This window comes from Pseudonaja textilis, chromosome 1, assembly GCF_049901715.1.
Source record: "Pseudonaja textilis isolate UNSWEBS1 chromosome 1, rPseTex1.2, whole genome shotgun sequence".
NCBI lineage: Eukaryota > Metazoa > Chordata > Lepidosauria > Squamata > Elapidae > Pseudonaja > Pseudonaja textilis.
The window spans coordinates 271,329,733-271,618,090 of NC_141990.1; the positions used below are offsets into that span (position 1 = coordinate 271,329,733).

The window sequence follows — 288,358 nt, forward strand, 5'->3', positions numbered from 1 at the left end:
AAGACAATTGGACTTTCTGGTTTTTCTTTGAAGACATTTTGCTTTTCATCCTAGCATCTACTTCAGCTCTGACTGGATGGTGAGGAATGGAAGAATGTATATTCCTTGTAGGCAGCTGGTCCTTTGAATTATTTTAGCAAGTCTTTAAGGCCACTTGGAGATTTATCTGTGTCATCAGGGTCATCTGAGTAGTGCAAATGAGTGCACACCATTTCTTAAGCATTTACACTGCCTACCTTCCTAGGCAGTGCTCAGACTACCAAATCTGTTGCATCCCCAGGGATTTAACTAAATTTGATGCCCAACAAGTCTACCACCCTCTATGTGGTTAAGTAAATACAAAAATTGTTGATTTTATTCATCAACAACTTTTGAGATGATCCAATTATAATTTTTCAGCCAAATTTAAAACCATGCAGGAATAGGGTATATGATTTCTGGATCTGCTGTATAAATTTTAGGGACCAATACACTGGTCTACAAATTTTGGGGAATTATCAACCTCCGAGATAAAATATGTTTATTTTACATATTTTGATTAGATGAATTAGAAAACAGGTGATAAAGGTGCTGGTTGACTAAAGTTTTCAAGATATTTCACAATAAAGATTTATATACCGGTGAGTATATTGCCCTACAAGGGAGGAAGGTGTTTAATGATCATGATGCCCTGTAACTTCTCGATGAAGTATGGTATAACAATGAAAATGGTACCACATGGAAGTGTATAAGAAGAGCAAGACAGGTGACTATGAAAAACAGGTGGAAAATTTGTTAAGTACTTAGTGCAAATATGTCAGTGAAAATCCACTTCTTACACATTTAGACTATTTGAACATTTACCCTTTGAACTGTGGGGAAATGAGTGATGAGCATGGGGAGATATTCCACCAGGATATCGCAGGCAAGAAGAAAAGAGACCAAGGGAAATAAGAGTCTGTCCATGTTTGCCAATTACTGGTGGAATCTCCCCTGGAATCTCCTACTGAAGTTCACAAGAGCAAAGCCAAAAAGTGCAGATAGAACCATGCCATTTAATCTGATATTAGAGCTTGTCAATTTTTCATGCAAAAAGAATGAAAATATTACATGAAAAAACCATAAATGAGTGGAAAGTTATGTGACTGGAATCAATTTAAAAGATAAATTTATAATGATTGGTGTGGCACGATTCTCATTGCTATATCCCACTTTGCAGAAAAGTTATGGAGCATAATCACACATCCACCTCATAATTTTGAATTATTTTGATGCTATTTTGATCTGAAGCTGTATCTTGGAAACTGGAGCCAGGACATAGTTTTCCTTTATTAGTGACCCAATTCTGGCAAAATTAAGTTGCTTTCTTTTCAGAGGCTTTCTCCCTTGTAGACAGGGGTGGGATTCTACCAGGTCACACCGATTCGCGAGAGCCGGTTGTTAACATTCTAAGCAGTTCGGAAAACCAGTTGTTAGAAGAAATTACTGGCCTAATCCTGTAAGGAAGGCAGGAAGGAAACATTCTGGTGTTGCTTACAGAAACTGCCTTTCCATTAACCCTTATTACATTCTTGGCACGACTAGACTTCCTGTCTCAGGAACTTCTCTGGAGTTTTTTTCTCCTTCTTTGCTGGTACTTTGTTTGTGTGGAGTGACCATTCAAAGTTACAATGGCACTGAAAAAAGTGACTTATGACAATTTTTCACACTTATGACTGTTGCAACATCCCCACAGTCATGAGAGGCCAGGCGAGGAGATGCGTGCCTCGATGTGAGTGATATTGAGTTGGCCACACCCAGCCAATAACATGACCACCAAGCCATGACCACCCAGTCACATGACCATCCAGTCACGCCCACCACCTAAGCCATGCCCACAGAACCCGTTGTTTAAAAATTTGAATCCCACCCCTGCTTGTAGACCAGTGTAAATGGCATCCAAGTTTTAAGTTTCCTGGATCGCTTTGCCTGCCATCTAGTGGTTGCCTTTGCACCATACGCAAAGCAAGTCAATCTCTTCCTGGTAATACCTTATCCACTTCAGAGGTGGCGATGTACACATGATGGCATGGTATGGCTGATTAAGTAAAATACAGCGATCGGTTTTTAGAAGGCATTAAAACATGTGTCATTATATACCAAGCACTGTAGATGCCAGATAGCACTGAGATCACACCACCCACTGAGTCAAAACTGCATAAGCCATGCTCTATGTAAAACCAAGTGCAAAGTTGAGTCTATGGTGGGCAGTGGGGTAAATATAGCCAGACCAAATGTAGCAGTGCTAAAATTGCTAGCCCATTTCTTCATCTGTTTGGATTATGATACCCTGCTGGCTGGGGGTGGATAGGATACCTATTCATATCTCTCCTATCCACCCCCAGTGTATCATTTGGGAATAGCATATCTGATCTGAAATACTACTTCTCGGCTGTCATTTAATGGTTATCTGGAACTTTCCAGTCAGACACAGAAGTCCTACTATAACTGTATATAATAAGATCACTATTGCTGAGACCTAATGAATAGGCTTGAAGTATTATATAAGCCATCCTGGAGCCTTACTTTTCATTTGATTATAATATATTCAACAAAGATCCTTACTTTGGTGAACCATGATCCACAGAAGCTAATAGTATCACAAATAATGAGTCTTTAAACCACCACGTAATTGGATTTTTTTTTTCTGCAAGACTGTCATGAAGTCCCTTCTGGAAGCTATAAGCCTACTTCACAAGATATAGCACTATAGTCTATCATTCCTTAGGATTGAGTTTATATTATCCATTAAGCCATAGTTTCCTTAACCATGATTTGTGAAACAAATTGCAATAGTTGGTTTCATATGATTAGCCAAGCAACTATATTGTAATATGTGAACTGAGCTATTCTTGCAATGATAAAAATCCAGATTGGATTTTTAAAAAAGCACTTCAAACAATTGCATACTTTTTTCTAATTACTTTCCCCAAGTGTTCTTTTTGCAGTAATCCATACATATAAATTATAATTTATCCTGAAGTGTAAAATTACCATCAAATTCAATATCATACTAATTTATTAATGACATCTCTTTCAGGCAACTATTTGGATGTGATATAACAATTTAATGTCACTCTCCTTGCATCTGATTCAAATACACACATTATTTATAAAATGGCAAAATTTTATTCTGGGACAGTTTATTAGGAAACAGTCTAATTTGGGGTTAGAATACAGTAGTTGTCTTAACAGGCTTAAGTTCAGTTCTGCTGCTATATCATCAATTTTATAATTTCTATAATGTATTTTCATTTGTTGTATTTGTAAAGTTTTCTTTTTCATCCTGGTTTAGAACTAAAATGAAAACAACATAGTTATCTATCTGTATCACTTCTGAAGGCATATGGAGGGAAATAAAATAATAGATTTTGGAGCAAGTTATGATAAAATCTCATACAAAAATCCCCAGATCCTTTGTTACTGATTTCTCAAATTATTGTATCCAATTTCTACTCTGTTGTTACCATCATAATGTTTCATTGTTAATATCAACATTACTACTAGAATTGTTCAGATTTAATTAAACAAAAGAGCATCATTTATTCAAATTTGAAGAAAAAAATTATGTTCATCCTCTGTTTTCACTCTCTCTCTGAGATCCTCTTTTGCTACTTTAGGATGGTTTACTTGCTGAATATTTCTTCCAGAAAACATGTACAAAAGCTCCTTATAATATCTCATAACTATGTGCAAAGGAAATGGGAGGAAATGGGATCCAAAGAACAAAATGTGTATAAATCCATATTAAATGTCACAAACCTTTTGTACATTTCATCAGACAAAATTGAAAACAAAAATGCATGTTTAGGGAAACATGCCCTAAACATGACATACAGATGTTGGCAAAAAAATTATTACATCTCAAATCAAATAAACCAGTGCTGATATATTCTCAAAAATGAAAAAAAAAGCAAGGAGAAGCCAAATTTGACATATTTTCAAAACCGAGAAATTCACTTTGATGCATTCAACCCTCCCTCGTTCCATAGTAGAAATTTGGCCAGTAAAGATTATTTGAAAGGCAACACATTTCCTGAAGACTGGATTAATGTTTGGTTGTGATTAAAATTCTGTAGCTTTCCAGGGTAATAATCTTCCTCTCGTCTTTATCCTTCCTTTTCTTTTATGAAGAAGAAAAAAACTTGAACAATAACTGCAAAGAATAAATTAATCCACAGTCTCAGAGGCAGAATGATATGCTGCACAGGTCTTCTACATCATCAACTAACCACAGCAGGAAGATGCCTTGTTAATAGTTTCAGGAAGATATAAATGGATATGTTGCCTTCAAGTTTCCTCTGAACACACTAAAGGTAACCTTTCTGAATTAGTCTTTAGTGGTCTAGCTTTAAAATGTCATTTTCCACTTTCTGACAACACAAACCTAGCAGTTTAGACAGTCTGCAATGTCTCGTATCAAAGTCTGACCTAAGTGTAGTACATAAAATTATCTATTGCAATGTCCTGCCTGTCAATGACTATTTCAGATAAAGATAATCAGAGTTGGAAGGGACCTTGTAGGTCATCTAGTCCAACCCCCCCCCCCAAGCAGGAGACCCTACACTATTTCTGACAGATGGCAGTCCAATCTCTTCTTGAAAGTCTCAAGAGATGGCACTCCCACAACTTCCCAGGGCAAGTTGTTCCACTGGTTGATTGTTCTCACTGTCAGAAAGTTTCTCCTTATTTCCAGGTTAAATCTCTCCTTGTTCAGCTTCCATCCATTATTCCTTGTCTGGCCTACAGGTGTCTTAGAAAATAGCTTGACCCCTTCCTCTCTGTGTCAGCGCCTCAAATATTGGAAGAGTGCTATCATGTCTCCCCTGGTCCTTCTCTTTACTAGACTAGCCAAGCCCAGTTCCTGCAACCATTCGTTGTATGTTTTAGCTTCCAGTCCCCTAATCATCCTGGTTGGTCTTCTCTGTACTTTTTCTAGAGTCTCAACATCTTTTTTATAATGTGGTGACCAAAACTGGATGCAGTACTCTAGGTGTGGTCTTACTAAGGCTTTATAGAGTGGTATTAGTACTTCCCTTGATCTTGATTGTTTCCCTCTGTTAATACAACTTAGGATTGCATTAGCTTTTTTGGCTGCTGCTGCACACTGCTGGCTCATATTTCACTGGTTGTCCACTACAGCTCCAAGATCCCTCTCACAGTTACTGCTATTGAGCCTGTTTTCACCTTGTCTATATCTGTACTTTTGGTTTTTCTTGCCTAAGTGTAGGACTTTACTATTCTCTACATTGAATTTCATTTTGTTAGATACAGCCCAGAGTTCTAGTCTGTCAAGATCCATCTGGATCTTGAGCCTATCTTCTTGGATGTTAGCTATTCCTGCCAGCTTAGTATCATCTGCAAATTTGGTAAGTTCCCCTTCTATTCCCTCATCTAAGTCATTAATGAAGATATTGAAGAGTACTGGGCCTAAGATGGAACCTTGTGGCACTCCACTGCTTACTTCCCTCCATGTAAACTTAGACCCATTAAGGACTATTCGTTGAGTACGGCTTGTCAGCCAGTTGCAAGTCCATCTAGTGGTGGTGCTATCTATTCCACTTTTTTCTAGCTTACTAAGAAGTAGGTTGTGGTCTACTTTATTGAATGCCTTGCTGAAATCTAAATATATTATGTCCACAGTATTTTGCTGGTCTACTGATTTAGTCACTATGTTGAAAAATGAAATAAAATTGGTTTGGCATGATCTGTTCTTAACAAACCCATGCTGACTGCTAGTTATTACTTTACTTGTTTCTAGATGTTGGCAGATCTGTTTTTTTAATTATCTTTTCCAGTATCCCCCCTGGGTATTGATGTTAGGCTGATTGGTCTATACAGTTTCCTGGGTCTGTTTTTTTTTCCTTTTTTGAAGATGGGAACCACATCAGCTCTTTTCCAGTCCTCTGGTAGTTCCCCGGTGCTCCAGGATTTTTGAAAGATATGGTGCAGTGGTTCTGAGATGACCTCTGCCAGCTCCTTTAAAACTCTGGGATGTAATCCATCAGGCCCTGTTAATTTGTGTTCATCAAGATCAGACAGGTGTTCTCTTGCTTTTTTTTTTTTGCTTATTTTAATTTTTATTTCTGGTCTGTCTTTTACAGATATGTTTTTGGTGGGTTGAGCTATAGTTTCTTTTTGCTTGAAGACCGATGCAAAGAACGAGTTAAGCAATTCTGTTTTCTCTCTGTTGCCCATTACTTCCTTGCTGTCTTCTCTCTTTAGTGGACCGACTGTTTCCTTGATTTTTTTCCTTTTTATTTATATGTTGGAAGAAACTTTTTTTATTATCTTTGACTTTTGTTGCAAGTCTTTGTTCGTTCTGAGCCTTTGCTTTCCTGACTTCGTCTTTGCAGATTCTGGCTATCTGCTGATATTCTGCCTTAGTTGTATGTCCTTCTTTCCATTTTTTTTACTTGTCCTTTTTTTCTTTCAATTTGTCAGAGTGATCTTTGTGCAGCCCTGCTGGTTTCTTCTTGGATTTCCTGTTTTTCTTTCTCAATGGTATTGTGCTGGTCTGAGCTTCAATGATCATACTTTTCAGAGTTTCCCAAGATTCTTGAGTTGTTTTCCCCTTTAGGATTTTCATCCATGGAATCTTTCCCAAGTTCTCTCTGAGTTTATTAAAATCCACTCTTTTAAAATCCAAGACTCTGGTGTCATTATGGTCTATTGCTTGTATTTGTGTTATGTTGAATTCTAGTATGACATGGTCACTCTCATCCAAGGTTCCTGCAGTTTCAACTCCCTCTATCACTTCTCTGTTTGTAAGATTTAAGTCCAGTATGGATGTCCCTCTGGTTCCATGTCGGCTAGATTGGTTAGGAACTTATTTGATTTTGCACTTGGTGCAGAGTTAGTTTTCCAATTGATATCAGGATAATTGAAGTCCCGCATTACTATTGTTGTGTGTTTCTTGCATATGTTTGTTAGTTGGTTGGCAAAAAGGACATCTATCTTTTTTCTGCTTGATTGGGTGGCTTATAAGATACACCTATAGCCATGTCATTCTTTTTTTCTTTTATATTGACCCATATGCATTCTAGGAGGTTTTCATCTTTGGTTTCATGCATTTCTGTAGCAATATAGTGGTCCTTTACATACAGTGCAACTCCACCTCCTCTTTTATGGGGTCTGGTTTTTTTGAACAGTTTGTATCCTTCTACCAGTATGTTCCAATCATGGGTTTCATCCCACCAAGTTTCTTTTCTTCCAACTATATCATATCTACCTTCATGTATTCGTAGTTCAAGTTCACCCTGTTTGTTCCCCAGACTTTGTGCATTTGTATATAGGCATTTGAGATCTTTATGTCTGACACTGTGTTTACTGCCCACATAACAGCTTCAGCCACAATACATGAGCACACAATAGATACAAACTCAATTGCAGGAAATATGACTTCAGCAACAGAGTGATCAATATCTGAAATACACTACCTGACTCTGTGATTTCTTCCCCAAACCCCAAAAACTTTAAGGTCTGTAAGGGGCGTGCATAAGCACACCAACGTGCCTACTGTCCCTGTCCTACTGTTCCTTTTTATTCGTATCCATTTTATGTATTCATAATCATGTTTATATTTATACATGTTATCTAATACATGCTTGACTAAACAAACAAACAAGCAAACAAATAAATAAGGTGTTTAGAGCAGGAAATCTTCTCATCTCCTACTGGCCATGTCAGGCTGCTGTAGACTTGCAATCCCCGTTCTGCCCTGATTCCTGTCCATTGTTTTGCAAAAAGGTTTTTTGTTTTTTTACAAAGAAATAAGGGTCTCCCCACTATCACTTTTCTTGCCAATCTGGATAGATCTGCTAGGCCTTGGAGAATTGGCATTGTCTAGCCACAAATTTCCCTACCCCACAGAGATGTTCCGTGGGAGCAGAGAACTATTGCCTGCTCTGATCTATGGGGCCGGATGGGTGCACTTTCTGACATGTCTTCCATTGGAAGAAAATATCCTTCTGGGTTCAGTTCCAAGTGGAGGAAAAGACACTGGAAACATGGAGGCTGTTTGGAAAGATGGTTTAATGGTGGACAGGACCACATGCCTTGGAGATCTTGGGTGAAGAAAAGCGGGGAGATGCTGAAAGTCCCTGGGTTTTATGCCCTCTGGTGGGGTTTGAATTTGAGCTTGTATTCTGATTGTTTGTCAGACTCCCATGAGGCCATGCAGGGGCAACTTGGTAGGTTGTCTTTTGAGTCCCAGGCTTGGTTGACTCTTGCTGGGTGATGATATAATGAAAGGGCTCTGGGATTCCTATTAAGAGTCTGCCTGAAGGAGGTAGATCTTTGTTATGTAGAATAAACTGGCCCAGGTCTTCATGGCCCATTGGCAAATATAGGGGGAGGGGGCTGAGTTTCTGCCTCTCTGAGTTTCTACTTCTCTTTTAGGGGAAATATTCTGCCTTTTTAAATATATCCTAAAACATTTCATTTCTCTAGGACAGGGGTGGGTTTTAACTTCCAACACTTCCCAAAGACTTCTCAACATGTTCCAAAAGTGTATTTCTAAGCCTGGATTAGGTACAGGTAGTCCTTGATTTCTGACTATGACTGAGCCCAAAATTTCTGTTGCTAAGCCAGACATTCATTAAGTGAATTTTTGCCCTATTTTACAACCCTTCTTGCCACAGTTGTTAAGCGAATCACTGCAGTTGTTAAGGTAGTAACATGGTTGTTAAGGGAATCCGGTTTATCCATTGACTTTGCATGTCAGAAGGTCACAAAATATGATCCCATGACCCTGGGATGCTGCAACTGTCATAAATGTCAGTCAGTTGCCAACAATCTCCATTTTGATCACCTGACCATGAGAATGCTGCAACAGTATGAAAAATGGTCATAGGTCGTGTTTTTTTCAGTGATGTCGTAACTTTGAACGGCCACTAAATGAACTGTTGTAAGTCAAGGACTACCTGTACTAATGAGGAGGGGCTTTACACAAGAAGTTTAGTTTAGTTTATTGTCATTGCGCCTCGTACAACGAAATCAAACACCATCTTCAGTGCACATCATGACCATGACCATGAAAATAAACACAAACACACATCCTTCACATTCCACACATTGAACCAAAAACCTACAACACTGCACCAACACTGCACTATACAACAGAATTCAAAAGAGCTACTGCCCTGGGATAGAAGCTATTTTTCAGCCTATTTGTCCTTGCTTTTATTATTCTGTACCGTCTGCCAGATGGTAACAGTTCAAAAAAATGGTTCCCAGTATGAGATGGATCTTTGAGAATGTTTTGAACTTTCTTAAGGCAGCAGAAGCTATATGGCTCTTCCAAAGAGGGGAGAGGACAACCAATGATCTTCTGGGCAAAGACATTAACCCTCTGAAGTGCTTTCCTATCTGCCACTGTGCAACTGGCAAACCATACAGAGGTGCAGTAGGTTAAAATGCTCTCTATGGTGCAGCGGCAGAAGGTCACCAGCAGTTTTTCATTCAGTTGTTGTTTTCTAGAAGTCTCAGGTAGTATAATCTCTGCTGGGCCCTTTTGACCAGGGTTGCAATGTGGGTCTGCTATCAGTTCTTTCTCCATAGTGGGGTCAGAGAAATGGTGCCAAAAGAGTCGTTCTATCCCTTTTGGCCCCTCTGGTAAGAGAAGCAGAGAAGGGAGAAGAAAGAATATAGCAGGGTTTGTGGGAGCGGGGAGGTTATAATCTTGGTATAAAAAAGATTTTCCCAATATCTACTGTACCCCCTGCCCCATGTACACACACACATCAGTGGTGGGATTGAAAATTTTTTTATTGCAGATTCTGTGGATGTGGCTTGGTGGGCATGGTGTGGTTTGGTGGGCATGGCTTGATGGGCATGGCAGGGAAAGGATACTATAAAAATCCCATTCCCTCCCTATCCCACTAACCTGCTTTCCAGCTCTGTTCTCCTGTGCAGGGTAACAAAAGAAGACCCAGCCAATCAGCTGGGACTTGGGAGACAGAGAATAGAAGGGGGCGGGGCCAGTCAGAGGTGGTATTTGCCAGTTCTCCGAGCTACTCAAAATTTCCGCTACCAGTTCTCCAGAACTGGTCAGAATCTGCTGAATACCACCTCTGACACACATACTTCTGTTCACATAGTAAAGAAAGTGAAATAGAAGTGGCTCTTTAGCCAACATCCACCCCCGCTACTTGTAAAGGTGCTTCCCACCCATAAAGCTGGATTGGGCCTGGTCCATGGGGAGGGGACAGCTGAAATGAAGTTAAACATAGAGAGAGGGAAGCCTTCTCCCCAGCCCCCCCCCCCCTCCCACTTTCCACTTCTGTTGCTTTGAGTGCTAAGGGAAGCCTTCAGCCACCAATACCCGCACCAAAAGAGACATTCCTCAGCCTGCCTCTCTCCTTCCCTGTGTTTCTGTTGCAGACAGAGTCCTATTCCACCTCACTGCTGAAATGCAGAGGTTGGAATGAAGATAGCAGGTTTTCAAGATGTCCTATGTTGCTGTCAGTTGGCATGCCAGAGAGTAGTACTTATATGCTATCAAGCAGAAGAGCCCAAGTGTTTGATGGCAGGAAGAATCTCAAGGCCACTTCCCACCCCCTTCCATTTTGTGGAGGATGGGGGGTGGGGTAGTTCTGCAAAATTGAAGGAAAGGATAGGAAGTTTTGCTTTTAGCAAAGAGCACTGGGTAGTCCAATGATGGAAGGTAGTTTAAACACATTCTTCCAATTATACATAGAATGGTCCGATTCTGCCCTCTAGTGGTCTATCACTAGAAAACTGAAAATACATTCTGTGTGTATTCCGTATACAGGTAAACCTTGATTTATGGCTACAAGTGAATCCAAAATTTCCATTGCTAAGCGAGATGGTTATCAAGTGAGTTGTGCCCCTCTTTATGAACTTTTTTGCCGTAGTTGTTAAGCAAATCACTGCAGTTGTCTGCTGCCTTCCTATACAAGAGGCCTCAGAGTGCTGTCTTGGAAATGGGCCCCATTTTGGTAGTGACCACAATTCTCAGATCGCCGATCCCCATTCCCCAGTTTTGAGAGGGCCTTGGTGCTCTCTGAACTTGATTATTTACTTGCAGACATTTCATTACCCAGAGTAGATAACATCAGTGCTAGTAGGGAGTGAGGTTTGCTCTCAATTTATATTCTAGTGCAGTGGTCGCTAACCAGTGGGCCAGGGACCACTGGTGGTCCGCAAGAAAATTTTGGTGGTCCACAGAGAAATGTCACTCCCAAAGCAATTAATCCAGGCTGCACAGGAACACAAGGCTGCACCGCCCACATGGCCCATGGGAACACAAGGCTTGCATCGCTTGCATTGTGAACAACATGAGGTAGTGAAGGGTGGGGGGGAAGGATGGAGGGGGGAACTTGCCCCACGTGTCTTACCTGGACCCTGCAAGGCATCCTGCTCCAAGAGGCTGTACCAGTACAACAAGTCGCACAAAGACTCATTTCTGGTGGAGTTTGAGGGAGAGAAAGAAAGACTTCTGCTGTTTCTGCTGCTTTCCTTGCATGAAGCCAAAAGTCTCTCTCTCTCTCTCCCCCTCGCCTGAAAATGGAACTGGAGACAGTATCCTGCGATCCCAAATAAAGGATGATCGATCGGTAGGAAAACGGGTGGGGAATTTTCCTGCAGACTTTTGGGGGGATTTTTCTAGGGTGTCTGGTCCGTGGGATTTAAAATTATGAGTTTGGTGGTCCCTGAGGTCCAAAAGATTGGTGACCCTGGTTCTAGTGGCTTGCCTTATCAGAGGGGGCTTAGCGGCTCTTTGGTTGGGCTATTGTTTATTGTTAGTTTGTTTGGCAGTTTTGGGTTGGGGTGTTGTTCACTTCTTGATTGTTGATCTTGGGGTTAATCTCTGCCCATCTGGATATGGATTGCTGGTAGGGAGGTTTCTTGGTCTTTTTGATGCCTCTTTGTCTTGTTAGTTGTCTCTTTTGCACAGTGTATAGAAGCTGTTTATGGAACACTGCTTACAGAGTGAGATTGTACCTATTACATTTGTATTTCCTGTTGCACTTTGATTTTTGTCTAGAGCCTATTTTATTTGTGATTTTGAATTACAAAAGGAGGCTTTGATTTCCTTCCCTGAATTTCTATCCTACCTCTTTAGAGTATCGCGTCCACTTCCAAACAATACTACAGGGAAAACCATTGCGTGCAGAATTCTGTAGTTTGTAAGTATAGACAAATCACATCCAAAAGGTAAACGTTTCCCTGTCAATTGTATACAATTCGAAAACATAATGTTCATCTGATTCTTGGCCAAGGGAGCCAATGTTGTCCAAAGATGATTTTTGTGGTCATGTGGCCAGCATGGCTGTATGCCAAAGACATATTGAATGCTGTTACCTTCCCAGCAAAATGGTACCTATTTATCTACTCGCATTCACATGCTTTTGAACTGCTGAGTGGGCAGAGCTGGGGCAAGTAGTTCCACCTGACAAGCTCAGCATCTTTAACCCATAGCATCTGAATATTTTTTCCAAGCCCATCATTTTATCTTATCTAGTTTATTGTATATTTCTTCACTGCTGGTTCCTTTACTATCAATTGTCAATCATAAAAGGCAAACACTGATTACCTATTTAATGTCTTCATTGTCAGCAAATAAGTCTTGTAGCTATACCTTCTATCATATGTTTGCTTCTCATCAGCATAGCAAAGGTTATGGATGGTCCTTCCTTCAATTTAAAGGTGCTCAAATTCTTCCAATCCGGTTTCTCTCGATATATATTCAGCAAATAAATTGAATAAATAAAGGACAGGATACACAACCTTGTGTCACTCCTTTGCTGCCCAATATGTTTTGCAGTGTTCTGTCCAAATGCTTCAGGCTATTTCCAGATAATCAGATAGGTTGCTCATTGTCTATGGAGATTCTCAGTCATCCAGGTCATGGTTGCCCCAAACGTGTGTTTTTCAAAAAGCAACTAGACTTTCTTAGAACTGAAGAAGCTTCTTGGATGAGAAGCAAAACATCTTCAGGAAAAATCAAAGAAAATTCAGTTGCCTTTTTTGGGGTGGGTGGGAGAGAAACAACCTTTGGGATAGGTTGCTCATATTTCCCTATTGTGAATCCCACAAACAAATAATAATAATAATAATCATTTGGAGGTGCTAGGGCGGTGGGGGGGAAACTACTGTAGGAAGTTAGCACCCATCCCTCTCCTAGAAAAATGAAATATCCTAGGAAATATTTAAAAGGCAGAATATTTCCCCTAAGAAGAGTCAAAACTCAGAAGCAGAAACTCACCTCAGAAGCAGAAGATCACCCCCACCTTTGCTAATGGACCATTACTCTGGCCTAGGCCAGTCTATTTTACATAACAAAGATCTACTCCAGGTAGAGCTATAATAGGAACTGCCCAAAGCCCTTTCATTACATCATCATCCAGCAAGGCTCAACCAAGCCTGGGACTCAGGCCAGCCTATAGAGTTGCCCCTGCATGGCCCCATGGGAGTCTGACAACCAATCAGAATGCAAGCTCCAATTCAAATTGCAACCGAGGTATAAAACTAAGGGCCTCTCAGCATCTCAGCCCTTTTCCTTCTTTCTTCACCCAAGGCATGTGATCCTGTCCACCATTAAACCATCTTTCCAAGCAGTCACCATGTTTCCAGTTTCTTTCTTCCCCATTTGGAACTATCCCAGAAGGTTAATTCTTCCAACGCTACTATACAAAAAGCATTTAGATTGCTTCTCTTTGATTCCCACCCAACCCCATTCTTCTCTGGGTATAGTCTGGATTTACTTAAACTTTAATTATTAATTGAAACATTAATTTGTGTATGAATGATTATGGACCCTGTGTAGCCCAAACCTCACCAGATATTAAATATTCTTGAGAGGTAGGAGAAAAAAAAGCATTCCTATATGCTTTAGAGGCTCTGGAGTTGCACTCATTCTGTCTCTAGCTGGGCTGGATCCAGTGCAGGTCAGCTGCAAGGCTGAGGAAGGGCTGCTGTCAGCCATTCCTGGCAAAAGGTGCCTCCCTCACCGCCACTGCCAAGGGCTGGACCACAGCAATGCAGAACAGCCCCACTCAGCTGCTATTAAGCCCAGGCAACAAACCTGTGCAGAGGTCCTTGTGAGCCCAGAGTTTTGTGGCTCCTGAAATCATCTTTTTTATTATTATTATTATTTTGGGAGCACTTAATCTTGTATGCACATATATTTTGAGGGAACATTGTCTGTGGGGGAAGGAATATCCAAGTCCAATTTGGAAAGATTCATGGCAAGCTTTTTAGATAAAATATAAAGACAGGGATAGATAAGAGATATAATTATCAAATCTGTGGTTTCGTTTTCAGTGAATAGTAGTCAACCCATGTCCCATTGGGTCATCATTTCAGATTATATTTTCTAACCTTCAAACAGAGAAAACGGATGGCCGCAAGTGGGCAAAAAAGCAGCGGGGGAGCAGGAGCTATTTCCAACTTGCTGCGGGCTTCTCCGTTGAGTTTCCTTATGGGAAGCTGGCAAGAAACATCTGTTCTGACCCAAACCTGGTTCCCAGAGAGCAAACACAAGACAAAGGTACCAGCACAACCTTTCAATGTTTCATTTACGAATCCTGTTTCTTCACAGATAAAAGGCTGCTTCCAGCTAATTAGCTCCGATAAGAAAGAGCCTTGCCAAGTTTTTGCAAGGCTGCCAAGAACAGACAAAAGTTCCTAAACAACAAATCAAAGAGTCTCCAAACACCAACTCAGATATTCCTAATGCCCACCAGGCTTGGGTATCAAACTTCTTTGCCTTCTGCAAAGAACTGCGGTTTCTCAGCTGGCTTTTATCTTTTCAGGGAGGGGCCATTACCTTGCAGCCTTACTCCCGAGTCTCCCGTGCTGCTGCAGCTGCTCTTTCCTTCGAGCAGCCCTGTGGACACGCGCACTGGGCAGAGGCTCCTCGGGGGCCTCTTCATCACTGCTGCCAGCCTCCACAATCTCCAAAGGCAGCATCCCACTCCCTGATGGTCCTGGCCCCATCCGTGCATCACATGCGGACCCCTCATCTCAGTCCTCGCTCTCCGAGCCCTCAGCCGTCCGCACCTGCTGCCAGTGAACCACCACAACACCAGAAACCCTTCCTTCCTTCCTTCCTTCCCTGTTCCTTCCAATAATAACCTCATGAATTCCATGACTGTAGAGTATACCTATTATTAATTCTATGCAATCTTGAGGATCCATGAATTTGAATAAATTTGACTTCTCTTTTGAGGTCTGGCACTAAATGACCAGTGTAATGATGGGTTTGCCGTAAATAATCACAGAAGGATTCCAATTCATTCCATGTTAGAAGGACTTCTTTGGCGCCAAAGGATGTCATTCGGAAGAAGCAGTTTGTACTGTCCTAACCCATTTGCAACAGGCTCATTGTTACCATATACTTTGGAGAGTTTCAAATTGCCTGGCCTGACCTTTCTCTTTATACAGCAAAAAAGGGTAAAGGCAAAAATTTCCCCTATCCGGTCGTATCTCTCACTAGGGGGCAGTATTCATCTCCGTTTCCCAGCCATGGGAGCCATAAGAAACTTGGCCTTCTTCAAAGAGCAACTGAGAAAAGGAACACAAAACAGTGAGGGCAGACTTTGGCTGCAGCACCAACATCAAAAAAAATATCTTAGCAAATGATGCATTTTGCCTCGCTTTTTAATATTTTGGTCTTGTTGAAGGCAGGTATTCTCATGTTGAGGAATTCTCACAGTAATCAGTATCTGCCGCTTGTTGTCGTTGATCTTCCCTTTCCTCTTTCACCTTTTCTTACTTCCTCATTCTGTACCTTTTTATTATTCTGGAGATATGAAGTTCTTTCATCCTCCATTTCTTCATCTCTCCTCCTTCCTAGCACATCCCAATGACGTTTGGTGTCATCTCTCGACCATTTTATTCCCTCTCTTTTCACATGGCATAATTATGCTGATGATAATTAATTTAATTTAATTTATTATTTTATCACATTATTATACTCTGCCGTTCTCACCTCAGAGCAGTTTCGATGTCAACTCGTAAAGCATTCCTGGCCTGCTCTTGAGTTGCCATAGGCAGGAGGGGGGAGAATTGATGGATTGGCTCGAGGCTCATGAATTAATTAGGGCATCCCTCAGAACCCTGACAGCAGAATCCTTAAATCCCTTCTTTGTTGAGTTGTAGAAGCTGTCAGAGACAGTTTAAAAAAGGAACATGTGACTCCTGAGGGCTAAGGTAGGACTGGTCTATCCGATTTCTGGTGATTGAAGGATGGGCTAGTCTACTCTCAGCTTCAGAGTAGTGTAGTTGAAAAGTGAAACAGGATAGGCAAAGACTAAGGCATAGTGGCCAATGTATTTGACTGACACCAGAGAGGATACAGTTTCTGCTCCATCTGCAACCACAGCAGCTCATTTGGTGATTTTTTTCAGCTCATCCTACCTCATAGGGCTGTTGTGAAGAAAAATAGGAGGGTGGATGGGCCTTAAGTTCCTGAACAAAGATGGTATATAGATACACGATCATGTTTGTATACCAAAGAAGGGGGTCATAAACTAATAAAAATATCGAGGCTTTTCTTCACATACTTTCAAATTGTTGCTTCTTTAAAAGCTACACGCCAAATCAATTCCTTCCTGTTGCTAGGGTAAGGAACAAAGGACTGCGAAAGTGGCTGGGAAACTGTCATGAAATGTTCAGAATGAGCATCATGTGACTGCAGTAACAGCCCAGCAATGCAACAGCAGCCAGTAGCATGGAAGCAGCCCAAACTTTCCCAAATTCAATTTCCATAAGTGTCATGGGTCCCTGGATTTTGGATACATTCTGAATGTGAGTCCATTTGAAGTACTTTGGTTCCAAAAGTGTTGTCCTATGATGCAAAGTTTAACCCAGCTAAAGATAATGAAAACTAGAGATTTAGTATTACATAGACTAGTACTAGAATAAATTCCTTCTCCTTGAATCTTCTGCTATGGCCTCCAAAATTGTCCCAGAAAGTTGGAGACTCTTTTGTGGAAGTTCAGAGGGACATGTGATGGATGAAAAGCGAGAAGAGAGATATATTTAATAGGATACTAATACTCTATTAATATCCTATTAATGCAATCATACCCAAATGCAAATTTATACAATGCATCTTCCATGCAAAGTCCACTCAACATACTAAGATGCATTTCAAGGTGAATTTATTTTTCAGAAGCACAACATTCATATACTAACACGTAAAAACAAAATATCAAATATATACAGAGACAGTATCTGGTGAAAGCTTGTTAAAGTATATAAGCAACATGTTTTTGCATGCTAGTCATATTCAATGTGCAAGTCATAAACTGGAAATAAATTTCCAGTGCTCAGTGTCAAGGTTCACGCAGCTGTTTAAATTGTGATCTGCTTGCTTGTTACCTAATGCAATGAATAGATTCAGACACTTCGATTTGCAGTAAAGCATAGTATGATGCATAAATAAATAGCAAAGTATGGTTTAGGTGTGCTAAAATAAGGCTAGTTATCAGTAAAATCAAATCTACAGAATAATGAAATAAAATATTTGATATCTAAATGAAGTCAGTGAAGGCACCAAGTGAACATTTTAAAGGAGGCAACTTAGAAACAGATAGCCACCTAAAGAAATGTATTTTTTTTAAATATATATCATCTTAAAAAGTGTTTTTTTTTCCTAGCAAGTTCTTGCCTTACTCCCAAAGTAGGTGTGCAGAAAATAGAGGTATGACTTAGCCTGAAAATGACATTTCCATTTCAACAGTAAAAGTGTAATTAAATAAAGAGAAATCTGACTGATAGAGTTTCATGAGTTTCTGCATTTGGTTCCAATCCAGTTTTTTTAGATATTGGATAGTGAGATTCTTGTTTGTCCTTTGTGTATAAAACTTACTGTCTGGGTAACGGACCATCTCTGTAGCTCCAATTCTGCTGAGAGTATGACTGACATCCTCCCCCAGCGTCTCATACTTCCCCAGAATGTCATAGGGAATATTGCAGGGATCACACAACTGGAACATTGGTTTCCAATGTACATCCAAATTCTCATGACTGCTCCTCAGAACATAGTTGACAAACTCTTGAAAAGTCACAGCACCTGTAAAATTGTTGTCCTTCCTAAACATGGCTTTAATCTCATTTGCCAGCGTGGTACCATAGTAAGGTTCATTGTGCAATAATTTGTCTCTGTAAGCAGAGACCAATCTTTCTAGAGGATGCCTGGTAAACATCACTTTTGTAAAGGAGTTCAAAAGTTTTGCTTGTTGTTTAGATGGATAAGAACTCAACCGCTTTAGAAGGTTTGTTTTATGAATCTCACCCTGGTTTACTTCAAAGGTATCCCTGCTCAGGTTCAGCGTGAGTAGCAAAACAATTTTCTTCCAATTAGTACAGCCTACTTTTGGCACCTCACAATAGATAAATTTGTAGTTCTCATTCACAAAGAGCTGTCTAGCCACACGTTCATCCAGCTTTCTTTTTGAATTTGTTAAATTCTTGCTCAGGCAGATGGAATCCAATATGGTTTGACGATCATTTTGCATTTTCAACCAATCTTCTTTATGATCTAGAAGAAAAAAAATCAAACTTCGTTGAGACTTTTTTTAAAAAGTAACAGCTTAAAAAAAATCAGATCTGCAATCCAGTATGACATGTTTGGATGGGAATTCAGTGGATTTTAGTTCAGCAATATTTTAATTATACCTGGTGAACAGTGTTATGGGAAGTAATTGCTATATGATTAATTAATTACTTTTTCCTCTGAGATAGAAATGAAATCATGGGGATGTTTCCAAGCATTCCAATTTGTGAGGGTTCTTTGCTTTTCTGGGATTGAACACACCTCAGTGAGGCAGATCTATACACAATGCTTTATTGCAGCACACACCGTCATCAACCAGAATGTCACTATGCGTTACCTGTACCCTTCTAGGCTGTACAAGTTGACATTGTTATGTAAATACATCTTTAATGCATAGCCCTTTATACTCAGTTCAAACAAATGTCTCAAAGTTAAGTGGTATACAACCTTTGCCTCCTTCTAAACGTACTTGGGCTAGTTGCAATGAGGTGCTGCCATAATGTGCTTACCTCTTTTCTAGTTGCTGCCAAGCACCAAACTCTGCTCTTAAGCATTGTTGCACTCCAGCTAAGCTCCCAATCCAAACTCCAGGCAAGAATCCCACCAGGATATGCCAGTTACTGTCGCTTCTGGTCTGGCAAATGATTGATAACCCACCTGCCTGCTATCAATCTCCAAACTTGGAGCTGCCAACCTCCAAACATTGTTTCTCCGCTTCCCATCTGCTTGCTGGGTTTTTATCTCCTCTTCTCTTACACCCCAAGAGGCACTCTTAGTGTTTATTTTTGTAAGCAAGGGCCTGGGTAGGGTGAGGCTGCTTACAAACATCTTCACATCCTTGAAAGTGCCAGGGTATGGATTAATTAGCCAGCCAGCTGGAAACCTAACATGGATGCTTCAAAGTAAACTTGTGAATGCATAAATGAATGCACACATCCATACACAAGTCCATCTCTTAAGATTTTGGCCTTTCGGGGGGTGGGGGGGTGGGATCACGAGCTGTGTTCGTTGTGCCTTGGGCAGTGGAGTGGGCAGTATTTCTGCCTGGCTGCAGGTGCTTTTCCCTAGTGTAAGCAGCAATCCCAGGTTCACTTCCTCATTTACTTACATGGCTCTTTCAGTTTCCTTCAAGCCTCCCCCATCTCCAACATATTGAATAGAAGGCTACAGATAGGAGTGGGATTCAAATTTTTTAACAACCGGGTCTGTGGGCATACTAGGTGGGCGTGGCCATATGACTGGGTGGGTGTGGCTTTTTTGCAGCATCCCTCCTTTTTTTTGCCTCCTGGGCCTCAAGGAAGCCTCCTGGGAAGACGTTTTTGCTCCCAGAAGGCTACCCTGGGGCACTGGAAGGCAAAAAATGGAGACGGGGAGGTGCGCAGCACCCACCCACCCCCGCCCCTGTGTGCCCCTTTTTGCCTCCTGGGCATCAGGGAAGCCCCCTGGGTGAAGCGGTAAGACAGCGAGGGGGATCCTGGCACAGCTCATCATCAGAACAGCCAATCGTCAGGAAGGGGAAAAAAGAAATACCTTAAGGAGTGACTGGGCGAGGGAGAACATTGTCAGCGATGTCAGGCATGCGCTTGATGTCACGCATGTGCGATAAGCACTGACTGGATAGGGAGGGGCGGGGCCAGCCAGGGGCACAATTTGCCGGTTCTCCGAACGGCGCAGAATCATAACAACCAGTTGTATAGAACTGGTCCGAAACAGTAGAATCCCACCCCTGGCTACTAGAGCTGTGACTTGGACTTAGTTCACATTTATTATCAATGACTTGAATGAGAGACCTGAAATGATTAATTTAAGGGTTTGAAGATGGCATGCAGATGGCATAAAGCCGGGGGAGGGGCAGTTAACACTTTGGATCAATGAGATAAATTTCATTAGATAGCCTGGAGCACTAAGTTCCAGTGAACAAGATAAAAGCGAACAGGAGGAAAAGTAAAATTCTGCATCTGGGTAGGAAACTACACTCCCCCTCCATGTGTTTTTGGTTTTAAAGTTTGATTTTAATTTTTTATGTTTTAACTTAGATGTAACTGTAAGCCACATGGAGTGACCCTATGGTAACTCTGGATGCAGTAGAATTTTGACTAAACGTAAGCAAGAATGGCATCCTTATATATTCCAAGTCATATAACAAAGTCACCTCAAAGACTTAGACTACAGTTTTTAAGGGGAAAATAGTTGATATCAAGATAGTAACCAGAAGCTACTACAATGTTTATAAATAATTTAATGAAATCACTGATTGGGTACATTGGGAGGGAATCTAGAATTTAATATTGTTTTTCTTACTATTTATAATGGTTTTCTTTTCTTTTTTTTTTCCTTGAAATTATTTTTTGAAATAATATGATTGATTTGATATGTTTAAGTGATCATTGAAATAATGATTTTTAAATGTTACAACAATTATAATCTGTTTAGTTATTGAGATTTCATTTCCCTTTTACTGTGCCTTTTTATCATTTTCTTCTTTTCCTTTGCCTAGTCATTGATTTTATTCTTTAACATTTATTTTAAAAAGAAGCTGTGAAAATTTAACGGCATATGTACGTTTCTGTGAGAACAGATTTCATGTTTAGAAAAGGATGGTAAGCCTATGGGTCTTTGCAAATTTAGAGAGGTTCATGGCTGCTAACAATTCTGTTTGTGATTATGTCTGTAGAGTAAGTGCTTGTTTAGTTTTTGTGTAATTTGCTATTCAAAACCGCATGAAGAGGAACAGAATTCATAGTACATTCTGTAATCGTATAATCTATCAACCCACATTTTCCAGAACTACAAGAAACAATACAACTTATTCTTTCTGAATGTATTTGACATTGATTTCAACTCATATTTCCCACCCTTCTCTTTCATTCTTAGTCTTATTTCCTTATTCTGCCTGTCAGTGTAATATTTATACAGTTCCACTCCTCTATCATACTTACCTACTTTTTAATATCTACTTTACTGGAAAATAAACATGATTGGGTCGGAATATAAGGATTCATGAACTGGAATAGGCATGGCAACAAGTCAACCAATCGGGACTGTTAGGTGCTTGAGACACAGGATTTGTTGTATGAGCCATGCGAGATAGAGCAGTGGTGGGATTCAAAAAAATTACTACCAGTTCTGTGGACGTGGCTTGGTGGGCGTGACAGGGGAAGGATGCTGTAAAATCTCCAGACAGAGGTGGTATTTGCTGGTTCTCCGAACTACTCAAAATTTCCGCTACCAGTTCTCCAGAAGTGGTCAGAACCTGCTGAATACCACCTCTGACTTGGAGCTTGAGTGTGGCTTAGCTTAATTAACTGTTCTGTGTATAAATGAGTTCATTTTGCCTTTGCTTGAGAGTTCTAGTGCTTCTTCTTGTACTTGCTACTTCTTCTCTCTATCACACTGCAAGAGCTGTAAAGATATTCTATACATGCATCTTGTTTGATATTATTGTATATAAAGAGGTTTCTGCTATATAATGAATCTTGCTGAATTATTTCTTCCTGTGGTGGCTGGATTGCTACAAACTCCAAGAGATTGACTGACTGCACCCCACCCACATACTGGAATTCTGTTAATTCATCATCCATTGTCTTACCTGTCTTTTCTGTGTGCCATTGAATAGAAAAAAATAATCCCAGCAGTGCGCAAAGCAGGAGGAAAATGAACAACTTTTCAAGCAGGTGAGTCATTATGGTTTCTTAACAGGCCAAATGTTGTAACCTTTTTAGGTTAGATTCTAAACAACCAGAAATATAATAGGCATGTTGTAAAAAGGACTTCAAAAATGTAACATCACACAAGATGAACTTTGCAATTTGTCAAAGGAGATTTTCATTGTTTTACATAGAAACATACTGTATATGTATATTAAGAGCTGTGGTGGCACAGTGGTTAGAATGCAGTACTGCAGGCTACTTCTGCTGATTACCGGCTGCCAGAAGTTTGGCAGTTTGAGTCTCACCGGCTCAAGGTTGATTCAGCCTTCCATCCTTCTGAGGTGGGTAAAATGATGACCCAAATTGTTGGGGGCAATATGTTGACTCTGTAAACTGCTTAGGACTATTAAAGCACCGTGAAGCGGTATATAAGTCCAAGTGCTATTGCTATTGCTATATACACATAAACAATATTTGATATGATAAAGCAACATTAGGGAGCACAACCCTTGGGCTTCTACCCTTGACCTCTCAGTGCAATATCTCAGGCAGCACTCCAAAAAATAAGCCACTCTAAGGCTTTTCTGCTTTTCTGCAGGGACACAGACTCTCCTTTGGATTCAGAGCTAGAAGAAACAAGAAAAATGAAATCTGGATCAGAGCATCGCATCTCAATAATATAAGCAAAGTGATTCCCATCAACCACGAGTTAATTCCATCAGTTGAGGATCCTGTCACTTTGATTCAGCACAGGATCCATCTGCTAAATCAGGTTCTCTCCTCCTTCCAGCATGAAAATCAGAAACCTGTAGTCATACCTGTTGTATATGTAAAACTATCATACTTCCTATAGCTAAAAGCTCTAATGTGGGCCAAAAATGGCAGACAACCTATTTACTTTGCATGATAAATCTCTGAAAAGTGATAGAGGGAATATGGATTTTAATACACAAATACTCCCTTGATTCCATCTATCTCCTATGTGACCTCTGGGCAAAGCATAAACTATGTCATCACTTTGCTTCCTCTATGGAATTTTACAGGGAATCCAGACAACACAGTTTGCCATTTAAGCCCAACTGGCGTTTTCTTGCTTTCTGTTTTTGTTTGTTTTTTACAGGGAAATCCATCAGGGAGACAAAGAATGGCATTCTAAGAAGCTTCCATTCTTGAAACAACCACTAGTTTCAGCAGGTTTTGTTTGCTCAGGCAATATCTGATATTTCACAAAATTTCAGGGAGATAGCAAGAGGACCTGGCCTGTTTTCTTTTTGAAGGAGAGAGCTTTGAAAGGCTTCTGGTAGCATGAAGACCAAAGAAGGAGGACCTTTTGAATTTAACCTAAGCTCTTCATTCATTTGAATTGGAATTATGACCATTTAAACTTTCCCCTCAGTTCCTGTCAGGTCTGCATACTCTTCCAAGTTTCGGAAATTTCTTTATTTCTAAAAGTGATATCTTTTGTGTTCAATGTTTCATTTGGGAGAAATAAACCAGTTGCTAAATTCATGTAGTTTTGCATGCTTAGAATGGGTAGATATGAGTTTATGCCATTTTAGTATGGATTTGACCTATTTACAGATTTTTTTTGAGGGTCCCTCATCTTCTAGAGCAAGCCAGGAAATCTGCCAACCAAGAAACCACATAAATGAGCCTTCGTATCAGCAAAGAAAACAACAGCTCCTGGCTGTAGCACTTCCAAATGTGTCAAAGAATACTTGCTGTAGAAGATTACTACTAGCAGCCATTAGGAATGCTTGTAGTACCAGAAGGCAATAGGATTTAGGTGTGGCTCCTTGCCAAGGAAAGACATCCACCAGGAGCTGATGAGCTGATCTTTTAGTCCGGGTTTTCTCCAGCCAGAATTCTGGGAGTTGAAGTCCACAAGTCTTAAAAGTTGCCAAGTTTGGAGACCTCTGTTTTAGTGTATAAAGATTGTAGGTGTCTTTCTTGATTTTTTTTCTTAAAGACATTTCACTTCTCATCCAACAAACTTCTTCAATTCTAACTGGTGAGAAAAGAAAGCATTTATAATCTTGGTACTCAGCCAGTCATCAACACCCTGTGGTCATTGAAGCCACCTGTGGGTTAATGTTAGCGTAATGTGGGGCCTCCTATTTACAGTACGGTCTCTCAGCAGCCCTATAAAGATTCCACATTCATTTCCACTCTCGTTCAGGTGACTACAAACACACAGATTAACCCGCAATGGCCGAACATTTTTCTTGAAACAATTTACTCCAGTGATGTGACCTAGTTTGGGTAATGAAACTTCTGCAAGAAAACAAGCAAGCTCAGAGACAACCAAGGACCTCTCTTAAAACATCTTCAAGAAAAATCAAGAAAGTCCAGTTGCAGTTTGAAAAAAACATCTTTTGGGACTATAAAGATTGTACTTTGTCAAAAATTTCATTTTAGCCAAACCATAATGATTATCCTAATCTACACATGTTACTGAAGGAGAAGTATCATTTAAGCTATTCCTCCAAACTTGAAGCATCAGTTTGATGAAAACATTTTCAATCTTTTTTGTTCTAGAAAAACGATTTGGATTAGAAAAAATATTGATTTATAAAATTATTTGTTTGGATATAGTTTCAGTTTGGATCAATATTTAAGTTTCCTCCTATTATAAAATTATTCGTGTTATTTATTATTTTTACTGTTCATAAATTTTATTTATGTAATAATTTTTATTACACTTTTTAAATATAAAATACAAATGAAAATAAAGACAATGGGGAAAAGAGGTAAAGAAAAAAAGAAGGGGAAAAATGAGGGAAATTGAAAGAAAAAAAAGGCAGTGATTCCCAACTTTTTCCAGTGTAGTAAATTCCATAGTAGTAGTATAATCTCATCTTATTCTTTATATAAGAACAGTAGATATTAACCACATACAGTAAAAACAACCGCTTTAATTGGAATGAAGTCATCTCTCAAGCTTTTGACAGAACATCAATTAAAGGGATAAAATCTTCCCAAGGCAAATTACTGAAAGTTTTCTTTGAATTGATGGACAATTTTCTGTTGCTTGACTCTTGGAGGCAGAAAAATGGACTGGCTAGAGGACTTTTATTCAGAATGACATAAATCATTTTCAAGAAAGATATGAAATGGATATATGAAAGTTTAGCTAACAAATTGTCAAAGGTGGAAATTTTAGCCTAAAATCTTTTCTGATCATAGTCCAGTTTCAATACTTAAAAAAGGGATTTTACATTATAGATGGAGATTGAATGAAACTATTTTAGAGGGAGGAAATGGACTGTAAAGAGAAACTAAAATATCTTAATAGTAATTTGGGTAAAGATATGGACTTAATGATTGGGAAGTGAGTAAAGCTGTGATGAAAGGCTACTTCCTTCAATATAGCCATTTGGAAAAGAAATCTCAAGACAATATGAAAAGGATATTCAATGAACTTAAAAAGAAAGAAACTGAGTTACAGAAGGCACCAACAGAGTCTAAAATTTTACATCAAATTAAGTTACTATGCCAGCATTATCTATGTTGACTGCCCAGGAAATAGAAATAAAACTGAATAATATGAAAGAAAGACAAACTAGAGTTCACAAATAAACAAGAAAGATGGCTACATATAAATTGAGAAAAGATAATGATTGGAAAAATTGGGAGAGTGACACAAGTTTAACTGATAACAACTCCATTACAAAGTCATTTGATAATTTCTACTATTCATAAACATTTGTAAATAATTAATCTGATACTGATTACCATATATAGATGCTAGAGATTTGTTTTTATGTTTTATGATCAAATTTCTGTTCTATAAATGTACATCTGCTTCCATAATATTTTAGGATCATTTGAATCTTTGAGAATAATAGCTATTCCTCTTGATTGGTTTGATCCTTGTGCCAAAAAACTGCTTATTAAAATACCTATCAACTAATTGATTTGTTCCTGTAGAATAATCATGTAATGCCAGCGAAACATGGACGCTAACTTCACAATTGATAAAAAAGCTATGAATGTCCAATCTCTTTCAAGAAGAGATTGGACTGCCATTTGTCAGAAATGGTGTAGGGTCTCCCGCTTGGGCGGGGGGTTGGACTAGATGACCTACAAGGTCCCTTCCAACTGTTGAAAGGTGTCAAAATGCCTTTCTTTTGAGGATTTGATTTTCCTGCTGGGAGAGCTCCAGCGCAAGGATATGGACAACTGCTTGAAAGCTGGATCTTTTTATTTTTCAGGAAGGCAGAGAACAGCGAGAAGTCTGCGTTCCTGGGCTAGCTGGCTTCTTATGGTAAGTCCCTGGTTTTTATACCCTTTTCTCCCTTTGTGAGTTGATTTCGTGTGAATGTTTGTATTTGTGCTTAATGTTTCAAATCCTGTTTGAGTTTGTCTTTATTCCCGCCGGAGGGCAAACTCCATGGTGGTTAGATTGTCTTATTGGGTTTTTTCCTAATCTCTTTTAGCTTTATAAGGGTTTTTTTTCATATTTGTTTTGTGGCAATCTCCTGTGTGTCTCTTTTGTAATTTATATTTCTTTGTGTCTTTTGTCTGTTTGTTTTACTTATTTGGTATGTCCTGTATTTGTAAGGGTTTCCTTTTCTTATTTGTCTAGTTTTCTTAATTACTTAGGCTTTTGTCTATAGGGATTGTTTAATACCTTTTATTTGATTCCTTTTCCTATGTAAGTTTGTTTTATGGCTGGCCTGATGTTCCCCTTGGGCTTTTCCTGTTTGAGTGACACTACTGTCTTCGTGAAGTTCCCTTTCCACACAACTCTGATTATCTGTATCTGTATCTGAATGTCACAAAGAGCCATGAAAAGATACACGCTCAGCATCACAAGACAAGATAGGAAGACCTGCATATGGATTAGAAAACAAACGAAAATACACAATGCAATCAAAAGTGTTCTGTCGTGGGAAAAGACCTGACTCGAGACCAGTGTGACTTCAGCTCTTTATTTGCTCTAAGTAACTTCAACAAAACCGGAGCCGCGGCAGACTCTTTTATAGCGGCTGCTCGTGGTTCACGGCCAATGACAGCTCCTTAAAATTCCCGCCGTCAGATGGACCAATTAAAAGACAGGATTACAAGTATTCAAGACGGACCAATCCAAGGCAGTATTTAGGACCAATCAAAAGGTAGCATTGACGAACCAATCACAATGCGGTATTTCAAGTATGCAGATATATAACAAAAAGAGTAAGATTTGAAATGGAAATGGGCTGGTTACATAGGACGAAGAAATGATGGCAGGTGGTCTAAATCATGTACTTCTAGTATTTCTACATTACTGAAATGGGTATCTTTGAGTATATATAAAATGTAAGCGTTACAGCTGCTATTATTCTGCAGATCCAACTTTCCGATATGGTCAGCACATGAAATATATGCACAAGAGTAAGTGCAACAGAAGCAAGATGTGACAATTATAACCTAATCTACAAAATCTATCTTAGTAAGAAAAATAGCATGATGGAAAAGGAGATAATATTACATAGCACTACTCCAAGTTTGGATTCTGCCAAGGTAAATAGAGCAGAACTTACACATTGTGCAAAGACATTCATTTATGATTTATTAAATAAAGCACAATTGGCTATACTTGTACAGTGAGCCAGTGTGGTACAAGGGTTAGAGTACTGAACTCATAAAGGGAACACCCAGTCTACCATCAGCCCTGGAATGTCACTGAGTCACTTTGGGCCAGTTATTTTCCACCAGTGTAACCCATCTCACAAAATATCCAAGTCTGTAGTAGGAAGCCTAGCAAAACAGGAGAAACAGAAGCAACCAAACAATGGGATAGGAGTTTGGTTATTGGTTGTCATAAAGGTAGAACAGTCCAGGTTACAAATAGCTTGGAAGGAAAAAATGGAGAATGTTTAAAGAGATTCTGCATTAATGAACTCATAAATTACTTTTTTTAAGTCAAGTTATTTTTTTATTTATATATAAGTATTTTGAATACAGTGGGGATATCATTTTACAAAAAGGATAGAAAAAGAAAAAAGATAACACATATACTGATAGCAACAATAATAATATAACAAAATAATTCTAACCATATTTATAATCACATTTGCTTATTTATATTCCTATTCAATATGTTGGCATACATATAATTATGAACAATATTCATATTTTACTTAAACATAAGAATATTCTTTCTTCATCTAATTTCTATCTTTTATCTCTAACTATTGATAAAACCTATTCCACATTAAATAGTATTCTGTGTCTCCTTTATCTTTTATTTTCAATGTCAATCTATCTATCTCTGCACAGCCCAATATTTTCTGGATTATATTTCCATCTGGTTGAGTGTTCTCATTTTTCCAATATTGTGCAAATACAATTCTTGCTGCTGTCAATATATGTAACATTAATTATATAGTCCCTTTGTCATAATTTTATGGTATTATACCTAACAAAAATATTTTTAGTTTCAAATCTATGTGTTGCTTAATCATCTTCTTCAGCGTGAATGACTTACTAATGAGCTCATGAATGAGAGCTGAGTTCTCTAGCCTGATGTCAAGCTCTCATAAAAGAGCAAAACAAAGGAAGCAGATGTCAGTAAAGTGTTTTAATCCAAAGAGATTATCTTCAATATCTTATTCCCAGGTTTCTTGTAATCTGGATTGAAATTCTGCTTATGATATAAGCTATTTCTTGGCAGCTTATTTCATAAATGTAGCTTAATTGCTTTTGTCTATCGTTACTCCTATTGCTTCTGTTACTCCCAACTTCCACCAAATTTCTCATATAAATTACACTGGAGGAAAATTGAAGGAGGAGATTCTAGGTAGGTCACCTCGAGCTCCTAAAAGAAAGGGAAGATACAAATCTAACCAAAAATGAGTCAGTACGGTAAAATAAAAAGTGGCCGGATTCATATAAGAAGAAGATAAGCAAAACAAAACAAAACAACACCAAAACCATTGCCTCATTAGGGATCACTAGAAGGTGGTTACTGTTCCTTCCAAGCGTCTAATTCTCTCTCCTAAAGACAGGCTTATGAATCTTCTTCCTCAGATAGGGAAATAGCACATCATGTCCTGCAAGGGCCTGAGAGTAACTTCCTTCCAAAACAATCTGCATCATTAAAATTATCTTCCACTAATTAACACCCACAAAACATCCTTTGACCTATCTGGATCATTAAGAAATATTAACATTTTGGGACCAAATCCCAATGAGCAATCAAATTTTACATTGAGGCAAGCCCATGATAATAATACTACCTTACTTGGACAGCAGCTTCACAATTACCAAACTGTCTTCTTCTACTTCTTCCGCTTTAACTGAATCATTCTCTAGTTCAGTGTCTCCTTCTGGTATAATATATGTTGGGAAAATTTCTTCCTCTCCCTTGTAATATTTCTATTACAACTGGAATACCTGGGTGTGTCCAAATGTACTATACATAAAAAGGAGGAGCTACAACAGCTAAACCTTCTGCACATTAGACCAGCTATCCTGTGGCTGCATAAAGGTTTTCCGAAAGATACATGTTCATTGGCACCCGTATTGCTTAATTCACTCAGCAATCTTATTCTTCTTGCAGGTTCTGTGCATTTTTGTGACTACGTACGCACACGCTTGCATACCTCAAACATTGTTGGGGATAAGCAACATTAGACATAAAGGAGAAAAGAAGCAATGAATAATAAACCAAAGGAACTAAAACAGAAGGTAAGGAAAAGAGAGGAAAATATAACTAACATCAACATCATCCACTTTAAAGGAAGTCTTAACTGCTTCAATTCTTGACAACAGGAATTTCAACATTGATAGTTTCCAGATTTGGGTATTCATGATTATCTGTTGGAAAGCAATAGAACCTGGAGTTTTTTTTTCAGATTTATTTCTTGCTTCTTGAGAAAAGGACCGAGCAGTAGTCCAAAAGTAGATTTGTTTAACATTTTTTGTACTGCGTTGCAAAAAAAAGGGGGGAGATTTGTTAGATCTGGGAGGATGGTTCAAGAACGGAGGCAAGACTCAGATAGCAACAACAGCTCTTTATTAGTGACTTCAGATCTGAGCAACTAATCCCAGCCGCAGCAGCCCCTTATATAGGGCTGGCTGCGGCTAGGCAGCCAATGAAGGTGATTTGAGTTTGCCGCTCTTGGCAGGGCCAATCGCGGCAGCCCGTTTACTGGCCAATTGCATCAGTCTATGGCGACCAATCACGATAAACTATCAGCGGGCCAATCAGGTTTGCAGGCTTTCGAGCCTGCTAGTCTGGAACACCCCTCCCCTCTCGGTTCCGTTTAAGGGGTGGAGTAATATAGTGTCACAGGTAGGCAGGACTTCGCACCTGTCTACCTGACTTACGCAATTCCAATTGTCCCTGTTCAAATTCGGGTTCAGATGGACTGCTTGCTGGATCAAGCAGGAACAGTGAACCGGTGCCATTGTCAGGGCTCTCGTCTGGTGCCCCCGGGGTGATAGAGTCCTCAGCTTCGTTGCTACTGCCATGGCTCCCCGGGCTCGTTGAACCTGCCTGGCTGCTGTTTCTTGGCGAAGCGTTCGTCTGTCCAGGCTCAGCTGCAGCTGGTGAGTGTTGCAAACTATGGTGTGGTGATCTCGGTGTTAGTTCAGAATAAACAGGTGTTGGTTCTAATTCTGAGTTCACGGCTTCCCCTCCCCCCCTGGTGTCAAAGTTAGGGTCAGGGGTGGAAGTTGTGGTTAGTCCGGAGCGCAGCTGGTCAATATGGCGTTTCCATGCTCTGCCATCATTGGTGAGTAGACGGTAGGAGCGGGGACCCGTAACTTGAGTTACTTGAGCAGGAATCCAGAGGGGATCCCCAGAAAAATTTTTTGTGAATACAAGGTCTCCTACCTTAAAGGCACGGTGCTTGCTGCTGGAACCCAGGGGCTTTTCCGGGGTGTAGGCAGGGTGCAAACAGTCTAGAGGCGATCTGAGTTTCCTGGCCATCAGGAGTTCAGCTGGGCTCTTGTTGGTCGTGCTGTTTGGTGTGATGTGTTGCAGGAGCAGCATTCTAGTGACTTTGTCGTGGATGTTACCTTGCTCCATTTTCTGCAGGGTTTTCTTTGTAAACTGAACCATTCGTTCGCCGCCTACCATTCGCCGCAGGATGAGCCGGCGATGTGAGTGCGTGTTGGATGTCCCGTTCCGCTAAATACTGTTCAAAGGCTAAGGCAGTAAATTGGGGCCCATTGTCAGAGACCAGGACATCTGGTAAACCGTGTGTGGCGAAGAGTCTGTTCATTTTTTTGTTGACTGCCTCAGTAGTGGTTGCTTTCATTTTATTGACCTCAAGCCAGTTAGAATACGCATCTACAGTTATTAAGAAAGTGTGGCCTCTCGTAGGTCCTGCAAAGTCAATATGAATGCGAGACCAGGGACCCCTGGGTGTTTCCCATTCTGCTGGTGGAGCTTTTGGTGGGGCTGAGTGGTTTTCCTGGCATCTGTTACAAGAGGCGACCCAGGTTTCGATTTGTTTGTCCATACCTGGCCACCAGGCGTAACTTCTTGCCAGCGCTTTCATATGCACGATGCCCGGGTGTCCATCGTGTAGCATTTGCAAGACCCCTTTTTGTAACCTAGTTGGTAGAACAACTCGGTCTCCCCACAAGATGCACCCTCTTTGTGAAAAAAGTTCTGTTTCTCTGTTTTTAAATGGCTTAAATATTTCCTTAGGGTCATAATCTGGCCATCCCCTCTCCACCCAGCCAAGAACTCGTGCCAAACAAGAGTCTTTTTTGGTTTCAAAGGCGATGTCTTGGGCCGTTAGTGGAGGCGAGGGCATTGTCTCTATTTGAAGTACTGGGAGCGTGGGAGCTGGGTCTTCCTGTGGCTCAGGTAGTGGCGAGCGGCTCAAGGCATCTGCGTGAGGAATAGATTTCCCTGGGCGATACTTTAATTGATAGTCGTAGGCAGCGAGAAATTCTGACCATCGCGTCATTCTAGGGGAGAGAATGTGTGGAGTAGGTTTGTCGCTCACCAGAATTCCAAGTAGTGGCTTATGATCCGTTATAATAGAAAATGGTCTCCCATAAACATATTCATGAAATCTTTTAATTGCAGAGACAATAGCAAGGGCTTCCTTATCTAAATGGCTATAGTTTCTTTCTGTTTTTGATAGAGTTCTTGAAAAAAATGCAATTGGTGCCTCTGAGCCGTTTGGTAGGACGTGGCTCAGGATGGCCCCCACCCCAAATGGTGAGGCATCACACGTGACAGTCAAAGGTAGTATCTCGTTATACTGAATTAGTACTGCATTAGAGGTAAGGAGGTCTTGCTGGAAGGTGTGTTCCTCCCGACGTCCCCAAATCCAGGATGCCCTTTTATCGAGTAGTCTATGAAGGGGCTCATAGTCGCCTTCTGGGGTAGGAAGATGTTATAAAAGTTAATAAGTCCCAGGAAGGCTTGGAGGTCAGTTTTGTTTTTGGGTCTTGGGGCATTTTTGATAGCTGCCAATTTCTTTTCTGTGGGGTGGATTCCTTGCTTGTCAAGGAGGTAGCCAAGAAACTCCACCCTTTCTGTGCAAAGCTGGCATTTTTCTTTCTTAACTTTGAGGCCAGCATCTTTGAACCTTTGTAGGACTGTTCTGAGGTGTTTCTCTAATTGACTTTTTGTAGGTGCTGCTATTAATACGTCATCAAAATAGGGCACGACCCCTTTTATACCTTGTAATAGTCTCTCCATCAGGCTTTGAAAAATGCCTGGGGCTACGCTTACACCAAACTGGAGCCTGTTGCATTTGAATGCACCACGATGTGTGACTATAGTTTGGGCTTCTGCAGTCCCGGGATCAACTGGTAGCTGTTGATACGCTTGCACTAGATCTAATTTTGCGAATATTTTGCCACCCCCAAGTGAATGCAGGAGATGTTGAACAACTGGTACTGGGTAGGCGCTCTGCTGTAGCGCATGATTGGGGGTGGCCTTGTAGTCACCGCAGATTCTTATGGACCCGTCAGGCTTTATGGGGGTGACAATTGGTGTCTCCCATCGGGCGTGGTCAATGGGTTCTAACACGCCTTGTGCAATTAATTTGTCCAGTTGCTCGTCAATTTTGGATTTGAGAGCAAAGGGAACTCGGCGTGGCTTTAGGCGAATGGGTGCAATGTCGGGGTGAAGATTAAATGAAATAGGGGACCCCTTGTACTTGCCTAGGCTTTCGTTGAACACTTCTTGGAAATCATGGACGAGAGCCGCCTCCCAGTCATTGTCTTCAGTATGATGGATGCCAGCCATTCCGATTCCTAATGGCGCGAACCACTGAAGGCCCAATAGACTTGGCCGGTCTCTGTCTACAATGGTGAGTGGTAGAATTGCATTATGTCCCTTGAAAGAGACCTGGAAATGGCGTGTACCTGCGACTGGAATCCGGTTGCCTTGATAGTCTTTTAGTATGAGTCTCTGACTGCTGAGGTCTTGGCATCGGATGTTGGGAATTAGCTGCTTGAGTGTTCTCCAGGATACCATGGATAGTGATGACCCAGAGTCGACTTCCATGATGCACGGTTTGTTCTCAATGGTGACCTTTACTTGGATTTTTTTAGCGTCAAGTGATGAAGCCTGGCCGATGGTGATGGTTTGATGAGCCTCCTCTCGTCTGGGTGTGCCGTTAAACCTTTGGGGTCTGCTGTACTGGTTCCACTGGTTGCTAGGGCGGTCCCTCTGTGTGGTGGAGTTGCCATCATTCCTCTTTGGGCTGCTCCCTCTCCGTCTGGGGCTGGAATTTCTCTTGTTTCTGCATACCTTCGCGATGTGCCCTTGTTTCTCACAAAAACGACACATGGCATCTAAAAATCTGCATTCGGATCGGGGGTGGTTTCCCCCGCATCCGGTGCATTGGTAGTTGGATTTATGACCCCGCTGGTCCTGTTGCTCACGTTCTGACCGGAGCCTGTGGACTTCTTCTTCCTCGCTGTCTGAGGATGACTCGACATCTTCATGATGGGTGGTCGATGTGTATTTGTCTGAAGGTTTCCCAGCATCGTTGGTGGGTTGGCGGTTGGTTCTGCTGGTTCGACGCATTCGTGCTGCTGATTTACGAGTGGCTTCAGCTGCGGTGGCGTCTGCTATGGCATCTGCAAGCGAGATGTCTCCCTTGGCCATGATCTTGCTCTGGACGGTTGGGTCTCTGAGGCCAAGGACGATGCGGTCTCTCATGGCTTCTTCGAGGTTGGCAAAGCCACATAAACCGCCCAGGTTCCCCAGGTCTGGCACAAAATCCCCAATGCTCTCACCTTCACGCTGGTCCCTCTGGTAGAACTCGTGTCTGCAAATGAGAGTTGGCACGGCTGGGGCGTAATGGTTGCGCAGGATGGGAGCAAGGGTGTCCCAATCCATGGTTTTAACCTCAGCTGGCTTCGCTAAGGCTTTAGTCATCTTAAAAACGGCTGGCCCACAATGGGTTAGAAAAATGGCTCGTTTCTTGCTGGGCATGGCATCTTTGAGGTTGTTGGACTCCAGGAACATTTGAAATCTGTCCATATATGAGTCCCAGTCCTCGCTAGCTGGATCGAATGGGGCGGGTGGTATAGCTCTGCTGGCCATGTCGCCGTCGTTGCGCTCTGTCAGCCACGTGCTCCTTCAGCTAGTTCAAATCAATAGACTTTGTTGCCTCCGCATCCCATCCTCGTCGCCAGTGTTAGATCTGGGAGGATGGTTCAAGAACGGAGGCAAGACTCAGATAGCAACAACAGCTCTTTATTAGTGACTTCAGATCTGAGCAAGCTATCCCGGCCGCAGCAGCCCCTTATATAGGGCTGGCTGCGGCTAGGCAGCCAATGAAAGCGAATTGAGTTTGCCGCTCTTGGCAGGGCCAATCGCGGCAGCCCGTTTACTGGCCAATCACATCAGCCTATGGTGACCAATCATGATCGGCTATCAGTGGGCCAATCAGGTTTGCAGACTTTCGAGCCTGCTAGTCCGGAACAAGATTCATCTTAAACTACTTTCCTTTTCAAGTAATTCATCTATTTTTCAAAGTCATTTATGTGTAAGGAAGTATGTGAGAAAGCACCTTTCCTTCAGGTTTTTGAAAGACCTGTAAAAGTTACTGTTTCATACCAGAAACAAAGCAGTGACTAAATTTGGAAAAATAACAACAGGAAATATGAAATGTGCACATTTCAAGAGAATGTGACTTGGTGCCGTTTCATTTTGTTGTAGGCACTGTGGAAACTCGATAAGTTAATGATTCTGGATATCTGAATTTCCAGGAGATGTAGTGTTCTTCAGCCAATTTAAGTGCACATACATCCTAGAGCAGCTTTGAACACCCAGGATGGGCTTGCTATATTTAGCATTTCAGGGACAGTCCAATGGTCACAACATGTGAGGAAATCATACAAAGTCGGTGGGGATTCTACACATAGATAGGGCCAGTATTTTCCAGATTTTCAGGATCTGGATTTGGTGTCCTTCATTACAGTATTTATCTTTCCATTTCTGAACAGGGTTTACATTTATTTCAAGATTTAATTACTGGTTTTGCATGTGTTCTGCCTCAAAATGTCAGAAAATCAGCTGAACAAATTTTTAGCAATCTTGCCACTGAAATTGGCAAGGACTATCCTGGAATTTTCAGAAAAAGGATTTGGATGGCAAATGCAGCCCTAAGGCTACAGGTTGTACACCACAGTGCTTCCTTGGTATCTCTTGCACCAGTTTAATTAATACCGTGAACAGAATATTGAATGCACATCTTAATACCTTTAGTGTTTTGAGTATGGTTTTGATCCAAACACTAAGTAAACTCACTTTGTGAGGTGATGGGTAGTTTCTAAATATGATAAATATATAAGTTCATTTCTTAAAATATCTTCTTGTCTTTTTTTGTTTTTTTTGCTTGACTGCTCCTAACAATACTTTCCCCATATGTTTTAACCAGGGCACTGGTGTACCCTGTCCTTCATTCCTCATTTGGCACCTCCCAAATATACAGAGATGCCCCATCCGTTGAAAGCAGAAAAACAGGTGCCTGACACGCATGGTCATATGCAAATACCCTTACATGTGTGAACTTCCATACACAGAAGAAAATAATAGACAGCTGCTGAAGATGGGGATGGGATTTCAACCTCCATGCCATGTGAAAGCTCCAGAGATCAAGGCCTTTGTGACATCCATGAATCTTTCTCCAGTAACAAAGTGATGCACTGCTCCTTATATTTTCAGTTTCCAGCAAGTGCTCAACCCTAACTGAAATTTCAGTTAAAAACAAAAGAAAAAAATGCAAGGGGGAAGCATCGTCAAGACTAGTGCCAGCTTCTCAATATCATGCTTGATAGCTTAGATCAGGGGTGTCCAACCTTGGCAACTTTAAGACTTGTGGACTTCAACTCCCAGAATTCCTCAGCCAGCTTTTGCTGGCTGAGGAATTCTGGGAGTTGAAGTCCACAAGTCTTAAAGTTGCCAAGGTTGGACACCCCTGGCTTAGATGGTCTGTTTGGCTCCATTGGCTTGAGGATGGAAGAGATAAGGTGGGGGAAACTGGGTTGGCTAGAAAGAAGAGGCGGGCAAAGCTATTAGGACGGTGGGCAGCAGGGGTGGGATTCAAATTTTTTAACAACTGGTTCTGTGGGCATGGCTAAGTTGGTGGGCGTGGCTTGGTGGTCATGTGACTGGGTGTACATGGCTTGGTGGTCATATTATTGGCTGGGCGTGGCCAATATCACTCACATCGAGGCATGCATCTCCTCGCCTGGCCTCTCATGTCTGTGGGGATGCTGCAACAGTTGTAAGTGTGAAAAATGGTCATAAGTCACTTTTTTCAGTGCTATTGTAACTTTGAATGGTCACTCCACACAAGCAAAGTACCAGCAAAGGAGGGGGGAAAAACTCCGGAGAAGTTCCTGAGACAGGAAGTCTAGTCCTTCCAAGAATGTAATAAGGGTCAATGGAGAGGCAGTTTCTGTAAGCAACGCCAGAATGTTTTCTTCCTGCCTTCCTTACAGGATTAGGCCAGTAATTTCTTCTAACAACTGGTTCTCCAAACTGCTTAGAATGTTAACATCCGGTTCTAGCGAATAGGTGAGAACTGGTAGAATCCCACCCCTGGTGGGCAGAAGATGATATGGTGGGTCACTGGAGGTAGGTTGCCCTCAGAACAGGAGATCTCAGTATTTATTACTGATTTCAACTTCCAGCCACCTGTGCATTGCCCCAAGTCCTGGGGTATCGGAGATCCTGGTTTTCAGCTTAATACTCTAATCACCACTTAGAACAGGAGTGTCAAACTCAAAGCCTATAGGCTGAATCCAGCCCACAGGGTGCTTAGATCTGGCCCCCAGGGCCACCCTGGAAACAGTGAAGGACCAGCCTGCAGTGCCTCCACCAGTGAAAACAGAGCTCGGGAGGGCAGATAGTTCCAGGAAGCCATCACAGCCAAAAACGGAACTTGGCAGCCCATTTTCCCTGGTAGAGTGCTCAGGCCACCACAGGCACTCCCAACATGAGTGACATCAAGCTGGCCACATCCACCCTGGTCATGCTCACCTGGGTTTCTTAAGACTGAAGATTTGGCTGTTCCTACAAAAACTTGTGCCAGGTGGTTAAGCAAGTTCTGCTGGCAATGCTGTTTTTATGAGTTGGCTTTATGAGTTCAGTGTATTGCTTCGGTCCTTGGCATTATGGGTTACATGGCTAAGTATCATTTTAATCCTATATGTTTCCTAGAATCACTATTGTGAGATGTACAATCTTAAAACAAAAAATATACATTAACACAGTAGAGTCCTACTCTGCAACATAAACACTCAGTCCAGTGCAGTTCCAAATAGATTAGCAGAAAATTGTCTTATCTTTCTTTTTAAAGTAATTTATGACAATAAATTACAAAACCAGCTGTGAAGATACAGAAAGCAGAAAATGGCATTCCCCTCTACTTCAAAGGAAGAAGCTGTGAAGCCAGTTGAGCAACAAGGCACCAGAATTATTCTTGATTCAAAAGAGGAACTAAAGGAACTGAAATCCAGTTAGGTCAAGGTCATTTCAAAAGTTCTTGCTCATGATTTTCAATCTTGAAGAATGACTGAATTATTGTAGACTAAAAGGGCAGTGGGTGAGATGAAGCAGAGACTCAACTAGGTAGATCAGATAAAGGGAAGTTAGTTATCTGTTCACTTGAAAAATGAATGCTTCATCTTGAAATTTCTGATAAACAATGTTCTAGGTCTAGGACAGATTGGCAAACTTAGGGTGTAAGCAGCCATGATTCAGGAGAAGATCCCAACTTAATCCCCCCCGCCCCCTTTACCTATTGGGACACTTAAGTCTGGGCTCATCCAGTAATACGTCTCCAGAATTATCAAACTAATATTTTGGACAGGTCTAGGATATCTCACCAAAGCCAAGTTAAATTGAATTGTTGAATTGTTCTGAGGTGAGCTGTCCCATGGTGAAGATTCTGGTTCTGGGCAGCCTGAAAAGGTTAGTGTTCAAAATTAAAATTAATTTGGCTAACGTTTATGAGGCAAGGCACAAAGAAAGGTGGAGAGTGTAAACTTTGACAAAAGAAGATAGGTCTGCGGTAGGTATGTTTGCAAAGTTGAGGTGGATGAGGAGGATTAGATCTAAGAAAGGAAAGGTAAGTTTCAAGCACCTTTGCTTGTGGCAGCAATAAAAAGGAATTAGAAAATGCTGACTGACTAAATCTCCATTGATGGCAAAGAATGCAAGTGGTTCAGGAAGGAAGGTGGGGGAAATTGCAACAATTCTTGTTTTTCTCTCCAATGTCTTTGATTATAGTGCAAGTGAAGAAGCCTTGTTCACCAACAAAAGGAATTTCTTTCATCAGTTAATTGTGTTTTGAGAGAAAGGTGAACCTGTCCATTTGTGTAAATGCCTGAATGTCCCCTTGTCTACGAAAGATTTGTTAGGCAGTTTCATACCAAATGAATGTCCTTTTTTGCACTGCCCCCTGTCCGCCCCCCCCCCTTGAAGGAACGGGAGAGGAAGGTTGATTTCTTGTGTTAGGTTTCGTAAATATGTGAAAAGGTTCTTCTATCTCTGTGTGTTGTATTTCCATTGGTTTGGTTTCATGATAGTTTTTTTTTTTTAATTTGGAAAATGTATATTGCCGCCTACGTGCTCATGCCAGCTCAAAGTGGTTTACAGGAATTTTTTTTAAAAAACTGTTCTTTCATCCTGACTGGGCTACACTTGTACATGTGTAAGTTTGTATAAATTTCCTCTTTGCTGATCGGGGTTGTTTATCTGATTTCCTCATTGCAAGGGAAGAACTGAAGACCGTAGGTGGCCCAGTAGGCTGTGCTTGATGAGACTTGAGAGAAAAGGTGTGTGATTTGATGGGTCCTATCTTTTCCTTTTATTTTTATTATTGAAATTTGATGGATATTATGGGAAAGGCTTGTATGTGTGTTGTTTGTGTGGTGGTGCTTAATGTTTGGGGAAGTGTGTGAATTAATCAACTGCAAGCTGTTTTTCACTCAGTCTGGAACTTCAGCTGTGAGCATTTAGAAGACCCAACAAGGGCAGCCATCTGTTCCTAGCATTTGGCTTTAGCCTATCTCTGTTGTTATTTTCCTATGGCTACTCTCCTTGTAAGCTCCGCTCTTCTTCCCTGACTCTGCAAAATTGTCTGTGTTCTCCTTGCTAGCTGCAAAGCCAGGACCAGAGTTGGAGAAGGTGCTTCCAAAGAACATCAATGGGACCAGAGTCACCAAGACTTCTACTGGACTTTTATTGACTGTGCTTTATATTTTATTGAGACACATACTTTCCTTTCAAATCTGCCACACAGACTGCTTTGAGTTTGTCTCAAGATTTCTACAAAATATAAATACTGTGAGATTGAGACTAACTTTTTGTGCTTTGGGGTTGCTAATTTGAATTTATAACTTTATTTTCAATGGCCACATGTATCAATTACATTCTTCATGACTGTGTGAAATCAATATGTGGATTTTTACAGAGCCACCAACCTTCCTTACAATATCAAATTTTAAATCAGATGGGACTGGCAACTATAATTACTTTGGAATGGATACTAATGTGAGAAGAAATATCTACCTGGTTCAGTTCCAAGCTGGGAGAAAGACACTGGAAACATGGAGGCTGATAGGAAAGATGGTTTATTGTTGAAGCAGAACCACATAGGTTTGTGGTTCTGGGTGGCTGTCAAAATGGAGTTGAGAGTTGGGAGCGGGGTTTCATACCTTCTTTGAGCTTTGTATTTGAACTTCCTGTTCCTGTGCAAGAACATGTCTTCTATTGGTTGTTGTCAGATTCCTATGGAGTCATGTAGGGGTTATGTAGGGGTCTTAGTTGGCTCTATAGGCAAAAGAGGAAATACAAACACTAGGTGTTTGTCTGAACTCCCAGGTTTGGTTGAAGTTTGGACTGCTCTGAGATGATGCAATGTCTGAAATACCCTTAGGACAATACAATGTATTGAGCTCTGTGTCTTCTGCTAAATGGTAGCGAGTTAATTCCTGTCATGTCCTGTTCTTAATCCCATCACCCTGAAGCCAAGGGTCTTTTGTTTTTTTTCTAAATGGGCTGGCCCACTCTTTCTTAATGGGCACAAAATATCTGCTGGGTCGTTGCAACAACTACACTAGTGCAATTATAGACTTCGGATTCTGCTGTTTTGCCCGTTTCACTTCTCTGTTCTTTAATGTCTAACTGAAACTGTTAGAAAAGTTCACCTGTTGGTTTAAAGGTAGTTATACATTGCCAGCCCAGGCTGAGCTAGGAAGCCATGTAGGTTCTGGGTTATTTATCTAAAAATTAGGTGGGTCTGGATGAGGTGTAAGCTCAATTGGCAAGCTTTTGACATACTATTTCCCTATGGCAATAAAGCACGAAAACTATAAAACTAAAACCATAAAAATTAGGATCTAATATAAAGAAACTAAATCATATGAAGAACTGTTCCAGGAATTGGGTTTGGCTAGTCTAGAGAAAAGAAGGACTAGGGGTGAGATGATAGCTGTATTCCAGTATTTGAGGGGCTGCCACGAAGAAGAGATCAGAAACAATAGGTGGAAACTAATCAAGGAGAGAAACCACCTGGAATTAAGGAGAAATTTTCTAACGGTGTGAACAATCAACGTTTGGAACAGCTTGCCTTCAGAAGTTATGGGTGCTTCATCACGGGAGGTTTTTAAGAAGATACTGGTCAGCCATTTATCTTAAATGATATAGGGTCTCTTGCTTGAGCAGAGGGTTGGATTAGAAGACCCCCAAAGTCCCTTCCAGTTCTACTCTGATTGAAATAGCTTTTCCAGGAAGCGCAGGACACTATAATACCAGTTCTTAATGTTTACTTATATGATAGCGATGAAGAGCTTTCCAAGAAGCACGATCCTGTTGATCCAGTTTAACACCAATTCTTAATGTATTTCAATGCAAACATTGTTTCCTGGTACAATTCATACTGCTGGTTACTTATTTTAAAACAGCTTCAGAAGATGAAGAAGATTATCTGGATTCCTTCCAGTTTGGTTTCAGGCTTGGGTACAGGACTGAAGCAGGATTGATCACACTTTTTGATGATCTCTGGTGGTAGCAGAATTGAGATAATGCATCCATCCTTACTCTACTTGATCTCTCAGAGGCTTTCAATGCCACTGACCATAGTATCTGTCGTGAACACGCAACACAAAAGTCCAACGGAGCTCCGGTGATGGCTGGATCGAGAAGGATGGCGATTCAAATTCGCCAGCAACGATCCTGAATAATAAACATGGAGGGTGTATTGAGGGAGCTGTTTTGTGACAGAAATGTTAATGTGAATAATAGTGGAGTAATTTGGCTACAGGAATGAATGTGAATGTGGCTAATGGTGAAGTAATTAGGCCACAGGAATTAACTATGATGAACGTGATTAGGTAATAAGGGGTAATAATGGGTAATGAAGAAATTACTATAAATACATGGTTCGTTGAACTCAGTTTAGAGCTGACTTTAATTTTATTGCTTGACTGTTTTCTGGGTGTCCTTGCAGACAAAGGAATTAAAAACATTTTGTTTATTAAAACAAGGTGTCAGCCTTCAAGATCTTCTTCCTTTGCTTTGCTTCTTTCTGGCTGTCATGAGGAACGGGGGCTGGAAGGGGGAAAAGTATGGGAAGTGAGATGGAGGTGTTAATAACTAATGTTGTATAAACTGGGGAGGGTTTCTATTTCTTGCTTAGCTTTCTCTTCTCTGCGCAACTGCAAACCTTCATCCGAGTAAGCCAAGGTCAACTAATCATAACCACCTGAAGAAGTCTACATGATGAGGTTCACAACTTTTAATTGGAAGAACCGTTTGAACTATTGGGGGTGGGAACATTTCAATCCCTTGATATATGTGATGTACGTGCCTATTTCCTCAGATTCAGAATTCTCTTGTTGCTACCACTTAACTTCCAGTAAAAGATATCTTTTCTCTAATTACAAGAGTCTAAGTATTTCTTTCTTGGATTTTGAACGGAGCACCAGCCAATTTTGTATTTTCTTTGATCCACGCATTTGACCTACAGAGCGGTTGAGAGGAAAATCAGCTCTAAACTGAGTTCAACGGAACCATGTACTAGTTGCTGGCTTGTGAGTGGGTGGCATTGTATTGTGCTGATTCTCCTCCTTCCACTGTGGCTGGTTCTAGTTGATACAGACTGGGAACAAAAGTTCTTACCCTCAGTCCCTAGATAGTAGGTTGATGCAGGATTCACAATTCTCTCTGCTCCTGTTTTATATCTATCTACATATGGCTGCTTAACAATGTCATCTGTAGCCGTAATATGAGGTATGATCAGTATGCTCTATCCCTGGTGAAGTGATGCAGCTGATGTCCTGTCCCTGCCTGGAAGCTGTAGGAGGTTTCATAGGGAACCTACAGGCTTTGGATCAACTTTGATAAGACTGAATGCCTCTAGATTTTGGACAACCCAGGATGTACAAATTTACCGTCTAGGTGGGGGTTGCATTGCCTCAGAACTGGTGGACAGTCTGGGGATTTTTCTGCAGTGGGTGGCAATTACAATTGATAAGAGATGGTATTAAGAAATAAATGTGGATATTTGATCCGGGACCAGTTAGGGTTATTTGGGGGGGATGATCTCAGATTGAAGCTGTGGTAAATTTTCTACAAGTTGATTATAATAATAGTTTGTTAAAAGAGGGTTTTGAAATTTTAATCGTGTCTTTTTTCCATTAGTAATTTTTCTTATACTGTCATATAATATTCTTATTGTTTTTCCTGTTAACCATTGTGTTATTAATATAGTATTAGGTGACAGGCTAATAATTTGTAAACAGATTTAATAGATGAGTATTTAAAATTCTTTTGGTCTGTGTTGATGAGGAGTGGGAAATTAATATTGTCATATTAATCAGCATTCAGCTAGGGAGAATGTTATGTATATATATGTTAGTCTTTTTTTAAAGACACTTTTCTTTTTTGTTTATTTGTTATGATTTGTTTCTCTTTTTTTTAATATTTTGGTCAGGGGTGGGATTCTACCAGTTCTGTCCACTTCTGTAGAACCGGTTGCTCTGAAGAGCAGCAAACAGAGAGCACACATAGAACCAGTTTTATGTTTGCTGCTGTTTTGGCCCACCCACCCATCTGGGCTCTTATCTGACCTTTATTTCCTGCTTTTTCAACCACAGCTGCTTTGCGCAACACAGCTGTGGTTGAAAAAGCAGGGAAAAGGGGCTTTTTCAACCACTGCGCACCCATGCGCAGCGCTGCTCAGCTGTCCAGGCAGCTAGATGACAACGATATACACCATGTGCAGTAAAACGTAAAATCACCAAACCGGTAGTTAGACTGGTGAGATCCCACTCCTGATTTTGGTGTTTTGTATTTTAACTTTCCTTGAATAAAGTAAAGATTAATACAAAAAAAAAGTAGTTGCAAAAATCCAAGAGTTACATCTCAGACTCTACAGGCCTCAGTTAGCATGTTACATGTTGAAGTTCAGAACAGTACAAAAGACTGAGCAAACATGGTTTGTTTGGAAAGGTAGCCAGAAGAAAGCCTCTTCTCTCTAAAAATAACATGGCTGCACAACTTAGGTTTGCAAAGTTGCATCTGAATAGATCACAAGACTTTTGGAACACTGTCCTTTGGTCAGATGAGACCAAAGTGGAGATGTTTGGCCATAATACACAGTGCCACGTTCGATGAAAACCAAACAGAGCATATCAGCACAAACATCTCATACTGTCAAACATGGTTATGGTGGGGGTGATGAGTTGGGCTTGTTTTGTAGTCACAGGTCCTGGGCACCTGGCAGTCATTGAGTCAACCAACTTCTCTGTATACCAAAGTATTCTAGAGTCAAATGTGAGGCCAACTATCTGACAGTTAAAAGCTTGACTGACATTAGGTCATGCAACAGGACAATGATCCCAAGCACAACAGCACATGTACAACAGAATGGCTGAAAAAGAATCAAGGTGTTGCAATGGCCAAGTAAAAGTCCAGACCTTGACCCAACTGAAATGCTGTGGCTGGACCTCAAGAGGTGGGACCTCAAATGCCCACAAATCTCAATGAACTGAAGCAATATTGGAAAGAAGAGCGAGCCAAAATTCATCCGCAACGATGCGAGACTGATAAAAGTCATATGAAAAATATTTACTTCAAGTTATTGCTGCTATAGATGGTTCTACAAGCTATTCAATCATAAAGTGTACTTTGTTTTTCACACATGGCTCCTCCATTTTGGTGATTTTTGAAAAAAAAAAAAGATGACGTGTAATATGTCCTGTCTTGTTCATCTAAAATTGTATTTACCTATTTTTAAGAACTGCTGAGGACCAGATGATTTGTACTGTATCCTGATATGTAAAACCAGAGAACTCAAAGAGGGTGTACTTTCTTTTTTGAATGACAGTATATCTCGGATGATGTGCCATTTCTAAAACAACAGACCAAAACTTTGCTTTTTCCATGCGTTAGTGAAAGTCTATAGCTCTGGTTTTGCCAAATTACCCAAGGGTGGGATTCGATAGAACCGGTTGCCAGTTCAGAGAACCGGCAAATTGTGCCCCTGGCTAGGCCCACCCCACCCCTCCCAATCAGTCTTTATCATGCATGTGCAACATCGCACACATGCCCAACATCACTGATTGTGTTCTTCCCCACCAAGTCACTCCTTGAGGTATTTTTTTCTCCTCCTGATGATCTGCTGTTGCTATGATCAGGATCCCCCTCGCTGTCTTACTGCTTCGTCCAGGCTTCCCTGAGGCCCAGGAAGGCAAAAAATGGAGGGGGGCACAGCACCCACCTCCTCGCTTCATTTTTCACCTTCCTGGGCCACAGGGAAGCTTTCTGAGAGCAAAAATGACCCCCAGGAGGCTTCCCTGAGGCCCAGAAGGCCCCAAAATGGACCGTGCAAAAAAAAAAAAAGCAGCCATGCCCACCTAGCCACACCCACAGAACGGTTGTTAAAAAAAATTGAATCCCACCCCGGAAATTATCCCTTCCTCTCCCAAGATTGGGAATGAATTGCAATAAGCTATCGCTTCTTGCCCCCACTCCGATATATTAGTTTATGATATAGATCAAGGGAGTCAAACTCGATTTCATTGAAGGCCGCATCAAGATTGTATTTTACCTCAGAGGGCCAGAGTGGGCGTGGCCAGAGTGGGTGTGGTCAGCTCGACATCACTCGTGTCAGGGGTGCCTGTGATGGCCCAAGCCCTCTGCCAGAGAAAACAGGCTCTTGAGCTCCATTTTCGGCTGTAACAGCCTCCTGTAAATAACCCTCTGCCAATGAAAACAGAGCTCAAGAGGGCTGTGTGCAGCCCACTCGAGTTCTGTTTTTGCTGGCAGAGACACCGCAGGCCAGTCTTTCGCCGCCGTTTCCAGGGTGGCCTTGCAGGCCAGATCTAATCACCCCACGGGCCGGATCTGGGCCCCGGGCCTTGCGTTTGACACCCCTGATATAGAGATATGGCTACTCATTGTAAAAGTGTTAGTATAATTCCATACTTTTAATCCTAGAGTTATTCTTGAACCCAAACACTCCTTATTTATATATTCTATATACCTTTTTTTGCATCAAAATCTCATCTGCATTTCGCAATTTTTTATGACATGTTTTCAAGACTCATTCTTCTCACTATCTATTCCTTTCTGATGTCCCAATCAGATTTACTGAATCACCCTATTGTCTTATTTGGTTTGCTACCACTTTGAGAATTAACTTCGGAACATAATTTCAAAGTTGTGTGGCATAATCAGATACTTAATTATTTTCAGTACCATAGCCTAAGTATGAGCTATTAGTTTTGGGAACTATTGATTATAATATATTATTATTATAGTCAAACCAAGAATTGGAATTATTGTGGGGAAGCTGTTATATCTTGTAGTTCAGCTCTTTATTCTATTTATATAATAAATTGTTGTAGTTTAGGATCCTTAAGTAATAGTTAAACACTATTCAGCATTGGCCATTATTATGTGCATTTATAATATCCAAACTTATTGTGATATAACATTTAAATAATTATTTTTGTGGTACTTTTCCTAGAATAAAGTAATTATAAACACTTTTTCCTCCTCTTTTGAAATGTATTCTGTATAACACACAATTTTTACCAGTATTATAATTCTCATGGCATATAGCAGCTGATGTTGCCTGTTATTCTTGAATTAATATCTTTATTTTGGACTTTTAAAAAAAGTAGCAGTTCATGGCTAAACATGCCAAGTAGCTTTTGTCTGTTATGGGTACTATTTCCCACTTTCTGCTATTTCAAAAATAATTATTCTTTATTGCTGAAACTGCTTAACATTTTTGTGCTGACCTGATTTTATATTCTGCTTCAGAGGTGTGTAACCAGTGGTATATGACTTGAAGAATCTATTTTTTTATATGATAGAAACAAAACAGTGTTAATTACATGGAGGGTAATCATATTATACATATATAATTAATGTATTTAAATTAAGATAACTATTTATTTTTATCTACTCACTTCTGCCTATTTTTAGAGGACTACCACCTAGCATGTCCTCAAAGCTGAAGAACATCTTTCAAACTCAGAAAAAGTAAGTTTCTTCTCCTGCTTTTATGTGACTGCTCTATTTCAAAATGTTAAAGAGTTCCTAATGTATCTTCCAGATAATTCTGATCTATCCAGAATTGCCACAGTCATAAAGCATTTGAAACAATAATGTCTGATAAGTTAACTGAAGTATAACTTTGAAAGACTGGGGACAACTAGATTTGAACTTTTTACCGTTGTTGCTAAAAGTATGAATTGTGTATTTTTGGTGACATATCCAAAGGATTGAACGTGAGCATCTTTATTAAAACCAACCAGTTTATTTATAGAAGTCTATACATTGTAACGAATGCTGCCGAGACATCAATGAATTAAAGCAAATAAACCCATCCCTCCAAATGAGACTGTGGTGCCATCACTCACTGTCACATGCACTTAAGAGGAGAAAACATTACACCTTCATACACAATTAGTTCCATAGCTATTTGAGAAAAAAATACTCCTTCGATGTATTATTCTCACTGAAAAAGATGGTGTACAAGGACTCAACTATTACCTCTGTGGAAAACAGGATCTCATTTCTGAGTTTAGTACATAGGGGATACATTGGGACAGCTACTCGTTCATGTCTTTAAATTCCCCACTTCTTTGAGTCGTTCATCTGACTTAGTATTTCACAACTTCAGGAATATCAGGATGTGGAGACTCCAATTCCTAGAATTCCTCAGCCAGCATTCAATTCTGGAATTTAGTCCCACATGTCAACGTTGCTGAGGTTGAGAAATATTGCTCTAACTCAATTGGAAGGGAGGAAACCAATGCTTTATTTACAACTTAAGAGAGAAAAAAATATTCTGCACTTTGATTATAAGGCCCAATGTCATCAAGTCTACCTTTGGCTACAAATGTCTGTCACGGACTGCCATGATATAATTAGGTAGAAACATAAGACGCTAAATCTTTGCTTGCTCTTTTCTTTCTCTCATGTCCCAGCTTTATAGAAATTGGTGGGCAATCAAAAACCTGTAAAAGTATCGCAAATCTATTTTCCTACATCAGAAATATTAGTATTGGGGGACTGGCTACTATAAATGATATTGGCGGCGGCGGCGGGGGGTGGGGGGGAATCAAGTCATAATATTGCTTATTTACACAGTATATCATGATGACTCCCAGTTATACACCGGCATATTCCAGAAACCCATTTAAAAAAATAACAGCCCACAAGAGCTTGAGAAAAGTAGCTTGAAAAAACAAAGCAAAACAGAATGATTACATATTTACACAACAGTCCATAAAGCTGTGGACTATCTAGTAAATAAAGCCACACACTTCACACAATGTGACAAGAACAATCTATGGAGGAGTTTCCCCTCCCCTTTCATTTCATAGGTTTTACACGGATACGTGTTCCCCTTGCATTAAATAAGCAATTAAAGGGGAACAAAAACAGATTAAAGCATCAAGAAGGATACTCACAGATCACAGCCATGAGATTCAAATCTCTGTTTAGATGTAACCATAGAGAGTCTGGGCTTAAAAATGCTTCATGCATGGTCTCCTTCTGATTCTTGAGTCAGGAAAATATCATTTGTTTAGGTTTCCCAAACTGGCACTCGTGAAACATTTCATTATTCATGTACTAAATTCAGTATAACCCATGGTAGTTCAATCTGAAGTTTTTTGATAAAATGTCATTTATTTACACGTTGATCTTTACCCCTGAGTGATTATCAAGCAGTCTTGTTTCCTATTCAAGCACTCCACATGTACAATTCTTTGTTAAGGTTCATAACCACACGTGTTGTACCTACTAATGTTATATAGGTCAAATAACTGCAATTTAAAATAATCTCCCAATTCTACCATATCCTTCCCATTCAGCATTTTCCCCAAAAGTATGCAAATGAAAAGATATCTAGCCTAGCCTAGAAAAGAGAAGGCCGAGCAGCAAAGGGGATGACCACATATTTCTGTTTTGGGGAGTGGGAGGGGAAATGGAAGAGAAGATCCAAGTAGCAGCCAGAGAAGACACAGTGCCCTACTTTCCTAGAACAGGTTATTCAATAGTATATATATATATTATAATACAATATATTACTGTATTATAAAGCCAGATATGGAAGGGAGAGACAGGAGGAATTTTTATAAAAGAAAAAAAAAACCCAGTGTGAACTTGCACAATTATTGTTAGCCGGGCCTTTTCTGTTTGTTTGTTTTTTAAAAAAATCACATTTACTAAATTGCCCCCGCTGTGTCAGATGCTCAAGTGTAGCTGATAGAAATTCCAGACATCTTTAAAGAACTGTGACAAATACAAATTTACTGCAGGTTAAAAATGATAAAAAAAACATCTGGAAAAAAGGTTCACACAGCCCACCCCACCCCCACAAGAATGTACACTTTCACCCGAAACCTGTTTGTAAATGTGTCCCCCTCCAAAGCTAGGAGCAAAGGGAACGAAGAGGAGGGAAAAGTGCAGGCAACTTTCACAAGAGTTCTTGTGCCACTTGCGGGGAAATTCTCCTTGCCTGGGATGGTGGAAAAGCCAAGTGCTAACACTGCTCGGCCACCGACAGATTCCTGGAGAAATCCAGATTCCAAGTTAACACTGAATACATACAGCCAATTCCAAACAGCTGTACTTCCAAAAGGGAAAAAATAAAAATCCTTCCCCTCCCTAAAAATAGCATGGATCCGTATTTGTGTACCGCAGGAGAAGGAGCAGTAAGGGAAGTCTATACAGCAAAAACCCAGTGATGTATATTACAGGTGGCTGGCAATGTTGAAGAGTCTCTTCCTAGCTCTGCAGCTGCTGCTCCAACCCGAAAGGGTCAACTGAAGGAGAAGGGAAGAAAATAATGGGTGTAGAGGAGATCATGTAGCATGCAGGATCAGAAGCAGCAGAGAGTGGGAATGCTCAGATCAGCCCCCGCCTTTTCTTGTAGTCCTCTAGGTTCAGTGATCGCCGAGGGGCACCATCTTTTGCAGGGGGAGCCTTGGAAGTGATGGCCAGTGTTTTGGACTCTGTGGGAAGACAAGGCGCACAAAAATGAAGAACTCAAGTCGATGGAAGAAAGCAGAAAGCTGTTGAGTAACAGGCAGCCAAGCCAAAATAATTCTCTTTAGAGAAGAGGTCCCCAAACTCCCAGTCCATGCACTGGCACTGGTCCGCAACATGCCAGAAACCGGTCTGCACAAACAAGCAAAGCCCCATCCGTGGGCCTGCAGGCAGTACACTAAAAGCACACTCTCACTAGGCCACAGAAAAACCTCTCTCCACCGAACTGGTCCCTGGTACACCAAAGTACGGTTGAGGGGTGGGTGCTGCTTTAGAGAGCAGCCTTTCCTATCCTAATCCCCCTAGATATGTTGGATTGTACTTCCCAGACTTCCCATCCTTCAGTCCTTCTTCATTATAATAATTAATTTAGTGTGAATTGGGCACCATGTAAAATAAATAAATAAATGAAATACAAACAACTCCTAATCAGATTAGCAGATGGTGGTTGCTTACCCACAGCATAAGGTTTTTGTTCAAATACTACAATTTTGTGAGAGCTATGAACAAAAAATCCCCTTTTTCTCTCCCAGTTTGCTTTTCATCCCTTCAAAAGCAGCAGCACCTACCTGAACTAGGAACCTGAAGGTCAATTTTCACATCAAAATCGTGCACTTTGAATAGATCCTCTGAGAGATCACTGGCTGATTTTGAATTTGTATCTTTGTCTTTACCTTGGCTCTGAAAGAGAAATAAGCTTTTAATATTGTGGCACAGGCCTTAAATCATGTGGAATTTTTAATAAAGAACTGGTGATGTATCTAAATATTTCTGGAACAGAATCCTCTTCTCATGCCCCCGAAGAAATCTTGTTCTATTCTTACAGAGAAAATGCCATTTTCTTGCAGGGCTGGGGAATCCTTTTTGAGTCAGGAACAGATATGGAATGCTGCAAGCACATCAGTATTCTCTCACAAAACAGCTGCTATGCCTTACACAGAAGATCAATTCACCATCAGGCAAACTGATGAACCTGTTCCAGATGTCTCTTTTAACCTTCCAATCAAAGCACTGGCTCATTCATCATTGTTTTGTTCTAAGAAAACATAAGTGTACAAACGAATGTGATCCTAATGGCTGGTACTTTGCAGCATGCTAGCTTTTTACTTAGTATTTTAAATACAAAGAATTAAAAAAACAATTAAAGCAGATGGACCAGTAAGCCTGGCAGTCTCCACAAAAAGTACTGGTGGACAAATTTATGCTTGTCAGTTCACATTTGCCCATTCTTGATCTAAGATCAAAACTGCTGTTACTTTATATCAAGGATGGAGAACTATGGCTCCTTTATGACTTGTGGACTTCAACTCCCAGAATTCCTGAGCCAGCATGGCTCAGGAATTCTGGGAGTTGAAGTCCGCAAGTCATAAAAGGGCCATAGTTCTCCACTTCTGCCTTATATGATTAGAATTCTACAGAATAAAGACTTTTTTTAAAAAAATTACAGGACAGAATATAATGAACACTTGGGAGACTTGCCTTGGTCATGTCCTTTGGAGCATCAGGTAACACACCAGATCCATATTTTGCATTTAGTTGAGCAAGGATAGCAGCCTGTACGGCAGGATCCCTAGACTGTGGAAAAGAAGATTATTGGGTTGGACTACTGTTTCCTTTAAAAATGTTATCCTCATTTGGTGTATTCAATTAACAAATACTTAAAACAGAATGTACTGTCTTTTCAAATATAATTAATTTTCAGTAATTTTCAAAAGGTTGACCTAATCTAAAAACAGGAATTTGCACATTAATATAATCTCTACCCCTTTACTGCCACTTAGAAAGGTGGTAAAAACAGTGCTCTTCCTCACAGTGACAGGAGTGAATAGGACTGAAGGACACTGACTTCGATATTGCTTTTTTCTGCTTTTATAATTTTAAGCCACTTAGAATCTGACGGGTAAGCAATATATAAATAATTCTACATACTGTACTGTAGTGGCAAAGTCATTAAAATGCAGTATTGCATGCTAAATCTGAATTTCCACATCCAAGAGTTCAATCCAAACCGGCTTAAGTTGACTCAGCCTTCCATTCCTTCAGTTAATTATTGTGGGCAATATACTGACTTTAAACCATTTGGAGAGGGCTGTAAAGCACTATGAAGCAATATATAAGTCTAAGTACTATTGCTATTACATGGAATTAAATTAATTCTGCTGAAAAATCTATACTTTTTTGCACCTGACTATAGACCAAGGCATTATATTAATTTTAATTCATATTAGCTTATGCTTAGTGTTATGTGTGGGATATTTGAATGGTGACTGATATCCAGCATCTCAGATATAAATACCTCATCATATTCTTCACTGCATTCAACTTTGCATCTTACTTACATTTGAGACTATTGTAGGTTTACATTGCCGTCTAGTAAAAGGATCCATTTGCTGGTTTTTCATACTGTGGCTTTCAGCCTTCAAAAACATAAAGTACAAAGACACATTTTTAAAAGTTAAGCTTCCCTTTCTCAGCATTGCTGTAATAACATATAGAGATACTACTAACTTCAGAATCAGACAGCCTGCTTCATTCCAATTAAGCTCTTGCTTAGGTTGGGTTCTTAGCTTCCTAGATGCCTTTGATAAGTCAAAGTAAGAAAATGAACCACTTAAGAAGCCTGTGGACCATTTATCAAAGGTGAGCTAGGGTTGAGTATGAAAAAACGATAATCTCTGCAGAATAAAGTTAACACTAATGTCTTGTATTTCTGATTCATAACTCAAAGAATAGGCTCTAGGTATTCTGGATGTTACTTTGCACTTCTTAAATGACTGAAATGAATCCAACATACCATAGATTCAAAGAATTCTGAGCGGAAGTAAAGTAGCCCTACTTTTGTTCTGCAAATTTTGTGGAATATGCAGCGCCATAACAGATGGGACTGAGAACATTTCTTATGCTTCACACAGTTTGTGAATAGATTTTTGTGCCTATATATGGTTATCAAGCACAAAAGTTAGTTTTGTCTCCTAGCAGCTTAGAAAATCATAAACTGAACAAAGCAGTAGTTTCTCCCATATGAATTTGTTAAATTCAGAAAGCCATTTTTTCAATGAAAATGCATTTTGTTTTTCCTTTCTCCATGAACATTACTTACCACTAAAGCTTTTTCAGATTCCACAATATTCCATTCTCTATTTCTCTGGTTGATATAACTGAGAAAAGAAAGATAAATATTTATTCGGTATTCTAATGATTTACTTTCTCAATCTGTTGTCATAAAGAATCTCCTTCTAGAATTCATATCCTAAGATGTATTCCTGTTTTCAATCATTGTAAGGGAAGCATCGCTTCTGAAAATGTAAAAGGCTTCTGCCTTATTAAAAACCATTAGCATGATTTCTCTGAAATAATATCACTATCAGCCCTGTCCCAAATTAAGAAGGGGAGCACAGAAATGGCCTACTGATGTACTTTTCTTTCCAGGTTCTGTTAGATACCAACCTGATGGCTGAAATGTTTTTTGTTCTCTGACGATCTAAGGCTTCTGCTCTTTCTTCTAACTCATTAAGCTGGTCTTGAATTTGTTTTGCTCTGTCCTGATCTCCCATGTCTTCTGCCACGGCCTTTAACGAAGAATTATTTATTACTATTGGACTCTCTCCATTGTACCAGCAAGAATTGATTAAAATTATAATCATGTTTTATTATGTCAAATAGATCTTGATTCAGGATATGTTCCAATTAACATATTCTTTGAATAGGCTATACTTAGGAATCAACCTAAATCAGACCCATAGGAATCTAACTGAAACATTTTTGCATGTTATAACTCATAATAGGTAATAATTTTAGCTATTCCCTCACAACGTTAGATGTAACATGCCACCTATTGGCAGTGATGAAAACATATGAAGATTTACACATAGTCCTCAGTTTATGACACAATTGGGACCAGAATTTTGACCCCTAAGCAAATGTGGTTGTTAAGGAAGTCATCACATGACTGAACCCAATTTCATGAGCATTTTCACTCCTGTCATTAAATGAATCACAGGGGTTGAGTGAATCACACAGTAATTGATCAACTGGCTTTCTCAAGGAAAGAATTATGCTCTCTTTTTCCATCTTTCATTGCTTCCCTCCTCCCTTCACTGTTTAGCATCATAGACACCTGCCGTTGCCAAGGAAACTCCCAGTCTTGTTTTTGTTTTTTACTCTTACCCCAAACTTGTCTGCTTGGAACAATTCTGTTTGGTCCAATACAGGAACAAAACAATCCAGTTTCATTCTGAACCCAGAGCAAAACATCCAAAATATGCATTTCGGTTTATGTATGAACCAGCTGAAAACAGCTGTTCCATGTACAGCACTGTTTTGGGTACAAGGCAATTTTCTCTCAAGAAGTCCAAGAATTTACTGAAAAACTAGTACTTTAAGCAATCCTATTTACCTTTTCTTTTAGTAGCTGAGTTTTCTTCATGGCGTAGTTTGGTGGTGCTTTTTGGAATCTCTCCTTCTCCTTTACTATCTGAAAATGGAAAATGAGAAACTCAGTATTATGTTTAAGACAAGTTACTTGATGGTTGGCCAAGTATCTCTGCAGATAACCCTTGTGGCAGTTTTTATTTTATTAAACTCTTCACAAGACCTTATACTGCTAATTGTATGGCCTTCTTAACCTTATATATCTTATCTATATTTATGTAGTTCAAAAATATTAAAAAGATTTTAGAACTTAATCCATTATGTTGCATAGTGGCTACAAGTCTACTGATAGACAAAGACTATTACGAGTAAGCTGGGCTTAGGAATAATGGAAAAATGTATCCCTCCATGGTTATACTAATTAGCATAATATATATGCTAACATATGATTCATTTGTGTGAAGCATCTCATAGCTTCAAAAAAGTAAAAATGTATACTTTGGGAAATCTACATGAATATTTTACAAATTTCTTTCGTTAAAAAAAAAAATCATAAATGAGCTGGAACAAACTAAATATCAGAACAAGATCATTTAAAGCAATTTGGGATTTGACAGAGTTTGATAATCCTGACTGTGGAATATCCTTAGTAAAGCTTTATTAAAATTGGAAATTAACTTGAGATTATTTTTCCAGAGGTGATCGCACAAATATCTCTTACAACTGTAAATCTCTTGTCTGTTTTGTGTCTGTGTGTGTGCCTTTGAGTCAGATACCTTGACCCTGGTGACTGTCTGGACAAATCCCTGAAGTTTTCTGGTTTTGTTTTGTTTTTTAAAGTGGTTTCCCTCTTAAGGCTGAATGTGTGTGACTGGCCCAAGGTCACCCCACTGGCTTTGTTTCTAAGATGGGAACAGAATTCATGATCTCCCGGTTTCTAGCCCAATATCTTAATCAATACATCAAAAAGGCTCCCTAAATAGAGAATCTTTTTTTATTGTGATGCTGAAATCTGAAAGGAAAAGTAACATCCAGGGGAAAAAACAGCTCAATATAATCTAATCAAAAGTACCGATTGTATCTTTCATAACATATAAATATGGCTTTAAATCATGTAATTTTTATAGAACCAAAATATGGCACCCGAGAGCACCTCTTTTATAACCACACCTACCTTTACATTATGGACCAAATGAATGGTTCCAGCTCAAAAGTACATTTTCTTCATTTACCTCCTCAATGTCCTGGTCATTGAATTTATAGTTGAGGGCTTCTTTGATGGACACTTCTTTCTTGTTTATTTCGTCAAGGGTAGGTAACTGCATCCCAGCAGAAAACATCTAATTGCAACAAAAGAAAAAAAAAATCATTATATTTTATTCACTGTGCAGTCCTAAATTCTTGATAAAGCAATCGAAAAAGTACAAACTTACGGCTTCCTTCCACTTCATGAACTCACTCTCTGTGAATTCCTGATTGGAGACGAACTCTAAACGGAACACACGTTGGTCATTACCATGCCTTTGAAAAGAAAAAAAGATTAACGGTAGCTTTTATTTATCACCCAAATTTTGGAGGAGGGAAGTGTGATCAAAGTGTTCTTGAATTGGTTACTTTTTATTTGTATTGTCAGTTCAGTTCTACTTTATTACAAGAAAATAGGTTCTGAATGCACTACTACTACTGGTGAAAGTAAACTATTGGTCCTAACAGGACAGACATTCTTCACTCCAATATTTGCTGGATTTTTCATTACCCTAGAAACTTATCTTAAGATAAAGTGTATCAATTTTCTTTTGATTCAGGATAATTACACACTTTTTATACAAGGATACCACACACCCCAAGATGACAAGACTTTCAAATATCTTACCTTAACTGCAACCCTTTGTTTGTCCTGGTATCTCCAAGCTGATATACTTTTGCTGTCTCTACGACACCAGTTATTTCTGCCACCTAAACAAATGACAACAAAACAAAAAAGAATGAATATGAATACATAGATATATACGTACGTACGTATGTATGTATGGTATTCAGCTTTGTTCGGGTATTTTCCCACATCATTATAGTTGTGTTTTTAAAGTTGTAGCAATGTTTCGGCAGAATCTCATCTGCCATCATCACGCTTCTGTATTGTGTTTGTCTGTGATCTCCCAGACAAACACAATACAGAAGCCTGATGATGGCAGATGAAATTCTGCCGAAATGTTCTACAACTTTAAAAGCACAACTATAATGATGTGGGAAAATACCCGAACAAAGCTGAATACCATACATATAAAAACCCGCGAAAACTTAAGAATGAATACACACACACACACACACACACACACATATATATGACACACACACAAAATTTCTCAGCAAAGTAGAAAAATCAAAGCAAATCTAGTGAGAAATAAGAATAGAAGGATTGAAGTAAAATGTAAAGCATATCAGTTAATTAGCAATAACATTCTTAGTTTATCATACATTTGACTCAGGATTACACAAGAACTTCATGTAATTTATTATCTGATAAGAACTTACGATTTCTTTATAAATGGGACAGAAAAAAAAATAAGATTAAAAAAATGTTAAGTAAAAGCTCAACAAATGTGTACACTCTTCATCTGAAACAATACAATATTCCATGTTAAATACTTAAAGATGGTATGCAAATGGAATGACTCCTTCCATCAATGGAAGACCAATATCTGGAAGAATAACTGTGCTGATAGTCTTTTTTGTTCATTCCTCCATTCTTGTTTTAGTTCCTTACTTCTTTTAAAAAGCTAATTTGGAGAATTTGTGTTCTCTCTGGAATAGATTTGATATACATTGTTTCTACCCCCTCCCTCCCTAACCACCTACCTATATGCACCCCAAATATCCTACCGGTAATAGGACAAATAAAGGAAGAATCACAACTCATTCTTTAAACTCCTCTCCTTCCCTAAATTGGAAATAAAATGGTCACAAAGCAAACAAATGATTGAGAGAAAAACAGACCGACACTGCAAAGATTATTGGTTAATGCTGTCCATTTACATAAAGTTCTCTCATGCAGAAATGCCAGTGTTACTCTCACTCTGGCGCACATTATTGTCAGGTAAAAATTTTTGGTCATGAGTGCACACATTAGTTAGAAAATGATTTTTTTTAAAAAGAAATGTATTATTACCATTGTATTTTCAAACAGTAATTGAATGAGGTAGCTGTTATACAAAAAGTGGCTGTATCATTAATTACCACCTTTCACTTCATCATATTTTGAAAAAGCTCCATGAACAAAATTTGCTTTTCTTATGACTAACACGAATAAGGGAAAATACTCAAGGGTAGGCTTACTCTGTAAACTGGTTTGCTGTTGTGGTTTCCTATTCCAATGCGTACAAAGCAACCAGTGACTGTTTTGGCAAAGAAAGGCATGTGACACCATCGCTCCAGTTTGTGTCGTGATAATCGAACCCGATTCAGTTCTTCAGGTAGAGACACTGGTTGTGATTTAGGAGGAATTTCTTCTTTCCTGGTTTGATGGGAAAGCAAAAGCAACTGTAAGGAAATAATTCACATCTTAAAACAGTCTGAAATTATCACATTTATATACTAGAAAATAAAAATGACTAAATTCTTAAAAATGTAGGCCTTTTAACTAAATATATTGATTTTTAAATTAGGGGCTCAGTGAGCAATCTCTAGAATGCTGTGAGCACCATTAGTTTTATTAAGTTATTTAACTTTTACATTCTTTTACTTATTATATTTACACATTACTTTTGTTCAAACAACAATTAAACAACTATGAAGACAGAAATCATTAAAGTAGTAATGTAAATTTCCAGATCTAAAGGAATATTAAACATTCAGTTGTATCTGCTACATATCAAAGTAGATATTGAATACTTACTCTTCTTCTTCATCAGAAGATGAAGATCTGGATGAATGATCAGTTTTCTCACTAGATTTATCATCTTCTTCCTCTTCTTCATCATCTGAGTATACTTCACTTGTTTTTAATGGTTGCTTCTTTGCAAGTAACTCAGCTACAATGGGAAAAAAGCACACCTGGATGTATAAAGCGGTATCTGGCTTAAGTCTACTCCAATGCAATCTGCTCACATTCTCAGGTCTTTAATGGAGCACTTTTTTTTTTTGTAAATTTTATTTGAGTTTTCACAAAAAGAAAAGAAATACAATTAAAACATCTTTTTTGAAAGCAGCATAATCCCGGGTTACATTTCTCCGTACAGACGCAAATTCAAGTTCATGCTCATTTTTATATTCTATTCCATATCTTATTACTATTTTACATTTTCTACATGGCTTCTCCCCTCTTTTAATTTCCTCAATTTTATTTTATTTATTTCATCTCAATTCAAATCATTATATTTATATTTTTTGTCTGTCCTGTTTCAGTTGTCTATTATCTTTTCTCATTAAACAAAATTTCTCCTGTAGTTATTGATTGGAGTATGAGGCCTTTATAACACTCAATATAATACATAGCTTCCATTCGGATTCTGCTTGGTACATTCTTAAACTACACAGAGTATTCTTAAAAATATATATATATAAATGTATATAATTAAAACAACATTCCAATTCAATTCTATCATTAATATTTTCATTAAAGTCTTAACATTTTTCACATTACTTTTCAATTAAATATCATACTTCTATGGGAACAATTATAAACTTTCCATGGTTAATTTCCCCCCCCTCTTCACTTATATTTTATAAAACATTGACTAATTAAAATGTTCCCATTCCTTCCTAATTCAATTTTCTCATTTATTTTATTTCATTTACTTTATTCACAAACATTTCACTAAATTACACTAACTATTTTATCCCTCATTCTAATCATATGTTGTTTCCAATTTTCTAAAGTTATTTCTATTACAAATATAACAATACAATCTTATTTACCTTTACAGAATCCCTTTTTCAGTTAAATTTTCACCCATTATCTCTAAATAGGTCCTGTTTCTCTATATCTTGTTCAGGTTCTTTGTAACTTCTTTTCCTTTCCTTCTTCCCTCTCTTCTTCTCTCTCCCCTTTATACCCCTTTGTCTCTCTACCTCTATTTCCCTCTTCTGTATTCCTCTTTTCTGTTGCTTTCCAGTATTATACTTATTTTTTGAATTATTTTTCTTTTCTTTGGTTGTTTTTTTTAAGTCTTAAATTCTCCATCCTCTTTCCCCCCTTTCCTTTTTCTTGCCCACATAGAATTACTTGTTCATTAAAGATGGCTTCTTCTTTGTCCCAGTCTTCTTGTTTTGCAGTCTTTTCATGTTGTTTCTCATAGTTCCAGATCTCAATTTCTAAGAATTGAAAAACGAAGCCAAAAGAACCCTTCCCTTCTTGTGCATCTTCTTTGTACTTTTTAAGTTCCATTTTAAATTCATCCAAAAGTGATGCCATTGTAGAAATTTTTAAACAACTACCTGATTGATTTTAGTCATTCAAATATAATAACCAAAAATCCAAAAGTCACCAAGTAAACCAAATACACGCAAGCTGTTTCTTTTTGCTCTTTCTTTTTTTCCCCACTTTCTCTTTCTGGGGTTACTATTTAGTTGCAAAGTTTCAGTTAAAATGTATCTTTTAGAAGTCTTGTTGAAGTTTTACTTTAGATTCTTTTAAAGTCTAGGCAGTCTCCTCCCTCTTCCAGATCCTGCCCTTATTCTTTTTCTCTCCCTTCCTGCTTATAGGAGAAATAATAGAAGAAAAAGTTTTTAATGTCCAGAAATCTTTATTGTCCCTTTGGCATTTGTTATATTTTCAGCTTAATTGCCTATTGATGCCAAAGTGGATTTTTCCAATTTCTTATTCTTAATTGTCAATATAAGGAAGGAGAGAGAAGAAAAAGAAAAGCCAAACCTTTCCCTTTTCACTTTCTTTCGCTGCTTCCGACTCTTCTTTGGGAGCGATGTTATTTCTTGTAAAATTTAAATTCCAGGGTACCTTACTTGTTGCTTTTTCAACTTAGCCCGGTCAGCCAAAATTTTCACTTATCTTCCTCCTGCACATTCTTTTCCGGTTGAGTTCTTCTTTGAGGTGGCCATTTCTGACCACCGCTCCTACCGCCTTCGGGAAAGGGAGTAATGGCCAGCTGAGGAGGAGAGATGTGGCTCTCCTCGACCCTTCTGGCAGTCTCCTCCCTCTTCACCATCTCTATGGGGTGGCTTAGCTCCGAAACCAGACGGCTCGGGGCCCTCCAGCGGCGAGCCCAGGCAGAAACCGCGCACGATTGCGGATTCCTGTCTGTCGCCAAAGCCCTTCAAACCAGAAATGGACTTTTGTGAATTTTGCCCCATGTACATCCAGCACTGACAGTAAATTTAATGAGAGGATGTGAGTGCTTATACATGAAGTTGGGCTACAGGTACAAATGGAGGATCCTGTTGATGTACCATCTGTCCCTGCTATTCTCCAGGACCTTTTAAGCTCCTGTACCTTGTAGCATAAAGTAGGCATGTGCTAGAAATCTTGGTTGTTTCAAAGCAAGTAAACATATTATTAAGATGGAAAATATTACTCTGAGTCGTCTGTTATGGTCAGATTACTCTCTAGAACTGTCATCACCCAGAACACCTAGAAATTGAGGGGTCCAATTAAAGTGGTCTCCTCCAGGCCCTTTTGGATCCTGATGTGGATTTTTCACTCAGCTGACATTTCATCAAGTGCCAAAATAAGCTACGGAGTCTTGAAAAGACCTTAGAATACTTGATATGGTCACCACCTAATAATCTTTCTCTGTCTGCCAATCCCAGATTAGTTTTCTGGGAACTCTGAGAGATGAAGCAATACAAGCAATGCTTGCAGCATCCACAGAGGAACACAATAAGTAAACTTGACTGAGCTCATGTTTGAGCCTACGAGGAGACAACAAAGATGAAGAATCAATTTGTCACCATTGTTTTATCAGTGGGTTGTTGTAAAATGGCACAATTTAAAGTTGCATGCCCTCTGTTCGGGAAAATTAAGTTGCTGTGACTCATTTGCATTTTTTCAAAAGTTGCTTAAATTTGAATCTGGATTGATTAACGCTTTACAATGTGATTTAAGATTCATCTTATGTATGGACTTTAATGAAGCGGGTATGGAATCTCTTATATTTGCTTTATCATTTATGGCAGGGGTGTCAAACTGGTGAGCCCGTGGGCCAGGCCTACTCAGCTCTGCAAATGGGAAAAATGTTGGAAAACATCACATGATGGTAATGTGATGCCACGAGTGTGACACCTGTGATTTATGGCTTGGATCCATGTCTCTTTTTTGGCTCCTTTCGGTAACTATGAAAGGTGTGATTAACTGCACTTTGGGGAATTGTCAACATCTTTCCAGGAAAGGAAGCCATACCAGATGCCAGTGGGACAGCCTCTTGTGAAGAGGCTTTCCTTGAACCCAGGTATCTTGGACGATTACTGCCATGTTCCCAAAATAATGGTTGAGTTTTTGTTGCAGAATCCCCTAAAGGAAGAAGTTTATATGGACTTCTTCCATTCTAAGTTCAGGCCTAGGCATCGGACAGAAATGGCATTTGTCACTTGCAGGATGACAGTCAGGATCTGGATTGGGGAAACATTCTCCCCTTGACCAAATATATTTCTATGCAATAGTTTTGGAATCATTTGAAATAACAAGACAGGTTCAAAACGGCTCTTAGCTTTTTTTAAATATAAAAGGAAAATTAGTTTCGCTGAGAGATAATTACATTCAATGAAAAGTAATTTAATCCAACTGTAAATATTATTGATATGAGAAATCTAGAATATATTTATGAATATTTTTTAAAAGCCAGAGAAGTGATAGCTAATTTGGAAATCTGGAAAGGGATTTGACAAATTAATGGGAGATCAAAATACCAATAATAGGCAATCATGATGGTTATTGATGCTATGTCCAGGATTGCCTTTGAATACCACTGCTGGTATTGTGGTTCGCCGGCAACCTGTGCAGGTGGCAGCGGAATCGGACAGTGGAGAGGAACAGGAACCAGTCGGGGAGTCTGGGGAGGACTCAGACCAAGGTCCTGCGTCCGATGCAGAGATGGGGCCAGGACCATCTGGGAGTTGTGTGCTGACTCTGGAGCCTCCAGAGTGTGGCAGCAGCGAGGCAGAGGAACAAGGGGCGCCTGTTCCAAGTGTGTGTGTGCACAGAGCTCCTAAAAGGCAAGAGCAGCTAAGACAAAAGGGGCAACTCAGGAGTAAGGCTTGGAGGTGATTGCCCCTCCCATAAAGTATAAAGGAAGAGCAAAGGTAGAGAAACCTTTGCAGGAAGCAAAGTCGTTCAGTCTGTTTGGATTAAATTTGAAGCTCTGTGTGGACTTTGTACTTCGGTTGGTTTTTTACAGTTAATTTGGCACTTTAGTTGTTGGCAGCAGTTCAAAGGAGATAAAGGTGGGTGCTTATCTCAAGGGATTGTTTGGGACTCATTACAGGCTGGGAATGAAAATAATTCCCAGTGTTGAAATAAAACAAGAGTTGTTTGGACTAAGTGTGTGCTTAATTATGGTCTCATGAAGCCTTGGTCAGAAAAGCTGGAGAAGGACTTGCTGATGGACATCTCAAAAGCATGTGGCGAGCCACCACGAGAAAGAGGATGATGGATCAGATTAAGCTGTGCCTTCCTTTACAACTAGGAATATTCAAAACAATCAAGGATATTTTTCCATCTTATAAGTGATATACACTGCTCAAAAAAATAAAGGGAACACTTAAACAACACAATGTAACTATAAGTCAATCACACTTCTGTGAAATCAGACTGTCTACTTAGGTAGCCACACTGATTGACAATCAATTTCACATGCTGTTGTGCAAATGGAATAGACAACAGGTGGAAAGCATAGGCAGTTAGCAAGACATCCCCAATAAAGGAGTGGCTCTGCAGGTGGCAGGTTCTGCCACTTCTCAGTTCCTATGCTTTCTGGCTGATGGTTTGATCACTTTTGAATGCTGGTGGTGCTTTCACTCTAGTGGTAGCATGAGACAGAGTCTACAACCCACACAAGTGGCTCAGGTAGTGCAGCTCATCCAGGATGGCACATCAATGAGAGCTGTGGCAAGAAGGTTTGCTGTGTCTGTCAGCATAGTGTCCAAAGTATGGAGGCCCTACCAGGAAACAGGCCAGTACATCAGGAGACGTGGAGGCAGCTGTAGGAGGGCAACAACCCAGCATCAGGACCGCTACCTCCACCTTTGTGCAAGGAGGGACAGGAGGAGCACTGCCAGAGCCCTGCAAAATGACCTCCAGCGGACCACAAATATGCATGTGGCTGCTCAAACGGTCAGAAACAGACTCCATGAGGGTGGTATGAGGGCCCGACGTCCACAGGTGGGGCTTGTGCTTACAGCCCAACACCGTGCAGGACGTTTGGCAATTTGCCAGAGAACACCAAGACTGGCAAATTCGCCACTGGCGCCCTGTGCTCTTCACAGATGAAAGCAGGTTTACACTGAGCACATGTGACAGTGTGACAGGGTCTGGAGACGCCATGGAGAATGTTCTGCTGCCTGCAACATCCTTCAGCATGACTGGTTTGGCAGTGGGTCAGTAATGGTGTGGGGTGACATTTAGGGGTCCGCACAGCCCTCCACATGCTTGCCAGAGGCAGCTTGACTGCCATTAGGTACCGAGATGAGATTCTCAGACCCCTTGTGAGACCATATGCTGGTGCGGTTGGCCCTGGGTTCCTCCTAATGCATGACAATGCAAGACCTCATGTGGCTGGAGTGTGTCAGCAGTTTCTGCAAGACGAAGGCACTGATACTATGGACTGGCCCAACCGTTCCCCAGACCTGAATCCAATTGAGCACATCTGGGACATCATGTCTCTCTCCATACACCAACGTCACGTTGCACCACAGACTGTCCAGGAGTTGGGGGATGCTTTAGTCCAGGTGTGGAAGGAGATCCTTCAGGAGACCATCCGCCACCTCATCAGGAGCATGCCCAGGCATTGTAGGGAGGTCATACAGGCACGTGGAGGCCACACACACTACTGAATCTCATTTTGACTTGTTTTAAGGACATTACATCAAAGTTGGATCAGCCTGTAGTGTTGTTTTCCACTTTAATTTTGAGTGTAACTCCAAATCCAGACCTCCATGGGTTGCTAAATTTGATTTCCATTGATAATTTTTGTGTGATTTTGTTGTCGGCACATTCAACTATGTAATGAACAAAGTATTTCATAAGAATATTTCATTCATTCAGATCTAGGATGTCTTATTTTTGTGTTCCCTTTATTTTTTTTGAACAGTGTATATAGTTAGTAGGGAGCTCAGTGGAATTTACAGTGTATGGTTTATCTTCATCCTATCTTTTTTCTTTAACTAAACAATACATGGTTGAACTTACCTGTTCTATTTTTCCTTTTCTCCCTTTCTGCTTTTAGTTCTTCCATGGCTTGGGATTTCTTATCCAATTTTTCATCCCGTTTTGACCGTCTCTCTTTATTATGTGACATCACCTAGAGAAACATATATTTCCAACTATATTAAAAGGTATTTGGTTAGATTTTACCAAGAGGTGAGTCTTTGCAGTAGCCTGAAGTTTACTCTTTTATTTTGATACTTTTGAGCAAAAATCTGTTTTTCCATAGTTTTGTCAATTTGTTTCATTCAAGCTCATAATTCTTATGCTGTTTAATTGATCTTTTGATTTTATTTCTCTGTACAGTATTTTATTGCAGTTCACAATGCAGGTTATTTGAAAAACAGGAAATAAAAAATATTGTTGCTGTTGGTGAAAAGAGAATTTATTTTTATTTTATTAATCAGTTTAATAAATATCCTGCGTTAACTCCAGGAGCTCAAAATGACATATATTTTTTCTTAAAAAGTAAAATAACATTTATACAAAAAATCCTTGGTGGTTTATATCATTATCTATAAACTAAATAGCAAAATATTACAATAAACTGCACTATATAATTTAAAAAATTAAATCTAATCTGCTATACAACAAGTTATACAATTGTTGAAATTTACCATGAGTTTGCATGATTAGTGTCATACAAATTCACTGACCAAATAAACTTCAGTTTTTTAAAAGTGATTGCACAATATACATTCAGATAAATAGTAAAAGAATTCTCAATTCAATAATTTTGATGTACAGAATCTTTAAAAAGAATATAAATATAATATAAATATTATATATAAAAAGGAAAACTAGGTTTTCAGCAACTGTACCAGTCAAATGTAGCCATAAAACTAAGAGAACTTAGAAAGGGGGAAGAGCATGTTAAAAATAAAAACTGTAAGTATAGTTAAAGTTAAAAAAAGAAAGTAAAAAAGAAAAAGGATTAAGACAACTATCATTGGTATTATCTCAAACAGGAGAAAATTAATCTGTTGTGACAAACTAATCAGACATTCTGAAATTAAGCACAGATAAACAGTCTTATTGATATAACTTCTTAAACAACTTAAGATTTTATCCATCCTCTTCATAACATTGCATTGTTAAATAAACATCACTTTGTTGATTTTTCAACATAACCTATGTGTAAAACCATTCTAATATTATGCTTTGATTAACTGGAATATATTGGTTCACTGAGTTATATAGATTTTTTTCAAAATGTTAGCATATTTCTTTCTGTTCGCCCCACTCCAACCAAATAGTCCAAAGCCCACAATATCCTTGCAAGTTCATTTATTCCTTTTAGGGTGCAATCTACTACAACCCAAACAAAACAGTCCACTCAAGTTCTGAATCCTACAAATAAGGAAGAGGACAATTGCTAGACGTGGTGGCAGCTACAGGATGCACATCAGCTCTTCTGCAGCACCATCACCCACCCATTACTCGTTACTGTTAGCATTTCTCACAGTTGAGTGGATTTTAATACTGTAATTTTTCAACATAGACTGGCAAATAATTTTGATTTTGTGGACTGCTGAATGGTCTTAGGGAACCCCAGCCTAGGGTTTTTGATCACACTTTGAGAAATACTGTTCTAGAGAAATTTGGCATGGGGGCGGGGAGACCTAAAACAGAGATGAGGGGAAAGGATTTTACACCAGCTTTCATTCATATAGCCTGGATATAATTCATTATGAAACATTTGCTTTTGTTGCAACAGGCAAAGCACAGTTATATTATCACAGTATACTGTACAGACTACTTTACAAATAAGAAACTATATAAAAGGATTAGGTCAGAATAGGTCAAAATTCTTGATTACAGCTTTAGGGACTAAATATTTGTAATTAGTGTAATTAGATGTAGTTAGAATGGTAATGTAACCAATGTTACAGATGTTTTAAGTAGTGTCAATTTTTTTTTAAAGAAACTGTGATTTGTATGTTTTTTACCTGGGATTCTTGGATCTGTGTGAGCTTTTTCTTTTCCTGTTCTTCTTCCTGCTTTTTCCTTTTCTTTTTCTCTTTCTTTTCTTTCTTTTTTGCTGTCTTTAATTTTTTCTTTATTTCAAACCTGGGTTCAATCGAAGGGGGAAAAATGTAGGAGTCTCCAATTAATTTAGGAAGGGACACACCGGTAAACTGAATTCAAACTTAATGTAAGATTTTTTAATTATTTTTAATTTTATAAAAGGCATAAAATAATTATTTTTTTTGTAACAGCAAGAGTAACATGACTGCAAGATGGGTTGCATACAAATTTAATCAATCAATAACAGTTCCAATAAATGATATGTTTTTTAAATCTAAACTATGTAAATTACTGGCACTATTAAATACTTAATTTCTTAATTCCAAACTAGAAACTAATATGTAAAATTATGAGACATAATGCTTTTTTAGAAGGAAAATAACTTTTGTTATAAATAGTGTTCATATATTTTATTTATTTAAGAAATTGATTTATAACTCTACAGCAACTCTGGGAAGTATACAGTGAAAACATTTGAAACAAAAAAATTCCCAAAAGAAAAGCAATGTTTACAAGAGAAACATACAGGACCTGCCACCCACTTTAGCTCAAGGCCTGGGGAAACAGGCACATTTTTAAAGCTCTTTTGAACAGATGGATGTCATATCTTTCTTGAAAAGGTCAGATGCAGAGTTGTGGAGAATCTGCCCACTCTTCCTCACTAGCCAGTTTAATGGCAAGAAACCAGTCCAGCCTATCAGTTTGATTTTTGGTTTTCTGTTGCTAATGGCAGTTGGATCCTAGTAATATGCTGTGAGTTGTTGCATGCGCAACACGTACTTCTTACAACAAAGGGATGTAGTTTTTTAAATGCTGTTACATTTGGAGGTTTGGCCATGTTTTTTTGAGACAGTCAAAATTACACAGTATTTATGTGCAGATGTTCTGTATATATTTTGGCTGCACTGAGATGCATTCTTATTTTTACATTTATTAACCTCTCAATTGTTACTGGTGTTTTGCAAAATGGCAACCACTATATAAAGTGTTTTCAGTATGGAAACGGCCAGTAACAAATCAGGCAGGATTGAGAAGTGCTTTTGTCTGTGCATAGCCATGGAAAATATATGTTCCAACAAAGGTGCTCCAAGCTGTGAGATAGTGGAGGAAAGGGTGGCAGCACCCAGAAGCATAAAGAAAGGGGGCACACAACACCACAGAATTCAGAGGAGCGTGAAGTGGTGATGGGGGGAAAGAACACGAGGAAGACCAGGTAGGACACACAGGTTGATCAGACCTGTGAATTCAATTGTGAATGATGATGAAGGGAAAGCAAAAGGAAGATGGATACTGGGACAAGGGGACTACATACAGCAGCCTTGCCTTCCTTTATACTCATCCATATTTGCTTTGGCTGAAACCTCACCCACTTTGGATGGAACATGACACACCTAGAATGGTGTGACCGAATGTCAGAGCAGTAACATTTTAATCCATGCATGAAGCGAAACCACATTTCTCATGTTATGCAAATCTCTAATCGTACCCCATTATTTCTGTAATGATCAAATAATAGTGTTGCCTTTGTTGGGGGAGGCTTAACCACGGATCAATAAAAGTGAAACGAACAAACAAAAGGTACAGGTAATGTCTTACACTTTAATAATTATTTATGCATCTATATTCCTTCTATGGCTATGCTTGTTTTTCACAGGCAAAACCAAACACTAACCAGAAACCAATTTGCTGACATTTTGTTCAGAAACCTGAAAAATGATATGGAGCAAAAGGAAAGAAAATATTTATCTTAAAAAGTCCAAAATGAAAACAATGTTGCATAAATAGTAATATAAAATGGCTGCACAAAAACTCACCTTTTCTTCAAAACTTCTCTCTTCTCTATCCGATTAAACAATTCCTGTTCTCTTTCCTTTTCTGTCATCTGTTCTAGGCGAGCTCTATCTTCTTCATCACCCATAAAATCCTCCCCATAGCCATCAGTAAACTCATCTTCAGATGAAGTTTCAGAGTCTGAGCTACTGCAAGAGCCATTGCTTTCAGAGTCAGATACTTCTCCTGAAATAAACAACAAACCCAAAAAGAATCATCTACTGGGAGGCGATCAAGGCTCATAACCATTTCTTCTGACTCCTGCATCTCCATTCTGCCTCAGCATACCCAGTTACATTTAGATTCTAACCTTTTCATGCAAATGCCTACCCTTTAGCCTATTTTAGAAAACAATACATAGAATAATAATAATAGAATGCCCCATAAGCTTATGAGAAAGTCAGCATGTATCCCTGACAAACTTTGAAACTGTTAAAGATAATAAACTTAATACATCCTCGTTGGTCCTTGGTGAACTGTGATTACTTGATTAACTGAATGTCTATGGAGATTCTCAGTCATCCAGGTCATGGTTGTCCCAAAGGTGCTTTTTAAAGAGGCAACTGGACTCTTGCTTTTTGTTGAAGATGTTTTGCTTTTCACCCAAGAAGCTTCTTCAACTCTGACTGGATGGTGGAGAATGGAAGGATTTATACTCCTTGCAGATAGTTGGTCATTTGCATTCTATTAGCAAGTTGTTAAGGTCGCCTGGAGGTTTATCTGAGTCATCAGGGTCACCTGAGTGGTGCAAATGGGTGTCTCAGAACTGTTGAACGGATTGCCTTGTAGATTGGAGACAGATGTCATATCCTTCTCTCTATGTTGAGAGAGACCTGTTCAATTTTGATACAGATCACAAAGGACCAGCCCGCCGTGCCTCTGAGAGCCAAAACAGCACATGGGGGCCCCTGCAGCCTGTTTTCACCCTGGATAGCCTCCTGAAGCACTGGCAGCGAAAACAGGGCATGGGGAGGCCTCCTGCAACCTGTTTTAGCCAACAAAGCACTGCAGGAGGCATCCTTGTCTCTCCCCCCCACCCATGGAGAATTACAGTGCTAATCCGGCCTTCAAAGAAATCCATTTTGACACCCCTGACACAGATACCCTCTTTCAAACCAGCGGTCCGCTCTGTCCAAAATGTGGATTTTGCTGTCTTCAAAAGAGTGGCCTTTGTCTTTTAAATGCAGATGGACTGCTGAACCCATCTTGATGGGCTTGTTCTCATATGTACTTTTATGAGGTGGTTGTTTTGTTTCCCCAATATACAGATCTGCACATGGTTCACCGCATTGTACTGCATATATAAACTGAGCAACGTGGTACAGGCAGAATATACAGGAGAGAAAGTATGAAGATATTTGATGAATAGAATTGATATAAACTCAATTTACCTATGTTTTCTTTCCTTTTATTAGCACTTTAGCTAATAAATTTGGTCATGTGATCACTATTTGGACACTTCATAATTGGCAGGCATTTACAATGTTTGCATCCCACGATCATGCCATGGCCATTTGCAACCTTCACAGCCAACAAGCAGTCAATGGAGAAGCTGGCAATAAAACTGCAGGTTGTGATCATGTGAGGTTCATTTAATGACTGTGGGCATCTAACAGCCTTGGCAGAAATGAGATTATAACCCTATTGTATCACATTACATTTGATGACCACATTGCTTAGAAATAGAGCTGTCAGTCCCAATTGTGGTTATTAAGCAAGAGCTTCCCATATGAATAGGAAATACTTAGAATTGATTTTGAAAATAAAACAAATTATCTTTTGAATCAAGACATAAAGCACTTTTCCTGTCTTCTTTATATCCAAGTCTGAAAAGAGCCTGAAATGAGCTTCTATTAACTTTTGGTGTATCAATCTGGCCTATTGTTAATAAATTATCTAGAATTGATCTATAATGTTCAAACTATGTTCTCTAGGAACCGAAGCATTCTGTGGGGTTCAACATGACATTTCTATTTACACTGTATGAAATGTATTGTAATTTTAAAATTTTGTTCAAATAAAAAGTATTATCCGAAACAATTTTTTAATGGACTTTTCACTGATTTTTCATACTGAGAAGGATTCCATGGACAACTGAAATTTGAAGACCATTGAACTAGAGCAAAAAAAAAAAGAATCTATGGTCTAATCTTAAAAGAACGTGACTATGTTCTTATGATACCCTGAATCCCAAACTAACTTACCACATTTTAACCAAGCTTCTTATTTGAACCCATCCTGTAGAGTTATGGATCAGTGGACTGTACAAATCAAGAAAATTGGGCTGAGTTACTGATGGGTAGATATGCTATGTAAATTCAGCCCATGTATGAATTCTTCCCATCACTAATACACTCATCCATTTTTTTGTTACCTTCTTCTGGTGCTGAACTCTCTGCAGAGGTATCTTTATCAGAGCTGCCTGATGAAGCTGCTTTGTTCATCTGTTTCTTCATGGTTCCCTTCTTCTCTACTTTTGCAGCTTTTCCTTTCTTTTTGTTTTTAGAACCTCCTACTGTCCACTGTAGCATAAAAGGAAAGATGGGAATTGTGAGACAAGGCTGAAGTATCTTCAAAGATTTCATGAAGCTAAATGTTCAGAAGTTTGGATTTTAATGCAAACATGTGCTAAAACAGCTATGAACAAAATTTAATTTGATAAGAAAGTTTACAGCTATAAAATAAAAAATAATATTGTATTATAACTATATACAAATAAAATAGCAGAAGTTTTATTTTTTACAAAAGCAAATGAAAAACTGAACAAGTATTTTACAAGCAGGAAAACAAGTTGATTAAGATACAACACTAAACCACTGTTTATTACTATAACTGCAAAAGCAATTGCCTCCTTGTAATTGGTAAACTCCACTTAAACCTTGGATTGTTACCAAATTAGCATGTCATTCAAAACTTTAGCTACAGGTAACTACATAGTGAAAAGTCAACTTTATAAGTTGCAGTTTGCCAACAACATTGCACACTTCTCTTACCCATTTCCCTTCAATAAATAAATTTCAGATGAAAATTATATATACATTGGAGATGGTAAGGTTGAACTTCCTGATAAGTTAGAGAATCAATCTTTGCATGTTGGAGTTTCTCTTTAAGATTTCTTTCTTTTAAGAGCAACCATTTTGAGATAATTTTTACACAGAAATCAAGGAACTATTAGTTACTTCTCAGCTCATGCTATACACTATCAGAAAGCCATGCAGTATCAAGTGTATCTAGCCTTCACAAATGTTTCATATTTAATGTGAATAATTTCAGCACCAGAACTGAACTAATTCACATTACTTTGTTTTATTCAATTTACAGTTAAACACAAACTAACCTCAATATCACTATCTGAAGTCTCAGAATCTGAAGATGCTGTAGGCTTACTAGCAGGTGCTTCCTTTTCTTCAGAATCACCACGTTTCCGCTTGGCCAATGACAGGAGCTCCTGGAAGAACACAAACACAGAGTTCCTTAAGCACGAACTCTCTCCAAAATTGAAGAGAAAGAATTTCCACTCAAATAGTCAAATATTCCACTCAAATCTCCCATCTGAATCCTAACAGAAGGCTGAGTCAACCTTGATCTGATCAGGATGAAACTCCTGGCTGTGGGCAGAGTTAGCCAGCCATACTGCATTCTCACCAGTGCAGCACCACAGCTCTTACATTATTTAACTGAGTATTTGGTATTGGTATCATAATAACTAAGGATTAATTCACATATTTTGTCAAAATAAAAGAGCAAATTCCAAGATTACACAGGGAATGGGAATTCCCTTTGTTCTTCCATGCGATTCTTTAAAATACTTTGGAAAAGTCACTAAGTCGCTGGATAGGAGAGGGAGGCATATGCAGAAAGTTATAATATGAAAAAGTAAATACACATCACTGAAATTCTTTACTTTTTAACATACTTTAACATACAAATATTTGATTTTCACTTCATTAATACTGATAAAGGGAATAATATAACTAATGTTATATCTTCATTTACATAAAGTCTATTGTTTAATTTAAATAAACATAATTGCAAATTTCACATTTGGAAAAAAAATAAGTCTATCCCTATGTTTTTCACTACCTCAAATAAGTAAACTTAGAATCAATGCTCCAGATCAAGTGCAAATGATTGCAACATTAGAGAGAATATGGGAGGAAAGACATCTTAGCCAGTTCAGTCTGAGATCAGAATGCAAATAGCTGAAATAAGTAAGAACCCCAGAATTTCATTTTATGACTTGGAGGTAGTCCCCCCTCCCCCCACAGCGTGCCAAAGTGCATGAGACTACCACTAAAAAAAAGCTGCCCAGATTCAATCTGCAGGAGAAGTTCTGCCAGTGGGAAACCTATGCTATTCAGACCAAACATCAGTACATGAGTAAAGTTTGCTCATGAACACTTAGGCAAAGACTAAGGCTGTGATAGCAAACCTGTGGCATGCGTGCCGGAAGTGGCACACAGAGCCATCTCTGCAGGCACACGAGCCATTGCCCCAGCTCAGTTCCACTGCGCATTCACCTCCTGCCAGCCAGTTGATTTTTGGGTATCTGATGTGCATGTGGGGGGGCGCATGCGGAGATGTGTGCACATGCACAGGGGGGGAGCATGGAGAGTCCTGTGTGCATGTGCTGGGGGGAGCATGGGAGGGGGTCATGAATCCATTGCATTATGGGTGCAGGCACACGTGTGCGCGTACACACACTTTCGGCATGTGACGACAAAAAGGTTAGCCATCACTGGACTATGGAACAATGTGCTCTGGATAGACAACACAGAGAGCGAGCGATTTGGGCATAGTACCAGAAGTTATGTTTGGCAAAAATCAAAGATAACATTTCACAAAAAGAACCAATTGTAAAGTGGGTGCTGGAAAATATGGTTTGGGGCTTTGGGGTACTTGAGGTTGCTTTTCATTTTAAAACATCTTGCTCATAATTTAAAGTCTTTTAGAAGGTCTGAATTTCTAAACATTTCACAATAAACTGATCTGAGATGATTTAGAATTTGGATTATGGTATAATTCTTACTAATTTTTTTGTTACTGAAACACAAACATGAAGAAAAATCACTCAACTTTAAAATTCTGTTAAACAACAAACCACAGATGCAGTAAGAGTGTTGAGAGGAAATAAAATTGTTCAAGGTGAAATGGCCTAAATACACTGCTCAAAAAAATAAAGGGAACACTTAAACAACACAATGTAACTCCAAGTCAATCACACCTCTGTGAAATCAAACTGTCTACTTAGGTAGCAACACTGATTGACAATCAATTTCACATGCTGTTGTCCAAATGGAATAGACAAGAGGTGGAAAGCAGAGGCAGAGACATCCCCAATAAAGGAGTGGTTCTGCAGGTGGTGACCACAGACCACTTCTCAGTTCCTATGCTTTCTGGCTGATGGTTTGGTCACTTTTGAATGCTGGCGGTGCTTTCACTCTAGTGGTAGCATGAGACGGAGTCTACAACCCACACAAGTGGCTCAGGTAGTGCAGCTCATCCAGGATGGCACATCAATGCGAGCTGTGGCAAGAAGGTTTGCTGTGTCTGTCAGCGTAGTGTCCAGAGCATGGAGGCGCTACCAGGAGACAGGCCAGTACATCAGGAGACATGGAGGCCGTAGGAGGGCAACAACCCAGCATCAGGACCGCTACCTCCACCTTTGTGCAAGGAGGGACAGAAGGAGCACTGCCAGAGCCCTGCAAAATGACCTCCAGCGGACCACAAATGTGCATGTGGCTGCTCAAATGGTCAGAAACAGACTCCATGAGGGTGGCATGAGGGCCCGACGTCCACAGGTGGGGCTTGTGCTTACAGCCCAACACCGTGCAGGATGTTTGGCAATTTGCCAGAGAACACCAAGATTGGCAAATTAGCCACTGGCACCCTGTGCTCTTCACAGATGTAAGCAGGTTGACACTGAGCACATGTGACAGACGTGACAGGGTCTGCAGATGCCATGGAGAATGTTCTGCTGCCTGCAACATCCTCCAGCATGACCGGTTTGACAGTGGGTCAGTAATGGTGTGGGGTGGCATTTCTTTAGGGGACCGCACAGCCCTCCATGTGCTCTCCAGAGGTAGCCTGACTGCCATTAGGTACCGAGATGAGATTCTCAGACCCCTTGTGAGACCATATGCTGGTGCGGTTGGCCCTGGGTTCCTCCTAATGCACGACAATGCTGACCTCATGTGGCTGGAGTGTGTCAGCAGTTTCTGCAAGACAAAGGCATTGATGCAATGGACTGGCCCACCTGTTCCCCAGACCTGAATCCAATTGAGCACGTCTGGGACATCATGTCTCGCTCCATCCACCAACGCCACATTGCACCACAGACTATCCAGGAGTTGGGGGATGCTTTAGTCCAGGTGTGGGAGGAGATCCCTCAGGAGACCATCCGCCACATCATCAGGAGCATGTTGTAGGGAGGTCATACAGGCACGTGGAGGCCAGGCACACTACTGAGACTCATTTTGACTTGTTTTAAGGACATTACATCAAAGTTGGATCAGCCTGTAGTGTTGTTTTCCACTTTAATTTTGAGTGTAACTCCAAATCCAGACCTCCATGGGTTGCTAAATTTGATTTCCATTGATAATTTTTGTGTGATTTTGTTGTCAGCACATTCAACTATGTAATGAACAAAGTATTTCATAGAATATTTCATTCATTCAGATCTAGGATGTCTTATTTTTCTGTTCCCTTTATTTTTTTGAGCAGTGCATATATAGGTTCTCCTCTGCAGAAATAATGAATGATATTTAAACATCCTTTACAAAACTGAGCAAGAACACTCCATAGGAGCCTAAGGAAAAATTCATACATAATATTTCTCAATGCAGATGCAGATGGAATATACTGTAAAACTGCATATTTTCCCCTTTCTTTAACTGTTTTTTCAGGATGAAGAGATTTTTCAACTTGGAAGTTACAAATAGACTGGGACCAGATGAAGTTTAAAAAGTAATAGTCTTTTATTATATAAGACATGATTTTAAGAGATGACACCTTTTGGCTCAGGGTGGTTGTTTTGAAGAGTTTCTGCACAGAAATTTCAGTACATCCCTTCTGGTGTACTTTTCTCAATTTCATTTTAGAGGATAGTTATACTGCATTTTCCCCCAACCTTTATTATTTTTATTTTCCTTGAGTATATTTTTCATGATTGGGAGGGGAAATTTGGGAGAAAAAATGTTGCCCCTAAATTACAGAAATCAATCAATCAATCAATCTATCTATCTATCTATCTATCCATCCATCCATCCATCCTTAAGAGCCGTGGTGGCGTAGTGATTAAAATGCAGTACTGCAGGCTAACTCACTGGTCACTCCAGGAGTTCAATTCTGAAAAGCTCAAGGTTGACACAACCCTCCATCCTTCCAACAATTTGGGTAAAATGAGGACCCAGATTGTTGGGAGCAATATGCTGATTCTGTAAACTGCTTAGAGAGGGCTATAAAGCACTGTCAAGTGATATATAAGCCTAAATGCTCTCTCTCTCTCTCTCTCTCTCTCTCTGTGTGTGTGTGTGTGTGTGTGTACTTGTCTGTGTCTGTGTCCCCCCCCCCAGGTCATGTGATCACCTTTTAAGATCAGTGCAGAGCTAGATTCACTTAACAACAAAGTTACTAACTTATCAACTGCAGTGATTTGCTTAACAACTCAAGCAAGACAGGTTGTAAAATGGGGTAAAACTCACTTAACAAATGTCTCACTTAATAGAAATTTTGGATTCAATTGTGGCCGGAAATCGAGGATTACCTGTATATATTACCTGTTAGGGAAAACTCAAACTTTATTCAGAGGATCTCTCTCCATAGCCATTAACTGTCTTTTCTGATAAAATTATTATTCAGCTATGCTTTCTACAAATTAAGGCAAAGTACTCCAAAATATTCAACACTTAGGACTTCAGGTGAGGATTTATGGCAAAGTAGATGTCCCTGAAGGAGTGGTATGGAATGGCAATAAAGGTGGTGGCGGCCAGACGGTAATTTGTGGCTAGCACAATCTTTTTCAGATAAAGGACAGATTATGTGATTGTGACTTGTAAGCAGACTGCAGAATTCAAGATTATTGTGGTTGACTTGTGAGTCAAGCAGCTGGGAGTCAAGGGAATTCAATGAAGCTCACAGCCACAATGTACCCTACAAGGACTCAAGGTTCCCAGAGTCTCGTTGCTTAATCATTTTTGGAAACTACTTAACCACTTCTCAGCTATTAAAAGCCTTCAGCTCAACAAGCTTTATACCGCCAAATCTTAGAGAAAGAAATTTTAAACACAAATTTAAGGACATTTTTAAAGAGGTTTTTTTTTTTAAATAAACAGCAAAAAAATTAGAACATTGATTTTGGAAAATTACAAATGGACTAAGGGTCCAGATTAATTTGAAATAAGATTCTGAAGTTAATTTGTAAGAATCCTTCCAATGAGAAAATGCTATTTTTTACTCTAAAAGAAAAATAGGTAGGACTTTGAAGGTTGCACACACTAAAAGGAATCAGAATTAAAGATTACAATTAAAGAAGGAATGATGAGGCTTTAAAGATTCATTTACAGATAAAGAGATGAGATATGGAAAGAAGAGGTCATCTGTTGTATATCAAGAGAAGGTGATTTTACTAACATTGTTTTATTCTTGTTGAGATGAAGAGAGAAGTCATTTCTTTACATATTTCTTTTTCTTGTCTTTCCTTTTCCTTTTTTCCTGTATTTTTTATTGTTCTTTTTAGTTTCGTATTAGTTTTTACTTTTTTTTAATTGTAATGAAACAATAATTTTATTAAACAAAATTTACCAATTATTTTTTATAATTTACATGATTGATAGAATTCTTGGGATTTTTTATTTGTATCCTTAAGCTATAAAAACCTAATATTAAGGCAAATACAAAATAACTCTATCATCAAGAATAAACAATCATTCCTACTTGTAAAATTTTCTACATAATCTACCATAATACCAAAATGATGCACATAGATCAAAACTGATCAGAGAAAATTGGATTGCACCTAGAAGTATCATTCTACAACAGAATAGATTTTTCTTTTCCTCTCTATCCCTGGTGCACAAGTTCAGTTCCAAAGGACTGGAAGATTCATTATAGACTATCTGAAGGATATCTCAATAAATGAAAAATAAAAGGAAGTGCCAACACACAGTACTTGATGTAGGCTAGTCATTTTATGAATAGAATTGCTTCCACTGAATTCAGTAAAATTGGTTTCAAGTATACATACTAAAAAAAATGGTTTTAGTTTTATTGATGTGTGAATACAGTATACATTTGGAAATCATTTATTATTTTTCAGAGAATCACAACTTCCAAAATAAAAGTAACTCATGTTGTAGTTTGGACTGAGTAAGAATTAGCAGCATTGTAAGCTATGAACTATTATCTTGTACAACATATAACTTTGTCTTTATTTTTAATTTCATAAAAGAATGGATTAAGCACTACAAAATTGTAATAGTATTTCCCAAAATGACCCCTGCATTCAAATTGAAGACAGGACAGCATTAGCCATTAGGAAAGCACTTACAAATAAATATAATCAGAAGAAAAACTAATTAAAAATATGGTGACAAGAGGAAAACGTAATTTCAATTGTGGAAATCTGTAGAAATGCATTCCTTAGAAGAGTTGCTCAATACAGATCTAATGTGGATGAGCCCACCTTCTACTGACCAGAAGCACAAATATTCTCTATTTTTGTTGAAAAGGAGTTGAAGCAGGCAGTAAATTTATATAATAAAGCAATTATGTCAGATATGAACACTTTAACGTTATCTTGTTGTAGGAGAATATTTGTAACAACTGAGTGAAAATAGTGGTCCCACATACAAAATGGATTTCAATCTCTGGAAGACAACTTAAATGAAAGCAACCTGTGATCTGAAACCGTCTACTAATAGTTGTTTTAGATACCTTTCCCTGGCATCGTTTTGATAAGCCATATACTATCAGATCATCTGAATGCCTCATACCAGTAGTATGGCTGAAACATCCTAAGAGACCACGCATACAAGAACATCAATACCCCTGACGCAGTCCTTGGATGGTGTCAAAATAAAAAGGAAAAATAATTTGATAGCACAAGGAAGACTTAAGCTGGTGTCTCTTATAGCCAGGAGATGAGATGACAGTAACGTAATGGGGATTCAGAACAAAAAACAACTGTGGGCATGTTTGTATTATGGTTAGATACAAGTAGAGACAAAAAGTGTGTTACTCTTATCCAAAACATATATTATCATTTACTGATTTTGGCCTAGCTTCTACAATAGTTGCTCACAGTTCTATGATATGTTTTTATACACAAAGAACAACCCTGAAGAATACCCATATTAATGGAGATGAACCAAAGCAGCCTTCCACACAAAAAATCTATTTAAGACATAAGGACTGGAATTTAGAATCTTTTCATGTGGTCAAAGAATGACAGAATCTGTTACCCACCCTGGTGCCTTATTGAAAAAGGCAAGCTTGGAGACAAAATTAATTTCAGTATATAAAAATTCAGCAACAAGTGCACCGTCAAATAATCTACATGAGGGGAACCTTCTTTGCTACAAACAGAAATAAGAATCCCTGAACTCTGTAAAATGCTGCAGAGACATTGAGAAACTGGGTAAGTTCAAGCAAGGGTTGCAAATCAAGAGATGGGTCCAAAACCTTTGAAAGAAACGATATGCAGCTTAGGAGGAGAAAGAAGGGACGCAGAGAGAAAGGGGTTCCCACAGTTCCCACCTCCCACCATTCCCACAGCTATCAGGTGATGCTCAAACAGATCTCACCCTCAAGGCTCTCTCCAAGCCACCACATAACTCTCCATCCTGCCACCTGCCAGGCTGGATCCTTTTCGCCTAACTCCAAGCTCTTCTTATTCGTCTTCGCTGCCTCGACACCCCCGCCTTTCAAAAGCCCTAAATTTTTTTACTCCCATCTCCTCAACCCCGTTTGTTGCCAGATTCCTCTCTCCGCGCGACCCTGAGGTATATACGTAAAACCACACGCTCTCCCCCTTCTCTCGGGAGCTGCACGATTCCCCTTCCGGGCTAACCCGGGCACCGAGAAGAGAGACGAACGCCGTTTGGATGCGACCGGGGGTACCCCTACGGCACCCATCCAAAAGCGATCCAGGCAAAAAGCGAGGATGGAGCCCCGGGGCCCAGCTCGGCGGCGCTTCCTCTCACCTGGTCCAGGTTCTCCTCGCTGCCGCTGTCCTCGGTGTCTGAGTCAATGAGGACCCGGCCTTTCCGCTTCTTCACCATGGCGGAGCTGGCGCCGCCGCTCCCGTCCCCTCCTCACAGCGGGCCCCGCGGACGGTGTGCGGCACTTCGAGCGGCAGGCCTTTGCCAAAGCCAGGCAGCCGCTCGCCCGCCCGCCCGCCAGTCAGCCAACCCGGGACACAAAGGGCACCGAGCATGCGCCATGCGACGCGTCGGATGTAGGCGTGGCCGGGCGCAGAAAGCGCTACTGACCGTTAGGCCCTCAGTCGGCGGGGAGGGGGGGGCGGAGTGGAGTTAGGGGGCGTTCAATTGGGGGCCAGGCCCGTCCCAAAGGAGCCGTCGTCGGAGGCAGAGGCCAATGTTGGGGTGGTTCCCTTAGATGGGTGTATGTAGTTCTTTTTTGTAACCAGTGAAAGCTTAGGACCCATATTACAGGCGGTACAAAAGCTTGGCCAGGCCCGTCGTTGTAGGAGAGGGCCCGGTGGGATTTGGGAAGCCCCTTGTAATCCTGTTGCCGTTTACGTCAGTTATCTTCGACCAGGCTTAAAAAAAAAAAAGCTCAGTAGACGAAACATTACTCTTTCTCCACCTAAGCATTAAAAGCTACAGGTTTTCCAGTCGGAGGAGAAAACGTCCGTGTTCTGCAGTGCCTGATTGACGCGACGTAAAGAAAACGGAACCTTCGTTATAGGCTGTCGTTCCTTTGAAGAGTCCGGACGACTTTCCGCGTTGGACTCGCCGGCGGAGAACTCGGGCCAAAAGACGCGACGAATGCAAGGTGAGCGAAGGGGATGGCATTTGCAAAGGTTAATTCCCCGTTGGACTACAGTACTCATCACCCCCATGTGGCATTGGTAGAACGTACCCACATATCTTACCCAGGCAATATTGGGAATGAGAATTAAGTGAAACTATTGGTTGCAAGTTAGGGATGAACTTACTACTTTAAGGAAGCAGAAAGCCAAGACGAAGGAGAAGGATAGAAACGGAGCGAACTGAGTGCATTGCCCCACTCGGTGGGGTTGACTGGTTTACAGCTAGCTATCTGGTTTTTCCTATTTAATAATGTTCCTTAAGAATGAATAAATGTTGAAAAAAATATTTTTCAGAGTTTCTGAGAGAAAAGAAACTTCTCAGGATGTGTCTCTCAGTACCCATGGAAAATCTTTTGAATCAGAGGCCCTAATTCTGGAATAAAGGTTTATAAAAAACACATCAAGACTCAGTCAATCTTAGGTGATGCCTGAGAAAGCCAAGCAGAATTTGACCTGGTTAATAGTTGGATGGGGGACCAGCAGAAAATCCCAGGGTTGCAGGCTAGGCTGCAAAACCAAATGTATGGAAAGAAGGTAGTAGCAAACTTGCATGTGGTAGCCCTGACCATATAATCGCCAAAACTGATCTTGACTCAATAAAGTCTTTACCTAGCAAACAGAAGTTTCATGAATGCTTATTAAATAACTAGTATTTTCCAGATTGTGTTCTCATTGCTGAGTTTATGTATGCAGTTCTGTTAAAATACAAATAGAAATAATGCTCTCATTACATATTTATTTTCTTTCATTTCCTTTTGCAGTAGATATCCCAAATGAAAAGGCTGACTGTTTTTTATTGTAAGAATATTGTGTATGTTTAGCTTAATCTGTTGACTGTTTTTTCTTTTCTTCACACACACACACACACACACATTTTGTTTTATTTCTGTTTTATGATAAAACAAAAATATTTTTAAAAAGAATATGTTGTGTCTATTTTGTTTATGCAGCTCTTATGTTTTTGAAAGTGTTACTTAAAGTAATACAGTTAACAAGATATATACATCTTGGTTGAAATTAAAATCTTGGTTTTAAAAACATTTTTATTTGTATTATAACAGGTAAAGATAAACTGCATTAATCAGAAATAGATACCAGTATCTTTGTTTGGATAAGGGAAGCGGTTCATCGATATTCATTTATGGCTTCATTTCTCAAGTTGCTGGATTTTCTGTCTTTGATAAACAAACACTATTGCCAAAGTAACTTGTGTAGGACTCTTTCAAATGGTCACCGTTCAAGGTGGTACAGTAGCTATCAGAGACCCGGAACATCTATTGAGAAAATTTCACCACGGAAGACAATTGATAACTTTAAGAAAGTAGCGGAAGACCTCAAAACACAATGTGGGCTTGTAAAGAAAGAGGTAGTTGATTTTGTGAAAGGATTTGACCAAAGCCAAGTACAAGATTATATATTTAATCAGACAAAAGTAATATGGGAATTTCGTAGTGAAGAAGATATAAATAAATGGATACTTGGTTCTGATGCAGCGATTGGAGGGAAAAGTGAAATTTGTATAAAACTAGATAAGAATAAACAGTATGCTACTGTGTCTGGGAACCTCAATACTGCTGTACCTCGTGATGGAGTGACAAAGTATAGTGGATATTGTGCTATGGTATCAAAACCAGAAATGGTGAGTACAATCATATTCACATTTAAGAGTGGTTTATTCTTTAAAACAAAAATGGCTTCCATTTCAAAAACTTCAAAATTCTCTTCTAAAAAAATACTATTCCCATTGTAATACTATTTTTCAAAGTGGAGAATAATAGTTATGCCTCATTCTTAAATATATTGGACTGTACCCTACAACTGTTAACTCTTACTCCTGTTGGGGTGGCATTCAACAGCAGTCAAGAGATAATCTATTTATAACCTGCAGGGCTCTGAAATGATCAGAATGGGATTTGGGGCATTACAGTGATTTTAGGAGAGAAGAGAGGATAGAAAAGGAAAAATATAAGTATGCTTAACTCAATGGGCTTTTAATCACTAACTTGGAATTAAAGTAAACATCTATGTGGATTGTGGTATTATGCTTTACAGACTTGTAAAGTGGTTCCTTGACTCGCAAATAAGCAATTACAAATTGCTCCCACTCAGAATATGCTCAAATAACTCCCTTGTTTAATAACACGAACTACTTTTAACAATCTCTGATTTAGCTGGAGAAAATGCCACATTCTAAAGTGTCCTTGTGTTTGCTAACGCAGTGAAATACCTTGTGAAATAATATTTAAAATAAAAATTCCCGTTATAAATGCTATAACATGCTTTTGGTTAGATCTATATTATATCAGGCTAAGATTCTCATAATGACTAAATCATAATCGCATTAAATTAGATTTTATTTTTGCTCCACAGGCATTTAAAATGCCATTGTTGATTTATTGTAATGTAGCTTGTTAGTTTTGGCTTTATTTGAGTTGTGAACCCATTCAAACTAACTATTGTTTTTATCATTTGGTATGAACCTAGCCAATTACGTTAAGTTTTGTTGTTAGTCACGAAGTCATGTCTGGCCCATCGCAGGCCCACGGACAACATTCCTCCAGGCTTTCCTGTCCTCTACCGTCTCCCGGAGTCCATTTAAGCTCACACTGACTGCTTCAGTTACTCCATCCAGCCACCTCATTCTCTGCCGTCCTCTTCTTCTATTGCCCTCAATTGTTTCCAGCATTAGGCTCTTCTCCAGTGAGTCCGTCCTTTTCATTAGATGGCCAAAGTATTTGAGGTTCATCTTCAGGATCTGGCCTTCTAAAGAGCAGTCAGGGTTGATCTCCTCTAGGATTGACCGGTTTGATCACCTTGCAGTCCAGGGGACTCACAGGAGTCTTTTCCAGCACCACAGTTCAAAGGCCTCAATTCTTTGGCATTCAGCCTTCCTTATGGTCCAACTTTCATAGCCATACATTGCAACTGGGAAAACCATAGCCTTGACTTTTGTTGGCATGGTGCTGTTTCTGCTTTTTAGTATGCTGCTTTCCTCCCCAGGAGCAAGGGTCTTTTAAATTTCTTGACTGTAGTCCCCATCTGCGGTGATCTTGGAGCCCAGGAAAATAAAATCTGTCACTATGTCCATTTCTTCTCCATCTATTTGCCAGGTATTGAGAGACCGGATGCCTTCACCCGCATCAAGAGGCTCTTTAGGTCATCTTCACTTTCTGCCGTTAGAGTGGTATAATCTGTATATCTGAAGTTGTTGATATTTCTCCTGGAAATCTTAATTCCAACGTGACTCATCTAGCCCCACCTTTCTCATGATGTGCTCCGCATTTAAGTTAAATAGGCAGGATGACATTATACAGCCTTGCCGAACTTCTTTCTCAATTTTGAACCAATCAGTGGTTCCATGTCCAGTTCTCACTATTGCTTTTGATCAGCATATAGGTTTCTCAAAAGACAAATAAGATGGTCTGTAATTTGTTATGATCCACACAATCAAAGGCTTTAGCATAGCCAATGAAGCAGAAGTAGATGTTTTTCTTACATTAATTAGGTGTTATTGAATGATGTGGTTTAAAATAAAGTGCAGTCAGCCATTATGTTAAGAATTTAAATCTCAAAGTTTAAAAAATGTTAAGTTATAATTTTTCACAAGATACAGATTTCTTTTTTAAAAAATTGCCAAACCTGTTCTTTTTGTAATATAGTTTTGCTGTTCAATCTTGTCAATGGTTGCTCAGAAATAAAACAGCTACATTTAATGGAGTCTAATCTTAAATAAATTAGCTGATGCCAGTATGTAGCTGACTTGAATGATCTTGAAACACTGAAGAGGAGGAGGAGTCAGCAGAGACTGCTAGGAATCCCAACATTGGATAAAATCAAGTTTAAAAAAAATTCTTGTAAGAAGGCCAGAGCAGTTCATTCCCCATTGTTGCTAAGAAAAAACTTACAAATATGCCCAAATAGTCACCAGGATTCAGGTTTGTCTTGAGAGAAATTTTGCCTTTAATCTTAGGAACAGTTTATTGAGCAGATACACATGTGAACTTTGTTCCTTCTCAGTAAGAAAAAAATATTTTTGAAAGTTTTTTTCCAAATGTTTTTTTTTAAAGTCCACTTCATAGCCATTTTGTCTATCCTTCAACTGCATTGGGGGTATGCAGATTATTTGTTTTCTTTTTCAGTGATAGTGATTAATAAGCAAATTGATGAGGTTTGTAAAATTAGACAGTCAGTTACTATTTATTGTGAAGTAGTACAGTGTAACATGTCAAAAGTTGCTGTGTGTTGTTTTGGGAGCAGATGTCTCTAGAATTTTTCTGTCTGATGCACTAATGTTGCATTCTGTTACCCTCAAGTGTCACCTATAAGCACAGGCATATTGGTCTAAGTGTGTGTGGAAATTAGCACTGTAACCACAATTTTACTCGCCTGGAAATTTAGATATATATCTTGTCTATGAATAATTGAAAAGTTTTCTCAACTAGGGTAGGGTAGATACAGATTGTGTTAGTGCAATCGGGTTTGTGTATGTGTGTGTGGTTGTGTTCAGTTGCTTATTATATGATAAATATCTGATGAGGAGGTATTAATGTTTATGACAGAAACCACTTGTCATGACAGTTATGTGAAAAGGATAGAGCAGATTAATAGGGGGGAAAAAACACTGGGGAACAGAATATTAAGAAAGACACATATATAGGAGAAGAAAAATTTGCCAAGTGTAATAATTGGTGAAATACTAAAAATAATACTATATATTTTGGCAGCTTGCTTTTCAGCGCACAAAGTTCCATGACTGGTCAAATTTTAATAGTCTATATCTGCGTGTCCGTGGTGATGGTAGACCGTGGATGTTAAACATCAATCCAAACAAATACGACCCTACTTCAGTGAAGGATTCTTATAACTACTTCATATTCCCCCGAGGGGGGCCATATTGGGAGGAAATTGAGGTAACAATTATGAGTTTTTTGATACTATTATAGAAAATACAGATTCTGATATTATAAAAAATGGGCAAGCAAGAATCTCTGATTTTAAATTTTTGAAACATGAAAAAAGGATAATTTTCTTATGTGATTTTTTTTCCCTTGAATTTTTTGTAAGACTTTGAGAATGGCCACTTACCCATGGAGTTCTACTATTCTAGTTGCTATAGTACTTTTGGATTGAAATTAATATTTTTTAATAAAAACTAGCATATAATTGCCTATTTAACTGTAGTCAATTGAGACAATTTACTATGCAAAAAAGTACTGAAAAGGTTGTATGTAAGAAAGTAAGATTGGTTATATCAGGAGAAACTTAAAAAATGGGTGAAATGCTATAGAGACTGGTTACTTAAGAAATGTGTGTGGTAAAACAGTCAGGAAAATAAAGGATGTTAATGTATATTGAATAGAAATGTCAGTGTTCATAACAAGATATATAGTATATTGTGGTTTTGTCAAAAAAAACAAAAACAATGTATGAAAGAAAAATGTATTAAAAGAAATATTCAAATACTCTCATTTTTCAGCTGATATGTAAATTCTTTATAACAGGTACCATTTTCTAAGTTCTTTTTTACAAGCCACGGGAGAATCCAGGATGGCCAGTATGAAATGTGGGTAGATAGGGTAAGTGGTTTTTAAACTTGCTATTTGAAATCACATCTAAGATCTGTGATCAAAGTTCCTAATTATTTTATTCACTGAATTTGATTTATATCCAGCCTCTTTGCTTAGTAGGGATCAAGGTAGCTAACTAATTAGACTAAAGTAACTAGAATGAAAAAGCAGTGTTAAAAACTAAGTAAAATAATATATATGAATTATTATACTCACTATTATCAATTCCAGAAGATTATCCACTTGGGAAAGAAATGTGTGTTTATACATTTCCTGAATACTTTCAGGAGTGTTTATTACACCCAATATTTTGTTGTCAAGAAATGTAATAAGCATTTCCTCCTCATCCACCTCATTACAGAAAACACTGAAGAGTACATCATCCAGGAATAATCCATGTGGCACTCCATTTGATACCTCTCTCCAGTTTGATAAGGAGCCAGTATTTCATTAGACTTCTCAAGTTAGCTGTGCACAAATTACACCATTCAGACCATATTTAACTAGCTTGTTAATCAATGTCATGAGGATTTTTATCATATATTTTGCTAAAGCTAAGATATGTCTGTAGCATTCCCAATTAATTAAGACAGTTTCTCAAAGAACAAAATGTTAGACCAGGTTGGTTTTTGACAACTTCATCTAACTTAGTAAGTACTGAAATGCTTACAAATGAAATTCTTTATCACTTTTTCTGGAATATTCCCAGGTATGTCAGACTGTTTGAACTACAGATCTTCAGAACTACAATTCAAATGCTAGATCTTCTCTTGTACTATTTTGTGAGGGACATTTGCAACCTCACTACCCTAATATAAAATTAAACTGGCTCCAAATATTGAAATACTTCTAAAGTGAAAAGATATTCCAATTGTCATTTTTCTGACAATCTCAGGTTTCGTTCTGACTATTCATACCTGATGTAACATAGGGAGAGAAAAAGAATCAAATTCTTCATTGTGTTTTCCTCCTTGAATCTCAACTCTAATCACTGTTACTTTCTATCTAAGAAACTAAAACATTAAATGCAAGAATGATCGTTGGATTCTTGGTGTTCTCTGAACTTTGTGGTTTTCCTGAATATATTCCATTATTAACCTAGGCTAAAATCAGTGTGATATAAAAACAAGATCAGCAAACATCGGGAATCCAACCCTGAACTAAATAATAATCTCTACTGTAACAATTCTGCTATCAGGATTCCAACAAATCCACCCCCATTCAAATCATTAAGTGTCTAGCCGCATCTCAGAGAAGAGAAAATTGATTTATTAGAAGTGGACATGTTGGTATTGGCTGGATGCAGCCGATACTAATATACATTTTCCCTCCATTTCCCCCTTGACCCTGGTCTTCCCCCCATCCCTTGGATGTGTATTCTTCAATGGGACACATCCGTCTCCAAGTCATCAATCATGCTCTCCAATAATTTTCTTGCACTCTGGATGATGATCTAGGCACTTAAGGAATGCACTGTTTTCCCCCACTCCCTTTTTCTGGCAGCTAAAAAGACCAGAGGAGTATTTTTTAGTTGACATCTGACAGATCTTCTATGCAATAAATAAAGTGTAATTGTTGAAAGGCAACAAGACTTAGAAGTATGTATCATATAATCCATTCTAGTCAGCTAGGTTTAATGGTTAGTGTTGTACTAAGAGTGGAAAATCTGAGTTCTAGTCCTCGTTTAGGTACAAAAACCAGTTGGTTTACCTTGGATCAGGCATTCTCTCTCATTCCCAGGTTGAAAGCAATAGCAAACTTCCAAAAATACTACTACTAGTACAGGGATTTTGTTCTGTGTACACCAGGACAAAGGAGAGAGAGAAAGAAAATATGCATTATATACATATTTAGTCTTAACTTGAATTCAGTGATATTTATTCTACTAAGCGTGGTCTGGATTGCAGTCCAGATTTGGATAGGCTTTCTTTCAGACACTGCTCTAATTTACCTATAAATTGTTTTATCTTAAATCCATTTTCACAAAGTTTAAGATTTTTTTAATAATTAAAGCAATATACATGTTAAAGTGACCCAAGTTTATTCAAATCTTTGTTGAGGTTTCTTTTAACAGTTAAGGTAAAAAAGGAATTTTAAATAGTTCTTTGAGCTTGCATCAAACCAGGTTTTATAAATGCATTTATGTATAACATGAAGTATTTATCTGATAATTAAACAAAATTAAGGCTTGAAGCCAAGGGTATATTTAATAAGTAGCAATGCTTTATGCTTACAAAAAACAGCCTTGCTGAATTCTTTAGATTCCCCGGGTCACATGTGCCTATACTATGCATTATTTCAGAGAAGTTTTCAATTTTGAAGATGCATAGATTTTTGATGGGGGAAAAGACTGCTGAATCTGGGTACTAAAGGACGAAGAAGAGGTTTGGAACATTTTAGAGTTCTCTGGAAATTCTGTTCTTGAATTAAATAAAGTTTTGAATGTCGCTAATCAAGAACTATGTAGTTGAGGTTTCATCTTGTTTATGAATAAATAATTGTAAAAACATCAATTTAGGCTTAATAACAGGATAAATACTGTATGACTTTAGGCAATATTTTTGTAAGAATAATTCAGTGTTCTTGTTGTTTTACAGATCAGCACATTGGGACTTACTCTGGCTGATAAAGTAGATGGTCCATTCCAACTGGATATAGATTTCATAGGATTGTTCAGTGACAGATCACACACACAAGCATTTCCCTATGAACTCTATGAAAGAAATTCCAAGAAATAGAACAAGTGGAGGAATGTTGTTCCTTTCAGTTTAGAATATTTCTGCAATTGCATGCCATTCAATACTAATCCAGAGTTGGACTTATCAGTGAATACAAGCTACATAAGCAATTAGTTATGGAAAAACAACACAAATCAACCTAGTAAAATGTCTATGATAGTGTCATCTAGCACACAGCTATTTAGCCATCTGGATTTAAACAGTGGTGGGAAATAAAACTAATGTGCACATGCTCCTCAGCCTCCAATTAATAAAAAATGTGTATAAGAAACAGAACTAAGTTTATCCTACTTTTAACATGTAGTTTTCTACCGTTGGTTAGGTTACCTTGACCAAAAGAAAAGTACTGAATTCCTTTTAGCTGAAGGAGAAATAAATGTATTTTATGAATATCAAAATGTTGTACATAATAAATAAATTGCCATCAAGTTGTTTTTGATGTCTTGCAACTAGATATTCTCCATCTATCCCTAACCTATTTTAGATCGTCCAAAATTGTATCCATTGCCACTGTAAGCCCATCCACCTTGCTTTTCATCATTTTCCTATCTTTCACTTTTCCAGCATTAGAGCCTTTTCCAGAAAGCTAGGTGTTCAGATATTGTTTGAAGTAGGATAATTTAAGCTTCATTTGTGACTCTGGTAAGAACTCTGGCCAATTCATTTTGTGATCCATTGAGAGGAGGGGGAGGGAGGGGAGATGGCTATCCACATTCTTGAATCTAATGTTTAAAAGTGTGACTTCGTGTAATCACATCATTTAGCAATGGCAATTCCAAGAGTTCTCATTGCCATTGGTAACCAAATCCAATTGGTGCTTGGACAAGGACTCAACTTGATCCAACCCATTCTCAACATGGTTCCCTCTCCCAGCCCCAAGCTTCAGCAAAGAAAGGGACGGCCTCATTTTCAATTCCCCACACCCACCTATAGCTGCCCTGCACAGTAGCACTCCGCAGTGACGGCAGAAATAAAGGCCTGGGGGCTTTCAGTTTCGGCCTATTGCCTCTCTGGTTCAGCCTGTGTCACTGGACCCAAAGATTGCAACCTCAAACCCTACACTGTGGCCAGCCACTGTAGTGCCGCAGTGCAAAGTCCCAGCAATCCTGTAGGCCCTGCCATAGCCAGGTGACTTCCAATGTTTCACTACAGAAGCATACCCAGCCTTATTTAAGGCAGTTGCTTTCCACACCAGGCCTTTCCAAGGGTGGTTGTGCCATTCTCCAATTATGTGTTGTATTTAGGTTTCAGATTTCTGAAACTTTGTGCTACTGCGCCTATGGTCTCCAAATTGTACATGCTGTTTTCACAATGCTGTGAACTTTCACAAAGCATATAAGGCCTTCAAACATGCTGTTCTCCAAATTGGTCATGTCAGTCTTAAGATTATTTCTGAAGTTATAACTACAGCCAACAGGTTGGTTGCCCTTAGAGCTCAAATACCAAAATGATTTATTCCTGGTGAATTAACATTTAAATAATACAAACTTCTGTGTGATAACTGAAGATATTTTTGTAACAGACAGAAAGGTGAGAAAAGATTTCCACATTTGGGGAAAAAAAGCCTATAAATGCAAAAGGCAATTCTTTTCATCTTTAGTTGATGTAAAGTATTTTCTAAATGTAGAGTTTAATATGAGCAGGAACTTTGATTTAGATAATGCCACTGAAGAAACGGTATAAGCAACCAATTAAAAGATTAACAACTGCTTGATAGAACTCTCTAAAATTTCACCTTAACTTCTGTTGCATAAGTGATTTCCACTCCTTTCCTAATTTGGTCCAAATACAAAAGACTAGAAAAAGCACAATTGTATAAACTATGTAATCCATTATCACAAGCATCAGTAATGTGGATAAATTACTGTAGGAAAAATATTATTTTATAATTATGCTATAAGAACTTAATGAAATTTAATCTACAGTGGTGTTTCAATAAATAAATGAACAGGGATAATGTTTTTGGCTAATTTGTTTATCGTTTGAAATGGTATTGAAAACATATCACATATTAAGTGATATTTATACAGAAACAATAAAAATACAAATGGGTTCACATTTTAATCCTTGCTGTATAAGGAAAAAAGTTGGGGATAACTATGTATCTTTTGAAATCAGTTTAGAAACCTTTTTTACCAGTTTAGGAGCTGGTTTAGTAGCTAAGATCTATTTTGAGTAAGAAATACCAATATTTTATCTAAATATACACTGTATTCCAATTGGGGAAAATAGAATAAAAGTTAAGCTTTTATTTCTATCATAGACTTAGTTGCAGTAGCTTTTCTTTTTGACATGCTAATTAACCTCCTTTAAAAAGAAAAATCTGGTCATCAGAGTTGACTGACAAAAGTTGACAACGTATGACGAAGCTGTATAGTAAAATTAAAATGAACTTTTATCTATAAACACAATTATTTTAATTAGTACATTAAGACAATTTTATAAAAAAAATCTCATTAAATGAATTTAAAATTTGCTCTTATGTCCAGAAGATTGAATTGTTTGATACAATCAACTTCGATCCAGTTGTTGAGAAATGTCTCCAGACAATTTAGGATATAGTTAAGGCACTAAGCAGATTTGAGAGAAGAAAAAATAGCTGCCCTTTTGAAAAAAAATGTCTAAACCTTCTAAGACAATAGCATTAGCTATTAATTATATAGCTATAACTGAATATAATAGTACCAAGGTTCTATGTTCATATTAAAATAAGATTACTCAGTCTAGATAGCTTAAGTACTTCAGTGCAGAGATGAGAATTATTTACAAGATAAAGATTTTCAATAGTAAGATTATTTACAGAACAATTTGAAAGTCAGCATTAAGCAACAGTCAACCGCCTCAGTGTGCTAAGCTTTTGGTCTTTTCTTTGTTTTCTTCCTTGTATGTGTTTCTCCCGTCTCTCTTCTCTGTTAAACAAAAGAATGACAAAATAATGTTAGCATTAATGCACAAGTAACTAAAATGAAGGCAAACTTAATTCAACTATTCAAAACTTCATACAGTAAGTTTTCTAGCTACTTGGCAGAAATCCTTGCCTTTGTGTGATCTAATGTTTGGCACATGGCCATCAAACTACTTTTAAGGAATATACTACACAGAACTGCATTTGATCAAATTTCTAGGACTCTAAAAAGAAAAAGGTATAAACTTCAAAATTATCCAAGTGTTAATTTAATGAGGGCAGAGGATGACATAATAATGACAGCACTTGACAGGACTTTAAGAACTGACATTATATACTTGCCTGGTTTGAAGAGGTGGCTCTTTGTAGTATTTCTTGTGGGAATATAGTTTCTGGTGATTCTTGCTAGGGTCGCCCCATGGCTTCAGTTTTCCTATTTTGATGTAAGGAAAATGTGTTACTTGTCTCCTATTCTCATCTGCTGCATCAAGTAGCAAATATTTCCCGTGTTTCTTTTGTGAGAAGATTTTGCCTATGTGAGGCAAGTTAATACATAGCCAAGAAACAAGATACTTTATTAGCAATAGACCAGCCAAAAATATACTTGTGTGAGATAAGAACTCAAAAAGCAAGGAATGTAGCTTGTTTTAACTTAGTTTTCATTAATATGTCAAATTACATGATAGATTAAGTTGAGATTAATGATATACATTAATATGTATAAATTACCTTTGGAAAAAAATCAAGGCAAGTTGCAGGCAGTATGTGACTATTCTCAATTTGTTTGCAACTGCTGATATTTTCATGCTCTTTTACACTGAGTTATTTTTAAAACTATGGCTACCTTTGTGTGGTTGATAAGTAAGTGGTCTTGATAGACTTGCTTGTAAATCGAATACTGGTTTCTTGGTGCTTGTGGGTTCCACAGTCTGATTTATAAACTTGAAAGGAGTGACAGCTATAGGGAGAAAACCAATGTATTGATAAGCAATAAGCAATAAGACCAAATTTATTACTCATTTAACTTTCGAGTTTAAACTGGGAAATAACACTACAAGAAGTCTTTTTATACCCCTGGTGACAACTAGTATAGTATAAAATTACACACCGGAATCAAAAGGAACATCATCTTGACAGTAAAGATTCTGCATCAATGTCCTCCACAACAATCACATGTAAATGAACTGCATGTTATTAATCATGGTTCTTTGGAAAAGTTACCAGAATTTGTTGAAGTTTCTGTTGTCTGACACTTCGTTGCTTCTCCTTTAAAGTCTTTGCTAGTTATACATTCACTGCTTTTCTGATTATCCGGAGTGCAGTTTTTCAGAAACGAAGATTTCCTAGATGGAGTCTTGATAAGGGAACGCTTCTCTTCATTGTCTTTTGTAGATTCAGAGAACCTAATAAAAACATAGATTTATAGTATTTAATGGCTCATAATTTTATATACACTTTTTCCAAATAACTAAGAGCATATAAAATATTGAAACATTTGAATATCCTAACAGAAAAAACATTGGAATTAACTCAGAATTCTCTGTTTTTAAAACTTTTTGTAGATTCTACATATAATTATTCTCTCATTTTATTTTTACATCATTTTTTACACTGAGAAAATACAAAAAAAATTGACTGTCCAAACAATTTAAAGTATTTTTGTTTATGAAAATATATAAATTTGTATTCTATGACCTCAAATTTGGTAATTCACACATTTCCACATGCAAGCTACTATACTATATAATTACTATATAATGCCAAATATAGTCTTACCTGACATTCATTTTAGTTGTAGAAAGGCTGGTTGAACCGAAAAATGATTTTTGAGACAAAATACTTTTATTTGCAGTGCCAGGGGAATTGCGTATTGAACGTCGCAGTTTTATTGATGTGCCTTTGGCAGAAAGCCAATTCTTTTGAGAAGGGGGACTTAATAAAAGTCCTCTGGGACTGGAACGGACCTGCTAAGATGAGGAACATTTCCACATTTTAGCATATGGTTTAGTTGAAAGTTAGTTTAAAGGGAATTCTTAACAGAAATTTTATCCTTACCTTTGAATTGGTATTTAGATTTTCTTTCTGAGAAGTCTTCGGAGTCTTCTTAGTCAGGATCTGCAATTAGAGACCTAGGATTTTTTTTCCTCTTATCAATTGCTCATAATAAAATACCAGGATGCTTTTAAAAACCAATGCTAGGCATGGAGATAAATTGTCAAACAGAGTCAAAATCTTTTTTAAAAATAGTACTGCTTTTCTTCTTTGCTCCAGCTCCTCTATCACCACAACAAACATTGGAAACTTAAATCAGGAACTTATATTTGTTTTAAGTCATGGGTTTCTTGTGATGTTCAGCCTGAGCTCAATATAGTCGTTGGAAAGGTTCCTGAATTTTGAGAGACTTTTGAGTAGTACATGAAGAGCAACAAAAGAGCAACATGGCCCATAAGCCAGAATCTGACCCAAAATTTCTGTAAACTTAAAAGAAAATCTAAAGTTACTTTATAGTCAGCCCAAAACACAGCTTCCAAAGTTAACAGGTACCTGATAAAGGAGAATATTTGTAGCCGAGGGTTGATATAAGGGGTTCTTGGTAATCTCTGAGCTTGCCTCCGTTTCTTGCAAATATTCCATTACCCAAGGGTAACAGTGCCATATATCAAAAACCTCAGAAACCACCAACAGACTATTATGACCACATGGAATCAGCGTAGCACAGAAACCAATTAGTCCTCTAAAACATCCTAAGTAAACCAAAAGACCCAGCAGTTCCAGAAGAAAAAACAGGATTCATCTACAACATACAATGTAAAGATTGCAACAGCCATTATGTAGGACAAACAGGCAGAAGACTAACTCTTTAATTTCACAAAAATGTGAACAAATGTAGTCATAGTTTCAACTGAGAAACTGATTATCCTAGACCTAGATAGACCCAGCCAAGTCTAAAACGCTATGGAATTTCTTGGAATGTGGCCTCTGATAAATTGGCCATCAATAGATACCTAGATATAAACAATATATATATATATATATATACAGTGCAAAAAGAGACAATCAGCAAGCCAAAAAGAGAGCAAAAAGACCAAAACACTCCCCACCAGAATCAACACCCAGATGAGCATAGATTAACACCAGAACAATCAAGCAAACAATACCCAATCAAGAAACTGCCAAACAACAATTTAACAGCCCAATCAAAGCTCCAAGCGCAGCAACACTCATAGACAAACCAGTGGAATATAAATTGAGAGCAAACCAGATTCATCAGTAGCACTGATGTTACCTACTTTGGGTAATAAAACATCTGCAAGAAAACAACCAACTCAGAGAGAACCAACTACCCTCAAAGTTAATAGCTTCAACAAAAAAGCTGTATCATCAATATTCTAACTAGAGAACCAGTTTGGTGTAGCTTAGAAACCAGGAGATTGTGTGTTCTAGTTCTGCCTTGTACATTAAATCCAATTAGGTGACTGTAGGTCAGTCATTCTTTTATTCTTTCTCAGCCAACATCAGGCTTGGACCACAAGCCAATCAGTCATTTCCTGTCATAACCAATATAGATCAACACTCAGTAAATCAGAAACAAAAAAGCAGATTGCACACTTGCTGGAAAATGATAGGAAGAAAAAAAAAAACAGTACTCTAACCAAAAAGTATATATAGAAACGTTTTCACTTCCTGCTGAAAATCAGACAAGAATTATGACAGGTATCTTTCACCCAAATACATATTTAAGCTTTAGTGCCTTGAATGAAAACATCCTTCTCTCATTCCATCTACTCGTCTCTGAAGCCAAGAAAATAAAGCTCTCAGTATAGTTAGAATTATTTCTGTCAGACGCATTCATAACAGGATCTCCACAAAAGGTTAATTATTATAGACTGAAAGATGACAGCTAGAAGAGTGTCCACTAAACTGAGTAAGATAATCAGGACATAATTCCTACCCTAGCTAGCTCACTGAATGTCTGATCATATGGGAATCACTAGTTGACATGTTAAACAATGTTTCCCACAAATCTGTACAGTCCTTAATTTCTGGACCAACTATGTTTGAAGAAGTAAAATTACTATTGCTTCTTATTCATCATTCTTTAACTGCTTGTTATTTTGAACACAATGGCTTTTCCCTACACCTACAGGGGAGGGGGGTTGTTTATATTTCCACAGCAAGGCCTCCTATGCAGCACAACACAATCTCAGGGCTTTCTCCCTGTTTGTTATATACGTAAGCAGGACACACCATTTGGTATTTGCTTGTTAGGCAAAGATATTATTTGTCATATTGTTATTATTGGAGAACAGGTCTTCAAGAACTGTGAACAAATTGATCCCTTAAAACAGGGCTCTGCAACACTCAAAGAGCCATTTGGACTCTTTTCCCACAGAAAAAAAAACACCGGGAGCCAATAATTTAACCAGTGACTGGGTGGGCATGGCCAACTTGGCGTCACTACCACCCAGTCACTTCCTGCTCTGGAATATGGAGCGAGGTCTCCATCCCCCGCCATCATCTTACCTTCTCAGACCAGGAAGAGTGATGGGAGGGCCCAGCCAGTGGTGGAATCAGCTGACAGGGAGTCACAGCAAAGGGCCAAAAGAGTCGCATGTGGCTCCAGAGCTGCAGGTTGCAGACCCCTGCCTTAAACGAATCATTAGACTTAACCTTTGAAGGATGGAAGTCTGATTAAATTGGCCAGGGTTTCAATATTTCCAGTAAATGGGAAGCTTGACCATGACATAACCGTCCCCATTTTTTGAGAGGCTCACAGAACAAATTGATAAGGCTACGTCCAAAAAGAAGATAGGCTAATTTGTTTTAAAAGGGCATCTATACACCGGTTCTTGTAAATAAGACTGAATGAGGGACATATTGTAATTTAATTCAATTTAATCCATGTAATTGGGGCAGGAAAAATATCACTTACCTTGATCTCATTAACTGAATTGCTGAAATTACACATCATTTTATTTTTCCTTTCAATGTATTCATCAATAGATAACATTTTCTTGAACTGAGCCTCATGAATTTTCTTAAAATCTACAATATTGAAAAGTTTATTATTCAAAATTTTCGTATCTTTATTGCCAGTTCATTATAATATGCAGCTTAATATTAAGATTAAATATTTACCTATACTGAAATAAGTCAGCTATTTTTTTTAAGTAATAGATTCATGGGCAAATGTTTTAAGGCACGGCCAGAGAAGACATACAAATGTGGCAAATTATTATTTTTAAACAAAAAAGTACATTTATTTTGGAATGTTTATTTCAGCTTTTACTCTTTCTAATTTAAACAATACTATAGCATATATAAGGCATACTAAAAGTTGAGTCCCATAGGCCAGGGGTCCCCAACCCCTAGTCTGCAGACCAACACCAGTCCATAGCATGCCTGGAACTGGTCTGTGGAAGTAAGCAAAGCCCCATCCACACATGTACAGGATCTAGGCAGCATACAAACCCAGCCTTCCCCAGTCCACAGAAAAACCACCCTCCATGGAATCAGTCTCATAGCCAATCACATTTCATTAACTTTTAACAAAAAGCTCTAGTTTGGAATATTCAAATGTCATGTGTGAAATTAATAAGAAAGCATTTAGAACAAAGTGGCATCCAATTTGAACATTAATAAATTGCCTGTGGGCCCTCACTTTCATATACCCTGTATATTGTCAAGATTCAATATATACTTTCCCTCTAAGTTCAGTTATTTCTTCTCTTCCTCTAACTCACACCCAGTGTTCTTGCCTTTTTTTCACGATGAAATAACAGAGTTGGATGAGATCTTGGAAGTCTTCTAGTCCAAGCCCCCACTCCAGCAAGAGACCTAATACGATTTCAGTAAATGATTTTCCGATATCTTCTTAAAAATCTCTTATGATGATGACAAACTAGTGGAAGCAAGCCATTCCACTGATGAATTGTTCTGTCAGGAAATTTCTCCTTAGATCTATGTTGGATCTCTCTTTGATAAATTTCCATTTGTTACTTATGGTCCTGCCCTAAAGTGCTTTGAGAATAGGTGATCCCATACTTTGAAACAGCCCCTTAGACATTGGAAGACTGCTATCATATCACCCATAGTCCTACCCTTTGTTAGATAGACATACCCAGTTATTGCAACTATTCTTCATGTTTTAGTCTCCAGTCCCAATCCTATTTATTGTTCTCCTCTGCAGTCTCAACATGTTTTTAGCTCACCCTATCCGCATAGTGTTTTATTCTTTTTTGCTGTCACCAAAGGAAGGACAGAGGATAATGTGCAATTATATGCACTTATATATTATATGCATTCAATCTATTTTTTAAACAGAACACTGATTTTAAATGCCTATAGCAGTGGGGGCTAACCTTTTTGGGATGTGTCAAAAATTGCAAGCACGCCACCACACCCATACTCACGTGCCAGCACCCAGAATGCAATGCACACCCCCTCCCCAGGACTCCCGTGCACACACGCGCAAGCCCCACCCCCACACCTGCACTGCGCCTCACAGCTGATTTTTTTGGCTGGTTTGAGACCTTTTTCTGCCTCCCAGTAGCATATAATTCAGGCTGAATTATAGGCCCGTTTCGTTACTTCCAGTATTACAGGAAGTGATGAAACGGGCCTATAATTTGGCCTGAGAAGCCTTGCAGAGGCTTTTTCCAAGCCTCTGGGAGGCTGAAAAAGGCCCAACTGAGAAAAATCAGCTGTGAGGCATGGGCATGCGCAGTGAGGTAAGTTTGCCTGCAGCTTGCGTGCCAGCACAAATGGCTCTGTGGCACGTGCCATAGGTTTGCCATCACGGGCCTATAGACTAAAGTAATTATTTTTTCATATTGAGGGAGTGTTCCTGGCTGTTGCTGAAAAGTTTCCAATGTAATACATTTTCCTATTTATCTCCAGTCTTTTGATTTATAAACAAGTAAACATTCTGTGCATACAGTCATTATATTTACACACATACCTGGGGTGGTAGAAATTATTCCTTTTCTTCCCAATTTAGACTTGCTTCCTGCATTAGTAGTTTTCTTTCCAGAAAGAGAATCCAGTAAAATTTTACCTGCGGTAAACATATGAAATAATCAACAAGATTCATAAACTCAAATTTTAAGTTGGTCAAACTAAGTTTTGCATATTTCCACCAAGCATCCCAGTTCATGTGTTCATTCAGCATTAAGTTAGATTATTTCACTCAAGCTGCTAAGTTAAAAGGTAAAGGATACAAAGGTATTTTTAAAATCAGTTTGTTATTATACAAGAAGTTTTTGCTTAATGACCCTAATTGGGACTGAAATTTCTATTACTAAACAAAACAGTCATTAGATGAAACTTCATGTGAAAACACCACTTGGCAACAATGGTTCCAACTGAGTCATTAGCCAAATATTTTACACGTTTCTGCCTTGGGAAGTGGCAGTAGCTGCCTCAGCTGGACACGTGTTGTCAGCAATGGGAGGAAAATAAAGGTCATCCGGAAGCAGTGGGGATAGGAAGCAGTGGCAATAGGTGAAGTTTTAAATGCAGGCAAGCTACCAAGCACCCAAATTTTTTATCATGGGACTATGGGGTGCAGCAATGGTCATAATTTTGAGGATTGATCAAAATGTTTGTTTTACTAAAATCATAATTTCAAATCACTGAACTAATGGTTAAATAAGGACTACTTGTAGTAGGTACTATCTGCTTGAAATATGGGTTATCTAGTCGGAGTTAAAACATACTACAAAATACTGCACATTTATAGTATCCAAGCTTCCATCACATTAAGTTTAGGGCTGGATTGTTAGACAGGACAACACAGAATACTGTTGCTCTCAGATTTTGTTCCCTTCAATCTACGTTCATATTCTGAAAGTTCTATGTGATTTTACAGATGACAAAAGTGAGTGGCTAAGATTAAATAAGTTGCCCACACACTTGTCCTAAATGGCAAAGCAAAACAAGTATTCCACTTATAAATGAAAATTACTTTCAACTCCTTTTTGGCTAGTAGAATTTCTTGCTTTTCGCTGACATGGAGTGACAAAGTCTTCTAGGTTTCCTGCTCTTCCACTTCTTGGTGATTCATCATTTTGGTTTATCTTCAGTATCTTTTCAAATCCTGCTTCCGGGCTCCCTTCACAATTTAGCATTATCGGAACCTAAAGTTCAAAAATATAGGTCAAATTGTCTCTTCCTTCCACTATAAATGCTTATTTAAATACAAATAGATCTATTGATGGTTCTTTAATCCAAGTGGAATTTTATATAAGCATAAAATGGTGAATGGGATCTTACATATATGCAGGCAGTGATAGCCCCTATTCCACATTTCGTTGCCTGAAATTCCCTCTTCCCATTTAATGATCCGGGACAGGTGTCCCTAAGCAATGCAGTCATGCTTTAAACACATTGTTTAGTGATGGCATTCCCAGGCCAAATTGCCATTATAACCTAAGGATTACCTGTATATTGAAATAAACTTGGGAAACCATATACTGGAGCACAACCTAAAATTGAAATGCTTTGTATCTTATAAATTTGGGAGCACAAAATAATTCCAGAAGAATTACTGGAAGTATATAATGGGGCTTCACCTCAATTTTATCAGACAGGCAATATATCTGGCAAGTTTGAAACACATAATACTAAATCACTCTTGTTCAGCCCGGCTTTAGTGAATAGATTACTAATGTAATAAAGCCAAAAAAGTTCATAAATTATTAAGAGATATATTTCTATTTTATACTCTTCTGCTAGCTCTTGATATTCACAATAAATCAACCTAACTTAAAAACTAAGAACTTTTATGCATCTTACAATTTCATATAAATAGTATCACCTCTTTCTCTGAATCCAGTTCCATTTTTTCTTTGTTAAGTTTTTCTTGTGTAGTTAGCTGGACATTATCTTTTTTCTGTTTTTTACGCCTTTTGGTGATTGTGGATGGAGTTATGAAAATTTGACTGCCATTCTGTTCCTCGATATTTGGGGATGGGAATGTCTTTTTGATACTCTACACAAACAGATATAGCCATTTTATTATCTTCATATTTATTTCAGCGACAAACCATAAGGTATTATTCAACAGCCAATAAGCTGTTTGTTCATACTAGTTCATGCCCCAAAAACTGTTAAGCTAAAGAAAAATCAGATGAACATACCAGTAACATATGAAATTACTTCTATCAGATCCATAGCCACAGAACTAAATGTGTTTTCATTATATGGAAAGAACAGGAGTTACTCTATTTTAAGATACCATTGATAGAGGATATAATGCTAATGAAATTGTCAAAATGTTGTGCCCTTACCGTATTTTCTTCACAGAAGTGCTTCTTTAATGCATTTAACAGCTTGGCTGCCTAAGAGAAAATCATTTGAGAGTAATTATCAAAAAGGGCTGTTTTAAATCAAGTTACCGCAGTTAGATGTAAAAACCTGTAACACTTTATGATATATTTGCCTCCACTTTAGCTGCCTCAAGGATGGGAACCTTGCCTTTCAGCAACCCTTTTAGGTGCTTCCTAGCTCAGCTTCCAGCATATCTTCTGATCACAACTCTCACAATTCTAGTTCTTGACTCTCACCAGTTGAAGGCACAGGATTTCTAATTCCAGCAGCATCTTTGACCTACAAAAAGTGTAGGGATCACAGATGGATCTGGCCTTGGGAAACTCTTTGAAAAAGCAAATCATATAAGCTAGGGAGACGACTACACATTTTAAAAATCCCATCTACCATCACACCCAGATTTCCATCAGTTATTATGATAAAGACAGAGGAAAGATTACATTAAATCAATGTTTTGCAAACTTGGCAAGGTTTAAGACGTGTGGATATTCTCCATGCTGGTTGGAGAATTCTGGGAATTGAAGTCCACATAACTTATCATTGCCAAGTTTGAAAAATACAGTACAGGTAAGTCCTCAACATGCTATGACAACTGAGCCCAAAATTTATGTAACTAAGTAAGAAATCTGTTCAGTGAGTTTTGCCATTTTATGACTTTTCTTGCCGTATTTGTTAAGTGATTCACTGCACTTGTTAAATTAGTAACAGTTGTTAAGTGAATCAGATTTTCCCATTGACTTTGCTGATCAGAAGGTTGCAAAAGGTGATCATATGACTTCAGCATCCTCATAAATGTGAGTCAGTTGCCAATGTAAGTCACATGACCATGGGGATGCTGCAATGGCAGTAAGTGTGAAAAATGGTCACAAGTCACCTTTTTCAGTGCTGCTGTAACTTTGAACGGTCACTATGTGAAATGTTGTAAGTCAAGGACTACCTGTACTAAATCAGACTAGTTCAGCCCTGGTTTAGTGAAGGGACTACTCCCATAATTAGATCCAAGCAGTCTACTGAAGACACAATCCTGCAATCCTGAAACTACAGCTGGGGGGGGGGGGGGGAGGTGTCTGCAACCTTAAACACTCAAAGAGCCATTTAGACTGGTTTCCCACAGAAAAGACAACACCTGGGTGGGTGTGGACAACTTGACATCACTCCCATCCAGTCACATGACTCCCCCAGCCATGCCTACCCAGGTTTTGTGGCTGTTTGTTTTTCTGTAGGAAACTAGTCTCTCTCTCTGGGTCTCTCTTTCTCTCCATTTCTCTGTCTCATCTATCCCTTCATCCCTGAATCCTTCCATCTATCCCTCTCTTTTTCTATCCCTCCATCTCTGCATCCCTCCATTGATCTATCCCTCCATCTATCTATCCATCTCTGCATCCATCTACCTATCTACGCCTCCATCCCTCTCTTTCTACCCCTCCATCTCTGCATCCCTCCCTCCATTTATCTATCCCTGCATCCCTCTATCCATCTCTGCATCCATCTACCTATCTACCCCTCCATCCATCCCTCTCCCTTTCTACCCCTCCATCTCTGCATCCCTCCCTCCATTTATCTAATACTGCATCCATCTACCTATCTATCCCTCCCTCCCTCCATCTATCTATCTATCCCTCCCTCCATCTATCTATCTATCTATCCATCCATCCATGCTCTCCTGCCCAGCTTCACGTGTTGTGCTTGGGCTCCACTTGGGCTGTGGAGGGGGAGTGGAGGCTGGCAGGCAAAGCCAAGTGTTGGGAGATCCATGCAAAATAAGGCAACCCCCCAAGCTGGATCCTGCCGGGGAGACACCCCCTGTTCTCTCTCTCTCTCCCCCCGCGGTGGGGACCCGGGCAGCGTGAGCGCAGCACCCACCTCAGAGGCGGCCAGCAAGCAAACAAATGTTTGCTTGCTCCAGCTGGGAGGCGGCCGGGCTGAGCCCAGGCTCCAGCAGGCAAGAGCGGAGCAGGCAGCACGCACACCCTCCCCGCCGCCGCGATGGCGCTGGGATGCACGAGCTGAACGGTTGGAGCTTGCAAGCCAACCAGTGATGGATGGGACAGAGAGCCGCAGCAGAGGGCCCGGGTTGCCGACACCCGAACTACAGGATCCACGACTCGCATCACGTCCATTTCCAAGGTTTTGTTCTTGGCGGGAACCTATCAAGACGTCCCCTGCTCAAAAGGGTTGGGGACCCGCTGTTCCGGCTCGCTACTTTGTACGCATCTAAAGGCCAGTGTTTTTGCTTTCCCACCCGACCGGCCAGCCCAGGGCTCACCTTGAGGTTAGCCTTCAACCCCGCCGATTTGGCCAGGCACTGCAATTCGCTGTACTTGAGCTCCTCCAACTGAGACGAAGAGAGCGCCTCCATGACTGACACTTCGACGCTCAACAGTCAACTCCTTCGAGGAGACAACGCTAAGATTCAACGGCCAGAGCTTCTTCGGTCCCGCCTCTATTTTCAAACCTCCCAATCGTAGCGAGATCTCTGCTGAGCCCTTGCTGGTAAAACCAATCAGATCCCAGGATGAAAAAAACCCGGGGCGGTATTGTTTCCCTCCCCTCTGAATTCTCACAACTCCATTAGGTAAAAGCGAAAGACGAACAGGCATCTTCTCCAATGAGCGGGGAGAGAGGGAGAGCCGTCCTTGTTTAACCACCCCACCCCACGTGTTCAAAGGGCAGACAGGCAGCGCAGTTAGGAAGACGGGAGCCAAGTTTGAATCTTTGGCGGGAGGCCGTGATGTCCATACGGAAGAAACTGCGGCTTTTGTTTGAGGAGCCCCAGGTGGGCGGCACAATCACGGTAGAGCGGGCAGGACCCCGGACGCGGCCCGGCTGCCAAGCCCCCAAAAGCGCAACGAAGCAGGAGAGCCGCGGGGAGCGAGTCCCGGGCGCTCGGGGACTCAGGCTGGAGGACTGCGCGGTCTATCAGTGCCGACGCTGCCGGGTCGTATTAGGAGACTCGCTCCACTTGTGCGCGCAGGAGGAGAAACTCCGGGTTTTTGTTTGCTTCAGTGAGTTGATCGGGTGTTTTGAACGGACACGCTAAAGTCGAGTTTCCCGGAGGTGCGAATCGGCGAAGTTTCGAGGGGCACCGAAACTTAGTAAGGGCAAATGCGAATCGATCTGCACCCAGGAGGCTTATGGGGCTCTCGCTAGGTAGAGGACATACACGCGTTGTGCTTAAGTGTGAAACGGTCCGTGGGCCATTTGTCTCCAGAAAGTGGAGGGGTGTCTGTGTATGTAAGAGCAGAACACCGTGCTCTTATTTAGATGCGTTTTCCTCTAACTAAAGGAGCATGGCGGATTTATTCTTCACTTTTCCCTCTGTAGAATTTGGATAAGCGTCATTAATGGCTGAGCATTGAAACGGATATTTGCTCAGAAACTATGTGAGGGGAACGGATGTGAGGCAGGCTCCTAGCAAGATAAGCTGCTCTTCCCCCTTTACAGATCTAAAAGCAACACTAGTCTTGGGCCCAATGCTCTTCAATAGCTTCCTAAAAGACCTAGATGAGGGAATTGAAAGGGTGCTCATCAAATTGTGGATGACACTACAAGCTGAGGGGAATTGCTAACACTTTGGAAGAGAGACTCCAGATTTGAAAGGATCTTGTCAGATTTGAGTATTGGGGCCCTATCCAAGAGAATGCATTTCGGTAGGGGAAAAAAGCAAGGTCCTCACTTAGGAAAAACTAGACACACAGTACAGCTGCCATAAAAGTGATTACAGTCCTAGGCTTGCATCAACAGAGGACAACGTCAAGATCACGAGAAGTAATAGCACTGATCTACTGCACTAAGTGAGGCCACATTTGAAATACCATGTCTAGTTCTGGTCATTATGATATTAAAAAAAAAAGATGCTACAGCCCTAGAAAAAGTGGAGAGAGGAGAGCAAAAAGATAATAAGGGGTCTGGAGCTAAGCCCTAACCCTCTGCAAAGGCAAAAAAAATCACGATGCGTCATGATCCTGCCTGTGACGTGATCAAATTTGATACCAGTGGATTAATCAATGGAAAAGCTTGCTTCCTGGAACTATGGATGCCCTAACACTGGAGGTTTTCAAGAAAAGATGGGAAACCATTTGTCTGGGATGGTATAAGGACTCCTGTCTTGGTAGGGGGTTAGGCAAAAAGATCTTTGAAGTCCCTTCTAACTATGATTCTATCACCTTGAGTAGTACCCAGACACCCACTAGAAACCAATGCAGCTCATAAAGCAATAATGTGATAAGTACTAAATAGCTGACATTATAACTAGTGCAGCTGCATTCTGTACCAAATGTTATTTAGGGGCAGCCTCATGTAGAGTGTACTATAATAACCCAAAGGGAGGTCATGAGAACATGAGTGACAATGAGCAGAGCCTCCCAGTTCAGGAACGAGCACAATTAGTGCACAACCCAAAGGTGTGCAAAGGCCCTCTTAACCAAGGCTATCACCTGGTCATCTAGGAGAAGCCAAGAGTACAAGAGGGCTCCTCAGATTGCTTCCCAAGTCAGTCTTGAGGCAGTGCCACCTCATCCAGAACCAGATGTGGAAAAACCTTGGCACTGGAAGGCCCAAGCACCTATGTGGTGTCCAATGTACAAGTAGCTTATAAATTAATAAGAGCAGACAATTTTGTTTAGAGCACAATGGGAATTGCAAATTGGGGTTTTTAAGCTATATTTTCTTGCATGTGGTTACTCTCTATTTTTTAATTGAAATTTTTGATTTAATTTTCAATACATTTGGAAGGGAATGTTTATTCACGGATAGAAACAGTATGACATCCAAACGTCACGGGAGGAGGGAGTATCATCTACCAGTAGCTGCCTCTTGCAATCCAAGAGGCTAGAAAAGTTTGATAGGGGTTTTTTTTGGTTTTTTGCAAAATCACAAAGTATAATTGCCTAAACCAAAAAGTAATAGTTTTGGGAACCCTTTTTATTGCTAATATTAAGACATAAGTAATTGGTTAATTCTTGTTACAACCAATGATCAAAAAAGTGGATTCTCCACTTGTGGAAAACAGCTACATGAAAAAAAAATGTTTGTATTGCTAATATTCCAACACTGCCCTTATTTTCTGCAGAGGTCACAAAAGATGTTGTTGTGGAAGACAACTTGATGGTTTGTGTTGAAGGAGACCTCATTGGTTGGTGGGTATCTTTTTGAAAACCTTTCCACTGTTTACCTGTGATTTATTTTGAATGCCTGTAAGACAACAATGTAACTTTAAAACACATGCAGATTTAAAAACATAAATACATCTAAAAGAAGGAAAGTATTTTTGTCTTTACACTAGGATTTTCTACCTTTGTCATTTAAAATAACATGCTTAAATTTCAATTGCTCTATCTGATTTTGCATATCAAGTTTTTGCCTCAAGACCTCAAGGGTTCATCCTTACCTGGTAAACTATTTTTTGATGTCATGTCTTCATGAAATTGCCTGTCTCATATCCCACCATAAATGACCACATATGAACATTGTCTTCAGCTGTTCCACTTTTAAAGTCGTATTTTACATCTTCAGACAAATACTTTGCCATAGATCTTAACCTAGCATACTTTATTCACATTATGGCTGCTGATATTCTTAATGTAACACCACTGTTCCACAAACTGCATTGGCTGCCAGTCTACTTCAGGGTACAATTCAAGGTGTTGGTAATCACCTTTAAAGCCTTTCAGGGCATGGATCCAGGTTACTTTGAGGGACTATCTCATCCCAAAGGGATTGATCCATCCCACCCGTGACAGCAGAAGAGGCATGCTATGGGCCCATCAGCCTGATTATTTCAGTGGAAGGGATCCAGAATGGCCCGCCTCTGCTATTTCACCAGCCCTGTAGAACATCTTGCTCCTGGTCAGCACTCTCCTGACCTTCTGAAACAACCTAAAAACTGTGCTCTGCCAGTTAGCTTAGAGCCCCAGTGGGAGAGAATCACTGTGGAGATGGTTGAGCAATTAACAGCAGACTCCCCGAAATCCTTCCCCATCTTTTAATTGGATTGTGGTGTTCTGAATTTTATATTAACTTATGTATGTTTTTAGTTTGTATAGACTTTTGTTTTTTACAATTGTAAGTTGCTCAAAGTTATCTTGAGGTAAAATGGGCAACTGATAAATCCAATAGATACGTACATACGTACATACATACATATGGGGGAATCTGGTTTAGATTAATCAGCTATGGACATTCTCCCTCTGCTCTGGTGTTGCCCTCCATGGTCAATATGGCTACAGGAGACACTAGCCTGCATCACTGCTTTGTGAAGCATTTGCCAAGTCTTAGCTCCTTATAAATACAGGCTTAATGCTCTACGTCAGTGATGGCAAACATTTTTGTTATGGTGTGCCGAAAGCGCATGCATGCTGGCACCCACAATGCAATGCACCCCGGCCCCGTTGTGCATGCATGCGCAACATTCCAACCCCCTTACCTGCACTGCATATGCACGCACCTCCCAGCTGATTTTTGGCCTGTTCGAGGACTTATTCGTCCTTCCAGGGGCTCAAGGGAAGCCTCGGGAGGCTTAAAACTGGCCCGTTTCGGCACTTCCGATATTTCCGGAAGGCCTGTTTTTCGGCCTCCCAAGGCTGCAGAGGTTTCCCTCGAGCTTCTGGGAGGGCAAAAACGGCCTCAAATGGGCTGAAAATCAGCTGAGAGGTGGGCACATGGACAGTGCAGGTAAGTTTGGCTGGGACTTGCATGTCTATGCAAATGGCTCTGCTTGCCACCTGTGGCACACGTGCCATAGGTTCGCCATCACAGTTCTAAATTATGTACATTTAGTATATGTCTTAACTCTTGAACTGTTTGTATTTCTTTTGGGATCCTCATGGAAATTGGTTTTTCGCCAGTAACATGATGGGCAGTTCAATAGAGGTCTTGGTCAGTGCCTGGAACATACTCATGGGCATCAATCCATACTCATTACGGATTTGGCAGGAAAACCCGTGTGTGTGTGTGTGTGTGTGTGTGTGTGTGTGTGCTCGTAAATGTATGTATGTATGTATGTATGTATGTATATCAATTGTAGAAAACAAAAAAAGAGTAATATAAAAATATAAAAGTCCAGAAAGAATAAAGGTACTGCTGATTGATGTTCTATGATTTCAAATTCACTTACATGTGCAGAACTAAGAGCATTCATGAGATTCAAGGTATAGACTATAAAGATTGATGGAACATAATCTGGATTGCTTAACTGAATTCATGTTTTCTTTGTCTTCCAGCACCTACAACACATTGCGTTGTCAGTCCTGTGAACTAGACATTGGCTTTATTCTCTATAGTTCAAAGTCACTGGCTTACCTGCGTGGCCTCTTCTGCCTTTTTAAGAACAACATCACATGGTTAGTGTTCTTCAAATCACTACTGCGTTATTACTGCATTAGTGAAGACCTGAGTAGCCATAATACAAATACTGTATATTTTGCTAAACCAGCCGTCAGCTGAGGGCGTATACTGGTATAATAATTGATTTTTAGCACTTCAATTAGATGGCCTAGACATAGGTATCTGAATCTCTTTAACTTTCATATTTTATAGTGTTTTTTGATCTAGACAAAATGTTAATACATATACACATATTGCAATCCATGTATGATATGACATATGCTAAATAAATGAATAAATCTTGATAGTTTAGGAAACCATATTCACAGATTGATAAAATTCTTGAACTCTAATATTGAGGGGAAATCCTTTTGCAATGTCTCTGTTCTTTGTCTACTTGCTGACAAACCAACTTGGGACAGGCCGAGTTAAGCACTGAACTATTTATTTTGTATTTAATGAGTCAATATTAAAATATTTTTAACATTGGCTTTAGTTACTTGCTACAAACTACCACTACAGTAGAAGCTTCAAAAGTAACCTGTCCTGTTGTGAGCCTAAAGGAACATGTAGAAAAAGTAAGTGTTTTCTGGCTTTAGTTTTTTTTAAATCTATATCTGTATAAACTGGAATTTTTTTTGTATTTATTTGTTTTATGTTTATACCGTGCCTTAAAAAGAATGAAAAAAATATACTTGAAAACATACAAGATATTCTGTCCTCTATTTAGTTTTTTGGGAGATTTGCCACAAGCTCTAACAGACCAGAAATTGTTCCATATGTAGATATGTCAGCATTAAGAAAAAAGAAAAATAGGGTGGGAAAAGATTGTGCTACAGAGGATTGCCAATGGCATAGATCATGTTGAAACAGACCAGGTTTACCTAGCTTAATTGTGACCTCATGGCAAATTCTAATCAATAACTCTTTACTTTTTCATGCAATGTCCACAATCTAAATTAAAGATTCTTGTATTACTAAAATATGAATCAAAATGTTAGTACAGGACTGGAAAGCTTATGGGCCATTTATGTTCTATCAGTTGAAGTGTTAATGGCAATTTTTTACCAAGTGGTAGCATAGTTTATTGTCTCCCATCCCATCCCCAAATTAAAGACTGATTCCAATGGATTAAACTAAGGATGGAAATAATGGTTTGCTTCCCAGAGGGCTCTTCCAATAGTCAACACTTTGGCAGGACAAACGGGGCCTTTTCTAATAACATTGCTTCAGTGAGTGACCCTAGAAAAGTTGCATTCCTCTCAGATGTTGCTCAGCCCTGCTTCAGTTTAACATATTAGTCTTTGATACTAAAATTTTCATATTACCATATTATATGGTTGAATAGTGAAGAAATACATGAATACTTAAAGAATTCTGTTTCTGTAGTACTGCTTATATGAATATTTTTAAATTGAAACATATTGGTCATTTTAAAAGTATATGTAAGTCAAATTGTTTGATATTCTGTACTATTCTTTTTACACTTAGTTCTTTCTTTGTAGTTAAAAGATAATCTTGTACAAGTTCATGTACGCATGGAATTGCTAATTAAGAAACTAGAAGAATTCAGTCAAGGGATTACATCTGAGAAGGAGATCTGTAAAGGAAGACTGTATGGATATACAAATAGAAAGTTGAACAGTTAACTTTTTAGAGTGCCTATCTCAACTGTTTTTATGTGTGTAATTGAAAATGTAAATTAATATGGCTTTAGACTGGCAAATTTTTGATACAAATTTGTTTCCTTTTCTATGATGCTCAAGGGCATATAGTGTTTGAGCATGAACAGCTATCCGAAATCATTTAACTCCTACATGTAAATATTTCTATATACTTTCTAACAAAAATCTTTAAACATTGCATAACTGTCATAAGATTGTGTTGTGAACATATTGGAAACTAGATAGTCTACCTGAAAGAAATAAACATTTACTTTGTACATTCCTTTAAAGGTTATCTTATTTTTTTTACATTTGAGAAAGATGTTATCTCAGGAGTCAGCTATAAATTGTGCTCAGTAACATTAAAATTGGTCAAAAAGTGAAACATTTTAAATACTAGATTAACATTTTACCAAAAACATTTTAAATTATTGCCATACTACCAAAAGTAACAATGTTTTGAGGAAATAACAATTTCCTTGTGATTGTACTTTCACGATTGAGAAAAAGGCTGCAATGGATGTAGTATGTTTTTTTCAGCAAGTATGCACAAGATTTATATCCATAAAATATTTAAAAAATGTTTCCTTTGAGTAAAACTGATCAATATCAATCTAGTCAGGAGAAACAAATGCTTGGAGTTTTTCCGCAGAATAACCTGAGGTAATTAGTTCTTGCTACCTAGTTTGGAAGTAGAAACTGTTACTCCAATGAACAAGAATATAAGAGCTCTGATTAATTGTAATGATTACATGCAAGAATTCCAACAATTACCTTTAAATGTGTATCTTTAGATATCCAATTTTTGGCAACAAACTCTTGGCCATTTCCTTCTGCTTTTTGTGAACATCCAGAAGTTTGTCTCTTGTGAAGATGAGGCAGTCTATAGTTATTCATGTTTTTGATAATCATTCAGTCTTTACTTCAGGTTAACACACACTAGGAGTAACATTTCTGTACTTGTGCAGATAAAACATACAAGAACATACAACTCAATGATTCTTTTAACATAAATGCATTCCCTTATATACTGAAGGGAAAGTGAAATGGTACAAGAGAATCTTGTACATTTAACTTTCTAGAAAGAAATGACACAGACATTTTAGTGCATTCTCAGCTCATGCTGCTTTATTGCTAAAAATTATACACAGGTGCAGAGTTTCAAAGCTCATTGTTGAGCAATTGTTTACAGTGTCAAAAGAATATATTTAACACATTCTTTCCCTTCCCCAAATATGCATAGATATAAAAGCAAGCTGCCATTTGGAAAATATTAGGTATATACATAGACAAATTGTTCACATTGATACTTAATAAATATAAGGGAATAGATTATACTCGTCCTTTCTTATCCAGATGAGTTTATCTGTTAGTAAAAGGCATACTAATCTGCCAGTCATTTTGTAGGTTATCTTCAAGAGTTCTTTTGCTACCAATTCTTCACAGTTTTCAAACACCAGAATAACATTTTATTTTGAAAAAAGTATATCCATTTAGTAGCCCAATCTTAAATCCTACTCTTTATAATTGAAGCACCTGCAAGCAATTGACAAGAAGTCAACTTTGGAAGGAAAAACTTAAGAAATGAGAAATACATTTCTAAATGTGTTTGAATCACAACTTCAATAGGTCTACCAGTAGTAATATGAAGTTACTGATTACTGGCAATAGTTGTGCAAAAGTATGGTTGGAAATGTATATAACTGGGAAAATTACAAAACCAAAAATGCATAACTATGCCTTAGCAAATGTTCATAGCTAGAAAAAAGGTCAAACTTTGAGATACACTACGGGTAGTATTCAGATAAGTGAAGACTGTCTTTTTGCAAACCAGTACAATCCAAAGATTCAAACTCGAAATTTCTTTTTAGCAGAGTTTAATAGAAAAAGCATGTGCCAACTCAGAAATTGCTGCAACAACTATGCTGTTATATTTCTATTATCTGTTCTACTGCACCAATTTTTCAAAATCAAGTCTTATCAACAGCAGTGTCATGTGACACATCACTTTTTCTCCCTTTGCTAAACCGGGCATGGACGTGGCCAATGTGTGATGCATCCGGCCCGCAGGCCACAAATTTGACAGCCCTGCTCTAGCAGATGAAAAAAGCTACTCCCTATTTAAATACAACTTGAATGAATAATATTTAAATATCTCCAATTTTCATAAGGTAAGTTATCATTATTGCTGGTTTGAACCCAGTTCATTTTAATCCAGCTGCCAAAGTGGTGGGGGAAAAAACCTGAAAAGCTACACCTATCTTACAAAGAATTAATACCTGAAAAGTATGGACAGCTTACTCATTTTAATTACTCATTGTTTTTTTAGCTGCAAAAAGCTCTGGCTAAATTTACTATCTCTACTTAAAAATAGTCATAAACCCTAAACTGCTTAGATCATTTTTATTGCCCCATTTGGGATTTATGTATTCCCTTTTCTGTGCTGTGAAACTCTGCACCTTTTTTGTTTGTACAACTGCAGCAACCAGGAAACCCAAATTACCATTAACCATGTTCATATTATATAGGCTCATGAGCGGCTATGAACTTGGTAAGAGGCCAAAAGGGTTCATTCTACTGATTCCTTTTTCTAATACACAGTTTTGGCGTCATGCTTCATCCCTTCTTTGTACATTTTGCCCCTTTACTAAAGAGGCAGCATGTTGTCTAAAAAAACTGAGAATCAAAGCAGTAAATTCAAGCTATTGGTATATTGGTTCCTATTGCTTCATAATGTATAAATGCATATATCAATTTACTGATAATAGCTATAACACTATACATTTTAATCATGCATAATTAGAATACTATCTCTAAAAAAAGACGGTTTGTGAGTCTATGTGCTTGTGCCAGTGGTTTTTCCCACACAAGTATTCCATTCTGATAGTTTTGTAACCTCTTCACCTGCATGGAAAAGAAAAGAATTGCAATATCCAGTCCTTAAGAAATACTACACTTTATGGAATATTTGTTGTGCTGCGACTTGGAAAACTTGGAAATTCCATCTAAAACCAGCTAGGAAGTGCTCAGATTCAAAGCCTCCATCATTCATTTCCCATGTTTCTAGAATGAACTCAGTTCCTCTCTGCACATAGCTTTCTTCTCCAGAATGCAAGAAATAGTCACCCTCCCATAACCAAATGCATTCTCTAATTATTTTCAGATTCCAATAACAAACCCTTGCATAAGTGTTCTTTCATCCCCCTTTATTAAGAGATACACCAATGTATTTATTCCAGCAATCTTTGTATAAGTCTATGCATTATGTGTAGCCACAATTTTTCCACATTTCTGGAACAGTTCAATTCCCTGCTTCTCTCTCTCTATATATATATGGGCTCCTCCTGAACCCATCCCAAACATACAAACCTAATGCAAAACCTCAAACCAGCTTAGCCTCTCTAGATCTTGACTGAACCATCAAAGAACTACTTGCAATCTCTATTCCAGAAGCCTGTTTGTGAGAACTATTTTTTGGCACCTGCGTCAATATTGTGCTTACATTGATTTATTGTTTTTCAAAGTGCAAAATAAAGGAAAATCTAAAAATCCAAAGGGAAGTTTATATTAAAATGGATTTCACCATAAATTTAGAGAGTAGGTAGTGATGATTAAACATTTTTAAAAGTACTAAAATATTGATGGATGAAATGCAAGCTCTATGGAGTCTTTCATCAAGAATACTATTAATGTTTCAATGAAACTGATCTGCAGTCAAAAATTAAGAGCTATCAAAAAAATTATTACAATTAAAGAAAGGAGAAACTACACAGAGAATAGGCAGAGTAAGTACAATGAAGAGCCACTTAAGAATTTTCTCTCATCTGCATTTAGAATCATATATATTTCAGTACTGAATTTCCAGTAATACTATAGTCCCTTATCACTTAGATCAAGGCAGTAATGTACTCTAGGATGAGGCTGTGGTTCTGCGATTTAGACACTTTAGCAAGCAATTAACAGTCTAACTAGTTCTTCCAGAATAGCACCACATTCAAGTCTTTCATGCAATCCTGAGTCCTCACATTCAGATGAGAGTAAAAAATTTTTTTACGAGCAATGTTCTATTCAGCCTAGCACCAGCTGAGCGAACAGTGAAAAAGGTTTGTAAATTAGCTGCTCAAAAAATGTGAGCAGTGAAAATTGTACTGATATAGATACAAGATACCTTCAGGATTCTGCAAATGGATATTTAAATAAGCAAGTAGACAACCACCATAAGTGCAAATAATTTTCCAGGAAAACTGAGTTTAATGAATACCTCCGATCTATTTTGTGATCAAAAGTCACAAAACATGAACTAAATGTTTGATTAAACTTCTGAATATTTTAGATACTTGTGCTAATTTGCATTGATCAGTATAAATACGTAGAACAGAAAGTTCTATAGAATGTATATAAACATGCATGCGTGTATATGCCTTTCATTTTAAAACTGCCACCTTATCCATATAGATAAATGATACCAAAGAATGTAAAACAAAAATAAAAGTAAAGCCACTTTCTTTAAATATATGTCCCAGCCTTGCAGTTGAATCTGGTCAATCAAATCCTACTTATGGCAGATTTCTATATTAGATTTATAGTTTACCTGGTCTTCAGTATGCACATGCATACAAAGTTCGTGCAACTGAACTTTAAAGAGATATAAACTGCATTCTCTAGAATGATAAAGGTAAGAGTTTGCCAGACAGAGTAAACTGAAAGTTGCTCTCCTTCTTCCAAGTCTACAAGTGGCTTTATAAAATTTAAAAAGTATATATTGAAACCAGATCAGATTTGTTTATAAAAGAAAATGAATACAAGAATTATACAAGCACTAAATTATAGAAGCACTTTTCTTTTAAAGAAATTCACAATTCGGTTCAAAAATTTGGATCCCCAAACTCCTAAATTATATTCCTGGACAGAATCCAGCCTCAGGGATTCTTAGTTACTTCAGAAATGATGATCAATTATCTATAAGCATTCTGTGTAAGTTCTCATCAGTTTCACACACAATAAACCTTTCCTAATTGTATCATTTTTGAAAAATAAAATCATTCTCAAATTTTTCTAAGCTTCACCCTATAGCATTCAAGCACATAGTGTTGTGGTAGAGAGGAACTTACCAACTTTTAATGAGAAATTCAACTTCCTGCAACACAGAGCACAGCAAACCTATTTGGTTAATACCATTTATTCTACTATACTATTCTTGCCAATGCAAGTTACATCCTAATACATGCAAACAGTTATTGCTACTAAAGTTCTATTTATTGTCATCTTATGGCTTTATTTGCATCAGGGATTCCCCCCCTCCCACATACTGTGCTATTTTGCATTCCAGTTTCAGAGGTATTTTTCCATCAATTCTCCCAATCATCAGCCCCATTTTATTCAATTATACTGCTGTTCAGAAGAGAGCCCCAAAAGATCTCAAGGTCCTTACAATTCATCTCCAAACGACACACCTTGCCACTTTCAATGAGAAAATAGAGAGATCTTTAAATGTAATTCTGCAATTTACAGAATTACAGTTACAAGTATCATATTATGTTTTGCCAATAAAGAAATACAAAGTCAAAGACATCTTTTCTCTCATCAAGGTGGCCATTTATAGAGAAGTTCTTTTTTTTTAAAAAAAGATGCAGTATCCCCTTTAAGCTAAAAGTAGCATTTAAACCATAAAGATCACAAAGAACTAGATTCATAACTTAAAACATGACTTGTTTAAACCAAAAATAAAGTAGATGAGTTACCTAACTGTGTAATTTCAGAAAAGAGGGGGGAAATCTACTAAGATTAATTACTATAATATATAGATATTTGGATGCAAGAAATAAATGTGACTAATTAGTAAGAAAACTCCAACAAATGCTTTACCAAAATAATGAGGTAAGCAAAAAAAATATTTTAATAATAAACAATGCTAATAACTTAGATGCATTCAGAATTAGCAGTACAGTGACAGTGTTTCTAGATTAGTCAATTTTGCAAGATGCTACTCTTGATTAATAGCTGCCACATTGGCAGATATGTGCAAGCTCCAATCTATCATTCAGTTTCTACAAGCAACAATTACATTGTAAAAGGTTACCAATTCCTGTCTTAATGCAAGCACAAAAACAATCAACAAATCTGATTCAAAAACATATCAAAAGTTTTTCTGGAAAAAAGCATGAATGGGAAAGACTAGTCATATGCTTTATTCTAGTCCCTAAAATTTAAAAATTTACACTATCAGTTTTTTTTTCTCATTATAGCAAAATATTCCATGATTCACAAGGGGTTTTGTTAAAGATTATTACTTCTACTAGGGTTTTTACATGCAGTTAAGTGCACTCAAAATATACCTGGCTGGTTAAAGATTTTCATGCAATCACTATGAAATTCACATCTCACTGATTCTATGCAGCAGTTTCTTCTACCATTGCCTAGAAAGGACACTGCATCTTTAGATCATGACCATAACCATGTCAGTTTCCTATAAGTTACATCATCAGCTTCATTAATTTGTCACTCTGAAATTGTAAAAAAGTACTACTAGGCTCATGCACTGATCCTAACATGGCACTACAGTTTTGCTACAAAGCACTAATGCTTATGGAACTATACACATTTTAAAATGGAAGACATTGGTGATTTTGTTGTTCTCAAACAACTTGTAACATTTTGTCCACAAGTATTAAAATATATTTATATGTATATATTATACTATTGCACATGCCCCATATTTGCTTCATCTTTCAGATGTGAAAGATTTCCTGCCAAGGTGGACAACAGATGAGTATGTAAAACAAACAAAAAATTAAGGCAATATTGCCTGCGAATAGAACTGTTAAGAAGATGCACATGGATAACTAAACTAAAGTTATTTCCCGGGCATAGAGAGCAGTGGTGTTGTTGTTTTCTCAAATGCTAGGTTTACTCTTAATTCAGTCCTATTCAATAGAAATAGATACATTATTACAGTGGCATTTAGTGAGAAAGGAGATAAAGAATTGGTTTTCTTCTTAAACAATATGATCGTTTTCTAATTATTTGGGGAAACTAAATTACATCCCCCCCCCCATGTACTGTATTATCTTCTCCCCAAAAATCTCTGAGGTATAAATAGCTGAAGCAACATCCAAAAAAACTGATTAAATTCATGCTTTCTAATTTTTAGTAAGAGTTTCAGAGAACAACTTCATTAAGATAGGTTTTACTTCTGAAGCCCTGATAAATCCAAAAGGTATCCAAATTATTTTAAAATTTAAACTTGTGTATGAGTAAATTTCCAAATTTCACAACTCTTTTGACTATGAAATATTTCATTTTTGTCCTGTGGCTATAGAGTTTAAGCCCTCTGAAAGTGTTCTGTTGTAACACTTAAAAAAAACCAATTGTACAGGTAGTCCTTATTTAGTTCTTATTATGCCAGTTACAATAGTGATGAAAAAGTAACTTTATAACTAATCCTTGTATTTATATTTGCAAGTCTGTAAAGCAAAGGAAAGCGGAAGTAAGATCTCAACAACAGGTCAGTTTCATTTACTGACTGCTTTGCTTAATAACCAAGATGCCAGTTCCAACTGTGGTTGCTAAATGAGGACTACCTCTACTTCATTTTTATTCAAATAAAGCAAAAATAATGTTTACTCTTTTATCATATATAAGCTAAACACAACATGATGACAAGCAAATATAAATGCTTTGCTCGGCATATCCCCCTTATTAAACTATTTAAAATATACAAACATCCCAAATGTTCTTCTAGAAGCCACTTTAACTTTGAAAAATAACAATCAGCCAAAAGCATTCAACATTCTTAGCTATGACTAACAATTGTGTTACAAATGTACTTCCTTTAACTAAGAGTGAGGATATTGTTAAAACTATCAGCAAACCCACATTAACCTTTTAATAAAACTGAAATAAGGTGCTCCATGGCTCAGCAAGGGAAGAAGACATAGGCCTTTGCACCCATTGTGGTAAAAAGCAGCTTTTAAACCAGCCTGAAATAGTCTAGTAGAAACAAACACGATGCAAAGAATGTTCTGCAAAACATGTTTAAAACACAATTCCCACCTTAACTCTGGGTGACCTATTAAGAAATAATAAAGAAGCCCTTCCTGAGCATGCCTAATTTTTGTTCATGCAGTGGAGTTTTACATACAAGGTTATACTGGCATTGTTCCTTCTTTCAGGTAAAAGCCTGGATAATTAAGTCATTGTTCCTTTTATAGTTGAATTCCTTAGGAAAGAAATGGGATACCAAGTAAATTCTACTGTCCAAGGCTTACTTTCTATACCTTTAAGTCTCCAACCTTCATTTTGTGGGACATATTATTAATATCCCCACTTTCCAGCTTTATAATTCAATTATGCATAATTCAATTGATGCAACTTTACATAGTTGCATCAAGATTTACTTGCATCAAGATTCCATTAAAATCTAATTATAAACTGGCTCTTTTAAGGAAGGAAAATCTTTCAAACTACTTCTCTTTTATCTTTTGTAACACATGTACATTCATGGTTCTTCTGCCACATTTTTTCATCAAGATTTATGAGACAGTATTTCAAGAATATACCAATTTGTTAAGTTCTCCAAAGATTTTGTGGTGAATTGTTTTACTGAAGTATACTGAATGAATCAAAGTGTTAACAAGAATTGACAATTACTCATATTGTAATGCACAATCATGTTTAAAGGGCAAAAACCATAAGCAAAGGCCTGGTTTACATGAGAGTCCATATATTCATTTTAGTTGTTTTGCAAGGATTGTACTTTCATCCCGTATAATTCTGCTTCATGTGGTAATTTTTTATGATGAGGAGATGTAAAAGAATCAAAGCAACATGTCTTCATTTCCATTTAGAGAAATAAAGGAAGAGTTTTCTTCTCAAGATGGGCATTCAGGAATAACAACTCTTTAAGAAACAGAATCTCCTGGGTCAAAAGGAAAAGACCTGGAATCAAACATACAAAAATTATTTATTTATATCTCACCTTTATTATTTTTACAAATAACTCAAGATAGTGAACACTTCCAACAAACCGTCCTCCTCCTATTTTTCCCATCACGAACCTATGAGGTGAGATAGGCTGAGAGAGAATGACTGGTCTAAGATCACCCAGCTGCCTTTCATAGCCAAGGCAGAACTTGAACACAATCCTAACCCTAACCATTAGATCAGGGGTCTTCAAACTTCACAGCTTTAAGACTTGTGGCCTTCAACTCCCAGAATTCCTCCTCCAGTTATGTTAGCTCAGGAATTCTGGGAGTTGAAGTCCACAAGTCTTAAACTTGCCAAGTTTGAAGACCCTTGCACTAGATCAAACCAGGTCTCAAACAAACTGTCTCTCAATTAATATACTGAATCTGAAAACAATATTTCATTTCTAGAAACTTGGTATTTTAACATTGAAAAATAATCTGCAGATGAATTTTAGATAATATGAACAATTTGGGTATTGTGCCATTAATTATGGTCACATTCTGCTTACTCTTAAGACTCAGTAATTTCCCACAGACAGTAAGACCACTTTATAAGCCTAGAATCTGAACTATGTTTGCTTCCTGATACATAAATATCACTGGAAAACATTGTCATGAAAAGCAACTGAGTATGGAAAATAAATCTTATCTCTACTGCAAATAGCAGTAGCGTTTAGATTTATATACCATCCCGTAGCGCTTTACAATGTAGAAGCATTATTTGCATATGAAAATATTTATTGTGCTAAATGTACAATATAAAGTAGTATAATATCAGTAATAACAACTGAGTTGAGGTCCCAACCGTTTATCATTTGGGGATGCAGGAGAGGCTTATTTTAGGTATCAACGGTATTTAATTGAAAGCTGGCCATGGAATAAAAAACAACAGAAAACAAATTTTCATGAAAATGATAGTAGTGTATAAGCCACTAAAAATAACAAAGAATGTTCAGTCATTTCAATATAACCTATATTGTGAGTTTGTAAGCAAAGCTTGCAGAAAAGAATTTATTTTGAACCAATTTTGAACCAAGGATGAGAGTTTGAACCAATTCCAAAATACACATACTAATTTTCCATTCCTACATATTTTTTATGCACATGTCAATCCAGAGCCTTTACCTGCTGCAGAACCCTTTCCTGAAGGCCTCTGATGGCGAAAAAGAGGCCAGAAGGCGCTGTATGCTTCAATCCGGTATTTTTTTATCGGCTGCAGAAGCCTTTCCTGAAGGCCTCTGACAGCAAAATGTAGACTGGGGACGACACGCGCAAGTGGTGGCAAGCAGCCACAGAAGTGGGCTGGCAAGGTGAGGCAGGTGTCAGGATGTACGAGGCCTGGCTGCAACTGTCCGAAGGTAAGCAGCTCTACCCCCCTCCATCCCCACCCTGAATTGAGTTTTACCCCATGCGCCTTGCCTCACCCCATGAAACCAGGTGCAACAGAGTGGGCAGGATCTTAACTAGGGCTTATTTTGGGGAGGGGAGGGCTTATATTGGACGCATGTGTAAAAATCAAGCTAAGGCTTATTTTCAGGATAGGTCTTATTTTCAAGGAACAAGGTATTATAATTGTAATAATAATTTTAATAATAATTTTAATAATAATAAGCATACTATGGTTTACTGCTTTTAACGTAATCCATCCAGCGTTATCTTGTGATGAGATGGGTAGCAAAAAATATAATAAAATAAATAAATATCAGCACATCTTCAAACTACTGATAATATAAGAGGTCCAAATTAGACTGGAATGTTTTAAAAATGGGCTGAAAAAGCTATTGGCAAACAACTTCCACATCATGCCAAGAAATCAACCAGCCCATAATTTTACCAGGAAGCAAGATTACCTTGAAGAAGTTTTTATCTTTAGTGATGGATCATTCTTGACTTCTCCTCCCTTTTGGATGATAGGGACATTTGTTTGCTTCCAATTCCATTATAATTTCTCTGTGAATGTAGAATTTTCTTAAATTATAGAAAAGTCCTGATGAAGATATTCTAAGATTAACTTCTAAAGGAGGAGACATTCATATAGAGCAAGGTTCTCCAACACCTCGTCCACGGCCCAGTGCCAAGCTGCAGCCTGTTGGGAATAAGGCCGTGGAAGTTGTGACTGCGTGCACGTGCGAAGCTGCATTTGTGAAAACAGTGCGTACATGAAATAATCCTCCACCCCATTGCCGCCGCCTCTACAGGTCCATCAAGCTGTAAAGATTGGGGACTGCTGATATAGACGAATGTATTCACAGAACATATAATTTGGTTTATTCTTCTGGAATACATAACTGCATTGCATCTGTTAAATTTAATTGATATTTTCACTCAATTCTCCAACCTATTAAGATTGTTTTTAATGGAGAGGAGGGAACTTGCTTTCCACCTAATCCAGAGGTGTCAAACTCAGATCGTCACATGATGCGATGCATCACATGATGCATTTCAACTCTTTTCCCCTTCGCTAAACCGGGCATGAGTGTGGCCAGCATATGACGCATCTGGCCCATGGGCCACGAGTTTGACAGCCCTGATCCAATTTATCCTGATCTAATTTATCCTAATTTTCACCTGGAAATTTGATAGGCATTCTCTCTGCTTCCTTATTCAAGTCACCTCATTTTATACCTCACTCCCAACTTGATGAGGAATTACTAATAAGTGCTGCTTATTTTCAAACCAGCTATGTACCCATTTATTTCTCATGACATCCAGCCCAAACAATACATTAGCTTGCTAAAGCAGAATCACATGGGGTACCCCACTTAACACTTCACTGAAATCAAGGCATATTTTGTCCATTGATTTTCCAAATTACTATTACCCAATTGAAAAAATGAAGGATTAGTCTGACAAAATTTATTTTGTAAAAAGCCCATTATGATTTGATAATTACTGCAATGTTTTTAAAATTTTTACAGGATATCTCTTTCAGATCTGCTCTAGAATCTGCCCACATAACAATGGAAGAATGACCATTATGACATTTTCCCACTTTTCTTTCTTTGAACATAGGAAAAACTTTCATCCAATTATCCAGCACTTCATAAGTTTTCTAGAATTTTTCAAATATAAAGCATAAAAGCTTGACACATCAGCAAATTTCTCTAGCATTCTGGGATAGATAAATCTGTCAAATCAAAAAGAAGCAGGCCACACACAATTTGATGAACAAAATGCACTTACCTTTCATTTCATGCTGCACTGATCATTTTATCATTTTTGCCTGTAGCTTTCAGTTAATGCAAATTTTGACTTCCAAGTACTATGATATATGCTTGGGTCTGGAGGGGCACAGACCTGGAGGGGAGAACAAGATATTAAAAGACACATTACAAATTGCTGTTTTCTATCTGGTAACCATTAAAGACCTTTATGTTATTCCTTCATATTGGAGCAAATCTCCACAGATACACATTAAACTCATAATTGACAAGTTTTGACGTTATACCTTTCAAATGCAAACTGAATTTATCAAACAGAAAGGTGACAAACAAGCCATTATTTGGACTATAAAAACCCAGACATGAATCATAAAATTCCGCCTTAGTTATTTTGGCCATGTCATCTGATCAAACTCACTAGAAAAGCAGTTATGCTCAGAATAGTCAGCAATAAAAGGAAATGAGGTCATAAAAAACATGGTGGTTAGATACCAATAGCCAGACCATGAAAGAATTGAAAGAAGCTACACAAGATGGATAATGTGAAGAGAACCAGTCCATAGAATCTCTGAAAATCAGACATGATTGAACAAATAGCATCATCAATGTTCCTGAATGCTGATAGGAACACCATCAACCTACCAGAAATACACAATTACATATCCTTATCCATAATTTGGACATGCAATTGGTAAATAATGGCTCGTTAAAACCTTAGCATATGGTCTGCATAAATAGTTTTGGTTTAGATTTTCTTTCACCTTCATTACATGCAACAGTATCAGAACCTTCTAATCCCAATTAGTGTTTGCATTTATCTCTGAAATAGGACAAGTAATTAAAAAGCAGCACTGGGAGTGGTAGAGTTCTAGTTCCCGGTGAAAGTACATTCTTGGTCTCTGAAGCCCACCTTTAAATTTGGGGGAAACTGGAGAAGGAAATGTTATGTATGCCATATTGAACTCTTGAAAGAACAGTAGCATATAAAACTAACAAATAAATCCCTACACTAAAATGTAAACTATTTGGAAAAATAGATACACATCCTTAAGCCTTATAGATATTTAGTAACAAAGTTACCATTAACTATTCCTCCCTAAATGCTTTACTAGATTAGGACCCCCAAAAGCACAGTGTTTAGAGTAGGATGTTATAATTACAATATTATCAATTTTATATCCCATCTTTACTTCAGAAGTTCAATATCACTGAATAATAACTGGCCTCAAATCATCTAGTTAATTTTCTGACAGAGAGTAGATTAGAATTTGGGCCTCCCCAGTCTTTGTCCATCAACCTGTTATACTACACTAGTTCACCAGGATGGTCCTTTTTGTGATTTTTGTGCCCAACAAGTAACATAAAACAGAAAATTGTCCAATTGTATTATTCTACAAAAAGCCTATTTTAATTTTTAAAGAAATATTTATTCATTATAAATACCACCATAACACACATAAGTGTCATATTGACCAGTTTCAAAGTTAAATCCCTCCATGACTAAACTTATGAAATATATTTATAATACGCCTAGAGTATCACTAAAATAACTACATTCTGAATACAAATATTCAGCCCCTTCATATTTTATATTAAAAGCAATGTCATACTCTTGACTGTTTTGAATAAAATATTTAAACTACGTAAGTTGTACTTTAACTATTTTTTTTTCAAATGGTTCATTTGAAAATCTTTCAGCTAATAGAAAATATATAATTTATTACTAGGCAGCATTTCTGTCAGGTCACCCTATTTTGTGAGTTCTTTGGAAAAGTCATGATAAGTAAGACTCCAACAAAACTATTCAGAGGAATTCAAGACATTTTCAGGCACCAATTCCCAGCTGGGTTCCATGCTTGTCATATCTGGGGGGGATCTAATTTGGAGATACGTGCCATCTCTTAAAAGTAATCACATGCCTTCAAGGAAAGAGCCTAATCTAGAATATTCTCTACTGATCTAATCCCCCAGAATGAAAAGGAAAAAAAAACACTACAACTACAATTTTGTTTCATTAGTAAGGCTAATAAAAATAACTTCCCATATAAGTCCCCTGTTTCTCCGCATCTGTGCCTTTAATTCAATATTTCAGCAGCTGAATAAATAAAACTCAGAAGTACTCATTAAAAATATCTACTTCAATAGATGCAGCTGCTTTCAGAGTAAGTGCTAATGAATACATTGCCTATGAATCTATTTGAAATTCAATCCCCAGCCATCTGCAGAATTCTCTAACAATTCTCTATTACTGGTACATCCAAAAAGATCTATTCCCTAGATGTCTCCGCATTTTCTAAAACTAGTCATTACCGACTTCATAAGCTCATTGTTCCTACCATTGCTCTTTTATTCCTTTTTTTTTTAAAGTTACTCTTACAAATATGCATATATCACTAGAAACTAAATTGAAAAGAGGAATTCAAAATGGAAAAACACTGACATAACATTGAAATATCAGTTGGAAAAATATATCTGCCTACATTTTGCCCTCCTACCCATTCCCATCCTAAATTTGAATTCCCAAAATACCAGAGGACATGTAACAAAACGTAATTCTGAATCCAGGGAAACAAAAGAATAGCCACTAATCCAGTTTCTTAAAATAAAGGGACAGCCCACTCTTGGCAATATTAAAGTAAGAGATGGGTCCACTATACAAAATGCCATGAGCAAAAAAAAATGTATCAATTTGGCAAGAAAAAAAATGGACAGGAAAAAAAACTCTGGGGCAGGACAAGAAGTCTCAACTACAGCCTTCCTGCGAACCTAGACTCTGTAGAAATGAAAGCAGGAGCCAGAAAAAAATCTGGAGTTTTATACAGCGATGTATCTATAACCAATAAATCAAGTACGGGTAGTTCTCGACTTACGACCACAACTGAGTCCAATATTTTTGTTGCTAACTGAAACATTGAGTTTTGCCCTATTTTGACCTTTCGTGCCTATCACTGTTAAAGGAATCACCACAGATGATAAGTTAGCAACATGGTTGTGAAGCATATCTGGCTTCCCCATTGACTTCGGTCTTGGGAAGGTCACAAAAGGTAGTCGCAAGATCCCAAGACAACCTTCATAAACAGGAGTCCATTGCCAAGCCTTTTGATCCCATGACTATGGGGCTACTGCAAGGGTCGTCAATGTGGGAAAAAAACGGTAATAAGTCGCTTTTTTCAATGCTGTTGTAACTGGTCACTAAAGGAACGGTTGTAAGTCGAGGACTACCTGGATCGAGCCTGCATTACAACCATAATGTTCGTGGCCCAACAGAAACTCTTCCCCCACCCGCCCAAAAAAACCGTTCTGGTTTCCATTAGCCATTCTAGTGGGAAAGGCTAGCGATGCCTTCCTTCTCAGTCGCAGAGCTCGGTGGCACCCGAAAAGCGCCGCGTTTAACCAATCTCCGCTCTCCCCTTCCAGCTCCAGCAGAAGCAAAAAGCTGCGCCTTTCGGATACTATCACCCCGCTGGCGCCCATTATAGGTGACCCCCTAAACCAGGGAGGGAGGGAGGAAAGCAGCAGGGAGCCGTTTCGAGCCTAGGTCGGAAGAAGAGCTCCAGGTCGGTTCCAGAATCCTGGAACTTGTTCTCATCAAGAGGCGCGCGCGATAGTGGTGGGCACACACTGGGCGCAGGTCCCCGTTCACCCCGCGAATGAGCCGGGCCAAAACAACTCCTTGCACCGAGTCGTCGGGCTTCTGTCCAACAAGGCCCCGGTGCTCGCCACCCCCTCCGCCGCGGCGCTTGGGTTTCCCCTCTTTCTTACCCCGGCTGGGGCCCCAGGGCCGCAGCCCGCAGCAGCTCTCGCTCCACTTCTTCCCCTTCACTCCGCCATCTTCCCCTCCCTGCTTCCGGTCACCCAATCCGAGCCCGCGCGAAAGGATCACGTTGCCGACGGCTCTCCACTTCTATTGGCCCGAGCTCTTATCGGTCACCTCCCGCTTTTGATTTTTATTGGGCGGCCAACAGAGTCTTGCGCCGCCTCCGCAACACGGAAAAGCCATTGGCCAAAGCGAAGGGGTGGGGCACGCCTTCCTTCTCCTGGAATTGCTCCGCGGCGTCGCTAAGGTAGAAGGCTCGTGGGTTGGTGCGTTCCGGCCATTCTTCAGCGCCTTGAAGGAAGAAATAACCTGCGGGGTGGTTGGAGGCCGGGGTGTATTGGAAGCGACTCGGAGCGGGAAGAAGAAACGTCAGTCGGCTGGGCCTGCGGCTTCTCATTTCCCGTAGAGATGCCTGTCTTTGCCTGCCTTGAACTCAGTCGACAGCCACTCACGCATGCGCACAACGTTCTCATACCAGCGGTCCCAGTTTTGGAATTGGAAAGGACCGACTGGGATTGACGAGAGGGACCGGGGGTAGGGGGCGCGACTGGAAATCATGGCTTACCTTACCGTCTTGAAACGCTGAATCGCAGTGTGATTCTCGATTCAGCATGTGGGGGTGAAGATGTTAAAGCCATAGATTACAGCCTAAGTTAAAGGTCTCCAAATTTGGCAACTTTAAGACTTGTGGACTTCAACTCCCAGAATTCTCCAGCCAGCTATGCTGGCTGGAGAATTCTGGGAGTTGAAGTCCACAAGTCTTAAAGTTGCCAAGTTTGGGAACGCTGGCCCAAGTGTTCTTTTTTTTTTTCTTTCATTAAACCACTGAATGGTTTTACCTGAGGTCACAGTCAGTGTTAGTTGTTCACACACATAGGCAGTCCTCGATTTACAACAGTTCATTTAGTGACCGGTTACAACAGTCTGAAAAAAGTGACATGACCATTTTTCACACTTGTGAACATGGCTGCATCATGTGATCTAAATTCAAATCCTTGGTAACAGACTCATATTTATAATAGTTATAGTGTTCCTGGGTCATGCGATCACCTTTTGCCACCTTTTGCCAAGCAAAATCAATGGGGAATGCAGTCTCACTTAACTGTTACTAACCACTGCAGTTATTCGCTTAACAACTCTGGTAAGAAAGCTCACAAAATGGGGCAAAACTCACTTAACAAATGTCTCACTTAGCAACAGAAATATTGGGCTGAATTGTCATAAGTGAGGACTACCTGTACTTATTCTAGGATTGCTGAATTAACTCACCTAAAACATCTTCATAAGGCTATTACTATTCAGATGCATTGCCTTCATTCCATTAAAGGAGCAAATTTGCAGGAAGAACATACTGGTAGTTCTTGCTTAAATAATGCTTACTGACTTCAAAGTTATAGTGATCTTATGATCCAGTTCAACACTCCTGCAGTCAAATGACTGCACTTTGCTTGGGAACCACTTGCCTTTACCACCAGTTGTAGCATTCTGTAGTAGAGTAACTGCAATTTCTTTTTTGGCAGTTTCTGGCAAAATCCTAACCCTAACCCCTGCAAAAATAAAATTATAAAATTGAGTCTGGCTACATTTATCAGTGGAACAACTTCATCCAAAGGTTATGAATGCTCCAACACTAAGTTTTTAAGAAGAGTTTGGATAACCATTTGTCTGAAGTGGGGTAGGGTTTCCTGCCTAATCAGGGTTGGGCTAGAAGACCTCCAAGGTCCCTTCTAACTGTATTCTATTCTATTCTACATTGCTGTCTCAGCTTACAACCATCATGACTTACAAATTCCAGCCTCCGTTAGAGTTATAAGTCAAATATTGTAATACACTATTTAAATCACAAATCTTACATGAGGTGAACTGGCTGCCAGTTTGCTTCTGGGTCCACTTCAAAGTGTTATTACCTATAAAGCCCTTCATAGCATGGGTCCATAAAACAGCAACAGGACATATTATAAAAAATTAGGTGGAAAGAAAATGCTACTAGCTATATAATTACTAGATAATAAAAACAAGGTAGTCAATTTGTTTTCTTAGATCAGGGCTGTCAAACTCAGGCAGGCTGCATCACACCCACACCCAGTTTAGCGAAGGGGGGGGGGAGGGAATTCCGATATGTCATCTGATGCCATTGTGACAATGTGAGTTTGACACCCCTGCCCTAGATTTTATAAGGACTATCATAAGTTAATTCTAGGTCTCTAATCTTCTGGCTTAAGATTCTAACATATACATAGATAATTGAATCTAATGTCCTCCCCCAACCCATCACCTCAGTTTATTTATTCATCTACTTTATCATTTTATATGGCTATACAACTTGAGGATTGTGACACTGATCAGGTAAAACAGGGTTAAAACAGAGAAAAGTAACCAAGAACATAGTACAACTGAGACCAATTACTTATGCTATAATGATTTGGAATAGTTATCATTCCCAATCATTACAGCATAAGTTCGGCCAACATTCTGACCTGACCCAATGCTCAGGTAAGACAGATTTTCAAGGCCTTACAGAAGGCCAACAGGGTTGGGTCTATCCAAATTTTATGGTATGTTCTGTAGGTCAGGTACCATGATAGATAAGGCCAGGGTTGTCAAACTCACAGCCTGCGACCCAAATGCATCACGCACTGGTCATGCCCACATTTGGTTTAGCAAAGGAAAATAATTGTGATATGTCATATGATGTCGGTGTGAGGATGCGAGTTTGATACCCCTGGATAAGGCAGACCTCTTAAATAAAGGAGATCACAATTTTGATCACTTCCAAATAGATCTATTGTACTCTTCCAACTCTTGAATGGAACCCTGTGATTGACTGCATGTACTGGATGGATTGCCAACTGAAATAATAATTAAACAATTTATTGAGCATAAGCAGATTGTTCTGGGTCAAAGACTTTTAACATTTAATACATCTAAATTAGACTTTGGTACCAGGAAATACCAATAATCACTAAGTCTCACTATGGGAGATGAGTCTTCAGTATTGTTTAACTCTCAGTATTGTTCTAGGATCATAATGCCTATGCATGTGTGTGAGAGGAAATAATAGAAAAAATAAATTTTTAACTGATATTCTCAACGTCCTTATCAAATGTACATTTTCCAGTTATTCAAAAATACACACGGTAGAACATACCAATTTAATCTTTTTTATGCTTCAACTTTACAAAAACATTCTTGCCCTCTATCTTACCCAAGTTCCTCAATGCATTTTGTTACAATTACCTTAGCAAATGTTTCCGTAGCAACCATTTTTTTTTCTTAATTTAGGCACATTTGACAGTCTAGCTTTCAAAGCCATGTTACAAGTGGGGAAAAACATTTACCTTTGTCAGTGTGATTCTTGGCACTTTAATACTTAAAAGATTTCATCTAGATCTGTCATAGACTTTAGCCCAAGTTGCAGAGGTTTGTTTGATGGCTACATATCTCCCTATACCTATGCATTTTTGAGGTTAGGACGATAAAATTGGTTATTACTTTTGCCTTCCTTTTTAATTACTGGTATGGTTTCTTCATGTTAGCTTTTGTTAATACTAAACAGCAGATGGACTAAACATTTAACTTGTGGAAAAAATCAGTACCTTGGGAGACAAAGTACTCCCTAAAGAATAGATCTTTTTTTCCTGTAGCCATAGAGATACAGATGTTCCTGATGCTCAATTTCAGAACAAGATGTAGCATAGCAGAAGAAATGGCTGGGCAAAGTGCAACAGGTTCTTGGCTATGCTGGCTAAAAGTTGCTTGCAGACAGTAGGGCATATTTTGATTCAAGAGGAACTGTAGCCCAGATCCTATCATCATCATCATGTTTGGGAGAAATTGGATTTTCTTGGGAATGGTTTTTTATTTAAATTGCTAAAATAGAAAGTTGGAATATTGCAAAGAAAAGTAACATTTCTCTGAGATTAGGGAGTGCTGAAAAAAATTGCTCCACAATCCTAATAAGAACAGACTGCTCTGAATGTAGAGGGGGAGAGGTTAAAATTACACACATTCCTTGCAGATTTTATTTCTCTACGAAATCTTACATATTCTTTGTTGACATAATTGTGGGTGTTTCAGTCAATAGTACATCCAATTAGAATACAACTTTATAATACTGCTTGAAATCAGTTGTAACACTTTTAGATACTTTTAGTATTTTTAGACACTAAATGTTTACAATTAAAACATCCTGCTGTATGTTGTTGTAACTCCTATATACTAATTGGAATACAATAATGGCAGTGAAAAAGTCTTAGTGAAGAGTGAACTCAACCATTTTTCTTTAAACTACTTCTTCCATACCAAATAATCTGAATTTCTAAGATAAAATTTCAGTCTTCTCCTTTTTCTCCCGACATTCCTGATACCATATGAAACACAGGTAAACTCAAACATGTTCACTTCCATCAGAATGATTAATAACATAATTGTCACTGATGTTGGTACTCAACAAAAATATACTCTAGCCCAATAAGGTACTCAAATTCATACGCACTGCTGAGTACTCTTTTTCAATGAACAAGATCTTCATTGTTAAAAAAGCATTATATTCTATTAATGCACCAGACTATCAGAGCTTTTGCCTGCACATTTAAAAGATGGTTCTTTTAAAGATTACATACTTAAATTCTTTTGAAAAATAAAAGGCTGTTTTAAAAATAAAATAAGAACATATCATTCCGTCTTCAAAATAATCTTACATTTGGAAAAGACTCTAGATTTAAGGTTTTATTTATGGATTGTTGATGAATACAATAGATTTTACAAGGAACAATATTAGATTACAAATACACAGGCAAAGGAAGAAAGCTTATTTGAAATATGTACGGTTCATCCATAAAATTCTGTATTTTGGTATTATATTCTTTTCTTTATAAAATGTCTCCATTATATGAATCAAGATACTTTATTTGAGAAATTGTGTTATTGTTCCTTGGATGTTTCCCTAACTGAAATTATTGATCTGCAAAAGCATTAATTTTTCATTGCAATATAAGAAGTAAAATAATATTTCAGAAAGCTCATTGAATTGTATAAGATTTAGGTAAATTAAATACATATGCATTTGACATTATAAGAACATTTGAACAGTGCTTCTTATCAGAATTTAGCAAACACTGTAAAAAATTATATAATTTTTATGTACTCAAACTATTTGATAACTAGTGCTATTAGTTTACTATAGTAAAGGCAACCTAGCTAGAGAATTTATTTATTGTGTTCATTGTATTGTATTCATTTTAATTCTCAGATTTTGTAATGATATTTTGGAAATATATGTCTATACAGGTGCAAAAAAATAACAGGTATTCCTACAAACATTACTGTTTCTGCTGATTTCTCAATTCTGAGCCTTGACAATTTTTTGGCTGGAAAGGCAAACAATTCAAATAGGCTCATGCAGCATAAACAGTATGAATAAAGACAGTAGCACAAAGATGACTTTCATTACAGTTATACTGTAGAAATGTTCTGCAAATATTTATTTAACAACAAATAATAAAAACCACAAGTATTTTAGATCAAATACGTTCACAAAAAGCAGTTAAGAGAGAGACAACAGAAAAGCTTTCTATTCAATAGTCTACACTGATGAACTATATTGCAAATTACACTCTTGGCAGGTGTCCTACTTTCCTGTGGACAAATTAATAACATTTGACACATTTGAAAGGCTATAACCATTCTAGCCATTGGCCTTGTTATTCTTACCTCATAAACGTCTTAAAGAGACTGACAAACATCTATTTAAATGAAACCAAGGGGGAGAAAAGAGGCAGTTGCTGCTATTGCAACATATACCGTAATACTATTAAACCAGGTGTTTTTGTTTGAACTGTTCTCAGCTCTTCAGTGGAATTTGCCTTCTTTCTCATTAGAAGTATGTAAAATGTTACAAGCCACAGTACTTGAGGAGAAATCAATTTATGGTCAGGAAATCATTCAAGAGCTGAGAAAGAGGCCATGTCACTGCTTAATTTCCAAGCTGCATTGCAGCCACGTTCCTTTGTTCTGATGCAGAAGGAATGTTCTTACTGATGGGCAAACTAGGACAAGTTTGAAGACATACCTCACATGCACCAATAGCAACACTCAGGAGGAAAGTGAGTAAAATAAGCTGTATTTTTAAATATTAGGATAACATATAAACTGCCCTTCTTTCATCAGTGAAGAAATCGGATACTCATTTTTTGTTCTACATCCACTTTTTCCAAAACCTGTAAAGAAAAAACACAGAATATTTCAGTTTCCATTTCATTTTGTTTAATCTTGCTATTCTACAGAGGAATCCTGGTATTTTTCCTCACTGGAAATGCTTATGCTCTGTGTTAAGTGTGTGTGTGTGTAAAATTAGTCTCAATTAGAGGTGCAACTAACGAACAGCCCATCAAATTTATTCAATCTGTCCACAGGAGAGTTCATAAGAGTAGATCCCAAAGAATAGCTGGAAAAATAACTCTTCATTGCTTTTTGACAGCTCAGGAAAATCAGGACTGGCCTGAATTTTCAGGAAACTTTATTTTGAAGAAGCAGGACAGCCACTGAGAAGGGCTGAGCCTGTGGTCTCTACAGATGGTGCTCTCTTGAGATCCAGAATCAATATCCCATCTAAATACCCTTCTAAATCATCCAGAAAAAGACTGCTATATTATATGTTCTTGGTACAGAACGATGCCTTAGCTAGCTAGCTATGATTCCTTTATATATTTTATATTTGTTGTGTTATTTATTGATCAATTTATATTGCCACCTATTCCCCCATGGCAACTCAAGGTGGCTTACAGAATATGAAACCACATTTGAAACAATGAAAACAAAAAGAATCAAATCAAATAAATTAATATAGTACAATAAAACAAAATCAAAATCACCCACCAACTCCCCACTCCACCCCTGCCCCAAGGACAGCAGATCACACAAGCCATTTAATGGGTTATTGATCTCCACCTTGAGTTTTAAGAAATAGGCAGTGTTCAAAAATAAATAGTAAAATAAATATGGCCAAGTATTGATAGTATGTAGGGGGAAAAACAATCTGGACAATCTTTAGAGGAAAATGTTCTTCCGATTGTTATAAAACAGAATGACGAATATACTCTTAACACTTGAGCCAACAGATCTTTGATTTGAAAGTTGTCACTAACTTTTACAAACTCTGTAAAGGAGATTGCACTGTCACCATCTTGATCAGCCTCCTGGATTGTTCTGTCAGCAATACTACCAAGTTGTTCATCAGAGATGTTTACACCAACCATCATCCGCAAGACCTGTAATGGACAAAAGTTCAAGGAAAATGAGAAAGTAGCTTTTGTTTTAAAGTCAAACTATTAAAAAGAGTCTATCAATCTCATGGCTTGGAAGGCCACCTACCACCCATTTAAATATACTGTATAAGTGTAAGTAGAACATGAAAACCTCATTTTTAGATGAAAGGACATCAGCCCACATCCATTTGATACCATCAATACAATCCGGTCTTTCAAAGATAAGAGGTATTGTTACCTTGAAAATTCAATCAAAGTAATAAATAATATTTATAATTTTTTCAATGCCTGGACACAATTCTCAAAAGTAGTTAGTGTAGGCACAATGAATGAAAAGTGGACAACTTGCATTTCTCATTACTTAAAACCATCCTAGCTACAGCAGATGGGAATTAGCATATCTGAGGGTAGCACACTATCCATAATATACAGAAATGGATTTCAACCAGACTGTTCCTTAACCAGAAAAAATAATTAGCAGAAGCCTTTTACCTAAGAATAACTATGCAAAATCCTTAGAACACTTTCAGGAAAATGAAACAAATTCAAAACCACAAGGAACTACAAAATTGAAATTATAAACATAACTTTACCAGACTAGAAATGTGAGAAGGAATACCTACAGAAACAAGAGGGAGGTAGAACTCAACTACTATACTGGTTGCTTAATGACTGTTTGACATTATGATAGACTCAAAAACAATTACTTACAACCCATCTTCCAAGTTACACTGCCATAAGCATATCCCAGATATCAGGTGAGTGCATTTTGGATGTTTAGCAACCAGCTCATATTAAACTTGATTGCACCAAACTTGATTGCAGGAAATACGACTTCAGCAAAAGAGTGGTCAATGTCTGGAATACTCTACCTGACTCTGTGGTTTCTTCCCCAAACCCCAAAAACTTTAACCTTAGACTGTCTACTATTGACTTCACCCCTTCCCTAAGAGGTCTGTAGGGGGCGTGCATAAGCATACCAACGTGCCTACCATCCCTGTCCTATTGTTTCTTTTTATTTTTCTTATATGTATCCTTTTCATGTATTCATAAGTATGTTTATACTTATATCTGTTATCTTATAATCGCTTGACAAATAAATAAAAATAAATAAAATAAAAATTATTTACAATTGTTTGCATCATCCCACAATTAAATGACCACCATTTGTGATGTTTTTGCCATTTTGTGGCAAAAAACATCCCTTGTATATGCTGTATTCACTTAAAGTAGTTTGCTTCACAATCACAGTGGCAAGCTTACTGACCATCATAAAAACAGTCATAAAATCAAGTCAGGTTACATGGTAACAACTGCAATAACTTATGACCAAAATTCCAGGCTCAGTTGTGGCTGCAAATCAAGGACTATCTTTATGTACATAGCATTTTTTTCCTATTGGCTTTACTACAATATAATGTGCAAAACCACATTGAAAAATAAATATAGAAATGCCCAACTGGCAAATGATGTATGTTTAGTTACCATTCAGTGTGAAGATTGACTCAGCCCTCCATCCTTCTGAGGTGGGTAAAATGAGGACCCAGATTGTTGAGGGCAATATGCTGACCCTATAAACCGCTTAGAGAGGGCTGTAAAGCAGTTTGAAGCGGTATATAAGTCTATTGCTATTGCTATCCATTAAAAATGATCACTTAGAGATACAAAACTTTTTTAAAAGGATAAAGTAATTTCAATCAGACTAAAGTCATTTAGAGATTATGCAATCTTACTCTACCTGAAGCAGTTCATCTCGAGAAATTTTATCGTCTTTATCCAAATCATATAATCGAAAAGCAACTAGAAAATGAAATGAAACAACATTAGCATCTTTGCTACATCTGCCATATACAAACCACATGACATAATCAATATGGATTCACTGCAATAGACAGGAACATAATATAAAGGCATTCTTTTAATTTTTAAATGTTGCTAGTGTAAACTCATTAATGTAAACTCATTAATGAATATAAACCTATATTTCTCCAATGACAATTTATATATAATTTACATTGTTACATGCCAGCATAATTTTTTATCATTAAATGGTGGTTATATAAACCTTCACTGAAATCTTCAAAAGGAAGATTTCAGCTTTCAGAATAAATTAAGTTGCTGAATTAAAAGTTTAATAAATGCCCAATATTTATGTTGATTCTAATGAAATAGCTATTTCCTTTGCAATTTTGATAAGGTTTTCAATTTATTTATTCTATACTTTGATATACTTTGAATAATACTTTACAGTAATATTCTTCAGTGGACAATATTAAACTATAAATAAATTGTACAGCACTCTATAAATCTATACTAAAGTAATATACAGACTAAAGAAGGAAGGGCAAATCTTAAAATGAAATCCATGAGGTAGAATACCAACAATGCAGTTTACGTGAATTACCATTAAAAATGTCTTACAGTGCAATTTGTTGCTTCGGCTGTTAAGAGGTTCTGGCCCATTCTGGTCTTTGTTTTTTTCATTATCTTCAATGGGTCGGAAGTGGGCCAAAGTTCTCATGAATCCACGGAAATTCACCTGATCTTCTCTACATATATACAATACTGATTGTTAGATTATTTTAACAATGCTTCAAATAAATACAAAATGAATTATTGCTATTTTTTGTAACATTCTGGCCCTACTCTAATTTTCTTTTCAATGGCTAGGAATTCAAGGTAAGCTCTTGTTCAACCAAACAGTATTGGACGGCTATAGCAAATCTCTCTAAATCAGACTATTAATTAAATAGTCAAGGTTTTATCAGTGACATGTTTCCTTCTCCCCTGCAGCTTACCACCTGGATGTTCAAATGCTGTTCCAAAATATCTTCCTAACTCTCTGGAATAGATATTTAGGGTACATAGGGAAGTCTTATAGTGCAACAATATATTATCAAACAGGGACAAAATGCTACCTTATTTATACACTGCTCAAAAAAATAAAGGGAACACTTAAACAACACAATGTAACTCCAAGTCAATCACACTTATGTGAAATCAAACTGTCCACTTAGGTAGCAACACTGACAATCAATTTCACATACTGTTGTGCAAATGGAATAGACAACAGGTGGAAAGCATAGGCAGTTAGCAAGACATCCCCAATAAAGGAGTGGTTCTACAAGTGGTGACCACAGACCACTTCTCAGTTCCTATGCTTTCTGGCTGATGGTTTGGTCACTTTTGAATGCTGGCGGTGCTTTCACTCTAGTGGCAGCATGAGACGGAGTCTGCAACCCACACAAGTGGCTCAGGTAGTGCAGCTCATCCAGGATGGCACATCAATGCAAGCTGTGGCAAGAAGGTTTGCTGTGTCTGTCAGCGTAGTGTTCAGAGCATGGAGGCGCTACCAGGAGACAGGCCAGTACATTAGGAGGGGTGGAGGAGGCCGTAGGACAACCCAGCATCAGGACCGCTACCTCCGCCTTTGTGCAAGGAGGGACAGGAGCACTGCCAGAACCCTGCAAAATGACCTCTAGCGGGCCAAAAATGTGCATGTGGCTGCTTAAACGGTCAGAAACAGACTCCATGAGGGTGATATGAGGGCCCGATATCCACAGGTGGGGATTGTGCTTACAGCTTAACACTGTACAGGACGTTTGGCATTTGCCAGAGAACAACAAGATTGGCAAATTCGCCACTGGTGCCCTGTGCTCTTCACAGATGAAAGCAGGTTCACATTGAGCACATGTGACAGACGTGACAGGGTCTGGAGACGCCGTGGAGAACGTTCTGCTGCCTGTAACATCCTCCAGCATGACCAGTTTGGCAGTGGGTCAGTAATGGTGTGGGGTGGCATTTCTTTAGGGGGCTGCACAGCCCTCCATGTGCTCACCAGAGGTAGCCTGACTGCCATTAGGTACCGAGATGAGATCCTCAGACCCCTTATGAGACCATATGCTGGTGTGGTTGGCCCTGGGTTCCTCCTAATGCATGACAATGCTAGACCTCATGTGGCTGGAGTGTGTCAGCAGTTCCTGCAAGATGAAGGCATTGATGCTATGGACTGGCCCGCCCGTTCCCCAGACCTGAATCTAACTGAGCACATCTGGGACATCATGTCTCACTCCATCCACCAACGCCATGTTGCACCACAGACTGTCCAGGAGTTGGGGGATGCTTTAGTCCAGGTGTGGGAGGAGATCCCTCAGGAGACCATCCGCCACATCATCAGGAGCATGCCCAGGCATTGTAGGGAGGTCATACAGGCACATGGAGGTCACACACACTACTGAGCCTCATTTTGACTTGTTTTAAGGACATTACATCAAACTTGGATCAGCCTGTAGTGTTTTTTTCCACTTTAATTTTGAGTATAACTCCAAATCCAAACCTCCATGGGTTGCTAATTTTGATTTCCATTGATAATTTTTGTGTGGTTTTGTTGTCGGCACATTCAACTGCGTAATGAACAAAGTATTTAATAAGAATATTTCATTCATTCAGATCTAGGATGTCTTATTTTTGTGTTCCTTTTATTTTTTTGAGCAGTGTATTTTGCAATTTAGAATCTTAACAGAAATCTCAAGTATCAGGGTATATTTAACTGCTGCTTCTTTTGAACATATGCAACTGGCAGCAATTGAAGATTACAGACACTATTGATTTGAATTTAATCCAGATGATATTGAAGATCTAGTCCTTAATCAGAATCTTTATAGATTAGCATTTAAGAATACCCAACTAGATATACTCTACAAGCATTTTCTCATGGAATAAATTGAACTCAGATAACACAGAACTTACCCTTCTGGAAAAAAGGCATTGATAATCCTATCCCCCAATGGGTTAATAGCAAGTTCTGGAATGCGTTGAAAGTCTTCACGGCTACAACATCAAATAAATGAATGTCAGCTCTTAACCAATATAATTGAAGACATCCATTTAATTTTGTATGTTTGGTACTTATAGCACGACACGTTAATAATCAGTGCTGTGAAATCATGAAATATTGAACCAAGTTTAATAAAATATCTGTATATTTATACTGTTGTGATTTTGAAATGAATAATACAATACTTTCTTTAATTTGGAATATTCTAGCTTTCCCATTAGCTCGGTATCAATTTAAAAATACATTTTTACCAATAGAAAATCTACATTAAATATGAGCAATTTCCACTATAGTAAAACTACAAAGAAAGCTTATAAGAAGGCCCATCTTCCAAGAAGTGAAAGACAGTCATTTTAAATTAACTTTCAAGTTGGTATATTATTTAATATCCAATCACTTATCTAGATCTTTGTTTTGCCCTCTACATCGACTCTTAATCTTACTTTTTCATTCAAATGCCACCTCCATTAACACATTTCAGTAAAAGCCAAGAGTGCATTAAAAAATAAATCACCATGCTCAGTTACTTTTGCTTCAATTTTGTTAAAACATTTTAAAAGCTTCAGGTCTTTGTGTACCAAGCTTTTTGAACTAGCTATATCTGCCCAAAACTATTCTAATTTCTATCAAAAAGAAAGCTCCCTTAATCAAAATGTTTTTCAAACATAACAAGATTGTAAAGGTATAGTAATCTACAGTATTCTAGTTTCTTATAATGTATACTTCTGCAATTATATTATATTTTTATTATATTATTTTAAAGTTTATATCATTTAGAATGACAGAGAAAATCACCCCTTCGGGTCTAAATGCACTTGAAAAAAAAAGAAAAATAAGACTGGAGTTTATCAACATATCATTTCCAAGTGAGGTACAATACGTTATATAAAGATTTACTAAAAAAGATTGCAACCTAATAACTCAATTATTTACATTGAAAATCCAATTCAATTGCTATTTTGCCCATCGCTAAGGAACGCAAGTGTGTTATTTTAAGAATCTTTTTTTCACTTTTGTATCCAATAAGGCCAATAAGATATTTCAGACAACTCCCTCCAATTCCTTCAACTAAATGAATCTTTTCCTGGGCTCTTGCTGCAGTTGCAAAGAGAAAAGATCATGTCTTGGGAAAAGCCTCACCACTTTTTAAGAAGTCACAGACAGAAGATTGGATTCAGATTGGATCCTGAAACATTATCTTGGGACACACATTATTTATCTTTATTCGTGAGTCACAGAAAGAATCCACATGTCTACATGAATGCTCACATATGCTCCAAGGTACTTTTTTGTCTGTGAACCTAAAGCACAGCTCCCAGAATCCTACCCTAAAATAAAATAAAAATTAAATGCCTAGCAGCTATTCTAGAAAATATTAAGACTTTGTTTTTATTTGAATATTCTCCCAATGGATTTATAAATGGACATTTAATCCAGAATGTCATTGTGTAAAAGTTTCCCATAGCACATCTCTAGTAATGAATCCCACTCATCCAACCATATCTAATTGTACAATCTGAATCCCACTCATTCAACCATATCTACCTGTGCAAAATTACTAATTTACCTCTATTTATTTATTGGTTTGTTGCCCAATTTCTATAGCCACCTGTCTCACACATGTGATTCTTGGTGGATTATGAAGTTGAAAACCAGAAATTACAGTACAACAATATTAGAATATAACATATATTTATATAACATATATGTTATATAAATATAACATATAACATAACATATAACAATGTATTATCATATATATAATATAAAACAATATTGTATTATATATAGTATATAAAATGTATGTATGTATGTATGGTATTCAGCTTTGTTCGGGTATTTTCCCATGTCATTGTAGCTGTGCTTTTAAAGTTGTAGCAACGTTTTGGCAGAATCTCATTTGCCATCATCAGGCTTCTGTATTGTGTTCGTCTGTGAGTCAGACTTTCACAGCCGTTTGAGTTTTAAATTTGGGGCTAGCCTACTGCTGTGCCAGAATGGTTTTTTTCTTCATCCTGATTGGTTGGGAGTCTTGGTCTGTGTTTATTGGTCTTGGAGTTTGCTGTGTTCTGCTTGATTGGTGTTTCTAATATCTTCTCTCTGTTTTGTGGCTCTTTTTGTGTCTTGATTGGCTGGCAACATTGTGTTCCTGTATTGGAGGCTTTTAGTGCAGCTTGGCTCCGAGTAAATGGACGGCTATCATTGTTAGGAAGCTAGGTTTCATCTGGGTGCCTGGTTGGGGTGTGTTTGAGCTGGAGGTATCAGGGGGGATCTGTTTGTGCCCAGGTATTTGCCTGGCTAGTGGTGTGTGTGTGTGTGTGTGTGTGTGTGTGTGTGTGTGTGTGTATAAAGCTCCACCACTAACTTTTTATTCGTTTTTGTTCAGGTTCAGGTTTAAAATTTAAACAGAGAATGCCTGTCTCTATATTATGTTTTACAGCGAAGCTTTAGGTTGAACATTAACTTCATGTTAACTACACTTTTTAAAAAAATCTATTTTTGTCATTGTCAATCACCTTTAAACATGCCATTTTACCCATGAGGGGAATATTATATACCAGGAATGTTAACTAGAAAATCTGAACAAGTCATAAAAGTAAATGAATACTGAAATGCAAGTTTCATTTTAATTAAACCTTCTTACACTGGTTTAGGTTAGAACTTACAGGAAATGTTCATTTCTCCTGTTTGTATGCCATTAGCAACACTATCAGGTAAGCTCTACCCAAGAATAATTGTCTTTTGGATCAGTCTTGAATATTTAGTTTTGATTATTATAATTTAGAACAAATCATATACCATATATTTAACAAACCAGCCTGCCAAATTACAATTTAACATTTTCATTTTTATTTTATTTGCAGAGGTATAAATCAACAGATTGATCTATTATATTATGAGATTGGAAAAAAAATGTGTTTCCATTTCAAGCTAACATTCGTTGTTCTGTTGATATCACCATGTTTTTCTTTTTCCTAAATACTACACTTTCTAAAGAGTGTGACCACAGAGTAAGTCAAATGTAAACACCAAGTAAGTGCACAGCTACAACTATGAAGTCACCCACAAATTTTCCTATTACAATGTGTAAAACAAGGGTGTGAAGACAGAAAAAAAAAGGATAGAAACATGTCATAGTTGTGCATGATTTCTGTCTGACTTTAGGAACACTCATAAAGAAATCAGATGCCTACAAGGGTTGGATAGAATTGCGCAAAATCTTTCTATATTGCATTTATAATTAAGTAAGTAATACATTCTATAAACATGAAGAAAAATAAAAATTAGGAATAATGCTAGGAACTGAAGAGAAACTTTCCTGTTTTATAACTCTCATTAGTATCATATTTGACATAATGGTGACTAAGGAGAAGGCAGAAATCAAATTTTTAAGGTAAAAAGAAAAGAAATACACATCTATTGTGATCAGGACAAAGAAGCCAAAAAAGTAGTACTTATTTAAAATTAGATATTTTATGAAAAAGAATGCTGAACAAGCAAACAAATAAATAATAGACAAGCATGTCCATTAGTAAACCATTTCCCAATACACCTAAAATATTTCAAAGTCAGCAACATTATAAGTATTAAAATAATAATATAAGGACTACTGACAAATGCAATCTTAATAAATTGGAAGCGCTACTGCACTTAACACATTCAGCTTATATGTAAAGTTCCAAACAGAATTTATATAAGCTTGTTATGTAAGCTTCTGCAGGCTGCTGCCTTGCCCTGTTTAGGGGAATAAAAGAAATATGAGATCTAGGTCATAAGAATTCAGATAATGATTGGTTCTGCATTTGGCAAAAGAAAGCAATATTTATTCCAATGAACATCAACAAAAATATTTCTACATAAAAATTATCTACAAATAGTAACTTGTATTCATCAGAATGGTGCACCATACAGGATTTCATGCTAACTACACAGAGGATGCCAAATCCAAATTTCATATGTATTACATATACACATTTCTGATTTAATGAGAAGTAAAATAACAGATAATTGTGAACTAGTGTTTCAGTTCAAATATTAAATGTTAAATTTCTTTACAGATTTCATTAAGGACCTTCCACATATTTATAACCAATAATTTATTAAAATAGCAAAATTATCTCTTGGCATAAAAGACTATGACATATTGTAATAAAAATACTCATATGATTAAGCTACAGGCACTTTCAGCACAACCAGATATAACTATTGTTTTTCATTGGAAAAGTACAAATTATGCCATGCCTTCCCACAGCTCAATGTGGAACAACCTGTTGAACTAAATACTTGAGCAATTTGCATGATAGGGATACTTATTACATTATAATTTTAATTTACTGAAATAATCAGGTGTACAGTAATATGTATAAAAAAATCCCACTTGAGTGGTAAAGGTAAAAGTAAAGGTTCCCCCACACATGCAGTTACAATAATAGGAACAACTCAACCAGATCTTTCGATCGATCAATTGATCAATCGATCGATCTCATTTTGGAACCACCATCTCCTTCACAGGATTTCATAAAAAGGATCTGAAGTTTGTTTTCTATAGCAATAGTATTTAGACTTATATACTGCTTCACAATGCTTTATAGAAATAGATATAATTCTTTATTGGCCAAGTGTGATTGGCCACATAAGGAATCTGTCTTGGTGCAAATGCTCTCAGTGTACATAAAAGAAAAGATACATTGATAGTCATAGGGTACAATAAGCAATCAAATCGTATTAGGAAACAGTTAATATAAAGCAACAAGGTTACAAAATCATACAGTCACGAGTGGGAGGGGATGGGTGATAAGGAGTGATGAGAAGATTAATAGTAATAGTAATGCAGATTTTGTAAATAGTTGGACAGTGTTGAGGGAATTATTTGTTTAGCAGAGTGATGGCGTTTGGGAAAAAACTGTCCTTGTATTCAGTTGTTCTGGTGTGCAGTGCTCTATAGTGTCATTTTGAGGGTAGGAGTTTATGTCTGGGATGTGAGGGGTCTGTAAATATTTTCACAGCCCTCTTTTTTGATTCGTGCAGTATACAGGTCCTCGACTGAAGGCAAGTTAGTAATAATTGTTTTTTCTGCAGTCATAATTATTCTCTGAAGTCTGTGTCTGTCTTGTTGGGTTGCAAAAACAAACCAGACAGAGGTGCAGATGACAGACTCAATATAGAACTCTATAGAACTGTATCAGAAGCTCCTTGGGCAGTTTGAGTTTTCTGAGTTAGCGCAGAAAGAACATTCTTTGTTGTGCCTTTTTGATGATATTTTTGATGTAAGGTATCCATTTTAGGTCTTATGATATGATAGAACCTAGAAATTTGAAGGTCTCTACTGTTGATACTATGTTGTCTGGTATTGTAAGAGGTGGTAGTATGGGACAGCCCTCTCAATCCAGTTTATAGAGTCAGCATAGTGCCTGTAAAAATCTGGGTCCTCATTTTACTGACCTTAGAAGGATGGAAATCGGAGTCAATCTTGAGCCAGTGAGAATCGAACTGCCGATAGTCGGCAGTCAGCAGAATTAGCTGGCAATACTGCATTCTAACCACTGTGCCCCTACGGCTCTATAACAAGTAGTAGAATATCTCACTTTAAACTAGCAGGTTTCAGTATGATTCAGAAAACTTTAGCCCACAAAATATTAGATTGGCAATTCTGTGGCATGAGAGTATCAGTGTACTCTCAGACCAAACTAAAATACAATTTTTGCCTCTCCTCCTTACAATTTTCAGTAAAGAAAGATTTTTCTCCTTGTAAAAATGTATGGAGATAAATTTTACTCCTACAGTAGATTTTGGCATAACTAAAACACCTTGTTGTCCAGAGGCTATGTGTATTAAGAATATACAGTACATATCTTTGAAAATTGCAAACTATTTTGGAATGTTAGTCAAAAGGGGCGAAAAATTGAAGAAATGAAAAATTTGAAGTGAAAAACATTTCACAAAAAAGGAATTATGTTATTCCCATCAGTAGTTTGTTTTCTTTTGAAACTGCTATTTAGATATTATGATTCATCTTAAATGCTTTTGCTCAACAGTAAAGTAAAAACATTTGAAATAAATATTCAGCATAGTTCTGTGCAAAATCTACTTCATTTTCAATTAACCACCATAAAAAAACAAACAGTCAAAAAACATACTGCAGAGTAACACTTGGAAAACCAACCATGAAAGCACTGGAAAAGTTGCTGTAATATGTATGTACCTACAAAGATTGGAATACTGCAAGCAATAGTATTCTTTATGACACTTCATGGAATTGAAAGTGTCAAGCACAAAGAACCAGAACACCACCATGAGCTGATCAAAGTTGATGTTGCTCACCTACTTACAGGGATTTCACCAGACTGACTTTGAATTTGGGGAATTCTATAGAGTTTGTCACTTTTTGCTACACAAGGACTCTAAGCTAGCCAACCTCTTCACCTCTTCCCTCTCTCTGGCTGGAGATTTCACCAGATAAAGTTGGACTTTGAAGATGCAGGATGGAAAGAATACATGTAGTCCTCAACTTACAATGGTTCATTTAGTGACTGTTCAAAGTTACAATGGCACTGAAAAAAGTGTATTATGACCATTTTTCACACTTATGACCATTGTAGCATCCCCATGGTTCTGTGGTTTACATTTGCATTCACATGCTTGGCAACTGACTCCCATGTATAAAAATTAGTGTCCCAAGGTCATGGGATCCCCTTTTGCAACCTTCTGACAAGCAAATTCAATGGGGAAACAAGATTCACTTAACAACCGTGTTACTAATTTAACAAGTACACTTAACAAATGTGGCAAGAAAAGTCATAAAATGGGGAAAAACTCACTTAACAAATTTTTCCCTTTACAATGTAAATTTTGGGCTCAATTGTGGTTGTAAGCTGAGGACTACCTGCGTCAACACTTTTGGAGAAAACTCCCTAAGAATACCCTGGACAGCCAAGAAAATGTAGCAAATGGATCATTGAACAAATCACTCAAGGCACAACTAACCAGGTTCAATTTATGATAATTTAGACACATTATGCAAAGGCTTCGCTCTTTGGAGAAAGCTCTAGTGCTGGAAAGATAGAAGAGAAAAATAGCAGTAGCAAGGTGGATGGATGGATTTTGTCATCGTGGTGATGGGTACAAGGTTGTAATGCCTGAAGACCAGATTAGGGATGATCATAGGGAAGAAAATCTGAACTTGGAAGAATTATTTCAGGAAGAATGGCAAAGACTATTTGCATAATTAGAAAGCTAAGAGAATAACTACTTACCTTAGGGTACCATTCTCTCCTTTGTCCAGGCTAGTAAATCGACTGTATAGACGAGTAATCTGACTATGAGAAACTATAGAAAAAGAAAAAAAAATCAGTCTTAAACATAAATACCAACAACAATTAATCCAATCAAGAGTTATTTTACAGCAGTTCAAAACTTGGATTTTGTAATATTCCAAATTTACAAAGAAATCTTAAAATCGCTCTTGCAGAACATAAAGCTAACAAATTTATTTACTTTAGATGCAACTTTAAAAAAACATGTTTGCAATCCACATTTGAAAGCATTATTATCTAGACAAATTTGGAAATTCTATGATTCCTAATATTTTCTTCACTCTTCCTGTTCAGAAAAGCACAGTACTCAAAATACATTCTCCCATCCTTTGCTGCTATATTGATTTGGAAATGGCTCCTTTGGCTTAGTTTTATTCCTTATCAATGTTGAAGACACCACACTGCTTTCTTTCAGGCAGTTCACACAAACGGATTCTCAGCCCTTCCTTGAACCAATCACTGCTTCCCAGAAACAACTGTTGTTTGCCGTGCATAAACACTGGGAAATAAAATTATAATGAAGAAGCAATTCTTCAACAAACAGAAGGTTGTTAGAATTTCAGAAAGTGTTTTAACCTACAAAAGGAAGGAAAGTTAATGGAAAAAAATCTGGAAAAAAAATCTACTTATTAAACTGATATAGTAAAACAATAAGACTTTTTCCTCTCACCTGCAACCCTTTCATATCTTCAAAATACTTTCCTATGGTTGGCTACCTTCGATTTTAGCAGTGTATAGTGGTAGCATGGAGGAAATACCACATCACAATCACACTACAGAGTATTTAAACATTAAAATAATTAAAGCAATAATAGTAATAATTAAAAACTTAGACTAAAACCTATTTAAAACATATATTAAGTTAGATAGTTTAAAAATGCCACTTTATACATAGGACTAAATCACAAATGTACTGTTTGATTCAAGACAATTATTGCCTTGGAAAAGAAACTGTTTCTCAGTCTATTAGTCCACATTTTAAGACACCGATAACGTCTCCCTGATGGTAACAATTCGAAATATATGCTTTAGATCAGGAGTGTCCAACCTTGGCAATTTTAAGACTTGTGGACTTCAACTCCCAGAGTTCCTCAGCCAGCTGGGAGTTCCTCAGCCACTCTGGGAGTTGAAGTCCACAAGTCTTAAAATTGCCAAGGTTGGACACCCCTGCTTTAGATTGCAAATGCAGAATTAAAGAATGTATTTGCTCCTCCTTTCCTTCACTCAGTTTCATCCCCTCTTGTTGGAGTTTCTGCATGGCTACCTTTAGGCAACTGGCATTTGAAGCCATTTGCTCAGATGGAGGAGTCACCTTGTCTGGGCCATGTGGCTCATGCTGGCTTTTCACTTTGCATGACTTTTTCATTCTCAGTAGAAGAGAGCCTTTTGATCATGCTACTGGATATTAATATAATCTTCAACCCATTTATAGTTCTCATCCTCTGAACCTTCCTCTAAGACTTTGCCCTGACAATAGACCACTAATCCAAATTATTAGGTAACAGAAGTAAAACTATGCAGATAATAGTCAACTCTTATAGTCTATTTTGGCATAATAGAAACATTCAAAAGAAGACTTCTATTACTAAAGGAATAGCATTATCTCTATTCCATGAACACTTCATTCTGTCTAATCAGAACATAAATGTGTAGAATTCACAATATCTATGCATAATATAAAGCAAGTAGGCAACCATTACGTGCCAGTTTGAAAAATGATTGCCATGTCCATAGATTTATGCCAATAAAGAGTTACTGTGCATATCTTTGCAGAATGCCAGTGCTAAATCAAATCAACAGGAACAGCTCTCACATTGACTAAATAATGACTTCCAAGAACTAGCAGCTTAGGTACTTGTTAAATGATTGTCTAGGTGTTTTAGTTTAAGTAGCAGAAGTTCTGACAGTTTCAGATGAATGTAACATTAAATATGTTTAGAAAACCAATAGGGTACTTACAGGAAATCCGCAAATCACAACACCTTTCACTCACTCACTCACTCATTCATTCATTCTTTTATACTTAACTGCCCATCTCTTTGATTTACTTTATTTATTAAATTTATATGCCACCCAGTGGCGGGATTCAAAAAAATTTACTACGGGTTCTGTGGACGTTGCTTGGTGGGCGTGGTGTTGCTTGATAGGCATGGCTTGATGGGCGTGGCATGGGAAGGATACTGCAAAATCTCCATTTCCACCCCACTCCTGGGGGAAGAATACTGCAAAATCTCCATTCCCTCCCCACCCCACTAACCTGCTTTCCTGTTCCGTTCTCCTGTGCAGAGCAACAAAAGAAGACCCAGCCAATCAGCTGGGACTCAGGAGGCAAAGAATAGATGGGGACGGGGCCAATCAAAGGTGGTATTTGCCGTTTCTCTGGATTACTCAAAATTTCTGCTACCAGTTCTCCAGAACTGGTCAGAACCCGCTGAATACCACCTCTGATGCCACCCATCTCCCAGTTCCCAAGTAACTTGTACTGAAATATTTCCGATCCTGGCAGCAATATATTTCCATAATGACACAGTCCTATCCTCTATGAATTTCCTCTCTTTTAAAACCAACAAAATATATTCAGTGTTGACAGTGACTATACACTGTGTGAAATACTTAAATAATTTTAATTAAGTTGTAGTTTTATATCACACATTTTATTTAGGTGATCTAAGAGATGTACATATGTAGAGGGAATGGAGAATAATAGCGTTGAAGGACAGAAGGGAGAGCCACTATCAAAGGGAACAATCAGGTAAGATAGCCTCCAGGCCCATGCCCAGAAATGAGTGTGAGTAAATATCTCAGACAGACCTCTCCCTAACTGACATGAAGATAAAGGGAGGGGGAAGCACAATCAGATTTGCAAAGTTTTCTTACTATAGATGTTACGATAAAAGTAGTCCTGACCCGTGAGTCATTTTTTTTAATAAATTTTTTTATTTAGCAAATAAAAATAAAAATAACTGAATATGTCTCTCAATGACATACAATGATGAAAATATAAAAATCATTGAATCAATTAAACATAGCTAAAATATGTATTAAAAACATAAAAATCAAGATTGTGGAGAATAACAATCACCTCAATACAATACAGCCACCTCATACGCTTCCCATATTTTAAGGGCTTTCTATAAGGCAAGCCAGGATGGTGGCTAATTTTACCTTGGAGGGAATGACAACATTTTAAAATATATATGTTATTTCTTTATATATTGATTTTAATACTGATACTCCTTCTTTTGCCTATGATCGCCCACAACAATAACCCTGTGTTGGGCTGAGAGAGAAAGTAACCGCTTCAAAGTCACCCAGCCAGACTTCATGACTAAGATGGGCCTAGAACTCACAATATCTTTAATCTTGGGTCTCATAATGTAGAAAATTTCTTTCCTTGTGAATTAGGGTTTTTTATGTAATAACACTGGTCAAATATTCAATGATCAACAATTATGCTAAGATCCCTTACTGAATCCTTGGTATTACTTATACAGTCCCTAGTTCCAGACTGTTAATGAAAAGGCTACAATCCCAGCTCCTAAAGTTTCTTTATCATTTTCCATTGTAATGAAAAATGCTAACTTCATTTAAAAATTAAAATGAAGAATAAATCAGTCAAGAATTGGATCTTTTACTGCATAACAACCAAATGTGTCATAACCTTTGATGAGACTTTGCAAAATCTTCTAAAAATCCAAGTTCACAGGGTTTCCTAGTCTGCTGTTAATTTATCTGTACTAATTTAGTATCCCTATGATAACTAAAGTAGTTTTTTTAATAATAAATATACTAAACAGTTTCCCAGGATTACTGTTAACATTTGCTGTAGTTAAGAACTGGAAAAAAGAGACCCAAAGTACACAAGCAGTAAATTATCGCCCGCACAACCAGGAAGTTCAGCATCTTAATTGAGAAAATTGAATTGTCAGCTGTGAACTTTTGTACCATGAGATTATTTAGCATTCTTTATCCCAACGACTCCTATTGCAATAGGTCTCTGAGAGCCGGTTTAGAAGAGAACTCTTAAGGAGGAGGAGAGAGTATGAAAATTTGTTTGTGAGAGCAAGTGAGGCAGGAATTAAGACTAAAAAAATGAAAAGGTAAAGTCTAATTAGCTGTTCTGAAACAAGACCAACACTGAAACAGCTGCAAATACAAACTGACTCCATACGGAAACCCTGAAAATATTAGTCCTAACCTACTCCATTATCAATTAAGCAACAGATACATCCACTTCACCGAACTCCAAAGTGTTATTTATTGATTTTATTTTTGATATCCTAAGTACAGTAACAGAAAATTTTCCATTTATACATCCCTAGCACAGAGGCTGGTATCAGTCTTTATTATACAAGGACACTATTGAGTTATAAATCATTGTTTTGAGTTCTAATATTTTTATGACAAAGCAACCCTATACTACTCAGTGAATGTAAGTTAGGAATCATCATTGATATTTAATAATCAAGTAGTATTTCACTGAATTATTAAAAGACTTCAACTACTGAGGAACACAAATTGTAGGTTTCAAGTTAGAACTAACAGTTGGAATAAAAATCTGCATTAAAAGCACCTTCATCTAATTCAGTATGGCAGTTGTTACCTTAAAGTGCTCAATTGGCTTCTCCAACATTTTTTTTATTTTGATTTGTCAATTGCTTATAAGATAATATGTATAAGTATATACATAGTTATGAATACATGAAATGGGTACATATAAGAAAAATAAAAGAAACAATAGGACAAGGACGGTAAGCACGTTGGTGCACTGTCAGACCAAACACACACACATGCACAAAACACTGAACATTTGCAAGTAACTTCAAACTATATAACTTGTCTTTCCTCTATTATAAGATGCATTGCCTAATAAACCCCACTCTTTTTGAGAACAGACAATCCACATTGGGACTCAACTCTTCCACAAAACTAGGCCCCAGGCAACTTGATCTTTTAGCTTTAATTCCTTAACTATAAAAAGGAAATTACAATGTTATCGGGTTGTTCATCTTCATAAGATAAAGGCTGCACCATATTTTAAGCTAAAGGTACAGCATATTAAAATATTAAAACTATGCTAAAACCTGCACTATTTTTTTCCGTTTATACGCCTTAGCACAGAGATAGTATCAGTCTTTGGACTACAGCTAGTAATTGGACTATAGGCAAAAAATCCAAATTATATAAATATATTGCTAATGGTGCTTTATTTATTCCAAGACAAGTCAAGGATAAATTATACTATTTATAAATATGCCAATAGCATGCATGCATTTAACATATATAAAAGCAGATATTTCTAGACTAAAGTAATAGATCTAATTCTATGGAGGAGAAATAGAAATGAAAGAATATATAAGATTAATATATTGTTGTATGACTAAAATTACATTCTATGGTATTTACTTTCCAGTATGTACTTGCAGAACTATTCTGTTAGACTTAGTTATAAATTATTACATTGCATGCAATCTAAGAAAAAGTACTTCATATAAATATCAATTTTGAATTGGCAACTCTATGATTATTCATCATTTTAAAAAGATCAGGATATCACCGTTACAAATAATGGTCTTAACAAAGGTTAAAATACGCACAAAAGCAGCACAATCTTTTCTTAATGATTAACTAATAAAACAATGAGAGTGAAAAATGCTCCATTATCACTACAAGCCACCAAACAGAAATATTTTTAGAGGTTCATCAATGCTTATAAAGCAGCATAAAAATCCTAACAAAAAGTTAAAATGATTTGAATATTTATCCAATATTACAAATACGATTCTTGAACAATGAAAAATCTCCAAGTGACAATAATTCAGCAATGGGAGAATAATTTACAGCTATGTTCATATATTTTTTTGACCGTATGTCAAAAAACAAAAGACAAATTTTAAAAACCTTCCAGAATTGTTCCCATGACATTATATTCCCTTATTCTAAAATGACTGGATGAGTAACTGAACTGCTATACTTGCTCTAATAACACAAGAATTGAAACTACAACACTTAATAGAAAAAAAAACTTTTTTTTTGTTAAACACAAAGTAACATCCTTTGGCTACAAGGGGGAGTACTTTTTTATAGTAGGGGGTATTTATATAAACAAATTTGGCATCTATACAACAAAGGGCTCATTCTCATGTCATCTTAACTACAGTATTAATATATATTGGTTTAAAAAAATATCTATGTCCCCCATGATTCTGTCTTCCTTTCATTTCCAGGCCACAGATGTGGTAACTTAAAATTATACTTAATAATTCCAATTTTAAAGTTGTGCTTTCTGTTGTGCTTTCTTCCTTTTCTCAGCTCAATTTTTTGCTATGGGCACACATGGAAAACTTCAGTGACCATGTGCTTGGATAATTTTGTTAAGCTAAGATCCACCCAGTTGTTATGAGTTACCTAAGCCTGCTGTAACCTTGCCCTTTTCCTTTATCCTGACTCTTAATGCTATTTTGGCTTGGAAAAAGACTGGACACCTGACTTCTGTAGCGTCCGTACATGTGACAGATTCTTTCCAAACATTTGTGGGATCTCACACAAGATCCTTATATACTCTAATGTAATCCTTTTTAAAAAAACATTAGACCTCTGTTTACAAAACAGAACTTGCATTCCCTTTGAGAGAACCAGCTTTGTGGTTGTTTTTATAACCACAACTGTCATATGGGGAGGGTTGAAAGAGTGGAAATGTTTGGCAGCCAGCCCCTTCTGAGTTCCAGGATCCTCACATCAGAAGGCAAAAAGAACATGGAAGCATTGTGATACCAACCTGCCGCATCATTCTTTTAGCTTACTATTATTGCATCAGATCTTTCCCTTATTCGCTCTGGGATAGGAAGCCCTTTTTTCACCATTGCTTGGAACCAAGCCCAAACATGCAATCACAAATAGATTGGGTTTACCAAGAGGAAGGAGATTGCTGCATATTCATGTTTTCATTGGCTATTCCTATCTTCTCTTCTGTCCATTTTCAATTGCTGGAAATGCTCAATTTACAAAATCACCACAACACCCTTATACAGGGCATGTGTGAAAACTTGTATCTGTTCTCATGATACTTTTTTTTTTCATCTCAATTTGTCCTTTTCACACAATTCTCACATTTTACAACCTTCTCGGACAATTGCCCCAGTTCCTTCTTATGCGGCTTATCATCTTTTCCCCAGCGGTACTCATTCTTTCATTCTTATGCCTCCATCTGCCCTGTCTCCAATCTCTTGGCTTGATCTTTCAGGAGCCCATCTTTAGAAACTGTCTGATAACAAGCCCCAGGCAAGAAGAGAGGTTGTTCTGAGCCAGGAGCACCAGAAGAATTCCCTCCTGCTTTGCTGTGAGCCGTTCCCTCCGCACCTGTGACCTGCTAGCTAGGCTATTTTTGGACACAGGTGTAGTGTGCTCTTTTCAAGTCTTACCTTTCGAATTGGGTTGACTGAAACTTTACACAGGCTCAAAATACTAGGACCTGGTAGTTGGGCAACTTTAATAGGTGCAAAACTCACCGTTTAAAGCCCCCACCTGTACTTGGGACTATCCTGCTCCTCTCCCTATTATTAAGGAAATTGTTCGGCGATTGTTTTTCTCCACAGGCGAGGTGACACTTGATAAAACAGGAAATGAAGCAACAGGAATCCACCAATTGGTTTTCTTAACTTATTCTACATTAAAATGGACAGGACAGTCCCCATTCAGGAGGCCCCACCTGCCCCTGAAGCAAAATCAGGAATGACCATCGGAGCCACCAATTCCCTGCCGGCACAAGATTTCTGCCGACTCAAGGACCCGGGATGCATTTTAACGCGGCCAGATATCTAGCCTTCCCCCAAATGCCAAGCTCTCTCGATGTCCTGTGACCGGATCTAAGGCATAGGAAGACACTTCGTTGTTCCATGAGCCGGGCCTTTTATTTATCTTTTTGGATACTCTGGGTCGCGCAGACGACCGATACCGGCCCTCGTTGAGCAAAGGGCTCGGGCTAGGGAGCGGGAGAGGCAGCTGGGTGGTCCCGCATTGAGCCCAAGGTGACCCGGAGACCCGAGGGAGGGCTTCGAGGCGAGTGATGGTCACGACCGGGAGAAATCACAGCGCCACCCCGCTCAATCCGGCCCCTCCGGATCGTCCGAGTTGGCGACAACGCGGAAGGGCTCGTTTGCCTCGCTCATGCCGGAACAAATGAAAGCTATTCAAGTCACGAAGGAAAAGAAATTCTCCCGGTCACAATGCCAAAGGCGAAGGTCAGCGCTCTGCATCTGGCGACGTTGCCGCCGCTAATTGTTTTTGAATCGGTACTCACAGCCCGTCTCCTTCTTGATCTCCTCGATCTCCTCGTCCCTAAGCAGCGTAGACGCCCGAGAGCCCATGGCAGCCGCTTCGCCAACCGTCAAAGGAAAGCTCCAGTCGCTTGGCCTAGAGCCGGCGCCGGAACCAATCAGCTGCGCGGACGTCGCGCGAGCTCCCGGCGATGCAACTGACAGGAACGCGCGACGCCCCCTCCGCTCCTCTTTATCATCCTGAGCTGCCCCGCCCCCTTGCCACCCCGCCCCGCCCCTCTATCGTTGCTTCTGCGCAGAGGGAGACGGACGGTGGCGTTTCGGGCCGTTGTTAGCAAGTCTCGCACCTTCCATCTCCCTTCTGGCGTCATCGCGCGGGCGATTCTCTCACCCTTGTCCCCGAAAACTACGGAATGCGGAGCACAGCGCCGGTTATACTTCCCTCATGTGTTAGCTGAGGTCAAATTGGCTTTGACCCGTTTGAACGATTATATTGGGGGTTTTCCTTGGCTCCTAACGTGGTGACATGCGGTTGCTGTTGTTTTTTTTATTACTGTTCCCTCCTCCTTACAGTACAGCGTCTAGTATCGTGAGGATTGTATTTGGGGGGCCTTAAAGCATTTTTATGGTTGCCTGCTTTACATTTGCTGCCCGCAAATGCAGTGTATCTCAACCGCTGAGATGCAGAAATCCTGAGAGCTGTGGCTTGTCCACATATATCCACATTGTCTCCACAATGGCTTGAGATCTGATTAATGGATGGAGGAGTCTTGGGCGTGAAGAAGAAAAAAATCATAAATGGTGGTGTCATTTATGTCCTAGAACTTGCTTTCCCCCCAAAAAAGCAGGCTAACAGTTTTCCTACAAAGGATTTCCTAATCCTTATGTATTTAAGGGGAAATTCTTTCAGTTTTAATAAGGAGTGGCTATACTTGTCTTGATAACCAGTGCTTCACCCCACCCCCAAGTCTTTCTAGATTCATCTGAGTGAGAAGCAGCTCTTTCAAACCAGTTTCCAGAAGAATGTTAGAAAAGTCTTAGCTCCTATGTAGAGGAAATAGAAGCTGTTACTATTTTGACTAGGTTAGGTCACTGAGCACTTAACGCTGAAAGGTGACTGTAATCGTAGCAGTCGCAAACATAATAGAAGATGGGAATAGGCAATATGCAATAGGCAATATGTTGGCCCCTGAAATGCCAACATCAGATTAGTGTGTTTAATTTAGAAAGGCATACAGAAGTGGTAGGGAGAATTCAAAAAATAAATATGGGTCTTTGGCAGTCTTTATTGAGAGCCAGCTGGGTGTAGTACTTAAGACATGTTGGAAGAAATATTCATCTGGTTCTGTTCCAAGCCGGGGGGAAAAAGCCCTGGAAACGTGGAGGCTGGTTTGGAAAGATGGTTTGATTGATGAAGCAGAACCACCAAGCACATGGTTCTGGCTAGCTGACCACGTGGAGTTGCGAGTGAGGGCTATTTATACCTTCTCCTGGGCTTTGAACTTGAGCTTCCTGTTCCTGTGCAATAACTTGTCTCGGCTGCTGTCAGACACCCATGGAGCTATGCAGGGGTCATAGCGGAGGTTGTCTGATCTCCCAGGTTTGGTTGAAACTTGCTGGGTGATGTAATGTCCTTAGAAGATTGCAATGCAATGGGCTCTGTGTCTTCTGCTAAATGGTCCTATTATGCCTTGAAGGGCCATGTCTTAATCCCTTCACCCTGGAGCTGAAGGTCTTTTGCTGGCCCAATCTTTCTCAATGGGCACAAAAATCTGCTGGGGGGGAGAGAGATTGAGTCTGCTTTCTGTCTTTTAAGAAACACATGTTTCTCCATTTCTCATTTAGGGAAATATATTCTGCCTTTTTAATATTCCTCAAAATATTTCATTCTAGGAGGGGGAGGGGGAACTTTCTACAGGCATCAGCTGGGCCAGCCTTTCTCTCTTAGTCTTAGGAAAAAGGTGAAGATTTTGGAATTTTTTCCAAGCAAACTGTGGGGAGTTGACACATATTTACTACAATGATGTCATTTGGCCCCAGCAGTATTTCTTAGAAGTGCCTTTTAGCACAGGTAGTTCTCAACTTGCAACAGTTTGTTTAATGACCGCTCGACATTACAACAGCACTGAAAAACATAACTTATGGCCATTTTTCACACTTTCGATTGTTGCGGCATCCCTATCATGATCTTGACAACCGACTCATATTTATGATGGCTGTAGTGTCACAGTGTCATGCAATCATCTTTTATGACCAAAGTCAGTGGGGAAACCAAAATCACTCAACCGTGTTATTAACTTAACAACTGCAGTGACTCAACTTAACAACTGTGGTTTAGATAGGTTGTATAATGGGGCAAAACTGACTTAAGTCTCTTGCTTAGCAACAGAAATTCTGGGTTCAATTGTGGCCATAAATCAAGGACTACCTGTGCCATTTTTTTTTTCCTTTTGAAGCAGAATGTGGGCAGACTACATTCATTCATCTGGTAGAGTATTTTAGTTTGAGCTCTGGCCTGGTAGCAGGAAAACTGGTAGAGGTTTGTGTGGCTTAAGTATTTGGAAGCACTAAGGAGACAGGCTGGGTTGAAGACAATTTACCATAATGGGTAGGAAAAGTAGAACAAATGTGATCAAAAATGAAACCCACATCATTTAGGAGGGAAAATGAATAAGATAGCAATAAAGAAAATCAAAACATCTGTTTTCCTTGGGCTGTTGCTAGATGATATGAATGTATGGCAAGGTTTGTATATTACATTAAGTCTTAAGTGATTTGTGGAATATACTACAAGTAACTGAGTTCTGAAGATGGTAAGCAATAAATCCTGTTTTATGAACTACATGCTAAAACCAAAGTGATATTTCAGTGTAGTGTGTGTGTATGAGAATGAGTTGAAAAGATCAACTCAACTCTGTAGCTTTTAAGTGTTGAGGATGTGAATCTCTGAAAAGAAAGATTTTGAATGAACACCATAAACTGTTGGGTTCTTGGTATTCTCTAAATTAGGTTGTTTTCTTGCAGATTTTTTTAGCAAGTTAGGTAACATCAGAGCATGGGAAAGTAAGGTTTGCTGATAAACTACTATATACAGTATGGCAGTTTTGCAAGGCTTCGGCGGCGGCAGGAATTCGCAATCCTCCGCGATTCCTGCAGCACTCGCTGCCGAGGTGCCTCCGATCCTGATGGATCTGGGGGATATGGTTGCCCCGTAGAGGCAGCCAAAGAGAGAGGGGATCCGAATTGGCGTTTGGGAGTATCGCAAACCCCCTACTCAGCCAGCAAAACCCCTTTTTCCCAAGGTGGTGGAGCAGCGGTCAGCAATGGTCGCCACAAAGAAGCCTGCAGCCGGGTAAGATTCGTGCAGGAGGAAATAGGAGAAAGTGAAAGTTCTGGCTGAACTGGGATAACAAGAAACTTCTAAACACCCTGGAATCTAATCGTTTGAAGGATACATTGTCTCCCAAAGAAGACTGTAAAAGCAGCGAAACAAAACTGGAAAGGGAAAGTTATTTTCTTTCACCCTCCCTTCCCACAGAAACAGCAGATGGCAATCTGGAAAACCTGCTTGGGCATAGAAGGTAATCTAACTTGAAATTTAAAGCCAAGGGGATAAAGGATTTCTGGACATTGGAACTAAAAACCTAAAATTCTTTTTATTTGCTATAAGTGGAAGGGAAGAGGTAAAGACTTATTTTAAGATTGTACTGAAGGAGACTGCTTTCAGTTTATAAGATCAGAAATAAAAGATATTACGACTTCTAGAAGACTACTTTGGAACTGTGTATTTCAGTTCTACCCTAGGAAGAGAAAATATAGAAAGAAGAAAGTGCTAAATGAAACTGTTTGTTTTGATTTGGTCTGCTTTGTGACTTTGGGATTTTTGTGAACTACTTCTTGAAAGATTAAAGACATTTGGGTTGTTTTTTAAAAAATGGCATTATCTTTTGAAGAATTACAAATAGAATTTCAAAAATTGAAAGAAGAGGAACAAGAAGGCAAGGGCTCTTCTGGATCTATTTTCTACTTTTTAGAAATGGCGATTCCTACCTATCAAGAAATACAACAACGACAGGAAGGCTGGGATGAAGAGGAAGAAGCCATCTTTAATGGACAAGTACTCTTAGTGGAGGAAGAAAAGTGAAAGGGGGGCAAGGAAATGGTGAATTCAGGACTTAAAAAAGCAACCAAGAAAAAGAAAAATAAGATGAAAAATCGATATGATGTCAGAAAGCAACAGAAAAGAGAAATACAACAGAGAGGGAAGACTAAGAGAGTGAAGCTTGAGGGGGGGTCAAAAAGCTAGAATTGATAAGAAAGGAAGGGAAAAAGGAAAGAAGTCATGAAGGTTTTAAACAAGATGTTAAAAAACAGTTTTTTTTTTCAGAGATAAGGGGTAAGATATAATTTTATAAAAATGATTCTGCAAAAGTACGTAAGATTGTATTGTAGATATTAGTATTTAAAATTGAGTTAGAAAATTAAAATATTACATGAGTTAATAATGCATTAAAGGGAAGCTATGAAAATGTTTAAGATTTAATAACAATTTAATTTCTTATGAAACATTGTTCTTATTATATTATAAACTCAATGTTCCTTTTTTGGGGTTTTATTACTACTTATTAAATTTAATATTATTTGTTTTATTATTTTGAAAGGTAGTACTTAGAATGTACGAAGCAGAATCAGTATGGAAAATATGTATTACTTTAAGTGTTAAATTTAGGGGAAAGATAAAAAGTTGTCATACTTCAACCAATGTTTACAGGAGAAATATTGTATTAGAAAGAAAGGATAAATAGATGATTGAAAGAGAATGGACAAAAGATGCAAGTATAATTATTTAATTTGAGATGAAATAAATAAATTAGAATTAAAAGAGTGAATAGAAGAGAGAAAATATATAGAAAATATAGAATGTTAAATAAGATATGAAATAGTATATTAAGTGAGCATGAATTTGATTTATGTCTGTGCAAAAAGATTGAACCTGAAGTAAGCCGCTTTCCAAAAAGAAGTTTTATGTATTTATGTTTTGTGTAATGTTTGTCTATGTTTGAAAGGATGTTGGAAGAGAACTAATGAAACTATATATAATGAATATATATAATTTAAGGCAAAAGAAATACAATTAAATAGAAGGAAAGGGAATAATAAAGAGAAGTTGGGAAAAGATATGAAGTTGAACAGATAAGATGAATATACATTTTAAATTGTGTTTGTATAGAAATGTGACAATAAGATGTTTTATTTGTTTTTTTAGAAAGGATACTTTATGTTACTACATCCTATGTTTTGTTTGTTTGTGTAAAAGAAATTAATAAAATTTGTCTAAAAAACAAACAAACTACTATATACAGTATAAGCAACCAGCAAGATTATTTCCCCATGTCCTAATGATGTTACCTACAGTAGCTTGGTAATGAAACATCTATGGGAAAACAGCGAAACTCGAAAAACATCAAGAACCTAACAGTTTAAACTTGTGTTACATATATTCTCCACTATTAGAAAGACAGAACTGTAGGTTCTGTGGAATGAGTATTAGAATTTAGGACCCATACCTATTTTTTATTAAGTTCTTAGATAATTTATATCAGGAGTTGGATTCAACCGGTGTAACTACCATTCGGTGATTACGTTTTGCATGATAGATAGATAGATAGATAGATAGATAGATAGATAGATAGATAGATAGATAGATAGATAGATAGTTTGTGTGTGTATAGTAAATTGAGTCCAGATGAGATTTGTACTTTGTAGTTCAGCTTTACTGTGTAAAGACCTATATTTTGTGTTTTTTGTGTCTTTAATTTTTTATTTTCTAGTTTCAGAGTGGTAGCTGTGTTCAAAAAAACTACCATATAAATTGACCAGGTTTTTAAGTCAAAAGAAAACACTGGAAAATGAACAACTACTTGTTTTGAAAGATGGTTTCTCATTATTTACAGAACTGGTTTAAATGGAATGGCAAACCTTTCCAAAAAAAAATAGGCCATCCATAAAGTTAACTATCTTTCAAGCCTGCCTGAGGGATCAAGAAACTAGCTACACTGGTTGAATTAGATGCTCTGCATTTATATGTAAATTTTAAAGTCTAGGGGAGAGATTTAATTGTGTTACAAAATTCAGAGATAATCATGATGCTGCCTATCATGGTAATGGAGTTAGATGAGAGAACAGTGCCGAAATGTTTAATTCTATTAAGTGGGGAGACAGTCTGAATTTCTGTAGATGATTAATCTCTTCATTGTAAAGGTATACTCAAATTTTCTATTATAACATAGTTCCAATAATTTTACCTCTTTATCTTTTTGATACGTTATTGGTAGCTTTAAATGAAGGGGAAAACATGTTTTACTAAACAACATTAAATTATATAATTACAGATTGCCCAAGAAAGGCAAAATGTATAATAACTTTTATATGTTGTCCTTTATTTGGAACTTTAAAGCACCATGATCTTACAAAGAAAACTAAACACAATTGTAAAAGCAACTCATACTCACTTACGGTATATTTATCAACTTTAGACTTGAGTCTTCCTAAGTGCTTTGGCCTAATGTAAGTTTGAAAGTTGTGCTGCTCTGCTGCTTCTTAAATCCCATGTCTGTGGAATTTAAATATATAATAATAGTGATTTTTTTGAAAATATAAATTCATATTCTCAGTTTGTAATATTTGGTGTTAAATTTGAAAAGAAAGCTATGAAGCAGCTGATTGCCATATAGGAAATTCTGAAGAGAAAGAAACAATATACCAGAGGAAGAACACAAGGGCTTTTCTGGAACCAAGAGGACAGGGGCAGTATAAATAATAGAATTGGTACCTTCAGCAACAAATGAAAGAGACATTACATGACAATCTCTTCACCATTTCTTCAGCTGTAGGGGTGATGAATGCCTGATCTTCATTTTAGCTTATATAGATATGAGAAACAGCCATATTTTGTTTCCCTGAATAAGCAGTATAGAGTAGAATAACAGTATGTATGGTCTATAAAGAAAATAGAGTAGTTTGTGTGTGTGTTTCTTATATAGTATATTACGGTGCTTGTGTGTAGTATATGTGTGCACAGTACAATATCTTAATGTATAATATATATGTGTGTGTGTGTGTGTATGTATATGTATAATATGTATGCAGTAGACCATATTATATGCAGTACACCATATTACAGCATATAAATAGTCTAGAGTAACAATATCTATTAAGTTTGCTTTTGATTCACAGAATAGTGAAAAATGAAGACAAGCAAAACAGTAGGGAAGTGAACAGGTAGATGTTCACTGAGAAGGAAGAGGAGGATTCTGCTGCCTTCTTTGTTCATATTGAGAGCCAACAATAAGGCAACACTGCCAGAAGCTATTTGGCACTGTCAGGGCTGGTTTACTCCTTGGCATATCAACATAAAAGAAATATTTATGAATAAATGAAATTGGGCAGTGAACTGGACTTAGTCCATGTGTTCATAGTTCTCTACCCAGTAAGAGAGAGTAGATTAATGTATAAACCACAGCATCTTTACAGACTAATCACTCTATTTCTCTTTTTCTGTCTCACTACATGTCTCTGTTATTTTTACTGTATTGCACGCTTATTTATGAAATTTAAGCACTGCTCGTTTTATAATCCAGGTGACTCTTGGCAGTTTACAAATGCAAACCATAAAATCATTTCAAAAAGACGGAATTAAAAGCAAAATTAAAACAGTGAAAAACAAAAACTGAGTTACAAAGATGAGTTAAAAGGCAGAAGGAATGCTCTCAAGCCACCAACTACCCCACCCCACCCGGGTTGCGTGCCACTCTTCATTTTCTATGCCAATTAGCAGAGCCCGGTCTTCATGTTCTTCCAGAAGGTCAAAACAGTGAGGCAAACTTCACCTCCAGGGGCAAGATATTCCATAGGCAGAAACAGTGGCAGAGAAGGCTCTGTCAATTGAAATTATGCTTGCTGGTGAGGCATAAAATAATTATTAAACAGCTATCAACACCTAATTCGAAGAAGATTGCTGATATACTACTGTATGTTGTTTCTTAACATTTAAATAGTCTTTTAAACAGTGGTAAATAATTTGAGATTGGAAATCCAATTGTAAATTGTTATGGTTACAAGTCAAGACAATTAGATTTCCAGTCCCAATTGCAGTTATAAATTGAACAGCTGCATATGGGTTTGTTTATAGCTCAGGCAAAGCACATGTCCATGAACTCATAATTTTTCTTAAAAATTGAAGACATTGGCTTTTCTTAAATCAAATAGGGTTTTTTTTCCCAGTTGTCCCGGATCTATAATCATTATTATATGGATGTAGATTTTTAACTTCAATTGTATCATTCATTGATGACTTATTTTTTATAATTTCATATGCAAGATCATTCTACAGGTCACTTATTAGTCTGCATTTCTATGATTGTTTAATTATGTGGGCTTGTGATTAATTAGAGGAAGTCAGACAATATCATTTATTTCTTAGGAATTAAAATGGATTATGTATCACTGGTTGGAGAATAGGTTTAATTTTATAATTTCCTTAGCATATTTTATGTACTTCTATAAATAACAAAAGATTTATCTTTTTTTAAAAATTTAGACTGAATGCCCAACTCCTTGGAGGAAAAAATCCATAATGGATCCTAGCTCTGATTACCACTTTCTTCATCGTGTTTTGGGGAAAGCTTTACACATCACATTGAAATGTGGCACATTCCGGGGGATATTGCAACATGTGGATTCCAATCAGTGTATCTTTCTAAACAGAGGTATTACTGCTATTTTTAAATTCAGTGTCACATTAGTGTCTTTCAGAACATTTGATTTAATGTTATTTCCTTAGAGATCAAGCTCCAAGCATTTTTCTCTAAAATGTGTTTAAAAGTTCAAATCTGGAAGGGCTATGAAAGTCAAAAATGCTGGACTGAATTCCAACTTCTAGAGACCTGAAATTTGAGAAGGAAATGAATAACTCCAGTGCTCGAAGCTCTTGTGGTGTGAGTTCTTGGCAGATATAGTAGCAAAGCAGCATTCCTCTCTTTTCCTAATAATTTGTTTGCTGTAATTTTTATGAACATTTGATATAGGATGATCAGCAAAAGAATCGTATAAATTATGATCAAGCTTATTCTTCCTAACGAGAGTTAAACTTAAAATATTGAACAATCTTAAACACCACCAAGCTAAAAATTTATCCTTGTTAATCTTTTATAGCAGAACCCATCCAGGATCAACCAAGATATGTTTCATGAACTTCTAGAAATTTGACAGTGCTAAATAGTTTGTGTTATTACTGTCTCCTGGTATTGTCACTAATTCAGCAATACAAATTTCTTTATATTAGCAACATTCCATCATTATAATTCATCTCCATTGATGTTAACACATTAGCAATAATTACTCCTCTGGGTCCATTGAAATTTCCTGCCTGCATCTGAGTGTAATCAACCTGATTACATTCAAATAACTCCTTAATGCTCATTAATACTTCATATTAGAATTCATTTCATTATTTAAAATACAGTTACTTTCAAGTTACACTTTTATAACTCACTATGATAAATTTATTAGTGGCATATTGGAGTGCAAGTGGCTTGAGATTTCTTTCTATATTTCACATATTAATCCTTAGTCAATATGTATCTTGTGCAGGAGTAAGTAAATAAGTCATTATTATGTATGTGTAAGACTGAATTTCAACAGAACCTAAGAAACCAAATACCCTTAGATTTTAAATAGCTGAGAGAGGCTAATATCTGTGTCATCTAAATTACTCAATAATAGCATCTATTGATAAATTCCAAAGTACTAACTTCACACCTTGATAGGAATGAGTCATTACGTATAATATATGTATTAAAAGCTCCTACTGCTGCACTTTGTGTACCAGCTTAAGCTTTTTTTTAATGACAGGATTTAGTTTGCTGGAAAAGAGAAGTGCTATAAAAACTTGATTTTTTTAAATAAGATTGTGTTGCTTTAACAGTGAAAATGTTAGTGAGTTCAAGTAATTTTTTAATGTATACTCTACTTTATAGCTGAACATTCAGTGTATGTATTTTAAAACATGCATAAAATAAATATACAAAACCTAACAAGTCTCAATTTTCAGGTTAAAAGAAAATTCTATAATTATATTAAATACATTTTGAAATGTTTTTTAAATAAACCTTATTTTAATGTTTGTATTTTATCTGCCTTTTAGGCTTTTTGGCTTTATTTACAATTATTTTATGCTTAACTATTTTGAGGTTTCTACAGAAAAGTAACGTATACATAAATAGTGAGCTTGAAATAACAGACTGGTTTTTTTTCACCATCAATATAATAATTAAATCATGTGCTTGAAAATAAAATTCAGCAACGTTTTATAGTTTTAGGGCCAGAAGCTATTTTATTAGTAGTCATCTATCTCAGAGGCAAAGAAGATTCCTTCCAGCGTAAACCCTAATAAATGAAGACTATTTATATGGAAGAAGGTGGTCCTTCAGATAACTTGATTTGATGCATATAAGTGGGAATACTTTATTTGGTGTGCAAATTGCAGCCTGCTCTTCTGAAGCTTCAAGCTCATTAAATACCACTGATTCTGGGACAGCAAGGGTAAATACAACGGACCAACATTCAAGTCAAGGCAGTATTTCTGCAGTTTTCTACATGTATTTCTGGATTAATCTATCAATATTTTAAATTGCAGAGAGACTGCAAGTGGTATAAAGAACTTAAAAATATTAAGAGTGGAGTTCAAATTAGTCATTACTATACTTTTAACACGATAAAAGCTAAACACATATACTCACCCTGCAGAATCAAGCCAAAGAACCTACTAATATTATAAAGTAACCAATTGGATCACTTTGGGAATATTTCTTGAATTATTAAACCCTTCTTTAAAAGCAATTTAAATTGGTGATCATTGTCATATGAGATGCAGTGAATTATTTGGATTAACCATGCTTTGCATGAAGATGTGCTACTACCTATTGATCTAGAACAGAGGTGTCAAACTCACATTGTCACGGCAGCATCACGTGACATATCACAATTCCCCCCACCCCCTTTGCTAAACTGAGTGTGGACATGGCCAGCTTGTGATGCATCTGAGCTGCAGACTGCAAGTTTGACAGCCCTGATCTCGAATCTCTTCATATTTAATTTCAATGGATGACCCTCTATTTCATCAGTTGAAAGAGAGAGAAAAACTTGTCTTTGACCTCATTTTCTTCACCTTTGTCTCACCCATACAAGCCTTTGCTCTAAGCTGAAAAGTACATTGTAGCCTCATAATAATTTTAGTTATCCTTTTCTGCATATTGATTCCAAAGCCTTTGTAATGTATTTTTATAATGTATTTTTATAATATGTATAATATTTTAGACTTGATGTGTAAAAGATTGCTAGCGAAGAAGACAGCTTTATCAAAAGTAACATTAGTGTATATTTAATTAATTAAAGAATAGAAGTTCATGGGAGGGAACTTACTATTTCTGAATAAATTATAACTATTAGTATTTAAAGAGGAAATAACTATTTCTGAATATTCTCGCCTCCTAATACATTATATTACAGTATTCAAAGATATTTTATTCTTCTTAGAATTGGTTTATTCTAACCAATTTAGAATTGGTTCTAAATTTTAGTATTAAACTGAACTTTTAGTTTATCTAAACATAATAATTTTTTATTTTTATTTATTTATTTTGTCAAATGCTTACAATATAATAGAAATAAGAATAAATATAAGTTTAAATATAAGAAATAGGAACTAATCATTGGGGACAATAGGACAGGGATGGTAGGCATGATTGTGTGCTTATGCACGCCCCTTACAGACCACTTAGGAATGGGGTGAGGTCAATAGAGGTTAGTTTGAGGGTAAAGGAGTAGGGGTTTGAGCAGGTGACAACAGAATCAGGTAGTGAGTTACAGACATTGATCACTCTGTTGCTGAAACCATACTTCCTGCAATCAAGTTTGGAGTGGTTTACATTAAGTTTATATCTGTTGTGTGCTCTTGTGTTGTTGTGTTTAAAGCTGAAATATTCATTAACTGATAAGACATTGTAATATATGATTTTATGTACTATGCTTAAGTCCAATCTTAGCCAGTTTAATTCAAGGTTTTCTAAGCCTAGAATCGCAAGTCTGGTGGTATAGGGTATTCTGTTGTGAACAGAGGAATGTAGTACTCTTCTGGTAAAATACTTCTGGACTCGATCAGTTGTATTTATGTCTGATATACAGTGTGGATTTCAGACAGCAGAGCTGTATTCAAGTATTGGTCTAGCAAAGGTTTTGAATGCCCTAGTGTGCAAATCAGTATTACCAGAGGAGAAGCTTCATAAAATTAGACTTACAACTCTTAAAGCCTTTTTGGCAATACTGTTGCAGTGAGCTTTGGCGCTTAGGTCATTCAATATGAGAACTCCAAGTCCTTGAGAATGAGGGTCATCAACAAGGTTGTATCCGCCTAGCTTGTATTTGGTGTATTGATTTTTTTTACCAATGTGTAGGACAGAACATGTGTTGGTCAAGATTTGGACTTGCCAACTGTTAGACCATTCAGACACATAATCAAGGTTGTATTGAAGGATGGTAGCATTGTTGGTGGTGTTGAATAGTTTTACATTATCAGTGAAGAGGATGCAGTTGCATATAAAGTGATCACAAAGGTCATTTATATAGAGTGTAAAGAGTGTGGGTCCTAGAACGCTCCCTTGGGGGACACCACTGTTAACTGGTGCAGGGTTTTTGATAGGGCATTTCCTATTTTTACTATTTGTTGCCTGTTTGACAGGAAGGCAGTAATCTGCTTGTGAAGGGATCTGGAAATGCCGTAAGTATTTAATTTTAATAGTAGTTTGTCACATACAAAACAGCAGTTTGCCATGTCAAAGGCTTTGCAGAAGTCTTATGTAAATTACATCTATTGGTTTGCCCTGGTCAAGTAGTGTAGTCCATATGTTTTTGCAGTGTAGAAGTTGCAAATTGCAGGACAGTTTCTTTCTGAAATGAATTGTTTATTGAAGAGTAAGTTGTTTGACTCTAGGTGGAAGGTTATGCATTGATTAATAATTGATTCCATTGTCCATGTTGCATGTGACACAACACAATGAAATTGGTCTGTAGTTTTCAACCAGGCAGGGGTCACCTTTTTTGAAGATAGGGATGACCGTTGCTAAAGACCATAGGCTTGGTAAGGAGCTGGTTCTGAATGATATCTCATATATTATGCTTAGGGGTTCTGCTATGGTAGTGGAGAGCTTTTTTAAGAAGTATACACATAAGCCATCAGGGCCAATAGATAAGGATGGTTTTAGGTGATGTAGTGCATTTTCTATGTTATTTTCAGTAAAGTCAATTTGTAAATCACTGCAGTTAGTTGTCGTATGATTAGGAAATGTGGGACATGAGCCATTACTGTGTACAAAGACTGAACTGAAGAACGTGTTGAAGAGGTTTGCCTTAACAGCTTCATCGCTATAGTCTTTCCCATTAGGTCCTTTTAGGGGTGGGATGGTTTTTGAGTCTTTAAGTTTGGTGTTTACAAAGTTATAGAAGGCACGGGTGGATTTTGTGCATAGAAGATTTTCCTCTTGCTTGCAGTAGTGATTGGTGCATTCTGCCTTTATCTGTTGGCATAAGGTGTTGTATCGGTTTCTAAAGTTAGCTACGTATTTAGTTTTGTTTTTACGCTATAAGGATTTTTTTTAGATTGAAGTTTTCCTATCCTTTTGGGTAAATTATTTTTTTGTTTTGGGGGGTTACTAATGGAACATATAGTTTAATGACTCTTTTGAGTTCAAGCAAGAACACTTTATAATGCTTATTCTGTTTGTTTCTTTCAGTTAAGAATTTGGAAAATGGCAGAAATGTACCTGGAATAAAGAGGTTCTTTGGCTATGAAATTGTTAATGGTGAGAATATTTTATAAATACATTCAGAAAATATTTGATATAATGTTAACTGATATTTTCACGACTTCATATTAGTTTGGAGTATTTTTTTAATCTCAGATTTTCAGCTGACCATATATTCTTTGATACTGACTGAAGTATGAAAGATGTTTTAAATATATTTTTGAATATATTTTCATTAGATCTTTGATTTTATCTTAAGCCTTAGAAAACAACGGTGAAATGAATTACTATAAAACTAGTTATCAAGAAATATTACAATTCTATTGCTTTGATTTTATTGAATTGGTTTCTATTTATAAATCAATTACATATAAAATATTTTGGATCCATTGGAATCTATAGATACAATCATTCAGTCTTCACAAAATGCTTTGTAAGTCTATAGTAAGGTCTGTTGGGTAAATTCCGATATTTTACACACATTATTTCTAAAGTTTATTGAGACCCAGTTAATCTTCATTTCCTTTAAAGCAGAATGTTCCGAGATTTGAAAGCTAACCTATCAAACAAAGCAATTAGGTCTAATACAATGCATGCTAAGGGCATTTTCATATGAGGATTTTGTATCAGCATTCCCAACCAGTATTGAAAACCTAAGTGGTTGGTGCTCTTTTCACAATTAACTGCATTGTAGGCAGTCCTCCACTTGCAACTATAATTGAGCCCCACATTTCTGTTGCTAAGCAAAGGAGTTGTTAGGTGAGTTTCACCCCATTTTATAACTTTTCTCACCATGGTTGTTAAGCAAAACATTGCAGTTGTAAAGTGAATCTGGCTTCTTCATTGACTTTGCTTGTCAGAAGGTGGCAAAAGGTGATCCCATGACCCCGGGATACTGCAACTGTCATAAATATGAGTCAGTTGCCAAGCGCCTGAAGGTCCCTTCCAATCCTGGTGTTCTATGTTCCATGTTCTAATTATGGATCATAATAGTAGTAGTGAGAAGTGTCTTAAATCAGGGGTCTCCAACCTTGGCTACTTTAATACTGGAGGACTTCCAGTATTCCCAGAATTCCCAACTCCCAGAATTCCCCAGCCAAGGTTGGAGACCCCTGTCCTAAATTGAGCTAGAAGTCACTGGGAGTTTTTTCTTCACATTTTTAATCTACTGGTATCTGTGCTAATAAAAGGAAAGCCAGTTTATTTGGAAAAATATTTGGAACTGTATATTATTTGAATATATAAGCTGCATGAAAGTGCTCTGAAAATTGTAAATTATCTGCACGTAGTATTTCTGAATCATGCCTGCTTGTTCTCTTCCCTCCCTGCTATTTCTAATTTATCTCAAAACCTTGAAAAGTTCCAAGGTACTCTTCTGAACTTGCCATATTTAAGAAGATCTTAAACAACAAGCTGCTATTGCAAATATATGAACGGTGTAATATGAGCTTCTTTGAGAACAAAGCCAAAATGGTTTTAGGAGAGTTAATTTAGAATAAATCATTGCAGCCTATATTCTATTTGCATAAAGCTTGCATGCAAAATTATGTAATCCTGTTGTGGTATGTAACATGCACATTTCACAGCTTGTTGCTATTTGATTAAAACTATATTCTATCATGCTCTAATCCTGGCAGGTTTACTGTGTCGGTATTCACTTTTAACTTATCTCATCTGGTTATTAAGTACAGTTCCTGGTTGAACTTTAAATCTTTAATAGGAACTGTTGATCTATGTTTCAGTGGAATTGCTCGATGACCTAGAACAACCTGCTGCAGAAAGAAATTTCACTCCTACTGAATCCAGGTACACATGAGGTTTTCGTTATGAGAAATTACTGAGATCCTGGGTATTAGAAAAAGCTATTCTCAGTGGAAAGTCTTATTTGTATACTAGTGATGTATCAAACCCAAGTGGACCAGGAACATAAAGAAATTAAGGCTGCCCACTATTATTTAATTATGTGCATGTGTATATACAGTATATATAGTATGTGTAGCTATAATACATAATATAGCCTTCTCCAAATTAGTGTTCAAGTTCTACACCATTATTTCCGGCCAAAGTAATGCTGTTATATACCATCATACTACCGGTATAAATATGTATTTGTCATGAACCTATTTTACTTTAATATCAATAAGATAAGGATGACTGTGCATATTGTTCTGCTTTCAAGGTCCTTACTCCAAAATTATGTAAATTATTGGCTAAGAAGTCAGACAATTTCCTAGTGTCCTATTTTAGATCTCATCTCCTCCATGTCCTTGTCAGAAATAATAAATTATAATGAAATTAGCTGAAGTAGAGATTCTGCCTCTAGACTCAGACATTGGGCTAAGTCATGTTTTGCTCAATCATTATTGAATCCACAAGTGTTGGATGAAGACTCCCATTTTACTGTGGGGTCCTTGGTGCTCTCTCAGCTTTGTTGTTTTCTTGCAGACATTTCATTACCCAGCTCAGTAACATCATCAGTGCTAGAGAGGAGTAGCATTTGCTCCCTTCTTATATACTAGTGGCTTACCCTGTCAGCGTTGGTGGGAGTGTTCTTGGTGGTTCCTTGATTAGGCTGTTGTTTACTGGTAGCTCCCACCAAGGAAGAACAACAGAAATCAAGGCATAACAAGAAGGTCTTCGCTTTGCAGGATAGTACTATAAAACCTTATAATAAGTAGTCCTCGACTAATCACTGTTCATTTAGCAACTGTTTGAAATTACAATAGCTAATGAACAGTCATCATTTTAGGACTATCGCAGCATTCCCAAGGTCACTTGATCAAAATTCAGGCAGTTGGCACATATTTACAACACTTGCAATTGTGATTGCCATTTATGGCCTTCCTAGCCAGCTTCTGACATGCAAAGTCTGGGAAGATTTGTTTAATGACTGCATGATTTCCTTAACAATTGCAGTGATTTACTTAACAACAGTGGCAAAAAAGGTTGTATAGTCAGGTGCAGTTCACTTAGCAACTGCCTTGTTTAGCAATGGAAATTCTGATCCCAAATGTGGATGTAATTCAAGGACTACCTATAATGAAGTTTATCCATCCACACTGATCTGATAAAAGCAGTTCATTGTGAACTCCTATATTGTAACTTCTATAGGAATATTTGGGATAATTACATATTAACCCTCAGTGCCCAGGAAGGTCAACCCAAGAACGATGGATAATTATTTTGTAAACCAATTCTTACAGATATGAAATTACTTATGATGATGAAATTATTTGTGATAAGCTAAATATTGTCTTACTTGGATGAAAATGAGGCAACAGTTGATACAAGTCTTTAGTAGCTTTCTAAAAAAAACACAAGAGGATGGGAGCCAATCTAACATTGGAAGCAGTGCTGTTCCAGAGAAGGAGGGGGAATTTTTCAAATGATGGTTGCATTGAAAGTGCCATTTACTTCCCAAATTTTATCTTTTTTTAAATTTTGTAAAATATAAATAAGAAAATTGTGGGGCATTTATTTCACATTCCTTTGTCTTTGGGACAAAGTCTATACACGTACTGAGATTGAATTCCTTAGATCTAACTGTATTTAGATCAGAATTAGATCTGCTCCATTACCCACTAGCCATGCCTCAGTGGCTGCCTTATTTGATGCATTAAAGTTCTTTCTTATCATAATCTTTATGATTGAACTTGCCTTTGGTAATGCATTCAGCTAAAGCTGAAACCCTTTTTTTTCTTTTGAATGATATTTGAGTAACTAGCTGATAAAGCAAGATTTAAAGAACAGTTAGCATCTGTAGCCAAAAGCATATTTGACAAAAAAAACTTCATAACTGTATATAAAACAGTTTTGTTTGGGTAAGCTAAAGTGTAACCAGCATCCTGTCAACAATTTTACTTTTATTAAACAAATTCAAATAATATCTTCTACAGGGAATCTCCACTTACTAAGTTGTCTGAAATCAGCCAAGGATCACTGCTGGATCAAAGCATCCATAAAGCTAATCTTGTTTCCCCAGTGAGCCAGCAACTCTGTTTGGGTAATGTTAAGTATAAGTTTTCTGATAATTATCAAACATTCACTTCAGTACTTAATTTGTAAGTCATTTATGTCCTTCACAATGCATGAACATCCACGGAATGGGGTGGCAAACCAGTGGTGGGATTCAAATATTTTTACTAACGGTTCTGTGGGCATGGCTTGAGGTGGGTGTGACAGGGGAAGGATACTGTAAAATCTCCAGTCAGAGGTGGTATTTGCTGGTTCTCTGAACTACTCAAAATTTCTGCTACCGGTTCTCCAGAACTGGTCAGAACCTGCTGAATACCACCACTGTGGCAAATGATAAAATGTGTGTGATGACAATGGCATGCTAATATAGAGGTACAAATATGTAATGGCAGCATTTGTCTGAGGACATTATCATAGTTCACTGAAGAGATTGTTGATACCACTTCTACTATCATCTTAGTGTTTAGATACCTCTAGAACCATCCAAGAGCACATATTGCAATGTGCTCTACATGGGCCTGCCCTTTAAGAGCATCTGGAAGCTCCAGCTGGTGCAAAATGCATGGTTTGGTGCAGACCCCAGTGTACAAATATATCACCTCTCTGTGGAGATGCATTGGTTGCTGATTTGCTTCTGGGTACAGTTCAAGGTGCTGGTTGTCATCTTTAAAGCCCTTCATGACTTGGGACCATCTAAGAGGGACCATCTCTTGATGGTTACATCTACCCGACCCATCAGAGTGGGGAGGCAGGGAATGTTGCAGGTCCCATCCCCAAGGAGATACATCTGGTGGGACCCAGAACAAGGGCCTTCTCCATGGTGGCTCCCTCTCTCTAGTATAACATTTCCCCAGAGATTAGAACAGCCCCCATTCTAATATTCTTCTGGAAAGCACTGAAGACTTGGATCTGCCAGCGGGCCTGGGGAACCCAGAGTGGAATGGAGCCCATTAAATGGCTCGTGTGATCTGCTGTCGCCAGGGTGTGGGGTGGGAGTTGGGAAGTGATTTTGTTATATTGTACTATATTAATTTATTTGATTCTGTTTGTTAGTTTTTATTGTTTTAAATGTGGTTTTATATTCTGTAAGCTGCCTTGAGTCGCCATGGGCGAATAGGCAGCAATATAAATTCAATAAATAAATAAATATTACTGAAATTTGGCGGCAAACCTCTATATAACAAAAAGCAAGTTTTCCTCACATTTGTCAGGAAGAAACAGTTGTATTAAGTTTTAAATGGACTAAAATGTCTCAACAGGTAGCAACATCTAATCAACCCTGGCTGATCTTGGAAAAAACTTACTATCAGGTTTTATTCCAACCATTACTTAAGAACTTGTGGGTGGAGATTCAAGGACACAGCTGTTTGATTAGCTAATTGTATTACAAATATTAGAAAAGTAGATATTGGAAAAGAAAGCTAGCAATGGATAACTATAAGCCTACAGCCATTTGGCACCCTCTTTTTTTTTCCCCAGTTGGTTCCTACGTTAAAATCTTATATCTCTTTTTATTTCCCTAAGTGCTGCTATGGACCAGAGTGAGACCTGGTTGATTTTCAGTTGAAGAAACAATTGATGTTTGTGAACTATTATGGTAAAAGGCCGATGAAGTCTAAGACTCTTTGAATCTGACTTGGTCCTCACAAATAGGTTGGCTTAAACCTGGTCTCATTTGATGAAAGAGCACATGGAAATCCCAAGGCTACAGGGCCGATGGGGAAGCGGAAAAAGGGAAGAGTAAACCATTTTTGAATTTCCACCGAAAACACCCCATTGAAAAGAGTATATAGCCACCAAATGTTGATTTCGACTCAGGGAAGTCTTTACTTTTACTTTAGGTTTATTATGCCTAGAAAAAATTCACCAAAACTAGAAAAAGCAGAAAAATGGAGGTACAGCATCTAATTGGCACATATTTGCGCTCTTTTTTCCTAGTCATATTATAAATATGATCTTTCATGATCTTTTGAAGTTCAACTTCCTTTTTCTTCAACAGACATACATTGCATTCACATATTTCTAAAAGGCATATTGGGTTTTCCATTTTTTGAAATACCTGATTTATTTACGCATATGCATATATTTACATAGATACATATGCTGCAATAATGTGCTCGGATTCCCAGAAGTTTACAATAATAAAGCAATATTTAAACTAAAACAGCATTACCTTAATAATACAATACTATCTCAATGCTGATAATACATATGTATCATTCCTCAAATACTCGCTGAAAAACTCCATTTTTACTAGCTTCTAGAAGGCTATTGGGACTGTTGCTGAACTGACCTCAGGATGGAAGCTGTTTGTAACATAGGGGCTGCAGCAGAAAAACAGCATGAGGTCATACTGTCTTATTTTGTTAGAGAGAATACACTATGTGAATTGATCTCCCATATTTGGAATGTCTGAATATTATAACATAGAACTAATACCTTTGCTAAGGCATGCTTTATTGTAAGCTTTATCATAGGGTGGATTTTGATGGCGGAAACAGAAGTGGTTCTTTGCTTATCTTGGGCTCTTGAACTAACATGGCATGAAGCCAGGTTATTTGAGGAATCACTTCTCCCCAGTGATATCTCTCTAGCCAGTCAGGTGAGCAGAAGAGGCTTGTTGAAGGTTCTGTCATCTGCTGAGACCCAGGAGGTAGGCCTTTCTGCTACTGCACCCTGTCTATGGAACAGCATTCCTATCAAAGTCAGGTTGATGATTATTCCAGGAGAGCCAGAAAACCTGTTTTGTCTTATGATCCCAGGGATCAGAGAGTGGTGCGGAGCTCATAAAATGGCTATATTGTTCTTGAGTATCTATCTTCTTCTGGTGACTTCCTCTAAGACTTTGCATTCTTAACTAGACAATCCGTGATCTATTGGGTTATCCTTTCAGAAATATTTCTTACCCAAATAAAGAAGTAAAATGACAAAGAGTGGGCACAAAATCAATGGGAAGAGAAGTGTCACCCCCCCAAAACAAAGAGCGTTGACTCTTCCTTACTTTAGTTTTCTTTACTGTTCCACACCTGTAAATAGAAACATGCAAAACTGAAGCACCCTACTTTCTAAATCAAGCATAACCTCTGATAACTGTTAGGGAGGGACTATCCTCATCTACTTGGTCTCATACAAACTGTCTGAATTGAATTGCTGCTTATTCCTCTGTAATGTACCTCCTCTCCCCTGGAAATCCTGCCCACAACATACTACCATGGGGTGACTTCTGGCTTCCCCATTGATTTTGTTTCTGGGAAGGCTGGCAGGGATCATCAAAAATCATGATCACAATGACCTCAGACTTGGTTTGAAGATGCTTGAAATTTTAATTACATGGAAGTAATAAGCCCTGGATTTTGTACATATTGTATAAGTTAATGGGCTTGAGTCCCAGATTTTGTATGCATTCTGTAAATTAGTGGATCTGAGTTACCTGGATTCAGATTTCTGCACAATGATGCCCAGTTTGGGCTTATTGAAGATTGCAAACAAACAGTGTTTTAGTAGTATATATGTTTTTATTGTTTGTATGGGGTTTTTTTGTTTGGTAATGTTTATGTTTTAATTGTAAACTTCTTAGAGTCATGAATGTGAGATGGGCAACTATATAAATTGAATATATAAATACACACCTCAAATATTAATTTCATATTAGCATAAAATATATCCGAGCAAAAGTGGACATTGATTTTCAACTACCCTGGCTTCTACTGTATGCTATTAAGTATACAGTATTAAGTATAGGATTAGAACCTAAAATAGTATTTTTTAAAAACATGGAAAAAGCAAATATATATTTTAATGCTGTTTATAAGCATAGGACTCCATTTGTAACTGAAGAGAAAAATAGGGCATGTTCCTGTACAACCAACCATAATAGTTCAAATAACAAAACATATATTTATTAAAATCGTTCATAGATACATGGATTGAATAATAGAGCCAAATGGAATTTTCGTGTACAAAAACTGTATATTAGGAGTTATTTATTTATTTAGCATATGATGAGAACATGACAAAAGTGAAGTAAATATATACCACACAATCCACTAAATTATATACAAAACTAATATGGGGAAATGGCAGTGGCCTCATAACTTTGCGTTGTCCTGGTGAATAAGGAGGGCCTTGTTCAGCATCTTTGACCAGAGCCAAAGGAGAGCTTGTTGTCTTCTAATGCAGGGCCGGTATGATATTGCTAAGTATTGGTAACTAGTGCACAGGAGTGGAATGCAGCATGCCAGAGATGATACACATTGTCTGGTAGAATTCGACATCAACCATTTGGGGGGGTAGGTGATGTTAAGCCACACGCTAGCACAATATTCAACTGTTGGAATAAAACAAATCAATATTAAGAATGAGGTTCAACTTGAGGGATTCTTTGGATTCTTTATCTTGTTAAGCGGCTAGCAAAATATCGCTTATCAGAAATCCAATTGAATAATTTGGTCTTGGAGGCATCTTAAGGGAGGATGCTTTCAAAAAGCGCCTTTACTATGTAAACCAGCTTTATCTCGATTGGTTTGATTTATTAATCTTAGTTTATCTATCTTTGTAAAGGAAGAAACTTCATATATATTTGGAAAGTACTTTAGGAGATTATATAGTGATTACAGGTAAAGTTAACACTTTCAGAGGTTGTTTTAATTTTATTACAGATGAAGATAGCGGGGAAGACATAGAATATATTGTTATTAATCAATTCCAGAAGACATTTGGTTCTGCTGTAAGTAGTTGCTTCTTCTCAAGGGTGTTTTTATTATTTTGCTATATCCCAGGGGGCTTAAACTTGAATAATCCCAAATACCTCAAGAGGATTTGTTCAAGGGCTGCAATAGTGAAGCCCTTTTATATGTAAATTTCTTACATTAAAAAAATCACACATGAAAAAAGCCAATTCCAATTTAAAGTTTTCCACTATAATTAATGGAGAAACATGGTTGTTTATGGTTTTGAATCATATTTGAGCCTAAATATGGTAACCAAATTATTACAGTCCTCTCTCTCTCTTCCAGATCACCTAATCAGGGTCCAAAATTCATATAATCCACTTACTCAGAAAATTGTATTGGGATAGAAATTTTGATTTCTTTTTCGTAAAATGCTTTGGTAGATTTGTCTTGTTGCAGACCAAGAGAAAACTGAAGTGTGCCTTCAGAGATCTAAAATTAAGATCTGATGGAGACGAGGAGGGAGGAAAAAGGAGCTGCCATCTTGCTAGCAGCATAGAGAATAGGAAATTTCTCATTCAGTGTACACATAGGAAGGAAGTGACTGCCAGAAATAGGGCGCAGCTTGCCAGTTTAATCAGGCACTATATATCATTGCCTGACAAGAAACAGTTCGGTTTCTGGGCAGGGCAGGCTAAGAAGCAGCTGAATTCCTAACTTCAGAGTATCATCTCAGCTAAAGCATGGTCTGCTCTATAGTCACCACCCCTCTTTATGGCTTTAAAGTGGAAAGTGTAGCTTTATATCCAGGCAAGGCAAATTGAAGAGTAGTTGCACTCTTGAGTTCTACATTAAGATACTAGTAATGCCCTGATCTGGAGCTTGGTATGCAACTGTCCTTTGGTCAGTCACACTTGAGTGGCAAAATCTGTATTGAACTTCCCTATATTGCAGCTTCTCCATTTCCAGCAGAAGAATCCTTCAGTGGATCAAAGTTTTCTTCCCCACCTAACCCCTCACCTCCAAAAGGTTGTCATATTTGTGGAGCTAAGTTAAGAATAAACCCAGCTGATACAAGATGTCCCTGGGCACTATTTATGGCACATTTTTTAAATGCTTATAGTATATGAGGACCTGTGTGCTCTTTCAGCTTGGTTGTTTTCTTGGAGACATTTTATTATCAAACTAGATAACATTATCAGTGCTAGAAGGGAGTGGAATTTGCCCTAATTTTATATATTAATGGCTTGCCTTGTCAGTGTTGATGGGAGTGGTCTAGACGGTTTCTTGATTAGGCTGTTGTTTACTGTTAGCTGATTCGGTGGTTCCTTGGGGATATTGTTTACTTCTTGACTGTTGGTCTAATGTAAATCTCTCATCTGGGTATTGATTGCTGGTGAAGAGGTGTTTTGGTCTTCTTTTTTCTTTTTGGTTGTCTCTTTTGAGTGGGTTGTAGATGTTATTTATCTCTACGTGCCTGTTGATGGGTAATTTGTCCAGGGTGCCAGGCTTTCAGGAATTCTCTAGCATTTTTTGAGTAGGTTTGGTCTAGGATGCTCACAGTTTCCCAGTTGAAATTATGATTGTCTGACCATATGTTGTGAAATGAAGGGGTTTTGATCATGTCTTCTGACTACTAGCTGGTTTTCATGAATGTTATCTATGTACCTGTCTAGAATCTATAGCACTCCCAGACTTATAACCCAAAGTATGGATCTGGTATGTAGATGACATTGTCACACACTGTGCTTATCCAATCTTTTTTAATCTTCCTACATTTAATTATGCAGTTTAACTTTGTATTCAAAAACTAGTTTCCTGTTGTTTTACATGTCTTCCATATCTTGCTATATTTTTTGTTTCCTTATTAGATGATGCACATCAAAAATCAAAGGGTATGTAGTATAGCAGCAGAGGGTGTACATTTGTGCCGGCATGGAAAACTTTCTTGGGTACAAGTAAGAATACACAATATGCCTTACAGTTTGGAATGTAAATGTAAAAAAATATGATAGCTCTCTTATTAGCCAATATAGTCTAAGAATAAATATATATCTTTGCCTTTCAGTGTAATTCCTCGTTTTTGCTGTTTTATATTTTGCTGTTTTTATATCTGATGCCCTTCATAGAATTCTCAATTTCTATAGAGAGATGTTTGGGTTGTAATTTGCTTTATTATGGAAGGTGTTAGTTAGAATCAATCCATATCAGATGCATCAATTTAAATAAACAAAAATATTGCCACTTGACGTCTTTAGAATTAAGATAAGTCAAAAATATTGATACTCTAACTATATTCTAGTATTAATATTTGAATTACAGTAAATCCATAATTTTGTTATTTTCTGTATGTATTTATTATAGGTTGCAACAAAACATCAGGTTTTCTTATTTGATGTTTTTATTTTGGGAGCTCAAGTGTTCAAGAATGGATTACAAATGATACTGGAGGACCAGAATATTTTGAAAGTATGTATCTATGTAAAACAATTATCCAATAACATATAGAGAGGTAACATAAAATCATGTTTTTTAAAAAGCCAGAAAATGTGTTACTTTTATTATATTCCTTGATCAAAATGATCTTGCTTCTTTTTCATATTTCTTAGGTTATCCATGATTGTCGCTGGCTCTCAGATTGTCTTTTTCACCAATATGGAATTGTGCTCTCCAATGTCTTTGATACACAGGTAGCTTGTCAAATACTCTTGTATGTAACCAGGTTTGAAGGGAAGTAGCTTAATATGCTACTCCATAAAGTAATATTTTGGCTGAAATGTATCTGTCCTTCATAATGCATAAAACATTCCATACAACTTAAGTTTCTCAGTCAAGATATTTATTTTATTGCCTTTCTATTTCCTAATAACATATCACTGATTTGCTGAAAAATATTCTTAAATCTACAAAAGCTATTTGTTGGGTTAATATTAAAATGATAATGACAGAAGAATAATCTATATTCAGGTTTCTTTTTGTGAACTATAGAAGTGACTGATTGATCCTCTCACTTTTTCTCCCATAGGTTGCTGATGTATTACGGTTCTCAATGGAAACAGGTGGCTACCTTCCACACAGGATCAGCACCTTACAAGAGTGTTTAATGCGATATTTGAGGCTGCCTGACAAATGTGTTTCTTTTTTGGAAAGCAAAGAGCGAGCAATGGAGGTAAAAATGCTTCTGATGGCATCATGGTGTGAGTTGAAGGAAATCAGATCTCCTTGAAGCCTGTTACCTATTTTATACCTTCTTCAGGTTGTAATAGAAATTATGTTGAAAATAGCATACACTTAATATTTATCCTAAATACTAATCCATGATTTTTCTTTCAATTTGCTATAGAGCTAGATGTTGCAGATAACAAGGTAGAATTTATGTGCGAAATATTTAGTAGCCCTTTCAAATGAAATTTTCTGTTAGACTGTACCTGCAATTCTATTAACAAAGTCGATTTTGAGGAATACCGAAAAAATACTGTTTTATATTTTTTCATATAGGAAGATCCTGAGGTCTGGTTTGTGAGACCCCTTCCACCTGTATTGTTGAATGTATTGGCCCTGGAAACAGTGTATCTCCTCCGTCTCCGTTTGCTGCTGTTTGATGAAATTATGTCTGATTTAACAACATTAGCAGATAGTTACTTGAATGCATTTCGGCAAGGATCTGCAGATCCCCTGGGGAGCATCAAGGTAAGTTCAATCTCAGTTGGGTAGGATCATCTAATTTATTAATGCTATTAGCACTACTAACTACTAAAATACCTTATTGGCACTGAATCCTGCATTAGTGAAGCTTTTTTAAAAAAAAACAACCTTTGCTGTTATTCTGTTTTAAAGAATAGTAGTTACAAAACTTTTTAGTACATATCTTACTTTTTAGGGCATTAGCAAAAGAGAAAGTTCATTAATATTAAATAAAATGTAATAGTAGGTTAAATCAATTAAAAATGGATGCCAAATAATGTTAATATTTAAATATCAAATAAAATTGGAAGTACTAACAAGTAAGTGTTCACCTCATATCAAAATAATAGTAGTATTGGAACAGGAACTCCTGTTTTTAGAATAGAATAGAATTCTTTATTGGCCAAGTGTGAATGGACACACAAGGAATTGTCTCCAGTGCATAAGCTTTCAGAGTACATACAAGCACAAGTGATATTTTAATGTATCTAATGATCAGTGGCTTAATGTTTTTGGGAATATTGGTGAATTTCATATTGAAAATATGCAGTAAATACTCAAGTGTGTACAAAGGATTCAAAACAGGTAGTCTGCAAGCAGCTGCAGCTTTGAGCTTTGCTTATACATGTGTATCCATGCAAACCTCATTTTAATGCTGGGATGGAAAGCCTGGCTGTTTGTGGCCAAACACATGTCAATAATCATGTGTGAAGTTTTTTCAAAGAACAGAGCTGATTTAATGTTTTGAAAATAGGGCTTTAAACAAGCTTTGCCAATTACCTTTGTCAAATACCTTGCACAGCCCTGGTAAAATCTCCTCAAACATAGAAAATATTTTAAACATTCCTTAAAGTAACGAGGGAACTTCTGCATTCAGTGCAAAGTACTGTATTCTTCATATTTACCTCATTCATTGATAAAACATAACACTTCAAAGAAATAATTATAATGAAGTGTTGCTCTCATCTGTTTGTGTTCCTATGTTAATCAGATATCTTCTATGGAGTTACCAGAAGAACTACGACAACTGGCAGATCTTTATAACATCCGAAGAAAAACTGCAGTGCAAAAGTTCCAGCTCAATGAGGAAGGTTTCCTTATCAGAGGAATGGGGGCAATAAGAAGAAAAAAGCTAGAGAATGAACCATATCCTAAAACATACTGTCCAGGTTCTGATAGACAGGGCAGCTATAAAAAATAAGAGATGGATAACCATAATAATTAAAAGCCCATAGTTGGCAATGATGAGATAGGATCTAAAATGGAAAGGGGACATTTCATGTATACTGGCGTTGGAAGAGACTAAAACAAAGGGGAAAATAACCACAAAGAAAGTTCAGTTTTTCTCTAGAAAAAAATTGAGGCAGCTCTTCTTCAGCTCTGAGAAGCTTCTTACATAAGAAGCAAAATATCTTCAAAGAAAAAACAAAACAGAAAGTCCAGTTGCCTTTTGAAAAAAGCACCTTTAGGACAACCATGACCTGGATGACTGAGAATCTCTGTAGATTTAATATTAATCTTTCTTTAATCTGTTCTGTCTAATTTTCAGAAAACATAACATTCTTTTGAGTTTTTTTCCCTTCATTAAAACAATTTGAATGTTCAATGTTAAAATAAACTATTTGTGTAGAATGGATATAGTAATAAAATTTCTTATTTCCAAGGGGAATAATGCAATGGATCTTTATGTTATTGTGTGTGGTCTCTCTTTTAAAAGAGCTGGATCCAATGGTGGAATTCAGCCAGTTCAGGCGAACTGATGATACAAATTCTGGCTGGCCCCTTCCAGGAGTCCCGTCCCCCCCATGCCCCGTTTTGGCTCCCAGGAGTCTACAGGGAAGCCTACTAGGCCTAAAACAGGGCATGAGGGGCCTTCAAGAGAGAAAGTAAGCCTCTGAGGGAGGGAGGGAGGGAGGGAGGAAGAAAAGAGAAAGAAAGAGAAAGAAAGGAAGGAAAGAAAGAAAGAAAGAGAGAGAGAGAGAGAGAGAGAGAAGAAAAGAAAGAAAGAAAGAAAGAAAGAAAGAAAGAAAGAAAGAAAGAAAGAAAGAAAGAAAGAAAGAAAGAAAGAAAGAAAGAAAGAGTCAGAGGGAAAGTAAAGTAAATGAGATTGGGAGGGAAGGAAAACGGAGAAGGAAGGACCACAAGCCCTGGCACTAGATGCCGTTTCAGAGGATGCTATGAGACAGCACAGCAATCCAGGGCTGGAAGGGACTTTGGAGGTCATCTAGTCCAACCCCCTGCTCCAGCAGGAGACCTTATATCATCTTGGTTATTTTGGTGCCTCTTAACACAGAGGAGAAATTCCCAGAAATCCCCAGGTATTGCCAACCTCTCCCCACTAGTAAAAAAATAACCTAGAACAAAAACTTCATGCAGTATTAAAAAGAACAGAAAAGGGGGCTGTTGTGTATTGTTTAATGGAATGCTAAGTTGGCAAAATCGACTGCTAAATTGGCCATGCCCACCCAATCACATGATCACAGCCATGCCCACCAAGCCACGCCCACAGAACCAGGAGTAAAAAGTTTTTAAAATTAACACCAATTGGGACCAGCCTTGGAGAAAGGAGCCAAACCGGTGCAAGACTGTGTTGCCCAGCTGCAGACTCCGTAGCCAGCACAAAAGGGTACCAGGGTTGATGGTATCAAAGGCTGCTGAGAGAGGAAAGCAAGGGTGATTTTTATTTTATTTTATTTTAAGTTTTTAAGTTTTATTTGGGTTTTCACACACACAAAATACAGGTAAAACATCTTTTTTGAAAATAGCATGGTCTCGGGTTACACTTCTTTATACAGACACAAACTGAATTTCATGACCATTTTTGTGTTCTATTCCATATCTTATTACTATGTTGCATTTTCTATATAGTTTTTCCCCTCTTTTAATTTTCTCAACTTTGATTATCTCATCTCAATTCAAATCATTATGTTTCTACTATTGTCTGTTCTGTTTCAATTTCATATTATCTTTTCTCATTAAACAAATTTTCTCCTGTAGTTACTAATTGGAATATGACACCTTTATATCTTTTAATTACATCCATTCAACTCTTATTTAATCTTCAATATATACCTTAAGGTTATGACCTTCAATATAATACATAATACATAACTTTCAATCGAATTCTGCTTGGTACATTCTTATAATACACACTATACTCTTTAAAAAAAAAAGAAAGATTGTAAATATATGTAATTCTAAAGCCTCATTCCATTCCAATTCAGTTCTATCATTAATATTCATTAAAGTCTTGACATCTTTAACATTTCTTTTCAATTAAATATTACACTTCCTTGGGGACATGTATAATATTTCCATAATTAATTTTTCCCCTATTTCTCTTCACTTATGTTTTATAAATCATTGAATATTCATTTTATTACATTTATTTATTAACAAACATTCCACTAAAGTACGATAACTATTTTATCCATCATTTTGATCATACATTGTTTCATATTTTCTGAAATTATTTTTATTTCTAATATAACAATACTATCTTATGTACCTTTGCAGAATCCCTTTTTCAATTAGATTTTCACCTATTATCTCTAAATAGGCCCTGTTTCTCTATATCTTGTTTCTGTCCTTTATAACTTCTTTTCCTTTCTTTCTTCCCTCTCCTCCCTCCCCTTTTTACCCCCTTGTCTCTCTACTTCTAATTCTCTCTTCTGCATTTCCCTCTTCCCTCTTTCTAATTTTATACTTATTTTTCAAGCGATTCTTTTTTGGGGTTGTTTTTCCAAATCCTAAACTTTTCATTCTCTTTCCCCCCTTTCCTTTGTTTTTCCCCACATAAAATTACTTATTCATTAAAATGGCTTCTTCTTTGTCCCAATCTTCTTGTTCTGCAGGCATTTCTTGTTGTTTCTCATAGTTCCAAATCTCCATTTCTAAGATTTGAAATACGAAGCCAAAAGAACCTCTCCCTTCTTGTGCATCTTCTTTGTACTTTTTAAGTTCTATTTTCAGTTCTTCTAAAAGTGGTACCATTTTAAACACTTTTAAACAACCACCCAATTGATTTTAGTCATTCAAATGCAGTTACCAAAAATCCAGAAGTCACCAAGTAATCCAAATACTCCCGAGCTGTTTCTTCTTACTTCTTTTTTCACTTTCTCTTCCTGGGGTTTTACTATTTTGTTGCCATGTTTTCAGTTAAAACGTATCTTTTAGAAGTCTTGTTGAGATTTTACTGTGAGTTCTTTTTAATTCCAGGCAGTCTCCTCCCTTCCAGATCCTGCCCTTTTATTCTTTTTCTCTCCTTTCCTGCTTTCAAAAGCTTTTGAGTATCCAGCAATCTTTATTATCCCTTTGACATTTTATTTTCAGCTTAAATGCCTATTGATGTCAAAGTAGTTTTTTTCTCTCTCAATTTCTTGCTTAAGTTTCTTAGCTGTCAGTATAGGGAAAGGAAGAGGAGAGAAAAAAAAACCAAATCCTTTCCCTTTTCTCTTTCCTTCGCTGCTTAAAAATCTTCTTTGGGAACAGTGTTATTTTTTTTATAGTTTAAATTCCAGGGTACCTTGTTTGTTGCTTTCGCTGTTTGACCTGGTCAACTAAAACTTTCTCTTCTTATCTTCCTCCTGCACATTCTTTCCTGGTCAAGTTCTTCTTTGGGGTGGCCATTTCTGACCACCACTGCAACCGCTTTCGGGAAAGGGAGTAATGGCCAGCTGAGGAGGAGAGATGTGGCTCTCCTCAACCCTGCAGGCAGTCTCCCCCCTCTTCACCACCTCTACAGGGTGGCTTAGCCCTGAAAGCAGCCAGCTCCAGTGGTGAGCACAGATCGAAACCGCGCAGAGACGCCGTTTCGGTCTGTCGCCGAAGCTCAAACCGGAAGGCCTCCGCTATTGAGCTTTTTGATACCTGAAACTAAATGATTTACAGGGTCTAGTAATGAAACACAATGAGCACAATAAAATTATGATACTAAGATGAAAGAAGATTAAAGAAGTACGGGTATAACAACCAGGCTTCGAATTGACAATGAAAATATTGAAGTGAGAGCTAGCTTCTGCCTTTTAAGATCGACTATCAATAGAAATGGAATGAGTAATCAATACTCTATGCTACACTAGTACTTTGCAAAGTAACAATAATGGCATTAGAAAATATATTTGCATGCTGCAGTGTCTTTTGTACAAGGAGTCATGCAGAAAATAGTTCTTACTTGGTTGTTACTTACATGCTAACGTTGGAATTTGAAGAAGCAGGACAAAGATTTGTACACTTTTGAATATTGATTTGTAGAAAACTCTCAAAAATACCAAGGTAGTCAAGAATCCAATGAATCACAGAATAAACCAAATGACTATTCTCACTTGAGGAACAAATATAAAATCTTACATAATATTGTAAGCCACATAGCCATGCATCTGGTGGGACCTAAAAGGGCTGTCTTTATTGTGGCTCCTTCCCTTTGAAACATCATCTCCGTAGAGATTAAACCAGCCTCTACTTTGACATTCTTTTGCAAAGCCCTTAAAGACCTAGTTTGCCAATGAGCCTGGGGAACCCAGAGTGGGATGGAGCCCATCAAGTGGCTTGCTTGATTGCTTATCACCGTGGGTGGGGGTGGGTGGGGGTGTTATTCTTTTTATATTGGGATTTTTATTGTAGCCACCCAAAGTCACTAAGAGTGAATGAGTGGTCATGTCATAATAGCAATAGCACTTAGACTTATATACCACCCCATGTGTTTTATAGCACTCTCAGGGCAGTTTACAATGTCAGCATATTGCCCCCAAGCAATCTGGGTCCTCGTTTTACCAACCTTAGAATGATGGAAGGCTGAGTCAACCTTGAGCTCATCAGGATTGAATGCCAGACTGTGGACAGAGTTAGCCTGCAATACTGCATTCTAACCACTGTGCCACCAGGGCTCCCATAAATTCTCTAAATAAATAAAAATATGTGAGTTGAGCAGCTAAATAAATTAAGTAAATAAAATGACAGCTCAAATTAACATGCTTTGGACGCAAGAACTACATGGAATGAACTACATGGAAGGAAGCACACAGTGGGGTACCACAAGGTTCTGTCTTAGGCCCAGTATCTTCGACATCCTTCATAAACCATTCAGATGAAAAGTTAGAAGGGGAACTCATTAAATTTTCAGGCAATACAAAGCTGACCCTTTTACAGCATAGGTTCAAGATCCAGAAGGATCTTGACACACTTGAACACTAGGCTCTATCCAACAAAATGCAATACAGTGGTGAGAAAAGTAAGGTTTTACATTTAGGCAAGAAAAACCAAATGCACAGGTACAGCACAGGTGGTACCTGAGTCAACAGCAATAATTGAGAGGGAACCCACAACCATGAGCCAGCAATGTGCTCCAGCTGTCAAAAAGGCCAATGCTGTCTTAAGCTGCATCGAGGGCTAGTATCAAGATCATATGAAGTGTTACTACTGCTTTATACTACTTTTGTAAGACCATACTTGGAATACTGTGACCAGTTTTGATCACAATACAAAAAAATGATGTTGAGACTCTAGATCAGGGCTGTCAAAATCCTGGTCCACAGGCCGAATGCATTATGTGCTGGTCTCGCCCTGCCTGGTTTAGCGAAGGGGGAAAAAGTCCCGATACGTCACATGATGCCACCGTGATGACATCAGTTTGACACCCCTGCTCTAGAAAGAGTACAGAGAAGAGCAATAAACATGATTTGGCAACTGGAGGCTAAAGCATATGATGATTGGTTGCAAGAACTGGTTATGTCTAGTCAGATACAGATAATCAGAGTTGGAAGGACCCTTATAGGTCATCTAGTCCAACCCCCCCACCCAAGCGGGAGACCCTACACCATTTCTGACAAATGGCAGTCCAATCTCTTCTTGAAAGTCTCAAGTGATGGTGCTCCCACAACTTCCAAGGGCAAGCTGTTCCATTGGTTGATTGTTCTCACTGTCAGAAAGTTTCTCCTTATTTCCAGGTTAAATCTCTCCTTGTTCAGTTAGTCCACGGGTGTCAAATTCGCCGTGACATTTTGTGATGTTTTTCCCATTCGCAGAGCTGGGGTGGGCATGGCCTGCACGTAATGCATCCAGCCTGCCAGTTTGACACCCCTCACCTAGTCTAATAAAGAGAAGAACTAGAGGTGACATAATAGCAGTCTTCTAATATTTGACAGGCTGTTATAACAAACGGGGTTCAAGCTATTCTCCAAAGCACCTGAAGACAGGATAAGAAATAATGGATGGAAGCTTATTAAAGAGAGATCCAACCAATAACTAAGGAGAAATTTCCTGGCTGTGAGAATAATTAAATCAGTGGACTGGCTTGCCTGTGGAAGTTGTCAATGCTCTGTTCTAAGGTTGTAAAAAAAAAGATCAGTCAGCCTTTAGTCCTGAATGATCTAGGGTCTCCTGCTTAAGCAGGGGGTTGGACTAAAAGATCTCCAGCGTCCCTTCTTATTCTGTAATTCATTAAAACGAGCTCTATTCAAAATCTGTAATTGTGAAAGGTAGAAGGAAGACAATCAAAAGCAAGTCAGATAAACTTGATTATGAAGGCAATGGCTGAACTTTTGGAAGACCGAAGGTCTCTGTTGAAGACCAAGCATCATGGAGAAGGTCTACCTACTGACATCAATTTTATGGCACATTAGTAATGTGGGATTTATTAATCTCTTTCCTGTAATAATATGCCCCTTATTAGTGGCAAGACATATAATGAAGACACACATCCAAGGCACAACCAGATAGCCAATTTGGTATTAGGTTAGAACCTGGGATACTCTGAAGTGTTAATCCACCTCGGGCATGAAGCCAGATAGGTGACTTTAATCCAGTCACTTTGCCTCTACCCAGAAAAGGCAATGGCAAATCACTTCTGAAAATGTTACCCAGAAAGCTGCAGGGACTTATCCAAGCAGATGACAGTACAGGTAGTCCTTCTCTTACAATCAAAATGGAGCCCAAAATGTATGTGGTTAAGTGAGAATTTGTTGAGTGAGTTTTGTCCCATTTTACGACATTTGTTGTTAAGTGAATCATTGCAGTTGATAAGTTAGCAACACGGTTGCTAAGTGAATCTAGCTTCCCATTGACTTTGCTTGTCAGAAGGTTGCAAAAAGTGATCAGGTGAACCTGGGAAGCTGCAACAGTCCTAAGTATGAGTTAGTTGCCAAGAGTCTGAATGTTGATCATCTGACCATGGGGATGCTGCAAAGATTGTTAACTATTGTTGGAAGAAATATCCTTCTGGGTTCAGTTCCAAGTGGGGAAAAAGATACTGGAAACATGGAGGCTGTCTGGGAAGATGGTTTAATGGTGGACAGGATCATATGCCTGGGAGCTCCTAGGCAAAAAAGGCAGAGATGCTGAGAATCCCTTGGTTTCATACCCTCTGTTGGGTCCCACCTTAGTGTTTCCTGTTTCTGTGTAAGAAATGTATCCCATTGACTGTCAGACTCCCAGGAGTGGGGGTCTTAGCTAACTTTGTAGACTTTATGTGGACCAGGGGTCTCCAACCTTGGCAACTTGTGGATTTGTGGACTTCCAGCTGGCTGAGGAACTCTGGGAGTTGAAGTCCACAAGTCTTAAAGTTGCCAAGGTTGGAGACCCCTGGTCTGGACCACATGGCTTCACCTGATTGCTGGCTAATGCAATCTTCCCAGGTGCCATGTGGTAAGATGGGTAATCCTATCATTTCCTGGGGGCCATGTCTTAATCCCACCACCCTGGAGCTGAAAGGGGGGGGGGGAGCTGCAGGAAGCTGCTTTGTCTTTAAAACACATTCCTCCTTTTCTTCATCCAGGGAAATACAATATTCTGCCTTTTTAATATTTCCTAGAATATTTCATTCTTCTAGGAGTGGGGTGGGTGCTAACTTTCTACATTGCAAAGAATGGTCATGTCACTTTTTTTCAGTGGCTTTGTAACTTTGAATGGTCGTTAAATGAACTGTTGTAAGCCTAGGACTATCTGTAGTCAAGGCTGATTTGAACACATCCAAAAAAATCCCCAAAACTACTTTTTGAGAATCTCCGCTGGAATCCATAAAATGGAAATATTGCAGTTTTTGCCACTTCTAAAATAATAATCTTTAATACTGAATGGGTGCAAAGTCAGAAAAAAAATAAATCTAAAGCATGTCAGGTATGTTTTCCGACACAGTAAGTTCTAAAGCAGCCATCTACAGTCATTGGCAAGCGAGAACGCTAGGAAAAAGGCCCGATTTTAACGTATCTGGAAGGGTGGTGAAGGTTTTTGAAGGCGTTCATAAGCCTCCTGTCCACATAGCTGGATACCTAGTTACCCGAATCAAAGTTGAGGCCTACCTGGGCCCGCAACTACTCTTTACGCCTAGCTAAGATTAGGAGAAGCTATACGTCACTTCCAGGGAGATCCCGTTGGAATCGCAGTCTCGCGACTCTTTCCTTAAGTTTCGCGCGAGAACTGCTAACTCACGCTACTTTCTGGGAGCCGAAAGCACTCGGCAATTTCCGTCACTCTCAGACTCAACCAATCGAGTGATAAGCGAATCGTTTCTGGATTACTTCTTTTGGGTTCTGTATGGGGACCGAGCGCGGGATATGAATTTAAAGTCCGCATGAAAGTTGCGGCAAAGCCCATTGGGAAATGTTGGTGTGTCTGTGCTCAGAGCACTAGCTGGGGGTGCCGCTTTCGATTATTCTGGCCTGGCTATGGCGCCTCTCCTCCCCCCCGCCATGGCTCCCCGTGTCCCTGCTCCTCTCCTCTCAGTGAGCGAAAGTGGCCGCCGCCGCCGTCCCAGCGCCCGCAGCCGCCGCCTCCTTCTCAGCAGCAATAGCGCGGCCGCCATCTTGTCGAAGCAGAAGTCGAGGGCGCCGCGGCAGGACACAGGCAGCGCCAACGCAGCAAGGGGCGAGAGGCCGGGAGGGAAAAGCGGGGCGGACAACTCGACTTACTCTCGGCCTAAGCCGAGCTACGCGCGCAGGTGAGGCGCCGTGATGCCCGGGCCCGGGGCAGGTAACAGCAAAGCGGGGACCGGTTAGACCAGGCCGCGGGATCAGCCCCCGTCCGACCACTCCTTCGCAATCCCCCGGCAGTCACCCCAGCGGCCGGGCCTACTCTTAAAGGGACAGGATGTTGCCTTGTGCGGGGGGGGAACGATCCGCTAGTGGGGAGGGTGCTGTACTCTGGGGGTCTTTCCTTTCCCCCCCAAAGGCTTCTGCAGGGCGAGGGAGGTTCCTCAGGCGATGCCTCGCTACCTTCTGGCTTCGGGCAGCATGCGGTGTGTGAGTGTGTGTGTGTGTGTGTTGGTCACACCCAGTCCACGGTCACACGTGCGCGCACCTTGCTTGCTCAGTGCCTGGCAATGGAAAACGAGGAAGCCGCCAGGCCTGATCAGTGCGCCTTTCTCTGAGATACGGGGTTTCTAGCTGTGGGAATACCTGGGAAGAGATTCATGTTAGTATGTTGAATGAATCTGAGATCCAGGTATGGCCGTTTATCAAGGATGAAATCCAAGAAAAGTGGGCATGGAGTGTCAGTGGGCATCTTTGTCATCTTAATGAAAAATCTCTGCGTATTTATATATCTTAACCAGGATACATTTAAAAAATAAAATATATATAAAATATATCACACGAGTAGATGATGCTTCAGTGGCTTTTGGTATTGATTGTGGTGCCAAAGGTCGGATCTTTAATGTTTTCTACACACTAGTAGACCTTTAATGGCTAGAAATTTTGCCTAATTATAATTTTGGAATTATAATTGACTTTGTATATTTCTTTTGTTACGAGTTGACCAAACGCTGCAGTGTAGCACACAGCACAATAAAGGTGATCACTTTTTAAACCCCTTTTTGCATGCTTGGTCTTCACATCAGATACATTCTTGTGGTAACTTGCTTGGTAGGATTTGAGTATATCTGATCTTTAAACAAATTTGAGTTGAGATTGTGGAATGTAAGGTAGAATTAGTAAAGCTGCACTTGAGAAATTATTTGGAAAAAGGTGATTCAGAATGCCTGGAGTGCAAACTCAACACTGTGAACTCAAAAAAAGATGTGGTTGCAGACAGGTACTCAAGTTTTGTTCCCATGTTCTCCAAAGCACATTTTCTGAATTGTTTCCCAAGTCTTCCACAGACCTAATAAAATGTTTATTTGCTTTCATAAAATCTTTCATAATATTAAATCAAATTTATTTTGATTAAGCATTGAAGCACTTAATCCAGTGATGTTGAATTAGAAATGTTGTTTGGGGTGTGATGTTTTGTATGATAATAAAAAAAAATCTTTGTATAAGACATATATATCATCAGAGCGTTATTCCTAACCTAGATATTCTTCTACATGATTGGCATGTACATTGGTCATATATCAATACATATTTATTGATTTTTATTGATTATTTATATCCTGTCTATTATTTTTAGAGCTAATTTAAGATGGTGAACATATCCAACACACTTTACTCCTACTTTCCCAAGAAAGCATACCAAATATTTGTGATTATGTCTAAATACCCAACTAACAAAACACTGGTGTTTTTTCCTGATATATGTTAATTCATTATTACGCTTGTTATCTTTGCAGTTACATATAGGGTTTTGGTTGAGTTATTCCTTTTTCAAATATGCTCTTTTGCCTTTTTTAATTTTTCGAATACAGAAGGTATTAAGAGGTATAAAAGCACAAGGAAAAAGTTTTCTCGGAAATTCTTGTACACAAATCAATTATAAATAATAAAACAATAAAAATAAATATTAATATTTTTATTCTGAACTCATAAAATGGTTAAATGTGAAAAATTGAGCTACATTTGAAAATACATCAAATAAAAAAAAATCTCTAACATGAAATAGAGTTCCAAATTTTAGTAATTCATGAAATTAGGGGGGAAAAAAGATCTAAAATATAGAATACCAGCATTTCATATGTAGAAAATGAGAGTGATTGTACAACTTTTCCTTGTTGCAGAATATGCTTTTATAACTTTTTTCCCTGAACCCTTTCTCAGTGTTCTAAATGTATTTTATGCAGAGAAAGAAAATACCCACTTTTATATCTTCTTTTGTTTTATTATAATATTGGTGGACTTCTGTTTGCATTTTTAATTTTGCCTGCCTGCTTCTATTAAACATCCAAAAATAAAAAGGTAACTTATTTCTCAGAATTCAGCAAACATGCATATATTTTTATTTTTTCTAAATTTTCAGGTTCTTTCTCCAAATACATTCTTTTAACAATATTAACATTTCTGGAAATTTTAAAAATGCATAATTGAACACAATTGAATGCATTTCTGATCATGAGTTAGAGTAGGAATTAGATGCTTTGCAGCATGCTGTTTCTGGAGGCTTATAATTTTCATTTCCTGAACTTGTGCTAGTGTTAAGTAGAAAGTCACATAATCTTCCAAATAATATTTTATATAAATTCTGTCAAAGTATTACAAGATTTGGAATATTTTACTTATGCTGTTGACTATAATCCAGGATGGTACACTGGCCTGCCATGACATCTGAATGTCACCCAAAATATAGATTGTACAGATAATTTGTGATTCAGCATATTGCATAATCCTGTTTTGTGCTAATACCACTCATGATTTATGATTTAGCCTATCATAAGAAAATAGAAAATTGAGTTCCATGCGTAAAGTATGGTTGAGGTTTCTATGTATATAATCCTAGTGCAGCTACAAGTACAAATGGCCATATGCTATTATGGGCCATTGACATTAGTGAGCTAAAATGCTATATGCACCTAGCAATGAAAGATTAACAAACATGCCTATTTTAATTAAAATAGCAACACTGACCCATTTCCTTAGCTATACAGTTGACTTAAAACAGTTATTGTAGCTTGATGATATTTTACCCAGAGCTATAAATTGCAATAAATTAGTCAATGTAAGATAATGATGGACTGTATTTGTAATGTCACCTATGTCTCCTTACCCCATCATCATAATCTCGCCTGCAGCTGCAGAGATCCTGTTGGGTCCTTAATACAAGTACAGTATTAAGCATGTGTGCAGAGTAGCATTCTCTACAGGTGGTTCAAATATTCTTGGATTAAAAACATGAATCATTTATACAAATGATTGAAAAGTGGATGCACAAAGCATAGACATTTAAATTAAAATAAGTAATGATCTCTAGTGCTTACTTTAGAAGACATAATAGAAAATGCATTTGAGGAGAGCAGTTTTGAATACATTGTGAGATGTAGATGCTTTTTGCCAGAGATGGGAAGAGGAATTGCTTATTGGAAGTTATAGTAAGCTCAGACAGAACAACTTTGTTACTTGTCTTCTTAGGTCAAGGAAAATGAATCTTGTGATATTTCTCATAGCAATTGCCTATTTGTCTTATGTGTTTGAAAAATGTTAATTAACTGCCAGAATGCAAAAATCCTATATTGGCTATCAATTCTTTCCAATGGGAAAAAAGAACTAAATATACGTTTAGAACCCAAGCCTTGTACTCTTAAAAAGAACCTTGTTTAACTAAGTGCCAACCTCATTTGCTTGACATTATGCTTAGTCTCCTTTATCTTATTCATCTATGACTGACACATTTATCTGGCTTGTTCCCAATATGTTGATGCCAGGCCTCCAGACTTTCTGGAAGTCACGTGAGAGGACCCTACTGTCACCCAGCCTCTTGAGCCTCAAAAAATGCCCAAGAATCAGAGTATGTTTTCCTCTTCTTTTTTGGGAGGCTGCAAGGCCACATAAGACAATTCTTTGAAGTTTCCAGGCCTTGTGCAACCTGGAGCTCCCTGCGATATGATTTTTTTGGGGAAAAACCTATTAACTATTTATTAAATACTATAAATTTAATTTATTACTCTTGATCATGAATTGTTTCTCTTCTGTCTGGAGGAAGGGGGTGTCAGCAGAGTCAAATTAGGCATTTTCTGAACACACCAAGTTCAAGAGATTTGTCATCATTGTTCTAATACTGTTGGGAAGTATTCAGCCTGGCAGGAGGGTAAAGCATGGAGCTAGCTCGGAGTCACTGCACAACCGCAAAAGACTAGGTCTAACACCCCTCCCCAAGTACCCTGGAGCCTTTTCTACCTGTTCCCAGAAGTAGGCTGCCAGACTGGATAGATTCCTGTATTATAGGGAAAACATTATAAAGCAGTTACCGTATTTTTCAGAGTATAAGACGCACCGGACTATAAGACGCACCAGACTATAAGACGTACCTTGGTTTAAAGGGGGGAAATAAGAAAAAATACTTTGCCTCTGTGCATCCTGTTTTTCTCTCCCTGGCATCCAGAGGCACTCTGTAGGCCAAAAACCTGCCCGGGAGGGCAAAAATGGGACCCACAGAAGCCTCCGGAGGCCAAAAATGCACCCATTTTTGGCTGACAGAGTGCCTCTGGATGCCGGGGAGGGCAAAAACAGGACCTGAGGAGGCTTTGGGAGGCCAACAATGTAAATGTAAAATGTAAATGTAGATAATATGTAAAAAATGCCATTCATTGGTTGGTCAACAGTGGTATTACAGAATAATTAGTACTACGGAGGTTATTGCTGGATTATTTCTGAGTCCAAGTTGCTGATTTATACCTCAGGTCCTTGCAATCTTCTGAACCAAGTGGCACCTGTCTGCCCACTAAGTTTGTCTCAAGAGAATAGACTGTAACCTCTCTCCTTGAGATGTTGTAGGGGGGATGTTCAGAAGCAGCTCCCTGTTTTGGAATAACCCACTTCATAAAGTGAGGGTAATCCCTTACTTGCAAATTTTGTGAAAGGCATGAAGGCCTTCATAGTGCAAGTTTGCATTTAATTAGAGGTAATCTTTGACTTACGATCCCAATTGAGCCCAAAATTTATGTTGTTAAGTGAGACATTTATTAAGTGAATTTTGTCCCATTGTACAATCTTTCTTGACATTTGTTAAGTGAATCACTGCAGTTGATAAGTTGATAACATGGCTGTTAAGTGAATCTGGCTACCCCATTGAGTTTGCTTGTCAAAAGGTTGCAAAAGAGATCACATGACCTTGGGTAACATCAATGCTCATAAGTATGAACCAGCTGCCAAGCATCTGAATCTTGATTACAAGATCATAGGGATGCTACAAGGGTTTTAAGTGTGAAAAATGGTCATGTCACTTTTCGATGCCATTGTAACTTTGAACAGTCACTAAACGAACTATTATAAGTCAAGGACGATCTGTATAACATTGTGTCATATGCTAAATATTTTAATAAGAATATAGTTGGCCAACCATCTGCCCAAGGAAGCCCAGTAGTGACCTGGTTTATATTATCTTACTGTATCTAGCCTAAATAATTCTGAACAGCCTATGAGAAGGCAGCTTTCCTTATTTCTTTGCTGTTACCTACCGTAGATTTTTGCATCAAATTTGGTATCTCTAGTTTACACATCCTGTGCCATAACATGATTTGCTTTACTTTGGCTTAGGTTTAGCATGTTATTAAACTATTCACTTATATGTAAACCATGGTTTCTGAGTTATAACATTAGATTAACTTGCCAATTATAGTTTATTCGCTGTGCAAACCGAACTAGAAAGTAAGTATCTAGATTTATGTATTGTGCTAATGACGTTGATATACAATTTATGGAATAAGTGGCATTTTGCTGCATTTATTCAGCAAAATGCAATTTATTCCATAAACATAAATTAGCTGAAAACCAAATTATATTATGGCTTAATATAACCAAGTCAGCCCATAGCAAGGACATTCACGGGGAGAATCAGCAAAATCAGATGGCAGTTATGACTGCTATATTGATGTCTGGCCCTTTTGTATCTGTACCAAGGTCACATGCACATGAAAGGGATAGGGCTTCGATTGTGTACCAGCTTCACTTTCCTGATTATCCATCCCTGTGCGCACAGTGCTAGCTCCTAATGTTTCAAATTTGTTGTAGAAACAAAATTATGAAAGTTAAAGAGTTTTCAGTTCCTGCTGTGCCTTGGCCAAGTCTGCTCAGTTCTCTGAAACTGCAGGTTTTGGTGCATATATCTATAGGTTTGGATTCTGCAGGATGAAGGCCTTATTGTTGACAGTTATAGGTCATAATTACCATACTGGTCCAGTTAGGGGTTATTAGATAGATGTTTTTCAATTTCCCAGTCTAGGAGAAGTCCAAAGACACCTAATACCTTCCATGCCTAAGGAGGGACTAGAACCTGGGGGACCTGGCACCTGCTTCAGCACCTTAACCAATATTTTGTTGTTGTCCAGTCATTAAGTCACGTTCATCTCTTTTCCATAGCAGGCCAGCCCCCAGCCCATCCTCTACTGTGCTGTAGTTAACCCAAATTAATGTACATTTTATCGATGACACTATCTAGCTGTCTAATCCTCTACCATCCCCTTCTCCTTTTGCCTTCGATCTTTCCCAACATCAGGATCTTGAATCCTCTCTTCTCATTAGGTGACGATAGAATTTGAGCTTCAGCTTCAGTGTCTGTCCTTCCAAGGAACAATCAGGGTTGATAGATTTGATGTCCTTGTAGTCTCAAGGGACAGCACAGTTCAAAAGCATCCATTCTTAGGTGTTCATCCTTGTGGTCCAACTTTCACATCCATACATTACTACTGGGAAAACCATAGCTTTGACTGTACGGATCTTTGATAGCAAGGTGATGTCTCTGCTTTTTAATATGATGCCTAAGTTTGCTATAACCTTTTCCCCCAAGGAGCAATTTTAATTTTATAGTTGCAGTCACCATCTGTACTGAGCTTGGAGCCCAAGAAAATAAAATCTGTCACTGCTTCCATTTTTTCTCCTTCTACTTTCCGGGAAGTGATGAGACTAGATGCCCTGAACCTAGTTTTCTTAAGGTCGAGTTTCAAGTCAACTTTTGTATTTTCCTCTTTCATCCTCATGAAGAGATATTGTCCGCATGTTTGAGGTTATTGATATTTCTCCCAGCAATCTTAATTCCTGGTTGCGGTTCATCCACTAGCATTTCACATTATGTACTCTGTATATAACCTAAATAAGCAGGATGGCAATATGTAGACTTGTTGTATTCCTTTCCCTATTTTGAACCAATCAGTTGTTCCATGTCCAGTTCTAATTGTTGCTTCTTGACCTGAATACTGATTCCTCAGGAGATAGGTAAGATGGTCTGGTACTCCCATCTCTTTAAGAACTTGCCATAATTGTAGTGATCTATACAATCAAAGGCTTTAGCATAATCAATGAAGCAGAAGATGATTTTTTTTTTCTAGAACTCCCTTATTTTCTTCATAATCTAGCAGATGTTGGCAAATTGACCTCAGCCTCTTAGGAACTCACTATACTGACTCTCATAGTCATGGAAAGGATGACCTGGTTATCTGTAGTCTGGGGTGTGATCTCTCTTTGTCGGAAGGCCTTTTTCTTTTCATTAATGATATCATCAAGAAACTTCTAAAGAGCCTTTGGTTTTCATAGGACTATTGGAAAATCATGTCCCTTGTTCAACTGTGAGAGATATAGCGCATTCTGTTATTTGCTACTAGTACAGGTGGTCCTTGCTTAATGGCGTTCATTGGAACTTTAGTCATAAGCCGAAAAACAATGTGTCTACGCTGCTTAGCAATTGCAGTTCTAGCAAGTCCTGATTGCTGCTATTAAGCGAGCATCTCACCTGATTGGGAGTTGTGACTTTTTTCTAGCTTCACCATCGATTTTGCTAATGGGAAGCAGAAGGAAAAGTCACAAATTGTGATCACGTGACTGATGAGAGGCTGCAACGTAATCGTGAGCCAAGCACTTGTTTTAGTTATGTGACCGTGGGCATCCTGCAACAGCTCTAAGACTGGTTCTAACTACTATTCTTTCAGCACTGTCATAGGTTTGAACAGTTGTTGAACAAGGACTATTTGCATGTTACATTCGATGTATGTAAAATTGTTAGCATGTTTAGATAGTTTGCAATTCGACTAATGTGTACAATAACCTGTATTTAAGGAAATGTCATGCATCATATATATTAAAGCAAAGTATGCATAGAAATTCACTATACCATGAAGAAAATGTTTATAGAAATGCAATATATACCATGTGAAATGCAGTATATATCATGGGAGAAGAAAAAAAGAATTGAAGAAATCATTTTGAAAATGAAAAGGGCAGACTTGACTTTTCTTTGCATTAAGAGAAATCATCACAGAATGGCCTACAACGGGGGGTGTCAAACTGGATTTCTTTGAGGGCCAGATCAGCATTTTAGTTCTCTGTGGGCTGGCGGGGGGTGGGTCAAGATGGATGCACCCTGCGGCATCCTGCCAGCCAAAATGGAGCACAGGGGGTCCATGCGTGCCCCCATGCCTCATTTTCGCCCTCCATGGTCTCCTGCAGCAATCTGCTCAGCCATTTTTGGCCTGCTTTTCCACCATTTTGGACCCGTTTTCCAGCCTGTTTTGGGCCCGTTTTTCAGGCCATTTTTGGCCCATTTTCGGCTAGCAGAGTGCTGCAGGAGGCCATGGAGGGTGAAAACAACCCCCCCCCCTCCAAGCCTGTTTTAGCCACCAGAGGCATCGCGGGCTGGTCCTTTGATAGTTCCAGGCCAGCCCGGCAAGCCAGATTTAAGCAAATCATGGGCTGGATCCAGCCCGTGGGTCTTCAGTTTGACACCCCTGGCCTACAATTTAGTAAAGAATCATAAAACTTCAAATAAATTTGTCATATACCAAAATTCATCTCTATATTTCCTAAAATGTTTTCTTGAAAAAATAACATTTTTACATATCCCGTTCATGCTTTGACATGAGATATTAGAGGTAATCCTCAATTTTAACAACCAGAATTGAACCCAAAATTTATGTTGCAAAGTGAGAAATTTGTTAAGTGAATTTTGCCTCATTTTATGATTTTTCTTGTCACATTTGTTAACTGAATCACTGCAGTTGTTAAACTACAAACATGGTTGTTAAGTGATTCTGGTTTCCCCATTGACTTCACTTGTCAGAAGGTTGCAAAAGGTGATCACAGCATCTACAACACTGCAACTGTCATAAGTGTGAGTCAGTTGTCAAGCCTTCAACTATAAATCATGTGACTATGGAGTTGCTGCAATCGTCATACATGTGAAAAATGGTCATGTCACAGTTTTCAGTGTGGTTGTAACTTCAAAGGTCTATAAATAAACTGTTTAGGACTACCTGTATTCTGGAAAACGTTTTTGAGATTCCCCAAAGATACCAAAAATTTTTCAGGGAAAATTTAGTTTGAACAGATTTATTATATTCTGTCATATCGTCCACTATTCAATTAATTGTCTGGTTGTGTTTTTGTTGTACTAAATTCAGTTGATTAGGAAAAAAATAATATTTTCAGAAATGCACATCGGGTTTTTTTTACTTTGAGTTGATAAGTTATACAGTACTTGGTTACCATTCAACAGAGTTGAATATTATAGACTAACATTTATTTTCTATACACATATTTTGTCTCTTATAACTATTCATTTTCATGTAATTATGTCCCTCTTGTCATTAGCCATTGCAACTGGATTCAGAAATTTGTTTGAGATCCATATCAAGGTAATGCTGTTAGCATGAGAAAGAGTAGGAGTATAGGAGACTTTTTAGAACTTTATTTGGACCAGAGATTATAACACAGTTCCATTAAAGCAGATATTTGTTTGTTATGACACTGGAGTCAAAAGATAAGTCTAAAATAGACAGGATGCAACCCCTCCTGTATAGGGAGATATACAAAATACACTATACATTTAATCAATATGGCAGACCATTTTTGAGGGATTATGATTTGTGTATTAGCAAAGATACACAAATAATTGGATAGTAATTTTTCTTTGGGAAAATACCCACGGGGAGGATGTGATTTAATTGCCTATTGCAGCACCATCTCCATATTTTCTCTGTCAGGTAGAATTAACGTTGTGTAGAATCAGTGTGCAATTGTGCAACTTCTGATTTCTTAACTCTATTCTGTTTGGGCTTGCCATGTGTGAAATGTGAGGTAGGAAAACAATGCATTTTCTCCAGCCACTGAAAAAAAAGATCCAGAAAATAGGTATGATATGTTAAAACTACTACTTTCTGTTTTGAAACAGCTGTCCATTAGGAGACATCTTTGCATGAAGAGAGACTTGTTCTATGGCCTCAGAGCTGGGTTCAGGAGAGGATGGCAACTGCACAGAGCTGGCAACGCCTCTCTATCTGCGGTATTTGGAGAAAGCTTTGCGGTTGGATCACTTTTTACGACAGACCTCTGCCATCTTCAATAGGACTGTATCCAGGTATCAAAAATATTTTGATGTGGACTCAGTTAAAAAAGCAGTCATTTCATATTCCGGCTATCTTAATTCCTAACATTAGTTTCAATAATGGAGGTGAATGAGCTCCATAAGGATGGGGACCTGCACATAAATCAGCAGATGTCAGCTTCAGATTTTAATATTCAAAAAGGAGCAGAGTATTTACCCAAATATCCACACGCGTATTCTTGTGCTGCTGTTAATGCTTTTAAAAGAATGGGAGATGTAACCAGAGCTTATGTGTTTATTTTTCATTTAGTTATGAAAGCATAGGGTATTTAAAAATACACATACTAAGTTTGCCAAAGTCATTACTTGTTTTCTAATGTGAACTGGAAAATTTGGAATAATGGAAGAAGAAAAAAGATTTCTAGAAAAATGGAAGAAAATTAAAAATATACAAAACTTAAGTTCCTATACAATACTGAACGTGGAAAAATGTACTTTATATAACAGCAGTTTAAATTGTATTACATATATTTATAAAATCACACCTGATTTTATCTTATTCAAACATCTAATACATTATGTCCATCTAGGGCTGTGATGGTTAACCTTTTCAGCACCAAGTGCCCAAAGCACACGGATGCATCCCCAAAATGCAACGTGTGTGCATGACCCCCGTATATGCGGCCTATCCTCCTCACATGCATGCTCCCTGTGCATGCGCCCTGCGCATGCATGTGTGACTCCCACATATGTGTGGCAGAGACCCGAAGACCAGCTGGCTGGTGGGAGGCATACATGCATGCACAGCGGAACTCAGTTGGGGTGATGGCTCATGTGCCCAGAGAGAGGCTCTTCGTTCCACCTGTGGCATGCATGCCATAGGTTTGCCACCACAGATCTAGGGTTAGAGCAGTAGTCTCTAACCTTTTATGGTCCGTGGAGCGGGGGGTGGGAGATAGTTTTGTGCACCAAATGAAGCTTCATGCGCTCGCCTACCACTTGCAAGGCCAGATTCTCAATGGGCCGCAGACTGGTACCGGTCTGTGGATCAGGGGTTGGGGACCCTTGGGTTAGAGTGTCAGGCAACAGTTGCTTAAACCTGCCTGAGTATGGAAACTAAACAGAGTTGGGCATAGTTAGTATCTGGAGACCACAGAGAATATCAGTGTTTTAGGCTAGACTGAAGTTTAACGAACATTCAAGAAGGTGGCAGTGGCAAACTGCTCCATTTTATTGCCAGAATATCTTCAGTATATCAATGTATCCACAGGATTTGAAGTCAACTTCACTTCCTTCTGATGTTAGAGTTGAGGAAAATGAAAGTTACTCTGGAGCATAACCAATTTTTACAGCATTATTCCTCTTTTATTATGATAAAATGTATATCTCTATCTTTCTTGTAGTGATGAAAGTGAGGATGGATTGGATGACAATCCTTTGCTTCCTCAGCCTGGGAGTCCCTTGATGCAAGTGAAGGAAGAGCCTGCAACCTCATTGCTTGGAGAACCTTCTGGAGCAGGAAGTTCAGGAATGTTGAACACACATTCACTCAATGGAGTGTTACAATCTGGTAAGAATGTTTTGAAAATAATTTTAGTTCTCTTTGTTGATAATTAAGTGAGCTAGTCTTGCAGATCACTTGGATCCAGGAACAATTGGGTTTAATTAATAATTCATCAAAAATGTAATGTGCTTATAGGCTAACAGACATAATCAGAAGATTCCTTTTTTTGTAGTTCAGATTACAAAATGATTCAGTGGTAATTCAATTTGGAGTAAATGCTTTCTCTGTTGAAAGTATCTATAAGTTGAACTGTTTGCACAATATAAGTGTTTTGATATGTTCTTTAAACAGAGCCAAAATCAGAAAAAGGGAGTCTATATAACTTTTCCAAATTGAAGAAAAGCAGAAAATGGCTAAAGGTGAGTTTTTTGTTACTGAAATCCAGATCTGTTCTTAGTCATCCTTCTGTTACCTTATTCTGATCTATCTGATAAACTTACGATCTATAAAAACTGCAACATTTTCTGAAAAAAAGAAAAATGCCATCCCTCTTAACATTTTATAGAATTGATGCATGTGATAAACATTAACAGATTTTTAATACCCCCATGTTCTCATGGTTTGTAATGCACAGCATCAAGCTTTGATATCTTAGCTTTCCTCAGAGCTCCCTGCCCCCGAGTTTTCAGTTGTCCAGTTCCTGGTTTTACTCTTTCATCTAAATGCTAAACCTGAGGTGAAAAATCCTCATCTTTTCCTTTCCATCCCTTTTGCTGATCTAAATGGGTTGACCAAGCAGCAGGGAGATGGTCTGTGGCAGTGTTATCCTTTCAGCGTTCTTGTTCCCCATGCAGAAGTTAACAACGTAACTTGCTCCCTTTTATCTTCTGTTCCTTTCCCACTCCGCTCCAGATGATAGCAGCTCCTTCCAGCACTACTCAAAGAAAGCATAGCTATTAGCTGATTCTCTACAGTGTATTTGTAACTTAAGTAAGTGGGGCTGGGGGTGGGGGAGTTTGAGGATGGGGGAACATCCACCATGATTACAAGTTGTCCTCAACTAGTTGGGACCAGAATTTCTGTTGCTAAGCAAGGCAGTTATTAAGTGAATCATATCCGGTTTTACAGACTTTTTTGCTATGGTTTTTAAGTGAATCACTGCAGTTGTTAAATGAATCATGTTAAGCTAATCTAGCTTCCCTCATTGATTTTGCTTTTCGGAAGCTGGCTGGGAAAGTTGCAAATGGCGAGCACATGTGTTCCCAAAATGCTGCAACCATTGTAAATACTTGCCGGTTGCCAAGCACCTGAATTTTGATCATGTGACTATGGGGACACTTATAAAAGTTAGGGATGGCCATAAGTCACTCTAAAAAGTGATTTATGGTCATTAAACGAATGTTATAAGCTGAGGACTACCTGTATAGGGTAGATCTGTCAAGAGTTTACTAACAATGTACACTAATGCAAACTTGTAGAAAAAAAAGTCCTTACCCCAAAACATTGGGCTTCTCTTCTTCCAACATGGCCAGAAAGAAGGCTATTTTTGTAATGTGTCACTGGACCAGACATGTGGATTATCACTAAATTTAATTTCAACAAGTCAACTTCCCAGTTCACTTTGCCTGAACATATAGAACAGGTCACTGTTGAAACATTGCAAGGAAATTTCCCACTTGCTACTGATAACATTAGGAATATGATGTTCCTAAGGCTAAAGTGGAGGTCGCCTGGCAGTGATTTTGAGAAAATGTATACATGAAAGCAGTAAAGGAGGGAATCAGAAATGTTATGTGTGCACCATCCACTGAAGCAGCCTCAAAAGATTCCATGAAGGTTAATACTATGGTAGGGGAAGAAACAGTAGGAAATGCTAAACAGTGAAACTGTTCTATGTGTGTAAATGTTATTAGTTTTTTTTTTTCTCCCCCTTTTCAGAAGCTTTAATCCCATTGGCCTGTTTCAGAAATTCTTATTTCCTGTTCTGGTTATTTTGCTCACTGTTGTTGAATTGAAATTCTCTCGTTGGCAGAGCATTCTCCTGAGTGATGACTCCAGTGACAGTGAATCAGTAACTGATGAAGATGGGGAAGGAGAAGAATTCACTCTTTCAAGAGAAGAACTTCACAATATGCTGCGATTGCACAAGTACAAAAAGCTGCATCAAAGTAAATACAGCAAAGACAAAGAGGTAAAAAGGCTAGAAAGAAATTTGCAAACTAAATTCAGTAGCAAACCATAGTGAGGAGTAGATCAAATTGACTTTTCTTCTTATATACATATATTCTTATATCCCATACTTTCTCTAAGATGCTCAGGCAGCATAAATGGGGTTATTCCACATTTTTATCCCCCAAGCAATCTTGTGTAGTAGGTTGGGTTGACAGGCTCAATATTATACAATAACTGGTTTCCTTTGTTATAAAAACGGGTAACACTATCAAGAGGCATTGATTTCACTAGAAAGAGGCATTGGTATTACTTTCTATTTTTCCCCTCAAATTTTATATTATACCTTACCATTTTATAGCTAAGCATATTATGTTAATATACTCAGTAATTACCAAACATAAAAACAATCTAGTAACTTGAACGTTTTATGCAGCTATATTTCTTACTTAATCAGGACTTAATTTTTAAAAAGTAATTATTTTTTATGTCTGCTTCAGTTACAGCAGTATCAGTATTACAGTGCAGGTTTACTGTCTACATATGATCCTTATTATGAGCAACAGCGTCATCTCGTAGGGCCGAAGAAAAAGAAGTTGAAAGAGGAAAAAAAATTAAAAGGTGCATATCTATGCTAACTCTTTTTTCTAAGCATTGATTTGTATCATGTATTTATCATCAGGCTGTGAAATCTTACTAGCTGTATATTCCTGTCAGCCTACTGCCATACCAACCATAGATGCTACTGTTAACTGGGGGTTCAAAGCAGTTATCAATATCTTGTTGAAATCCTGTAACTAAAGTGAAAACGAAATGCTAGAGATTGAGTTGGACATACTAAATCACACTGAACCTAGTGAAAGATCCTAAGACCTAGTCTGGGCAAATCTATTATGCAGAACATAATGAAGAATTCAGAATGCTGTGGTGCAGTTTGCCCATTTGTCTGCCATTATAATTACACACACTAAAAATCCAGTTATTGAAAAGGTAGAGAAAATGCTTTCACTATATATCGAACATGAGATAAGAAATAAAACATGCTTAAGTAACTGTTTAAGAATAAGGCTCTAAAACTGCAAGAGCGTGTTTGTCAAAATTTTATCCATACCACAAGACCCCTTGGTTCTGATTCAGCATCTCACATTATGAGAGATTTGGGGGATATATAATCCTAGCATGAAGAGGGAAACCTGTATTAACTAACCTGGAAGTTACTGCTATACAATCAGTGACTTACTGCATTTTAGAAATAAATCATAAGAGTGATCTTTCTGAAACAGTTTTTTTCCAATCTGATATGCTTTCTCTAAAACTGTTTTATACTTCCTCTTTTGCCATATTGTAGATTTCATCTGCGTTATTAGAACTCAGTTTTATTCCTTTTTCTTTATTAACTATGATCTCAAATATTTGAATAGCATTTCACTTAAAAGAGAAACTATAAATGACAGGGTTTTCACATTTTGATATTGCTTATAGTCATTCTATTTGAATGATTTAGTCTTTCTTTTTCCTGCAGATTCATAGAGAATTGAGAAATTAATTGTTACTTTGAATTGGTTCCATTATTGGATGGAATACATTCATAGGCTATGAGTTAATGGTATGAATTCAAATGATTATGGAAGGAAACTGATCATATTCTGTGTTGTCCTCTTCCAGCAAAATTGAAAAAGGTGAAAAAAAAGAAAAGAAGGGATGAAGACATTTCGTCTGAGGAGTCACCGCGACGTCATCATCACCAGATCAAAGTTTTTGCCAAGTTTTCTCACGATACCCCTCCACCAGGGTCTAAGAAAAAGCATTTATCCATTGAACAATTAAATGCACGCCGGAGGAAAGTATGGCTGAGCATTGCTAAAAAGGAGCTGCCCAAGGTAGGCTCTGCAAACTAAAATATACTACTACTGGGAATACAGAAATCATATGAGCTAAAATTATATCCAGTGGCAAATTATATATATAAACAATTTCCCCTGAATCAATGTATTCTACTTACATAATCTAGTAAACTGGTAGAAGGAAAAAGACAGGAAAGCTATTTTATTTTGGTTGTTGGTTGTGATTTAAGTCACCAGTCCCCAACCTTTGCGGCTTGGCAGCCCAGTAGGAGGGGGCAAAGAGGAACTGGGCCACGAAAGTGGCAGGCCTGCATGCACGCAGCCTTACGCAAATGGCAGGCTGATGCACACAGCACAACTTCCTGAAATGGGGGGCTAGCTTGCATGCACACAATTAACCACTGGCCCGCCATTCATGCAAGTTGAGTTGTGCATGCATATGCTCTAGCCAGCCACTCACGTGGCCCAATGCTGAATAGGCCACGGTCCAGCAATGGGCCACAGCCCAGGGGTGGGGGGGCCCTGATTTAAGCAACAAATTCAAATGAACATCATTGCATCTTCAAAGCAAGTTTATAATTATATTTGATATTTTTAGTTGTATGAAAAAAATTCATTGTGATAGTATGATATAATATTGTATCCTTTTCCCCCCATTTTAGGCATACAAGCAAAAAGTCTCTGCCCGAAATTTGTTCTTGAGTAATAGCAGAAAGGTATACTATGCAACATTTTGTACCATACTGGGACTGAAATAAATTGCTTTTTTAATGTTGTTTTAATATTAAAATAATTGATACCTTGTCCTTCAACTACAGTAAATTACCTATTTTTTGGTACTAATGGCACAGTGAAATACACCTCCAGGCAGAAGAAAAACATATTGCATTGATAAGGTCTAATATCAAGTTAGGGTTAAAAATGCACTTAAAACATTTTTAATCATCAGAATTTTAAAGATTAAAAATATTTTTATCAACTTAAAAATGAAAAATAAGTAGAATAGAATAGAATAGAATAGAATAGAATACTTTATTGGCCAAGTGTGATTGGACACACAAGGAATTTGTCTTGGTGTAAATACTCTCGGTATACATAAAAGAAAAGATACATGGCAAGAGTTGAGAATCATAAGGTACAACACTTAATGATAGTCATAGGGTTCAATCAACAATCAAATCATACTAGGAAACAGTCAATATAAATCGTAAGGATGCAAACAACAAAGTTACAGTCCTACAATCACAAGTGGGAGGTGATGGGTGATAAGGAGTGATGAGAAGATTAACAGTAATAGTAGTGTACATTTTGTAAATAGTTGAACTGTGTTGAGGGAATTATTTGTTTAGCAGAGTGATGGCTTTCGGGGGGAAAGCTGTTCTTGTGTCTAGTGTGCAGTGCTCTATAGCGTCGTTTTGAGGGAAGGAGTTGAAACAGTTTATGTCTGGGATGTGAGGGGTCTGTAAATATTTTCACAGCCCTCTTTTTGACCCAACAAAGGCACTAGGAAAACTTTCTGGTAAGAAAATTTCAAAGCTATGTATTATAACAGCCTGCCTCAGATGGCAAGGAATCCACAAATAGACTTTAATAATTAGCTTAGTATACAGATAGGCTTATGTAGAGGCAAAGAGAAATCACTCCTGGAATCACAGTTCCAGGAACAGTGGTCCTTGAAGGTCAAAAAATGCATTTTGAATTGGGCGAAGAAGGAGAACAGCGGACAGTGAAGCTGGCTAAACAAGTGAGGGCTGCCTGTAATTCTTTGAAAATGGAACAGAATGGGACCTGATCCTTTGGAACCTCAACAGTGAAAGATAAATTATACTGTCTTGTCTGGAATGATTTTGGTTTTTTTGGCACACATGTCCATTGTGTTACCCAGACATAAATTCATTAGGAATCTGTATTTGCTGTGATTGTCATTTTTAAATAGGAATAATATATTTGTACAACTATATCTGTACTCACGGTTTTTCCCAGTTCAACTTCCATAATCTATTTAGTTCCAATAAGAAGAAAGCACCATTTCCATCAGAAGGATAAACTTCTGTTTTTAATCTTAAGTTGATTTCATTTACAAAGAAAGTATTTCATATATATGACCCCAAAGTATTATTAAAGCAGCATTTGTAAATTTCAGCTCTGGTACTAGGAGATACTCAAGAATACTGTTTCCAGTGCAAGGCTTGAGAATATAAACTTCTCTTGCCAGTTTTTCTCCCCTTGCCTAATTGTAATTTGTCCCCCTTTTCTGTTTTAGCTGGCTCACCAATGTATGAGAGAAGTGCGTCGAGCAGCTATTCAAGCCCAAAAAAATTGCAAGGAAACTCTACCAAGGGCACGTCGGCTTACAAAGGAGATGCTTCTCTATTGGAAAAAATATGAAAAAGTGGAAAAAGAGCACCGCAAAAGAGCAGAGAAAGAGGCATTGGAACAGCGCAAATTGGATGAGGAGATGAGAGAAGTAAGTTGTTCATTTAGGGAATGAAACCTAGATATTAACACAGCAGACATTGCGGCAAACAATCAGACAGACTGGGACACCTTTTCTGACAGATTTCACTAAGGCATAAACTCTTTTGAACTGCAGCTCACTTCATTAGATTCAACTGAAGTGCATGCCTTTGTTGAAGTGAGCTGCAGCTCACAGGACATCTTATTTTTTGCCACCATTGACTAATATGGCTCTTGTCCTATGGAGTCAGTGCAATATACGGTATCCACTGTTTTTTTTTTCTTTCTGGAGATTATAATTTTTATTTAATTCTGAATTTTAAAATCAATTTTCTAGGGGAAGGAAAGGCAATCCTTTGGGTTGGTAGGCACCTTTAGAATTCTGAGGGCTGGTTCTGAATGCTGTCCCAAAATGGTTATTGTATGGCTTTGTTTTTTATGGATCGGCCATTTACCATGAACAAAGTGACAAATTTGGTTTTTTCTAGCTCCATGTAGTACTCTCAACCATTCCCACTTTTTTTTCCTGGACAGATGTACCTATCTACTATTCCTATTCTCTAAAGGGATCTATGTAAGAACCAGAAACATTTCTGTAAATAAAGATGATGCTAGAAGCTAGGGATTTAGTTTCCATTTTGCCAGTTTCCCATTCATTAGTTTCTTTTTTAATTAAATGAATCTGAAAATACATTTAAGTTAGGGCAAGGTTCCTGTGAATAGATACAGATACCTGGGACTGTGCAAACAAGCATATTATTGCCTGTGAACATCATGTTGACTAGTCCAAATCTAGACTCCAAAATTCTAGTAAATATTACCCATGTCATAAGTTTAATATTAATCTAAATTATTTTTAAAATTTGCTTAACAAATGTATATGCAGTCTTAGCATGCATGACATAATTTTCCAAGCTGAACCTACATTTAAAACACTAGGATTCTTATTTAATTGAAAAACAGGATTTTCTTTTCCCCTCTCTGAGAGTGCAAAATACAAGATTCATCGTATGTTTTATTACCTGTTAAAATTGTTGTAACTTTTGAATGTGCTCTCTTCACATTTCATTTTTTGATTTTGTAAAGTTAGACTGATCTATTTTATAATAAGTTTTAATAAGTTTGTTTTTAATTAGCAAGAATGAGTAGGATGGATCTTTCAGCTAGTTAAGATATTTTGGGAGATGTATTTTTTACTCAATACATCAAAAGCCATCATTCAAGAAATCATTGTTTTAGGTCCTCAGTTGTGAAACTATTCTGTGTGAATCTTTACTGTGAAATTATTTATTTTATTCACTTATAAATGACCTTAGGCTAAAAGACAGCAGAGAAAACTTAACTTCCTGATAACCCAGACGGAGTTGTATGCCCACTTCATGAGTCGAAAACGAGATACAGGACATGATGGAATTCAGGAAGAAATTCTGAGGAAACTTGAAGATAGTTCTATCCAGAGGCAGATTGATATTGGTGGAGGAGTTGTTGTCAACATTACTCAAGAGGATTATGGTAAGGATGAAACTAAATCCTAGTGAGATTTAAGAGAATCCTATCATTGCTACATTGCATGCTTATCCTGAACTGTGAACTAGGGCTGATTGTTTAATGAGGGGCATTGCTTGCAAATGAAGTGCCTCTCTGAAACCCTTAATTAAAGGCACAAATAGTAAGACAAAGAGAGGCACTTTTCTGGATAAGTGAAACATGTTAATCAAACAATCTGTTCAGCTCTATTTCAAACGTTAATTTTCAGAAATTTGTGAATAGCTTATAAGTAGAGTTTTGTAATTTAATCCTTGTTTTATTTTCAAATTCTGCTTTATTATCAGATAGTAACTATTACAAGGTTCAGGCTTTGAAGAATGCTGAAGATGCTTTTCGAATTCATCAGGCCCAAGTAAGTGTGTACAGTAAAGTATAATTAAATTGGAAAGTATTTTAAATTTTAAAATGTCTGGAATTGGCATAGCAACTTTTCAATATTTCTTGTAAATTACTAGTTTTATTCTTAAAAAATAAAGATGTCCATAATTAGGTAATGTATTTTTTAAGGTTAATCAGAATGGCATAGATTTTAAGTGAATGTTATCCCTTGGAACTGTATGAAGAGTAGTCATAATAAGGTATATCAAGTATTTCAAGTTCAGAATTTGAATCAGGAGTAAAACTTAAGACGAAGATTGCAGACTGTATTAGTTTCTATTACTTTAGTTCTATCCTTCTCATGTGTATGAGACCAAGTTAACAAACAAAAGATGGATCTTGTCCCATGTGTTTTTATTCAGCTGTAAACTTGGAATTTGGACTTGCTAATTTTGTGTAAGATTACCCCTCTAACCCCCCTTTGTTTAGACCAGGTCTTTTGACGAAGATGCTAAGGAGAGCCGGGCAGCTGCACTTCGAGCTGCCAATAAATCTGGCACTGGCTTTGGAGAGAGCTACAGCCTTGCCAATCCTTCCATCCGGGCAGGAGAGGACATTCCACAGCCTACCATTTTCAATGGCAAATTAAAAGGTTACCAATTGAAAGGCATGAACTGGCTAGCCAACCTTTATGAGCAGGTGTGCTTGTTTTTCTTGAAGCAAAACCTTTAAAACAAATTACTTCTTGGCATGACTCCAAAAAGAGGACTGCACTAAGGTTACTTATATTGTGTCTCTACTCCTAAAATTAAAATGTCATCTGTGGAAAATGAATGCACATATATTTTCAGAGATGTTTTCTGGAAAGGAAATTACAGAACTTTCCAGAACTATGATTTCATGGTCTTTTGAAAACAATGATGAAGTTTAATACTGAATTGATTTTCAAGGTACTATATATTCTTATTTTTATGCCTTACTCAGATTGAAGTTTTCAATTTCATTCTTTCAGGGCATCAATGGTATCCTAGCAGATGAAATGGGGCTGGGTAAAACTGTGCAGAGTATTGCCTTATTAGCTCATCTGGCTGAGGTAGGTAGATTCTTTGTGCTTTAAACCTCTGGCTCCAAGCAAGCATCTACATTATATGATTGAAATGAGGCCCATGTCTATGTAATGTGACCGTGTAGTAACATTTCCTTTCTGTGTGCATTATTGAATTGAGGCATTCATTTCTTTCATTTCAAAGTCCTTTCTGGTACTCAACATCTCTTATGCTTCCTGAGGCTAATTGATCCTCCCCAGACTTTTATCTCTATTACAGCCTTACTCAAAAGTATTCTTCTTTTGCCTTTGTTTTTTCTGTTTTGAACTGCAAGCCTAGGTTGCCCATGAAGAGATTTGTGCCACACTTATACCACATTAGATATCCTGAGTTACACAAATATAAGTTTGCACTGAAAAAAAAGCAAAGGTTGCTAGGTATGCATATTACTGCCCTACCTCAAAGTAATTATTACGTTAAAAGAATTATTTAGGGTTTTTTCCCCTTCTTTTTTATCTTATTTTATGAATAAAGAAATCAATATAAATTGCATGCATTGCTTTGCTTTGCTTACTCATCATATTTGATATTTACTTAAATATTGTATTAAACATTCTTTAATTAAAGTTTTTTTTTTTTTGCTTCCAGAGAGAGAACATCTGGGGCCCCTTTTTAATTATTTCACCAGCTTCCACATTAAACAACTGGCATCAGGAGTTCGCCAGATTTGTTCCAAGATTTAAGGTGACTGCAGACATGATCATTCCATAAATTCAATTTTCCTAAGTTCTTAAAAGAAATTGTAGATTTATATTACTTCCTATTCTCCTAACTCTGTTTCTGCCATGTTCAGAAGCCTGATGTAAAAGAGCAGAAATCTGATTAACAAGGAATGACAAAAGTCTGAAAGAACTAAAGGACTCCTGTATAAATAATAAGTACTATATGGGCTGTTTTTTATATATTGTAGGTGCTACCATATTGGGGAAATCCCAATGACCGAAAAGTGATCAGGAAATTCTGGAGTCAGGTATTATTCCTCTCAATTAACTAAAAAATAAGTGTATTTTTATCTTTGTGTAATAGATTTGGGAATATTTTTAATAATCAGCTTTCTTAATGTTTATCTTCCCTTCAGTATTTGCCCTACATCTTTTTCTTATAATATTTATATTTAAGGTCCTAAAACCCCAACTCTTAACTGTCCCTATCAACTCTTATTTTCATGTACACATAAAGTCTTCCCTTCACATGTGAGAATTTCGTTCTCTCTGGCTAATGATTAGAATTAGAATTTGCAAAATGTTTGGCTTTTACTATTTAAATATATTTGAGGACTAATTGAGTGATTATCTAAATGCATATAGATTTTTTTTCCTTAGTGATTTAACCTCATCTTGTGGTGTAATAAGAATACAGAGCTCCAGTCAAGAGAAATCCATGTTTGAAGGAAGTATCTGCTGCTGGAATGCTTGTAAATTGAACTGCCATGAAGATTGTAACCTTCTACTTCAATCATATGCATAAAAATCTGCCTAATCATATGTCAGAATTTTAAATAGATAACATAAATGTCGAGATAGAAACAAGCTGCTCATTCTGATTTTAAAATTATTGTATATATTCAATCAATTTTATTCATGGCACTTTATTTTTTTCCTCTGATTGCAGAAGACTTTGTATACTCAGGATGCTTCTTTCCACGTGGTTATCACCAGTTACCAACTTGTAGTTCAAGATGTGAAGTATTTTCAGCGGGTGAAATGGCAATATATGGTGCTGGATGAAGCACAGGCACTCAAGAGTAGCTCCAGGTATCTTATGTTTAATGATTTTACCGGTGAAGAAAGGAAGTTTAGATGCAGTAATTAATTGTAGTGTTAAAATGTTGTCACTTTTTAAAATGTATTTTAGTTTTATTCATAGCTAGAAAGATTCCATGATTTATTATTATTTTTTTGTAAGTAGTTAGGTTGTAAGTCAGTAGAAGCACCGACTACGTTAGGTTCCATGGGCCCCGCCAGGACTATTTCCAGTAACAAAGAAGTTACAACAACCAGGTTTCTCCTTATTTCCCATTGTTTGGGTAGTGGCTTTGAAAAGCTATCAGATGCTCTTCTCTGGGCAAGCAAAGGTCGCCAAGGAAGTAGCACCTGCAGGAGAGAGTCAAGAGAGAAGAAGGAGTGCCATCGGCTGTGCTGCTTAAGACCCAACTTGACTGAACAAATTGTACTTTTATAGTTATATTTGAGCTGCTTACCATATTTTTTGGAGTATAAGATGCACTTTCCTCCCCCAAAAAAGTTAGTGGAAATGCCTGTGCGTCTTATACAGTGAATATGGGCCCATTTTTGGCCTCCCAAAGTCTCTGCATGTTGTGTTTTTGCCCTCCCCGGCATCCAGAAGTACTCTGCAGGCCAAAAACTTGCCCGCTTTTGGCCTCTGGAGGCTTCTGCAGGTCCCGTTTTTGCCCTCCCCAGCATTGGAGGCCAAAAACAGATGCGTTTTTGGCCTGAAGAGGGCTTCTGGACACTGGAGAGGGCAAAAATGGGACACGTTGGGGGCAAAAAACTATTTTTTTCTTGTTATCTTCCTCTAAACCAAGGTGCGTCTTATATTCTGTTACGTCTAATAGTCGGAAAAATACAGTATAAATTGTTCGTATCACACTTTAGAAGCGCTTTTAGAGACAGATTAAATGGAAGTAAAATCCATATAATATTTTATTTTTCGTAGAGGTCTTATGAATTAACATTATAAACACAAAAGTAGCAATGTGTTCCTTTATTGCCACTTGCTAAATCAGTTTCTTCAAAATCTCTTGGTATTTAGTGTCCGCTGGAAAATTTTACTTCAGTTCCAATGTCGAAACCGACTATTGCTGACTGGAACACCCATCCAAAACACTATGGCTGAGGTATGCATGTTTTTTTCTCATTGGTTTCTATAAATAGTAGAAATCTAATGTTTTCACACATATGACTGAGGTATAATGTGAATTCTTATAGTCTTGCCTACCTCTTTCTGTTTACTTTGTGTCCAAAGATGCTCAGAAAATGGCATTCCTCAATCTATTATTAGGTTTTGATGTAGTGCTTACTGTCATCGTTACTGAAAGGTTTTCTGAATTATCAGTCAAATTGACTCATGTTGACATTTTTGGAAAGAAATGTCCTTGAACCTGTTCAATATATGTAGGAAATGAGTTTTAAGATGTACTAGTTAGTGAGTTATTTATCACACTTCTTTGCTTTTGCAGCTCTGGGCTTTGCTTCATTTCATTATGCCAACCTTGTTTGACTCCCATGAAGAGTTCAATGAATGGTTTTCTAAAGATATTGAAAGCCATGCGGAAAATAAATCTGCCATTGATGAGAGTGAGTATGCATGATTCAATATACTTTGCATTCAAATTCTACAACTTGAGCAGAATTGCCCACATGTCTTAACCAGTTGTTACAGGTTGTTTAGAACATTAGAAGAACTCCACTGAATCAAAGTTAAAGGCCCAGATAGCTTATTGTTCCGATCTCTCAATAGCAAACCAGATGCCCATGGAAAGTTTATAACCATGTCATTCATGTAATAGTGCTGTTCCATTCACCTTCTGCCGCAATTAGTATTGCAAATATACTGCTGCCAATATTTACAGTAATATTTAATAATTATGACTCATTGCTCTGTTGTAAGTTGTTGATGGTTTTTCAGCCACTTCTGACCCCTCATTAACCAATGGACGTTAATTCTCTTCCAACTGTTTTTGGTTTTTTTTCAAGTATATAATCTTCTCCAATGTCCCTTTCCTTTCTTTTGCTTTGTCCAAAATAAGCTTTACTTCACTGTTAGTGCTTTCTGTGAGCAGTTTTACTTGAGCTACTATTTTGAATGATTTGCTTCTTGCTGTGTACGATATTGTCAACCATTTTCTCCAATATCACAATTCAGAGACATTTGTTTTTCTTTGTTCAGCTGTTTTGATTATTCACCTTTCACAACCACGTTTACTGTTGGGAAAACCATGATCTTGATAATATATACCTTTATTGTCAGTGTGACATATTAATATTTTGACTATATATTATGTTTAGACAAGATCTTCCCATTTTCAGCCCTAGTTGTGATTGTTTCTTTTTTCATGGCTATAATCATGAACATTTGATCCTAGGAAGATAAAATTGTTCAGTGTCTTCCCTGCAAACATGCTTTGTGTTGGCATAACCTGTCAACATAATCTTGGGACTTTAAAAAAAAATGCTGACCAATAGACAATCTTTTGTGCACCCCTTTTCACCTTCAACATAAGATTCCTTAAGATTTCTTAAGTCTTCTTCACTTCCAGATATCAAAGTAGAATATTCAATATGGCTGACATTGTTGATGTTTCTTCCATCAATTTCAATTCCAGTTGCTCTAATTCTAGTTACTATTGTTCTGTTCATAGGGTAAATAAAATGCGAGTATATAACTATGGCAGATTCTTTTTCCAGTTTTGAGCCAATCACTTAGAACATTTTCAACATTAGGTAAATGATTATGGATTGTTTTTCTCTCAATTTCAGATCAACTGTCACGTTTGCACATGATCCTGAAACCTTTTATGTTGAGAAGAATTAAGAAAGATGTGGAAAACGAATTGTCAGACAAGGTGCCAATCAAAATAATAAACTTTTTTGTCTTCGTGGGTTTTTTCCCCCCATTATACATCATTGTGCGATTTTTCTAACTGATGTGAAATGAGCATTCTTAAAAATGCTTATTCAATATCTAATAGATTTGAGCTAGATATCCCTTCAGCTAAATAATCTGCTTTCTAAAAAGAAGAAGGGAAAGCTATTTTCATTTATTTTATAGTTCCCCTATAGTTCCCCTGAAAACTGGTTCCAGGGAACTCTGGGAATTGCAATAGGGGAAAATTGGCAGAAAGTACATCATTTGACCAAAGTGCATCTTGGGATCCATCTTTTTTAGAGAAATGATAATATTTCTCTACTTTCAGACCTTGTGTATCTGCATATATAAATATATTTGACCATAAAATTAATAAATCGGAATAGTAAACACTTAAAATCAAAGACAGTGATGTCACCAGCTAATCCTTTCAACTCAGAAGCATTCAGTGCTCTGGACAGGACTGTAGTAATGGTAGTACTACTTCTGAGTGTTTGTTAGGTACTTGATTTTACTTTGCAGTGATTGTCATTGCAGTGCAATGGTAATATTTTACACAATTAATTTTTTAAATAACTTTTAACTTATCCAATATATGCACAGTTTTGATCTTTTAATGTCACACATGATGATTAATACATAAATGATACCCTTAGGGAATTCTTGATCCATGAACTGAATGCATTTTGATATATGATATTTTGCACTTGTTCTACTGAAGTGGGGAGAAAAGTGGGGCAAGGTCAACAGAATTGACACTAGTTGACCACCTCCCAAGTTGGACATAAACCTCGTACAAAATCCTCAGGATGTCCCAATACTTTGAAAAGGATTCACAATTGTAAAGTTTGTAATGAGAATAATAGCAAGCCAATTCTGCAAATTAAGAAGCAAGAAAAATCATAAGAGTAATAAAAGAATTGTGGAAAGAGAAGAGGGAGCAAAAATCAGTCAAATGAACAAAATGGATCAATAGCTGAGAATATTCCTTGGCTTTATACCTGTATCCTGTTCTGAATAGTACAAATAATGTTTGTATTTTTCTGAGTCAATTTATTTTGTAACCTTCAGAAAATGTATCAGTCATTTATGAACATAAAGTATGATACACAAATCCATAACAAAAACGTGTCACTTGTAGGCTAGGCTAAATCATACAAAGCTGTGAAGAAGTAACTTTGAAAGTATCATTCCAGTTTTTCCTTAAAGAGAACTCTTACATCTCATTACTGTATGTTATATAGTAATATTCTATAGATTTTTGACAGGGTTCTTCCTATCTGTATATTTGTAGCTAGGAATATTAATTCTGCATCCCTGACATTACAATGAAGATTTCTGGGAAAAACTTATTCCCCAAGATTACTTATGGATTGTGTTTATGAACTGGGATTTAATATAATGTTCTATTGCCAATAGCTTACTCTATTTTCCGCTCTCTTAGATCGAGATTCTTATGTATTGCCAGCAGACCAGTCGACAGAAATTATTATATCAAGCTCTGAAGAATAAGATTTCAATTGATGACCTTTTACAATCCTCCATGGGCACAACTCAGCAAGCCCAGAACACTACTAGTAGCCTCATGAACCTTGTCATGCAGTTCAGGAAGGTGAGTTTAGGAAAGCCTATCATTCTGAAACACTTGTCTCAAGAAAACATTTGTAGCTTTTACCCACATTCTGTAATGAATGATTAACAGGTTACATTTGGTTAACTTACTTAAGCCCTTCCTCCTTTGTTTTATAATTTGCAATGGTAAAATTGCTACTTTGTGTAGTACAATTTATAGTCTGTTGGAAAATTGAGTATTTTGGCAAGATAATATACTGTATAAGAATGGGGAAGGCCTGTACTAAAAGAATGTATGTGGCAAATTATAGTTTACAAATTGTTTACAACAATTAGTGGTTAAATGTTGAACTATGACTGAAAAGACGCACATTTAGATTTCAATTTGGTTGTGAAGTTCTCTGAGTGACTGTGGCCCAGTATCTGGACAGATTGCACTGCCTTGTTCAGAATTGATTCGTAATTGGGAATCTCATGGATTGATAGCTCCTTTTGTAATCCAACCTCTCAATTGTGGATTACTATAGTTTGCTGTATGTGTGGCTGCCCCTGAAAATCATCCGGTAGCTACAGTCTCCAGAAGGCAGAGAATCAAGAATTTGCAGCCACTTCTTGCTTCAATGGCTTAATACTTTTACTCTATGAGTTGTGCAGGTTGACAGTTGGCTTTGAGGTTCAATTTAAAGCATTGGTTGTCACCTCCAAAACCTAGATATCTTACTGCTCTCAGCATTATTGGCCCTTTCAGAAAGATCCAGATAGAGAGGGCTCTCTTTGGGATCTTACTTTGAGAGATGCTGTCTTCAGGAACACAAAAGTTAACCTTCTCTTTTACTGTCCCCTTCTCTGAACAACATTCCCCCCAGAATTAAAGAATTCCCAAATTTATCAGGATTTTGTAGGTTTTTCTATGAAGCCTCTCATACTGGACATAAATATGGATTCCTGTACAATAAGTGGTTATTTATATTATTGTTTTATGAAGTAAGAATATATGATGTTGTTAGATATGTTATTGTTGTTTTGCATTATTTTATTCCTTTTTACTGATAAGGTATATTTTATTTGTGACTGAACTGGCACTGACTGATGAAAAAATAGCTATCTCTTATCCTGTTCTGCTTTACAGAGTAACTATGAGGATAGATAAATAATCATGTGCTAATGTGTCTGTTTTGAGGAAAAGCAGAGCAAAAAAATAAACCCTGAAAATTGTTCCTATATTTTTCTAAACAAATAAATGTCGAATAATTATTTTTGTAATTTTATCACAAAATATGACATTATTATTATTGTTGTTGTTGTAATAATTATTACATTTCCATACAGGTCTGCAATCATCCAGAGCTCTTTGAGCGACAAGAAACATGGTCCCCCTTTCACATTTCATTAAAGCCATATCAGATTTCAAAGTTTCTCTATCGCCACGGGCAGATAAGGGTGTTTAACCATTCACGGGACAGGTAAGCCATATTATATTCTGTTGATTTTTTTCCAATGCAACCTATAGAGTTAGGGGAACCTCTTCAATTATTGCTCTTAACTAGAGATCTGTAGCTCCTTCAGCCCCTTCTAATGTTATGCTAAAGTGGGCTCATAGCTTAGCTGAATAGGAGCACAGTATATACTTCCAGGCATCTCAAGAGAATGATTCTGGCTAATAACCTAAAGACAACAATATCCCACAATTCTTAGAGTGAGAATAGGTGACAAAGCAAGTTTGAACTCAATTTGATTAATATTTACATCCTAAGATTTTAAATCTTAATTAATTTCCAGGTGGTTGCAATTTTTACTTTCTCCTTTTGCACCAGACTACATTCAACAGTCTCTGTTCCATAGAAGAGGTAAGTTAATGGACTGGGAGAACATTAGGATTAAATTAATTCATATCACTTTGCCTAAAATGACAAGAATACATTAATTTTCAGAAAGCCTTAATTTTCATAATAATCTCAGGCTCATGTGATCTTCTGCTCTAGAGAGAAGGTACAATACAGATATTTTTTAACTACCATAATTGGAACCAGGAACTTGTTGAGTGAAGCAGTCACTAAGTGAAGCCACAATTGGGCTTGTGGTTTTTCTTCATCATTCTTTTGCTTTAAAGACCTGAGAATGTCCTAAATGCAAGGCTTGATTGCAAAATTACTTTTTCATCACTGTCCTAACTGTGAATGGTCCACTAAATGAGGACTACCTGTAACTGACTGGGACAAAGTTGTAATTAATATTCCCTCTTACATCTTTTTTGTCTTTTAAGCAATAGATTGTTTTAATGATGAAAGATAAAAAGTGTGAGACAAGGGAGAGATGCAGGTATTCATATACAAGACAGTTTTTATAAAGTCAATGAGGCAGGAGCCCATTTTAATCATTATTATATGTTACAGGTGCTGAGAAAGGGAGTTGTTTCTCTTTCCTACGGTTTATTGATGTTTCTCCAGCAGAATTGGCAAACCTCATGCATAAAGGACACCTAGCCAGGTGAGAAATCTTGAACTATTGGCATATTTGGTTTAAGTAATTGTAAGAATAAATTTAAAAAAAAATGAATACAGTCTATTGCAATTTGGGTGGGGGGAGAAATACCCATTGCATGAACAATATTTATTACCAATATCTGGATATCATTTATACTCTCATTTCCTATGCTTTAAAATGTTGTATTTGAATGATCAATTCTTGAAACTGAACAAATATGTGTATAGCATGAATGTAGGCCAATTATACCAGTTGTGCACTAATGTCCTTGTAGATCTTAGCAAAAAAGGAATAATTTACACTTACAAGAAACCATCCTGCATAATTTCTTTTTAAATAATTAAGCTTCCAGGCTTTTGCTTGGGTCAGGCTAAACCATTCTGCATCTATTTGTTATCAAATATGTACTGTTGTTCTCTATAGAACTATATGTTAGCTTAACAATATTAATCATTCACTATTTGCTAGTTTTAAAATCACCTTTCTGCTTATAACACATGCATATAACTTTTGGTTGGATTTTAGAATTAAAGGGCAGATTGAATGGCTAAACGTTATGCCAAAATAGCTGTTCTCTTATATTCATGTTTTAAAAATAATGATTCATTAAATAATTCCACCCCCTTTTGCATATATTTAATACTTGACTTAACAACGACAATAACTACTGCAAACTGTGTAGCTCGTCCCAAATATCTGTTGGAAGACAAGGCAGTTGTTAAGTGAGTTTTGCCCCATTTTATTGCCTTTCTTGCCACGGTTGTTAAGCAAATCACTGCAATTTTTAAGTGAATCATATAATCGGTAACTGAATCTGGCTTCCCCATTGATTTTGTTTGTTGGAAACCAGTTGAGAAGGTTACAAATGGTGATTACATGATCATAGGACACAGTGTAACTGTCATAAATACAGGCCATTTGCCAAGCTTCCAACTTTCGATCACTTGATCATGGGGATTCTCCAATGGTTGTAAGTGTGAAAACCGGTCAAAAATATATATTTTTTCAGCGTTGTTTTAATTTCTAACCAACTATACAAATGATTGTAAATTGACTGTTGCATTTCTGTTCAAAAGGTGTGAATGTATACTTCTTTTCCCCAGATGGTTAGCTCTTTTCCTGTCTCTGAAAGCCGCCTACAGGCTCCACCACTTTCGATTCTGGAAAGAGCCAGAAAAAGAAGACCAGCATCAGTCTCGATATCTGAAGAATCAAGATTTTGTGCTGGATGTCAGCTTCCCACTCTCCCCACCCAACTTGCACAGCTGCACTTTGCTGCAGGTGTGTGACATCTTCATTTCTGTGCAAGGGAAAATACTTTTAATTCAACTAACCATCAGGAATTCCTGCTAAAGTGAATATCCTCTAACAATCTTAAATTTTTCCCTACTCATCGATTTAAGGCATTCCAGAAATCTCAGAATTAAATAATCTGATCTACAACTCTTGTTTCAATATTCAGTATTCATCCTTTAGGTGTCATGCTCCCTTGCAGCCTGGAGCATGGGAGCCAAGGCACATGGAATGACATTAAGAATCACAACTCCCTACTATCTATTTTAATGCATATGTACTAAAAGTATGTCTCTTAAAATTGTATTTAATTTCTGTGCAACAATCAGAACTGCATGTTGTATCAAAGACCTTTCCTATCAGGTTTTTTTTTTTTTAAGGAATGTTGTATTGTAATGTTGTTCCATTTTTTGGAGCTCTTCATCTCCTATAAAAAAAGAAATATAAACAGAGACCAGTGGCCTTCGAATGTCAGAGCAAGATAAACGTTTCATACTTCAGATGAACCCATTTGGTCATTACTCATTTTTGGCATTTCTTAGAATAGAATTGCTGTAGTAAAACATTGTCCAAATTTTGGAAACCTTTTTGAATTTTATCATTTTTAGGGCCTTGTATTCGCAAGCCACTGTAAAGCAGTAATTGGCCACTCAGATTACATCGTTCATCAACAGCCAGCTACCTCATGGAAACAGTATTGTCAAGTCACAGAGCTGCCGTCCTTTCTGTCCATTGTGAGCCCACGGGTAAGTCTTTGTTAGCCCTTTCTGAACCCATTTTGAAATATTTCTATGTGAGGAATTGTCTACGTTCAGCGCTTTTAATCTCAGAATATAAACTTATAAATGTTCTTCAAAAGACAGCTGCCTCATTCTTTTGTTCATTTTATGTTCCTCTTCCTGCTCTGAATATCCATTCAGACAGGCCATATAGAGGTCACTATGTGATTTTTTTTAAGGGTACTGCAGTCATTCTGATACTGACATTCTTTTTTTTTTTTTGAAGGCATTCTGTAATAGGCTGACCTTTTTCATAACAATCTCACAGACCCTTGGTACTTTTGTTGGGATACTCAGCTAAGTTATAATTTGCTCATTTTTCGGCAGCAAACTGTAAAGTTAGCATGTGTAAAGACTATGGCTGAAGTCATGTTTTTATGCACAGCTGCAAATATAGAAGTTTATATTAAGTATCTTAAGTTTTTAACTTCTGCAAAGTAGGAAAATAGTGCACACAAATTTCTATAAGATTCAGGATCCTTTTTAAGGCTTGTGTCTGTGTCTAATTATTATCAATCATCATTGAAGTTGTTAATAATTCTTAAAATCTAAAAAGTATCTACTTAATTCACATGTTATCTCTGTCTGTTTGCTACGACAGTTTTGAATCAATTCCTGAAATAATTTTTATGATTGAAGCATTTAACATTGTACCTAGTTAGGTCTTTATGTCAATACAATTGAAGTCCTTAATCTGCTCTGGAAGGTTAGTTCCATTTAGAGGGGACACATGAATAGAATGGAATGGAGAAGGAAGGAGCTGGGTGCACAAGTGGCCCTCAATTATACCCAGGCTGGAGGTGGCTACTCCCAGGCAGGGGTGGGGGTGCATAAATGCCCCTTGAGGTTGTGGCAGGGTTGGAGGTGGCTGCTGCCAGGTGGATGAGGATTTGAGCAAATTGTGATCTTCCCTGCCAGTTTCCCCATTGACTTTGCTTGTGGGAAGCGGTCTGGGAAGGTTGAAGTGCCTACCGGATGTGCCCATAAGATGTTGTAACCATCATAAGTGCAAGTGGGTTGCCAAACACCCAAATCACGAGTACCTGGGACAGCTGTAACTTTGAGGACTGGTCATAGGTATCATTCATCACTGTTGTTATTTTGAATGGTCACTGGATGAGTGGTCATGTATTATTCTTTATATCCTGTCTTGAGCAAACACTTGAGCATTCCTGTTTCAGATGTAATCTCTGTTCATTCACATATGTTGAAAAAACTGTGATGTTGAAAAGAATGATGCTTTTTTTCATAGTGAAAAATGGGATAGCTTTGTTCAGTTGGAAAATTGTGTTCTTAATGCAGTTTATGAAAGCTGTTCTAATTTCTTAGCTATAGATGGCAGTATTGCATTGTATTGTCAGATGCTGTAAAGTTTTTTTTTTAGTCCTGGGTTTAGAGTCAGAAGTAATTTTTTTTTTTTTTTCATTTGGAGCTTATATTCAATTTTAATGAAAATGTGTTATACTCTGCCTCAATGGTATTGTATTTGTGGGACCTTGGAAGTATGCCTTTTCTCTGGTTGCCCCTAACCTATGCAACAGCCCCCCTCCACATCATCTGGCAGATCGCTACCCTTTTAGCCTTTCAGAAGACCTGGCTTTTTACTGAGACATTGGGATAGGACAGGAAAAAAATGGAATAAGGATAATTGGATCTAGCTCCAGAGCATCCTAAAGGGATGATTAAGACACAGGTTTTTTGTTTTATTATTTTACCATTTTATTGCTTTATGCTTATGTTTTATATTTTCTGTTTTTATTGCTGTCATGAGCCATCCAGAGTTGCTTAAGAAAGGTAGCAATAGAAATCAAATAAATAAATAAATCAAGCAAGCTCCGTTATTATAATAAATTACAGTAATGATTGTGAGTAGTTTTTTTTTTAACGTATTGATTTTGAAGAAGAGATTAGACAATTATTTGTCTGAAATATTATAGGTATAGAAGGTTGTACTGGAACACCTCCAAGGACTCTGTTATTCTGTTAATTGACAGAATCACTTTTTCAGTTATTGATTTCACATGTGAGCCCCTCTTGCATTCTGTTTTGATTATCTCTGCCATACATTATTTGGAATAGGAGAAGAAAATTGCCCACCTAACTTTGGCTCTTTATTTTAATTTTCAATAAATGCTCACCTCTTCTATCTCCCTTCATAACATGTTTCTGTGAACTTAAGAAGGTATCAGAATTCTGCTTCTTATCCAAATAACTGAATGATATGTGATAAATTCTTTTAATTCTAGTCATTAGTGTCCTTTATTTTGTTGTATGTAAAATTGAATAATTTAAAGAACAGTATTCTCAAATAGAGTGTTTATGTCAGTGTTATGACATATAAACAAGGGACTCCTTTCTTGTTAGTAAACTTTTGATGAATAACAGAGTTTTATATGAGAAACATACTCTGCTTTTGCTTGGCTAATATATACATATAGATAGTCCTGATTGCAACTTCCACTGTTCTCTTTATCATTGTCATTGAATCTTATGTCCATCTTGTTGTTGTTTTGGCCTTCAGCTTTGAAAATATATGTGTTTGGGAACAATAACATGTTGTACAGGATGATATCACAGACTTGCTGTTTAGCCTGTTAAAGAGAGATAAGAGAGGGGTGTGTGTGTGTGTGTGTGTGTGTGTTTTCAATAAAAGCAATCTGCTGGAATATTGTCTGCTGGAACATATTCCTTATCTGGAAACTATTCAGCTTGGAGAGTTTGCTGTTTGCTGCTATCTGGATGAAGCAGAATGTTAGCCAAAGATTAAAATGATGGAGATGGTCCAAGATGGTTAGCTTGATATAAAGTTAGATTCCTGTGTTGGCAATATATTTACTTTAGCTAAATAATTTACACTGAAGTTGTCAGCGAAGAAAGTTGTAAGTACAGGAAGATAAACTTTTGTTCCAACTTATTTATTTATTACAGAGATTTAAAGAACGGCTGATTCTATATGATTTTGGGTGCTTTATATAATTACTCAGAACAGTAAAATAGAGAAACAGATGATTCCCTGTCCCCCAAATGAAATGGCATAAATTTGTTACCACCCTACCCTGGGACCTGGGCGAATAGCCAGGTTTTCGGTACCTTGGAAGATAAGGGTAAGAACCAAACAGGTCAATTAAAACAGTATTTGCAAAGTTCTGGGAGATAGATCAGTACTTCCCAAAGATTGCATAATAGCGTATGATCACTTCGCAATAAATAAATAATAATAATAAGAGCAGTGTTGCTGGTACTTTATTTACAAAAGTTTTGTATTCGTAAGATTGTTGGGTTTTAGAAAGTTCATTGCAGCCAAGACAAAGATTTCTTGCTGTTTATTGACTGTTTCATACTCAGCTCAAATCATAGTTATGTAAGTGGAATTAGTGTCATATTAAAACTATGGCCCTACCCAGAACTGAGCAGAGCAATTCAGGATCCTAAATCACTGAAGTATTCTTAGTTGAATAACAAGATTTTCCTCAGGAAACAATGTGTTGACATATGTCATTCCTGAAACCTTTCTTCCTCTTAGGCTTCATGCAATTTTACTCAGTATTCCCATCACTATCATCTTTTATGTTCAAAATAATTTTCTTCTCTTTTTATTAGATCTCACTTTATGCTATTATCTTGCTATTTAACATGTTGCTCATCAAACTCTTTTCTTTGTTCTGTAGTTTTTAGTATATTATAAGGTCTATAAGCAAGAGATATATATTCTTGGATTCTGTTCGCTTATTAGATGCTGAAATCTCATAAGCATCAAATGAAAAATTCCATAAAAAAAGAAAATACCTTTATTAAGCCTTAATCTAGTTAATTTTGTCATATCTCTTGCTTGAGCTCTCACTTGAAAGATCTAGAGGGCATTCAATTATCTCATAATTACTTTGCTTCTGCATTCTGTTTCTGAGGACCAGTCAGATTTTTTTTCCCATAAAATCTAGAATAACTTTAGCCTTTTGATTCACAGGTAACAGCTGTTCCTTTGGATTTCTATTGCAATGATCGCAGTGCAGAGTATGAACGTAAAGCACTTAAAGAAGGAGGAACTCTTGATGCAAAGCAATGTGTGTTTTATGGAGCGCCTGAATTAGCAACTAGCTGGCTAAAACGATGCTCTCGGTTGTTTCCCGAAGCCCCAGGAGGACTATTGGGGCTCAAACCTCCAAACGGCTGGTCTTTCATCAGGATACCAGGTGGTTTTCAGTTTTGTAATTCAGCATATACTATTATCGCTAAGAAAAGAAACTATTGCTTATACCATAACAATAACTAAGTTAGGAAATGATTTTTTTTTTTTTTAGGGAGAGGCTTCTTATAAGGATAGGAAAAATATGAAAATAACTTCATAGGTTATTCTCTTCTGACATTACCATTATGAAACTATAACTCTTTTGTCACTCTTCTGTGCTCCAGTTTATCCCGTTTTCTGGCTTTGCTCTTGATGAATTGCACCTGCCATTTTATTTTTATTTTAAATTGTGGTCAGTAAGGATTTTGATATAGAGTATTTTCTTCATCTTTGGCAGGTAAATCTGTAGAACAAATAAAGGTGTATTTTGTTTCTAACATGCACATGTATCAGTATGTGCAGATGAATTGTAAAACAGCATGCAGTTCATTCTATTCCATTTTATTTATTTTGACATTTGTACTCTGTCCTTCCATGCCAAAGTCTACTCAAAGCTTTATATAGAATAAACATTGTCTTGGGCAAGTGTACAATGAATTTGAAAAGAGATATTTCTTGATGCACATTCACATACATACCAATGTTAGTAGATCAAAGGTTGATACGTTAATAAATTTGTTATGTTTTTTTGTATTGTCAAATTACTCCTGCAGCTTTTTAATCAGTGCAGACCAATGAATATATAATAGCTGATTAAGGTGAATTGGGAATAAGTGGGTTTGAATAATGATCATAGATGTAAAAACAAGAATGGAATAAATGTATCTTAAAAAAAGAAAAATTTAAAAATGGTGCACAATATTAGTTCTAATTCATTGCTGGCACATTTTGGATGGTATTTTTTTTAACTGAGACAAAATATCAGGCATCAGGTTGGTAGCACCTTTTCCATCTAACAAATTCTGTTAAAATACATTAGTACATTACACTAAATAGTGTACATTGGGAGGTCTTATCTCTGTTTCATTGAGTAAAATACAAGCTTTATACAAATTCTCCAGCCATATTTTCTCGTGATATTTCAAAACATAGTTGTAGTACAAAACTAAAATAGTAAAACTGCAGAGAAAAGAAAATAAACAGCAAGAATACTAAGCTAGAACAAATTGATATTAAGGTAATTTATGGGTGTTTATTGAGAATTGTAAAGAACTATTAAGAAAGAAGTAGTATTGAATTAAATTCAGGTATCAGTGGGATTATGCTTGGTGTTGAAATTGAATCAAAGAACAATTCAGTATACTGTAGATTTTTAACTCAAGCTGCAAAGTTGCAGTGATTATCCAGGGGAGCCTCAAAACAGCTGCTGTTGCAGTTAACTCTCCCCTTCTCTCTCAATCACTGTTCCCCATTACGATCACTGTGGGAATCTCTTAAAGCCTTTCCTGTTCTTTGAAAGAAAAATGGTCTTAGATTAAATGGCAGGAAGTGTCTGAGTCCTTTTTGCCTCGATAAAAAGCACCAACTTCACTGAAGGCTGTTTACTATGAGAGCTAGCTAGTTCCTCACTGACCCCATTGTGCCCTGCAGACCACTATGAAAGGAAGGCAACTGCTGGAAGCCAAATTTTAGCATTTTTGACTATCTATTTTTACATTATTCTTAATGGTGTTTTTTGCACAAAGAAAGCCTAATTTCTCCCTAATTTGACCGTCAAATTTGATTTAACGCAGCTAAAATTCTTCTTCCTTTGAATGAACTGAAGACAGACTGAGTCATTACTTAATAATACAAATTTGTGTCATAAGGCAGATAGATTATCTTTGTTAACTATTACAAGTATTGTACAGAAAACAAAAGGTCTTTGATTTATAATGTATATTTTTACACTGAAAAATTACACACAGAAGTCATTTTTACTGGAAGCAGATAAGCAAATAGGGTCAAAAGGATAAAACCTTCCCCAGATAGAAGGTTTTTCACTGATTGAAGGCTAACTCCAGATTTAAGGCGTGATTTTAGTAAACCAAATTGAATTATATGTAACAGGACAAAAATCATGTTATATTTTCCTTTCTTCCTTTAGACAAAGAGAGCTTGATCACAGACAGTGGAAAGCTTTATGCTCTTGATGTTCTATTGACAAGGCTAAAATCTCAAGGACACAGAGTCCTTATCTACTCTCAGATGACGCGGATGATTGACTTATTGGAGGTAGGATTATCACCTCTCCAGTGGGAATGTTAGACTTCATGGCTCAGGAAAAGAATAGTGATTTATGAGCAGAGTTATCTTATTTCTAGGACAGAATTAGTACCGGTAGCTATTACAGTGGGATTAATAGTATAGGTAGGTAGTCCTCAAGTTACAGCCATTCATTTAGTGACTGTTCAAAGTTACAACTGTAAAAAGAGGCTTATCACCGTTTTTCACACTTGTAACCATTGCAGCATTCCTGTGGTCATGTGATCAAAATTTGACATTTGGCAACTGACTCATATTTATGACGGTTGCAATGTCCCATAGTCATGTGATCACCCTTTGCGATCTTCTGACAAGAAAAGTCAATGGGGAAGCCAGCTTCACTTAACAACTATGTTATTAACTTCACTCCTGCAGTGATTCACTTAACAATTGTATCAGGAAAGGTCGCAAATTGGGGCAAAATTCATTTAACAACTGCCTCACTTAGCAACATAAATTTTCTGCTCAATTATCGTTGTAAATTGACCTGTAACCATAACTACGTTTCATATATTCAATCCTGGCTGTTTTCTTTTTATTAAAGAGCCAATGGATTGTGTTCTAAATGAATTGCTTTGATGAACATTCAGGTATTTATCTTTGAGTTGAATATTTGGGTAGTGTACAGATTTTATTGCCTTTGTCATTCCCAGTGGATCAGAGGATGACTCAGTGTTTTAGTTGCCTCAGTAAACAATTTTTTTCCACTTAAGATGGATTTTATTATTTTACAAGATTAGTGTTTCTGATGTCACAGTGACCGCTTCTGCTCCACAGGCTCAGTGAAAAGAGGTTCAAGTGATTTTAATAGAAACATTCTATTAATATTTTATTGGTATCTCTTTTTTCCATTATTTTGGCAAAAGTTCTTAAAGCAGTATAATTACTGTTTTGTTGTTAAGATCCTGAATAATTAAATGTTTTTTTTAAAAAAGTTCAATAGCCTAAGCATTTATTGGTCCAGATATTGCAGAAGAGCTAAGATACTACATTAAGTCTTGATTAGCCTCGTCCCTTTTCTTTACTCCATGCCCATATTCAGCTCATTTAAGATAAATTCCTCTTTCCTCAGAGAAAGCTTAACATATTTTCTGATAGGTGATAAAAACTTTGGGAATCTGTAAAACTAAACATTGACATGCAGTGCCTACCTTCTGGACACTATTCCCCTGGAGATCTATCTGACCTCTGCCCTGATTCCGCTTAAAATTAAAATCTGTTTTTTCCATCAGATTGTGGTTTAGGGCATATAATGAACTATTTAACTGATTCTACATGTAAATTTGAATGTGTTTTTTTTCCTGTTCTCTGGAGTCTCTTAATTCTTTAATTTGTTATATTGGTTCTTTCTGATTTTAATATATGTTGTTCAGAGTTTTTATGTAATCAGACAACCTTATAAGTTTTATAAACTTATATTTGCTAGGTGATATGCAATAATTATTTAGCCAGTATCTCAGGTCCTCCAGGAACCAAATACATACCTTCCCTTTACAAGAAAATGACTAGGTTTTATTCGAGTGTTAGGAAAAGAGCACACGAAGAGTACTTGTCGTGGTCCTTGGTAATGGTAGCAATAAAAAACAGCTTCAATTGGCAGAAATTTGGTTAGCTGTGTCAGTGAAATCCTATATATTATCCAGTATTCTGTTTTATTTATAGGCAAAGTTAATTATTAAAATGGATAATTTTAAAGCAAATCTACTTTTATAAGTAAAACATTATTTTCAGTCCAATCTTGTGGTTTTGATTTTAAATAAGAATTTGTTTTTATTTTGGGTTCTGGTTTTGGTTTAGGTAACTTAAAATATGAGCATTTCATAAACTTGATCTTAAAAATGTTTTTAAATGTACCCTAAACACCATTAATACGAGTGTTTTCATTGAAGGATTTTTTCAAACAATAGAACACGTTTATCTTCTATGATCATTCATTTAAAGTACATAAAATACAAAATAAAAACTATTGTGTTCTTGGCAGTGAGGTTTCATTTTGAACATTTTTAAAATAAGTGTTACTTCCCAACACAGATACTGTACTCATAATATTTTATGCAGCTCCATTCTCTAGGGACAACTATAAGCATTACAAATTTCAAATGGACTGGAGCTTCTTGTTTTTTGTTGTTTAGGAATATATGGTTTATAGGAAGCATACATATATGCGGCTAGATGGCTCCTCAAAAATTTCAGAAAGAAGAGATATGGTAGCTGACTTTCAGAACAGGTATGTTCCCCCTCCTCCTATTTAAATATAGTAATAATGTGTTGACAAGTGCTTACCTAACTCCTAAGGAAGAAGCTTCCACCCTTTACATAACATTTTTGTGTTGAGACTTTTCTATTTTGCTGAATGGGCTAAAGCTCATTGTTCTATTTCATTAACATATAAAGGGCTTTTCTTTCCCCACTTTTATTACATTAACAATCATTCTAACAGCAAACATGAATATTGTGACTATTGAGAGCCTCTTATTACATTAACAGTCATTCTAACAGCAAACATGAATATTGTGACTATTGAGAGCCTCTGAAAAGGAGGAGAGGACTGTCAGCATATTAACAAATATGATTTACAGAACTATAACTTCTTGTAAAAAAATGTCATACAGCCAAGATCCACAGAGCAATCTAGTGAGGGTAGTTGCATAACCACTTTAATAGTGGCATGAGGAACATTTTAACTTCATGCTGCTGTAAATTTGAAATGCTCCATTTCAAGGTTCAAGATTGTTGTTTTGAGCTTGCCACAAAAACTTGATGACAATTGATTTGGACAGTGCATTTCTCCCCCCCTGCCCCATTTTTGTTACTGTTAAAATAAGAAAAATAAATGTATTTTGCTCTGGCTTAGCATATTTACAATGTTTTGTATCTTGAATTTTCCACCAGAACCATAAATAATGTGGAAACATAGGAGCCAACATTTCAGACTAGCCACTCTGTTGATATCACTGCAATGTCACTGTGCTGCTTGCAACACTTAAAATCCCTCCCCCCTCAAAGTATGTTTCATCATGGGAATTCAAGTTATAAAGCAATTAATGAAAGACACTACAATAATCCATTGTATTAGGATATGCTTTCAATCTAGTGTAAAATTTGACAAAAAATCACAGGAGGAGTTAAACCTATTATTTGAGTTAAACCTATTGTTTTAAACTATTACTTGAGATGGAGAGAATATTTGCTCAGAATAGATGCATTTACTCTGCTGAGTGTTTTCTTTCCTAATTGGGTTTTCAGAAGTTAAAAAATTGCACTGTTGAAAATACTCATTTTGCTGCAACACGATTTTAAAATGTGGGCCCTTTTAGAGTCACAGAAATGGATCTAGGAATCACTTGTCCTTAGAATTGATCATTGCCGACCTTTGTTGTACATAATTGATGCAGAAATCTGTTTCTGCATTAAATGGAGCTTACTCCTTTTTACATATATTTAGAACTCTAGCCTATACTGTTTTATTCGAAGAAATATAAATATATATAATATTTTGATTCCTGGCTGTCATGATGCAAGAATGCTTGTGCAGTAAAGTGATTATTACAGCTCTGTTTCTTTTCCTTTTCAATAGGAATGATATTTTTGTTTTCTTACTAAGCACGCGAGCTGGTGGTTTAGGCATTAATCTTACTGCTGCTGACACAGTAAGTAAACAGATTGGTTCAATAATTTTCAATAATTGCGCTCAGTTGACATTAAAGTAGTCTGCACCCATTAATTAAGGGCCCAGACCTAGATTTTTCCAGATAAGAGCTGGAATTAATCTCATTAGTGTAATAGCATATTATTTCTACTATAGTTTTATGTGAATGATAGTATCAAATTATACCAATACTAAAAACGAGAATTTTAATATGAAAAGCACTGCCACACAGAGGACATCTATGCATTCAGTTTACCCAGTTTTCAGTAATAACACTTCTTTCTTTAGCATTTCTATTATATTATTACAAGTTATATTAAGGCAAAATAAGATTTTTTTTTGGCTTGTGATGAACAAGCAGGAACAACTTTTCAACATTTTCTCGCAGAACCTGAAGAATCAACATAATAACAAAATGCTTAATATCTAAGAAATAGCTATAATAACTTCCTTTCTCCTGTTTATTTGTACTGTTAGTTCCAAGTAACTTTACCTTCTTCAAGGTGAAGAAATAAGTAATGTTCTGGTGATCTTTCGCACCAGTAAGTGATCACCAAAGATCATAGTCATATGCCCTTCTTTTTCTTCCATTATTCATGTTTTTGAACTGATAGAAATTCTTTACTGACAACAATCACAGATCTGCCTTGAATTTTTTCTGAAGTCATAAATATGTCATAGCCGAAAAAATAAAAGATGTGTAACTATTTGCATCTTCCATGTATTAACTTTAAGACAATAAAGTTTCATCCTAAAAATTCAATAAATAGGCCAGTATCCTTGTGACTAATTTTAAACATAATCCCTATAGTGAATTGTAAGATTGAGTTAATTTTGTATATGTAACTTGTTTAAAAAAATGTCCTGACAGGTCATTTTCTACGATAGTGACTGGAATCCAACAGTGGATCAACAGGCTATGGATCGAGCTCACAGATTGGGTCAGACAAAACAAGTCACTGTGTATCGACTGATTTGTAAAGGCACTATTGAGGAGCGCATCTTGCAAAGGGCTAAAGAAAAAAGTGAAGTAAGAGAGCAGAATATTAATTATATATGAGATAGCTGGGAAGTGGAATTCTGGCTATTGAGATGGAAGCCATTTGTCTTTGGTGAGAGGAACTTATGTCCGATGGGAAGACAATTACAGTATGAAGAAAAGTATATTCATTTATTTAAAAGTTCTGACTTACATAAACAGCTGTGTAGAAACCTATCATTTGATAAAACCTTGTGGCTCTATTTGTAGACAGTTTTCTCTATAAAGTAGCCGATAACTGCAGATTACAAGATCTTAGGCTCAGGAACCTGTGGCCATTTTCCTCTTTCCACAAGCTGTTCTTCCCATAATGGTCAGTTGCCCAGGTAGATCTATCCTTCCTTCTTGCTCAGTTGTAGATTTTACTACGTTTCCTAGGCTCTTCATGGCTTTTTCATGGCAGCTTCTACAGAGTGACTTGCTCAGCTGGTGATAAAGAGAGTCAACCTAGTTTGTTACCAGCTCATGTTGCATCTGCTATATATAACTCTTTCATGGTCTTGGTGAAGGAGCCTTTCATTTATGCTTCTAAAGCTAACATTACTTATAGATTCCAAGCAGAAAGCATGAGGCAGGATTACTGTCCAGCAGGCCTCTTCATCAGAGATTGCAGAAAGCAATCTGGGTGGCATGGGTATCTAGTGGCGTTACCAAGAGGCCTTTCTATAGAGATTGTGAAAGAATTGTGCAGAGTGGAGTTGCCAGAAGAAGCCATGTGGCACAAGCAGGATAACACTCTCTGTTACCACAAGTAAGTGAGTCACTGAAGAAGATGGCCAATACTATGAGATTTATAACAACACTGATCCAACAAGATCTGCTGTGACTAAACAAGAAGGAGAAGCAATATGTGTACTTTACAAAATGAACATGGCAGTTGCCTGGACAAATTCATGCTGTTTTCTTGGCAAGAGTTTTGACACGACCTTCTTTCTATGTCTGAGAAAGTGACTGACCGAATTACCCAGCTGGTTTAGTGCCTAAGGCAGAATTAGAACTTACACTCTCCCAGTTTCTGGCTCTAACTACACCATACTAGTTCTCTTGCACAAGCTATCAGTCTTAAACAATGTATATTATACATGTGCAAAAACAGCTCGGTCATTTTGCATATATGGAATATTTGCATATATATGTCAAGTAACAAAAAGGCAAGTCCAGAACCAGAGAAACCCAAACAAGATGTGTTCTCCAACAATTTTTTCTCTATTATTTATATTTATTAATATATATTTGTTAGAAATGTTGAGTTGATATACATCAGGGGTATCAAAATTGCACCCTGCAAGCCAGATGCATCATGTGCTGTCCCTGCCCGGTTTAGCGAAGGAGAAAAATGTCCCGATACGTAACATGACATCACGTGATGTCATTATGTAATGCCATGAGTTTGAAAACCCTGATATACATATATAACATTCTAAGGTTGAATTCCAATTTTGACACTGATCAATTTGGAATATGTTTGATTTTAGTAAGGTGGTTGCATTGTACCTTTCAGACTATTCCGGATTTACAGTCTGATGCTTTTCAGTTGTATTGAACTATAATAGCCTTTGTTTCCTTCAGCCAGAACAACCAATAGATGTGATGATGGGAAATGGTGATAGCTACAATCCAATGTGTATAATGAATAGGTTGTTTAGAACATCAAAGTCCCATTGTTTTTGTGTTGTACACCTGTTTTCTTTTAAAGCTGGATTCTTCTTAAGACTAGAATGAAATTACAGGCTCATTATTCTAGTAACGAGAAGGAGATCTTGCCAAGTACTAGAATATTTTGTTTCTTCCTGTTTATTGGATTTCTCACAGTGGTCACACAATTGTTACTGACTTCTCAATGCTCTGTCTCCTTTTATTTTTATCTGAGCCTGAATTTAGTCATAGATGTTTATACGCATATTTGAATATATATTGATAATCATAATAGTAATAATATATTTATTTCAAATTTTTATTTTATTTATTTGTATCCTGCTTTTATTATTTTTACAAATAACTCAGGTGGTGAACATACCCAATCTTCCTTTTTCTTCCCATTTTCCGCATAACAACAACAACCTTGTGAGGTGGGTTGTGAAAGTGCTTGGCCCAAAGGAGAATATATGTTGATAAACAGTCTAGTCTACAATACATTTTGAAAGATGCTTTGTTATGTTATGGTCTCTAAATACTGCCTTAAAATTCAAATGCTTTCTCCAGTATTAATAACCTGGTTTGTTTGTTTGTTTGGTTGGTTTTTTTAAGATTCAAAGGATGGTGATTTCAGGTGGCAATTTCAAACCAGACACCTTGAAACCAAAGGAAGTTGTTAGTCTACTTCTGGATGATGAGGAGCTTGAAAAAAAATGTATGCTAAATCCTCTTTCCTACCTAATACATCTGTGTGACAATGTTGCTATTTTTACTTGGCATTTTGAACTAGAATTTGAGGTGGATTAATTTTGCTTTAATTTGCTGCAGAATTAAACCTTATTTTGGCATTTGATCTTACTATGCATTCAAGCACCACTGTGGAATATTTCTATATTTGAAACAATGTGAGATTTCCCCCCCTTCTGTCTAAACTTCATACATTTCAAATACAGAAGAAGGACATTTGCTGCTGCTGCTTATCTAGCTAAAACTTAACAATATAATACAGCCAGAAAGATTCTTAAATTGGCATTGTTCTCATTTAAAACATTTAAAAATAGAAAAAGTAGTAGATTTTCATTTAAAATGAAACCAAGAATACAGTAGCAAGAAAAAGGCTGACACTGTAAGTCCATCCTATCATATGCATGTTGGTAAATGTTTATACAAGAGGCATTTTGCATCTCATAACAGCTAATTAAAACATTATTTTCTTGGAGGAACAGATGAGCTATATTTGAAAGGGATATAGTTAAAGGACTAGGATAAATAATTGCAGAACTAATACAAACCTGCTTTGTAAACATTAAACTGTGTTCTACTATTTTACAATGTGCTGTTCATGACATTTTCCTATATTTCTGAACACAGTGCGTCAACGTCAGGAGGAGAAACGACAACAGGAAGAAACAAACCGTGTCAAAGAGCGTAAACGTAAAAGGGAAAAGTATGCTGAAAAGGTATTTTGAATATTCCTTCTCCATTGCTTATATTTATAGCATTAAATTTTACTTTTATCTTCAGAAGCTTATATTGTTTGTTCTATTCAGGTTCATTTTTTTCCTTGTGCTTACTAGCCAGTAACTCATCCAGAATATATTTTGATGTAAAATCATCAGGGGATGAAAATCACCAATAGTTTTTAAAACATTTTCTATCATGTATTGCACCATGCACTCCAACCTCAAGATTTGTGAGCTCCTTCATAGAAAGGGCTGAGAGTCTGGTTATTTTCGTTTGATTAACACTGCAATCTAAAAGACAGCAAGAGAGAGTGAAGGAAGAATTTTCAGTAAGATCAATTTTGCTGTTTGAATGGAAGTTTTCAGACAAAGCTTGCTCAACTTTAGAGTTAACTTAAGATTTGTAAATTGGCAAATAAAGCATCTTGTTATAAAATATTTTTCATGCAAATATTTTTATTAAAATGTTAGATACGGTGATTTAATAGTAATAGTAAATTATATCATAATATAATCTAATATAAGATATGGGACTGGCAAAATCCTTGCTTCACAATTCTAATTGGGACCAGCATTTCCACCACTAAGTGATACAATCGTTAGGCGAAAAATAATGCATCACTTAGCAGTTGCAGTTTTGATAGTTCCAGTTGTAGTTGTTAGGCCAGGACCTCATGCTTCTCCTGCTCTTCCATGCTCACTTTGCTTTGACTCACCTGACTGTATGGGTGCTGCGACAGCCGTAACCTTGAGGACCAGGCATAAATACTGTAACGTTGAATAGTCGCTGAACAAATGGTCGCTAAGCAGGGGTGGGATTCTACCAGTTCGCACTTGTTCTCTAGAACCGGTTGTTAACATTCTAAGCAGTTCAGAGGACCGGTTCTTAGAAGAAATTACTGGCCTAATCCTGTAAGGAAGGCAGGAAGGAAACATTCTGGTGTTGCTTACAGAAACTTCCTCTTCCTTAACCCTTATTACATTCTTGGCAGGACTAGACTTCCTGTCTCAGGAACATCTCTGGAGTTTTTTTCCCCTCCTTTGCTGGTACTTTGCTTGTGTGGAGTGACCATTTAAAGTTACAATGGCACTGAAAAAAGTGACTTATGACAATTTTTCACACTTACGACTGTTGCAGCATCCCCACAGTCATGAGAGGCCAGGCGATGAGATGCGTGCCTCGATGTGAGTGATATTGAGTTGGTGACGCCCAGCCAATAACATGACCACCAAACTATGTCCACTCAGTCACATGACCACCAAGCCACACCCGTCACCTAAGCCATGCTCACAGAACTGGTTGTTAAAAATTTTGAATCCCAGCCCTGTCGCTAAGTGAGGACTATCTCTACTTATCAAAGGCAAATAATCATGATACTTGTTTTTTTTCACACTTAGAGGTTATATCCCTTAAAGAACAGTTGCTAGGGATAAAGTTTAAGGTCTGTTTTTTCATGGACTATTGGTAAGTTTTCTAGTAGTACCTTGTCCCAGCATGGGATGTGGAACATGGTAGATTACTTGGTCTGATCTACCAGGACTCCTACATTAATTGTTTTTATCCTACTGCTTTGTATTGTGTTGGTGAACTAGCATATTGTTAGCTTAATTTCTAAATATATTTCCAAGCCTCATGATTTCTTTTTATAATTTAATTGCAGAAAAAGAAGGAAGATGAGTTAGATGGGAGAAAAAGGAAAGAAGGCATCAATCTTGTGGTCCCATTTGTTCCATCTGCAGATAATTCAAATCTTTCAGCTGATGGTGATGAGTCTTTTGTTAGTGTAGAGTCCGCAATGCCCAGTCCTTTCAGTGAGGTAAGGATCTCTTGAGGAAACAACTTGGCCATTTCATAAATAAATTTATTAAAATTTATAAACAAATAAATATATCGATGTATCAGAAAATACATATATATTCGACATGTAAGTAGTAAGTATTTATATGACTCGTTTAGGAACAAACCGAAAATAAGAAACAAAAGCAAAGATAAACAAGAGTAATAGGATAGATGATGGGAAGCAAGCCCACTAGCTTGTCTTTTGATGAATGCATATTGTGTGATTTACATAAATCACTGTGGTGAGCCTCCTCATCCCATGAGAATCACTGTGAAAGCACTGTCATAGCTGTGGTGGTGCAGTGGTTAGAATGCATTATTGCAGACTAACTCTTGCCCACAGCCTGGAGTTCGATCCTGATGGGCTCAAGGTTGACTCAGCCTTCCATCCTTCCAAGGTCAGTAAAATGAGGACCCAGATTGTTGGAGGCAATATGCTGACTCTGAAAACCACTTAAGAGAGGGCTGTAAAGCAATATGAAGTGGTATGTAAGTTTAATTGCTATTGCTATGGCCTTTTTGAATTCCAGAAGTGAATTTGTTTATTCTTCCCATTTATAAAGCTGCTCATGTCAAATATAGTGAATTTCAGAGATAGAACATATCTGTTTACTTTTAGATTAAATTCAGAAGTTGATGCAAGAATTAACTTACAAAATAGCTAATCTGTGTTCTTTAAAAGTAGGAGGTAAAGTTCATTGAAAAGAAGATAAGAAGTAGTGGCTAAGGAAAGCTAAACTAGGCTAAAACATTGGTGCTCAGAGGGATGTGTTTGGCGCAGAGGCAAGTTGTAGAAGGAAACTTTGAGTCACATCTTGTCAGAAAGCATATTTCATTTACTAGTGTAATTTAAACTAACATACATGATTTTGTTTATGATTTAGATTTCCATCAACAGTGAGTTGCACATGGGTTCCATCCCCCCTGATGAAAGCAGCAATGACATGCTTGTGATTGTAGATGATCCAGCATCTTCTGCACCTCAGTCAAGAGCTACCAACTCCCCAGCTTCCGTCACTGGCTCTGTCTCTGATAACATGAATGGTTAGTTTTTATCTGTAACCTTGGGCTAGGAATAAATGCTTGGAATTCTACGTATATATTGCATATTACTATGAGATTTGCAAAATATTGGAGAAGAGGCAATTCAGAAAAGAATGTCCTATTCAGTTATGTTAGATCAGTAAAATGGTATGTCCTGACCAATTCTCTATGTCTTTGAGATGTTTACTTGTAAATTAAATTCAGAAGTTGATACAAGCATCTACAGTGACTTACAAGTGGGAGCTGTGATTGGATTAATTCCGCAACTTGGTGCCTTTTGCCAAATCACTTTATCTTCAACCTCAGTGCCATATACACTAATGAAAAGAATTATAATGTCCTAGCAGAGCATATATGAGTGAAGATACTGTATTTGAGATATTATGTAATCTATTTACTATGGGCTGTTTCCTTGAAGAACATCTAATGTTTTAGATGGGGTGGGTAGGGGATAAATTAAAAAAAAAAACCCTTCTTCCTGTCCTGTTTCTCCTGCTGTATATGGTTTTATACACCTCAATCATACGCACAACTTTTCATCTAAGCTGAAGTGCCCAACCATGGTAGCTTTTTTTTTTTTTTCACCAGGAAGGAGTGTCAGTTCCTTGGATCATGTTTGGTTCCCCTCTCCTGTACTCTATAAGTTCCTTTTTCAAACAGATAACCAGAATTGTGCATTTAGATTTGGAGATTTGTATAAGAGCATGACAGTATTGGTAATTTTATTTTCAGTCCTTTTGCAAACGATTCCCAATATGGCATTTGCCCTTTTTTTGAAACTTCGGGCATTTGGGTCAGTACTTCTATTGGGCCATATGATATGATCCTAAGGGTTCTTGGGGTGGGGGGGTTACTTATAGCAGCCGAGGCTTCATCAGTATAGATAAGAAATTAGTAAAAAGAATATTTTTATTGAGACTATTCTTTTGAAGGGAATATTAATGTTTTAGATTTTTTAAGGTCTCCATTTATTAAGCAGAGTGAGCTAAGCTTCTGTGCACAGAACTAATTAATTTTGGATACAAATCTTGGATTTAGATACAGATCAAGGAAAGGTGGTTGCTGAACGGATATAAAACACTTGTGGAATATTATATTACAAAGATAACTCATGCAAACAAGAGATTCATTCACTGTCCACATAAATTTAGTAAGAATTTGTAATGAAAATAGTATAGGGATAAAGCATTCTTCTCACAAAATGTTTTCTTAACTAAGAATGTGGTATATCTGCTAACAAGCTAGTTTGGAGAATGACATATCTTTAATAAATTATACATTGTTTATCCATAAAGGAAGATCTGATGAAGCTCGTTAGAGACTATTCTAATACAGTGCTAGATGCTTACACATTTTCTTTTCTTTTCTTTCTTTCTTTGTTTTGTTAAGGAATTTCAGTACAAGATTTGCCCGTCACAGGAAGAGGTCATTCAGGTAGAAGTCGAGGTCGGCCCAAAGGTACAAATAGTGGATCCAAAAGCACAACAAAAGGCCGGAGCCGAAAATCGACTGCGGGAAGTGCAGCTGCCATGGCAGGGGCTAAAGCAGGAGCAGCTGCGGCCTCAGCTGCAGCCTATGCAGCCTATGGGTACAACGTGTCTAAAGGTAGGCTCTGCACTCGGGGAGTTATCAAGGGAGACCCAATCATGTCTTCCTGAAGGAATCCCTAATATGCATATAAAATTCACGGGTTGATTCCTGAGAAAAAATGCAGTTGGGTACAACTGCCTAGTCTTCCAATCCATATCAGTTTTTTTATTACTGTATTTTTTTAATTGGAAAGCATCTTCCCTGTGGAATCACCTTGCACTAATAACGTTTTCTGTCAGCGAAGTAGACAACGGTTGAACAGACAACGTTTATAGGTTGTTTTTTATAAATTGCATTAAAAGGAATAGGCTCAGATGCTTCACGCTTCATTAACTATTCTTAAATCTGCTTGGGTTTATCAAAAAGTCAGCCGTTGTCTTTCTTTTCACTGAAAGTCATAGTCAGTTATCATGCCTGCAGATTTAATACTGTGTTCATTTAAACAGTTATGTTTCAGGTATAATATGTTGAGGAAGTATTTACTATTACTACTATTACTTTGTTGTGCTCTTTTTTTCCCCCCTGGCTAGGTATGCCTTCGGGTAGCCCTCTCCAGACTCCACTTATACGACCTGCTGGACTTTCAGATTTTGGATTATCAAGCGCCTCTTCCTCCTTGAGCAAAGGAAACAGTGTCTGTGGATCCTCTAAGAACTTAAGCTTAGCCAGCTCCTTGGCACCAGAAACCCCTATTAGAAAACAGTATAAAGGAGCCCATATTTCAGGTGGGCGGTAGTAATTTTGAATCCCTGGAACCTATTATACATGTTCATACTGGCTTTCAAAGTAGCCCACGCCTACCAGCAAAAGGGTATATAGATGATGCCTTGTTTTCATCCCATGGGGGTGTGAAGATTACTGCACTACTTGTCAAGAGGTGTTTTATGTGCACTTTCATGCATAGTCCAGATGTACTACCCTTTGCAGAATTGTGAGGAAGAGGGTCTGAGACACAGGGGATGCTTGGGCTTAATTTTTCCATTGAGGATTTTTGTTTTTTGTAGCATCCTACAAATCATGCAGGGAAAGAATCCAACTTCCATATGAGACTGGCTGCAAGATCTCCCCCTTCATTCCTACTCATACCAGCACCCTCTGCCCTCATCTTTCAGGTTTCGTGGAATTCAGTTTGGTTTTAAAATAAAAGAGATCAGCATATAAACTTTGGAGGTGCTCTGCAGATTCAGAGGAACTTCCTGCTCTGTCTTTTGGAAGAAGCTGTGGAGAAATAATTGGATGGTTCTAATGTGATGAATAGTGAGAGACCATAAAGAATAGAATTCAGGTAAAAGGAGAGTTTTGCACTGTGTCCTAAAAAGGATCTTTGTCAATATCATGCTTCTGGATTACTAGACTACGGTTTTATTAGTCAGCCCAGCAGTAAAACAGGTTAGAGCTCTTTGTAAAAGCATTGCCAGCTCTGTAATCATAGAGTGGGGAAAAAACGTCGAGGTCGTAATATGCAGGAGTCAGATTCATCAACATCTTTTAAGCTCCCTCAACCCCAAATGTGCTTATATGGGTTCAAAGGTTTTAAAATGGAATGACAATTTGTGAATGACTGTAAACAAGAACAAATCTGAGAGAGAGAAAACGTCACTATTTCTCTCCTCATTGTGCCATAGAAGAGCTTTTGGACGATGATTTAAGTACCACCGTTCACTTTATTACACAAGATGAGCAATGCTGTTTTCTTTCCATTCTGATCCTAGTTAAAAGTAAAACGTCATTCATTCCAAGTCATTATGTGTGTATGCACACATAGCTGGTCTTATTTGTCAGCAGTGTCCACATCCTTCAGTAGGGTTGAGTTGTCCCACTGTGGTGATCTGGCACTGTATGAATGCTCTGTAAAACTAGTGAAGCTGTGAGAGGTTAATGGTGCCATTTGTGCAACTCTGCTCTGGTATTCCATTCTGAATGCACAGGAACCCTCTGCTTTAGCATGATATGTATACGGTCCTCATTGCACTGAGATGAAGGGGGAGGCAGTTCTCTTGCCTTCATATTGACAGTAAGTGGTTGTTGTTGTTTTTCTGGGCATTTCACCTTTCAAGGGAGAACCAGGTTATGAGGTGAAGATCTTAGCTAAGTCAGCAAAGGATTTTTCAGTCTCATGCACCTTGCCTGGCATCCCTGGGTGTAGAGCAAGTGCTTCCTCTTGACTTTGCTTCTGATTTGCACACCTGAAAATAGCAGAAATGAGTTCAGTTAGATTGATTTAAAAAAATATTTGGAGGGATTAATTGGGGTGGGGAGGGATATTTAAGTTAAATCATGAAGATTTTACCCCGCCACCCTCAGATTCACATGTGTATATACAGTGTTTAGAGGGAATATCAGAAAAATGCCAAGCCTTTTTTTTCCTCTTTGAATGTGCTGTCTATTTTTATAACTGAACTTGTATATATGTATAAAAAGAGACACATCTTTCTTTTACTAACTGGAAAAAAGAATCTTAAATAAAATGGAGCAAGATAATTTTATGTAAATTCTGCTTCTGTGGTTTATTGTTTCTGAGGGGAAAATGATCTGGTGATAGATATAAGAGGATGCCTGTTATTGACTGCCGCTCTCTTAAATGTACCTAAGATTCTTTGTGTGGATTGACTCAAATACTTTGCAGATTATAAATGTAGCAATGTTCTCTGCAAATGTTTTTGTTATTTAACTATTTGCGTTTTAAATATCTAAATAAATGACCATGTGCAGAAGAATATTTTGGCCAAGTATAGGGGACCATAGATTATTTATTATTGCTGGTGAAATGGAGTGACCTGTGGCTCCAGACCTATGAAGTTTTAGGAGGCTTATAGAGGTTAGAGAATACTAGGAATACTTGTGTTCATTGTCAGATCTATTCATGTGATTGTGTGCATTCTCTTTGCAAAAGTGTTCTCATAAAATCCAATTTAAAGCATCTCGGAAAAATTGCTGTCAGATCTCTGCTTAAACACATCCAGGAAGAGGAGTTTTTCTTGGTAATTAGTTCCACTATTTAATAATTTCTAATTAATATTGAACAACGACACCCCTTCAGATACCCTGTGAAGAGTGCTATTTTTTCTCAAAACTTTTTATTTTATTGCTTTAAAATATAGAATATATTTTAAAAGAATATCAGAAACTCCCAAAGAAAATACAGTCAATGTATAAATAGTACATATTAGAAAAACAGCCATTTTTTAAAGAAAGTGTTAAATCTTGGCTCTACAAAATAATTTTGGTCAATCTCTTCATTATATGAACATATAGATGAGCCGCATGGCCTTTGCCCCAATCTTGACAAAGTTCTATGACACACATCTTGAGAAGTGAAGAAATAATTTTATTGTAATAATCCTGACTGAAGAATAAGAGTGCAGCTTTTAAGTCTAGTGAATAAAGAAATCCATGTTTAACAAAAACTTGCTCCAGATGTTTCCACTGTACCCTGCTTTTTCTACATCCAATGCCAATTCGAGGTTGTTTTAAAACATATGCCCATAATATCATTTAGTGGTTTACTATTACCCAATGTTTGACGCATTTTATAAAGCCAATTGCACAAAACAAACATTGAAGATGATGATGTTTGTAATCTACAAACCCAAGACAGTTCTCAGAATTTTTGAACCAGTATTTAACAAAACAGGCAATAACTTAACAGGTTCACCAACATCTTTATTAGATTTCAACATTACTGTTATATTTGAGGCTTTTTTAAAAAAAAGTTGGATACATTATTAAAAGATATTACAAACAACAAATATAGGGCCAAAAAAATAAAACATATCACTGAATAGGATACTAATCATCATCCTATTTTTCTCTCTCTTATAGTTTTAATAATATGTTTCTTTAAATAATAAGGGTGGAACAAAATAAATAGTTCACATGTAATGTTTAGATCAATACTTTTTTGAAAAATGATTAATTCCTCTCTCAATGGCCTTTAATTCATCATTGTACATGAAAAAAAATAAAAATACTGATTTATTAGATCAGATTGTTGTATAAATTTTATTAAAAGTATTAAGTATAGCAAAAACTAGAGTAAAGAAAGGAAAAGGTACAACAAGAAAAGATAAAAAGAAATACAAGTTTCTGATTTCTTTTGGAAATAAATATCTGATTACCAGATTATCTCTTACTCTATAATTACAAAAAAATATGCCTCTTTTCTATTATCTAATGTTTTCTAGTCATCAAAGCCACAAATCAAATGTTCAGATTTTTCTGTTTCATACTACAGTATATTCAGGAAGTCCTCAACTTACAACCACAATTAGAACTGGAATTCTTGTCGCTAAGTGATGATAAAGGTGACTTCACATGACTATATTGTTTAGCAAGGGCACTCTCCATCTTTGTTAATGGAATCCCACCCATCGTTAGCCAAGGATCCACCTGAATTCAAACAATTCTGGGCTTGGTCCCTCCCATCCACAACCCTCAGAAAGATCAGGAAGTGCCTCCTATTTAACTCCCCACATACACCTCCTATTTTCCCCCCCTCATCACTGCCCTTTGAACTTCCCTGCCCTTTGCCTTGTGAGGCAATAAACAGGCCAGAATTGCACATTTTGGGGGGCTGTTTCCAACACTGCAGCTAAATGGCTACAAGAAGCCCCCTCAACTAAGTGCAGAATCTCAGGGCCCTCAGAAGCCCCAAAGGCATGGTGGAAAGCTCAGTGCTCTGGAAGGCCTCACCAGCATGACACAAAGTCATAGCACCCAGGAAAGTTTCAGCTGTCCCAGCAACTGCCTTGTGATGGGCCAGGCATGGCATGCTTGTTCAGCAGTGGGAGCAGAAGAAGGTCAGCGAGACCAGCAGAAGGGACGGAGTGTAGGACATGGATGAGGCCAGATGAGTGGAGAAAGTTGAAGCACCCCTGTGGTCATCAATCCCGGGAACAGTCACAAGAATTTTGATCGTGCGACCATGGGGGCGCTGCAATAGCCCTACCTTTGGGATCAGTCATACGTTCAGCACCACCATGATTTCAGTCATAAGTTGAGGGCTAGCTGTCGGGGGTTTCCCATCAACAACAAATGTAAATATTGTCTTTTCTCTAATTTGACAACAGTTGAGATAAAAATTTGTTATTGCCTTAGGTTCCTCAGGTCATTTTAATATACGTTATGATCTATGTAATATACCCAGAGAAAGGAATACTGTTGCAAAATTATTGAACAACGGAAAGGTTTAACTCATCGCTGCATCCCTTCAAACTAAATCTTCAGGGACTTTTCACTCATCTTTAGCAGTTTCAAACGTTTAGGTTATTGTCCTTCCTTGTGAACTGTTCAGATGTTTCAAAGTTTATTATTTCTGCACCAAGCAATCAAGGTTTAAACATGAATTTTGTCTGTAAATCTCTGAATCTTAACTTGGCAACTGTTTTGGTACATAGTACCCCTTCAGGTGTCTGTAACCTTCTAATATAACCTACTTTCAGTGAACTTTCCCCTCTTTGACTGCCTGCCTAGTGATTTCATTAAGTATTGCTGCTAGTGTTCTATTTCTAGGAATAGGCAATTTTCATAGCAGACTGGATAGCTAATCTTTTGGCTGACTTGAAGTATGTAGAGGGTCTAGCTAGTGATATAGTGACAGTGTTATAGATAGCAGAGCCAACTTGTTAAGCTTTTGGAAGGAAGGCGAATGAAGGAGCAAAAATAGTTGTTTAACTCTCTTGAATGTTCATTTTTAACAGATTTAACAGATAATCAGAGTTGGAAGGGACCTTGTAGGTCATCTAGTCCAACCCCCGCTCCAGCGGGAGACCCTACACCATTTCTGACAAATGGCACTCCAATCTCTTCTTGAAAGTCTCAAGTGATGGAGTTCCCACAACTTCCGAGGGCAAGCTATTCTATTGGTTGATTGTTCTCACTGTCAGGAAGTTTCTCCTTATTTCCAGGTTAAATCTCTCCTTGTTCAGTTTCCATCCATTATTCCTTGTCTGGCCTACAGGTGTCTTAGAAAATAGCTTGACCCCTTCCTCTCTGTGGCAGCCCCTCAAATATTGGAAGACCGCTATCATGTCTCCCCTGGTCCTTCTCTTTACTAGACTAGCCAAGCCCAGTTCCTGCAACCGTTCGTGGTATGTTTTAGTCTCCAGTCCCCTAATCATCCTGGTTGGTCTTCTCTGTACTTTTTCTAGAGTCTCAACATCTTTTTTATAATGTGGTGACCAAAACTGGATGCAGTACTCTAGGTGTGGTCTTACTAAGGCTTTATAGAGTGGTATTAGTACCTCACTTGGTCTTGATTGTATCCCTCTGTTAATACAACTTAAGATTGCATTAGCTTTTTTGGCGGCTGCTGCACACTGCTGGCTCATATTTAGCTGGTTGTCCACTAAGACTCCAAGATCCCTCTCACAGTTACTGCTATTGAGCCTGGTTTCACCCAGTCTATATGTGTACTTTTGATTTTTCTTGCCTAAATGTAGGACTTTACTTTTCTCTACATTGAGTTTCATTTTGTTAGATATGGCCCAGTGTTCAAGTCTCTCAAGATCCAGATGGATCTTGAGCCTGTCTTCTATCTTCTTAGCCAAGGTGTTAGCTTGGGTGTTTTCCAAATCCCATAAATTATAAAAAAGGGCCAATTCTTGCTTCGATCCATTTCTGGTTTGCTCTAGGAAACTCAAGTGCAGTGCTACAGGCCACTTAAATGGTTGCAAGTTACATCTCTAAATCCTGTAAAAAGTTCTTTTGCAGAACATATTTTCTGCTCCTGCAGATATTTCCTGTATTTTTTCCTAAATATTTATTCTAATGGTTGCATCCAAAAGCACGTGTTATAACTGAGATATTTTTATAAACATGAGAGCATATTAAACACCTTTACTTGTTAGTTAACTAACAAACTGGGTTATTGTACAATAGTCACAAAAAGAAAGAATTTGCTTTTCTCTTTACAGAAAGAAAAACAGTGAAGAACTAGTCATTTTGAACTTTCTTCTCCCCTTTCTTCCACTCACGCTTAATTCCAAAAATATTAAAAAGTTTTAATCTTTTGTTAGAAAAATACGTATCTGACTACTTGTTTTATGCTATCATAACAGATTCTGGCATGTGACTACAGGATTTCAAGTTTCTACAATGTTACAAATTTGTAATAAATGGAAGATAACTGCTAGGGTTATAGCAGAAACTTTCTGAGATTATAGAAATCACATTTTATTGATCAAAAGAATTTTAAATCCAGTTTCTAACAGTACTACAAGTAGTCCTCAACTTACAACAGTTTGCTTAGTGACCATTTGAAGTTACAATTGCACTGAAAAAGGTGACTTATGACCAGGGGTGGGATCTGACAGGGTTAACTACCTGATTCAGTGATTTACGAGGTTCGGTGATTTACGATATGCTTCCCTGCACTCTGTGCATGCCTGTAAATCGTCATCAGCAAGCTGCGTGCAGAGAAGCAGCCTTTGAAAAAGCACTTTTTTCCTGCTTTTTTAATTGCAGCTGTGCCTCGCACGGCAGCTGAAGTTGAAAAAGCAGGAAATAAAGTTCAGGTTAGAGCCTGGGCAGGCGTGTGGGCAAAAACATCAGCAGACATAGAACCAGTTCTATGTCTGCTGCTCTTCAGAGCTACCGGTTCTACAGAGGTGGACAGAACCAGTAGAAACCCACCCCACATGACCATTTTTCCCAAGTGGGACCATTGCAGCATCCCTGTGGTTTATGTGGTTTATATTCAGATGACTGGCAACTGGTTCATATTTATGACCTTGCTGTGTCCCAGGGTCATGTGATCCCTTTTTTGCAACCTTCTGACAAGCAAAGTCAATGGGGAAGCCAGATTCATTTAACAACTCTATACTATCAACTGCAGTGATTCACTTAACAAATATGGCAAGAAAAGTTGTAAAATGGGACAAAATTCACTTAGCAAGTTTCTTACTTAGCAACATAAATTTTGGTCGTAAATCGAGGACTACCTATATATAGCTTCTGAGCAAGCAAGCAATTCCATGAAAAAAAAATTACTTTTAACTTTAGCATTTTCAACCTAAGCCACTAGGGCATAGTCACACAAATTACAGACCACTTTTTCCTGGCCATTATGGATTAAATTATACAGAACAGCTTGTACAAGGGCTAACTTATTACTTGAGAATACTAAGCTTACAACTATGAAATATTTAAAGGTTGGGAGAGGTTTCAATGGCTTTGCTAAGAGTGAGGTTTCAAAATAAAATTATTTTGGAACTCTGTAAAGATGGGCAAAATGCTTTTGTTTCTGCTAAACAGAATAAAATGACTGGCTATGGTAATATATTACCCCAGATAGCTAACTATCACATTAGAGAATAGGGCTGTTCCTGTCTTTCCCCCCCAAACTAATTGTGTCTTTTTACTTGGATAAATTACTTGTACTTGGTTTAGATCTGTATTATAAATATAATTTTCTTGAAGGGCTTTTATCCCAGTATTTAATTTTATGTGAGAATGTTTTTATGCCGTATTCACACTCTTCCTATGAGAAGATAATTTAATAGCATTACATCCAGTGTACTAATGTCTCATTAATTGTGATGTAGTTTCATGATAAAATAAGATTATATTTGGGGAGACCCTCTCCAACTACAGAAAAGTCGGTGAAATGCATTGAATTTTCTTGAGAAACCCTTAACTCTTATTCTGATCTATCTGATTCTCATCTGTAGTGATCTAAATATCCACATATACCACTATAACTTCATGGAATAGGGAAAGAACTTGATTTGACATTCATTCACAATGAATGTCAATAGCTCTGCATCAAGCTAGAAGGAGATGTCTAGTGCAGTGGTCTCCAACTGGTGGGCCGCGAGAAAATTTTGGTGGTCCACAGAGAAATGTCACCCCCAGAGCACCCCCCAAAGCAATTAATCCAGGCTGCGCGGGAACACAAGGCTGTGCCGACCACATGGCCCGTGGGAACCCTCCCCCGCCCACTCTTTACCTGGCAAACTTGTCTGCTAAGTTTTTTTTTCTTTCCCCTCAACCATCTGCTGTTCTGCTGTGCGGGAGATTTAGATTAGCTAGAAAGCAGGAAGTCGTTGGATTTCTTACTTTCTAGCTAATCTTTAAATCTTCGGCTCTGCTTTTAAACAGAGCCGAACCTCCCTTAGGACTGAAGGTTCTATTATTCAGTTGCAGACTCAGATAGCCAATGGCAGAAACACAGATCTCTAAGTGAATCTGTGATTCTGTGAGCAACTCAATCTGCCTGCCTGTTTTGCCTGATTTTGGGTAAAAGTTGCATTTTTAAAAAATAAAAAATTCAATATTTACATAAATATTTATTTACATACGAGCCATGCCCAGCCGGTCACATGACCACCAAGCCACACCCACAAATTAGGCCACGGCCAAGAACCGATTGTTAAGAAATTTGAATCCCACTCCTGCCTCTGTGTGTGTGTGTGTGTGTGTGATAGAGGGAGAGAGAGATATTAGATCAGATTGCTCTCTCTCTCTCCCACCAACGTCAGCAAGCCACCGTCAGTCAAAATTCATATTAGTGGTCTCCAAGATTTAAAATTATGAGTTTGGTGGTCCCTAGGTCCAAAAGTTTGGTGACCCCTGGTCTAGTGTACATAATGTCATACCATTTGGTTCCAATCCCCGAGTATTTATAAATTATTTGGAATTGTTAGAAAATACTAAATTTGCAGCCAACAAAAGAAGGGGGGGAGATAGCAAAAAGCTTACATGACAATATTAAAATTGAGAAGTATCTTGGCATGCTGGACAAGTGGCAGAAATCATCAGCAAGAATTTCACTTTGAGAGAAATGCAATGTCCTACACTGGATAGAAAAGTTAAAAGGTATAATTGTAGAATGGAAGGACCATACTAGACAGCCAGACGTGCAGAAATAATTTGGGTGTCTTGATGGATCACAAGTGGAATTTAAGTCAACAGTGTATTTGAAAGTTTGTCAAACTGAAGATGGGACAGAACTGTATAGACTTGTTATAGGAGATAGGACAAGAAACTTGTCCTTGCAGTTGAACTTAGTCAACTTTGGTTTGGTCAGGAGAAACAATTCCTACTGCTAAAATTCTGTTGGGGTTTCAGTGTTTGTTTGTTTGTTTGATCCAGTAGCATATCACTTCTAGCTAAACTTAGCTTCATCTTTTCCATTTCCTCCAGCTGTAAAAACATTTGTTCAGTATCATTGTTGCCTTTCATGGCTTCTATGTGTATAATCCAAAATTTGTATTTGGGTGGGAATTTAGCTACTTACGTTCATTTTCTTATCATTGTAAGATTATATGATATATGAACACGCGGAATTTACCATTATTTTAATCTTGAATAATCCAAGTTAGCTAATGGAAATTGGTATAGCTAGGAAAAGATTCATAATAATCATTTGAAATAGTTACAAATCTTTTAGCTCTTTTGTAGACTTTTGAGTAGCTGCCTCACTGCTTTTTTAGGTTGAACAAAACTGGTGATATCTGCAGCAAACAAAAGTATACAGTATTTCAGAAACTAAGAGTCCACCTTTAATTTACCGGATTTTTTTACTCTTCTGAGTCTGCAGCTGCCTTTCCCAAATGATTGCCTTTCCATTGTTATTCATTACAACTTAAATAATCAGATTGTTTATGTGCAGTAAGAGTAAAACTTTCAGGGAAACTAACAATAATTATAAGGCAATATCCCAAGAAAAATTATCAAACCTGAAATCCAACATCTCTATTTTAATCTTAGCCAGCATGCTAAAAAAATGAATAAATAGAACGTATACCTTGGTTAGTACTGTGACAGATGCTATAGCCTTAGGCAGAGTTCTCTAGATACAATATACTGCAGAAAATTGGCTTACAGCTATAATAAACTTAATTCTCCAAGGAGATCCAAGTTTGATATGCTGAGTGTCACATCCATGTGGCTGCCCTAAGAATATGCAGGTGGTGGGCTTGAGAAGAATGTATGATGACCATTATAGCAATTGAGTGCTTAGACCCACCAGTCATTTTGCAATCCTATACCTAGTTGTCTTTTGCACAATTACATCTGCTATGTCAGTTGCAACCATACTGGTGACTTCTTGATTTTATTCCAACTTGAATATCACACTGTACCTGTTTTGTGAGATAATCCTGAAAGCTGCAGTTAATGTAAATTACAAGAGATTGCCTGGTAACTATGCAAGATTGAAGGGGTAATATTTACAGTGTGAATATATTCATTGTAATGTACAATATTAATATCTGTCTTGAAAAATCTGCACTACTTTTGAAGCACAATGTAATAGAGCCTTAAATTGCTTGAGACTTAGCTATTTATGGCACTGATATTGAAAACATTATTAAGTCCCTTTTGAAGATTGCTTATCTGCACAGGTCTATTCTTATATTATTCAGGTCTTTGGAACTATATTTTGTCCACATTTTAGCATTTAGAAAATGTATCTTTTTCACCAGGCTTTTAATCATTAAATTATTTTACTGCCCATTAATATTGTTTTTTTTAATATGCTGGGGTTATTAGCTGCCTAATAATGTTAACAATGATAATAATTAAAATTGAATTAAAGATGTAATTGTTAGTCAGGATAAAAAGGCTTAATTTGGAATTAAATTCTATTGAATTAGTGGGAATTATTTTTAAATAGATATATCTAGGAGTGCATTGTTAAAACATACAAAGGAACCATTAATATGTTGGGTTTTTCTTTAGAAAAGGTTGAGTGGTATATGGCTCACAGCCTAGTCATAAGGATAAGCCTATTTAAAACTTGCTGCTTCCAAATAACCACAGAAAATTTAGGCTATAGTCTTACACTTAATAGGAAGCAAGCTCTATTTAAAAACAAATGCTTCTGATTATATACAGGATACTGTATTCCAGAAACAGCAAATTTTGACTATTGTAAAATAGTAAAAGCCACTAGGTCTGATTGTGTGTGTGTAAAATCCTTAGTTTGATATATAGTAAAAAAATAAATAAAACACCATTATAATTGCCCTGTTCTGTAAATTTTTTATTGAAGATGGAAGCAGTGGTAGGATTTGTGTTCCTTATTGATTAGTTTCAGATGTTTACTGCTGGCTAATATGTGAGTGAAATGCCATCTTTATATTTCCTTACTTATTTAGTATAAATCAGATGCTCAAATCACATGCCCTTATTTTTATGTATATTATCACATTTCTGCCTAAGAGATCTTTTCCTGATGTCCAATTACCACTTAAATTAGCATTGTCACTTTGGTGACTCTTAGAATTCCTTTGAATTATTACTTTAAAAGGAATCATTGAGTGTCAATGCTATGACTTCAGATCTCTCTGTAATTGCTTTAAAATGATGCAAAACCTCTTGTGACTGCAATTATTCTCTCATACCTCGATGACTGGCATGGGTTAATACATTAAATGGAATGCTTGGAGACGCACACTTCCATTTCTCACGCAGGTACTTGTGACATCAAGGCAAAGCATCTAAGATAAACAGCTCAGTGAATTGTCACAGAAAACTTGGCTTCCAAGTGAAAATATTCTAAGCTGAGAAGGAATGGGCAAGGCAACCATCGGATCACATTTTAACAAGCTTTGAAGATGCATTTGGTAATGTCACAAAACAGGTGACATTAGGATGATGGTTTGGGGGTTGGTGACTGGCTATTTGATCTTTCATCGTCTACATCAGGGGTCCCCAAATGTGACAACTTTAAGACTTGTGGACTTCAACTCCCAGAATTCTCCAGTCAGCATAGGTGGCTGGAGAATTCTGGAAGTTGAAGTCCACAAGTCTTAAAGTTGCCACGTTTGGAGGCCTCTGGTCTACATTTTGATTCTGTACTGATTTTTACAATCACATCACCAAAATTTGATGATATACGGAGGAATTGCAGTAAAAGCATTTGGGCCTGACCATTGCCCATTCTGAAGAAGGCCCAGTGCCTCTTAATTCACTGGCTCACCTCACTTCACCCTTAGCAGCCATTGCCCATATTATTGTCTTTCAGATGTGTGGAGATTACATCACTACACAAAATGGCTAGACTGATAATTTTGGAAAGTATAATCCTTAAAGAGCTAGAGGGTGAAATCTAAGGAAAGCTAATGTGCATATAAATGGATTGTTAGGGCTCTTGTACTTTTGCTTAGACATTAAGCATTATACTGATAATTTGTGATAGGTGCTGTAAGGATTTCATAGATTCTTGGAGAACCTTTCCAACGTAGGTTAGAAATAGCTTTTTCTTGAATCTTTGTTGTTGTTTTTTTACTGGTACCAGGTTTTACATCAAGACACTGCACATACTTAAAACCTTATTTAGAAATTGGATTATTCAGGAGAAAACTTTTAAACCAAACCAATCCTTTCTGGATTGGAAATTACTGATTGCCACCTTGATAGATTCAGCCTTTACAAATTGCAATTGACAGACTTGTACTTCTGCTCATCCCAAGTACACAAAGGATAAACATAGTATAGGAATTTTCAATCTGTTGTTTTATTTCATTCCTTTCCCTTGAATCGCTGCTCTCTAATTTTAGAAATAGTGTTATTGCAATACTTGTTTTTCCTGACTCAGTATATTCTGTGAACTTGTAATACCTTTTCCAGTTTGCACTTGTAGCAGTAACAGCTTTGTCTCTATAAACTGTTTGCCAGCAGTAGGTCAGACTCCCAGCAGCCCATGTAATGTATAATTATATATATAGCCAGTCTATAAATCATGTATTGACTTCTTAAGCCAGCTTCAAATCTACTTTTGGTGTTGACAAGTTACTGGTACAGTATTCAATGTAACTATAATTACTCATTAGTATCTAGTCTAAATGTTTTAATTACTCTATTCTCTTAATTAAGTTGTTACTGTTATTTTCTGTTTTCTTTTGAAAGCTTGCTTTGCAGTACAACTTACTGAGATTGCAAAGTTGAATCATTTTTTTTATCTGAGAATGGTTCTGAGATTTTTGTTGGTAGAACAAACTTTAAACCATGGGCAATTCTGCCAAGCAAATACCAGTGACCAGAAATACAGATGAATGAAGGAAATGGTGTCCCTTTGGGGAATAAGAATTAACCTAATCAGTATGTGAAGGCCAAACTAAAGACATGTGATATCATCCACGTGATAACCGACATATAAAATAAAAACTGGGACAGAGAGCAATTTTATGAAACCCTATTGATTGCATATGGTTTCATTATTTTCCATTGTGCTTTTCTCCTTGGTTGGATTTCAGTGTCAGAAGTGAGTTAAGTCAGAAAATTTCTTGTGCAGAAATGTATAGGGAAGAGGGTTGGAAATGTCTGTTTATATTGCAGGCTCATACATTATAAAACTCTAAAAAATAACTATCCTAACTTTTCAGATGATTGTAATAGATATGGATTTAAGCAAAGAGTGGGGATTTCTCCAAATCATTTCCGCAGGGTGATAATTGTGATAAGATTAAAGCCTTTTCTCTGGCAGACGTGGTAGGATTTCAAGTGGAGCCACAGGGAGGCATCAGAATTTCTTTGAAGCAGCTCATATTTTGGACTCAACAGTAGTGTGTGTGTGCTGGTGTAAATGAATATCCATGCACCCACATCTATAAACATTTACATATTAATATGCATGCAATGGAAGAATAAAAAGACAAAGTAGGTATTTGACATATTTCAGTGGAGAGGGCATGCCAGAGGAGATTGAAGGCATCACTGAAAAGGCCTTCTTACCTTGCTGCTGCTGCTGCTGTTGAAGGTTGCTATTTTCCATCCCTAGAGTCAAGCCTGGGAAAAAATACAATAAATACCCTTCTAGGTCCAGATTCCATTGATGTCTGATCCTCCTTTCCTAGGCCTAAGTAGCAACACAGACCACTTACTCTACCAACTTTTCCATCAAGTTGTGGTAAGGTCTTGTATAATCATCCACATTGCTTGATTCTTAAAATAAGAGATTCCTCGAATCAAAATGGTAAATGCCCTCCCTGTCAACATACATTTTGTCTTGTTCCTATCAAGTTGTCTTCATCACATGACACCAGGTTATTCTCAACTCTTTAACACCTCAAAGCAGAGAAGAACAAGCCTTTCATTGTTTCCTCTGAGGAAACAGTGGAGGAATATTTCTGCTTCTGTACCATTTCAATTATTCTCTCCTTCACTTCTATGAAGTAAGAAAGGTGTTTCTCTGCAACTTAGCCACTCTACATGATGCATTTGGTTATACAATTTTTGCAGCTTCTGCCTCCTCATCTTGGTCTATTTTTGCCCTATTTGTTTTCCGTGGGTTTATTTCACATTACTGTCTAGTAAAATCTCAATTTATAACAGACTAATAGGTAGATGAGGCACCTAGTAAATTGAATTGTTTGTCATTGTAGCAATTTAGTATCATTTGCATAATGATATCATTTAGATGATGCAGCTGATATACACTAATTTGCATTATTTGCATAATATTATTTAAATGGAATAAATTACAGGGGAATTTGGACTGTCCCATGAAAGACTTGAACTAAGGTCTGATAAATCAGGCTTTCACTTCTTAATTTAGGCTATGCAACAGAGAATGTAAGGCAGCATTTACAGGCTGGCCGAAGGAAGATATTAACAGTGATCTGAAGAGAGACACTATCCATCTCTGATTTGTGGATGTATCCTGTATTGGCTAATGACTGAAAAAGAACCACAAAGCCAAAGGGTTAAAACAAATCACTTTGTAACACAGGAAAATATTCAGCAGCCATCAGGAATTGCACCATAGAAATAGGATAACGATTAGCAATGGGGATAACTTGTAACTGAGCCCATCCACCTTCTTGTTGGTTCTCCTCTTCTCTTTCTCCCTCCCTTTCCCAACGGTTCTTTGCACAACGTGTTTAAAGGCATGCCAATAGAAAAATGAAAAATGTATAAGCCATAAATTTGTGTCTTAAAAAATATAACTATTATTCATGATCAGAAAATTAAATGTTCATTGGGAGAAAATGAATGATGTATGCAATATTGGATATACTTAGGTTCCCTCTGGCTTCTACTATTCCTAGTTCTAGATTTCAGAAATTAAGATATTTGTGTCCTCCCAGATTCCTCTTTCCTATTCTCAATTTTTTTAATGTAACGTTGTGAGATTTCACAGAAGCTGTTGTCTTTCAGCCTGATAAAAGCCAGTTTCATTATTCTAAGGAAGAGGCCCTCTGTAAAATGAGAAGGTGTTGAAAAGGCACACAGGAGGTTGATTAGTCTTAGGACATAAATAAAATGGGTGGGAAGTTAATGGCAAAACCACATCTATTCTGATTAACTATGTGTTATTAGCTAAGCCTATTAGACAAATAGAGATTTTGCATCAATCATCCAAGTGCTCATACATGAAGTCTATGTTTCAGTGACCTGGAAAAATGTCTATCCTTGATCCTCAGTAAAAAACACTCCCTGCCTGACTGAAATTGCCTTTGATATGATCTCAACTTTAATTCCATCATATTTGAAAAGCCTGTTGGATAGAATTTAGGAATGTAAATGCAAACATTAAAACAATTAACAAGAAATTATTTTCTGGGAGTGCAGTGAAATAATACAAAAAGCCCCTAAGAATAATAAATCTTCAAACTGGGATCAAAGTGAAGCAAACAATCCTGGAAGAATGTGTTATTAATTTCTGAATTACTTCGACCACAGTTCTAATGGATCCGTTTTTATTCAACTTAGAAAACTTGGATGGAAGTTAATTTTTAACTATTATAAAATACTGTGTAGAATCAACTTAACCATAGTAATCTAATTGCTAGAATGCTAATTTAGAAAAAGACGGCCCCAAATTAATGTCTACCTTCAACCACAGAAACTCATTGGGTGACTTGGAACCAGTCATTATTACTCAGCTTACAACCTTCATCACAAGGTTTTTCTGGGGATTATTTGGAAAAGGATATATTACAAACATTATATCTCCTTAGTATGAAAACATAGAACATAAGTATAGAACAAATTTTGAAGTTGAATATTGTTAGGGAACAATGTTCAAATAAGTTATTACAGATCTCGCATCACTTATTAATACTTCATTATTTAATTATGCCTGGATCATAGCCTTTCTGAAAAGATAATCCTTAAGTAAGCATCCAATGGCTCAAGTTATCCTAAAACTGCCTTTACAGAACATTCCACTATATTTGCATTCTTATCAAAACCAAATCATTAAAATGTTTGTGTATTGTTACCTTGTACATTGTCTGCTTTTTTCTTTCATTTGTCAACACACTCAACAGCCAAGATTTGCATTATTTCCTCATTCTAGTTGTCAGCTTCAATGCAACCACTTCATATTTATCATCACTGAAATGTATAGATCACATGACTTGTCATATGCTTCTATGGTGACATTTGACAAAGTGCCTTTATTGAGTCTGTATGACTAGCATGTGTTCTTGAAAATAAACATTTGTTCGAAAAATATTGTAATTGAAAAAAGTATTTCTGGTGTTGGAAGAATCATTTTATATACACGTAAAACTTATTTCTTTTGTGCAGTTTTTCACTAATGTTTGTTCCAGGTGCCAAGAAAGTTAAGCAGTTAGTATGTTCTCCTTTCCCATTATCTAGGTCCTCCTCTGCCTATTCACATATTTGTTCACTATACTTTTTTTTTTCATTCAATCATGTCTGATTCTCAGAGATGGCCTTTGACAAGTCCTTTCAGTTTTCTTGGCATGGTTATCAGAAGTGGTTTGTCATTGTCTCCTACCTGGGGCTGAGAGAAAGTGATTGACCCAAGGCAGGGGTTAATCCCCTGAGCCTAAGGCAGGACTAGAACCCTGGTTTCTGAATAAAAAAGAGAGAGAAACACTATTATACAGAATTATAACATCATTTAAAAGATAATCCTATTTTCTTCCTCTTACGATTTATTCAACTTTTCATTTTCCTGATAATGTGCACTCCTTGGCTTCTATTCCATATCATTAACCACTTCTGAAAAAGCAAGGAGAGACAAATTACAGTGATGTCAGGATTCGGGGAAATTGTATTAGGCATTACTGCAGGATTGGAGGGGCTTTGTGCCTTCCAGTTGTCACTAATAAAATACAAGCTGAATAGTCAAGACCTTGTTGATGATCCAAACTCTGTCAAGGATCTTGGAGTACTCATCTCTAATGATCTAAGTGCTAGAGCCCACTGTAACTACATAGCCAAAAAGGCATTAAGAGTTGTTAACCTAATCCTACGTAGTTTTTTCTCTAGTAATATCACACTACTAACTAGAGCATACAAAACATTTGCTAGACCAATACTTGAATACAGCTCATCAGTCTGGAAACCACATTACGTAACTGATATTATTAACACAGTTGAGAAAGTCCAGAAATATTTCACAAGAAGAGTTCTCCGTTCCTCTACTCATTGCAGAATACCTTATGCCACCAGACTTGAAACTCTACACCTAGAAAACCTAGAACTACACCGCCTTCGGTCCAATCTAAGTATAGTGTATAAAATCATACATTGCAATAACTTACCTGTCAATTAATACTTCAGCTTCAACCATAACAACACAAGAGCACACAATAAATACAAACTCAAGGTTAACTGTACCAAACTTGATTGTAGGAAATACAACTTCAGCGACAAAGTGATCAATGTCTGGAATACTCTACCTGACTGGTTTCTTCCCCAAACCCCAAAAACTTTAACCTTAGACTGTCTACTATTGATCTCACCCCTTTCCTAAGAGGTCTGTAGGGGGCGTGCATAAGTGCACAACGTGCCTACCGTCCCTGTCCTATTGGGTTTTTTTATTTTTCTTATATGTATCCATTTCATGTATTCATAACTATGTTTATAGTATAAGTATATGTTTATACTTATACCTATTATCTTGTAGGAGATTGACAAATGAAATAAATAAAATCATCTATTACTATTTTGGTTGGAGTTGCTAGAACAGGGGTGTCAAATTCAAGGCCCAGGGGCTGGATGCTACCCGTGGGGTGCTCAGATCTGGCCTGCAGAGCTGCCCTGGAAACTCTGGTGCCTCTTGCCAGTGAAAACTGAGGTTGGGAGGGCCGTACGTGGACCTCTCAGGCCCTGTTTTTGGCTATGATGGCTTCCTGTAGCCCTCTGCCAGCAAAAATGAAGCTCCATTTTTTTCTGGCAGAGGGCTGCAGGAGGTCATAGCAGCCAAAAATGGCATCCAGGTTGGCCACCTGAGCTCCATTTTTTGCTGGCAGAGGGTTGCAGGAGGCTGTCACAGCTGAAAATGGAGCTCAGGAGCCCAGTTTTGCTGGCAGAGTGCTCAGGCTACCACAGGCACAAGTAAAGACAAGCTGGCCAGGCCCACCCTGGCCATGCGCATGTCAGATCCTGAGATCAAACACAACCCTGATGCGGCCCTCAATGAAATCAAATTTGACACCCCTGTGCTAGAAGATGAATTTACTCAAGTTCTTCTGTTTTTCTTACCAAGGGGGAAGGGAGAATTCAAGGAAAGGTGCTGATTTCTGCAGCAAGTTTGGGTTCTTGAAGGTATAGCTTTAGTCTTGAATGCACTGTTTTTATGCTCAGAAATTAATTCTTGAAGATTAAAAATTACTCTGAGAGGATAAAGAGATACTTTGTTTATTCTACTGTGATTTAATTAAATATAGGCTGCAATTCACAACATACTTCCTGGAAAGTAATTTGATTTAATTAGGACATCAAATAGACATGCTTTAAAATTGCACTGTTACTTTTAGTGGCTTGGTAAAATCTCTTTACACCAGACTAGTTCCGCCTGATGCTCACTTCAAAATACTGCTGTTTAAAAGATCTGTTTCTCCCATCAAGTCTAATACAATTCTGTTGAGGGGGTTCCACCCCATCCTCTGTAGCTGCTGTCTTTATCAAGAACACTTGTGAAAACTGTTTGTTGTTCATTTCCTTTGTTGTTGTTTTTAAGCATAACATTGATCAACAAAGATGAATTCATTGTGTGCATGGAAAGTACTGAATTCCTTTAAACAAGGACAGATAGCTAAATCAAAGAACAAGGGGAGAAGTGCCTTGTTTTGGTGTCCCCAGGAGAGGGTGAAAATCTCAAATGCTCAGTAAACATCTCCCTGTCGCTGAGTTTGTCTGATCTTTTATTTTAGTTCTCCAAAGGTCAAGGTACTGGCAGTACATTTTAGGAACCGTAGAGCATAAACATACACCCCAGCCATTCAGTTGGCAGCATGGATGAGCAACTGGAGAGATGACAAGGTAGTGAAAGAAAGTATCCCCTCCGAACCTCAACTCCAAATTTGGGGAGCATATGTGTGTGTGTGTGTGTGCGTGTGCGCTGATAAAAAGCCGCCATGGCTCACGCAGGAAAATGCTCCTGAAATCTTGATTTCTGATATGGCTTTTGCCATTGCCAAAAACAGATCCAGCATTGTCTTGCTGCAGCAAATGCAAATATTTGGCCATGCTTTCTCCTGCAACATAATGCAGTGGTGCATGCCTCTAGATCCTTTACAATAAAAGGATTCGTGGCAGCAATTGAAGGAAGATATCTATTCTAGGTTTAGAGGCTACAGCATTTAATTCAGCTTTTGCTTTGAAATTACATTATTTTGTAGGGTATTATATGAAGTATTGCCTACCCAAGCTAAAATACAAAAGAGATCGTCTATTTTAGGCATTTGTTGCTCATGTAAAACTGTATCTGCCGCTTTCCTCAGACAGCGAGAGAGAGAGAGATCCTCCTTAAGGCCAAGGATTTTTTTGAGTATAAATTAAGAGCTTTTTAACGTTTATTTTATTTCATTTATTTTAATACCTATCAACTGTTTTGAAGAAGAATGCTTAGTTGATGACACTTCCACACAAACTGTCTGCAGTCTGACTGTTGGTTGTCAGGGAAATCAAGGTGACAGTGAAAGTGAGTCACACAGCACGAAAGTTTGGTTTTTCAGTGTCAGATCAGTTGCTGGTGAAAAACATCTGTTATACAGAGTTTATTCCTGGATGAAAGTGCTGACTTGGTGTGCATTACAGAGATCTGACTGAGAGGGGAGTATGTTGATGTGCCTTGTTCACCGCATCCTAGGACTGGCGGATGGGAAAAAATGGCACGCCATTTGATGTATTAATTTTAAATATTACTGTGGCTGGGACAAAATAAAGATTCCCTTCGTGTACAATTCACTCATTACACAATTATCTGTCTTCCTGAGCTAGTCAGAATGGTGATAGGTAGACTACCCAACCTTGTCCTTTTGGACTTAAAAGCTCATTCTGAGCTTGGCCTGTCAAGAGTGGTTTAAGATGTCACATTTCTCACAAGAATCATGGACTTGCACTGACTGGTATTTTGTCCCACACACAGCAAGGTGGATACCCTGAATTAGGTATTCTGTTTAGCTAGAGGGCAAGCTCTCTATAACTCTGGTATCATAAACATTTTCTAAGTCTTGGACTGGCATCTGTTATAAACCTCTGTAGGGTTGGTTAAAAGTCAAACCCATGTGCCTGAAGGGTTTTCTACTGCATTTCAAAAAAAAATTTGGTTCATCTATTCATGATGCTATGGAAGCCCTTGCCTTAGTGAATCATCTATGCTAGAAACCAGATAGAGAAAATGTAACCCTGTTAGTTCTTCGAAACCTCATGGTGGCTTTCAGTACTATCAGCCATGATGGCCTTTTATCAGCCATGGTATTCTTCTGGTTGTCTATCAGAGATGACCTTAGGTGAACTGTTTTGCTGTGGTTTCATTCCTTTCAGTTGGAATGTATCCAGAAGGTGATGCTGGAAAACTACTGTTTAATATCTAGGTTGTTCATCTATGGTGTCCCACAAGAATCTACCTGATCCTTTGTTTTAATAACATATTCTTTGTCAAGATCTTTGTTTTATCTTTGTTTATTTTCAAGCCCGCCATCTCACCATACATCTCTATCTTTTCCAGTAGCTTTAAAGCTGTTCCTAGAGGATCTTCCAAAATAAAAACCAAATCATCCACTGTTTAATATCTAGGTTGTTCATCTATGGTGTCCCACAAGAATCTACCTGATCCTCAGTAGTGTTTAAGTCTACCTGAACCTGCTGGGGGAGGTCATTCAGAGATCTGAAATGGAATGCCATCAGTATGCTGATGTTCAATATCATAACCCTAAGGAAGCAATTAGTACCTATAAACATTGCTAAATAATGAGCTGAAGATGAAAAACAAGCTGAAATTAAACCCTAAATAGACAGGTTATGTTGTTGTTGTTCAGTCATTAAGCTGCTTCCAAATCTTAGTGATCCAGTGGGACATTAATTCATTAGAATTGTCTGTCATAACCACTTCTTTGAGTTATGAAAAGCTCATGCTTGTGCCATTTATCTAATACTTTAGGTATTTTGTCTGTCAATCTTTTTCAAAATTGTCCTTGTTTTTCCAGGCACCACAATCTTCCCCAATGACTCTGCATTATGTATACAAAATATTTAAGCTTTAGCTGCTTTATTAGTGCTTCCAATTATCACCTTTTCAGTTTATTTCATCTAATATTAAATTATTTTTCTTCTTGTGATCCAAGTTATTGTGAGAAATTTTCTCCAGCACCATAATTCAAAGACAGCATTTTTTCTTTATTCAGTCTTTCTAATGTTCCAACTTTCAGAGCCATATGTTACAGCTGGGAAAACTATATCATTGACAATTCATATCTTTGTTGTGAGTGGGATCTCTCTGTATTTTAATAGTTTGTCTGTGTCTCTCATAATTTTTCTCGCAAGTAGCAGACAATTCTTTATTTTATATCTATTATCACTGTGTACATTTTGGAACCTAGAAAAACAAAGTTTGTCTTTTAACTTTCAACTATTTCAATTTCTTTAACTGTTTGCATTGGGTTGGCATTGCCTGTTGACATAATCTTACGTTTAGTCACAGACCATTTTTTTTACACTGTCTCATCTTCTATAAGAGGTTTCTTAGACATTGTGAATGTCAAAACTTTTTATAAAGTACAAATTAAGAGAATTACAGATGAAAAAGGAGAATATTCAGACTATGTCCCTTCAATTTATGAGAAACGTTTTAAATGATACTCAGTGGGTCCTTTGGAACATATGTGTAGCGCTCCCTGGAGTGCTACCAAAGTTTAAAATATCTGGGATCTCTATAGGCTCATGAAGACATTGGCTTTAGCTCACCTCTTCAGTTGTTGGACTAGGAAGTATCTGTGTATTGTTCTCCTTATTTTAATTGTTAATAATTGTTACAATTATTAATTGTGATAAAAGGCTTCAGGGAATAGAATGGAGTAGAATAGGAATGGAACGGAACAGAACAGAACAGAATAGAATAGAATAGAATGGAATGGAATGGAATAGAATAGAATAGAATAGAATAGAATAGAATAGAATAGAATAGAATAGAATAGAATAGAATAGAATAGAATAGAATAGGAATGGAACGGAACGGAACAGAACAGAATAGAATAGAATAGAATAGAACAGAATAGAATAGAATAGAATAGAAGAGTTGGAAGGGACATTGGAGGTCTTCTAATCCAACCCCCTAGGCCAAGAAACCCTACACCATTTCAGACAAATGGTTGTCCAATCTCTTTTTTAAAACTTCCAGCGTTGGAGCATTTACAACTTCTGGAGGCAAGTTGTTCCACTGGTTAATTATTCTGTTGGGTAATTTCTCCTTAGTTCCATGTTGCTTCTCTCCTTGATTAGTTTCTGCACTGCTGGCCACCAAACACTGATCAGCTAATCAACATTGCTACAACAGACTCCGCACCTGCTGCTAGCAGCCTCCACACCTTCAGTGTCCCTCCCCTTATTGCTTCACTGGAGTGGACAACTCTCCCTCATAATTTTCAAAAGTATATGGAAAATGTGAACATATACTTTTTATATACTTTTATATTTTTATAAATTTTTTATTTTATATTTTTATATACATATACTGATTAACTATTGCAATCTGTCAGTAATTGAAAAGTGGTATTTTCAAATAGGATTCCAAATAAATTCTGGAATTATTTATTTATTTGTTCATATTTCTTAATTACCCATTTCCCTATTAATGATAGTGTTGTGAAATATTTAATAGGACTTAAACAGACTTGGAACCACTTGTCTTCATATCTGCATTTCTTTTTCTCCTGCTGAGACTGTAAAAACATTTAAATTTTGTAAAATTCTGGCCTGACGTAACTCAAGTTCTAGAGCATTGCCAGGATTCGGCTCCTTATTTCCCCAGGCTATTTATTCTTTTAATTGCTTAATCAGATTGTGGTTCTAGAGCATTTCCTGTTATCCTAGATATATCTCCTTCACCACAGTCTTGGGTTTGCTGCTTAATTGTGGTAAATATTTATTCCCATTTTTGTTTATAGCAATATCCTATCATTGGGAAATTTGGCACTGTAAGTGTGTGTGGCATTCCTTCCTACTCTGATGCTTGGAACAAATATTGGTGCTGTCATGTTATACCAGGATTGATCACTGATCTCCCTGTTTTTTGGAATGTTACTTATACAGTTTGTGAGGGATTCCGCAGGATTTTGAGTATTGATTAAAGGATCTTGGAGGCAACTGGATAATGACACTTCAGAAGGAATTGGGTCATGACAGGTACAAGTCTTCTCTTGAAAAACACTAATATTAGAAGGAGAAGGAAAAGAAGAAAAATCAATTAGTAAAGATGACTATAAACAACCCTCATTCAAACCTAATTCAAATTTTGATTTCAGGCTGTTTGCTTCTGATTTTGTTAGAATTAATTCACAGTAGTAATTGATTAATCCTACTTTTCATACTTTGTTTTATGAGTGATCTGGTAAAACCCCTAGCTGTTTTGCAACAATACAGGTAGTCCTTGACTTATAGTGATTGGTTTAGCCACATTCAAAGTTACAATGGCACTGAAAAAAATGGTTACAACCAGTCCTTGCGCTTAGCATCTCATAGCATCCACACAGTCATGTGATCGAAATTTGGATGATTGGCAACTGGAAATTCTGCTCCCAATTGTGGTAGTAAGTCAAGGAATTACCTATACTAGAGATCAAACTGCCTTATTTTTATTTCTTGCAAAAATGATCATACTGCAAAACATGAAATACACACATCTACAAATAAACTCATATGATTGGATTCAGAAAAGGACAGACAGACAGATTTAAAAAGGGGCTGCCCACTGTTCAGCGAGCAGACTGCCAAATCCTTGAACTCAGAAATCATACAGATGAATTTAACACCACCCTTGTACTCAAGTCACCTGGGTATAAGAGATGCACAAGTGAATCTTCTGTTTTCCTTTTTTGTCCATCTTCAAAACATGTAAATGGATCTATATTGTTTTAATTCATTTGGTTTAGAATGAAAGAATGCAGCTACTTCATTTTGCTAGCAATTTCTTTCAAAGAAAAGTTTTGGGAGCTTCTGTTTTAAATTAAATCCATTCAAAAATACAAGCCTTTTTTATATTTTAGAGATAGACCTCTTCTTCGCGTGCATATCACATGAAGTGTATCTTTTGCCAACAATATTTTATAGATAGCGAAGGATGCAATACTAGTAATAGTTATTGGAAAAGAACATTCATTCAAGAGTGGTAGCAAAAAATGATAATTCTGAGGTAATATGAATGAATTGTCCTTGGAAAGCACTAAAACCAAATGTACTCTAATGTTCCCGTTCCAAGACATAACAAGTTTTTCTTGGAACTAGTTCTGGCACAAACAAAGAATGGAAAGTGTCTGTTCAGCAGCAGCTTTATTAGTTAAAAATAATAATTTTCAGATGACAATTAGATGTAAAACCTACCCCAACCTCTTATGCCAAAAGACCTGGTATCCAAGGAACCGTTTTCCTTCTCTTCCCAAGTTTGTTACTGTAAATGGGTTGTCAAAAAAGGAGATGGCTTTTGGGGCACTGGAAGAGCCTGAAACTTTCCTTAACAAAAAGTGAATGGCCTTGAAAACTAGAGGCCATGGACGGGGTGGGGGGTGTGTGGGGGTGGCACTTAGCTTTAAGTAACCAATAAGAGCAGGGTGAGTCCCCATCTTAGTTACTTCACAACAATTCACTATAGACTGACTGTTTGGGACAATTTGTGCTGGCAGAAGCTGAAAAACTTTGGAGCAAGAAACGATGGACAGAAAGTGCCTTCACTGTGGACTGGGATGGGTTGAAGATGAAATTGGGCACTCATATTCTCAACAAATGGATACTGGGGCATTTTTACACCAGAATAAGCAGGATATGTAGATGAGTTCTTGAAATAAAATATTACTATTACAGCCAAAGTCCAGCCTGATAAAATGCTTAATAATACTGAGCAAAAAATATAAAAACTGTGAATCTCTTATTAAAGAATATACCACCACAATCTGTATATAACCGGACACAAACATTTATAGGCTAAAAGCACTCTAAAACAGGATAAAAATTAGATTTTACTTGAACAGTCCACAGACAAATGGCTGGTTCAAAAAAGTGGTTTAGATATTCTTGAGCTGGTCTCTGCATACTATCACACTGTTCTGGTTTGCCAGCAGCCAGTGCGGACAGCAGAGGTATTGGACAGTGAGGACGAAAGGGAACCAGTCAGGGAGTCTGGTGACGACTTGGACGACGGTCCTGCATCTGATGCAGGGATGGGGCCAGGACTATCTGAGAGCGGGGTGCTGCCTTCAGAGCCATTGGAGTCTGTCAGCAGCAAAGCAGAGGAGCCCAGGGAGCCTGTTCCCAGTGTGCATGTGCGCAGGGCTGCTAGGAGAGAGCAGCTGAAGCAGCAGGAGCGACTTGGGAGTAAGGCTGGGAGGTGATTGCCTCTCCCATAAGGGATAAAAACCAGCCCTCAGGGATGTGCTCTTTGCAGGAAGCAAAGAAGTTCATTAGATTCTGATTCCTGATCGCAGCCCAGCGGACTCTGGTTTGTCTTTGCTGGAACTTCTGTCAGTTTATCTGCTAATTAAGGGAATGTCTGTTTCTTGGCAGCCTTTTACAACCCTGAAAGGCGTGCTCTTATCTCAGACAATTGTTTTTAATGAGTTTTGGCTGGGAATGCAAATAATTCCCAGTGTCGCATTAAAAAAGGTTTGCTTTTACACACAACATTTGTGACATTATATGTAATGAAGTACTTTTTGTCTGATAATTGTAGGGAATCCTAAAACTGATTGGCCTGGAAGAAAAGATGAAATGGGGAAAAATGGGAAAGATGTAATGTACTTTAGGTGTGCTTATAGTGTCTATAAAATATATAATAAAATAAAACATGAACATTTTCTATCATTCTTCATCCAGGGAGGTTGAACATGTACAGCTAGGTCTTGATTTACAACCACAATTGAGCCCAAAATTCTATTGTTAAGCAAGACATTCATTAAGCAAATTTTGTCCGATTTTATTATCTTTCTTGTTAAGTTAGTAACATAGTTGTTAGGTGACCTTGGCTTCCTCATTGATTTTGCTTGTAAAAAAGTGCCAAAAGGTGACCAAATGAAGACGGGGCACTGTAATGCCATAAGTAGGCTCAATTGCCATATGTCTGAATTTTGATCACATGACTATGGGTATGCTGTAATGGTCATAAATATGAAAAACAGTCATGTCACTTTTTTCAGTGCCATTGTAACTTTGAATGGTCATTAAATGAACCGTTGTAAGTCAAGGACTCCAAGGACTGTATGTTCCCTATATGGGATAACTCAGAGTCTGCTCTGCACATAAATCTTATTTTGGTCTTGAATGTTTAGGAAGAAGAAGAAATGAAACATAAAGTAGTTGACAGGTTTTCCTTAGAGATCTGCTAAACTGCTAACTTCCTCTGTGAGTCCAACTCTTATTTATGACTCTCATCCTCAATTTGCTACCTTGTTTGGCTGGGTTATGATGTAAGGAAATAAAAATCCTGGGAAGAAACCAAGAAAACGTATCTTGAGGGGGATGGTTTCCTTCTGCCTCAAGGACAAACCCTTAATCTAATCAGTCACTGACCAGGTTATATTCCTGATCATTTGGTTTGGCAACATACAATCATGTTAATAGATGAAGAGACACTGTCTGAGGGAAGACAGGCCCACTTTTGCTTCCCATGAGTCCTTGTACCCAGTAGACCATTAGCAATGGCCTCTTCTCCATTGGGCAGGCAGGATGTTATGTGGGTAAGCAGGAGTGTGTTAGTCCTTGTCAATGAATCTGTAATACAAATCCTGCCTCTCTTTTTCTTGGAATAGTTATTGGGAAGGAAATTCAAGGGGAGGTATGATGAATTGGAAATAAGGAAAAACTTTCTGACAGTGAGAACGATCAACCCATGGAACAACTTGCCCTCGGAAGTTGTGGGAGCGCCATCACTTGAGGCCTTCAAGAAGAGATTGGACTGCCATTTGTCAGAAATGGTTTAGGGTTTCCCGCTTGGGCGGGGGGTTGGACTAGATGAATACAAGGTCCCTTCCAACTCTGATTATCTGTTATCTGAATTGAAGATGGCTCTGAAAGCAGAGTCAATGACCAAAGAAAAAGCAAGGAACTGCTGAGTAGAACTGTTCTTTGGAGAATCTCAGAATAAAGAGATCATGGAAGATCACTCGTGGGTGCTCCAGAAGGTTGCTTCTCATGAGGAGACTGCAGGACAGTGGTTTCTGTGGGTTTGAGCATTGGGAAATGGCAGAATTAGCCATCCTGCTTATAACCATGATAGAGATATTTAAAAGATACTAAGTTTGCAAACCTCACTTTCTAATCACTCTAAAATTGCTCATTAGCTACTTCTATGCTATTAGAAACATTTGGTCTGATAAGTCTGAAAATACCAAGTGAGTCTGTCATCAATCCTAGATGAAATAACATTTTAATCATAAGCCTAAGAATTATTTCATGAAATAACCAGCTAAAAGCTAAAGCAGATTTTGAGCTTATAAAGTTATCAACAGATTAAAGGTCCAGGTAAATTTGAAATATTGAAACTTTTAAAGTATGATTTTTGAAATTAATTACAAAGAATAAACAACTTCTTGTGGGAAATAGCTCCTGTTTTGTTATTTACAAGACAAAACAAAGATCAGACAATACTGAATGAATGTTAAAAGGTTTATGGTTAGAAGTAAAAAAGAAATATAACGTTTGTTTATGTGATCAAAATTAAAACAAAATATGTTATTTCCTCTGACAGCCCTATGCACTTTCTGCTCATATCAGGTCTGAGAAGCTGATGTCTTATTAATTTGTTTACAAAAAGGAGATGGGATATGGGATAATCAGAAAAATGTAACCTGAGAGAGTGAAGTCATTAAATTTGTTTATTATAGACGAGATAAGGTTGGAAGTCACTTCTTTATATATTTCTTTTCCGATGATATTCTTAGTTTTTCTTCTTCCTCCTTTTTCCTGCACTTTTTACTCTGTCCTCTTTAAGTTTAGTTTGCATGTATATGGTTTATACACACACCCCAACATACACATATATACTCTGTGTGTGAGAGAGAGGGAAAGGGAGAGATCCTATTCCCCAATTTGGCAACTTTTTTCTGGTCCAGCACCTTCATGGTAAATATTCCTTAATAGGCTGACTAGCTGTTCATATCAGTGCTGAAGCTTGTGAATTGGGTGCTTTTAACTCTTGAAAACTTTTAAGGACTCATTTTCTGCCTGTAGACCGTAAAATGACTACAGTAATGATTTTATAGGCAGTTTGTTCTACAGGGATTTCAGTTGCTGTTTGTGGGCCCACCATTTAGAGTTTGGGAAAACAGATGTATCACTTTTCACATAAGCAGGAAGATGCACAGCAAGGCACTTCCCTCCTCCCACCCTTGTTTCTTGGAAATTCCTCATCACCCTCCTGCAAACCTTCCTTGGCATCCTTGTCAGGATAAAAGTAAGTGTTTGAACTTGACCTCTGTCCTCAAATGACTGGCTCCTGAAAGCACTTGTTGGAATCCTGCATCAGACAGTTGAGAATGCAACTATGCTATGAGGGAGACGGGCAGTCTCTAAATGTGATACCTAAATAAAAAAAAATAACCTATGGTTACATCTGCGATAGTTCATATGGAAAAGTAAACAAAATAATTAGGAAGTCACGTAAGTTTCTTTGGGCAGAGGCTCAAAGAACGCAACCTTGTGATAATTCCATTGAATTATAATTGACACAAGCAATGTGGGGAGGTAGTTTTTAAATATTTTAAGGGGGAAGTATGAAATTGCACACCAATGACCTCCTTTCTTTTAATATAAGCCAGCCTGGTTGAAGCAGGTCTGCCTTAGGGCACTTAGGGACCAGAATGAGGTAGTGAGGCAGATCTCATTATTGTGATATGGGCCTCTGAAGCTTCTCTAAGTTCTAACTCTCAACCTGCAAAATGCTTAGGAAAAAAAAGAGAGAAGCTCCCGTCCTTGCTTCCAACATTCAAAATGCTAAAAACACTGCAAAGAAACTGAACTCTTTATTAACGCTCTAAAAGGAGAGGAGGTTTCTTTTAAAATAGAATAAAAACAGTTATTGATGGTTCTATTTTGGGCTCCATGCCACTTCCTGCCAGTGTCAGCTCTTTTGGGTAAGATGTCCCTGGGTGACCCGTTTGCTCTTTTCTTCTGGAAGACCTCAATTGAAGTTGAGCAAGTGTACCTAACCTCAGTTCCACCCCAATGTTCAACCCCAACTTCCATCATCCCTAGCCAGCATGGCCACCCGTTACCATAGCATTAAGAACGCCATAGTAATTGGAAGCCCAAATGGTACTTCAGCCACATGAAGGAGGCAGCTTTGTCTCTACTGTTTGCACATTTGGAAAGGGCAGGTGATCAACCACCAGCAGCAGCAGCACAGCCAAGAGCCTGAGGATTAGCTACGGCTCCAAGATTGAATGGCAGTAGGTGTTACTGTTGTAGAGCAGCGATGTGGTTGCTTTATCCAAAGGTGATAGTGCATGTGCAGGGAGTCTGTTTTCATCACTAGTTCTGATCAGTCTTCCAGGTTTCAATTTAGAAAGCTTGGATGTAGTCTAAAACATCTGAAGAGCCTGAAGTTGGCATAAGCAAGATGTATGTATGCTACGGCAGTGCAGGCTATTGCAACAAGAGCTACACAACTCTGGGGAAACATACAGCTGTTTTAAAGTTGCAAGAAGGAGCTACTTAAGCTTGAACCCTTCAAATAATCTTCAGAGCATTGCACAGCCCTAATAGACACATTAGTGACGACGCAGCTAGAAGCAAGGTTTTTTTTAAAAAGCATGCTGCTTTTCAAAACTAGAATCATTTAATGCAGGGGTGTCAAACTCCCGGCTCAGGATGCATCACGTGCTGGCCCCACCCCCATCGGTTTAGCAAAGGGGGGGGGAAGTCCCGATACATCACATGACACTGCTGTGATGACGTGAGTTTGACATCCCTGATTTAGTGTGATTCAGTTACATCCTGTTCACAAAAACTATAGGAAGTTGTACCTAACAGATTTTAAAGCTATGACTTGGGTACTCCTGAGGCAAAGCTTTGGAAATAGTTTCATAAACATTGACAGTTACTCACTATGAAGGTAATTGCAACACCTGTTGTTAAACTAATTTCAGTTTTCTACATGTTTACATGAAATTCCACAATTTTAATAGTTAAAATGCAAAACCAAAGGGGAAAAATTCTGTTCAAACAATATTTCAGACTCATTTATTTACAGATAAAAGATACACAATTCATTTTAACAGTAGTTGTCCATTTTGTTCTAAGAGCTGTTTACAAAGTAATTCCAAGATGAAGTCTCTCCCAAAGGCTGCATCAGAAAGCAATCATTCTTATCGGCTTTACAAAATTGTCTCTTGCAGACTACAATATTCAGCACAGATCTTTCTTTCCATGAACACATTTAATATTCTCAGAAAATTTAATTTCTTGTGGTTTTCAGGGAACCAGATATTACATGCCCACTTCATTATTTGAAATGAATAATAACATGAACTTGAGCATGAGATATACACCCTACAGATACATAAGCTGACACAAAAGATTACTGCAGTGTAAAAGCATCTATACTGTGTGTAAGTAGCACAACAGTTCTATTTATCAAAAGCTGTCTCGAACAAGTAACCTTGTAAGCAGCTGCCCTGATCTGAAGCTCCCCTCTAAGAGAAAAAGAAATATCTAAAACCAGAAGACCCAATTTCCCCTGCCAACTTTCAAGCTAGCAATCTGCCCCGCTCTGCAGGACATTTGGACACTTCTCTCCATGAAATATACATCTTCATTACAATAAATACATTTCCAAGTTATAAAAAAATAGTACAATAAGGAGGTTTGGCCCCAACAAAGTCTAAAATCAAGTTCATTTTCCACTAAAAGCCCAGCGTATGAGCAAACACGAAGATACTATGACTAAGGCTGGAGGAACTTTTGAAAACCTTTACATGGGCAGCATCAACTTGTGAGGTAGAGCAAAGCTCATAGTATTGTAGTCATGGCCTCGCTTTGGATGAAACATGCAAAGAAAAACCTATTTTATCTTCATTTCCCTTCAACAATTCAAAGAACACCGTTAATTGGGCTAAAAGTGCAAATAGCAGCAGCCCCACTTGCCTAAACTCTAAAGTAAGCCCTGTTAAATTTAGTAGGACTTAAATCTCTGGAGTGTACAAATGAGACTAGGAAATATTTTTCAACCAGCTTTGAATCGCCAGCAGGTGGTAGAATAGCAATGGGTCTCTCTCCAATTTCTACTCAAGACTAGAAATGTGGCTGGAATCCAGTGCTACTTAAACTGTAGTTATATTACCGTTGCTCCACTACTTTTCTCTCCCAAGGTCTACATCTACAGGTTTTTAAACCTGAATTCAGTTGCTCATGTATTCATGCATGCCGTCCTTGGTTAAAAAGTGTTCATCCAATTCATTTTGGTGAATACTGTCAAATTCATTATTGTACCAAGGGCTCCTCAGCAGGATATAGACAGGGCAGGATAGAGATCAGAGCTTCTTCAATCGAGAACAGGTGTTCATCCTCTACTTGAGGGCAACGGTAGTGCATGAAGTCTGCCAGCCGCAGAAGGTACTCAATGTTGTGGCCGGCCCGCCCACTAGAGACAATGATTTGAGCAGCAATATCCTCTTCAGATGCTGGCCCCAAATAAGAAGGATTCTGGGGGGTTGCAATATAAACAAGAGCTAGAACAGGTTCATCTGCCTCTTCTTCCTGGGGGTAAAACTTCACCAGCTTGGTGTCATAGCCTCCAAGCACGGCTTCCCGTATGTTCAAATACTTAAGGACAGCAGCAATTTGAAGCCCATGAAGTTCATAGCCAACACCCCACGTGCACCCCTGCAATCAGAAATCAAATTACAAGTTATTTACAAATGTCTGCATCATTAAATGATTACTTATCTCCATAACCTATACAAATAAGCAAATGCAAAACTAAAAAAAAAATGTTTTCTGCCACGTTTCATCACATTTCTAAACAGTATCAGGTCAGTTAGGTTAAAAGTCAGGCTTGTGATGAAAAAGAGTTCTGAAATAGCTACTCGTTCCTTCCAAATGAGTTGTCTACACACACAGCGATTGATACTGTTCACTTTTGCAAAAGGGCCAACGTGATCCACATCATAGCCATGTGCCAAATTCTTTTCAGCAGTTGCTACCTTAGCATCTCCAAAATTGTCAAGATCTGAGTTTTCTTTTGTCATTTCAATTATATTCACAAATATTGGCTAGTCTCCTAGATAAGCACTGCTCTACTGACCAAATAACCACTCATCCAAATGATAATTGGATAATTATAATTGAATTGCAATTGCTGCAGGTCAAGTAACAGAATTACAGAACCTCTAGTTGCAAAGATACAATTCACTCTCCGTCTTTCCGCTACAGCTAAACAAGGTGGGTAGTTCAAAATAAAGGTAGTGCTCGGCTTACAACAGTTTGCTTAGTGACCGTTCAAAGTTACAACACTGAAAAAAGTGACTTATAACCATTTTTCACACAACCATTGTAGCATCCCCATAGTCACATGATTTACACTTGGATTCTTGACAACCGACTCACATTTATGAGGGTTGCAGTCTCCAGGGGTCTTTGCAACCTTCTGAGAAATAAACTCAATGGGGAAACCAGATTCACTTAAGCGCCATATTACTAATTTATCAATTGCAGTGAGTCATTTAACAAATGCGTTAAAAAAGGTCATAAAATGGCGGCAAAACTGATATAACACATTTCTCACTTAGTAACATAAATGTTTGGCTCAATTGTGGTCATAAATTGAGGATTCCCTGTAATTACTTGGTTTTTTAAGCCTTCTCCCCTCCCTCTAAAAAGGAACTTCGATTAGGCTTAGGCTATTGATATATATGCCAACTGCTTAAGAATGCAGGCACAAAATACTCACATTATAATCTTCCTGAAGGGTGGCCACTCTTCCAGGCTAAGGGGAGGGAGAGAAAGAGGCAGTTTTAATATGTAATACTGTACTCTTTTGCAGACCGACATCAGAAGCACCACTTCTACCATCTCAAGGAAGCAGCACTGGTGTGCACAGTCCAGAAGTTCCCTACTCCCTGGGCATTAAAAACTAATGTGGGAGGCTCTCCAAATTCTGCACAACAGTGTCAAGCCAAGGGTAATCAATAGACTCCACATCTTTGGAGCCACATCAGTTGAACCTACAATTTATTTATTTTTTAATTTTATTTTGTCAAGCAATTATAAGATAACAGGTATAAGTATAAACATGGTAATAAACACATGAAATGTATACAAACAAGAATAGGACAGGGACGGTAGGCACGTTGGTGCGCTTATGCACGCCCCCTACAGACCACTTAGGAAAGGGGTGAGGTCAACAGTAGACAGTCTAAGGTTAAAGTTTTTGGGGTTTGGGGAAGAAACCACAGAATGTCAGGTAGAGTATTCCAGACATTGACCACTCTGTTGCTGAAGTCGTATTTCCTGCAATCAAGTTTGGTGCGGTTAACCTTGAGTTTGTATCTATTGTGTACTCTTGTGTTGTTATGGTTGCAGCTGAAGTATTCATTGACAGGTAGGACATTGTAATAGATAATTTTATGTGCTATACTTACCAGGAACACAACAAATTCTTGGTTTCTCTGTTATTTTTCCCGGCCCCACAGCCCATCCCACCATCCCTTTCCACTGTATGGAAGGGATCACTCATCCCAGGAGAAGCATCTCATCTCTTAAAACAGGGATCTCCAAGCTTGGCGACTTTAAGCCTGGTGGACTTCAACTCCCAGAATTCCCCAGCCAGCTCTGGCTGGGGAATTCTGGGAGTTGAAGTCCACCAGGCTTAAAGTCGCCAAGCTTGGAGATCCCTGTCTTAAAAGACACACATACATATAAAATCCCCTCCGGATCAGCCTCTGTCCTCAGCTCCACCCACTTCGTCCCACCTGGAAAGCAGACCCCTTACCGTTTTCTCGTTACCCCGGTGGAAGGTGTCTCCTTGCCAGAAGCGGCGGCTGTAGCCCCGGATGTAGCCCACTTTGCGGGAGGTGAATTCGAAATCGGGTCTCCAAACCAGCGACCCGTAACCGAAGACCCAGAGGGGAGACTTGGGCGACCCTTCCTCTGTACCGGGGGGCTCCTCCTCTTCCTCCTCGTCCTTCTGAAGCCTGGACGGATGCTCCGTTCCGCTGGAAAGGTGCCGAGGATGCGGATCCCCCTTCATGACTCCGCAGGAGGGAGGAGGTGCGCTGGTGGGCTCTGATCTCCGGGAACGGGCTTGAACCGAAAGATAAAGCTCGGCTTGCCTGGGGTTTGGTACAAGAGACGGCGAGGCGACCGCTCCGACACAAAGCAGGACCCAAAACTGCATCGCTCCCGAGGTCTCCAGCGTTTAAATACCAGCTTGCCGGTAAGACCCCGCCCAGTTGTCACGGTATCTCGGTTCCCGCCGTCTCTTGTCCAATCAGCGCTTTCAGAAGCAAAATAGTCCTGCCTGGAGAGCAGCTTACGAAGACCGGATTGGCCAAGGCGGTCTGTCACATATGAGCAAAGCGCGCCCGCCGATTGGTTGTTACTCTTTTTCCACTGTCTCAAAACCAGATGATGCAACTCGCCTCGGAGCTTTCGAGGGAAACAGAAGGAGCGGATTGCGTCAGGCAGCTCTCGCTTCGGGCGCAGCTTGGTGGGGAAGAAGAGCGAAGGGTTCGGTTGGAGGAAACGGGCTTTGTGGGTAGGGCCTGCAAAGATGTTTATAGTGGCTCCGTCGGGCATTTCGAGAGTTATGAGTTCCTTCAGCTTCCTAAAGGTGTGAATGCAAATAAGATATTACATGTCTTATATTTGATCTCTGTGTGTAATGTGCATGCTGAAGTGGATTCCTTCCTGATCATGAAAGCAGGACTGGAGAAGGGAAAAAAACTCATATCAAAATATTCATTTTAAACCCCAGAGGTGAAAATGGGTCTTATCAGTGAAGATAGAAATAATATGCTTGTGCAGGCAGCAATGGCTCCCACTATGTCTAAGGAGATTCTCAGCCATCCAGGTCATGGTTGTCCCAAAGATGCTTTTTCAAGAGGCAACTGGACTTTCTGGTTTTTCTTTGAAGACGTTTCACTTCTCATCCAAGAAGCTTTTTCAGCTCTGAAAAGTCCAGTTACCTCTTTAAAAAGTACCTTTGGGACAATGGTCCCTCTACCCACTTGTCCACATGCTTTTCTCAGGCTTAGGCAAAAGATCAGGCCCATTTGATCAGGCCCCACCTGCCAAGACATTAAAGACAAATGAAGGGGTTAAAGGATCCTGAAGATTTAGGTTCTACTTCATCCATCCAGCCTGCCCACCAGGGGTGGGATTCTAATTTTTTAACAACCTGTTCTGTGGGTGTGGCTTAGCTGGTGGGCATGGCTTGGTGGTCATGTTATTGGCTGGGTGTGGCCAACTCAATATCACTCACATCGAGGCACACATCTCCTCGCCTGGCCTCTCATGACTCTGGGGATGTTGCAAGTGTGAAAAATGGTGATGTCACTTTTTTCAGTGCCATTGTAACTTTAAAAATGGTCACTCCACACAAGCAAAGTACCAGCAAAGGAGGGGAAAAAAACTCCAGAGAAGTTCCTGAGACGGGAAGTCTAGTCCTGCCAAGAGTGTAATAAGGGTCAATGGAGCGGCAGTTTCTGTAAGCAACACCAGAATGTTTCCTTCCTGCCTTCCTTACAGGATTAGGCCAGTAATTTCTTCTAACAACCGGTTCTCTGAACTGCTTAGAATGTTAACAACCGGTTCTAGTGAATAGGTGTGAACTGGTAGAATCCCACCCCTGCTGCCCACTAATGCGGTCAGGGAGATTGAACTAGAGGGAAAGAAATGAAGTATATCCATCATCAGCTATCATCTCTCTTTTCTTTCCCATATTTTTTTCTTCTATTGGTACACCACCCAGAGTATCTTGTCTGTCAAATGGGCATCCATATAAATATGACAAAATAAATAAATCCTGTCTCAGGATAGCTTAGTGATGTCCTTAGGGCTTCTTGGGAAGGGTGAGGTTAAAAAAATAGATGCCTAGGAGGAAGGGCCCTTTAGCCTAGAACCAGCCTATCCCTAAAGTATCAATATCTGCCTTCTGCCTTGTACCACCCTTCTTACTTTTCCATTTCAGCTTTACAAGGTGCAATTAGTAGGGTGCCAGTTTGGTGTTAGTGGTTAAGACACCAATCTAGGAACCAAGGACTAGTCCCTCCTTAGGCACATAGCAGCTGGGCTACTTCACGCCAATCGCTCTCTCTTCGCCCTAGGAAGGAGGTGCTGGTCATCCGCTTCTGAAAAACCTTGCCAAGAATATTACATGGGCTTGTCAAGGCAGTTGCAAGGAGTCAAAAACTGACCTGAACACATTAACAAAAAGTTGCATTGGTGAGAACTGTACAGTAATGTCAAATTCAATGTCAAGCTCTGATCCTGCTAGTAGTGGAATTTCTTGCATATTGCTATTGAGAGACACTTTTCTCACGTGGGGGGAAGGGTAGTGATCAGTGAAACTTGCCTGATGGATTGAACAAAATGTTTACAATAAACCATGCTTACAGACTGATGCACTGTCAAAGAATTGATATAGACCCATTGGCACACATTCAGCGTAGGAGTGCATTTAAATTTAGAAGGGACTGCTGGGCTCCATGCACCCAAATTCATCAGAAATTATAGTTCTGTACCAGAGTGAGATTAAATCATGGCAAGACTGGGATGTTTCATGCATAGTTCTTGACAAAGTTATTCAGGTAATCTTTGACTTACGACCACAGCTGAGTCCAAAATTTCTTTTGGTAAGCATGACAGCTAATGGAGTTTTTCCCCATTTTACGACCTTTCTTGCCACAGTTGTTAGGTGATATCACTGTGGCTGTTAAGTGAACCTGGCTTCCCCATTGACTTTACTTATCAGAAGGTCACAAAAGGTGATCTACTTAATCCCAGAATGCTGCAACCATCATAAATACATGCCAGTTGCCAAGCACCCAAATTTTGATCATAGGGATGCTACAGAGGTCATAAGTGGGAAAAATGATCATGTAACTTTTCTCAGTGCAGATATAACTTTGAATGGTCAGTAATTGAATGATTGTAAGTCATGGATTATCTGTACTTCCCTCTATGGAGCCCATATAGTTGAAGCTTCTTCTGGACTCCCATCACTCCTGGTAGAGTCTATGGCCAAGAGAGTCTTTGATAGCTTTGGCCTTTCCTGGACCAGGAGGTGTTGACAACAGTGATTCATGCCTTTGTAATCACCCCCTGGCTAGACAACTGGAATTTAGTTAAATGAACTTGCTCCTAGAGGTCATCTGAAAATTGCATCTGATGCAAAATACAACTGTCTACCTGTGGAAGATAGAATAACCTCTCCTGACCTGGCAATAGGCTTCTGGGTCCAATTTGAGGTGCTGGTTATCACTATGAAGACCTTTATGGCTCAGGTTGCCATTGTCTGAATTTTCATACCCAATACATATTACCTGAGAGGGAGGCAATACTGTAGATTAGCTTTGTTTCCACATGTATTTGGACTACAACTATCATAATCTCTTGTCACTGGTCATGCTATCTAACATTGATAGAAGTTACAATCTAAAATCTCAAGGGTACCAGCTTACCAACCCCTTTATTCAACTTTCCTAATCTAATTACTTAAAATGTTATCCTTAAGAATTGTATCTCAAGGAGCTCAAGCTTTGCTCAGCAAAACTGATGTAACAAGGATGTCACATATGTTTCACATCATTTAGTGTCCATTAAATCAAATGAGTTCTGAATCATTTTTAAATGCGTCATTTTAAAAAAAAGTTATGAGCTTAATTTATGAGCCATTTAACAGTTGTTTAATTAAAATTACAACCAAGATAATTTCAGAAGTTATATTTCCCTTTCAAATTGGACTAAGTGTTTAATTTGGAAATTGCAGAGTTACTGGTATATACCCCAAAGGTTCTAGCGTGGTTTGGGGAGAAATCACTCTCTCTCAGTGATTAATTACCTTAGAGATGTTTACAGAGAACTAAAGTTGAATACGTAAAGTTCCTGAACCAATTAAGTAAAGAGGGAACCTTTAAGGCACATTAAAACTGTATCCTGGGCAGGTAATTAAAGGAGAGCTATGGTTTCATTTGTTCCCTTTTCCCAGCTGTGATTGTCATGTGGAATTCAGCACATTGACTTCTTGTATCTCATCTGCTTATATCATGCAAGGTGGGCGGCAGTTCTGGTGTGTTCCAAAGTTTTGGTATGCTGAGAAGCACCAGCAGCACCTTCCGGTTCCTGCCAAGCTCTTCTGCCCAAATTGAAGACCATGGCCAATTCTTATTATTTCTCCTCCACCAACTTTCTTTAAGTTAAGCAGGCAAAATAGCTGTGAGGTGGAGCTGTATTCCTTGATTCTATTTGGGCTCAAAGACAGAATCACAAACGGCAGTGGAAAAGATCCTGTCAGAAAAGAGCTTCTGCAAGTCTATAGTGGGAATGGCTAAAATGCTCAGACATGTCAGCGATGTATTTTATCAGTCAACCTACAGCAGTTGTAGTATAAAACATATTGGTTTTTATACCACTTCGAGTTTTGTTTATTCTTTCCCCAAAACTGAAGCACTGCATGGGGGCAATCAGGGTGCAAGAAATTCCCTGGTCTCGCCCTGGACTAGGGTTTCCACATTTCTTCAGAAGAACTAATTATTTAACCAGCTTATTGTGTGTGGAATTATACTTTTTCATTTCCCTTCCATGACAAACTCTCTGTCCATCCTCAAAATACATCATGGAGAGTTACGTGTTTTAGAATAAATGTGGAGGGAGAGCTTGTTAAGATGTCAAAGAAGACCAGAAATTCTTGTTCCATAAGCAGAAGTTTTTCCTTACACAGTTTGGTAGGTTCAAAATATTAATCTCTCTATCTCTCTTTCTGTTTCACTGAGCTTTGGAATGATAGAAACATCATTTTTACAGTTTTTCCACCCCACCTTTCCTATTACATCTGATTTAATTCATTTGAAGGTCAGACACTTAGAAGGAAGGAGCTAAAGATTACAGGTAAAGGAGAATAATACTTAAATTTGATTTCACTAATAACAGAATGGAGAAAAATATTTTAACATTGTACATAGATATTTGGGGACAATTAATCCAAAAGTTAATTTTAAGAATGTGTTCCTCTATAGATAGACTATTTAAAAATGATATGGAAAAGGAAATTGTTTTACTGGACAAGATAAACTGGATTTTAAAATGACAAACGACAAGAATGATGTGAAAAGGATGCAAAACAGGTCACACAAAAGAAACCAGCTGATGTGTTAATAATTAAAAGGAGTATACAAACAACAAACCAAGACAACGGCCTGGAAATTTTCTCCTATATTGGATTTACAAAAGAGTCTTGTTAAAGCTTTGGAGAATTTTGTGAGAAGGGCAAGGAAAAACTGAAAGGAAATCAAGCTCTAGTCTAGAACATTATTTGAAGGGATTAAAAGATCAAGATTGTAGTAAAAAAGCAGTATAAAGTAGGTTTATTTGATCAAGGTTGAAGTAGATATGTTGCTATTTTTGGTACCCCTTAATGAACTTTTGCTGATCAGGACACGGTTATCAACTTCCAGAATTTTCAACCACCATGATAGCTGGTGATTGGTGATAACCGACATCTTGAATTGGACCTGGAAGCCAAATGGTAACCAGTACAGCATGCATAGCAGTGGTGTCACATGGGCAGAGTGTCCAACATTAGTTGTATCATTGGGTTCTGCACCAACAATAGCCTCCAAGTGAGTACAAGAGTCCATCCTGAAGTGAGTAGGGCATGAGTGAGGTACCTTGTAAATAAGGGGCCACAGATTTGATTTCTTCCTCTTTGTCAACACCAACTGGAACCAGCTGAGAAGAAGAAAGGAAAATCACCACCAAACAATGCCTCCATTCCCAGTCCCCACAGCTGCTTTGGAAGGTTACCATGATCAATAGTATCCAAAGCTACCAAGACAGCAAGGATCATGAGGTTGGCTAATCTCAGGCTGTTACATGCAAGTGTGTGCTATTAAGGCAGCCCTCTGAGACTGCAACCAAACAGCTCTTTTTAAAACCAGAACGCTTCTTTAATACTTCAAATGGCAGGAGTGCATCTTTCATTTGCTTAATATGGTCTCAGATCACCATCATATTCAGATTGGGGAAAATATTTTAAATTGAAATGGCTGTACAGTTATAGTCTAGGCATCCTCAACAAGTGGGGATGACCAGCATCAGGGGACAGTACTGAGGTGTCACTGTAGTGTCACTAGCTTTTGTTTTTTAAGCAAAATAAAATAAGATTATCCACCCTAGTGCTCCTGCCCAGAATTCAGCTTTGCAACATTCAAACTATAAAATATGTCATACATTTTTCTAAATGTAACGTATTACAAGTTTCTGAAATAAAATGTATGATAGGTAAAGAGCCTTGGAGGGAGGCATAAGAAAGAATGCTTTTCCCAGGCAGAAATTGTATGGACAAATAATGCCACCACACCTGCTTAGTAAACAAGTGATCCCTCCAGGGTGAATATATTGTCTGTTAGTCTCAGATGACCAGAGCGTATGCACAGGTATGGTTTCTTTCAGTGATGAGTCACAGTCAAGCTAGAAGGTCAGTTGCAAAGCAAAGGTGATACATAGGAACAGACTGTATTAAAGGCAATGATCTCATTTCAAATTCTGCTGTCCTGTTAACTATACAAGCTGGAAAAGATGTCTTCTGTCTTGGAAATTGCTGTAGCCAAAGGACTGTAGGGATAAAAATAAAATAAACAAAATCTCTGAAACAACACACCACATGCTGAATTCTTGGAAAGGTGCAGTGCCAGCTAAACTCAAAATGGCTTGCTTGTCTTGTACCAGTTTTCAGTGAGATTTTCAATCCTTTTTAAGAAACTATCCAGATAAAATATTTTGCTTGAAAATTACTTTGCTAAAATTCCATTTTCTAGGTTGCCGTTGTTTGGACAATAGCATAAAACTTTCTGGAGCCAGTCTAAATGAAGTTCAGGAAGCCTCATTATTTCAGAAGTTGTTGTTGTGACAGCAGTGTTAGCAGTGTTTATAAAACTTCACTTCTGAGAACAGTGCGTGTATGCGTGTGTGTACGCACATGCTATTTGCAAGCTAGTCAGGATTATAGCAGGTTCACATAGGCCATTTTCATGGAAGGCTTCCACAGATGCCCAAAACATGCCCCCATCATGGATATTCCAAGGAATTATTGCAATTTGGAAAATTATCTCATACATTCAGACTCACTGGGGCTAACTCTGATAACGTAGCAATGAGGCAAAATATTGTGTCTCTCGTCAGAGTTGCTATCTTCCTCTGACATTAAAAACAGAGCTCTTGGACTGAATCCTGCCTCATATTAGTTTTTGTCCATGCCTGTTAGATTCTGCCATGAAGAATGAAAACCGTTTCCCCAGGAGCAACACTCATACATGCATTGCATTGTACCAACTAAGCAACGCAAAAGAGCTATTGGAGTCTCACATTTGCTTCAATTGTATCGCCTGAGTGACTCTATGTCTGTTCAACTGGATGACTAAAACATTTGCTGTTTGTTCACTAATCTGCATGTACAGGAACGAAGAAATCCCGTTGCAGATTTTGGAAAAAGACAAAGAAAAGGAGTATGATGAAAAGGCAAAATTCAACAAGATTCATCTTGGAATGTACATAATCTACTAAAACCTGGATGACCACAGTATGACTTTCTCTGTTTCTTTTCCTGCATCGAGAAGTCATTTAGAGTTTTTTTTACAACTTAGATGTGGTAGACCTAAACTCAGGCTTGGCCAAATGTAAATTGTGATGGAAATGAGTTTTTTTTATTGCCTGAGTAAACATCATCATAATTAGAGTGATTAATGCAAACTCCTAAAATCTTTGTAGAAATTGTGCCTTTGACAAGGGTAAGATTGTCATATTTTCAATTTTTTTTAAAAAGGCAATGCTTTGGAGAAGAAGATGGATAATATACAGGTGAAACTCAAAAAATTAGAATATCGTGCAAAAGTTCATTTATTTCAGTAATGCAACTTAAAAGGTGAACCTAATATATGAGATAGACTCATTACATGCAACGCAAGATAGTTCAAGCCATGATGTATCATAATTGTTTTGGCTTGCAGCTCATGAAAACCCCAAATCCACAATCTCAGCAAATTAGAATATGGTGAAAAGGTACAATATTCTAGGCTCAAAGTGTCCCACTCTAATCAGCTAATTAAGCCATAACACCTGCAGAGGGTTTCTGAGCCTTTAAATGGTCTCTCAGTCTGGTTCAGTAGGAATCACAATCATGGGAAAGACTGCTGACCTGACAGTTGTGCAGAAAACCATCACTGACACCCTCCATAAGGAGGGAAAGCCTCAAAAGGTAATTGCAAAAGAAGTTGGATGTTCCCAAAGTGCTGTATCAAAGCATATTAACAGAAAGTTATGTGGAAGGGGAAAGTGTGGAAGAAAAAGGTGCCGAAGCAGCAGGAGTGACCGCAGCCTGGAGAGGATTGTCAGGAAAAGGCCATTCAAAAGTGTTGGAGACTTTCACAAGGAGTGGACTGAGGCTGGAGTCAGTGCACCAAGAGCCACCACACACAGACGGATCCTGGACATGGGCTTCAAATGTCGTATTCCTCTTGTCAAGCCGCTCCTGAACAACAAATGTCAGAAGCGTCTTACCTGGGCTAAAAAAAACCCAGAACTGGTCTGTTGCTCAGTGGTCCAAAGTCCTCTTTTCTGATGAGAGAAATTTTTGCATCTCATTTGGAAACCAAGGTCCCAGAGTCTGGAGGAAGAATGGAGAGGCACACACTGCAAGATGCTTGAAGTCCAGTGTGAAGTTTCCACAGTCTGTGTTGATTTGGGGAGCCATGTCATCTGCTGGTGTTGGTCCACTGTGCTTCATTAAGTCCAGGGTCAACGCAGCCATATACCAGGAGATTTTGAAGCACTTCATGCTTCCTTCCGCAGATGAGCTTTATGGGGGATTCTGACTTCATTTTCCAGCAGGATTTGGCACCTGCCCACACTTCCAAAAGCACCAAAACCTGGTTCAATGACCGTGGGATTACTATGCTTGATTGGCCAGCAAACTTGCCTGACCTGAACCCCATAGCGAATCTATGGGGCATTGCCAAGAGAAAGATGAGAGACATGAGACCGAACAATGCAGAAGAGCTGAAGGCCGCTCTTGAAGCATCCTGGTCTTCCATATCACCTCAGCAGTGCCACAGGCTAATAGCTTCCATGTCATGCTGCATTGAGGCAGTAATTGCTGCAAAAGGGGTCCAAACTAAGTACTAAGTACATATGCATGTTTATACTTTTCAGAGGTCCAATATTGTTCTATGTACAATCCTTGCTTTATTGATTGCATGTAATATTCTAATTTTCTGAGATTGTGGATTTGGGGGTTTTCATGAGCTGTAAGCCATAATCATCACAATTATGACAAATCACGGCTTGAACTATCTTGCTTTGCATGTAATGAGTCTATCTCATATATTAGTTTCACCTTTTAAGTTGCATTACTGAAATAAATGAACTTTTGCACGATATTCTAATTTTTTTTCACCTGTATAGCTGAATCCTTCCTTTGAGGAAGAAGTCTCAAGAAAAAGACGCTGGAGGGGATTCTGGGAATGCTCTTTATTGTTGTAGAGTGAAATAATATCATCTTGAAAGCTTATCAGAGTTTCTCTCCGCCCCATCTGACTTACACTAAATCAAGTCAGTTCTCTTCCTTTAGGACTGAGTTTTCTTTCTCACAGTTTGTTCATTCCTTCCCCATTCCTGAGGTCACATCTACATTGCTTCACAATAACACACAAACATCATCTTCTATTTACTTTTGTCCTTTCCTGTTTCATGGAAACTGCAAATGACTGATTAATCTCTGGCAATTAAATCAGTCTTTGCAATGTCATATCACTAATCTCTCTGAATGAAGCCTTTTTTTTGTGGTGTGAAATCACAAACTTCTTTCACTAAAGCAATAAGATTGGTACTTGAAATTATAACTCTGCTAGTTAAACAATGTCTGGCACTGAAATGAATATTTATCTCTCAAATAAAATAAGAAGCAGCGGTCATATATTACTCTAAATCTCAGATAATGCCTTCAGATTCCTACTGGCCAGCAACAATTTATTCATGTGCTGACACGTCATTGACATGGTATTTTAGGGAAATTTTGCCCTGAAAGGAGATTTTTGAGACTCGGAAAAACTCTTCATCACTTTTTCATCAATTGGTTCAACTTTTGAATATTGTAGGGCTAAGCTGCAATATTGTGAATCAAAATTTATTCATAATTTGTACTTGGCAATTATAATTTAATCATAATGTAATCAATTGTTAAATAAAACATATTTGTCTGGAATTGCACCTTGTGCTAAGGGTTTAGTTTCATAGTTCACAGTGGCTGGGTTCAGACATTACTAAGACATTACTACATTCACTAAGCAAAAAAGCAAGCAACCATACTTTAGCTTAATGTGGTATATTAATGAGTTGCCTGTAGATGAGATGGGCAGCATAGTAATTAATTAATTAAATAAATAAATAATTAAATAAAAACTCTTTTTCTTTTGCCTTTGGAGACTGTACATTGTAAATGTATTTGATTTGATTTGTTACAATATATAGTGGCATTATTTTCCTTTCAAAGAACCAGAATGTTACAGCTTGTTGCATTTTTTTTTCCTTTTGATGGTGTTTATGGTATCCACCCAGTTTGCCAACCATGAACAGATGATTATTACTAGGATGAATCATATTTTCTAAGGCTGTCCTGTGGCATCTAAACCACAGTATTGGAAACAACAGAGCTTGCAATGAGAAACATTTCACTTCTCTGCAAAACACTGCCAATACTGGAACACATTCAGAATCTTTCTAATTGATGGAAAGGATTCATTTTAAAGTCAAAGTTTGGGCTACATAATGGATCTGATAAATTTATGTGAAACACTTGTAATATAAATTTCCAGGCATGTTCTCAATTTTTTTTAAAAAATGTATCTGTCGTGCCTTTATTGTTATGCTGTTAAATTTTAAAATGTAATACAATATTGGACTTGTTATTTTACCATTATTTTGTTGCATTGTTATTTCTTGATCTATTTTTCTTTAAAAATAATGGGATGATCTTGCCTAGGCACAAAAGCATAGGCCATTGCATAACAAGAATGGGAGTTATTGTTCTGGCATGTCATGTGGCTCATTTTCATAAGTGTCACAAGTGACATGAATGGCTTAGAGGTTGTATCAGTCTGAAAAACATGGGCCCAGCTCTTAAACAGCGAGGGACGTTGGATTAAAGGCATAAAGTACAGCTGAACAAGCTTTGTTGGCATATACTCCTCTATGAGACAGGAGAACAGCATATCAAGGAAATACTACTTCCATTATGAGGAAATAGTTTTGAATGTATTGTTAACCGGGGGAGGCCAGAAAATTGGCCATATCTTCTGTTAAGGTCTGCTTACACCAGGAAAAGGCCTCCCCGATGTGGATGTGATATCACAAGAGATGGCCCACCAACTTGGATAGCTTTGAAAGAGCAAGTTCACGAGGAAGAAGGTTGGTGATAGTTCCAACCTTAGTGGTGCTACCAAACATAAGAAGCTGAGTCCTGTTCCTCAGTTCCTCATAAAGATCTGGTTGGCTTCTGATGTAAAAAAAATGGAGGCCAAGACAAATCTTTGGCTGGATCCAGCAGGGCTGTTCTGATGTTCTCGTGACAAGGATTGCAACAAACAACCAAATTCGGAGAATGCCAAAAACTCAACTGTTGGAAGAAAAAATAATCAGCTCTTGCTAAGGCTCACTAATGTTGACATATTTTCTTTTTTATTAATTCAGTTTATGATGAGCCTGTTTTCAGCCATAGCTTTCTGCTGGCTGTTCACATATTGATGCATCATGCAGACACCCAAACAAATCAGCATTGTAGTTCTCTGCAGGTGGCCCCGGGGGTGTGTGTGAAACAGGATGGACACCTCCTACAGCACTCCGCCAGCCAAAATGGGGTGGTGGGATCGCACATGCCCCCCTGCACCCCATTTTGGCTAGCAGATTGCTACAGAGGGCCGTCCAAGCCAAAAAAACAGAGTATGGGGAGACTGTGTGCCCCCCGTGCCCTGTTTTGGCTGCCAGAGGCACCGCGGGCCAGTCCTTTGCAGGCAGGCCTCATGGGCCAGATTTAAGCACCCCACGGGCCGGATGCAGCCTGTAGGCC

At 37.7% G+C, this 288,358-nt stretch overlaps 9 protein-coding genes and 1 long non-coding RNA gene across 22 annotated transcripts; 4 read left to right on the forward strand and 6 right to left on the reverse strand.

Moving 5' to 3' along the window:
* Window positions 1-17,133: 17,133 nt before the first annotated feature.
* Window positions 17,134-29,580, reverse strand: LOC113442339 (carbohydrate sulfotransferase 9-like). 2 transcript variants are annotated; one of them, XM_026709868.2, is made up of 3 exons: window positions 29,426-29,580; window positions 22,137-22,277; window positions 17,134-18,532 (listed from the first exon to the last, which is right to left on the reverse strand). In XM_026709868.2, exons 2-3 carry the CDS (start codon window positions 22,228-22,230, stop codon window positions 17,700-17,702), a joined length of 927 nt encoding a protein of 308 aa, XP_026565653.1. In that variant the 5' UTR covers window positions 22,231-22,277; window positions 29,426-29,580; the 3' UTR covers window positions 17,134-17,699. The 2 variants fall into 2 exon arrangements, with proteins under 2 accessions (XP_026565653.1, XP_026565662.1); XM_026709877.2 differs by having other exon boundaries at window positions 29,421-29,573.
* A 17,853-nt stretch (window positions 29,581-47,433) lies between these two features.
* Window positions 47,434-80,208, reverse strand: RTF1 (RTF1 homolog, Paf1/RNA polymerase II complex component). Its single transcript, XM_026709891.2, has 18 exons — window positions 79,994-80,208; window positions 72,130-72,240; window positions 71,167-71,314; window positions 68,777-68,978; window positions 66,884-67,004; window positions 64,920-65,031; window positions 58,458-58,593; window positions 57,899-58,076; window positions 56,439-56,521; window positions 55,999-56,086; window positions 55,798-55,905; window positions 54,591-54,668; window positions 53,642-53,763; window positions 53,295-53,352; window positions 52,534-52,611; window positions 51,674-51,769; window positions 50,764-50,875; window positions 47,434-50,160 (listed from the first exon to the last, which is right to left on the reverse strand). The coding sequence occupies exons 1-18, from the start codon at window positions 80,069-80,071 to the stop codon at window positions 50,054-50,056; spliced, it is 2,016 nt and encodes a 671-aa protein (XP_026565676.1). The 5' UTR covers window positions 80,072-80,208; the 3' UTR covers window positions 47,434-50,053.
* Window positions 80,209-80,238: 30 nt separating this feature from the next.
* Window positions 80,239-89,577, forward strand: NDUFAF1 (NADH:ubiquinone oxidoreductase complex assembly factor 1). Of its 2 annotated transcripts, none has more exons than XM_026709904.2 (5): window positions 80,239-80,807; window positions 81,906-82,483; window positions 85,569-85,754; window positions 86,346-86,420; window positions 89,009-89,577. In XM_026709904.2, exons 2-5 carry the CDS (start codon window positions 81,986-81,988, stop codon window positions 89,147-89,149), a joined length of 900 nt encoding a protein of 299 aa, XP_026565689.1. In that variant the 5' UTR covers window positions 80,239-80,807; window positions 81,906-81,985; the 3' UTR covers window positions 89,150-89,577. The 2 variants fall into 2 exon arrangements, with proteins under 2 accessions (XP_026565689.1, XP_087777921.1); XM_087921795.1 differs by having other exon boundaries at window positions 80,379-80,835.
* A 1,953-nt stretch (window positions 89,578-91,530) lies between these two features.
* Window positions 91,531-103,832, reverse strand: NUSAP1 (nucleolar and spindle associated protein 1). Of its 2 annotated transcripts, none has more exons than XM_026709926.2 (12): window positions 103,651-103,832; window positions 101,345-101,395; window positions 100,873-101,046; window positions 100,021-100,192; window positions 99,016-99,111; window positions 96,988-97,100; window positions 94,110-94,169; window positions 93,831-94,018; window positions 93,276-93,457; window positions 92,899-93,012; window positions 92,397-92,487; window positions 91,531-92,058 (listed from the first exon to the last, which is right to left on the reverse strand). In XM_026709926.2, exons 1-12 carry the CDS (start codon window positions 103,741-103,743, stop codon window positions 91,971-91,973), a joined length of 1,422 nt encoding a protein of 473 aa, XP_026565711.2. In that variant the 5' UTR covers window positions 103,744-103,832; the 3' UTR covers window positions 91,531-91,970. The 2 variants fall into 2 exon arrangements, with proteins under 2 accessions (XP_026565711.2, XP_026565702.2); XM_026709917.2 differs by having other exon boundaries at window positions 93,831-94,021.
* Window positions 103,833-104,057: 225 nt separating this feature from the next.
* On the forward strand, window positions 104,058-110,484 carry OIP5 (Opa interacting protein 5). Its single transcript, XM_026709945.2, is given in 6 exon segments — window positions 104,058-104,389; window positions 106,456-106,522; window positions 108,605-108,724; window positions 109,204-109,285; window positions 110,213-110,293; window positions 110,295-110,484. Coding segments are annotated over 6 exon segments (678 nt in total). The 5' UTR covers window positions 104,058-104,115; the 3' UTR covers window positions 110,349-110,484.
* Window positions 110,485-111,471: 987 nt separating this feature from the next.
* Window positions 111,472-126,355, reverse strand: LOC113442396 (uncharacterized). 2 transcript variants are annotated; one of them, XR_015741032.1, is made up of 4 exons: window positions 126,261-126,355; window positions 122,521-122,634; window positions 121,188-121,423; window positions 111,472-119,308 (listed from the first exon to the last, which is right to left on the reverse strand). It is a non-coding gene; the product is annotated as an uncharacterized LOC113442396 (long non-coding RNA). The 2 variants fall into 2 exon arrangements; XR_003374967.2 differs by having other exon boundaries at window positions 114,603-119,308; window positions 121,188-121,287.
* A 4,673-nt stretch (window positions 126,356-131,028) lies between these two features.
* On the reverse strand, window positions 131,029-154,214 carry CHP1 (calcineurin like EF-hand protein 1). Its single transcript, XM_026709963.2, has 7 exons — window positions 154,030-154,214; window positions 145,671-145,743; window positions 138,330-138,410; window positions 136,002-136,129; window positions 135,319-135,380; window positions 133,461-133,583; window positions 131,029-132,533 (listed from the first exon to the last, which is right to left on the reverse strand). Exons 1-7 carry the CDS (start codon window positions 154,094-154,096, stop codon window positions 132,480-132,482), a joined length of 588 nt encoding a protein of 195 aa, XP_026565748.1. The 5' UTR covers window positions 154,097-154,214; the 3' UTR covers window positions 131,029-132,479.
* An 85-nt stretch (window positions 154,215-154,299) lies between these two features.
* EXD1 (exonuclease 3'-5' domain containing 1) lies at window positions 154,300-181,536 on the forward strand. 8 transcript variants are annotated; one of them, XM_087921799.1, is made up of 12 exons: window positions 154,300-154,465; window positions 162,606-162,774; window positions 167,854-167,922; window positions 169,608-169,671; window positions 171,762-171,868; window positions 176,499-176,566; window positions 178,382-178,468; window positions 178,875-178,979; window positions 179,120-179,200; window positions 179,536-179,679; window positions 180,009-180,200; window positions 181,186-181,536. In XM_087921799.1, the coding sequence occupies exons 2-12, from the start codon at window positions 162,642-162,644 to the stop codon at window positions 181,393-181,395; spliced, it is 1,260 nt and encodes a 419-aa protein (XP_087777925.1). In that variant the 5' UTR covers window positions 154,300-154,465; window positions 162,606-162,641; the 3' UTR covers window positions 181,396-181,536. The 8 variants fall into 8 exon arrangements, with proteins under 8 accessions (XP_087777925.1, XP_087777928.1, XP_087777922.1 ...); XM_087921802.1 differs by having other exon boundaries at window positions 154,306-154,465; window positions 178,382-178,405; XM_087921796.1 differs by having other exon boundaries at window positions 154,314-154,455.
* Window positions 181,537-189,638: 8,102 nt separating this feature from the next.
* INO80 (INO80 complex ATPase subunit) lies at window positions 189,639-243,164 on the forward strand. Of its 2 annotated transcripts, XR_015741033.1 has the most exons (37): window positions 189,639-190,125; window positions 200,208-200,393; window positions 201,764-201,930; window positions 202,216-202,283; window positions 203,897-204,055; window positions 204,534-204,654; window positions 205,699-205,913; window positions 206,540-206,593; window positions 208,141-208,344; window positions 209,651-209,846; window positions 210,167-210,234; window positions 210,690-210,899; window positions 211,213-211,293; window positions 211,895-211,990; window positions 212,217-212,276; window positions 212,918-213,060; window positions 214,079-214,163; window positions 214,506-214,623; window positions 215,806-215,891; window positions 217,359-217,526; window positions 218,816-218,949; window positions 219,266-219,333; window positions 219,880-219,973; window positions 221,074-221,251; window positions 221,872-222,009; window positions 226,007-226,232; window positions 228,255-228,382; window positions 230,545-230,639; window positions 231,990-232,062; window positions 232,933-233,091; window positions 235,348-235,450; window positions 236,107-236,195; window positions 237,860-238,015; window positions 238,382-238,523; window positions 238,923-239,082; window positions 240,472-240,687; window positions 241,203-243,164. XR_015741033.1 is itself a non-coding variant. In XM_026710002.2 (36 exons), the coding sequence occupies exons 2-36, from the start codon at window positions 200,251-200,253 to the stop codon at window positions 241,406-241,408; spliced, it is 4,665 nt and encodes a 1,554-aa protein (XP_026565787.1). In that variant the 5' UTR covers window positions 189,639-190,125; window positions 200,208-200,250; the 3' UTR covers window positions 241,409-243,164. The 2 variants fall into 2 exon arrangements, 1 of the variants encoding a protein (XP_026565787.1); XM_026710002.2 differs by lacking the exon at window positions 238,382-238,523.
* A 29,073-nt stretch (window positions 243,165-272,237) lies between these two features.
* CHAC1 (ChaC glutathione specific gamma-glutamylcyclotransferase 1) lies at window positions 272,238-276,433 on the reverse strand. The gene is made up of 3 exons (XM_087921791.1): window positions 276,014-276,433; window positions 274,973-275,008; window positions 272,238-273,906 (listed from the first exon to the last, which is right to left on the reverse strand). The coding sequence occupies exons 1-3, from the start codon at window positions 276,416-276,418 to the stop codon at window positions 273,505-273,507; spliced, it is 843 nt and encodes a 280-aa protein (XP_087777917.1). The 5' UTR covers window positions 276,419-276,433; the 3' UTR covers window positions 272,238-273,504.
* Window positions 276,434-288,358: the final 11,925 nt, after the last annotated feature.

Bases quoted from the DNA above. Each gene is read 5' to 3' on its own strand.
- CHP1 (XM_026709963.2), bottom strand. From the start codon at position 154,096: ATGGGCTCTCGGGCGTCTACGCTGCTTAGGGACGAGGAGATCGAGGAG. The intron at 145,744-154,029 runs GTGAGTACCGAT...CTTTTTCTATAG, and splicing joins GATCAAGAAGGAGACGGGCT to TTTCTCATAGTCAGATTACT. The intron at 136,130-138,329 runs GTAAGTTCTGTG...GTATATATGTAG, and splicing joins AATGCCTTTTTTCCAGAAGG to AGAAGATCAGGTGAATTTCC.
- INO80 (XM_026710002.2), top strand. From the start codon at position 200,251: ATGGCCTCAGAGCTGGGTTCAGGAGAGGATGGCAACTGCACAGAGCTG. The intron at 210,235-210,689 runs GTAAGTGTGTAC...CCCTTTGTTTAG, and splicing joins TTCGAATTCATCAGGCCCAA to ACCAGGTCTTTTGACGAAGA. The intron at 222,010-226,006 runs GTAAGTCTTTGT...TTTGATTCACAG, and splicing joins TGTCCATTGTGAGCCCACGG to GTAACAGCTGTTCCTTTGGA.
- NDUFAF1 (XM_026709904.2), top strand. From the start codon at position 81,986: ATGGCTTCATTTCTCAAGTTGCTGGATTTTCTGTCTTTGATAAACAAA. The intron at 85,755-86,345 runs GTAACAATTATG...TCTTTATAACAG, and splicing joins CATATTGGGAGGAAATTGAG to GTACCATTTTCTAAGTTCTT. The intron at 86,421-89,008 runs GTAAGTGGTTTT...GTTGTTTTACAG, and splicing joins ATGAAATGTGGGTAGATAGG to ATCAGCACATTGGGACTTAC.
- EXD1 (XM_087921796.1), top strand. From the start codon at position 154,420: ATGCGGAGCACAGCGCCGGTTATACTTCCCTCATGT. The intron at 154,456-162,605 runs GTTAGCTGAGGT...TTAAAAATTTAG, and splicing joins CGGTTATACTTCCCTCATGT to ACTGAATGCCCAACTCCTTG. The intron at 178,469-178,874 runs GTAAGAATACAC...TATTTATTATAG, and splicing joins GAAAACTTTCTTGGGTACAA to GTTGCAACAAAACATCAGGT.
- RTF1 (XM_026709891.2), bottom strand. From the start codon at position 80,071: ATGGTGAAGAAGCGGAAAGGCCGGGTCCTCATTGACTCAGACACCGAG. The intron at 58,594-64,919 runs GTAAGTTCAACC...TTCCCATTGTAG, and splicing joins GAAAAGGAAAAATAGAACAG to CTGAGTTACTTGCAAAGAAG. The intron at 55,906-55,998 runs GTAAGTTTGTAC...TGTTGCAATTAG, and splicing joins TCATGAAGTGGAAGGAAGCC to ATGTTTTCTGCTGGGATGCA.
- CHAC1 (XM_087921791.1), bottom strand. From the start codon at position 276,418: ATGCAGTTTTGGGTCCTGCTTTGTGTCGGAGCGGTCGCCTCGCCGTCT. The intron at 275,009-276,013 runs GTAAGGGGTCTG...CCCTCCCCTTAG, and splicing joins ACCGGGGTAACGAGAAAACG to CCTGGAAGAGTGGCCACCCT. The intron at 273,907-274,972 runs GTGAGTATTTTG...TTCTGATTGCAG, and splicing joins CCCTTCAGGAAGATTATAAT to GGGTGCACGTGGGGTGTTGG.
- NUSAP1 (XM_026709917.2), bottom strand. From the start codon at position 103,743: ATGGAGGCGCTCTCTTCGTCTCAGTTGGAGGAGCTCAAGTACAGCGAA. The intron at 92,488-92,898 runs GTAGCCATAGTT...ACATCAAAATAG, and splicing joins TACTTATCAACCACACAAAG to GAAAACTGAAGCCATGGGGC. The intron at 92,059-92,396 runs GCAAGTATATAA...TTTGTTTAACAG, and splicing joins GAGCCACCTCTTCAAACCAG to AGAAGAGAGACGGGAGAAAC.
- LOC113442339 (XM_026709868.2), bottom strand. From the start codon at position 22,230: ATGACTCACCTGCTTGAAAAGTTGTTCATTTTCCTCCTGCTTTGCGCA. The intron at 18,533-22,136 runs GTAAGACAATGG...TTTTTCTTCTAG, and splicing joins ATGGCACACAGAAAAGACAG to ATCATAAAGAAGATTGGTTG.